Source organism: Podarcis vaucheri (genome assembly GCF_965113315.1).
Source record: "Podarcis vaucheri genome assembly, chromosome: 1".
NCBI classification, from domain to species: domain Eukaryota; kingdom Metazoa; phylum Chordata; class Lepidosauria; order Squamata; family Lacertidae; genus Podarcis; species Podarcis vaucheri.
Genome location: NC_138759.1, coordinates 119,003,091 through 119,246,883, shown reverse-complemented (window position 1 = coordinate 119,246,883; position 243,793 = coordinate 119,003,091). Strand labels below are relative to the sequence as shown.

The 243,793-nt window shown below is 42.8% G+C and overlaps 3 protein-coding genes and 1 long non-coding RNA gene across 9 annotated transcripts; 1 reads left to right on the top strand and 3 right to left on the bottom strand.

The window, feature by feature from the left end:
* Nucleotides 1-1,234: 1,234 nt before the first annotated feature.
* CHN1 (chimerin 1) lies at nucleotides 1,235-111,408 on the bottom strand. 3 transcript variants are annotated; one of them, XM_082198444.1, is made up of 13 exons: nucleotides 110,973-111,407; nucleotides 81,196-81,234; nucleotides 78,936-78,991; nucleotides 71,810-71,841; nucleotides 68,737-68,850; nucleotides 42,203-42,491; nucleotides 32,530-32,607; nucleotides 18,824-18,908; nucleotides 9,961-10,134; nucleotides 8,961-9,038; nucleotides 7,684-7,821; nucleotides 6,980-7,085; nucleotides 1,235-2,343 (listed from the first exon to the last, which is right to left on the bottom strand). In XM_082198444.1, the coding sequence occupies exons 1-13, from the start codon at nucleotides 110,989-110,991 to the stop codon at nucleotides 2,172-2,174; spliced, it is 1,380 nt and encodes a 459-aa protein (XP_082054570.1). In that variant the 5' UTR covers nucleotides 110,992-111,407; the 3' UTR covers nucleotides 1,235-2,171. The 3 variants fall into 3 exon arrangements, with proteins under 3 accessions (XP_082054570.1, XP_082054569.1, XP_082054571.1); XM_082198443.1 differs by lacking the exon at nucleotides 71,810-71,841 and having other exon boundaries at nucleotides 110,973-111,408; XM_082198445.1 differs by lacking the exons at nucleotides 68,737-68,850; nucleotides 71,810-71,841; nucleotides 78,936-78,991; nucleotides 81,196-81,234; nucleotides 110,973-111,407 and adding an exon at nucleotides 49,919-50,004.
* Nucleotides 110,644-134,946, top strand: LOC309525438. The gene is made up of 3 exons (XR_014216282.1): nucleotides 110,644-110,980; nucleotides 127,174-127,351; nucleotides 132,418-134,946. It is a non-coding gene; the product is annotated as an uncharacterized lncRNA (long non-coding RNA).
* Nucleotides 128,639-173,713, bottom strand: ATF2 (activating transcription factor 2). 4 transcript variants are annotated; one of them, XM_082197254.1, is made up of 14 exons: nucleotides 173,554-173,709; nucleotides 172,607-172,748; nucleotides 162,592-162,666; nucleotides 161,968-162,037; nucleotides 157,226-157,322; nucleotides 155,068-155,186; nucleotides 154,072-154,200; nucleotides 153,249-153,427; nucleotides 151,715-151,829; nucleotides 149,975-150,061; nucleotides 139,910-140,059; nucleotides 137,196-137,402; nucleotides 134,953-135,058; nucleotides 128,639-131,530 (listed from the first exon to the last, which is right to left on the bottom strand). In XM_082197254.1, exons 4-14 carry the CDS (start codon nucleotides 162,013-162,015, stop codon nucleotides 131,304-131,306), a joined length of 1,464 nt encoding a protein of 487 aa, XP_082053380.1. In that variant the 5' UTR covers nucleotides 162,016-162,037; nucleotides 162,592-162,666; nucleotides 172,607-172,748; nucleotides 173,554-173,709; the 3' UTR covers nucleotides 128,639-131,303. The 4 variants fall into 4 exon arrangements, with proteins under 4 accessions (XP_082053380.1, XP_082053379.1, XP_082053382.1 ...); XM_082197253.1 differs by lacking the exon at nucleotides 172,607-172,748 and having other exon boundaries at nucleotides 173,554-173,713; XM_082197256.1 differs by lacking the exon at nucleotides 157,226-157,322 and having other exon boundaries at nucleotides 173,554-173,711.
* A 2,466-nt stretch (nucleotides 173,714-176,179) lies between these two features.
* Nucleotides 176,180-181,672, bottom strand: ATP5MC3 (ATP synthase membrane subunit c locus 3). Its single transcript, XM_082210279.1, has 5 exons — nucleotides 181,550-181,672; nucleotides 181,332-181,435; nucleotides 179,724-179,801; nucleotides 178,508-178,704; nucleotides 176,180-176,424 (listed from the first exon to the last, which is right to left on the bottom strand). The coding sequence occupies exons 2-5, from the start codon at nucleotides 181,371-181,373 to the stop codon at nucleotides 176,310-176,312; spliced, it is 432 nt and encodes a 143-aa protein (XP_082066405.1). The 5' UTR covers nucleotides 181,374-181,435; nucleotides 181,550-181,672; the 3' UTR covers nucleotides 176,180-176,309.
* Between the last annotated feature and the right edge of the window lie 62,121 nt (nucleotides 181,673-243,793).

The window sequence follows — 243,793 nt, the reverse complement described above, 5'->3', positions numbered from 1 at the left end:
GTGTAGAGCTGCACGCTGCAGTTCGGAAATGAAACCTGTAACTTAATAAAGACTCTTATAAAGTGAACGCTGGCGGACTTGGTCCTATGTGAGCTGGGACTGGGTGGCAGCCCTGACAATTATGTTTATTCTTTATGCCACAAGAAAACTGTTTTAGCCCCAAGGCCACACTCCACACTGGCTGCGTGCTTCACACCCTCAAGTTTTTTTTGCTTGCCTTGAATACGTCCTTTGAACTCTTGCTCACCTGGAGGGAGGATAGAGAGGGATATGTGTGCAGAAATCAGCCTACTATGGGGAGGTGAAATTTGCTTTCATTTCTCTGCCCACTTTCACTTCCAGCTGCACCAGCCACTGGCAAAAGGGAGTGAAGCCTCAGCCTGAAAATGGTTCCCCAATCCACTAACAGCCTGATCTTGTGTTGAGTTAGGCATGTTTAAGTTCAAGATTTCAATAGGCTAAAGCTTAACTCTGTTTACGAGAGAACAGGGAGGGTTGTAAAGTTCCAGTCTTGTGCATTTATTACAGTCATACCTCGTGTTGCGCTGGCTTCACTTTGTGGCTTTTCAGGTTATGAACGCGGCAAACCTGGAAGTGTTTATTTCTGGGTTCACCACGCGCATGGACGCAATCTGCACGCTTCGCGCATGCGCAGGAGCGCTCTATCGCGCTTCGCAGTGGTGTTTTACTTACAGACTTTCCAGGGTGTGAATGGCACCCTGAAACGGATCACGTTCGTAAGTAGAGGTACCACTGTATTTGGGAATAGGCTAAACTGAGAAGTCAAGTAAAGGTAAAGGTAAAGGTACCCCTGCCCATACGGGCCAGTCGTGTCCAACTCTAGGGTTGTGCGCTCATCTCACTCTAGAGGCCGGGGGCCAGCGCTGTCTGCAGACACTTCCGGGTCACGTGGCCAGCGTGACAAGCTGCATCTGGCGAGCCAGCGCAGCACACAGAACGCCGTTTACCTTCCCGCTGGTAAGCGGTCCCTATTTATCTACTTGCACCCGGCGGTGCTTTCGAACTGCTAGGTTGGCAGGCGCTGGGACCGAACGACGGGAGCTCACCCCGCTGCGGGGATTCGAACAGCCGACCATACGATCGGCAAGTCCTAGGCGCTGAGGTTTTACCCACAGCGCCACCCGCTTCCCACCGAGAAGTCAAGTAGGACTTGTCAAATAAGTGTGTTTTTGTTTGGGGTGGGGGAATGGGGCAAAAATGCAGCCAGACTTGGTAAGGTTCCAACGCAAAACTTTAATAAATTAATACACATGCCCAATAAAAATACAAAATTACCATTTAAAACAACAACAAACCAGTCTTCATTCGTTCAGTTTGCCACCTTTAACTGGATCTTTACAAAAAAAGGCATGACTTAAAAGTGGCAGCCACAACGTAAAAGAAAAATGCACGCCATTGTTAAAACAAATGCTATAGAACCCAGCTAGAAATTACCGTATTTACTCGAGTCGAATGCACCATCAAATCTAATGCACGCCTCAATTTTTCAGCACCCTGGGGGTGGGGGAAGGATTTGCTGGCGAATGTAAATGTGCTATCAAATCTAATGAGCCCCTTAAATTTCTCAACATAATTTGGCCAAAAAAGGCACGCAATAGATTTGAGTAAATACGGTATCTTTCAAAGTAGGCTAAGAATGAGGGGTGATGTCAATGAAGAGCTAGAGGTCTTGGTTCACTGCAATCTGCTCCCCCCCCCCCCCCGCAACTGAAATATCAGAAACCAATTACGGAACGTAGTAAGAAACCCACAACAGATTTACACTGAGAAACATGCTAAAGTACAATCACAGACTATTCCAGAACACAGAAGCTGTGCTGTTCCTGTTGTGTCCTTTGCAGCAGAAGCCTCACAAGAGAGGGTAAAAGAAGGAGGAGATCTATTTCAGTTTGAATTTCCTGTACTATGATGAAACCCCCCAGACCTATTTAGTACTGGAAAGTACAATATATGTTCCCAACATTGTCTGAATGATACCACACAAGCAACGATAAACAAGCACCTTTCATACATCAAAAACCTCACAATCAGAATTCCGCTGCAGGCTCCACTTCAAAATATTCCTTCATCTTCCCCGGATTCTCTTTTTTCTTTTTCTTTTTTGCAGTTCATTTAAAAACATACATGCACACCCACACCCACAAACAAGTTCAAAATAAAATATCTTCGTTTTTTATAAGCATCTCCACCACAAGTCTCTGGTAACGGATATCGTTCAGGGCAGCCATCGCATCAAGTTCCGGCGCTCGCATCAGCGTTGGTCCAAAAACAATGCCCAGGTTCTCTGCGTTCATCAGATTCTCTTTTTCGTGGAGCGTCACCCTGAAACAAGGAGGGCTACAGTTAAAACACAAAGCACTGGGAAGACATTATTGGTAGCTGCCAGATTGATCTCACAAACATGGAACCAGAAACACAAACCACATTGATGCTACTAATTAAATGTCATAATGCATTTTGCCCTATTGGCAGCTGTATGTCGTCATGGCAGATATTCTCCCCAGCGGCAGAGCAAGCCGATTGGGCGCCTGGGGCAGTGCATGTGCCCAGGGGGAGGGCCAGCTGCCTGTGAGGGCGGGGCAAACTGGGGCAGGATGCTCCACGGGACCTCCGCAGAGAATGCCTACCTCTTCCCACTCAGCTGCCCTACAGCTGAGGGCGAACCGTTTGGGGCAGCGGGGATCCTGCGTGCGCCCAAGTCACTCCATCGCTCCCAGGAGAGACGTGTGGCTCGGATGCGCTGCAGGCCCCGTGGTGAGTGCCGCCCGCCATTTTGTCACCCCCCCAGTGGTGACACCCAGGGTCGGCCTGCCCCCACCGCACCCCCTTCCCCCTGCCCCTGATTCTCCCCTCTCTACCCCATTTCCAGACAGTCTGCCTTATGGTCACTGCTTTACAGAAATCCAGTTGGCAAGACTTGGTGGGACACTTGAGTCCCAACTACAGGAACCCTGAGAATTACAGTTTTGCAAAGGCGTTATCATTCTCCAACGAACTCTTCTCATGAAAACTAGTTTCTTTTGTTAGTGCAGCAGGGGGTTCGATTCACATATGGGGTCCAGAAAACCCTGTTTGTGTTGATAATTCTGTACTCTTAAGATCTGACCTTACAACAATTACAGCACGTGAAATCTGATGTTAAAAGGGGGTCCTTGTGTTTGTAAACAGGGTTAGAAATCCAGATATCTAAGCCAGGCACCAAATGGCTCCTTAAACCCAGGGTTAGAGTTACCAAAAACAGAATGCCTCTTTGCCATTTGGAGGCCATACGCCATGAACGTTTTATTTTTTAATAGGACTTTTTGGTTCCTGAAATTCATTTTGATTGTGCAGATAAAATATAATGGATAGAATTCTACAGGATGTGTTGCTAGGATGTGAAAACAGGCAAGACCCAAGGATCCCCAGGCAGGCAAGTCCAGATGGTGGAGACGACCGGCACCATCCTGGTATCTGGGCATCTTCACTTGGTCGCAAATGGCCAATGGCCAGGTGCAAAATGCTCCTGGTGCTTGGCAAATTTTGAACATGTTGGAAACTACTGCCCTAAAGGACTACTGTGAGACGGATATCCCCTTATGGGCTCCTTAGAGCAGCCTTTCTGAACCTGTGGGTCCCCAGATGTTGTTGAACTACAACTCCCATCATCCCTAGCTAGCAAGGCCAGAGCTCAGGGATGATGGGAGTTGTAGTCCAACAACACCTGGGGACCCACAAGTTGAGAACCGCTGATATAGAGGAAGGATCAAAGTCTAGAATTGAAAGAGGCCACGTGCTTCTATAGAAGCACACACACATCCCTTTTCATGTTATAAACAGTAAAATGGAATAAATATAAAGCACACAAGGCAAACCATCTAAAATGCATCGAATAAACATCTACGATACACAATCTATGTAGTAAATGACAGGAAAAGTGATTGTCTCCCTCTCTTCGGACTCCATTTGAATGGCGCAGCATGCAAGCGGCTGTCTTGAGAGGATACAGTACGCTTTACGGCAGTTAATTGCCTCTCAGAACAAATTAATATTTGTAAATTAGCTGGTGAACAGATTAAATTCATATCGCAGGATTACAACTCAAAATCCCCATCAAGGGCACACATATATAACTAAATGCCCACTGCTGAGAAGTCTGTGAATTATAAATAAAACATCAGCAGCCCCCTCTCCACCGTGTTCTTTCTATATTACAGAGTAAAATAAAGTTCAGACACCTATCATGATAGCTAGGAGCTGATAACTGTTTGGCATATTGTTCTGAAGCTGGCCAACTTCTGCAGTTTCTATTTACAGCGACTCCAAATATAGCCAAGCAGGCTGACCAACTGAATTTGATAACAAGACTTCATTAGCTGTTCCCTCATCGCAACACGTCTTTGTGAGCATGCCTATAAAAAGTTATATGCTGCTTATGTACCTATGTGAAATGGGTACGGCTGAATTATTCTTGCATCTGTGGTAAAGGTAAAGGTAAAGGTACCCCTGCCCAAACGGGCCAGTCTTGCCAGACTCTGGGGTTTGTGCGCCCATCTCACATCTATAGGCCGGGGGCCAGCGCTGTCCGGAGACACTTCCGGGTCACGTGGCCAGCGTGACAACGCTGCTCTGGCGAGCCAGAGCCGCACACGGAACGCCGTTTACCTTCCCGCTGGTAAGCGGTACCTATTTATCTACTTGCCCCCGGGGGTGCTTTCGAACTGCTAGGTTGGCAGGCGCTGGGACCGAGCAGCGGGAGCGCACCCCGCCGCGGGGATTCGAACCGCCGACCTTTCGATCGGCAAGCCCTAGGCGCTGAGGCTTTAGCCCACAGCGCCATCTGTGGTAGTCATAAGGAAATTCTGTGTGGAAATTTCTTGGCTATTGCTATAGAAAAGAGCAGGTTGACCTTCACACGAAATAACAAGTTTTTTGGAATTCTATCAGAAACTACTCTCTTCCTCCTTTCTCGCCTCTTTTGCTGTTTGCATTTGCTTTTTTGCACATTTGACTTTTAAAGAGGATTTTGATTGCGAAATTATACTTGCATGAGTGGAGTTTGTATTTAGAGAATACTTTTTAAAGAATAAACCACTACAAATCATATCTGAAGTGGCAAGTGCACATTTGTCAATGGATCCCATTAATATCTCGCTGAGCTTCTAAAGGAAAATGGTGCTGTTAATAAAAGGGAATGAAAAATCGTTTTGGGTGTGATAGAGAGAAAGTACCCCCCCCTCTTTTTTGTTACCTTTAATAGAAAGAGAGGAGAGCAGGCCTTAAATGTGCTTCACGTGGTCTGGATTGCGGCTTTCCTTATCCATAGCAAAGATGTTAATTTTTCCAAATTAAGAACCAAAGCTTGTGCCAAGAACTAAAAATGGTTGTTCAGAGAACAGGGCACACTACTGAAATATATATAAAAAAATTGTCCAGTAGCACCTTAGAGACCAACTAAGCTTGTTCTTGGTATAAGCTTTCGTGTGCATGCACACAAAAGCTTATACCAAGAACAAACTTAGCTGGTCTCTAAGGTGCTACCTGAATCTAGGGCACACTATCATTACTGGAATTTTATTGGCTGGGTGCAGCAATCCTAAACCCTGGGCTTGGAGCACTGGGCAGAGCAACTACTGCACCCAAAACTTTGCTGCTCATGCCAGCCAGGGCTGAAGATGTGGCAGAGGGGATTGCTCATTTTTAATGTTTCAATTACAGACTGGCACAGCTGAGTTGGTTCAGCCAGATTTCGACTTTGAAACCATATGCCAAGCCATACTCAATGTGGTAGACAAGAAAAACAGTGTTGGGCATAATGCGATAGTCCATGTAACTGGGAAAGACAAATTACCGTATTTTTTGCACCATAACACTCACTTTTTTCCTCCTAAAAAGTAAGGGGAAATGTCTGTGCGTGTTATGGAGGGAATGCTAATGGGTGGCATGCCTACGGATTTTCTTCCTCTAAAAACTACGTGTGCGTTATGGTCGGGTGCGTGTTATAGAGCGAAAAATACGGTAACTACCTGAAGATCCAAAGTTTGCATGTACTAACTAAAGGCATGGTTGCTTTGGGATAATCAGAATATTACTTTGCATTGTTTTTAATGGCCAGAATGCTATCCTCCCAAAGAAAACTATATGATCAAATAAAGTTCCTCAAAAGAGGGGGAAATAAGATGTCTTTTTGGCGGAAAAAAAAGTTTTTGCAAAGGAAAACAAAAACCCAAACTAGAGAGGATTAGGATTACACTCTCAGGGAAGTTTAGATTTTTGAACAGTGGCATGCGGTCAGTGCAACGCCAGCACCACACTCTAACCAACTGAGCTATCCAAAGGGACAGATCTCACCTGTTCTTCAGTTGAGGGGAGCAAAAACAAAGAGGCATTTTATTGGGTCTCTATTTTCAGAGGAAATAAATGGGGACAAGGGACTGTGCTGTGTGACCTCACAAGGGCTAAGTAATTCAAAAACCAATCTATGATCATTCCTCTGAATTCACAAGCAGCCTCGTTTGACATGGAAACACTCGCATTGTTTCGTAAATAGTTACATGAAGGGGGAAATATGGAATTCACACTTCTTGTTGAGAATTTGCTTATCAAGGCTCAACACATGAATAGGGCACAAAGGGTGACATTCCAGTGCTGTCTCTCCTATTGCCAGAAGGCATCCACCTACAGAATTGGGAAGGAGGCAATTTTACGGCAATTCTTCCTTCTGCTGCAGCTCCTTTCCTTCTCTAAATCAGCTTTAGAAGTTTGGGGGACCCTCCAGTTCCTACATTTTTTTGGGGGGGGGGGACACACATGTGACTGTAGGGAGGAGGAGAACTGCTGAAAATTGCCACTCCCTATAGAGTAATGCCTTCCATCACTGGAGTCCTGCCCTTAGGATTTAATGCCTGCAGCAGTTGGCCCAAGAACCAGAGGCAAGAAACACCCAAGAGAAACTAAGAAGGACCATTCATTTCCATACCTTTTTAAATGCGCCATGAGATACCGTAAAGTTTCACAGTGAGCAGGAGGCAGCAGTTTCAGGGCTTCGTGAAGTATTTCCAGCTGTTCGTCAGGATCCGTGGTTTCTAAAACAAGAAATATCTGATCAAATTGAAGCCAAAATATGTGGGGGTTTCAGGAGTTTGGGCAGTCTTCCCAGATAATTCTAGTTTATTGTAATTAAACAGATGATGAGGAATGGTTTGTGAAGCGGAGAGTTGCTCCGCAGCTCTCGAGTTTTAAATTAGTTTTAACTCAACTAATCAATATTTTACCAAGTGGAGACCGGAGGATGGAGTCCTGATTTTATCTGCCCTCGGAGTCTGTTTTTAATGAATTTAGACTCATTCACGAAGGGAGTATTGCATGACACAGTGTTTTTCAGATATGGGCAGCTAGCCTGTTGGTCAGATACCTGAAGAAGTGTGCATGCACACGAAAGCTCATACCAAGAACTAACTTAGTTGGTCTTTAAGGTGCTACTGGAAGGAATTTTTTTATTTTGTGTATAATAAAATGTTACTCTAGCTTAAACACACACAAACACACAATCCCCACAAGTTGCTTGACTCTACAAAAACAAAACCTATGGAGAATCTAGAGGTAATAAACAGTAAAAAAAAAAATCACTAAAAGGGAGGGGGGACAAAGTTCACTTGAAAAATAGTATAAACTAAAACTTACTTGCAGAATCTATAAACTTTGGGTAGGCATCGTATGTGATTAGCGGAATTGGCAAATCCCTGAAGTACAGTTTAAGTGCACCTGTGATAATATTGATATCTTCATATGTATTCACAGAGATGTCTGCTTTTTCCCCATCTGTAGGTAAAAACGAGGGAGAAAAGGGGGTGGGGGAGAGGAGAAACAAACAATGTAGGAGGATTATTTTCATACAAAATTGAACATTTACTGGTGTTCACCTTTTTGCTGTCCCAGCAAGCCTTTTGTAAACAACTCCAGTACTATATTGGCATAGGTTTCAGCCCTAAGTCAAGTACACTTAAACCAGCTTGTTCTTCTTTTCACAAGACGTTATAAATTAAATAATGATTGCTTTACACATTAAACCAAGTCTTTCTTCCTTACCGGCGAATTGGTACAGATAGTGAGAATGTTAATTTACGTTTACCTTGATTTGCAAGAGCGATTCCTTTACTAAGTGAGATGACAATGGCTGGATAAATCAGCCACAAACACTACTCTGTCCTCTGCTCAGTAATCAAGGCCAATTCACCAGCAGTGGCGTAGCGTGGGGGGTGCAGGGGGGGCCCGGCCGCACCGGGTGCAACATCTGGGGGTTAGGGGGCGCAAATCCATGGGTTAGGGGGCGCAAATTACTTGCCTTGCCCTGGGTGCTGACAACCCACGCTATGCCACTGTTCACCAGACCTCATACTGTCAACGTAAACAATGGCTGGTATGCCAAAACCTACCTTAGGTACAGTAGATCTGCATCTACTGGTCAACCTATGGTTGATTTGCAGTAGACTGGAAAAGATCCCTAAAACTTGAGTTGTTTAACAGCAGGAGCAATGAAATGCCTCCCAGTCCTAAATTTTACTTCTGAAATGAAGGAAGCTTGGGGTACCTAGGAGTGATTGTTTGGTGTGTTGAATGGCATCCAGTTGTGGAACTTGAAACCAATTCCTGACCTAAGAATTATTTTCATGCTAAGATTTCGGAATGGATGGATCTTGATCATAGCTGCACTAAACCATAGAATTGTAGAGTTGTAAAGGAAGCACAGGGGTCATCTAGTCCAAACCTTTGCAATGCAAGAATCTTTTCCCCAACCTGGGACTTGAATCCACAACCCTGAGATTAAGAGTCTCATATCACAAGCTTTGCAAGTCCACTCCATTTTAAAAATGGTCTGCTATCTGGTGTGGGTGCTGCGCTTTGGAGTCTTGGCCACTGTGTTGGATGTAAAAGCTAAAACATCCAGTAAGCAATATTACCTCGGTCAAAAGCCATTTTGACATCTTCAATTAGGTCACTGAATCCAGATACTCTGTAGAGTCCTTCAGAATTGAGACCTGTAAAAAAAATAAATCACTCAATTAAACTTAGATATTTATCTTTTCTACAGTCACATTTCTTTACTGCTAGCAACGCATAAATCTGAGCTGAGCTTTAAAAGCCACATCTTCCTTTCTGAGCATAAATTTCACTGCCAGCTCTCAATCCTAAATATGTAACACTGTTGTGATCAGCACACAATAATTTTACACAAACATATTTATGATAATGGTCCTTGGAATGAGGAAGATGTCATCAAATCACAAAGGAATTTGAAAACAAACCACTCACATTAGAATATCCAAGCTTATTTACATATATTTAAATATCGTAAGAGCAACATTCAAGCAAAGAATCATTAGCAGGGGTAGACGTTGAGGAGGAAATATGTAATTATAGTGCCTAGCTATAAATATATAATTTACCTGTTGTTTTCCACAGAAATATATTGGGAAGAGCGCATTTGTGCAAGTAGAACAAGAGATCACTCAACAGCAGGCATAAATATTAAAGCACTGGAAAGAATATTTTTTGTAACTTGTACCATTAAAGAAACAATAACGGGGATTCAGCAGAGACATTACATTAAAAAAAAACAAAACCCAATGCAAAGATAAGCATGAATTGCTCAGGGAAATGGGTATGTATTTGTAAGATGTGTCATGCAAAACAGTTTCAAACTTAAAATTCAGCTAAACCGGATCAATCTAAAGCAGAGTTTTCCAAACTCTACATGTCGGTGACACACGCATCATTCTGCGACACAGCAATTCAGTTTTACTAGCAAACCGGAGGTTAAACTAACCCTTTACCAGCCCCTGGGAGGAGTGTTCGCACGACACACCTACACACTGCAGCCGACATGCTCACACAGTTTGGAAAGCTCTGATCTAAAGGAATTATAAGAAAAGGCAACAATATCATTTAAGGATGCCTTACCTCTTGATTCAATCTCTCTAATGCACATGTCTACAACCATTGGTCTCTTCGTGAAGTGCGCTTTTACTAGTGTAGTGAGATCACAGCTGTACACTTTTTTGACATGTTTCAGGTCTGGCTTGCAGTCGTTTGGGACCATCTTGGAGCATTGCTTATGAACGTTTAAGCCACAATCTGGTGGGAAAAGAATACAAGCAACAACAACAACAAAACGGTTAGCCCAACATTTAGTGCTATGAAATCCTAGAGAGTCTGCTATTTTAAGGATCTCTTAAGTGACTGCATGAAGTACAGGACCTGTACACAGTTTGAAGAATATTATCACCTTGGTTCTACATGTCTATAACCGGTTATCAGCATATACTTCAATATGACTTCATTGCAAGTGATGCTGCAATGAAGTGATGCTACAGAATGAACCTATTCCCCTCTGCAGCCAAAGCGCATGTTCTTTCATCAAGCTATGCTCATCTTGCGTGTGTACAAAGTGGCCTTGAGTGTTCTGTGTTTAGCAGCAACCCCTTTATATAAACTAATCATCCAAAATTCACTGTCAGTCCCCTTCACAGCTTCTAAAACCACCAGTCCTTTCTATCTTATTTTCAGATTATCCAAATGTTTTCTAGCTTCTCAGGCCACCAAGGCAAAGATTACACTATATGGAATTTCATAAACCGCGAGAAAGCCTAGAAACATGATGAAATAGATTCTCAGATACTGCAGGTTGAAATGTCTCAGATAAGCCATTCTTCCCTTGCACTTTTCCAGGGCATCAATGGAAAGACAATATTTAAGAACAGAAAATATCGATTCTCGCACTCTCCAGTGAAAGCTGTAATAATGTCCTTTCATTAATGCATGAGCAAACACAAGACCTGTAAGCACTGTATATTAAGATTGCCCCACAAGGACCCATTTCAAATATTTGCTGAGAGTACAATAAGCAAAGCTGTCATTTTCTCTTCCACTGCTGATTTGATTTTAGTCAGCCCTAACCTTCTTCTTGCTTCTAATTCACTGGAATATATATAGTTGCTGAATGAGCTTTATAGAAAAATCCTCATATGTTAATGCACGGCCATCGTATTTTATCAAAGCTACGCTGGGGAAGGGTAGGCATTCTGTCACTTTTGAGAACAAATAGAAACGGAAATAATAATAATGTATATGCCCCTCAAAAAGACAACCAGAGAGTTCCTTCAGTTTTATGATCGCCATGAAATCAAAGCAGGATTTGGGGCAAGTGGATGAAATAAGCTTCAGCTAAGTCCCACCTGGGGCTAATTTTGGATCTGTGGAAAGAAAAAAACAATGTACTTGCATTTGCTCATATTAGCTTCCATTTAGTTGGTTAAAAATGCTGGGGAATCCTCATTTGCTGGTACTGGCAGCCTAGTGGCACACCAAGTATTCTACAGATATTAATTGACCCACAAATGATAAGAGACAATTGTGGCGATAACCATCCTAAGGAAGACTTTTTGAAGGAAAGAATCTATATTATTTTTTTCAAGCAGCTCTCAGTCTCATTGCTCTCTCGATAAATCTGGCAACCTTCTCTGTTGTCGAGCTGTTCTGGCCGGCTAGGAGTGAGAACAATTTGGCTTCACAAGAGCGGCCCGGGATGGCAGATAGGAGCGGCGTGATGGTCTCGTCCCTGAGATCTTTATATAGGGAGCAAGACAAGAGAATGTGTGGCACAGTCTTTATGTAGCCAGCTCCACAGGGGCAGAGCCTGTTCTCGAATGAAATTTTTTGATATCTACCTTCAAGAACAGCTGAGGGTAACATATTTAGTCTGGCCAGTGTAAAGGCCCGCCTGAGTTTTGGAATGGTTAAGGTAGACAAATAAGGTGCCCGAAAATCAAAGTGGGAGGGGGGCAGATAAGCGTACCAAGCACTGAATTTCTTAATATAGGCCAGATTATTCTGCTGCTCAATATCCTTCATGCGCTGGTCAATAATGGTTTTTGCCTTGGGGAGACCCATTTTCAGGAGATCTGTGCTTGGAGGCCACATGTAAGTAGTTTTTGATGCACTACTTTGGACCACCGACTTCTGTGAGCATCTCGTGCTACTAGAGGTAGCAGTCTGGATGGGTTTAAATTTAGGCGAAGCCAATAGTTGAATGTTCTTAACCAGGTTCGGGTTTCGACGGCGAGGAGGCCAGTCTCCAGCCGTAGGGCCGCATTTGGTGCACATGGTGGAATGGCTAGAATCTGTCTCTGTCTTAAGAATTTAGACTGGACCGTTTCAAGTGTGCGGCAATGATTTCCCGTCCAGATTTGGGCCCTGTAGAGTAATTGCGCCAAGGGTTTTGCTTGAAAGACCCCCAGAGCTGCTGGGATATATGTCTGCCCCCCTTCGTAAAGTAAAAGCGAGACAGTATTTTGGCGCTTTGAGATGCTTTCCCCCTAGCATAATAGGTCATAAGATTTTATGATAATTATATTTCTAATGTATTTTTGTCGGTGTTTGTCCTTTGATGCTATGGCCTGTCGGCTACGCAAATAAAGTCTTCTTCTTGTTGTTGTTTCAAAGATGATGGCAAACCACCAAGGATAGAACTTGCAAGGTCTGTTCAGGGTCGTCAACCCACCCTGCTCTTGCAGAAAAGTACTGCCTTTTATTTCCCAAATGGCCCATCGGTTGTGCAAGAATGCTAGGTATGGGTCACTTGCAGCTGCAAACAGTGGACGCATGCTCGCCGCAAGACATCTGGGCAAGGAGCCTGGTACGTTGGAGAAACTAGTCAGCATTCCACTTGCAACCCCCTATTATCTGTTGCTAATTTCATTTATAGCCAACCTTTCCTTCAAAGGGCTCAAGGATGGCATGCGTAGTCCCCCTTTCCCCATGTTATCTGCTCAACAACCCTGCAAAGTCTGTTGGCCGTAAAAGTATGTGCAATGTCTCTTTTTTCAAGTTACATTTTCTACAGATCAGTTTCATTTGTTGAGACGTTAGTGTTACCTTAGGAAGAAAAGGGGGAAAGAGGTGGAGGGGGCATGGTGGGTGGGGTCGGGAGGTGATATTTCTATTTTGCTTAACGTATGTGTGGGGTTTTGTGTCAGCGTCGCTTGTGCGGGTTCTCTTTACTATTTGCTTGTGTTCCTTTGGTGGTGAGAGAGGTTGGGGTTGGCCTAGGGTGTGGTTGTTTGTTTGTGACTGGCTGTGGTGAACTTTGTTTTCATGTGTGAGTGGGGTGGGTGAGTGCTTTCGAATCAGGTTAGCCATATTGATTCGTATGCTGTTGGCGGATTCTTGTCACTGTCTTGTTGGGCTGTGTATGTGATAAAGGGAGGGGGCATAAAGGCGTCTTCTTCTATATGTCCCCGTGTCAGTTTCAGTTTCAGTTTGCTGGTTAGTTTTTCTAATAAGGCTGTTTCCCATACTATTTGGTAGCATTGCTCCATGCTTACTCCTGACAGGTCTCTCCAGTGTCTGGCTATGATGTTGAACGTGTCTCTTCCCAGTCCTAGTCACATCACACTGGCTCTCAACCACTCTCTTTTGTTGCTGTGTCAGGCAACGCTTGTGCTTCAAGGTTTCCTGGGCCACAGCAGCAGTCTGGCAGCAGTGACTCCTGCAACCCACCAACCTTGCCCCCCCCCGCACCACTTAATACTTTTGGGCTTGCTGTGTTGCGTGTCATGAAGGGGCCCACACTGTTGGAATAAATTGTCCTAACTGCCTAGGGATGGGGTTCAAGGGGACAATGCAACAAAAGCTGAAGACTTTGAAAGTAGCCTGTGGCTCACTGAATCAGTTACTAGTGCTGCAACCCTGACCCAGCTGATTATTAGACTCCTGGAACCCCAATTCACTTTTGCTCTGTGTCCCAAAAGCACCAAGTCCTGAACAACAGCAGTTGCCACCAAACACGATTATAACCTTTAAGAGTTGTGACAACTGTCCTTTGACCTTGCTTATCTGCCAGTGCGGTAGCTCACAGAATCATTGCAATTAATTCTTTTCTGTCAGTCAGCTGACTAGCTTTTATGGACATAACAAAACCGGAGGTATACTACATTAGCCTATGCTATGATGTGGGACGCAGGTGGCGCTGTGGGTTAAACCACAGAGCCTAGGACTTGCTGATCGGAAGGTTGGTGGTTCGAATCCCTGCATTGGGGTGAGCTCCTGTTGTTCGGTCCCTGCTCCTGCCAACCTAGCAGTTTGAAAGCACGTCAAAGTCCAAGTAGATAAATAGGTACTGCTCCGGCGGGAAGGTAAACGGTGTTTCCGTGCGCTGCTCTAGTTGCGCCAGAAGTGGCTTAGTCATGCTGGCCACATGACCCGGAAGCTGTACGCTGGCTCCCTCGGCCAATAAAGCGAGATGAGTGCCGCAAGCCCAGAGTCGTCCACAACTGGACCTAATGGTCAGGGATCCTTTTACCTTTATGCTATGATGTGGCTATTTATTGAAGCAAATAGTTTCTTTTAACTGAACAACACTCTCACAAAACAGCCTAAAACAAGCCCTATCTAAATGAATGATCCCAATCAATCAATCAATCAATCATGGCACAATAATAGACCTGTGCTCTTGGAAGGCACCATTACCCAAAGGAATCTCGCGCCCCTCTGATACAGAACATCTCTTCCCTTCGTTCATTGCTCCTCTGGAATTAGAGGAGACTATTCACACCCTTCAGGGGTAAAGTGAGCTACCCTGTTTCTAAGGCTTTCATCTCCTCTTTAGGCTAAACCTCCTTCTGAGTTGGTTACAAATATTGTCTTTGAAGCTGCCTTTTGGCCAAGCTCCTTCTTAGCCTTGGCAATGCTGTTTCGCTTGATCTATCCATCACAAGTTAGTGTCAATGCAACAGCAACTGAGATGCAAGCATTTATTTATCCCAGTTGCATCCCACCCATCCTCCGAGATGCTCAGGCATTGCACTTGGGTTCATCTCCTTTTGACCGCACAACAATTCCTTGAAGCAGAGACATTATTCAACACTTTAAAAGACTTGGGGATATGCCCACGACACATTTTTTGCATAAACTAATTTAGAGTGGTGCCCCGCAAGACAAATGCCTCGCAAGACGAAAAACCCGCTAGACGAAAGGGTTTTCTGTTTTTCAATGCGCTTCGCAAGACGAATTTCCCTATGGGCTTGCTTCGCAAGACGAAAACGTCTTGTGAGTCTTGCGATTTTTTTCGCTCCCCTGCCTTTTTCTAAGCCGCTAAGCCGCTAATAGCCTTTTAGCCGCTAAGCCTTTAACAGCTGCTAAACTGCTAATAGCGCTAATCCGCTAAGCCACTAATAGTGTTGCTTCGCAAGACGAAAAAACCGCTAGACGAAGAGACTCGCGGAACGGATTATTTTCGTCTTGTGAGGCACCACTGTATATGAATAGATGCAAGGCTTGGCTGACTTTCAGAGTGGAAAAAACAAACAAACACTGGGCTTAATCTGCGCTATAGCGTGCCAGCAAGATTTTCTGAGCCCAGTATGGATTGGCCCCTCTGCTCCACCTGAAATCTACTGGCAAGAACTGCTAATTTAGGGACATATTAAAAAGAGAACAATTGTCTCTGGACAAATTAAGATGGAAGGTGGCTGAGGTCTCAGAAACCCCAGCGGGTGCAGAATGCCGCAGCGAGACTCCTTACGGGGTCCTCGCCGTGGGATCACATTCATCCAGTGCTATACCAGCTGCACTGGCTCCGGGATCAGGTTTAAGGTGCTGTTTTTAACCTTTAAAGCCCTATACGGCTTAGGACCCTTGCACCTATGGGACTGCCTCTCCTGGTATGCCCCACGTAGGACCTTACGGTCCACAAATAATAACATTTTGGAGGTCCCGAGTCTCAAGGAGATTAGACTGGCCTCAACCAGGGTCAAGGCCTTTTCAGCTGTGGCCCCGGCTTGGTGGAACACTCTATCACAAGAGACCAGGGCCCTGCGGGATTTGACATCTTTCCACAGGGCCTGCAAGATGGAGCTGTTCCGCCAGGCCTTTGGTTCAGTCTGACTCCCCCTCCCCTTTCATAATAACTTGCATGGCCTCCCAATTTTTCTCACATATAAGTTCAGCACAAACAGTTGGGCCTGGTGAGCACTTCAGGTCCCCAACCCTAATCTGCTGGTTGCCATCTGACTGGATTTTATTCTGATCCTGATCTGATTTTAGGATGTATTTTAATTGATTGTCTGATTTTATGTTAATGTGTTAGCCGCTCTGAGCCCGGTTTTGGCTGGGGAGGGCAGGGTATGTATGTATGTATGTATGTATGTATGTATAAATCAATAAATCACGAGCACTCCACTTTGTATCATGTCTAGTCACCCTGAAACAAACTAAAAAAAGAAACCAGTTTACAGAAGGGGAGGGACTGAAGATCTGGGACTTAACACCTAAAACTTGGGGCTCAGCCTCCCCTCTAAACACACACCTGCTGTGAACTGATTTCCCTATGCCAGGGGTAGGCGACCTAAGGCCCGGGGGCCGGATCCAGCCCAATCGCCTTCTCAATCCGGCTCATGGACAGTCTGGGAATCAGCAGGTTTTTACATGAGTAGAATGTGTGCTTTTATTTAAAATGCATCTCTGGGTTATTTGTGGGGCACAGGAATTCGTTCACCCCCCCTTCAAAATATAGTCCGGCCCCCCACATGTTCTGAGGGATGGTGGACTGGTCCACGGCTGAAAAAGGTTGCTGACCCCTGCCCTATGCCACTTGGCTTGATGGCCCCAGGTGAGGATGCTTTAAGTTTGAATAGTACAAGCCCCCAAAGCAAATGCAAAGCTCAAGAAAATTTAAAGGCGATAAGGCAGGAAGTTTGTTCTGTGTTTTGTTCAGGGTAAAGCAGGAAGCCACTTTTAATTTTCTTCCTCCCACTCAAGGACTTGGGGGTTTGTGTGTGTGTGTGTGTGTGTGTGTGAAATCTGGCCCTAAAACATTATTTTAATGTGGATGGCGATGCACAGTGTGTGAAAGAACATTATATAAACAGTAGCCATGCGGGAGGCAAGCCACCCACCTACATGCCAACTTAGAGAGAAGGGGCAAGCTAGTTGCCATGGTATGTCACGCACTGCTGAAAAGATACTGATTATAAAATTTACTCTGAAGAAAATGGATTGACAAGCTCTCATGCTATAAATTAATCTACGTGCTTACTGGAAAAATCTCCACGTAGCATTCCAACCCCCCCTGCCCCCCGCCCCATTATTTCTCTCTCTCTGCTGACACGCAACATTGCAAAAGTAATCAAGAGTATGCTCTGTTCATTGGACTTTGCTCAAAAATACGAACAGCTGGACTCAAGAATTTTATACAGTTTTCGCCTTCTTGCTTTATAGCTGACATTGCTTTTACATGACTAATAAGCACCCATTCCAATTTTGGTGCTCTAAGGGTTGGATCCTGACCACAGAATGCTAACTAGAACCTTGAAGGAGCAACTGTAGGCCTATGTTCTTTCGATGTTGCCCTCCAGCAAGCACCTGTTTCTGAATCTTGATTACATTCTTCGCCCGCCTTGATCTCAGACTAGGTAGCTTCATAGCAACTTCATGTGCAAAAAAAATCTGCCTGCCTCTGACAGTTTTCTTTGTACTTTCTGCAATTTAATATTGGTCTATAAACATTTTTTTTTTAATGTTGGGCACAACCCAGCCAAAGATGAACACTCTAGGCAAGTCCTACTGATTTCAGTGATAAGAGAAGCGGCATTTAACTCTTTGGTTGAAATCAGAGAGACTTAAAAGTCTTGATTGTACCCACCATAATAATTTAACATGATTTACTTTAGAATAACAACCTCAACTAAGAATCCGCCACATGTTTTGATATCTACCGCTAGAATTTTATTTTAAATAAGAAACGTAGGCTATTTTATTTGCAAGAATTAAAAGAAAACTTTCTGGGCTTCATCTGGTTTAAGACAGCAGTATATCTAAAGAACAGTGAGTTTATTTCCACAGCAGGATTCCCCCTGAAGCACTGCATGCCTGTCTATACAGTCTTAGCATTATTATGCTCCAAGGGAGAAGACACCATTTGGAAGTGGACAGAATGTTTATATACTTTTATTCACAAAAATCCATGTATATGGATTTGTGTTTTAATGTTTTCACATTCCCCCACCAACATGGCTCTCCGAAAACATATATTCATGACGTAGAAACAATTCGGCATTCACGTAACAATCTACACATGTGAGGTGATTGCAGTGTTTGTTTGGCTTTTAATACTATTTTAATTATTGTGAGCTGCTTTGAGCTCAACATTTGCTGTTGGAAAAGTGGAATACAAATATTAAATCAAATCAAATGTGTACTGGACACCCATAAGCTGACCCATTCATTCATATGGCACTAATTTGTGATAGACAGACAACCACCCTAAGAAGTAAATTCAACCGCGTATTGAAAGTTTGGGATTTTCCTTTCAACCGTGTGATGTTCACCTATATACATATTTTATTGAATCTGATTTCTTGGACTACATTTTTGTAGCTTAAAGCTTGTTTGCTTTTGCAGAATCTTCACAGCCAGTTCTCTCTTGGATGCTATCAACACATAATGATATCCAACTGGAGAAACTCTGACTTTCAGAATTTATAATTTATAGTTTTGTTGCAACTACTGCTGTTTTATGATGATTTTAGCATTGTTTCAGCCTCCATTTTATTGCTTTTTTATGTTAAAAGGCAGAGTGCCAAATTACCAATATACTTTCTGATTAATATAAGAGGCTGATCCAGTTACTTCTCGTGCCAATGGGAGTCATAACATTATTTACAACTAAAGTCAGTAAAGATTGAGGGAGCGCATTTCACTGTGAAATGCAAAACCTACTAAACATTCACAGCATCAGAAAGAAACAAAAGACCCAAGCAGTTGTTACCTGCACATTTCACTCCCTGAGCAATGAGGCCCCACATAAAGTTGGCACAATATTCACACCAATGTGGACCCCTGAAAGTGTGAACCTGAAAAACAAAAGCAGAAGTCAACAGATGAGTGCAGTGATTTGCAAGTACCTTCCCCCGCCCAAAAAAAAGTACACCAACCACACTCCCCTCTCTTTCTGTCTCTCTGATTAGCCTGGCTTCCATGTTGTACCTACTACCACATAGTATGAGATACCAGAAACACAAACTTTTACAGAGACAGATTCAAACTGGAAAAGACTGCTTCAGGCTCCGCAAGAGCTGTTCTTTTCAGCCTCAGGGCAGTTCTGAACAAGGTTGCCCCAAAGGTTTTCCCCTCTGTGTGAAGCTGTAGGCTTGAGGTATAAAGAATCTTTGTGGATGATTGTTAGGGATGCTAGACACATGTATCAAAAATGAGATACTCTGCCAAGCTGCGATACTTGCTCTATGTAGTATACATATAATACATCCATTTTGTGGAGCTATGAAGTTTTGGAGAAACATACATTTTTTATCCTGCCCAGCTCTGAAGCTATGGAGGTGGACAAAGCATCTTTGCCCCCTCTTCTAGCTCCAGACTTGGTGAGAAGCCTGGGACTTGACCAAACAGCGCCAACTAGGCAACCCCCCCCTCTTCCTGCTCCACCAAGAGACTCGTCAAAGCTAGAATACTCCCTTCCTCTCTTCCCTGAAGCAAAGGGTTGAAATATCAAGTTATCCCCATCCCCTTGCTTTTAAAGAAAAAATAAAAGTAGCCCATCAGATCTGAAAGGGAGCAGGGGACAGAGAGCTTTCCAATCCCTACATGGTGTTGAAAACCACCAAGATATTCAGATCAATCAACAGAGTCACTCTCCCATTGCTTCCCTCCCGGCAAAGGCTGTCCACACGAAGATGAACAAGGTGTCCTCACTTTCTAAATGGAAGATGAAACTAGAGTGAGCACCAAGTGTCTCACCAGAAGTCATAGCATATAAATGCATATAGTACAATTGCCAGCCATTTTTCTCCATTTAGCACCATCAGCATTGCATGTGGGATATGAACTGCACGCTCAATCCTTGTCCCATTCATTGTTAATTTTTCTATAGTATCTTTCTGCAATGCCTATTACTCAAGACAGTGTACAGTGGCAAAACAACAACAACATAACAGCAGATAATAGCTAGAAATGCAACCTGAGCATTGGAAATAAAAAGGCTGGATCATGGCCTTTAATGATTCTTAGCTATTTCTCCTGGAACAGATTGGTCGATTATTTAAAAATTTAATTTAGCTATTCTGCTAGATACAGCAGAAACTGAAATTCAGCTTTTACAGTTAACAGACTTAAAATCCACACTGGTTAGCAAAACTAATTATTTTCTATGTAAGAACATTGTGGTGTAGCGCAAAGCCTATCATAACCAAGTCAACATTAGCTCATGTGATTGCAGGAAGATATTTAAGGAGTTGTTTTTAATCATTAGCCTTGAATCTCTTTGTGCATAGGTAAGCTTCTATTTATTTTTACTTGCTGCAGTCCTGAAAAGCTTCATTCTGAATGAAAAAAACCTACCTCTTTCTTTAATAATTGTACCAAAACATGAAATCTTAACGTTCCTCCTCTCAATTTCTAGGGAAAGTTAGCCACTAAAGGTGAGAAAAGTAGCCAACTCCTTCTCTATGGTTGTGATTTTTTTCCTCTCCAGCCTCCTCTGACTGTCCTGTGGGAGCCTTCAGAATTCAAAACGGGAAGAACACTCTCCTTTGACAGGCCTGCTTCCACAGGGTGAATGCAATTTATAGCCAAGTCCTTATATGGAGAACTGGAGATGGTTCCACACCTGGGAAATCAGACCTTCAGATGAGATGCGATTAAATAACTCTATGGTCTAAGCTTTGAAGTCTAGCCTCCTATCGGCCACTGGCGGATTTAGCAAGTCAAAGGAACCCATAATTCTAGTCATTTCCATCTTTTGTTGGAAACAGCCTTATACCAGTTTAGACTGCTTGCTCCATCTCATCCAGATCTGTCTACTCTGATCGGCATCAGCACTTCCATGTCACAGACAGAGGGTCTTTCCCCTCACCTGTTTACCTAATAAATTTTAACTAGGGGATGCTGGGGATTGAACCTGCTTGCAAAGTCAGCTTCTACCAGTAAGCTATGGCTCTTCTGCTCCAGGGTAATATGAAACATGCTGCTTTCTACTTTAATATTGTGTTTTGTTCTTTGAATTTTCTGTCAGTCGCCCAGAGAACATGTTACTGGGCTGATATATACAGTGGTACCTCGGGTTAAGTACTTAATTCGTTCCGGAGGTCCGTTCTTAACCTGAAACTGTTCTTAACCTGAAGCACCACTTTAGCTAATGGGGCCTCCCGCTGCCGCCGCACAATTTCTGTTCTCATCCTGAAGCAAAGTTCTTAACCCGAGGTACTATTTCTGGGTTAGCGGAGTCTGTAACCTGAAGTGTCTGTAACCCGAGGTACCACTGTATAGGAAAATAAATAAAAAGAAACTACCGTTTGCAACTATTATCAGACTACTTAAATTTATTTATTTAGAAGACTGCTTTATAGCTCCAAGGCAGCGCACAGCCACACCATAAATCAATGCACATTAAAAGCACATTGTTTTCCCCAAGGAATCCTGGGAACTGTAGTTTGCTAAGGCTGCTGGGTATTGCGGGGTAAACTACAGTTCACATAATTCTTTGCGGGAAGTCTTGTGCCTTAAATGTGCTTACCAAAGATTCACACAATGAAAATTGCATTCAGATCTGGTACCAGGAACAGAAATAACATTGGGTTGCATCCAACTAGGCAATGAAAGAGAAGACATTGAAACCAGAGGGTCTTCTCCATGTATAACTCAATTTGGTCCAAACTGTGTTCCGACGGGTGTCAGGATTATTCAGGTGGCATTTCCCACCTGCATTCTTAGTCTTCTCTTGTGTTGCTCTTTGGTCGCTACCTCTTAGGAAACTGCCTACGTCTTGGGCAGAGGTTCTCTGAGCAATAGCCTCTGAGGCAAGGAGGTGGGGATGAGCAGCTGGAACCTGCTCATGGCGAAGCAAGTCTTCCCCTGCTGGCAGTTGCCAGGCAACACCACCCACTGATCTCCTCTGATAAAACCAAAGAAGGAAGAAGGCAGAGGCAGGATGCTAGAATGGCGATTAGACGCCACAATTCTAGTCATCTAGAGCAGTGTTCCCCAACCTTGGGCCTCCAGCTGTTTTTGGACTACAATTCCCATCATCCTTGACCACTGGTCTTGCTAGCGAGGGATGATGGGAGTTGTAGTCCAAAAACAGCTGGAGGCCCAAGGTTGGGGAACACTGATCTAGAGGACCAAGTTAAGAGGAGATTAACACATGCAAATAAATAAAAATTCTATATTTCAAGCTAGCGGAGCTTTAGGTGGCCTATCAAAAGCTGCAATCCTGCAAATAGGAGTCCGTAAGTGCAAAAAGGATGGTCATAACAACATTCTGCGGTGGTCCCCCCCCTCAGTTTATAAAGCCACCAAAAAACCCCTGGGTCGTTTTCAACAGCATATGCTACTCAGTATGTGGCAGAGCAGCACTTGAATTCCTGTGGTACTGACTGACATTACAGGATTACTTTTCTTCTCCTTAAAAAAACAACACGTGGCAGACAAAAAATTCCACCCAAGGTTTTCCAGGAAGATTCACTTCTCAAAACACAGAGGAAACAGCTTGTTTCTTTTCTTTAATGTATATAATGTAAAATGTATATAATATATAATGATCAAAACCAGCTGCATATTGGCTAAGCTGCTGCCCTTTTGAAGTACAGAATGCAGTTCCGAAGCCCCTGTTCCACAAATCACTTATTGAGGAGTCCCAGTGAATACAGACTTCTGATACTTTTCAATGTCCCAGTCATAAAGCCTGAGATAAGTAAAGGTAAAGCGACCCCCGACCATTAGGTCCAGTCGTGGCCGACTCTGGGGTTGTGGCGCTCATCTCACTTTATTGGCCGAGGGAGCCGGCGTACAGCTTCCGGGACATGTGGCCAGCATGACTAAGCTGCTTCTGGCGAACCAGAGCAGCGCACGGAAATGGCGTTTACCTTCCCGCCAGAGTGGTACCTATTTATCTACTTGCACTTTGACGTGCTTTCGAACTGCTAGGTTGGCAGGAGCAGGGACTGAGCAATGGGAGCTTACCCCGTCGTGGGGATTCGAACCGCCGACCTTCTGATCGGCAAGTCCTAGGCTCTGTGGTTTAACCCACAGCACCACTCGCATCCCAAAGCCTGAGATATAAGGCATCTAATCCTGCTTCCCATATAGCAAAGAGAGGGAAGGGTTCTTATTAACAGGTCTCAGTAGTACCATCCCCTAAAAGACGCCTATATTTCTTTTTGCGACTTACGTTTTCTATCGGTTTTAGAAATTAATAGTGTGATTGCTAGAGAGGGCAGCCTCATTAACCCAGAGCTGTGCCCCTTTAATGAGGATTTCGCTTTGCTTCTCCTTGCATTACTTGGCTGTGATTGCAGTGAGAGATACCAACAAACCATACTTCTTCATTGGCTAAAACAGAGAGAATATAAGATGCTAGATTTTACAAGATAAGAACTTGTAATGCCACATTTGGTGGGGAACCATTTAACGAACAGAAAGATCAGAAGGCAGATAAGGGAAATAAACGAATTAAGCCAATACCACACGCTTAATTAAAAAAGAGGAAGAAATGATGGAGTTCAAATGCCTCCCTGAACACATGGCCCTCTGCCATGGAAAGCCCTTTAACCTGAAGCCAAAGTTTATGGTTATTCAATACCGAGGAGCGATGTGCAAATCTATCCATTTTCCATTTCTCTCAGTTTCTCATTTTTCCAATCTCAAGTTCAGTTCTGCACATTTCCACATCAGCTTGTGATCTTAAAAAAAAGGTCCTCATGAAAATTCATCAGCATTTGAGTACAATTCCTCCCCAGACAACCTATTAATGTGTGGCACGCTCCAGAGCATGGCGATGAAAATGGGGCCAGAGACTTCCCTCTACACCCCCAATAAAGACTGGGTGAAATCCAAACAAAGAAATGAAATAGGCAGAAGAAACTACTAGTTCCTCATCCTCCAGAGTGTCTATGTAGACTTTCTAGCATTGTGCTTGCCTAATAATAATAATACAGTGGTACCTCAGGTTAAGTACTTAATTCGTTCCGGAGGTCCGTACTTAACCTGAAACTGTTCTTAACCTGAAGCACCACTTTAGCTAATGGGGCCACCTGCTGCCGCTGCGCTGCCGGAGCACGAATTCTGTTCTCATCCTGAAGCAAAGTTCTTAACCCGAAGCACTATTTCTGGGTTAGCGGAGTCTGTAACCTGAAGCGTATGTAACCCGAGGTACCACTGTAATAATAATCATAATAAATCATTCATGCAGAATTTAACAGAGCTGCCTCTTTACTCTGATTCAGCAGCTGAAAGACCAATGTCACAAAGACACTGATTTTTTAAAAAAACTGGTACATGGATGGGACAAGTGAGGCCCACACCATTTACCCAATGAGCCAAACAACAGCACATACTGAATGATAGCACTGAGAGATAAAACTCTAGCATCTACCTTATGAATGCTGTCAAGATGTTGCTTTCCCTTCAGCTAGTCAGATAAGATTATCACCTTTGAAGGTTTAGTACCTTGTATATTGCAAAAATCAAGAGCAGCAAACCAGGACATGAGATGACAAATTACTTTCATATGTGCGGCAGCACACATAAAGATGATACCAGCCCTATATCTCCTGTGATTGCAGCACCGCCGGAATCCCTGGTTGCGTGGCATTAGGACTGGGCCAGGTTAGTATTACAAGAGGAGCTTGAAAGGGAAAGCTAAATAAAATTTTGTTCCAGCCATTCTGAAACCAAATGCTGCCATTTTGGGATTTCCTCCCAGGCTGGGCTACCTCAGGTGGGCTAGTTGTGGCATAAACTGCAACGCGGCACAGAGCAGAAGGTGGGTGGGCTGAGATTTCTGCCAGCCTGTTCAAAGCATATTAACATGCTGGGAAGGCGTCCAGAATATTCTGTTCCCCACCAAGGGTCAGCTGTTTGGTGGGAAGCTCAAGTTCCTCCCAAACTCCACTCCTAACTTTCTTCTGTGCATTTTTAGTGTAGAAGCAAATAAATGGAAGGTGGTTCTGCTTAATCTTAATTACTGATACTTGTTTTAAAACATTTACCAATACCTTGGGCTCATATAAATATCCCAGAAGTACTGAAAGCATGATATGAACCCATCTAGTTAAAACATTTCATGAGGAAAATACTGTTTTCGTTTCATGGATGAGAAAAGAGAGGAGGATAAAGATGAAAAGACCAAAGGGCACTTGGCAAAATCTTGAAGAAATAGAATACATGTAGTGCAGTGGTACCTCGGGTTAAGTACTTAATTCGTTCCTGAGGTCCGTTCTTAACCTGAAACTGTTCTTAACCTGAAGCACCATTTTAGCTAATGGGGCCTCCCACTGCCGCCGCAGCACGATTTCTGTTCTCATCCTGAGGCAAAGTTCTTAACCTGAAGCATTATTTCTGGGTTAGTGGAGTCTGTAACCTGAAGCGTATGTAACCTGAGATACCACTGTAATATCGGAGATGATGGCTGGTAAAGTATGAATCTCAATAGGGAAATATATATTTTTTTGAGTGGCCTGGTGAAGATATCCAAACCAGTGGCATACATGCATATGCATGGGACCTCTTTGGCTGGTAGAGAAGGAACAAAAGATATAAAAAAGCTGGCCATTCAGGAGATTTAAACAATCAAGGTTGAAAGCAATGGATGTTCTGCAGTAGCAGTTTCCTTCAACGTGACAAGGTCACTGAGAAGACTTTACGCTCTGCCTGCTGTCTTTCAGACAGTGCTGAAGTTGCTCAAGTATCGAGCCTGCCCTGAATTTCAGCCAGCAACTTTGTCCAGGACTTCAGAGGACAACGGGGACATTTTGCACTGGGGCACTCCAGCATCCTTTGCTGCAGCGTATAAATAGCATTGTTTTATCAGCAAGGGCAGCGTAGACTCGAATGTCGAGTAGCCAAACATTCTTTACAGCCCTCACTCATTTCCCAGCCAGAGGTTCGGCGGTGACTTGTTTCACTTCCCTGTGGGCATTAAATGTGTCAGCAGGAATGTGAACAAGTGGAAATTGTATTGCAGTGAGGCTACTGCTAAACCAGTACAGGAAGTGGAAGACAATGGAACGCACACTATTTTTCTTTTAGGGATAAAGGGGTGGTTTTAAAATTAGTATCTACTGCACAGAACAGCCTACATAGATATAGATTCTACTGTAGGGCATGTATTGCTTTTAGCAGTAAAAAAAATGGCAAGCCCATTGAAAACGGGAGCAAGAGCGAAACTTATTGGCTAGATATAGAAATGCACAAGATGACTGTACAAAGCTGCAAATGAAAGGAACTAGCCCGGCCATGATGCTCTAGCTAATTTGGAGGAAAAGCTGATGATAAGAGGCTGTGACACACCATATCAAGTCCTTGAGGCAAACGCCTAGGCTGCCTCATTAGAGTCCTTCTACACTTCATCACATAGGGGAGCTGCTCAGCTCCTCAGGCCATGCATGTGCCAAGGCGGAAGACTCGCAAACAGCAATGTGTCAAAGCTCGATTTGCCTAGGAAATATATACACACACAAGTTCCTATTAACTGGGCAGGGAGGGAGGCTAGGGAGCCTATTTTCATAGCCTTAAATGTTTTGAAACACAGAGAAAGCAGTGGGGTACGCGACTTCTGCATTATGCATATAACACTAATGAAATGCTGAAGGTTAGAAGTGGTAGGCACAGAGTTTAAGCCTAAATGCAACCAGGTTGCCTTCTAACCACTTCCTAAGATGTAGGTTTAATAATAATAATAATAATAATAATAATTTATTATTTGTACCCCGCCCATCTGGCTGGGTTTCCCCAGCCACTCTGGGCGGCTTCCACAAAGACAAAAAATACACTAATATGTCATACATTAAAAACTTCCCTGAACAGGGCTGCCTTAAGATGTCTTCTGAATGTCAGGTAGTTGTTTATCTCTTTGACATCTGATGGGAGGGCGTTCCACAGGGCGGGCGCCACTACTGAGAAGGCCCTCTGCCTGGTTCCCTGTAACCTCACTTCTCACAGGAAGGGAACCGCCAGAAGGCCCTCGGCACTGGACCTCAGCGTCCCAGCAGAACGATGGGGGTGGAGACGCTCCTTCAGATATACTGGACCAAGGCCGTTTAGGGCTTTAACGGTCAACACCAACACTTCGAATTGTGCTCGGAAACGTACTGGAAGCCAATGTATGTCTTTCAAGACCGGTATTATGTGGTCTCGGTGGCCGCCCCCAGTCACCAGTCTAGCTGCCACATTCTGGATTAGTTGTAGTTTCCGGGTCACCTTCAAAGGTAGCCCCACGTAGAGCGCATTGCAGTAGTCCAAGCGGGAGATAACTAGAGCATGCACCACTCAGGTGAGACAATCTGTGGGCAGGAAGGGTCTCAACCAGCCTACCAGATGGAGCTGGTAGACAGCTGCCCTGGTTGACCTGCGCCTCCATGGACAGCTGTGAGTCCAGAATGACTCCCAGGCCTTCAGGGGCACAGTTACCCCATTCAGGACCAGGGAGTCCTCCACATCCGCCCGTCTCCTGTCCCCCAAAAACAGTACTTCTGTCTTGTCTGGGAACCCTTACCTGTTTATTTCATTTTTTAAAAGAACTGGGACAGGAAAGTGACAGAGATCAGATGTTGCGCTGTAAACGTCTCTATCAAAACAAGCAACCGCAACTAACCCAGCATTCGTAGAAATGTAGGGACAGCAGGGAAACGCTTCCAGCTCAGCATTAAAACTGCTTGAACATAAAGCTCATATTTAATGAGTGCATCAGGTCTGCTCCATCGAGAAATTTAAACTTTTGTACCATCATGTCATCAGCTAATGACATCATGAGCAGATGGGTCCATTTCATCCATCAATTTACTAGGCAGGCTTCACAGGCAGAAGTTAACAGAATATTGTATTCCAGCCCGCCTTAAACACTGTTTTAAATGCAGGAGACAAAGAAATCTAAAACCAGAGTTAATATCCCCCCACCCATTGCTCATCTTATTCTAGGAAGTGAAAAACAAAATCTGGGCCGAGTCTAGAATGGTTAGGTAGCTTTAACAGCACCACTCCTGAAATTAAAAGATCTTAGCATTCAAATATATTGCTCCAGCTGCTTGATGGTCTGCATCGTGTCTCCTCAGGAGTGGTGATCTAAAAGGACATGCAAACTGCAGAAGGAGCTGGCCAGAATTAGATGTTTCCAATACTCAGTGGCTGCAGGTCTGGCCCAGAGCCAACGAGGACTTGGAAAAGGATAACCTTCCCTTCACAGAGAGCGGAGCCCTGCATTACATATAGTTCCGTGATTCTTTTTGCAGACATTTACTTGGAAAAACCCAGCTGCTGAAGCTGCAATTTGGAGGCGAGAAAGGGTCTTTGTAACTGTTATCCCTCAACTTGTTTTCCCACCAAAAACCAGGCTCTCCAAGCTACTTCAAACACAGCAACAGGAGTGACATGGGTACCTGTATCACTTTTGCTGTAGTGGTAAATGCAACTTTTTGCTGGAAAGGGGTTTGAGGGGAAAGGGTGAAGAAGCCCATCTCCCCTACACCAGCCTACTGTTTCAAACTGTGTTAATATTTTTTTAAAAAAAACCCAGAAACTTAGTTCTGCTACAAGGTGTTGATCAAGCCAGTATCTCGCTTTCAGTCTGTCCCTTTGGAAACATGTCTAATTATTTCAAGTAGAGAAAACACTGCATGGTTAAATTTGTTTCCTAGCTGTAAATGTCTGACATAACCTTGCGCCCAATTTGTGATTGCATCCAGCATGTTTCTCTAGCTGGTACAACCAGTGCAATGCTCTTGGTATGCAACTGGAAGAAATACTTAGCTTTTTGAAAATTCTTCAGGGCCTTTGAAGACTTAAGAAAACGAACAAACCTCAAACTGGACAACAGACCTCCCCCTTCGCACAATGCCTGCTTCAGTTCCAATATAACACCAGTGAAATATCCCACCCCCTATTCCCAACCTAGCAAGTCCAGGAGTTGCAGTTCCACAAGTTAAGAAATTCTCTGCACTCTCACACAACTTTTTCTAGTTTGTCATGGAGAAGGGCCATTATAGTTAAACCAGATCATATATTTTGAGTGTCTGCTGTGCCCACTAGAGTCCCACAGCTACGTACGGAATCACGCCAATCATAGATGATCATTAAATCCAGAGCTGAGATTCAATGCTTCTAAATGGGAGAATCCAATCACTTTGTTTAAACATTGTTGTTTTATCCACTTTGTCAAGGAATCTAATTTAATATAAATTAGGTTTATGTTTTCAGAATGGCATGGGAAATTTGCATTATTTAAGAGGACATCTCCTGCTTTTATTTATTTATGTTCAAAATTCTTCTTGCTATTTGCTTTTAATTCAATGCCTGCTCTTAAAAAAAAAAAAAATTATATACCCTGGGGGCAAGTTGACTGCATTCTTAAGCTCCAAACCTTAGGGACTGCCTTTTCGTCTATGAGCAATCATCATCTCTGCAGTTAACCTACGGCAGACTTTTGATAATGCCTCCTGTGTATCAAGTGTGATGGGGGAGGGCACAAAGGGAGGAATTCTGTACTTTTGTTCCCCATCATTCCCCTGAAGATCTGCCAAAGGCAGTATCCTCCAAACTCCTCTTTATTTTTATTTTTCAAGTGCAGGCCGCTTGGTTGCCAAGGATACGCTTCTTCTTTTTCTTCTTCTTTGCAATATGTTTCTCCTCTCCCATTTAAATACATTTCTAACCATTAAAAAACACACAACTGTTCAAAATGTTATAAGCCAGACCAAGAAGCTAAAGGACCAGGGTATAATATGCATTTAAATATAATGTAAAATGATTGAAGGCTCAACAGAGGCAGGTTTCCCAGTGCTCTGCCTGGACTTAGATTCAGGGTAAACTAGCAAACCGCTGTTTAAGCAAAATGGATTTGGGTGCTCTTCCCACTTGCAATATAAATGTTTCCTGGAAACTGACAAATATATTGATAGAGATAAGGACATTCTTATAGCATTCATGCTGAAATGTATTACTCTGAAGCAAATGGGGCAGTATCAGGGCTTGCTTCAAGGACTGAAGCATGAAATTAATAAAATCTGGCACCAATCTTAACTTACGTTGTGGATACTTTAAATTAATCCAGAATATAGATGCAACTGGGCATAGGACTCAAATTACAGGTTTGGAGAGAACTGTATAGCACAAGGGGACATAAAAAGAAATCTCCTGAATAAAACTGGGTCAATATGCAGGTAATTATTCCCAAATTAAATCCTGCCCCCGCCCCCGAAATGACATACATTTGCATGGCACTTTAAACCACGGTTAAGCAAAACTATGGTTTGAAGTTAAGCGCACAACCTGCTCATACACCAGGCTAAAATTGGGAGAGTTTCTTTCCTCTTGGTTACAGCTTGTGGTTTGTTTGGAGAGAAACAAACCACAAACCTGGATTCAGATCCCAAAACACGAATTAACTCCTGCCAGTGAGGAAGGAACAAAGCGCCCATGATTTTAGACCTGTGCAGCAGAACACTGTGTTTTCACCTTTAAACCATAGTTTAGCGTAATTATGGTTTACAGGAGCGGCGAAGAACCTTGGCCTTCAAGCCAAATTAGTTCCAGCAGGAGGCCTAATTTGGCCCGCAAGGCCTTTCACCCAAACCATGTCCACCTGACAGCATGTGTGATGTCAGATAAAGATGTGACTGCAAAGGAACAATTAGGAGCCCTATTGCGTGCTCCCAATTGCTCCTTATCAGCTGATTGGCGCTGACAGCAAGCCCTGCTTACACACTGCATACATAAATACGGCATGTATATAAAGCCAACTGGGAACTCCATGCTTACAGTCAATCCCAAGTATTCAAAGCACATCATATATATGAAGGGTTTGGAATCCCATAAGGCAGGGCTAGGGCTAGCCTATATGGTGCCCTATAGAAGTTGCTGGCCTGCCAACCTAGCAGTTCAAAAGCACGTCGAAGTGCAAGTAGATAAATAGGTACCACTCCGGCGGGAAGGTAAACGGCGTTTCCATGCGCTGCTCTGGTTTCGCCAGAAGCGGCTTAGTCATGCTGGCCACATGACCCGGAAAAACTGTCTGCGGACAAATGCCAGCTCCCTCGGTCAGTAAAGCGAGATGAGCGCTGCAACCCCAGAGTCATTCGCGACTGGACTGTCAGAGGTACTTTACCTTTTGAGAAGTTGCTGCACTACAACTCCCAGGATCCCTGACCACTGCTCATGCTGATTGGAGCTGATGGAGTCCAACAACATCTGGAGGCCACCATTCTGACTCCACCTGCTGTGAGTCGGTATTACTACCATCTATATTGCAAATAGGGAGAGAGTGACTTGTCTGGAAGCCACCGAGTGAGTTCATGGCAGACGCGAGAACCAGGAACTTGCCAATCTGTAGCTCCTTCTCTGAAACCATTATGCCCCACTAGCTCTCTAGATTTCAGCTCGGCTTTACTACAATAAAGCACCACAATAGCAGGGTTCATATGTGTCTCCAGTCCAGAGCTCCGTGTATATTCAGGTGTGTGCACACAAGTATTCCAATTCATGATGAACACGTGTGCAATGCATTCCCAAAGAGTGAGCTTTGCATATGCAATGGACCGCCCATACCTAAAACCGATCACTGGATCAGAGCACCTGAGCACCGACTGATTTCAAAAACAAGGAATACTGATATTTTACTTCGGGAGGAGTGTGGGCCAAATTTTTATTCTGACTCCTAATGGCAACCTCTTTTCCAACATAAAACCTACTGAGGTCTGTTTCTGTTCTCTTGGAATAAGACAATGAGTAAGTGCTCATTCTGTTTACAAGACCTTAATTAAAGCACCCATTTAATCAGAGGGATGTAATAAATTATCTACAACCATCATTAGCTCAGTGTACACGTCTAAATAAGATAATTTTAAGGGTTCCCAAGAAATAGTGAAGAAGAAAATTGTATGGTGTGTTTTTTTTTTAAAAAAAAATACTAATAATAATAAAAAAATAATATTCAGAAGCTACATAAGGAAACTGTGTGGGTCTTTGAGAGTTACTAGCATTAAGAACCCTATGGTAACAACATGCTCTTTTCATCACAGTCAATTCATTAATGAAGGAGTGGGGGGGGGGGGAGAGAAATGAGCTAGGAAGCAGGAAAATGCAGACCATCTGCTCTGCCCAGATGAAATAAAAGCATGCTTCTGGCATCTAACACTATTTAATAGCAATGCACAGAGATAAGATCAGTAAATCCTTTGATCAAAGATCAAGTCTCTCTCACACAAAATCTTTATGTACCTCTGAACTAAAAGCCAGAATATATTTTCCCAGACTTTTTTACTTGTACATACACGCCCAACTACTGGGTTAAGATTAGGAATTAATCAAATTAATTCTACACGCAATATGTTACTTTACTGAAGTGATACTGCTAGGGTGATTTTTTGCCTAGCTTCAGAATGGAACACAGAGACATACAAACAAACAACTGCCCCAAACAAGTATGGAATAGCTGCCCAGGCATAGGCATAATGAAAGAGGTGAACTTCTTACCTTGAAACTGTGAACCTTTTCATATTTTGGAATGTGTTCGTTTTCTTTCAGAGTTGCTCTTCTGACAAGTGATGTCAGCTGCGAATAAGCAAAGAGTTTAAGAGGTTGCCAGATTGTCACAGATGACTTTTGAAAGCCTAGTCGCATTCCCAAGGCTGCCATCAATAAATCTCTTTGACGGCTCTCCTGTTTGGAGTTGTGAACGGCAGATCTATTAGCTTTTTGCCCTGACCAAGACTCTTTGGATGGCATTTTGGAAGAACTGGCAGGCGAAAACTGAAACCAAGAACCAAAAAGCCCAAACACCAAAAATAAAATAAAAACAAGAACTTTGCACCGATCTCGATTTGAGTTAAAAGCAAAATGAAAGCAGCCTTATTATCCTGAAGCCTAAACTGAGCTGAAGAAGGGCATCATTGATGCAGTTACTATTTTACTTTAAAAGAAAAATCTGGTTTGGCTGTGGTTTCTTCTCTCTTGAGGGCTTTTGTTTTTTTAAAAAGCTTTCTAATTCAAGCCTGAAAACTTATGGGTCTGAATGTAAACAAAAGCAGAGTCCCTGTTAACAAAAGAAATCCCAGAATGTCTTCATCCATTTAGAAACCTATGCAGTGAATGCAGAAGAGGCAGTTTTCTAGACTCTTTTCTTCCCTATTCAACCATACTGATGACCATTTTGTATCAAAAGATGCTCACATACTGCATATAATCAGTTTCCAGTTAACAGACACTCTGCTAACCTCAGTCTAGCAAGGAGAGGGAGGAGGGGGCGGGCTTTAGCCGGCAGCAATGAATCTGACTGGTTAGATTTAGACGGCATGCAACCAACGAAGAGCTGGCAATAGAATTTAAGCAGCGTGGTGCTCAGGCTCACTCATCCCCCCTCCCACAGGAGACTTTCTTGCTGGCTCAAGAGAAAAAAAAAAATCAGCAGGAAGATAATGAGCAATGAATGAGTCATGCATCATTGCAAAATGGCATCTCTGCCATTTAAAAACTAAGGAGATTGCTCTTCAGTTTTAATGCCTGGAAATGTAGTGCAAGCAGGAAAGGAAGGAAAGCTGCATATTACATGGATGATTGAGACAGATGAACACTAATCCTACTGCTCATGACTATTTTCACATGCAGGGACACGGGTGGCGCTGTGGGTTAAACCACAGCCTAGGACATGCCAATCAGAAGGTCGGCGGTTCGAATCCCCACGACGGGGGAAGCTCCCGCTGCTTGATCCCTGCTCCTGCCAACCTAGCAGTTCGAAAGCATGTCAAAGTGCAAGTAGATAAATAGGTACCGCTCTGGCGGGAAGGTAAGTGGTGTTTCCATGTGCTGCTCTGGTTCGCCAGAAGCGGCTTCGTCATGCTGGCCACATGACCCAGAGGCTGTACGCCGGCTCCCTCGGCCAATAAAGCAAGATGAGCGCTACAACCCCAGAGTCAGTCACGACTGGACCTAATGGTCAGGGGTCCCTTTACCTTTATTCTCACATGCACCTCCCTTTACCTTTTTACAACAATTTCACGGTAACACAAAATGCCTTTTCTTTTGCACTTGTCGTCTACATTGCTCAGCCCCTTTTTTCTTAAAAGGCTGTCACCATCACCACCTTCTCCACCAACATCTTACATCTTGTGTAATGATTCCCCACTGCATCCAAATGTGTTGGGGTGATGGTACTGAAATGGGATCAGTGGTTGAGCTGGATGCCCCCAACGTCCTTTTCCAGGAACTGATGGAACTGTGGCAACTAACTGATTGTAAGAATTATACTAGAATGATCAAACTAGCATGGAGTGCTGGAGGTTGCTTTGATAGGCCTGGCAAACTGGACAAAGCAGCCATCCTTTGCTGCGGAGGCAGTTCTCTTTATTTTTCATGTTCTGGAAGGGTCCAACAATTTGGAAAGGGAGCTCACCTTCTGAGTCCCTCTTCCCAGGTGTGGAATGTGGTATTTCTGTGTGTGAAAGTCAAGATGCTACAGGCTGAGAGTGGAATACAGTGGTACCTCGTGTTAAGAACTTAATTTGTTCTGAAAGTCCGTTCTTAACCTGAAACTGTTCTTAACCTGAGGTACCACTTTAACTAATGGGGCCTCCTGCTGCCGCCACCACACGATTTCTGTTCTCATCCTGAAACAAAGTTCTTTACCCAAGGTACTATTTCTGGATAAGCGGAGTCTGTAACCTGAAGTGTGGTACCGGAGGTACCACTGTACACTGCTCACCAGAAACTTAGCAAGGATGGAGTAAGTAAGAGAAAAGGTTCTCATGTGAATCAGTAACTGGTTAAGAAACAGGAACTAGAGAGCAGGAATAAGAGGACATTTCTCTCTCTACTGATGGATCAAGAATTAAAATGAGCAGTGAGGGCTTCAAGGTACCAAAAACGTTCAGGGAGGCTGAAACAGAAAGGAATTGCCAGGAGCTCCTAATCACTGTCTCAAAACTGGGCAAATGGGCAGTAGAATGGCAAATGCAATTTAGTGTTTTTGTTCTCGTTTTTATCACGCATTTTGTGTGGGGTTTTTTATCTTGTATATTGTGGACTGCTGCAAGATTTACAGCTGTATACAAATTTAATAAATGACAAATAATAATAAATGAAATTGACTGGGCCTGATTTGTATACCTCTGTGCTCACTGCAAGAGGTACCTGCCAAGTCCATTGTATGGCATGTAACATGGTATGGCATGTAACATGCTCTTGAATTTAATGCTACAGCAATATTTATAAAGGAAGGGGTGGCATGATTAACACATGGGGAAGCATTCAGGTGAACAATAAACTAGCAACATTTACCGTATTTTTCGCTCTATAACACGCACCCGACCATAACACGCACGTAGTTTTTAGAGGAGGAAAATCCGTAGGCATGCCACCCGTAGGCATTCCCTCCATAACACGCACAGACATTTCCCCTTACTTTCTAGGAGGAAAAAAGTGAGTGTTATGGTGCAAAAAATACGGTAATTTTTCCTTCCCCATTATTGGAATGCACTTTCAAGTTTGTGAAACTCATTATATGTTGTATCCAATTCTCGAGGCTACTTTGCATTGTACGTAGTAAGTGATACCTGAATGCCAAAAGCATACGGCCTGTATCAGCTGAGAATGGCATTTTTACATCTCAACTGTTCATGGCAAAATACTTGGGAAGTAGGAGTCCAAGTCTTTCCCATTCATTATTTCCCCATTATTCTTTAACAAAAGCAGTGACTTTAAATGTACATGAGCCACTCTCATTCCATGTGTGGTGCACAGATTTTTTACTGTGGTTAATTTGGGTTTGAATAAATCTTAGATAGGGGCTGCCATATTTCAAAAAGTGAAAATCCAGTCACAAAAACTGTTGAGCTTCTTTTAAAGCTTTTTAAAAATTTTATTTTAGGAAATTCACCAAAATATCAACACTTCCGATCTAAGTTGCCATATGCCTGGGTTTTCCTAGATATTTTTAATGATTTTTGAAAATCCCACCTGGACGCTATTTTCAATGGATGAATCCTGGTTATGTCCAGGAAATTCCAGACATATGGTAGTTTGTATTAGGTGTTAACTCTGAGACAATGCAGGTGTGTTGTGGCAAGAATCCCCTTAGAAAGTCATCTGCATGAGAGTTGGGGGAATATTTTTTTAAGAGAACGTTTGCTATCTGTGGCTTTGACGGTTACTTGTATTAAAGCAGTAGTTTTCTCTCTTTAAATCGACTGTCTTGTTAATCAGTGCATGCTTTATTTCATTTTTAAAGAAGTTATTATATCTTGTAGCCCTAGTGAAGAGGTTTTATTTCACACCTGAGTGGGGAATATTTGGTCACAGGGGGGAAAAATGGCTGACAGGACAAGCTATTTATGCAGGCTTCCTCAACCTTGGACCTCCAGATGTTCTTGGCCTACAACTCCCATGATCCCTAGCTAGCAGGACCAGTGATCAGGGATGATGGGAATTGTAGTCTCAAAATATATGGCGGGCCGAGGTTGAGAAAAAATAGGTGGTGGTGGAATAGATATGAAAGAAGCCTGTCTTCCTGGGTCATCATAATCTCCACATAAAATAAATTTTAAAAATGCCACTTGTGCTACAAACGTCCATCAAGCAGCTGTCCCTATGGATCTATTTCTAAGGCAAGGGGATTGAAAAAGTCACTCATGGAGAATAAGGCATGGCTTTGTTTACAGTGGTAAGGCAATGGGTTGTATCCAAGTAAGTTATACTCAGAAGTAGACCCAAGGAACAAGTAACATAACTCCATTGATTTCACTGGTTCCCTGAAGCTGCATTGACTGTCTAGGAAAATAAAGTATTTTCCAGTTCAATTACCAGTAGAAATAAGCAAGCCACCAACTTTGCACTTATATAATTAAGACTGCACCTTCCAAGATCCTTGAAACATCATAAATAATTGTAAGTATTAACATAAATCATTTTGATATTTTTCTTTCCTCCCGTGGCAAAGAGCATGTTTATATTTTGACATGCTTATTTCCTACTTGTCAGTTTCCCTTTTCCCTATATTTCTTAAAACCTGATTTATTTTCAATTACACTTTAGGGTCACATTAGCAGAAAATGATTTCTGGATCCCGGAAAATTAAATCTAGAGAACGCCAATAAAAAGCAGAACAAAAACTACCTGACAGGAAAAGGTCACCCTTTCACAGCTATGATTATGAAAAAGAGATTTTAATCAGAAAAGGTAGTTTTAAACTAATGAATTTCCATTCTCATGTGACTTTCTGCTACAGAAACCTATGGAACAATGTTACAAAGCTTCCATAAATTAGTGCTACCTTGATCATCGGCAGGATTTTTTAAAAAGACCAAACAAACCCAAAAACAGTCATGCAGACTTAGAAATCACCCACACCTAAATCACCCACATTATTTATGCAGTTATATATTACCCGGGCAAATAATACACCCCAACCAATATAAGATTCAAGTTGTTTTCTATGAGAATACTGAATACCTAGTCATATACTGTATATTCAGAACAAAATTTTCCTGGAGAAAGCACTGGGCTACACTTCATATTTGAATATATGGTCTAATCCTACACAGCTGAATTGCCTGTGGACAAGATAAACCAGGACAAAGTGTTGCCTGAATGCCACAAAACCTTATTACACTGTTGTTATGATTATTATTTTTTCATATTATGCTGTCTATTATGCTTTTTATTATGTTTTCATTACTGATGCTCCATAAAATGTTTTCTTAATGTTGCACATTGCCCAGGGATCTTTTGATAAAGGGTGTTATACAAACTGAATTGTTGTTGTTGTTGTTAGTAAAATGTCTGTGATCAATTGCTTCATGTGTACTTCTTTATTTTCTGATGAGACATTGATATTCAATTGCATTCTCAACTTGTGTTTACAAACTCTCTTGAAGTTGGTTTAGAAAACTGACCTGTCTGGGAGTTAGGTTACAAGGTGTGAACAGAGTTTGGAATGAATGCAAAATAAGATGACTTTATAGCAGTTCAGAACTATAATTTATTGGGTTGTTTCTATTTCTATTGTGTATTTTGTATTTTTATATTGTGATTTTCTGTTGTAGCCACCCTCAGGCCTGTGGGTATAGGGCGGTATATAAATTTAATAAATAATAATAATAATAGTAATAGTAATAATAATAATAATAATAATAAGTCAGAGATATCATGTGGACTTAGGAACTCCAACAAAATAAAGAGCACGGGAAGAACACCGATATATGTGTAAATGTGAAATGGGGTGCCCTTTTTTGTGGGAACTATAGACTCTCAATCAGGGTGCTGCTCCCTAGCTGAACTGGGAAAGGGAAATGGGAGATGTTTATGGGCCTACAAAATAGTTGCATCTAGTGAGATGCAATAGTTAGTGGTTTGTACAGGAATCTGCATAGCAATTCAACCTTGGCCAAAAGCCATTCTGGAAAAATCAATCTTTTAATCCAAAATGGATTTCTGAAATCCAGCTGCTGTTAAGTAAAACTGGAAATTTAAGACAATCCTTGTGAATTTTCAGAAAGCCCAGAAATGCCACAGTGATATATCTCAATACTAATATATATTTACTCATACGATTCTTGATTCTCACACATATAATTTTGTGGATGTCCAGCAGGGAATACATTAGCCCTTTCTGTGAAAACATCATACCTCCAGCCATAATATTTTGTTGTCTCTACAGGCATGTGAATGAACTTGATCCTCATGGATGTGAAAGTTAAAAATCTTATCTGACGTATTAATTTTGCAGTTCTTCAGTTCATGTAGCTGATTCAGCTCTGAAGGAATTTGGTGTATTTTGCTACTACAAACATCATTTGTTACAGATTTAATTGGATGCAAGTTATCCAAACTAGCTGTTCAGAAACTGTAAATGAAAACTGCAGACTGGCCAAAGCATTTCAAAATGGCCATTCACCTATCACTAACTAAAATCTCTGCCCAAATAATTTAACACTTTGTCTACTGGAAAATAATTGCAAACCACAATGATACAAATTTTGCTAAAGTCATTCAGTGAAAGATTACACTTGTACTTTGTTAAAATGATTTTGCTGTTGAGCCACTACTGTTCTAGTTAGTTAACAAAGCTACTTAGCATTTTAAGCTACAGAGATCCTTTTTCTCTCTCTAGGTAAAAGCACTTTAGAAGCATCCATTCTCAGCGTTGTGTGAAATTGAGTCGCTAAACTATCATCTTCATCCTACAATGACATGACCTAGCCTTGCCAATAGCTATTCCTTTGAAACAATACCTCAAATTGGCAAGAAATCACACGGTGAAATGAAGGATTTTGCCCAATCGTTCTTTTTATAAATAGCAACAGGACAATGAGACAGAGTCAAAGTCCACAACTGCCTTCAAAAGTTAGATCAACGTCCCTCAGTAATGTTCACAAATTTGCCTCTAGTTCCTGGGTGCAGCAAGAAATTGCACGATCTATTAATAAGAGACAGTCACGTCCTAGACTCATGATCCATACGGGTGAAACTGTTTCTGCGGATGATCATTTCCGCCCTGCAATAATCCTGAGACAATGTGGGGGCCAATGTAATGTGTGGGCAGACTCTCACATATTCTCATTACTTACTCACTGCAAGGATGAAAATAACTGGCTACTAAGGAGATTTGACAAGTTACCTATGGCTGATGTATCCCCATACTATTCAATGTATAAAGGTAAAGGGTAAAGGGACCCCTGACTGTTAAGTCCAGTCGTGGATGACTCTGGGGTTGCGGCACTCATCTCGCTTTATTGGCCAAGGGAGCCGGCGTACAGCTTCCGGGTCATGTGGCCAGCATGACTAACCATGGCAAACCAGAGCAGCACACGGAAACGCCATTAACCTTCCCGACAGAGCAGTACCTATTTATCTACTTGCACTTTGACGTGCTTTCAAACTGCTAGGTTGGCAGGAGCAGGGACTGAGCAACAGGAGCTCACCCCGTCACGGGGATTCAAACCGCCAACTTTGGTTTAGACCAAAGCGCCAACGTATATCAGAGGCTAAATCTCTGTGTTGGTCTTTTCTCCTGTGACTTTGTGTTAAGTTTATTATTTTCCTTTGCTTTCTATTTGTTTTGTCCAGTCATTACCTTACAACAATGGTATATGGCTAATTGAGTATACATTGTTCTGGGTCTGTGACTGTATAATAAATTATGTTTTATTTTATTTTAATTGACCATATATCATCAAATACTACCAGCACTGAATGTACTACCAGAAGAATAGGCTTGCAAATTGCCATTCATATAGGCCAGAATACACACACATACACACTTGCAACCCCCACAGTGCTTATACTGTACTTTCTTTGGCAAAACCCAACTGTGTCATTGCTGGGGATTCTTTAGAAAGGCGTTACTAATGGAATTTATTATTTTTGAATGTTAGCAACAACAGTATTAGAAGGCACAATACGTCTTGTATATTTGTAACGATCATCTGTTCCATTTCAGAGCCTGGGCTGTATTTTTATTTATAATAGCCTTTTTCATGTTTTTTGTTGTTGTAATCATTTTAATATGAGAAAAAAATATTTGAAATATCCTTCTAGAGCACCAGGAAACAGTGCTCTTCAGTAACATTTTAAGTATATATACACAGCAAATAGTCGTGATATTTCTGGAGAGTAAAAAATATAGTTTATCAGGATTGTACTGAAGGCCACAATGCTAAAATATCTAAAGCCCAGGAACAAGTAAGAGTCTGGCTTTTTTAAAATTATCATCATCATCATCATCATCACCACCACCACCACAACAACAACAACTCAAAATTCACAAAACTCAAAACAGCCTCTTCTGTATTTAATATTTAGACTGTTGCAGTCTAAATATTTTCCTGTTACCATGAAGCTGGGTTCTGTGTTGTGAGCAACATATAGGGGTCTAGCAGTTAGTGGCTTTAGATCTGTGGTTCCCAACCTTTTTTTTGGCCATGCCCCACCTAAGCATCTCTAAATTCCTGACCCCCCCAATATATAATTCTTATTATTCAAAAAGTGAACTCCTATTCATGTGGAGGAATCCTAAAAGGCCATTCACTGTTAATAACTCATTCTCAAATTGCCCCCCTTAAAAATCAAATTGCTCCCCATGTGGGGCGTGTGCCCCACGATGGGAACCACGGCTTTAGATGAATAATGAATCACAAGCCGAAGCAGTGCATTGGATGGATTCTGTTTGTTAGCCAAAGTGGGGTAAGTACAAGGAGTCCCTATTCCTTGGAGCAGGAACAGCCCCAAAGATGTCTCACTCAGTTCCTTGGATGCCAAAAATGCTACAGATAATGCCTGCTAAACATGAAAGTAATGTCTCAAGCTTACCATCTATGGGGAGAAGGAGAGCTTCATTATGACTGACAGGCCAGGCTTGTAATTAGAGGGAATGATAACACCCAAACTCTTCCAATCCCAGAGCTTTGGGGAAGGAAAGTGAATCCCTTTTAGTTCTCTCTCCTGCTCCCACATAAACCTTAAAAGGTGCCAAGCACAAAACAGCACTGGACCAGTCTGTCTGCAATCTGGCCGGGTACTTACCTAAGAGGTAACTGCCTCTTGTGTCTGATATACCATATTTTTTGCCCTATAGGGCGCACCTAGGGTTTTTTTTGGGGGGGAATAAAGATTTTTTTTATTCCCCCCCCCCCAGCCGCGGGGCTGGGGAAGCCTGAGCTTCCCCCGACCCCAGCCCCCAGAACAGGCTGCTATCCGCAAGCCTTGGGAGCCCGGCTGTAAGTCCCGCCGGGCTCACAAGGCTTGCGGAGAGCTGCCCGAAGCCCAGGGTGCGCTCCGCAAGCCTTGTGAGCCCGGCGGGATAATAATAATAATAATTTATTTATATCTCATCCACCTGGACTTTCACAGTGAAAAAGTGGGGAAGAATCTTTTTAAAATAACTGATATTTACTGAGTAAGCATACCTTACTTAAGTTACTGAAAGATGCGGAAAAAAAGTAATTTGCATTTAAACACTTGACCTCTAATTTCTCTGTTCCTAATACACTGGAAGAAACACACTTCTCAAATGTTTTTATGCTCTAAAATGCTTTTAATTTCTTTAAAAAGTACAGTGTTGTTTCTTTCTTTCATACCCACTACCCTGTACGACAATGTCTTATTTTTCAAATCGGATTAGGAACTTTGGGAACAAAATTGTGATTGAGTAACTTACCCTTTTTTCTACTATGTCATTGTCTCCCGAAGACTCTTTGCCATCAAGTGTATCTCTCACAGCCACTGTATGCTTCTTGTTTGTTGGCTCTCTGCTTAAAGTTGTATATCCTATGTGTTCATAAATTGGATTTATGGTCATCTTGGCAATGTATTCTGCTGCCTTGGTTTCAATATAAAGGGTGATCAATCCATCTGTCACCAGGTCGTGGATAGACTCAAAACGTTTCTCTCCAACGAAGTGTTTTCCATCATAGTAAAGTCTGAAGTTTCTGGTTTGATTTCCAAATCTGCCTCAACGGAAGAGAAGAGGTGTATTAAAAAACAACAACCAACCTTCAGCAAGAGAACTTTGCACATAATAAACATTCTCAAACAAACCGAGGCTAGTATATTCTGTGGGTGGTTTGAACGAGGAATACAGAATGGTCAGTCTTTGGCTTCAATTTCCAGCTTCAAGGATGGTGTACCAATCAGAACCTCATGGGAGGGGGAAACCAACCACTGTGGATAGAACACCAAAGATGTGCTTGGCCTTGAAAGACATGCTTTGTCCTCTAGTTACTTAATTATCTTGTGGACAAGCTGAAATTTAAAGCAGTTCAATGCTCAGTTGCTTGCCTATGAAGGGAGAAGTTCTCATCACACAGGATTATCTGTTGGAGAACACTAACACAAAGATCTGATGTCGCTCTGTATCTCTGCACCCTGTTGCCTTTCTGTAGGAAGAGGTCATTCAGGGCAGAGTCGTGCTCAAGTGCCATCAATGATACTGGGTGGAACCATTGCCAGAAGTGCAGCCATGCAGGACACACTACGCACAAGGCCAAGCATTCTTCATTCGTGGCCAAAGACCAAGGACTAACTTTTCAAGCTTTGCATAAAAGCTGCCTTGTGCCGGGCTTATTAAGTCTGCAGTTCAAGGAAATCTTTGTGGCATAATGGCTCTGCAAGCTGGCGATTGATTCTGCAGCCCAAGTTGGAAATCATGTCCAGAGTAAGCTGAATTCTTGCACTTATGAAACATCCCACCCGAAGAGTGGAATGCAAGGATGCCTGCAGTAAGTCTTAGGTGGATGAACTCCCTTGGGGACTGTTTGTAGGTCTTTAGGCCACAGTCAACACTACTTTTCCTAGAGGGTGAAGGCATCCCCACCTAAAACAACAACAACACCACATTTGCTGCTGTCAAGTGTCAAGTCACTGACCAGACAACAGTACCAGCTACCAGTTTTAGCAGTGTATGAACAAAGCACTTTTTTGGGGGGATATAACCTTGAAATGTCCATCAGTCCATATACAATTGAGGTTTTAACCCACAACATTCAACATCCACCGTAGTGGCATGTAGTCCAATTTATGTATTCAGCAGAGGGTGTTCTGGAAAAGACACGCCTGCTTTGACCGATGATGCCTACTGCAATCCTGGCAATGAGGGTCAGAACTGGGGATAGCTTACTCATAACACCCCTTAGGTAAATAATGACAAACAAATCCCAAGATGATGATGGCAGCTGTGGTGTGTATGTTGTGTAGGACGCCTGTGCCTTAAGCAGTTGGGCAAAGAAGTCTTCCTGTAATTGGGCAATAGGAAACCTTGCCCAAATGAGGGAAATATAGCAAAAGAATACAAAATCTGGCAAAACAAACAGACGTTGATGAGGCAAGACAAGAAAAGGAGGGATTCTGAGGAACGTGGTGCTGAAGGTATATTAAACAATACACATTTCTTTAAATCATAGAATCATAGAATCATAGAGTTGGAAGAGACCACAAGGGCCATCGAGTCCAACCCCCTGCCAAGCAGGAAACACCATCAGAGCACTCCTGACATATGGTTGTCAAGCCTCTGCTTAAAGACCTCCAAAGCAGGAGACTCCACCACACTCCTTGGCAGCAAATTCCACTGTCGAACAGCTCTTACTGTCAGGAAGTTCTTCCTAATGTTTAGGTGGAATCTTCAAATCCATTTGAAGCAGAATGACTTTTCAACCAAATTTCAGCATGGTGTATATTTCTGGCTATACATGGGGAGGGTTACAAGACATGGTTTTTTTTGGGGGGGGGGAGGAGGTGAAGAAGAATGGGTGCTGCTGGCAATATTCGGCTAATATACCCTGTCCCTGCACACTTCTGTTGCATTATAGGGATGGCAATGCTAGCATACCTTACAGGGCTATTATAAGGCTTGAGATACTGCAACGATGTGCTATGAACACTTGAAATGCATTTTATAAATGCTATAATCCTCCATGGGCAAACAGTCGTCATTATTAAAATATTGCTTTTCTGTCCTGTGCTTAATGTAACTGTTTTCCACTAGGAAACCTAACCTTTACACATTTTTGCACTTCTTGCTAAGTTACACAGAAACGCAACGATAACACACACTTTTGTAACAGCTGCTTTTTGTTTATTAAACAGGAAATTGGGTGTATATAATCGCATACTCTCATGTCTTAACAGAGGCTTGCTGGAAATGTTATTCCACGAACGTACAAAATGGGCTTTGACAATGTCATTAGGACACTCTAAATGGAATCCATTGTGCACTTATTTGCAAATAGCAGGCCTGAAATAAATGACTTGGTTGTATTAAAAAATGGTTTGGGATGACTTGTCTGGTCTCTCTTGCTGACCAGCAGAATGCGCTATTTTGCACAATGGGGGAGGACTGAGCTGAACTGGAAGTACAGTTCTAGCTTTAAAAGCACACAAACATGCACACTTGTGAGAAAGCAGGAGGAGGAGGTCAGGACAATTTCTCCAGAGGTTCAGCCACCTGGCTGAGGACCTCTTCTCCCTTCCAGTGTAGTCTGGCAAGAGCATGGGGAAGGGGAAGATTGCAGCATATCCTGCCTGCCAGAGCAGCTCCTATTGTCACACAACTTGAGTCCCCCCCTCCCACTGGTTTTCACCTACCATAACATAGGAGGGAAGCCTGGGCATTAGACTGGGGGCACCTATTTCCTTGGCTTTCCTTTAGAATACATAGCAGGGACAAATGGTTTTAGTACACAGTGGGCTCTGCTGTGGTGCCTCTGGAGGCGTAGGGGGGTGGAGAGGTAGAAATCCATGAATTGAATGTTACAGCAAGTCTGCAACTTAAAGGTAAAGGTAAAGGTACCCCTGCCCGTACGGGCCAGTCGTGTCCGACTCTAGGGCTGTGCGCCCATCTCACTTAAGAGGCCGGGGGCCAGCGCTGTCCGGAGACACTTCCGGGTCACGTGGCCAGCGTGACGAAGCTGCTCTGGCGAGCCAGCACCAGCACAGCACACGGAAACGCCGTTTACCTTCCCGCTATAAAGCGGTACCTATTTATCTACTTGCACTTAAGGGTGCTTTTGAACTGCTAGGTGGGCAGGAGCTGGGACCGAAAGACGGGAGCTCAAGTCTGCAACTTACGTGCATTTAAACTTGTGTGATTCAAGCTTTGTTTCCACCCCGTCGTTCAGCCCGGACACTGAGGTCCAGCTCCGAGGGCCTTCTGGTGGTTCCCTCACTGCAAGAAGTGAAGCTGCAGGGAACCAGGCAAAGGGCCTTCTCGGTAGTGGCACCCGCCCCATGGAACGTCCTCTCATCAGATGTCAAGGAAATAAACAACTATCTGACTTTTAGAAGACATCTGAAGGCAACCCTGTATCAGGAGGTTTTTTTAATGTTTGTTTTATATGTGTTGGAAGCAGCCCAGAGTTGCAAAATTATTGTTACTATTAAGCTTTACACAGGTGGCAAATAGATATAAAACAATTAAAAATGGGGCACGGTTCTGGGGAAAATGAGAATCCCTCCTGCCATTGAACCCAGTGGGTTTTGACTATATGTGATTTTGGCTTTAGACATGATTCCCAGAGCGTAATCCCTCATGAATTGTAGTAGATTAAAACAGGGACAAAACAGGTCTCTCTTACACCTTCCCTGGAGCATTCCTGTCTCTAAAGTTGCATACTTTAGAGGAAGCTGGTAAAAAAGGCCTCTCTTTTCCAGTGCCACAAGTGACGTTTTGTGGAATTTATATCATTTTAAAGCATACATTCATATGATGAATGATAGGGAGCGCAAAATTCAAACAAACCCCTCTTGATGGGATACGGAGCTTCAAAAATTGTTAACCTGCCCTGCTCCCAAGTATCTTGTTGAAAGAGCTTCTTGCTTTGCCCACGAGACGCAGCAGACTTTGAACTTATTCTAATTTCAGTGTTGCTTCCAGCAGGAGAGCTGGGAATTTTATTTATTAATCTGGGAGTGGAAAGATTTTGAAAATGTGTAAATCTCTTATTTGAGGTTTAAAGAAGAAAAGCAACTATATGCTAGAGGCTTAGTACCACATGCTCAACTAATGACCCCCTGCTTTAGCCGGCTTCATTTTAAGGGGAGTCTTATTCGTGACACAGGTTATGTTCCTTGGGAACATTACAGCAGATGAGGAAAGACATTTAAGAGGGAAGAAAACTGAAGCAACGATAGTGCCAAACTTGGATTAAGGTTGGACAGGACTCTCTCAATCCCAATGCTTTTCAAGCTGCTTCCTAGCCCAGGAAGGTAGCTACTCCAGTTCATTAAAAATGAGAGTGAATTAGAACATTTCTAAAAATGAAACCTCAGTATGATTACTAGTATCAACACTATCTCATTTTCTAATGCAACATTTCCACAGAATCAGGAAGCTGGAATAGGCCATATCCACCTACATATCCCCCAACCACAGCCAAACACCCAAACTTAAGCTATTCAATCCATACCACAGTGTACCAAAAGCAGTCTTTTTTGCAGTTGTTTTAAGGCACAGAGATTTGGGTTGTTTTTTTTTAACAATTTTGCGTAACAGTGATATGTCCATTATCACTTCTGAGGACCTCAACTTTTGCAACCCAAATATTCATAAGGTGAGGTGACTAAAAAAAACAACAAGCAGCAAAATCTAGCCCAGCAGCAAATTCAATAGTTACTGGATATTTCTTCAGTATGTTCTCCTGTTAGCCCCTTACATTTAAAACGAAAACAGTGTCTTTATTGCAGAAACAGGTGATCTAAACTACTGTAGCATTGTGTGTCAAGGACAGATGATGTTAAGTGTTTGAATGCTGTGAAATTATTTTTGCATGTTAAAGAACTCATTAACAATGACAGAAACACACGTTATCATCTGGTTGTTGTTGTTTTTTTGTTTTACTTGAGATGTCCTTGATTTTTCTTTATCCTTTGTCACATTCGCATAATGTATTTTCCCCCAAACACATTAGAAGACCTAATAATGAATAGTTGTAGGTCTGCAACAATTGTTCCTAATTACCAACATAATTCATTGGACTTGAACTCCTGCAGCGGTGGCAAATTATTGGTACTAGTTGTGAACCAATTGTTTTAAATTCCTTTTATAATACCACAAATCCATTGATGGTGCTGGAATTATATGTCGTATAATCTGGCAGACATCATGCAGTGGTGCGCTACAAACCTTACAAGATGCACGAATCTTTTAGCATTGTACATATTGCACATATCAGCACAAGCATGATATATCATAGCAAATTGTGTTCATCTATTTTTCCTTTTCATCATGATTATGGAAAGTTATTTTTCAACACATGCTTCCAAGCAGAGGTCTTATATCACAAACGGGTTTGTGTTTTCTCTGTATGCAGTTAGTACATCAGCTTCCACTCATTCCGTTTTTTCAGTCAGAGGCCCATTGGGATACCCAGCCAGAAGTATAAATAATAAAATTATTATTATCATTATTAGCATTTGCTATTCCACACCAATGGGTTAGGCTTGATTGAATAATACTGTGATGGATTTTATTTGTTTGTTCCTTGATGTCTCTACTTACTCTGTCTAGGGCAAGCACATAGGTATTTCTGTACTTATGTACCTTTTTAAAAAAAATGTCTCTTGACAGAAAATGTTGACAGAAATTGTCATGTTTCTAGAAAACATGTACTTTCTTTGTGAAGGGGGCGATATCCATTTCCAGTTGGTGTCTTAAGAAAGAAAGAAAGAAAGAAAGAAAGAAAGAAAGAAAGAAAGAAATAGCAGAGATCTTGAACGAGAGTAATGTTTAGCTATATCAAGCTGCAAAAAATGGCAAAAATGTGATAAATTGGTCTTGCACCAGACCTCCATATTATTTATTTGTTGAGGCCGCAATTCCTGTCTCCAAGGTAATCTGCATTTACTGTGTGGAGATCTTGAGAAAACAGCTCCTCCAGACTTGATCATTAAAATCTGGCTGTGCTTTCGGCATGAGACAATTAGTTGAAGTAGGTATACTTGCACCATTTGGGATGTAGAAAAGAAAATGGCTAGATTATGCTAAGGTGAGGAGAGACGGAAGTAGTGACCAAGGGGTGGTGTGTCCCGTTTTTGATGTTTGAGGCAAAGCAGGAAGTGCTGCCCTGCTGCTGCCGCCACCTCTGCCACCAGCATTGGTGAGATTGTGTGTGCTCCACAAAATCTTGCCCCAAATCAGTGTGGAGGCAGCAGGGCCAGCCCTGGAAGGGGGTATTGGTAACTGAGAGTACTAACCAAAACCACATGTGACACACCACCCCAAAATATGGAATTTTTGTGCTAACATGCTTCCATGTGGATATATAATGTTAATGTTGTTGTTGTTGTTGTTGTTTAGTCGTTTAGTCATGTCCGACTCTTCGTGACCCCATGGACCAGAGCACGCCAGGCACTCCTGTCTTCCACTGCCTCCCGCAGTTTGGTCAAACTCATGCTGGTAGCTTCGAGAACACTGTCCAACCATCTCGTCCTCTGTCGTCCCCTTCTCCTTGTGCCCTCCATCTTTCCCAACATCAGGGTCTTTTCCAGGGAGTCTTTTCTTCTCATGAGGTGGCCAAAGTATTGGAGCCTCAGCTTCAGGATCTGTCCTTCCAGGGAGCACTCAGGGCTGATTTCCTTCAGAATGGATAGGTTTGATCTTCTTGCCGTCCATGGGACTCTCAAGAGTCTCCTCCAGCACCATAATCCAAAAGAATCTATTCTTTGGCGATCAGCCTTCTTTATGGTCCAGCTCTCACTTCCATATATCACTAGGGTATATAATAGGCTCTTTTTATTAACTGGATTCTCCAAGGGTGGAAAAATCCAGATTAAACGTAACAAAAGTATGGACTGCCATTTTGATGACATCGAATGGACCCCGCATAAAACTTGCATATACCAAACTGCCAAGATTGCATAATAAACTCCCATCTGAAAGCGCCCAGTGTTTTTATTCACTGGCTGTGAGTGCTCAAGTGTCAAAACATTCAAGCGCTGTATACATTAGCTTATCCAAGGAGCCCAGTTGCTTAGGAAGCTTAGCAGTTTGCATATACCTGAAAACTCCCGGAGTGCTCAAAACATGTCAAGGAGATTTGAGCTCCTAAACACTCTCAGATTTGCAAATGACCAAGGGCACAAACCATACAGAAAAGTTTAGTGTGCCACCCACTTCACACATGCAACTGGAAATTAGTTAAGAGCAGATTTCCCATAGCCTTACTTGGAATGGCTAACAATAATAATAATATTTTTATTATTTATACCCCCGCCCATTTGGCTGGGTTTCCCAAATTGTTTTATTTTTAGACTGATTGTTTTGATTAAAGGCACTAATCAAAACTGAGAAGCAATTCTGTTCCTGTTGGTGTCACAACAGGGCTTCCTAACCCAGCCAGTGCTGTGAGCCTTCGACATCACTACCTTCCCATTCCAAACTTACCTAGTAGCAGCAGTGACAAGAGGACTCAGTGGGGCTTCTGGCAGGCCCAAAACACTGTTGGAAGCATGCATGGCAATGTCCAGAGCCAATTAGGAACCACAAGAAATCAAATTCCCAGGGGTTTTTTGGTGGTAATTAATTTCCCATGGATCCTGGCAAAGGAGGAAGTCGTATTTATAGACTATGGGTGGTATTCAACTAACATTCGGCTCAGAACAGACTCACTGAAATTAATGAACATGACTAAATTAATTCGTTATTTTCAGTAGCACCACCCTTTATGTGGTATTCCCAAATCTGCCCATAAGCACCAAAAGGTTGAGGACCTCTGGTCTAGAAATATGTCATCAGGAAAAGCTAGGAAATTATAAGAAAGGAAGGCACAGTACGTAGGGCACTTAGCAGGGCTGTATTTCAGGCCATTTTGACTCTAACTTGGCTGTTTCCACAGGGTCAGCCCAATTCAGAAAGGCTCTGAGAGGTCTAAATCCCATAAATTTGCACTTCAACCACCAAAATGTTGGCATTTGTCACCCATCACTAGTGAAGAAGTGTGGTAGATTTCTTTCTCCCCAACAGCAGGTTCTTGTGTGTGAACTGTGTTATCTATATGTGAACCACCACATTTGAGTCATGTATTTTATGTTATAATCTGATTTGGATTGCTATGCTATTTCTAAAATTTGTCTTCACTTGCTCATTTTCACATAAGTGATTTAGGAAAGGAGCTTTCCATTAGTATTTTTTAAAATACTGTTGAATATTTTAGACAGCAGATGTCTGGCTCTCCTGTTGATCAAAAAGGTTGACTACTGATTATCTGAATTAATACAGCTATTTCAAATATAATTTTTCTTCCTACACCATCCCCCTAAACTCACAGGGAGAAGGGGAGAGGGAGAGAGCGAGAAAATAGAAAGTTAAACGGAAATGAAATGGGATTATATGATCAGTTTTCCAATCAAATTCTTAACTGGAAAACAGTCAGTGAAATGTTGTTGTTAGCTTAGAGCTGACAAGAAGTGTTAAACAAGTGTTATGCTGCTAATAAAAATAGGTAGCTTCACCAAATTTATTTACCCCATTAATTCTCTTGACCAGGGTTGCATAAACAAAATATGAAGTAGGAGGTTTTAATTACTGCTTCGTGGTATTTGCTCATAAAATTATTTCAGAGTGTGATACCCATAAACTTTTGAATTTGCAGAGAAAGGAAAATAATGTACCAATTAATATTGCTTGTCGGTTCTATATTTTTCTTTTAAACAATACTGAGCAAAACACTGTAAACAAGGGAGATTCCACTTAGTGAGCATGCAAATAATGATAATCATCCCACATGCACGTATGCCTATAAAGTGTTAAGTATGATGTAAACAGGAAATCCAGTTTTGTTTCTTCAACTTTCAGTGTGGTTGCTCCTATTTTGTGGATGTCCACTCTCTGTGCTTTCTGGGAACAACTGAAGATGTTTTTGTTTGAACAAGTTTTTTCCGCTGAATGAAAAGGTCTCTGACTTAGGTGTTCATTCTGAGTTATTTGTAAACATATCCAGTAGCTTTCTGGAACTGCTTTTAATAGGATGTTTGCAAATTTGCCTGGGAGACTCATGCAAAAGGCAATAAATCAGCAACACAACAGCTACTATTCTCCCAAAGAGAACGGCACACACTTTTTCTTTTTCTTTAGCATTTCTGTTTTTTGATTCCCTTTCAAGCCACTGGTATTCTATTCAGTTATGCAATCATTCAAAGCACGAATGAAGTATCAAAGTGTCTTTCCATGGAGTGAGGGAAATATATGGCACAAAAATCAAAGTTCAGTTATTTAGGTAAAAAACAAACAAAAAAACGGGCCTAGTTCTCATTTATGCTAGTATTAAGTTTCAAATTTATTCACAGAAATATGAACACCATATTGGAAAATTTGCCAAAGGCAATTTCTTTATTTCTCTCTCCACTGATGTCATCCACACATTCAAAATCCTTATTAGGTGTGCAGAGTTAGGGCAGAAGAATGTAATTAAGATGCTACTGTAAAAACGACTTCCCTGCTATACCAGTTATTTATTTCATCTTTTATTTACTGCATTTATACCCCACCTTTCCTCCCCCGAGAAGGAACATGGTTCTCCCCCTCCTCCTTTAATCAGCACAGCCACCCTGTGCGGTAGGTTAGGCTGAGAGGCAGTGACTAGCCCCAGGTCACACAATGAGCTTCATGGCCAAGGGAGGATTTGAACCCTGGCCTCCCAGGTCCTAGTCCAGCACTCTAACCGCCGCGCCACACTGGCTGTGCTATTATTAGGGCCGTGTGGGGTCAGGTGTCCCAAGTGGTCTGCTGCAAGGGCAAGAGACCAAGTGCATCTGCCAGGTGGGGCCAAATTTCCAGAGTGTTGCATAAATTCCAGAGGGGACAGAGGCAGGTGTGCAGTCAGGGCTGGCAGATGGCCAGGCTCGAAAGGGTGGCAGTCCAACGGGAGGCATAGCATAGGAGTCCGTATAGCAAACTCTAGCAGGGAGTTGCTCAGATCCTGGAACCAAGCCTGAAGCCAGTTATGTAAGGTCAAACCCTCCCCTGTTACCTTCCCAGCTCAGCTGGTCTGGTTGGGCTGATGAGGTGAAAGCATCTCAACTCTGCCCATTTTCTGAGTGGCACTACAGCAGAGTAAACAACAAACCTGAGAGTTGCCCCGACGGCACAAAGGGTGAAATGCTGGGCCTCTGTTGCCAGAGTCTTCCCTATTCAGCTTGGCTCCCTGATGTAATATGTGCTGCAGGGAACTGCTTTTGCCAACACACTTGCGGCAGCAACAGCTTGTGCTCTGCTTCTTAGTTATGCAATTCTTGGTACAGCGGTACCTCTAGTTGCGGACACGATCCGTTCCAGGGTGCCGCTCACACCCTGAAAAGACTGCAACTAGAGTGGCGCTTCTGCGCAAGCGTGGAGCGCGATAGAGCACTTCTGTGCATGTGCGAAGCGCGCAGAACGCTTCTGCACATGGGGCGAAACCTGGAAGTATAATTCCGGGTTTGTCGTGTTCGCAAGCTGAAAAGACACAACATGAACCTAACACAACACAAGGTATGACTGTACTTTGGCTGAATTGAGCATATTTACATCTACAGCGAGGGACGCGGGTGGCGCTGTGGGTTAAACCACAGAGCCTAAGACTTGCCGATCAGAAGGTTGGCGGTTCGAATCCCTGCGACGGGGTGAGCTCCTGTTGTTCGGCCCCTGCTCCTCCCAACCTAGCAGTTCGAAAGCACGCCAAAGTGCAAGTAGATAAATAGGTACTACTCCGGCGGGAAGGTAAACAGCGTTTCCGTGCGCTGCTCTGGTTCGCCAGAAGCGGCTTAGTCATGCTGGCCACATGACCCGGAAGCTGTATGCCGGCTCCCTCGGCCATTAAAGCGAGATGAGCGCCGCAACCCCAGAGTCGGCCACGACTGGACCTAATGGTCAGCGGTCCCTTTACCTTTACCTTTTACATCTACAGTGAGGTTGTAAAAACCCCAAATTTCACTGGGAAACAATGGAAAACCACAGCACTGAGAAAATAGGGGGCATTCAAATAAGTAATTTTGTGAACAGAACAACTTCTGCTACTGCAATGGGACTTCCCCCCTCTCTTCCCCCTGGACATACCCTGTGCCATCACGATATCTGTTTCAGGGGATTGGGGGAACTGGGAGATCTGATGGAGGGCGTGGGGGGAGGAGGTGAGGAGAATGTTCCAGTGTAGAATGTTCAAATTTTCGCCTTAGTGCTACATACAAGTTCAGTTGTGGTTTACAGGCAAGAACAGCATAATCACCCTTATGTGAGTGTGGAAAGCATGAAAAAGAGGAATAAAATAGCCAGTTCCCTGTTATCAGATGGCAGTACAGAATGCATTGCTACACATTAACTCCAGTGAGCTCATTCCTCTAAATGCTTATCAAGATTTAACACTGTGCATTGACAGTGTTTCCCTTCGCAATGCTCCCCGTTCTGAACGGGACAAGAATCTCAGCAGGAATTATTTCCTCACTATTAAAATGCATTACACCCTGCCTCTGAGTATCTTGCCAACAATTGCCGAAGATACAAGAGCAGGTGGAAGTCTGTTGCTAACAGAACAGCTAAGGGTAATCTGGGATTTCTGGCCAAGGGAACAGAGAACTGATAATAGAGGACAGATTGTTGGAGGAGGCAGTGGCGGCGGCAAGGAGAACGGGAACATAGCAAGAACCATACGGGAAGAAAGAGAGATAACAGTCTGGGGGAGGAAAGAATGGTCCAGGTAATTAATTAACTCTAGGTTATTATGATCAATGCAAGCTAGAGAACTAGCTCCTAGCTGCCTAGAGTAAAAACTGCACCGGCAATACAGGATGAAGGAACATTCCCTTCCTCAGGGCCATTTCACAAATTACACAGCAGCAACCCTGGACTTTGTGCACATTCACAGGCAGATGCTGCCTAACAAGTAGAGCACCGTTCAGGAAAAAGGTTCATTGTTTTTGCACCTTACATTTGTAGGTGTGCACTTAAAAAACCCCCAAACAAAAGCAGCCAGCCAGCAGAACTACCTTTAGGGCATATAGCCTTGTTTCTCGAATATCCCAAGCGGCCCCCAATGCTAGGAAATTATTAAGGAACATTGGAAACAAAGAGAGGCAAAACTAAGCTTTTCGGGATCACATCACAGAGCATTGAACAGGAGCTTCTGAAGACTTATGGCCTAGCACAGGATTCCCAATACTAGGGGCGTTGGCAACTATCATCTTTTATTTTTGTTCCAGGGCTGCTCCACCCTATGTGATCCCCATGTGTTTTTTTAGGTACTCTAGTCTAAACTGGCCAAATATGAATGAATGCTGGAACAGCCTAGATGGGAAACTGTGGCCCTCCAGATGTTGTTGGACTCAACTCCCATCAACATCAGGCAGTGGGTGATGGGAGTCCTTAGTCTAACAAGATCTGGAGGGCCACAGTTTCCCATCTAGGCTGTTCCAGCTTTCATTCATCTTTGGCCAGTTTGGCAGCTTCCCTGCTGTAAAAAAAGGTAAAGGACCCCTGGACGGTTAAATCCAGTCAAAGGCGACCATGGGGTGCGGCGCTCATCTTGCTTTTCAGGCCTACTGTAGATTATGCCAGATGTGCCGTTATGAGACACACTGGCGGGAAGTACAAGAACCTGCTAAAATGATATTCTTGCAAGCTCTTTCCTGCTGAATTGCACCTAAAACTTCTTGTTTTAAAATATCTTGTGATATGGCCCACTGGCCCACTGGAAGTAAAGATGCACATGGTTCTGGACAATGCGAACCACCCTCTCTCTTTCCCCTCTTCTCTCCAAGGAAGGAACCAAGCAGTTCTAGCTTTTAAAGAATTTGGTCCAGTCACCTGAACTCTTAGTTAATCCCTTTAATCTAATCAATCTTTTACTTTATTTTTTTAACAGTTTCATCCTAAAACTCTCAAATTTCTTTTTGAGTCTCTTCACTGTTCATTCCTATACTATCAACTTTTTCTTTTTTGCATTCCTCTTATCACTTCAGAATGCATTGTTCAATTTATTGCTTTCTAGTTTCTTGTTTAGGGACGCGAGTGGCGCTGTGGGTTAAACCACAGAGCCTAGGGTTTGCCGATCAGAAGGTTGGCGGTTCGAATCCCCGTGATGGGGTGAGCTCCTGTTGCTCGGTCCCTGCTCCTGCCAACCTAGCAGTTCGAAAACACGTCAAAGTGCAAGTAGATAAATAGGTACCTCTCCAGCGGGAAGGTAAAAGGCATTTCCGTGCGCTGCTCTGGCTTGCCAGAAGTGGCTTAGTCATGCTGGCCACAGGACCCGGAAGCTGTACGCCGGCTCCTTCAGCCAATAAAGCGAGATGAGCACCGCAGCCCCAGAGTCGGCCATGACTGGACCTAATGGTCAGGGGTCCCTTTACCTTTTAGTTTCTTGTTTAATTCACAGAGCATTACTTAAAAAAACACACAAAACATTCCTGGTGCCTACAACCTGCCTGTGCCTTTTCTGGGAAAGAGGACCCTGCATCTCAATGGGGGGGGGGGGGAGAGACAAAGGAAGTTGTTGTCTCCCTACACACAAAATCAGCATGTCTTTTATGCCCTGCTTGGAAACTTGCAGAGGCATCTGACTGGCTACTGTTGGAAACAGAAGGCTAGACTAGCAGAACAAGCACCCCTTGCCCTGCTGCCCATGCCCATGTCACCACTGGCTGCTGATGCTTGCTGCTCCTGCATGGGCACACGACGGCCAGACCCCTGGCTCGAAAGGAGGGGCACGAGGGGCTGGAGCGAGACGGGCCCGCTCCCCCCATTCCAGCCCTGTTGGCGCCATGACCTCTTGGCACATGAGGGGAATGGATTCCCCATGGAATTAACATACCACAACTTCCAAAATACCATTTTTACACGTGGCGTCCTCCCCTTCTTTCATTTCTCAGATGCTGCAGATGAGATTGTTGTAAATCACATACCTGTCTGAGAAGAGCGTGAGAAACGGAAGACAGACTTATTTCTTCCGCTGTAATGTACTTTCACTTTTACTTGTTCTGTTTGTTCTCTCGGAGCTGGAGAGAACGGACGCCATTATGCCTTTGTCTGCACATAGTGTGTAAATAAATAAATTAGATCTACAATGTCCAGCTCTTTTGCTGTGTTTTGCCAGAAGATTAAATGTGCATATACCAGCTGGTATACGTCGCTGAGTGCCCTGGAGAAGAAGGGAAATGCCTTTTCCAGTGCTGTGCATACTGGAAGACGCTCAGATATTTGTGGGCTTGCAGGCACCCCCAGGGCATTTTTCTGACAATTTCACGGAGCCACAGGAGTCTCTGCGGCCTACCTGTCTTAGGAGCTACAGACAGAAAGGAAAATAAAAGCAGAGGAAGAAGATACAGATAGGAAATGTCCGGGAATCCCAAAGTCTAAACTCAGAGACCCTGGCTTATGTCTCGCAGCAGGACTCAGGATCCACCCTGGACCTCAGCCTTCCTCGGTTCCCTACCTGTGTCAAATTAAAGATTGTAAGCCCCCTCAAGGGCAGGAACCTCTTTCTCAAGGGTCACACACAACGATGGTGCAAAGAAATAACACAAAATAAACATTGCTACGCTTCTGCCCTGTGCAAGCTTAAGCCTGCTAGAGGCCTTTCCCTTAAAACCAAAGCTGTGTACACACCATCCATCTGGGGCTCCTGCAGCATGAAAAGGGGCTAAGTCTGCAAAGCTGCAGTGCAGGGGCTTGGACCTTACAAATGCAATTGGCAGAGAGGGCTCTGTGTGAGGTCCTTTTCCCTGCTCTCCTGGAGAGAAAGGAACATATTGCACTTCGTGTTCGCCTCTCTCTTCCTTGGACCCGTGTTGGACGCAGACATGCCTCTTCCGCATGTGCCTGCCATTGGTTATGTAAATGTCAGTTTTGTTACAAAAGTTGGGTGTAACAAAGAGGGTGACAGATTAAAATTGCAGAGCTTTGAAAAATTAAAAAACAGAGTACGAGATTGGCTCCATTGTTATCAAATAATGGAGGCATATAATTTGGACAAAAAAATTAGGCTTCCAGGTAGAAAAAACAAAATTGGAAACAGAATTGTTAGACCCTAAAGTTAAGAATTTGTCAAGAATGTATAACTTGCTGTTGAAATGGAATACTCAAGATGAAACGGTGAAATCTGCTATGATTAAATGGGCACAAGATGTTGGACATAATATTATGATGGCTGACTGGGAACAGTTATGGACCACTGGTATGAAGTTTACAGCATGTAATGCCTTAAAAGAGAATTTAATGAAAATGATCTATAGGTGGTACATAACACCAGTCAAGCTTGCAAATATCTATCATCTGCCCGATAAGAAAGGTTGGAAATGTAATGAAACTGAAGGCACATTCTTTCACCTTTGGTGGACATGCCCAAAGATTAAGGCATTCTGGGAGATGATCTATAATGAAATGAAAAAGGTATTTAAATATACCTTCCTGAAGAAACCAGAGGCCTTTCTCCTGGGCATGGTTGGCCAATTGGTGCCAAGGAAAGATAGGATTTTTTTTTATGTACGCCACAACAGCAGCAAGAATACTTATCGCAAAGTACTGGAAGACACAAGATCTACCCACCAGGGAAGAATGGCAGATGAAGCTGATGGACTACATGGAACTGGCGGAAATGACTGGCAGAATCCGAGACCAGGGAGAAGAGTCAGTGGAAGAAGATTGGAAAAAATTTAAAGTATATTTACAAAAACTTTGCAAAATTAATGAATGTTAGAAGGATGCTGGAATGAAGTTATATGGTTTTAGCAGAAATGTAATAAAGAATTAAGTAAAAGCTGATTGATAATGGGCCAAAATGAAAAATTTAAGGTTAGACCGTTAAGATAAATTATAGAACAAAAATTGAGAAAGATGGAAAGAATTTGCTGAAACAATTAATTGAACTAGAATACAAAAAAGGGAGGTGCGAGGAGGTCGATGAAACAAGCAAATGAAAGGTAAAGGTATGGAATATTGGGATGTGTGATTTATTGTTTCTTTTTGTTGTATTGTTGTATTGTTTTACTATGTTTTTCTTTTTATGTATTGTAATGTATGTCCTGTTAAATTTTTTGTTGTCTTTTTTGTAATTTCTAAACCTTTAATAAATATCATTTTTTTAAAAAAACACAAAAGTTGGGTGTAACAAAACTGACATTTACATAACCAACGCCAGGGGGTCCAGGCACTCATCCAGGGTCCATGATTCTTGGGAGAACAGAGTCACGGCGGAAACGGTCGTAGCTCCAAGAAATATGCTTTATTCTCCTATTGCGACTTTCCGTCTGCATGGAGGGAATCGCATCTGACAGCAGGGTCCTGTCAAGAGGGGCTTTTCCTCCACAGCAGGGCAGCCCTGGAGTCCAAGGCATCTCTCCCTGGCTCTCTGATGGGCCATTAACCCCTTTTGGCATGTTCCTGTCTCTATCCCAGGTGAGGCCCTGGCTTGGAAAGAAACTGGAGCCTGCACTTTCCCACTGACCTCCAGTCTTCCCTTCAATACTTCAAATCCTCAAAATCCTACCATTTATTAATCTCCAGGTTTAGGGGTGTCCCCTGCAAATCCAGAACAGTATTTTGCCTGCATAGTTTTTACTGCTACTGTTGCTGTGAATTAATGCATGATAATAATAAAATAAGGCTTATTTTTAAACTTCTCAGCTTGTTGCCTGATGCTTTCTGAAGCGGACTTGCTCCAAATAAGGTTTCGCAGCCTAACTCCTAAGCTTTTGGTTTTGCTGCCAAGGAGGGGATTTTAAAACTCTGTTCAGCTCACATTTGTGGATATCTGGAGGGATAAATTTCAATTAATGTATACGTTCCTTCCTGTTAAAACCCATTCCACACAGGAGCAGGATCCTGAAACTTTGGGGGATTCTCTTTTAAAAGATCTAGAACGTGTTTAGGATCGATGAGTGTGTATGTTGCCATTTTAATGGAATGACCCCGTGATTTCAAGGTGTGATGTGAACGCAGCCTTGGAGTAAAGAGAATAGAGGCATGGAAACGCCATACGGTTCAACTCTGTAAGCAACCAGATATTCACAACAGAAAATATAATCTGGGGACCACAGCTGAGGACCTGCCAAGCTTTCAACATCTGTGGACAAGTCCAGCCAGGGAGCCAAGCCACATGCACCAGTGACGGGTGACAATAATAATAATAATAATATTTCTGTGCCACTCATCTCCTCTGGGTCTCGGAGCTGCTCCTACCTTCAGAGTTCCTTCTCGTGGTCACTGATGGGCACCTAGATCCTACTACTGGACTACTGATCATGAAGAGCTGCCCAGCCCAGCTTCATGTCCCCCACCAAGTGCCCCCCTTCTAGAACCCACCACTCTCAACCAACTCTCAACAACCTCCCCCCACCCCAACATTCACTCTCCCTTTCTAAGCCTCCTCCAACCTTCCGTCTCCACCAGAATTCCACTCCATCTCTTCCCCCCTCCCTCCCTGCTTGACATTCACTTGGGAATTCTAATAGAATCACCTTAATTACCCTATTGCAAAAAGAGAGGAAGAGGTTACAGATGGGAAAGGTCCGGGAATGCCAAAGTCTAAACTCACAGACCCTGGCTTATGTCTCGCAGCAGGACTCAGGATACACCCTGGACTTCCTCTGTTTCCCTCCCTGTGTCAAATTAAAGATTGTAATCTCCTCGGGGCAGGATTAGACAGACCTTCTTAGTCTGATCCAACAAGGCAGTTTACACAGGTACACGTACGTTGCACATGCTCCAAACACTGAATTCCACACCATCCCATTCTAATAGGCTGTTTGCTGTAGAATGAGTTTGAACCTGATAATGTGAGCAAGCCTGACTCTTCTGTTTTCATAGCTCACGTAAGCCAGGAATTTTCCATGGATACTATTGCAGCGCTAAGGCCTAAAAGGATTAGTAGTAATCACCTGACGTACAAATCCAAAAGCTGTATCCTCAGCTCTACCTCTCTTTTAAATCAGAACCAGTGAAGGCGGTGAAGGTCCTGTGTGAGTGTCTGGAGGCGGTTGGAGGATGGATGGCGGCTAACAGATTGAGGTTGAATCCTGACAAGACAGAAGTACTGTTCTTGGGGGACAGAAGGCGGGCAGGTGTGGAGGATTCCCTGGTCCTGAATGGGGTAACTGTGCCCCTGAAGGACCAGGTGCGCAGCCTGGGAGTCATTTTGGACTCACAGCTGTCCATGGAGGCACAGGTCAAATCTGTGTCCAGGGCAGCTGTTTACCAGCTCCATCTGGTACATAGGCTGAGACCCTATCTGCCTGCGGACTGTCTCGCGAGAGTGGTGCATGCTCTGGTTATCTCCCGCTTGGACTACTGCAATGCACTCTACGTGGGGCTACCTTTGAAGGTGACTCGGAAACTACAACTAATCCAGAATGCGGCAGCTAGACTGGTGACTGGGAGCGGCCGCTGAGACCATATAACACCGGTCTTGAAAGACCTGCATTGGCTCCCAGTACGTTTCCGAGCACAATTCAAAGTGTTGGTGCTGACCTTTAAAGCCCTAAACGGCCTCGGTCCAGTATACCTGAAGGAGCGTCTCCACCCCCATCATTCTGCCCGGACGCTGAGGTCCAGCGCCGAGGGCCTTCTGGCGGTTCCCTCATTGCGAGAAGCAAAGCTACAGGGAACCAGGCAGAGGGCCTTCTCGGTAGTGGCGCCCGCCCTGTGGAACACCCTTCCAGCAGATGTCAAGGCGATAAACAACTACCTGACATTCAGGAGACATCTTAAGGCAGCCCTGTTCAGGGAAGTTTTTAACGTGTGATATTTTATTGTATTTTTGGTTTTTATGGAAGCCGCCCAGAGTGGCTGGGGAGGCCCAGCCAGATGGGCGGGGTATAAATAATAAATTATTATTATTATTATTATTATCAGCTAGGCTATGTGGTAGCTGCATTAGAATATCTATCTATCTATCTATCTATCTATCTATCTATCTATCTATCTATCTATCTATCATATCTATCTATCTATCTATCTATCTATCTATCTATCTATCTATCTATCTATCTATCTATCTATCTATCTATCATCTATAGCGAGAGAGAGATCCCTAGCAGCTTATGATCTCTTCTTCCTTTGGTATCCAATCCACAGGACCCACACATCATCACCATTTTCCTCCACTACCACCATAGCGTGCAGCAGGCATAGGCAAACTCGGCCCTCCAGATGTTTTGGGACTACAACTCCCATCATCCCTAGCTAACAGGGATGATGGGAATTGTAGTCCCAAAACATCTGGAGGGCCGAGTTTGCCTATGCCTGGTGTGCAGCAACTCCTGTTCTTGGACCCAGCATTCCCTCCACATCCTTATCCTCCTTCCCTCAACCCTATGCCTCTTTTTTCTTTTCTAGTCCTCTTTTCCTTCGCTTGCTACTTAGCTAGTCTATAGTTCCTTGTCTTTCAGGGTGTTCACCTCCTGGGCTCAGATTTCAACCTGAAGTCTTAGTAGCATTTCTTGCACCATGCTTGCCATAGCTCTTACACCAACTTGAATAAAATACTGGGGGGGGGGGGATGTAAGCCCAATGCATACCATTTGAATGGCAGTCCCCATTAACTTTGGGGTGTGGGCGAAGCCCCTCAAATGTTTTATTGGGATAGCCAAAGGGTCCTTGGACCCTAGGAGTTGGCTCCTATGGCACATAGTCCATATTGTTTCTAGTTAGGACTCCTATTGTTCAGCTGACAGCTCCTATTTCACCAGTGACTCCACCGTTTGCAACTACCCCATGTCACACGGGGATCTCAGCTGACAGGAAGCTCCCGGAATGGAAATGAATCCCAAGGAAATCTCTCTCTTAATCTCTCTCCAGACAAATTTGACCTTCATTGCACCCCGTCTATCCAAATGTCTTTAAAATTGCTCCGTAATCTTCAAGTTAAGTTCCGAGTCAAATTAGTTTTGCCATTTCATGTTGCAGGCGCCTTATTCCCCCCCCCCCCCCCGGTATTTCTGATAATGCAACAATAGGCTTTGCAGGAAAGGAAACTATGGTAACCAGCTAAACATCATGTAGCAACAGCAGCAGCAGCAGCAGCAGCTATGATCTCAAAAGAACAGAGTGTGTTCCTGCACTTCCAACGCCTACCGCCGGTACAATTCCTCCTCGCTTTCCTTATTATCTTTGTCCTAATTAAACAAGGCTCTCACTACCAAACTGACACGGGGGACGATGTCTTATTATTGTCATCATCTGTTATAGGTCTTGCCGTTAAGCAGGCCCTACTGTTTAGCTTACTTTAAAGGTAGCTTTTAACACCTTCTGGAATTAATTAGGGATTTCCTGTTCCTTTCAGCTGTAAGGAAATTCTAATTCACATTGCAATGTATTCTATTACCCTTATATCCCCTCAGCTGCGATCTGGATAAAAATGCAATAATCTGTTCTGGCCAGAGTCCCCACCCTGCGCCTCTTTGATAAACTTTGCTGCTTCTGGATGCAGAGAACTAAGAACAGTGCTCTTAAACTAATATTAATAAACAGTTTGCATTAATTTCAACGCATCTCCCAAGTTCTATTCTCTTTTGACAAAAATCCACTCTCCTCAGTTCCATGGGCATTCACTTCGAAGCCAATAATCCAGTCTATTAAACACTGGATTGAGACCAATGAGCCACAGAGCAAATGCCATCAACACAATAGACTGCAACAGAATCCTACCACAGTTGTCCACCAATGCCAGTAAATGCTGCTTCCTGAAATACAACCTTGAGCTTACTATTTTGCTTCTAACTGCAAGGGGGAACTGCAAAAGGCAGATTTTCTGCCTTGACTGGATTCAGCTGACCACTGTACCCCTTTGATCTAGCTCAATGACGATGCCAAGAATCCACTTGACTTAAATATAAAACAATCTATCAAGCCAACCATATATCAAAGTAACGCCATACCAGTAACTACCGGTAAATGCCAGCTCTCAGAAGAAATGGCATACAGCATTTCAAGAAGATATATATGTGTAAGCTTTGGCTTCTACAAAAAATCCATAACTGTTGGTCAGCCACTGGGAATAGGGTGAGCACTTCACGTACAGACTAAGCACAGATATAGTATTGACGGACTTGCAATGACATAAAAGAGGATGAGGCAGCAACTGGTGTGCACATGGCCCAAGCCACCACAGGCTTTATAGACTGAAACAAGCGAATTTACTTTTTTGCCTTGCCTCTTCGCAATGCACAACAATAAACGTTGCTTCTGGGATACAGACAACAATGCTCCAATTTAATGTTTTTTGGGGGAAATGTAAAAGCACACTATTCATGTATGAACTAAAAATGCAAAAGCACCTCTGCAACACACAGCCATAAATTAAAGAATAGGAATATAAACCATATACCACCCTGTTGTGCCTGAAGTCCGCAGTAGTCGATGCAAACTTCAGGGGGCTTTGGAGCATGTGTGCTTAAACCCCACCAGGAACTGAATATTTCGAACAGTCAAGCGCAACACACAGCAGCATAATATATCCTGAGGTTATGAAAAGGTATAAATGCTTGCATCCAGGTTTGACACAGCTTTCTTATCTTACGAGATGAATCATCCACAAGGAGTGCTTTTCTTGGTTGCCATGGCATTCTAGACTTCAAAATGCTAACCTAAAAGGCCACTACTAGCACCCAAAATTTATGAGCGGCTGTTGCATTCATGCCCTCCCCAGAGATACACTTAGCGCATACTATTCTCCATTTCACTCTGGGTCAAGTTGATGGTCTCCTGTATCTAGTTTCTAACCATGGAAATAGAGGAAACAAGACAGGGAAAAGTTAGGAACTCTGAAAGACCATAAAAGGGAAAGCACTGTAGAATTCCTTCCTAGTCATATGTGTTAAGAGACTTGTGTGGATATCACATCACATATTATTTATTTAGCAGAGTTCCGGCCCACTCTTCATTAAAAATAATCTCAGAATAGGCTCCGATATAACAAACACAATAAAGCATTAAGTTATGTAAGGCAAATAGAACACCAACACCAGTATTATACAGATAACCCCCCAGCAACACCAAAATATCACCCATCATATTTCTTTGAATATATATATTCACTGGCCGCTGTGGCTGTCTATAACATGTGCTATAAAACAGACAAACCTAACGAGTTAACAAACAATAAAAAGACTGCATTGACAGGTTCAGTGCAAACTCGAAACAAAATTAGAAAAAAATATTTTAATGGCTCAGATGTATGCAGGATTAAGGTATGATCAAGGCCACTGAAAATCAACTGATTTACAACACATCTAACTGCACAGGGTGAGTTGTAAGAAAACGAGACCTTGATGCACCGCGGAAGGAAAATATTAACATCTACAAAAGCTATTATGTAACAACTGACAGAGAAGGTCTAGTGAGAGTCAAAGACAACCTTCCAGTTGCTAAGTAACTCATAACTGATTCACATATGCTTTGAGGGGGGGAAACAAGGGCACCAAAAACTTTATAAATCTTACTTTCAGAAATCATGTTTTAAAAATGACAGGAAGAGGAGGTACCCCAAATACTTCACAGTTCAGCTTTTTTGCACGTTCCTATTATTTTTTACCACATAGATTAACTGTCAGCTTATGATTCTGGTCTTTATAATAATATGTGCCGCTTATAAGGAAATAATTAATCAGTGACCTAGTACACCAAGCATGAAAAAAGGGTAGTTAACACCCCCATATGGGACGCGGGTGGCGCTGTGGGTTAAGTCACAGAGCCTAGACTTGCCGATCAGATCAGAAGGTCGGCAGTTCGAATCCCCGCGATGGGGTGAGCTCCTGTTGTTTGGTCCCAGCTCCTGCCCACCTAGCAGTTCAAAAGCATGTCAAAGTGAAAGTAGATAAATAGGTACTGCTCCAGCGGGAAAGTAAACGGCATTTCCGTGTGCTGCTCTGGTTCGCCAGAAGCAGCCTAGTCGTGCTGGCCACATGACCCGGAAGCTGTACGCCGGCTCCCTTGGCCAATAAAGCGAGATGAGCGCCGCAACCCCACAGTCGGTGACGACTGGACCTAATGGTCAGGGGTCCCTTTACCTTTAACACCCCATAATCCATATCTATCCTGTCATTTCTTATGAAATGCTGCATTTGGGTGTGTTTTCCCTCGAACCAGGTTTGATCTGGATTGAGAAAAAGAGTGACCTTTCAAGTTGGTTATGTGTGCACAGTCTAAGTGAAGCACATTTGCTGAAACAGGCTGTTGCTTATGCCTGCTCACGACACAATAGCCAGTTTATACAGGGCTTCAAATGCTTGAAATGAGTCAAAAGCTTGGTACTAAGGCCTGTGACTCATTTATTCTGTGTGGTAACCTTGCTGAGAAAGGTTCTCCATCTGTCAACAAAGACCTTGTTGAGAAACTCCAGAACAATTTCTACCGTTCCCATGTACCTGCCTAGAAAGATAAGAGATCTATTTGCCTTATTTCTATTTGTCAGTCAACTTTTAAAAAGTTCACCATACCAGAATGAGCCCAAATTCTGGTAAGTATCAATAAAATCCACTGATCTTGCTGGAAGCGAAGATCAGAAATAACCTCAACAGTGGTTTTTAAACTTCCAACTTTTAGTGAGCCCTTTCCACATGAACTTGCCTGCTGAAGAATTCCATGCGCTCTTAAAAGTTGCTTCACACAGTAGTGGACAGCTATGACATCAAGTGATGACATGCCTATATGAATGGACCATCACAGACCTTTCTGTAACCTCAGATGCGATGCTTTCCAACATAATCAGTTCATACAATTAGCATCATTAAGCAGAGCCTTCCTCTAATAGTGCGCTGTAGATGTTTGGTAATCCAAAACTTTAGAAGTGCACCGGAGCAGTAACCCTGCAGATGTTGCTGGATACCAAATTCCATCAGCTCAGTGTGAATGTCCTACAGAATGCAGAATGAGAGCGTCTCTTCCCAGATGGTTTACACACAACACTGGAAGACCACCCTGATTATGTCATATTTGTTCACGCAGAGGTTGAAACCATTTACGTATTCTCCTGCAATGCACAGAAACTCTTCCCCAGTGTTTAATAAGCTCTCCCCACATGGATCCTAATCTTGACACGTGGCCAGAATGTCTCTGACTGAAACACTCTTTGATTTGCTAGTAACTTCATGGAGAGGACAACACGTCAGTTAAAACTGGCACAGAGGCTGGATAAACCAGGGAGCCCAGCCAAACCCGAGAGGCTTCTGCTCAGGGAAATGCAGCTAAGCCCAATAGAAAAACGTGACAGTTGCCTTGAACCTAACCACGCACCAAATCCCTAAATCCTCAACCTCAGAAAGACAGTAAGAAGAAAAAAGAACTATGACCAGGATCCAGAACGATTACCGAAATCCATTTGTGCAGAACACGTCGTCTATTGTACTAGTCTATGTTAGCTGTATTCATGTGCCTGCAGTTGTGTCTCCGGCTGCAGAGACTGGGAGGACAGAAACAGGTCACCCAGGCCTATGCGTCAGAAAGAATGTTGGATAACACCAGGCACAGCCAGCATGATGGCCAGCAGACGGACTCCAGCTCCCACCAGCCCCAGCCAGCATGGCCAACAGTCAGGGATACTGGGAATTGTAGTCCAACAGTATCTGGAGGGTTCCACGATAGCGACTTCTGCATTAGACAAACAACCCAAGTAGCCTTGTTTTTTCAAGGGCAGAACACGTACATGAAAGGTTGAGGCAATTTAGTGTAAGGAAGTTCACATTACTGGGTTTTGACAAGTTTGAAAATTTGGTTGAGGATAATTTAAGATGGCAGTTCTATCAGCAAGCAATGGTTTCATCACAGCAAGTTTCAAGTTGTGCGGGTGGCAATGATGACAAAGATGATTTATTCATAACAGAAGACTATACAAGCCAAAAGCATACAACAGCTAGACTGGTGAACAAGTTGAATAAAGTTAGTTCCTGGCTTCAAATTTTCAAAACTTTGACCCGTTCAGAGGTGTGCGGTGAAATTTTTCATATGGAAAAACAGTGTCATTGCAATGTCCTGTCACTGCACACATGCAGCATCGTGCCTACTTCCCTACACCTGGCATAAGTTTTCCGGGCTTTGGGAAGGAGGTGCCAAGCTTTGATACTTCAATACTCTTAATTTACCAGGAACATTCAGGAGACTAGTCAAGTCCCCCTAGTCCACTGACCACAGTGGACCAGTTATAAAGATGGCACTAGCTATTTTATAATTGGTTGATGCTTAACTATATCTTTTAATGCACACTGACTTTTGCATAGATAAAACCAGTCCTCATTTGCACTGGCTTCTCACTCGTCTGCATTACAGCTGAATAAAACCATAAACTTAATTGGAAGGCTTCTCGCTTGGGAACCTGAACAAGAGTCAGTGTGTGTTCTCCAGGGGTCAGCAAACTTTTTCAGCAGAGGGCTGGTCCACTATCCTTCAGACCTTGTGGGGGGCCGGACTATATTTTGAAAAAATATATATGAACAAATTCCTATGCCCCACAAATAACCCAGAGATGCATTTTAAATAAAAGCACACATTCTACTCATGTAAAAATACGCTAAATCTGCGGGCCGGATTTAGAAGGTGATTGGGCCGGCTCCGGCTCCAGGGCCTTAGTTTGCCTACCCATGTCCCACACTATCTTGTAACTGCTGGTGGTGTTGGCAGTGGGAGTTACGTAAACTCCTGCACTTCTAGCTTAGTGCTGCAGCATCAAATGGAAAGTGCTATTAAGCTGTTCCATAGACATGCAAGATGGACATGATTTTGTCTAGATATTAAGACTGTATCAAAAAGCCACTGAAAGGCTCTCATACATTGAGAGATGACCCTGATGGACCAAACAGCCTATTTGTTATTCTTCTCTTTAAAAATAACAACCACTACAAATGTGCATTTTAAAAACCATCACCTACACACACTGTGATCTGCAGAATAATGCAAGTGGGTGGTGTTAAGAAAGGCCTCTGTTTACAATTCCAGCAGCTTTCAATTTAAACTTTTGGTAGAGCGAGGGAGATAACAGGAGAGGACAAGTATCGAAAGTAGAACAGGGAGAGAGGTAAAGTGAGAAGATTTAAAATAAGCATTTCTAAGTTTACAATGCCCCAATATTTCAATTGCCTGTTAAGTTGAAGGACTTTGAAGGTAGAACTAGGCCACAAAAATATAATTCAGTTAAACCTTTATTTCAAGAAGATTCATAAATAAAAATGGAAAAGAGCTAATCCTAATATTCCCCTCAAGAGTATTCATAAATATTCTAATAGCCTCAAAATGAAATATTAATTACCAACCTCAAAGCCAAAGTGTACGTTCCAGGTTGCCGTTGGCTTTCACGAATAAGATAACTTCCCTCTGCTACGCTCAATAATTGATCTGCTTCTTCTCTCGATATCCTCCCATGGAACCTGAAAAACAAAGCCCATCTTCATCAGCACAATAAAAGAGCTGTTTCGAGAGAAACGCTCACCAGAAAAACACAAGCCCTCAGCGCTTTTTCATTTTAAAATACAAAAATAGCATCCTTCCTTTACTTTCAAGAAACACGCAGCACACTCAAAGTCAGCCCTGAATACAGTTATGTTAATTTCTCTACTTAGCATGCAGCTGGCGTGATCATTTTCAGCTGGTAGTTCTTAGTTATCAACTTCTTTTTTTATCTATAAATAAAGCCTAGGGACATTGCCACCCTATAGGCCAAGTAAATTCTGTTCATAAGGAGCACTTATCAGCTTGATTTACGGAGAGGTGTAAATCTTATCTTACATAGCTTCTCATTTGACATTAAGGTTGCATATCCTTCTCAACAATGAGCCAGACCGACAGCATGCCAAGACCCTAAGGACAGATCTTAAATTCGAACAATCATCTCTGTACACATAATTTACATACATTTCCCCCAGTCATCGGCACAACCCATCTCTCCCTCCAATGTATTTGCTTTCTGTCTATTGACCCAATGGAAACACCTCTACTATAATGTACCATTATTGCCATGGCAAGTTTCCCCCCCTAAATACACACATCACAGTGAAAGTCATCCTGGCAAACATCAATGCAGCGAATGCTGCATGTGGCAAATGTCAATATTCACATCTGAACACTGACAATCCTAGATGAATAATATGAACATCCAAAGTTTCAGAGGCACACCCAGTGAACGCTGACAGTTCCCTCAATGAGATCGTCAGTGTTCACTCGTGTATTTCTGGCAAGTAGGAGCATACGGCAGAGTGTGCTGACCATCACAAAATCTGTCTGGGATGTGAATGTTGACATCCAACAGTGTACATACTGCAATGAACTACGGTGTAGAAAGAGACAATACTGTTATTTTACTGAGATCTGCTTTCCTCCTCAGATACTGCACAAAAGTACACCACTACAGTGGTACCTTGGTTCTCAAACGCCTTGGTTATCAAACACCTTGGTTCCCAAACACTGAAAACCCGGAAGTAAGTGTTCCAGTTTTCAAAGTTTTTTTTTGGAAGCCGAACATCTGATGCAGCTGTCGGCTATTATTTCTGGGGTGCCTGCACCAATCAGAAGCCACGCCTTGGTTTCCAAACATTTTCAAACGGACTTCTGGAACGGATTAAGTTTGAAAACCAAGGTACCACTGTAAAAGCCATATAAGAAATGACAATGAAATTCTGTAAGAGAAAATGCCTTTAACGAAAAGCATTGTACATACAAAGGGCAAACACATAAAGAATGGGAAGTGTGGTATAGCTAGGCCCTGATCTAAACTTTTCCTCTGCCATAATGCTGTGCAGGTGATATTTAGCTATGCCACTAGCACACCTTCTGATATACTATTTCCCATGTGCAAGAAGTCAACTTTGGGAGTCACAACCGAATAATAATAATAATAATAATAATAATAATAATAATAATAATATATTTATACCTTGCCCATCTGGCTGGGTTTCCTAGCCACACTGGGCGGCTTCCACCAAAAGATTAAAAATACATTAAAACATCAGACATTAAAAACTTCCTTAAACAGGGCTGCCTTCAGATGTCTTCTAAACATCAGGTAGTTGTTTATTTCTTTGACATCTGATGGGAGGGCGTTCCACAGGGCGGGCGCCACTACCGAGAAGGCCCTCTGCCTGGTTCCCTGTAACTTGGCTTCTCGCAGTGAGGGAACTGCCAGAAGGCCCTCAGAGGAGGCCCTCAGTGTCCAGGCTGAACAATGGGAGTGGAGACGCTCCTTCAGGTACACTGGGCCGAGGCCGTTTAGGGCTTTAAAGGTCAGCACCAATACTTTGAATTATGCTCGGAAATGTACTGGGAGCCAATGTAGGTCTTTCAAGACTGGTGTTATGTGGTCTCGGCAGCTGCTCCCAGTCACCAGTATGTAGCATCCTATTTCCACAAGCTGATCTATAACCCGAAGAAAATATTTCCAACTTGATTTTACTAATTGTACAAACTTGCCCTAAGTTGCCGACATTATAGCTCCATAGTTTTGAATTCCATGTTACTTGGCTTTGTTGACAACTCAAATGATCTTCACTTTCAAATTTACAAGTCCAACAAGAATGTTGAAGTCCATTAATTCACTTTGGCAACTTTAAACTGCTCTGAAGATACTTTATTTCCAGCCACGGAACTGTAAATTACTTCAATAAAAAGGCGTCGAGTTGAACACCAAATGGATGGTTGTGAACCCATGAATTCCAAGAGGAACAAACTATAAATTTTGAGTTAACAAACAAAAATACCCCTGAACAAAATGTGTGAATGAAATAAAAGGTGACTGAAGATTTTTCAACTGCTGAAAAATACACATATCAAAATTCTCCTATGATGTGATTGCTTGTAATCTACTTCCCAATTTCATTGTATGGGGAAAGATGAAAATTGGCTATAAATTTCCATAGCCACTCTAGAAGAAGAAGAAGAAGAAGAAGAAGAAGAAGAAAGAAGACGGGGCTCTAGTGTGATTTTGCTCCCCACCCTCCTTAAATAAAAGAAAAAAAGAAAAATAACTCACACGTTTTACTTTATTGCCAACAATTCTGCCAAATGGAAGCAGGAATATGAAGTAAAGCACTTTGAAGTACAGAACTGCTAGCCTGTCGTCAGATTTGCAGAGAAATCTGACCTGACTACTGAAGATGTGCGAGTCAACATTTCCTTATGTGACCTATTCATGGTCGAGTAAAACTGCCTATGTTGTTGAAACCACCAGTGAATTGCAAAATAATCTCATCTCTGTATCCTCGAAGACAAATTGAGATGTTTTATGAATCCATTGAGAACATGCAGAGTAGCCATTGGGCAAAGTTTTGATATTTTTGCTCTATTAGACAGCCCTTAGCTTAAGGCAAAAAATTCAGAGCACACTGCATTACTTACTCTCGTCCATAGTACTTCGGTCTGTTCTCTACCTATTGAAAAAGAAAAAAAGTAACATCATTTTACCAGAACAATACAGAATATGTAAAGAGTTCATGTTCTCCCTTAATGCACGGTTTATCCTGTAATTAACCGAACAACAGCTACTAGACGAAAGACACAAATACTGTTTATCATTTCTAGATCTTTTTTGCTTACCTAGAACAGGGTTTCCCAAACTTGGGTGTCCAGTTGTGTTTTTTTGAACTACAATTCCCATCATCCCTGACCACCGGTCCTGCTAGCTAGGGATGATGGGAGTTGTAGTCCAACCACAGCTAGAGACCCAAGTTTGGGAAAGGTGTGGCTTGCTGGTAGAAATGGCAAAATTTCACATATGCAGCTGATTTCCACATGAAATAAGTTGTGAAGTGGCCCTTTTAATAAGCTAAGAGATTTTCATGACTAAAAGTTGTGGTATCCAACTTAAAATGTATGTTCCAGGTCAGGGTTCCCCAAACTTGGGTCTCTAGCTGTGGTTGGACTACAACTCCCACCATCCCTAGCTAGCAGAACCAGTGGTCAGGGATGGTGGGAATTGTAGTTCAAAAACAACAACTGGACACCCAAGTTTGGAGACCACAGCTGAATACAGTGGTACCTCTGGTTACGTACTTAATTCGTTCTGGAGGCCCGTTCTTAACCTGAAACTGTTCTTAACCTGAAGCACCACTTTAGCTAATGGGGCCTCCCGCTGCTGCCGCGCGATTTCTGTTCTCATCCTGAAGCAAAGTTCTTAACCTGAGGTATTATTTATGGATTAGCGGAGTCTGTAACCTGAAGCATATGTAACCTGAAGTGTATATAACCCGAGGTACCACTGTATGGCTATATGGAAGCCACACAGCCCAGGAGGCCCCCACCCAATAGACCAATGCAGAATACCAAAGTTCCCATGAGTAGAACTCCGCTCACAAGACATGGCTGGAGGAAAGTGGGCGATTTTCACTTATTCCTCCTTCTCAATACAACCCCTTCTACCTCCCCAAAATCAGAAGAGTGTGGCAACCAGGGTGCTGAAGGAAGAATCGGCAAGAACAGCATGCTGCCAATAACTCTTCCAAGGAATTGATCTCAGTCCCTTCTGCAAAGCAAAGAAGTCCTTTTCCTCCAATGTCACCCATATTAAATAGTTAAGGACATCTGCTGGATCACATAGCCTAACATCCTGTTTCAACCAGATGTCTCCAGGAAGCCCACATGGTGACAATGATTTTCTCTCTCGCTGTTGCTCCTTAGCAACTGATACTCTCTGCAGCTGCCACCTGGGCTCGCTCCTCAACAGTTCTGATAATCAAGATGGTTTCTCTTCCTTAATTTATAACCAGTATCTTGTAAACTTTGGCTCGACCTTGCGTTTGGCACTGCCTAGCAAAGTGCTCAGCCCAGCCCAGCTTCATGCAGCCTCACAGTTTAGGGGAGCTAGAACAATAAAACAATGAGATAAAACAATAAATTCAAACAACAAAACGAAGCACTAAAAGGAGTTAAGAAATAAAAGGGAACAGAGGATAAAAACAAATGCTAAGGGTTGGTTCTAGAGCAAAAACTTGCCTTAGAGCTCAAAACCCTGCTTCAAGCATTCAGCAGCCATCTTAAAATGCAGCCTTGCTTTATTGGTAGCCCATAGATCCAATACTCACAAACACAGTGCCTATAATTCTAGAGGCAATGTATGTGCCTGGGTCCCAAATAAGTAAGAATGAGGGAAGGGAACATGGGGGAGGGGGCACGTCTGTGTGTTGGGATGCAGCTTGTATGAGATGTGTGTACATGGTTCCCCCCAACCCAAAAAGGAACTCAACAGCAGCTAAGTTCCATGCCTCTGGCCGAAAATCTTGCTCCATGATAAGCCTCTCATTTGTGATTCGAAAATGAGAACCAAATTGGTCTAGCACAGGGGTAGTTTGGCACATAATACTCATTCTGCTCTTGTAAGAAATCCATCTTGCAGTGTGGACGCTCTCAAATTTTGGAACTCCACAACTCTTTTCAGTATCTGTTAAAACATTTCTGTTTATCCAGACATGTAGAAGCTGCTGGGGTTTTTTTTAGCTTATTGTTGGTCCATTATTTTTTTAAAAAATACATGTTCTTAACTGTTTTTACTGCTAATTTTATTGCTTTATCCTTTTTGCAAACCGGTTTGAGGTTTTATCACAATTTTAAAAAGGTAAAGGACCCTTGACAGTTAAGCCCAGTCGCGAACGACTCTAGGGTTGCGGCGCTCATCTTGCTTTACTGGCCGAGGGAGCCGACGTTTGTCCACAGACAGTTTTCCCGGGTCATGTGGCCAGCATGACTAAGCTGCTTCTGGCAAAACCAGAGCAGTGCACAGAAACGCCGTTTACCTTCCCACTGGAGTGGTACCTTTTTATCTACTGGCACTTTGACGTGCTTTTGAACTGCTAGGTTGGCAGGAGCAGGGACCGTGCAACAGGAGCTCACTCCGTCAAGGGGATTCGAACCGCCGACCTTCCAATTGGCCAGCCCTAGGCTCAGTGGTTTAGACCACAGTGCCACTTGTGTCTCCTTAACACAATTAAGCAGTATATGAACAGACAAATTAGGTTTTTCCTCTAGTTCCTGCAGGCTAATGTGCAAAAACCTACCTACAAGCTGTTAATTCCAGGGAACAAATAGAGGAGATGCAGGGAGAACATTTAAAAAAAAAAAATGAGTGGAGAGGAAAGGAAAACCCCTTAGGATGCCGAAAATATCTTCAGGAACTTATTTACCAGGAAAATCACCCAGCGGCAGTATAAAGGGCTGCTTAGGACAAGGTTGTTTGTGGATACTGTTCACTCAGGCTTGCTGGTAATTAGGGTTATATTAGCATGAAGCTTTACTATACAACAAGAAGTGGGGGGGGGGATATTAATTAATTCAATCATCTGGTTCGCTTGATATCTTTTCATTTAAGATTATTTTAACTGCATGGCAAGATGCCAAACTGTGACAGCAAAGGACATCTTACATGTGTGAGTATGCCACATGAACAAACATGCAGCAAGGGAACAACAGTAACGAAGAACCAGGCTTTTTCCTTAAAAAATAATAATAAAAAGCCTTGAAAGAAGTTCATATTACAATTGGGGAGTATTAAATCAGTTGGAGATATGGTCAGTAAAAACTCATATCATCTGTTTCCTATAAAATTACCCCTCTGCTTCAGTGTAAACATGGCACTGTAAAAAAAATGTAATTGGATTGATACTTGAGAGTTTTAAGATATATTTGATTCAAAGCCTCTCTATATTGATGTCGGTGTCGCTCAAAAGAAGGCTCACAGTCCTGACTCCCCTAAGCACAACACTTTCTTTTCCAAATGACCTGGGGAAATATCTGAACACAATCTGATAATAAGGTCAAGTAAACAGGAGTGATATTTGTAAAGGCTTACAAACGGCTTAACCCTAGCCAAGAGGCAACCCTGAACAGACAATGCTGCTTGCCACATATTAAAGTTGTCCTTCTCACATCTCTACTTTTTGGTCTTCTCATCATGTCAGAAATGCTCCTTCCTCAATCCCCACCGCCAGTATCAGTATGCTTTTCTTTTTTTTTGGGGGGGGGGGGGTTCCAACAAATCCCTCTAAATTCCTAGTTGGAAAGAAAAGTTACGATTTTTTTCAGAATGATCTCAATCAATTGAACGGTTACACTAGTCGTCGTTATCGGCATCACATTCCAAAAAGTAGGCTAACAAAAAAAAAGGATATTGGGGGCACATTCTGGAATATGGTTGTTTTGACGGCCATTTCTTTAGCTTTATTATTATTTTATCTATGAAAGCATTTCTATGCTGCCCTCTCGCTAAACAACCAAAAAAGAACCATGCAAATTGGATGCGAGATTGCTGTGCCCCTTACTACTGTTACTACTGAAAGAAAAGTTAATGAAATGCTTTTAAAAGGTTAGGAAAGTAGGTGGCACATATACGTGGAATGGATTTGCTATGTTATGCAGCAATATGCAGTAGGTTGTCTGTGCGTCTTCTCAGGAGCTACGTCTGTGTCTGTGTAATGCCCATCAGAACATCAGCCATAATGCTAAGCGACTGGGCCTCATTTGGAGGAGACTGGGCCTCATTTGGAGGAGAAGGAAAGACCAGGGTTCAGTCCCCTTGATGTTATTGCTGATGAACTGATTAGGGCTATTGCCGTTGACTGGTGCTATCGCTGATTTTATGATACTGTATGTTTTTCTGGGAGAGGTTTCGAGGTGCATACAGCTTTGGCAAGGATAGGAAACCTGTGGCCAAACAGATGATGTTTGACTCTCATGAAACCAACTGGGCTGTTCCAATGAAGTGAAATGTCTGTTAAGAGCGCTACTAAAATCCCAATGTCAGACAAGAGAAAGGGAACTGTGTTGTACACGTTTGCAAACGTGCAAGAGAAAATTCTTACCAGGGCACTCATTAATAGGCTAGAAAGCAAAACCTTAATTTATCCTGATCACTACTTATCTTCATGAACAGGAATCAGCATTAGCTAGATAAATAATTAAAATGCCTGCCAAATCAATATTGGCAGAAACTGTAGTTTTCTTTGAAAACGTGGTCCACTTCACGCCCATTGGAGCTTTATTTTTTTTTCATCCTAGAGCTTTACAGCACATTTGGAAGAATTGCAACTGGCATATGAAAGAAAACAGCACAAAGAAACTCCTATTTAATTCAGTAAATTAATCCTGTTTGTGATCTAAGCGGTATAAGCTATTAAGGCCATGACAGTACTGTGCTCCCCTGTATTTAAGGCTATGTCAAAATGACAAACACATTTCGAAGATTAATTTCCTCTCCCCTTGGGTACATGATGAAAGTGTTGCAATAAAATTTAAAACTTTAATCATTTTCAGCGCCTATTTAGCATGAATGGTGTTTTGTGGCTGCATTATAACAAGTCAAATTTCACGCCGTAGCATATTAAAAATTGAAATTGATGTTGCGCTGTGATCCAGCAGAGCTGGCTGAGGAACAGATAAAACTGTATGCCTAAAAACATAAAAAAGCTCCTGACGTGGTTTGTAACCTTGAATAGGTGGGCAAGTTCAGCTTTGTCCACTAAGATGAGAGAGAAAACCAGACCAACATATTCTCCCTCCGCCAAAGAGATTAGGCAGCACTGATCATGTCTACTGAAGGCAACCAGGGGAGAGATCTGGACTCAGCGAACAAGAAATGAGGGCTGCCGGGGCTGAAAGCAACGTGTTCGTCATCCACTGCACACCCTGACGTACAATGAGAACTAGTCCCTGAGGATGATCCAATCATGAAACCCTGTTTATGTGCATGGCTCACTTTTGCAGGACACATTTTGGTCATAAGATAGTGCCTCAATGTCTGGGAAGGAAGGTCTGATTGACAAATGGTTGACAACTGGTTTGTTTGTTTGTTTGTTTGTTTGTTTGTTTGTTTTTATCCAGTGAGTTCTGCACTCATTCTCCCTCTCCCTCTCTCTCCTTTCACTCCTTACAAACAATTAATTAATGGCAAAAAAATCCAGCAAATCAGCAGTAAGTGCTGATGTAACAAGATGGACAGGTCAAGGATGGTCAGGCATGATGATGCAAATCATAACAATGACCATTTTTAGTTTAACTGCACAGTGCTATTTTCATAGAAAAAGAGATGCCGGAGCTCACCATGAATTTCTCCCTCGTCGTCTTAGAATGGCAATGGCGCCCACCTGAGAGGTGCCAGAGCTGAGCTCCGGCTGAGAAAAAAAGCTCTAGGATCTTGAAAAAAGCCGAGACATCACCTTGCCAACAAAGGTCCGTATAGTTAAAACTATGGTTTTCCCAGTTGTGATGTATGGAAGTGAGAGCTGGACCATAAAGAAGGCTGATCGCCAAAGAATTGATGCTTTTGAATTATGGTGCTGGAGGAGACTCTTGAGAGTCCCATGGACTGCAAGAAGATCAAACCTCTCCATTCTAAAGGAAATCAGCCCTGAGTGCTCACTGGAAGGACAGATCCAATATTTTGGCCACCTCATGAGAAGAGAAGACTCCCTGGAAAAGACCCTGATGTTGGGAAAGATGGAGGGCACAAGGAGAAGGGGACGACAGAGGACGAGATGGTTGGATAGTGTTCTCGAAGCTACCAGCATGAGTTTGACCAAACTGCGGGAAAATAAAAAAATTCCTTCCAGTAGCACCTTAAAGACCAACTAAGTTAGTTCTTGGTATGAGCTTTCGTGTGCATGCACACTTCTTCAGATACACAGATCTGTGTATCTGAAGAAGTCTGCATGCACACGAAAGCTCATACCAAGAACTAACTTAGTTGGTCTTTAAGGTGCTACTGGAAGGAATTTTTTTATTTTGACTATGGCAGACCAACACGGCTACCTATCTGTAACTCAAACTGCGGGAGGCAGTGGAAGACAGGAGTGCCTGGCGTGCTCTGGTCCACGGGGTCACAAAGAGTCGGATACGACTAAACAACTAAACAACAACAATAACATAAGACTGCCCTCACCCTAAGTGCAAATGAGGACTAAACAAAACAGGAATAGTACCAGCTGAGCGGAGGTGATTCTCATGGGTGCCATGGCAGAGGAAAAAACAATTTAACCTTCCCCTCCCTGAATGCTGTGGTCCCAGTTGAAAAATGACTTCCTGCTCTTTTCTTGGTATTAAATCTTTCAGAAAATAGAGACATGGTTGCTAATGATGTATTGAGGATCACACCTAGTTTGGTCTCTAAGAGGGCTGCAATAAGAGCCCTGTGCTTTTATATGGTAATTGGAATATTAACAGCATGATTTCCTAGCCATGTTCGGGCAGAGAACTGCCTACAAGCCTGGCTCAAAGGAAACCAGCTAAAGCTTCCATTATGTAGTGGTGAGACTGGGAAAGAGGGACTAAGGGTAATTGCTTATAAATAATAATAATAAAAGGGTTAGGAACATTGTGGGAAATTAAAACAGTGGCCACAGCGAATATATATTCAAGGAGGTCCAGGGAAGGCAATGGTGGGCTGTGCCTGGTCGTGGAGGTTTGCCAGAACTAAACTAAGCAACAATATTCAGTATTTTAAAAAGCCTTCAATTACATTTAGCTTTCATGGTAAACCCACCTCAGATGTGCAGGTAATCCTTCTAGGGTGGGGAGCTTCTTGTTGCAACTGATACACTAGGAAAAGGCAGAGGAAAAATGGATTTCATTTTTATGCTTAAGACTGCAAGGAGGTAAACACTTTAGCATTTCTGTTTGTTGGTATTAATGAAATAGGCATATTTGACAATCAGGGATCTGTCTATGCCAACGGCCAGTCGGTTCCTTTGTATGCCACATCAACTATGTTCGAAGCGGCATTCAATACATGGGAAACTAAAAGTATACAATATACCAACTACATGTCAGCAGTAGCTAAACAGCAACGTGGTAAGCTGGAGGCAGATTTTCATCCATGGAAGACTTTTGATCCAAGGGAGAGATTCTGCTGGCAAAGGGAGGGGCGAGGTAACCTTTGCCGATTTCCTCCTCCCACTCCAGCCACCTGTTATCGCCTCCCACCTCATTCTCCAAGACTGGTTGCAATGATATTAGAGTTGATCCAGACAACAACATGATTGAGGAGGAGGGAGGCAGAAGTTAAAACCATGGCTTAGCTCTGTTATGCTGAAAGCTGTTTCAGATATCCTGTCCTGGACACTATAGGTTAGCACCCAACAATTCTCTCTGGATTCTTAAGAAAAGGTAACCGAGCACATTGGAAACATCCAACAGAATTGCATATTTTGGTTGAACCATAAAGCAAAAAGGACAAAAGCTTCACTTTCCTTGCAAAAGGTTATTTTACAGCGATTTATTATTGTTATTTGCAACGGGAGACAACACACATGCATTTCACGGTGACAAGTTGCTGAATGTATGGTTGTTGTGATTAACGATGTTTAATATAAGCGACACAATGAGTGCCAATTTTATCCTTTAATCATCAGCTTGAAGACAAAAACCCTGCTTCGAGTCACTTTGTGTGTTAATGGTTTTATATTAAGTGACTGGCTTGGCATATGACAAGTGACTGATATAATAAGTTATGACTCGAAAGCTGCACTGTGGGACACTTAAAAGGCTCTGGAGCAGACAAAGGTTCTGACAATAGTGATTATGCGGCAGCAGCTGTGGGGCAGGGGGCTCTTAAAGGTACTACGGTTCCTTCGAGGCTCTGAAGTCAAAGCCTGGGCACAAATGAAATGAAATGAAGGCTGACATTAATTTCAATACAGAACAGATTTAAATCATGGTGGGACACTGAACATGAAACGCTGATAATGACAGATAAGTCCTGTTGGTCCAGCTACTCAGTAGCAGGGACAGAAGCCCTAGAGTAAAAACACATTACAGATATTATATCACCACAAGAACCTCCTAATTCTCTCTCATATATATATATGAGAGAGATACTGAGAACTACCATATTTACTCGAGTCTAATGCACCATCAAATCTAATGCGCACCTCAATTTTCAGAACCTTGAAACCAAAAAAGGTATTCACTGGCAAATGTAAACACGCCATACTATCTAATGCACACTTTAATTTTCGCAACGTTATTTGGCCCCAAAAATGCACATTAGATTCGAATATATACGGTAATATGGTGCTATCTCTTCTTTCAACTTTGGGTCTTAAAGGAATACACAAACAAGCATTGGCACACAGAATTCTAGCTACAAATAAAGCCAACTTTCCTATCATAAGCCTGGGATTGTGAAAGGTGATTGTCCAATCCAGCATCTTTTCAGGATCTAGGTTTGTGGTGGTTTTTGTCTTCCTCCGCACTTTCTGATGTGCACACAAATTTATGTGTAGATTTAAAACGGAGAGCAAACAGTTTAACGAAGGTTCCCCCAACTTCTGAATCAGACACCTGGTCAGAAGCAGATTTGGGGATTTTTCTAAAGGGCTTTTTCATCCTCGGCAAGAGAGCAGATGCAAAGTGCAATATGAAATCCTCTCATTTCCAAAATGTTATAGATAGCAGCTAAATTTGTAGTATACCAAATTTTTTAAAAGAAAAAAATATCCCCTGGTTCAACTGGTTTTAATAGAAGGAAATCTGTGACATCCATTGAACTTCTTGGTACAGTAAGGTTCAGAACCAGTATCCTAACGATATACTTTCATTCATAGAGTTTCATTCATAGAATTGTAGAGTTGGAAGGGACCCTGAGGATCATCTATTTCAACCCCCTTGGTTTCAGATGCTACAGAGCAGAGGGATTCTGAGTATACCATGTTTATAAATTTCAAGACTTACAATTTTCACCATTTAAAAAATATTAACAGTACCAGGGGGTAGGGACAAAAGTAACAGAATCAACTACTTACGATAAGATTTCCAAACTGGTGGCCTGTATTCATCAGTATCTGAAAGAATAACGATACTCATTAGTACCCCAGTAGAAGATACTTGAGATATACGGTATATATATATTAATTGAGAGGTTTCAAATTAATAGCATTATTTAGTTCCATTCAACCCAGCATAGGCAACCTCTGGGCCGCAGATCTAATTAGACCTGCCAACCCTTCTCATTTTGGCCTGTGGTGCTGTTTCGGCCATGCCACATCACCAGCTGGTCAACAGAACCATGAAAACCCCATGCCAGTGTAATATAGAGAGCCAGTGTGGTGTGGAATAGAGAGCCAGTGTGGTGTAGTAGTTAAGAGCGGTAGATTCGTAATCTGGGGAACCGGGTTCGCTTCCCCGCTCCTCCACATACAGCTGCTGGGTGACCTTGGGCTAGTCACACTTCTCTGAAGTCTCTCAGCCCCACTCACCTCACAGAGTGTTTGTTGTGGGGGAGGAAGGGATAGGAGATTGTTAGCTGCTTTGAGACATCTTCGGGTAGTGATAAAGCGGGATATCAAATCCAAACTCTTCTCTTCTTCATGCACAGCGCTTTGCAAGGGCTGGCGATCTACCAGTTGCCACAGTTTCTATGCACAACACTATGCAAAAAGGGTTACCTGACATCACTGTGACATCACAGTGGCTCAGACCACATGTCAAACTTTTCCTCTGGGGTGGTGGGTGGGAAATATAAGGATCTGCACCACCCCCCGGCCAGAGTTCAGCTCCAATTCTATGGCTCTATGATTCCCCACCCTGACTCAGCCATTCCATTTTTCAAACTGATTATGCATAGACAGACCTTGGGGGGGGTTTCTTTTTGCCCAAATGTATTCAGTTAAAAGGGACCCCCAAATATAAGAGTTTAAAAAACCAATAAAACGAAAGAAGGAAGATACAATGAGGAAGGTACAACTATGACAACAGCTTGAAACAAAATGTTTTTGTTCGATTGTTGGTTGCAAATTAACGAAATGTAAGACAAATTTAAGGTTTCATACCTATAAAGGAAGCACTGGTAACTTCATTTTAATCAAAGTAGAGATTGTATGCTTAAGATATTGCATACAGTTGTTTCTCCTGATCAGGATGTGAGCATGCTCTGCTAGAGAACTCCCAAATGGCATCATTTACGGATGCCTGCAGCTATAGCTGAGCCCAGAGACTCTGGTTCCCCAGAAGCGGCTTAGTCATGCTGGCCACATGACCCGGAAGCTGTACGCCGGCTCCCTCGGCCAGTAAAGCGAGATGAGCGCCGCAACCCCAGAGTCGTCTGCGACTGGACCTAATGGTCAGGGATCCCTTTACCTTTTAAAGTCACATGACCCATGACACTCACCACTTCTTACTTTCAGAAAGATGGGATTTTGTTCAGATTCTTAAAATGTATTTTGCAACTTTCCAGTTATTGTTTATATGATTTCAGTGTGCATTAGTGTTGTGTGCATGCACATTAAGACACCTTAAATCAGCTAGAAACATAGAAATGTAGAGTTGGAAGGGGCCCTGAAAGTCATCTAGTCCAACCCCCCTGCTATGCAGGACTCTCAGCTAAAGCATCGATGGCATTAGCTCAGTTGGTAGAGCATGAGGTGCTTGATCTCAGGATTGTGGGTTCAAGTCTCACATTGGGTCAGAGATTCCTGTATTGCAGTGTTTCCCAAACTTGGGTCTCCAGCTGTTTTCGGACAACAGTTCCCACTGTCCCTGACCACTGGTCTTGCCAGCTAGGGACGACGGAAGTTGTAGTCCAAAAACAGCTGGAGACCCAAGTTTGGGAAACACTAGTCTAGATGACACTTGTGGTCCCTTCCAACTCTAGGATTCTGTGACAGGTGGTCATCCAACCTCTGCTTAAAAACCTCTACTTCATTAACCTCCAATGAAGGATAGTCCACCACCTTCTAAGGGAGGGACTAAGATGGATCAATGTTCTGGAAACCAAGCCTTATGAGGAACGGTTGTGGGAGCTGGGTATGTTTGACCTGAGTGGAGATAAGATAGCAATCTTCAAATATCTAAAGGGCTGTCACATGGAAGATGGAGCAAGCTTGTTTTCTCTTGCTTTGGAGGCTAGGACCAGAACCAATGGATTCAAATCACAATGAGATTCCAACTAAAAATCAGGAAGAACTTTCTAACAGTAAGAGTGGAATGGACTTCCACAAGAGTTGGTGAACTCTTATTCCTTGGAGGTTTTTAAGCATTGGTTGAAGGGCCATCTGTCATGGATGCTTTGGTTGAGATTCCTGCAATGCATGGGGTTGGATAAGATAACCCTCAAAGTACCGTATTTTTCGCTCTATAACACGCACCCGACCATAACACGCACGTAGTTTTTAGAGGAGGAAAATCCGTAGGCATGCCACCCATAGGCATTCCCTCCATAACACGCACAGACGTTTCCCCTTACTTTTTAGGAGGAAAAAAGTGAGTGTTATGGTGCAAAAAATACGGTATCTTCTAATTCTACAAATTCTATGATTATATGAATTTATACTGTGGGGACAGTGGGGGAGGTAGCACTGGGAAATGCAGGGGAGAGGGAATTATCAAATGATACCTCCTCTTGATCTGGCAGTGAGATTCTTCTGCTAGGTCAAAAGTCTTCTGTGGACAGGGGAAAAACCCCCTTCCATCTGCAGATGGTGAAGTCTGGATCCATCCCAATGCTTTTCAGTGGGGAACAGTTTGTACTAAGAGTCATCAAGTGAAGTACATTCACATGTGAACCGGCCTTAACTTGGTGAAACTCAAGCAACACTTTAATTAAACTTCTGGAGAAGGCTGCTTTGGCAGTGCTTGAATATTCCTACTTTACTAGCAACATATGCATGGAAATACATTTTACAAGTAAATTATTTAGGTGAGGAACCATGTGTTCAACTGTATAAACAGACAGCAAGACTACAAATAGCTTTTGGCTGGGCTAGCAACACTACGGATACATCTTCATTATGAGAAATAAAGATGACTTAACGGAAAAGACGATTTTTCACCAGAGCCAGAACATCTTGATTAAATCTCAACCAAGAAGCAAGAAAACTTTGCATATAAGCTAATATTTATAATTCGGAGGCTGAAGGAGTGATTTATGCCATGCAGGTGTTCCAAAATGTTTATGTATTAAAGTACTGCTCTCGTGTTTTTTGTGCAACCTCAAACATCCACACTGAAGAAAAAAAATACCAAAAGTTATCCTATAAACATATTACATCAGTGATAGCTAAGCAGAAGCGTTTTATAGTATTTTTCTGCGCCTTTTACAGGGTGCTGATATATTATTAACAGATGATTGAAGTTCCACTTCTTCATTTTCTTTTAAAATGATGAACCTGATTCCGGTCGGCGCCAGCGTTAATGGCGGTCCTCTTTCCGAGCTCCGGAGGAGGACTGCTCTGCGAGTTTGGGTCTGACCCGCTACGGCAAGCGGGGGACCCCTAAAATCACAGGCGCGGAAGCCTGTGAACAAGGAGACTTGGTGGGCACCAGAAGCGCCCCCCTTACTGCAGAAAGAGCCTTTTTAAAGGCTCTGGAACGGCATCGGGAGAGCGCGGTGCTGAGAGTCGCTACCCAGCCCGCAGAGTGAAGCCGCGTCGCCATTGACGGAGAGCGCCGATTCCTTCCTGTAAATCTGGACTGAAATTCCCGTGAGTAAGATTGAACGCTAATTTGGAACCTTTTTAAATCGAAAATTTGGCTGAAAACGGGGAAGGCAAAAATTAAGGAAGTCTTCCTTCCCCCGACTGCATGACAGCTAAAGCAACGAAATTTTAAAGCTGCATCCGCAAGAGACATCCTTTGACTATTTAAACCTGACATTGGACTTAGATCTCCCCTCCAGCTAGCAGGGCAGAGGGGAGGAAAAAGGGACACTAAGAACTGCATGATTTATTTAAAAGAAAAAGAAAAAGTCTTCTGCTGCCTAAATACCCTGAAACGGACTGCTAAATAAGACATTAGGGCACTAAACTGCCTTTAAACTTCTGGGAAAGCTACATGGTTGAAGTTTCGTTTGATACAAAGTTTTTTGACCTTGTTGCTACAGTATATTAGAGCAGGCTGAAATAGTATCTACTGGAAAAAGTGCTGTAACATATATTTACAAGCCTCCTGATATACTTGTCTTTAACTTTCTTTGTCTCCGTACTTGGACATATTGGTTTGCTCCCCCTAGAGGGCCAAAGTAACGGCCATAACAGTTTAGGACAGTGGAATTTTCCATCAGGAGACTGTTCCCGTGGGAAACGACCTTGGGACATGAGTGGCTCAGCAGAAGAGATAACCACAAGAGCCAAAGCTAAGCAACAACAACACCAGCAACAGCAACAAAAGAAGAGAGGCTCGATTACAGGCGTAACTCCTATAGGAACAACAGGACAAGAAAAAGTGACAGCTGCTTCCATGGAGTCAGTGACACAAGCGTTACTCAAGATAAACCAATCCTTGGAGACCCTGACAAAGCAGAGTTCAGAAAATACACAGAAATTAACAAAACTAACAGCAAGACTGGACTTGAACACAGAATCTATAAACAAGCTGGTTCAGGAAAATTCTGCAACACGTAAAATTGCAGAAGAAGCTAGAACCATTGCTGGAGAGACTCAAGAGAACTTAGAACCGATTGCTAAAAAGGTTCACGAACATGATGTAACTCTGGCTTTGTGGGAATTACAGAAAAAGGAAAGAAATTTGAAATTGAGACTGATTCCAGAGAACGAAGGAGATAACCTCGTGGAGTTTTTAACACAAGAGTTTGCTGACTTCTGGGAAGACTTGGAGGGGGGGGGGAATTTAAGATTACAACAGCATTCAGACTGGGCAGAAGACAGAACAGAAAGACTCCGAGGGATTGTTTGATTACCCTTAGATCTAAGGAAGAAAGAGACAAATTACTAAAATTACACTACCAAAAGGCCTTGCAAATTGAAAATTCATCTATACAGATTTTTAAAGACATCCCTAAACATATTTTGGAGTTGAGAACCTTCTATAAGGATTTGGTTTATCTGCTGAAGAAGAACATCATCCCTTTCAGGTGGGAATTCCCACAAGGACTGTCTTTTGACTACAAGGGAAAGAAGGTGAAAATAAGGACAATACAAGATAAAGAGAGATTCTTGGAAAGAAACCGAGAGGACCTACAGAAGGGAACTGTGGATCCAAGTGCAGAACAAGGGAGAACACTAGACATCTTGAACCTATCGTTTGGACTCAAGCCACCACCATCAGAGGAAGAGCAACAACTTGGAGCGGTTGGAGGAGTAACAGAAAAATAACAAGATGGCCCTGCAATTCCTTAGTTGGAATTGTAATGGGCTCAATATGCCTTTGAAGAGACGACAAGTTTTTCATATTTTGAAAAGAGAACAATTGGATTTGATATGTCTACAAGAAACCCATGTAACCAGAGCACACAGGAAATTACTCATAAACAAAAGATTAGGACAAGAATTCATTTCATCGGACAAAGTCAAGAAAAGAGGAGTTGTGATTTATGTAAAAGAGAAATGGGTTCCAAAAATGATGTTTAAAGATGAACAAGGAAGATATTTGGCAGTTGAGATACAAGTACAAGGAGAAAAATTTTTAATAGTTGGAATTTATGCACCAAATGAAGGCAAGGCGGAATTCTTCAAGAAACTCCATGAAACTCTGATGGACTATTTGGATTACAATATGATAATTATGGGAGATATGAATGGTGTGGTCTCCACAAATATGGACAAGGCACAAAGACTGACAATCTCCAAGGAAGGGAGACTTCCGAAGACCTTCTTTGAAATGACGGAAAATATGGATCTAATAGACATATGGAGAACAAGGAACCCTCTTGAGAGAGAGGGCACTTTTTTCTCCCAAGCAATGATGACCTGGACCAGAATTGATTAAATTTGGATCACTAGTGGGATGGCTCCAAAGATTAAGAAGGTAGAAATCTGCCCAAAAACTTGCTCCGACCATAACGCTGTGAAGATGGAAATGAAACTTACAACAACCGGTCAATTTAGATGGAGGATGAATGACACCCTGTTTCGAGATAAGGCGATCCATATGAAGGCCCAAAAAACTTTAAAGGACTATTTTGAAATAAATCTAAAGGCCGATGTGGAAAAAAGAGTGATCTGGGACGCAAGTAAAGCTGTGATGCGAGGATTTTTGATTCAACAAAATTCAATAAAGAAGAGAAAGCAGAATGAGAAAAAGGAAAAGATTTTGGAAAAGATAAAAGAAGGAGAGAAAAAATTAAGATCAAAACCAAAGTCTCAGGAGATTTTGAGAGAGATTAAGTTATACCAAACACAATATATGGAATTGATGAATCAAGAGATTGAATGGAAGATAAAGCAAATGAAACAAAAGACATTCGAATCGGCAGATAAATGTGGCAAACTTCTGGCATGGCAATTGAAGAAAAGACAGAAACTAAACACAGTTACAAGCCTAGAAGTGGATGGAAAGAACATATCTAAACCTAATGAGATTAGAAACTGCTTTCTGAGTTATTTTAAAAAACTTTATTCTCAAGGACCACAAAATGAAGAGGTCATAGATAAATTCCTTAATAAATATGGATTACAAAAAATCTCTCATCAAAGCAAGGTGGACTTAAACCAGAGAATAACAGAACAAGAGATAGAGGGTGCCATTCAGGACATGCAATTGGGCAAATCTCCAGGGCCAGACGGACTGACTTCCAGATATTATAAAGCTTTGAAGGAGTGGTTGGTTCAACCGTTAAAGGAAGTCTGCAACGAGATCTTAGAGGGGGAAAAGGCACCAGAATCGTGGAAAGAAGCATATATTTCACTCATACCAAAGACAGAGACTGAAAAGACTCAACTGAAGAACTACCGCCCAATATCATTACTTAATGTGGATTACAAAATTTTTGCAGACATTTTGGCAAAAAGATTCAAAAGAGTGTTGATGGAGAAGATTCATAGGGACCAAGCAGGCTTTCTCCCAAAAAGGCACCTATCAGACAATGTAAGGAATATAATAGACATTTTGGAACTGCTAGAGGTGAATATAAACACCAAAGCAGTGTTGATCTTTGTGGACGCGGAGAAAGCCTTTGACAATATTTCTTGGAGTTTTATGAAAAAGAATCTTCATGGGATGGGGGTAGGCCAAGGATTTGAGAATGGTATGGGTGCGATATATTCTGAACAAAAAGCTAAGCTGATTGTAAATAATGTGATAACTGAGGAACTTAAGATAGAAAAAGGAACACGACAGGGGTGCCCAATTTCCCCATTGCTTTTTATTTCTGTTCTGGAGGTGTTGCTGAATATGATTAGAAATGACCAGCAGGTTAAAGGTGTACAGGTCGGAGCTAAACATTACAAGTTAAGGGCATTTGCAGATGACCTAGTATTGACTTTACAAGAGCCAAACACTAGTATGAAAAGGGTGTTGGAGATAATTCAACAATTTGGCCAGGTAGCTGGATTTAAACTGAACAAACAAAAAACTAAAGTTTTAGGAAAAAACTTAACAGTCATGGAGAAGGAGGAATTTCAAGAAGATACAGGTTTGACAGTGGTTAAGAAGGTGAAATACCTAGGGGTTTATTGGACATCTAAAAATTTGAACTTGTATAAGGACAACTATGAAAAATGTTGGTCAGAAATTAAAAAAGATCTAGAAATATGGTCAAATTTGAAATTGTCAATGTTAGGCCGAATTGCAGTTATTAAGATGAATGTATTGCCTAGAATGCTATTTTTGTTTCAAACTTTGCAGATTCTTGACAAGATGGACTGTTTCAAGAGGTGGCAGAAAGACATTGCAAAATTTGTCTGGCAGGGCAAAAAGCCCAGAATAAAATTTAAAGTACTTACAGATGCAAAAGAAAGAGGGGGATTTGCCCTGCCGGACTTAAAACTGTACTATGAAGCAGCAGCGTTTTGCTGGCTGAAAGAGTGGATGCTCCTCGAGAATACAGATATCTTGGATTTAGAAGGTTTTAATAATACATTTGGTTGGCATGCATATTTATGGTATGATAAAATCAAAGTGCATAGGGCCTTTAAAAATCACATTGTTAGAAAAGCGTTGTTTAATGTCTGGACAAGATACAAAGACTTGTTGGAAAATAAAACCCCTAGATGGTTGTCACCTTTGGAGGCTAAGGCACTGAAGAAACTCAATATGGAGGCCGGATGGCCAAAGTATTGGGAAATTCTGGAACAAGATGGAGATAAATTGAAATTACAGAGTCATGAGAAATTGAAACCCAAAGTACGAGATTGGCTCCATTATTATCAAATAATGGAGGTTTACAAGCAAGACAGGAAAATTGGCTTCCAGGTGGAAAAATCAAAATTAGAGACTGAATTGTTAGAACCCAATACTAAGAATTTGTCAAGAATGTATAATTTGCTGCTGAAATGGAATACACAAGATGAAACAGTTAAATCAGCTATGATTAAGTGGGCACAGGATATTGGTCATAACATTATGTTTGCTGACTGGGAAAGGTTGTGGAACACCGGTATTAAATTCACGGCATGTAATGCCTTAAAGGAAAATATTATGAAAATGATCTACAGGTGGTACATGACCCCAGTCAAGCTAGCAAAAATTTACCATTTGCCTGATAATAAGTGTTGGAAATGTAAAGAAACTGAAGGTACTTTCTACCACCTTTGGTGGACATGCCCGAAGATTAAGGTTTTCTGGGAAATGATATATAATGAAATAAAAAAGGTACTTAAATGTACTTTCCCTAAGAAACCAGAGGCCTTCCTCTTGGGCATTGTCGGCCAATTGGTGTCAAAGAAAGATAGAACTTTCTTTATGTATGCTACAACAGCAGCAAGAATACTTATCGCAAAGTATTGGAAGACACAAGATCTACCCACCCTGGAAGAATGGCAGATGAAAGTGATGGACTACATGACATTGGCTGAGATGACTGGCAGAATCCGTGATCAGGGAAAGGAGACGGCGGAAGAAGAATGGAAGAAATTTAAAATCTACCTTAAGGACTATTATAAACTTGACGAATGTTAGAATGTCGAGGTTTTGAGAAAGAAAGGGTTACAGTGATATAAGATTAGACTGAAGGAAAGATTAAGAGGACAGAGGCTTGAAAGAAATATTTAGAAGTTGCTAAAAAACTTTGGACATTGGGATGCAGAAAGGGGAGGTATGGGGGAGTCTGAGAAGTAAGGTTTATGAAAAAAAGGTTATGAAATTATACGTGTTTGTATGTCTTTTTACATGTTTGTATTGTTTTAAAAAATTCTGTAAAACCAATAAAATTTTTATAAAAAATAAAATAAAATGATGAACCTGATGTAATATTCCAAAGCACAGCGACAGCTGGGAGACCACAAGATTGGCACATGAGGCCTCTCTAATGCTGGGACTTTTCGAATGCTAAATAAATAAATAAATAAATAAATAATAATAATAATTTATACCCCGCCCTCCCCAGCCAAGGCTGGGCTCAGGGTGGCTAACAAGCAATAATAAAAACAAGTTGAATGAATACAACTTAAAAACAAGATTAAAATACAACATTAAAATATTGAAATATTAAAATGCAGCCTTATCACAAGAGGAGAAAGGAAAAAGAAAGAGGGGGAGGGAATCAAATTGGCTCTGAGCCAAAGGCCAGGCGGAACAACTCTGTCTTACAGGCATTGCGGAAAGAAATCAGATCCTGCAGGGCCCTGGTCTCATGAGGCAGAGTGTTCCACCAGGCCGGAGCCAGTGTTGAAAAGGCCCTGGCTCTGGTTGAGGCTAATCTAACTTCCTTAGGGCCAGGGACCACTAGGGTGTTGTTATTTATGGACCTTGAGGCTCTCCGTGGGGCATACCAGGAGAGGCGGTCCCGTAGGTACGAGGGTCCTAGGCCATGAAGGGCTTTAAAGGTCAAAACCAGCACCTTAAATCTGACCCTGTACTCCACCAGGAGCCAGTGCAGCTGGAAAAGCACTGGGTGAATATGCTCCCATGGCAGAGACCCCGGGAGGAGCCTCGCTGCAGCATTCTGCACCCGCTGGAGTTTCTGGGACAGCTTCAAGGGCAGCCCCGCGTAGAGCGAATTACACTAGTCAAGCCTGGAGGAGACCATTGCATGGATCACTGTGGCCAGGTCGGGGTGGGGAAGGTAAGGGAAAGGTAAATGATGGCCTGCAGTACCTACGTACCATTGCTGGCATGCTGACACTGAAGAAAAGCCCTACTGAGAGGTGTGAGCGCTAAGACAACAATGGAGATAGGGTCATTAGGAACACATGGAGAGGCAGTAGAGTTGCTAAACCGACAAACACCTGACCAGGTGACCACTAGACCGAATTTATCCTGGTAATTTAATTTTAGCCTCCTGGACTGATTAATCGAAACAAGAGATAATGGAGAGGGTTGCATTTACATAGGAACCAAAACAGAATTAAATGAAAGGCAGGAGGATTTCAGGAGCTAGGATGCTGTTCTTGGAGGCACACTGTGCATAAAGGCGAATTTGGGACAATCGTTTTCTGCTAAGGATAGCAAAACACTGGCACACAATATTAGCAGCATTTAGAAGACCTTAACTCAATCCATAGCTATTAGGGAGGTTGAACTATATGAAGGGAGTGCTTGGTATTGCAGCCAAATCAGGAAACAAAGGGCTTAATAATATTTTAACAAAATTTAAAGGTTATTTGGTGTTTTCTTCAATTGCACAGTATGGGCAGGGAAACAAAGCAAACTTTTCTCTTTCTCTAGCACATAAAAAAGACAAATTAATTTCCACAAGTGACATGGGTTTGCGCAAAATTTGAGAGAGATGTCTTTTGAATAATTTTAAAACAAGGAAGTGTTGGAATGTTCTCTAAGGTTAACGTAAACCTTTGCCTCTTATCTGAATTATTTTGCTTTCCCCTTTAATCTCAGAAGCTGTTTTATGGTTTTGTTAATACAAAAAAAGAAAAATACTAATCTCCTTTCACTTAGGATTTTCTAATACATTAAGCACTAGAAATATTCATGCAGTGTTAACAATGGCTTTTAATACATGGCAGAAAAGAAATTAAATATTACAGTCTCAAGGAAGCCATAATTCAGGCCCCTGAAGGCATATACAATAATCTGTATTAGTACAATGGGAATAATTAAAAATAAAACATTATTTTGCAAAGAATTTTCTGCTGGAAGACACCCTGCCACTGATAACTGCAAAAGAAAATATATGCAGATTAGTAACTGTTTCCACTATACACCAACATGCAAAATCTTACAGAACCATATTTTTCAAGAGCAACATAGGTTGCATACTGTTAACATAGCCATTATCTTTTAATAATATAGATAACATCCCTAGATAATTTTATTTCTTTCAGTGTGCAAGTCGGTGAGGTACTATTTCATATTCGGGAAATCAAACTTGTAGTATGACTTTGTAGAAATGATTTCACACTAAGTCATCCAGTATCGTTATGTATCTTTTAAGAACTGCAAATATTCCTGTGCAATTTTATTTCTTGTTTGGCTGTTAGATATAATAGACTAATAAACGTCTTTGACAGCTTACACCTTCCTTCCTTCTTTAATTATATTATATTGTTATATTATATCATTATAAATATAGTATCATATATTCTGCGTATCTATCTATCTATCTATCTATCTATGAAAGTTTTTCGTCCACCTGTTCTCTATCCATTTGGACACCTCTTGAGATATAGTCATCAAATTTAGCAAAATGGTTTCTGCAACAGAGGAGCAGGTCATCAACCATGTTTGTTGGGATACCATTGGATGCCATTTTGAATCAAGATGGCTGACTAAACTTCCCTAAACTGCCACTGACTGAGGCACCTCTGAATATATTGTAGATGTCATGCGCCTGTGGGAGGAATCCTGTCAAGAGGAAGACCTGATTGCTCCCAAAGAGGAGCAGACTGTGTCAGTGAGCAGCGAGACAGAACAGAGGAATCCAGGGTCCTCAGGGGTCATGGCATCTACCCCAACATCTTCTGCAAGGCACAAAACTGGAGGCAGAGGGTGAGCCACCATCCAGTCTGGAGCAGGGCCAATGCCTAAAGCTGCAGAACCCAGTTGCCAGATTTTTTAAAAATAATGATAAACCAAAAACCTAGAAGCCAAGTCTGCCAAGTCTTAAATATATATACCTCCAATATAATACCATTCTGACAGAAAACTTTACTTATGAACATGATAAATCATGTAGGATCTCCATCTGTTCATTTACAATATTGCTTTTCTGTCCAGTTGTAAATCTCCTTCCCAAAATCGGCCTTTAGAATTCAACACAGCTACCTCTCTTCCCTTATTTATCAGCTTTATAAATTAAAGAATTATCCTGAAGGGAAATTAATATGTCATACTCCAGCGGTCGTCAACCTTCTGGGATCGGCAGACATGTTTACAAACCACAGAAACTGTTCTGTGCATCACACAATGCCAAGGCCAAACACACACACACACTGCAACATGTTCTTATGGACAGCAAGAGAACACTCCTTTTAAGCCTTGTTTATCGGCAATGGGAGGGGGGGTGGGATCCTTCAGGAACCAGCAAAACTGTCTGTGGCCCCCTGCGGCCTCCATGTTGGTGACCCTTGCTTTATTATTATAGAGGAATTGTGCCCAAATAAATGAATAATAGTGATATGTTTGTGGGGTTGTTGTTTTGTTTTTGCTTTATTGTGTATTTTGTATTTTGATGTTGTGAACTGCCCTGTGATCTTCAGATGTCACACGGTATACAGACTTAATAAAGAAGAACAAGAGTAAATTCTACTGCGCTCCTTTAGCACCCTTCAAACTAGATCAGGGCTTTCCAAACTTTTCACATTGATGACACTCTTTCCAAACATGCATCATTTCGCAACACAGTAATTCAGTTTTATTAGCAAACAGGAAGTCACACTAACCCCTTTCCAGCGCAGGGAGCGTTTGCGTGACACACCTGCGCACTGCAACCAATGCACTAACATGTTGTGACACATATATGGAACTAGAGGCTAGGAAAAGGAAAACCTGTGTACATCCTGTTTACCCTTATCCATCCCTCTCACTCTACTCCCAAGGCAGCGTGAAGCAGAGCCTCACATTGCCTTGGGAGTAGGCCCACCTATTATACCAAAGGGAAGTAGGGATTGGGAGAAACAGATCTGCATCAAAATGGCATGTGCACAAGGGCTAATATAGAAATGAGTACTATACCGTATTTTTCGCTCTATAAGATGCACTTTTTACCTCCTGAAAAGTAAGGGGAAATGTGTATGCGTCTTATGGAGCGAATGCAGGCTGTGCAGCTATCGCTGAAGCCAGAACAGCAGGAGGGATTGCTGCGTAGCAATCCCTCTTGCTGTTCTGGCTTCAGGGATAGCCGCGCGAAGTCTCTTCAACAACATTTGAGTCAGAATATTTTTTTTTCTTGTTTTCCTCCTCTAAAAACTAGGTGCGTCTTATGGTCGGGTGCTTCTTATAGAGAAAAAAATACAGCAATTTAAGCCAAAATACCTCCCCGCCCCTGTTTGTAAAGACATGCTCTGGCAGTTTGAGTATGCAAGACCAAGGCGGTTTTTGCAACACGCTGTCGATGAAAGTGAGGGGCAGATGGGGCTCATCAACCTGGGAAGGGAGCCCATCCAGGGGAAGGAAAACTCTGGTTCTGAACCTCTGCTGCTTCCATGGGTTATCTTCAGAAGAAAAGGCTAAGGAGTAAACCCTACACAAATCCAGAGCCCCTAAAACAGTTGGATGACACCTTATACGCCTCCTTCCAGCAGCTGCTGCAGTCAAGCTGGTGTCAAAACGTATTGCTTTCCTTTTCTTCGGACCACATCAGCAGATCTAAGAGGGGGGGTCTTGTCGTCTGGGCAGACCAGGACCACCATACACACTGCCCAGGCTTGCAGCCCGGAGAGGTCACCTAGGTGCTGCTAACACAACAGTTTGGCTTCACCCCTGGAGAACTCCATTGTCTCTCGAGACAGACAGATGTCAACAACATCTCACTATAGTGGGGAATACTGTGGCCAGTTAACTTGTACGTTGGTGGTTTGTCTTTAAAAAGCTCTAGTGAATAGCTCCTCTTTACCAAATAATATCTTAAATACTTATATGGATACTTAACAGCAAATGAGGGACGCGGGTGGCGCTGTGGGTTAAACCAAAGAGCCTAGGACTTGCCGATCAGAAGGTCGGCAGTTCGAATCCCCGCGACGGGGTGAGCTCCCATCGCTCGGTCCCTGCTCCTGCCAACCTAGCAGTTTGAAAGCACGTCAAAGTGCAAGTAGATAAATAGGTACCAGGGAAGGTAAACGGCGTTTCCGTGCGCTGCTCTGGTTCTCCAGAAGCGGCTTAGTCATGCTGGCCACATGACCCGGAAGCTGTACGCCACCTCCCTCGGCCAATAAAGCAAGATGAGCGCCGCAACCCCAGAGTCAGTCACGACTGGACCTAATTGGCAGGGGTCCCTTTACCTTTACCTAACAGCAAATGACCAGGGTCACCTCCTTTGCTGATGTTTACATTTAGCCCCCATTCTCATAATCTTGTGCATCTCATATAAACTTTTTTTTATTACTAAAAGTGACTTTTTAGAGCATAATAATTCATCTGTTTTGAATAAAGCATTTCTGGTGAAGATTCTTTAAGTTTAGAAGTTGGAAAGCACCATCTTGTGGCAATTTAAATCTATAGCCATATTCATATTATGGTCTTCAACTAAATCACCATGGCTCAATTTGGATATAAAAGTAAACCTTCCAAGCATAAGGGGGGGTTGAGCCTTAGGTATGCAAGCTATTTCTCCCTTCTGCTACAAGAGGGAGGAGTTTAAAAGACTCTTAATTTGGTTTTGCAGCAAACTAGAATTTCAAACCATGGTTCAGGGTCTTGGTTTGCAAAAAAAGCATATTTTATTCACCCTTAACATTCTTTATTCACTTCTTTTTCTATCCTCCCATGTTGTCCTCTACACTGTAATTATTTTAATTTTGTTCTTTTAATGTTTCTAAATTTTCATAACAACCAGATTTGTATCATAGCATACAAACCTACAATAAACAAGCAACAGAAACCACTTACAAATAATCATAAAATGGCAATAATCAAACAATCAATGAGTATAAGTTATTTAAAAATATGCCACAATAATATATACATTATTATGAAACTTACAAAAGGTAGAATGTAAAAATCAACAGATAAAATAAAACTATAGGATTATAAAGTAAGGTCCATGAATCAAACATCTTGTCAACCAATAAACCCCCTTCCTATTTTACTAAGAAAGAATAGGGGAGGCAATTAGGTATACATATGATTCTTTAACTCAAGCTAGTTGACCAAATATTGCTTGAATATTTTTATTTGAGTTATTGGCTGCTCTTTAGCAAACACATATGGAGTGGCTTACAATAAAACAGCAAAACAGTTAAAACAACGTCATAAATATATCAAAATAAAAGAAACACTGAAAAGAACAAGATATGTTTGCTATTTTATGCTACCTGTAAAAAAAATGAAGTAGAAGCTGTAGCGAAACAAAACAATTTTGTTTTAAAAAACTTATCTGAACTAGGTATTTTATGTAGTAGGTTAGCCTAAAAATGACCACCTTAGATGTGCTACCTTAGATGTGCTACCTTAGATGAACAACGATTTGAACCTGGGTCACAAGGGTCTCAGGCTGACAGCCTGCTCATTTAGAAGTGACTGACCCCTGTTGCCTTTTATAAAGCCCTAAAGTTATAGCAGGTAGCCAGTAGGATAATTTTGTTCGGTCTGCTCCCTCTGACCACTGCAGGACTAGGAAGCAAGCTGTCCTCACTCTGGTCTTGTTAACAAATAGAACTACAATTAATCACTATAGGCAACCTGTTACCTACTGTATAGAATGTAGTTGTGCAAGTGTCTAATTGAAAGACATTCTTGATTATTATTAGAGTCCTCCCTAACCCATATCCTATGCTTATTTGTTTCAATAGGTTTTTTATTTTAAAAAACAAAACAATAAACAAAGTCTTTTAATAAAATGAATGGATGTAGTTGACAGTTCAAGTTGTATCCTTAAACAAAAATAAGGAAAGCTGTTCTCCAATTCTCACTGCTCCATGCATGGGCGTAGCCATGGGGGGGGGGACAGGGGGACAGCCCCCCTAAATCCTCAAAAAGTATTGAAAAGCATGAAAAATACTCAATTAACAGAGGTTCTGCCCCCCTTAGCAGAAGCCTGCCCCCTAATATCCTCACTTTGAGTTGATTTTAACAGTGATCTCCCCCCAAAAACCTCAACTTTGGGGGGGGGGAGTCCCTAACAAAAATCCTGGCTATGCCCATGGCTCCATGTATCAAAACTTTCATTATGTAATTATTATGTAGACTTCCAAACAACTACTTCTTTTTGGAAGCTACACTTTGCCCTTCCCAGGGGCGAATAATACATCTAGGCAAATTTGTGCAGAAGAGGCCAATCAAAGTGTCCCCTCACCAACTACACCAAAGTATTTCCTACCTGTCTGTTATGTATTAAAGGAGTATTATTCACTCAATTTTTCATGGGATGCCTATGTGACACTCTCATCCAATCATCATCATCCCATATTTTTTCCCTGTGCTTTCCTCAAACAACAGAAAACCCATTTTTTAAGAAGAAGAAGAAGAAGAAGAAGAAGAAGAGATCAATAGTATAATCTCTGAAAGGTGCAGGTGGTTCTTGTGGCAACTCTTCCATCTTTCACTAGAGAGACAGTTTTGCTGTGCATAGTAACAAACCGGGCAGGTGAACCTATGGGTACTCAGCACATGCTCACTATCACCTTTCACACTGGCATCGTTTTGACATCCCATTTACTCTAATCCAGCTTAATTGGCACCAAAATATTAAAATAGATATGAAATAATGATCAACTGACAAACAAAAACTTTTTAAAAATTCTTTAATGTGCTTCCAAGTAAGTGCCATTTTAGCAACCTTCCCCTGCACCACCAATTAAAACATGTTCACTTTATTTTAAAACGATTTTTTGCAAGCCATTAAAGCTAAAGTATTTTTCCATCTATAAGACACCCCCATGTCATTAAAGCTAACGTATTTTTTCATCTATAAGACAGCCCCATGTATAAGATGCCCCCTATTTTGGGGGACTCGGATTTAAGAAAGTGGGGGGGGGAGAGATGTATCCATGTATAAGATACCCCCTAATTTTTGACATAATTTTAAAGGAAAAAACCCTAGTCTTATACACAGAAAAATACGGTATCCCGCTGAAATAAGTGCCACGCACAAAGTATGTAATTTGATTTGAAAACGTATCAGAAAAAGCCCCACCCTCTTTAAATAGCTGCTCGTGTTAATTGTACTTCATCCTTTACCCAACCGCATGGTCACATCACGCCCTGTGGTGTGGACAGAATATAACAGGATGTGCACACATAAAAAGCACAGTATCCCCAGTAGTGTGGAAAGTCAATAGCAATTCTGCTTATATAGCAAAAAAGCAAAGCATGGACTGGGAGAGGAGAGGGCTGGGGAGCCCATCTGGAAACAGCCTTGTAGACGTACCACACCAAGGTTAAAGTGGAAAGGACTTTATAGTCCCCAGAAGAATGGAGCCATTGTTCATGTTGCATCACTACTATTAGAGAGTGATGTATTAAGAGACCGGAGCTGATTTTTAGATATAGCCATTGTTCTCCAATATAATATTTATATAGGAAGGCAGAAGTCTATTCTCTCAGTCTAAATCTTCTGGACTGGTCCTTACTTTAAAATCTTGCACTTGATTCTCATTTCAGTGAAGCGTGTTCTGTTGCCATGGGCTATCGAAGCACAGGGGTATCTTACTTTCTCCAACGCCACACTGGGAACCAAGTCTTAAAGAGGCAGCCCCAGAACATGCGCTCATTAGCGCGGTCAAGTCTGAGTGCGCTGTGGCAGCTACTTCCTTAGCCTTCGAGTAATAAAGTATAGGACTGCAATTGTTTCAATAGCTGCCCCCCTCCCCTGGCTATGTTAGAAACAAGCAAGCCAATTTCAAATAATGGGATTATACAAAGTAGCCTTACTATGCGCCGCGTTCCCAAGGTCAAATGGAAAAGGAAGGCTCATTTAACGCAGCAAGCATGTTGGAACCTTCTGGTGTGATGGAATCCTAATGGCATTTTTTTTCTTTCAGGAATTCCCATTAAAAGCTTTATAAAAACTATCGCAAAATACCTCTCTGGAATTTATGGTTCGGCACACATGGGCTAGTTTGCCTACGGCATCTCCGTATTTAAAGCAGACATCGCACAAGAACTTTATTACACACCCCCCCCCCGCTTTTTTGTTTTTCAACGGCACACACAGCCCCCCTCCCCTCCCTTATGCTGTGGCACCTGGTAGCTCCCCAAAGGCGACATGCCTCTCATGTGCTCAACACTGTCACAGTGTACTGCGCGGGGAGTGGCGAGTTTTAAGAGGCAAGGGGCCAGGTTTTTTAAATGCAGGAGAGCCCTGGGGCGAAAGGAGGACTGAACCTTTGGGAAGCAACAAAATACCCCTGGGATGTATGGAAACTTCCTTCACGTAACAGTCCCCAGTGGGCCTTACACAACTCACACGGAGGCAGATGGCATTGGAAACCTTGATCCTTCAAGAATGTCATGTAAGAGAGGACCCAGGAAGCTGGCCTTAGACCAGGTAAGACTACAGGCCCATCGAGTTGAGTACCTGGGAAAGCAGCTCTTTGGGGTTTCTTTTTCTTTCTTTCTTTAAAAAACAAAAATAGTTTTCAAAAGTTTACATACTTTAGCATCAACAATACATTTAATTTATCCATCGACTTCCCATCCCACCCTCCATGATGTTTTATGCTTATCCTTTAATGCTGCATATTTTAACTGATAACACTCCATATACACATCCTAAATTATTAGCTTTAATGTCTTTCTACTGTTGCTCATACAGTCATACCTCGGGTTGAAGTAGCTTCGGGATAAGTACCGTATTTTTCGCCCTATAGGACGCACCGTCCCATAAGGCGCACCTAGTTTTTTTGGGGGGGGAATAAAGGGGGGGAAATTATTTCCCCTCCAGGCGCAGGGCTGAGGTGGGGGAAGCCCGAGCTTCCCCCGACCTCAGCCCCCAGAACAGGCAACTCTCCGCAAGCCGCAGGAGCCCAGCGCCGGGCTCCTGCACCTTGCGGAGAGCTGCGCGAAGTCTGGGCGCGCTGAGCTCAGCGCGCCCAGGCTTTGGCATGCAGGCAACTCTCTGCAAGCCGCGGGAGCCCGGGGCGGGCTCCCACGGCTTGCAGAGATCTGCGCGAAGCCTGGAGAGCTAGAGGGGTCGGTGCGCACCAACCCCCCTCGCTCTCCAGGCTTCAGCGAAAGCCTGCATTCGCCCCATAGGACGCACACACATTTCCCCTTCATTTTTGGAGGGGAAAAAGTGCGCCCTATGGGGCGAAAAATATGGTTTTTTTGGGTTCCGCGCTGCAGCGACCCGGAAGTAATGGAGCGTGTTACTTCCGGGTTTTGCCGCTCGCGCATGCGCAGACGGTCAAAATGACGTCACGCACATGCGCAGAAAGGGCAAATCACGACCTGTGTACATGCACGGACGTGGGTTGCGTTCGCTTCTGGATGTGAACGGGGCTCCTGAACCGATCCCGTTTGCATCCAGAGGTACCACTGTTCTTCAAATCCTGCTCGCGATTTCATGCAATTATAGCAGTTCTTTAGATATTCTTCAAAAGGTTTCCAATCCTCAAAGAATGGTTCATCATTTTGATCTCTATTTTTTCTTTCTTTCTGCTAGCTTTGCCAGTTCTGCATTCTCCATCATTTCAATAAACTTTTATTAAATGGCTTCGTTGGCACCTCAAGCTCTCCAGGGTTTCAACTAGGAGTCTTTCCCAGCCTTACCCAGAGGTGCCAGTCATTGGGTCTGTGACTTCCTGCGTGCAAAGTATGAATTACATCATTAAGCTATGGCATTTCCCTGTTATCATGTTTCTGGTGTTTAGGGGTACACATGCAGCACCCCACACTTGATAAGGATCTAGTTCAGTTAAATCATACAGGGGTATTTTCTACTACAAAAAGCAGTACATTCACTGCAAGGCAAATGGTGTTCATTTCAAAAACAAAAATATAGCACTTGGCTCTTACACGGCCTTTAAAAATTACACACAGTGCAATATTCAGGAGATGTGTACCCATCAGATGCGTTTGATGCAGGATACAAATGTTCTGCCTGCCCACAAGTCAAGGCTGCTGGCTGCTTTCTCCATTCACTGTAGATTCATTGGCCACAAGGTGGAGCAACTGCACAACAAATTTCACTATTATGCTGAGAACCAGTAAAAATCATGCAATGATTTTTGGGAAGTTAATTTATTTTACTTGTTATTGGTTTCAAAAGGTTTGCAGGCAGGAGTGTATTTTGCAAGAAACAAACGCCTATTTCTCATTAGATAGGGTTTTGATTCAGCTTTATGTCTAGATTACTGAAGATACAGGATTTTTAGGTTGGAACTCTGAAATAGAAGTATGTTTTTAACAAAGGTGTTTTGCTACAGAAGACTGTACAGTTGTACCTTAGAAGTTGAACAAAATCCATTCCAGAAGTCCATTCGACTTCCAAAACTTTCAGAAACCAAAGTGCAGCTTCTGATTGGCTGCAGGAAGCTCCTGCACCAATCAGCTTCCTGCAGCCAATCAGAAGCCGTGGAAGCCCTGTTGGACATTCGGGTTCCAAAGAACGTTTGCAAATGTTCCAGGTTTGCGGCGTTCAGGAGCCAAGGTAAGACTGTACTGCCCTATAACCGGCGGTTTCGGATGCTAATTCCACCACGTGCCAGTCCTCAGCCTATCTGCATCCTTCATTCACACCTAGAATCATAGAATCATAGAGTTGGAAGAGACCACAAGGGCCATCGAGTCCAACCCCCTGCCAAGCAGGAAACACCATCAGAGCACTCCTGACATATGGTTGTCAAGCCTCTGCTTAAAGACCTCCAAAGTAGGAGACTCCACCACACTCCTTGGCAGCAAATTCCACTGTCGAACAGCTCTTACTGTCAGGAAGTTCTTCCTAATGTTTAGGTGGAATCTTCTTTCTTGTAGTTTGGATCCATTGCTCCGTGTCCGCTTCTCTGGAGCAGCAGAAAACAACCTTTCTCCCTCCTCTATGTGACATCCTTTTATATATTTGAACATGGCTATCATATCACCCCTTAACCTCCTCTTCTCCAGGCTAAACATGCCCAGCTCCCTTAGCCGTTCCTCATAAGGCATCGTTTCCAGGCCTTTGGCCATTTTGGAGGATTTCAGGATGCATGCTGGATGGAGCAGCTTCTGGCAGTCTGATTTCGACCACTGCAGGGTGGAAGTGGTAATGGGACATGCACAAAGTAGGTGCATTTGAGTTTTGTTTTTATATTTTCCCAACCCCGCATAAAACCTGGTAGTTAAAAGTATTGTGGGGTGTGACAGACTCTACAAACAGGGTCCACATTGTGGACAGCCTTTTCTGTTGTATGCATTGCAGCCTGTCATTCAATTAACTCTCCCCTCCACCGTTTCTGCAGCTCTGAACATACAGCTGGCATGCTTAAGGGTTACAAGACACCTGTTTGCAACACTAAATCCCTGCATTTAAGGACATGACTTTTTTTAAAAGAGAGAGTCCCCCCAACCTTTCTATGGAGCTGCTAATGCAAATGGACTCAACCTATACATCTGCTTGCAATATCTAAAATGCTAATGGACTCAGCATTTAGCAGAACCTAGAGGTTAAATTCTAGGGGGAAAGTATTTGAAATGGGGAGATAGCCCCCTGGAGGCAAAATGGAACAGAGAACAGGAAGGAAGGGAGGAAGGAAGGGGAAGGGTTCATGATTCCCTCCCTGCTCTCAAGCACCTTCTCCAGAAGCAACTTTTTTGTCATCAAAAAGATCTGTTGGGCTACAGTTCCATACAGTTTGCCTCTCCAATTCCAACAAAGCCTTAGCCTGCATAGTTCACCCTAAGCTATTTGTGTCATATTGCTCCCTTAAAAAGTAAAAAGAAAAAGCACCCATCAGGACCAATAAGATCCTAAGCTGGTTACCAGATTCAATCTGAACTCTTCCCTGATTCCGAAACTGCTCTTTGCTTTGGGTGAACATTCCCAATCCTATCAATGCAAATAGCATTTCCCCACTCAGGGTTGCAACAGGTGACAAAATGGCTAAAGCCCCATTGTCTGATGGGAGCCTGACATTTATCAGCAACCTCCCCTACAGCCAGTTGCATTTACATTTTTTAAAACCCTGCACATTAAATGCCACACTTAACGCCACATTTAATTTGCTTCTGCATTAAATAAAAGGAATTAACCAAGGGAGCAAAAGGGGCATTTCTGGAATATCTCAAGTCGTTCAGCCCAATGTGCAGTTTTCGTCTTCCTTTGCCACTTTAAGGCTGAATCTCTTGTGGGTTAGAACTGTGGTTACACAGAAACATTCTGGCCCAGAGAAGCAAACACAGACTCTTCCTTTGCAAATCACAAAAGCCATTTGTGTTTCAAGGATGTGGCTTCTTTAGCAAGCTGTGACCACAGCAGCTTGATTCACAAGGAGGCTCTCTGGTTGTGCACATGTTTACAATTCCTCAGCCTTTAAGAAAGCTGACATAGTGTCTGCGGGCAATAGGTTAACCCAAAATGATGAGCACCCAATGCTTCAGTTTACTCTTCCAAGGGAGAATGGATGAATTAGCCAGAGTAAGGGCCAAAGGTGACCTGTCTCTTTAAATGTGGTTCTGGCAATAATATCATGCACAAAAATGGGAAACGTGGGGTCTACACTACCAGTCATCCAACACAGGATATTCTTCTACCAGCAGGCTTGATTCTAGTGTCAGACCCCTGGTAAGGGAAGGGGTCTGCTTGGCAGGCGGTTGGACTCGATGGCCCTTGTGGTCTCTTCCAACTCTATGATTCTATGATTCTATGACTTCTGGGGACAGATTGCAGAGAAAACTGTAGGCAATGAGAGATTAGCATGTGCTCCAATATTCTTAGCACTGTCTTATCCTGACCTCAGCAACTGTGTTTACTACTTTTCCCAAGGCACCAAATTGATCAAGCAAGTACTGAAATTTGTCATCATCGGGTATGAACCTCAGCCTCGGGATACTCAAATTATTTTATCTGCTGAAACCAATTCACCAGCTAACAGGTCCATTTTGTTTCCTGAGTTTCCAAGCAGGCTTCCTCTTCAATTTTAGTCAAGAGAATGCACTGCCAGCAAAAAGAATAAGATCCTCTCAAGGTTACTGTCTTTATTTGCTTCATTAGATTTTTCAAATTAGATAAAGAGTTTCACTGCACCAGGTGAAGAGAGCCATTTGATTCTCAAGGCCAGAAACACTTTTCAAATGGCACAGACCTTACGGCCCACCTGGGGCAAGAGGCTGGAGCTGGGTGAGGGCAGAGAAAAGAGGAAGATTTCTTGCTTTGCCTGCAATGCACTCATATTTTTGTTCATTTTTATTGCTAAACAAAAAGTCAAAATATTCAGCTATTGAGCACACACAGGTTTTTATTGCATAGCTGCATACATTGACTTGCTGGTGATGGGTTCACAAGACCACTGGCGGAGGAAGAGGGGTGCGGGGGGAGCGCACCGCCCCCGGGGGGTGAAATTCTTTAAAGTTGTAATAGCAATACTCCACAGCTAAAGTTTACATGTTAAAATAAAAAATCCAAGAGAGAAATATATGCACTGTGTTCAAAACTTGCACATACTTGTAAAAAAAAAGGCATGTGCTACAAAACGGAAGGCTTTACTAAGAGCTGGCACCAATTTTATTGTGTAGTGGCTACTTGGACAGAAGTGCATTTGTGTAACAAAATAAAGCCGGGTACTTATTAGGGATCAGAGTGGTTGCTAAGAGTACAGAGGTTGGACGCGTCTGTACTCTTCCTAACTTCCTAGCATTTTGATAAAAGATGTAAGAAAGCATTTGTGCCTTCTTTTTGTACTATCGCCATAGAGTTTGTAGGCTTTTGAACACAACAAAACCCACAGTTTGCAGTGGATAATAACGGGATGAAGTGTGCACACTATGCGTATAACACCCCGTCATACAACTTGTCTGAATTTTCTAAAATAATGACTGGCGTTTTGTTGCTTTTTGTTGACCTTTCCTAGCATCAGCTGAAAGGGATATAGCACCAGCAAATTACCAGAATAAAGCATACAATTTTACTGTTCGTTTAAATGAGAAATCACTGTATACATTATCGTTTACTTGGCTCCCGTGTACTCCTACAACTGGTGACTGAAGCCATGTACACATGAAGGTAACCACGATCTATATCTATCCTGTAGTTCCTTGAAAAATACTGTTTGTGGATGCATTTTCACTCAAAACAGCTTTTGCCCGACTTGAAAAACTGGGCTGTATTCACTCCACTGTTGAGCTGGGGTTTGTATGCTTCATAGAGCCATTGTACATGGACAGACAGCAGCTTCATGAATCAGAGTTGGGATATGTTGCAGGCATGCAAAAACAAAACAGGCAATATGCACTGGGTAAAGGCATTCCTGCCCCTCTCAGGTACAAATGTAACCTGAAATGCAGCAGAAGGGAATTGCCTTTCTGCATTTTTAACTGCTAATGCCTACATAGCTTGGGATGCTAAAGTCTGATGGTAGCATAATGGACTGTTCCACCTAAGACTACAGATGCAGAATCACAATTTTTTAAATGTTCTTTTGCTCCCCTATGGAAAAAAAGGGCATGGAGAATGTTCCTGTCCTTGCAAGTTACAGGAAAGCAATTGTGCTGGGCAACGGCCTCTTTGATTTACTAGTTAGGGGTGGGGGCTTCTTGACATGGAGAAACCTTCAGAAATGGTATCCTCCACCTGCAGCTTGAAATGGTGCAGTTCGCTATACCATTTTACGGTTTCATAACCTAAATGTGCAATAATCCAATTAACATATTAGTCTGGCATGCCAATAAAAGCAGCACAATCCTGAGAAGGGAAGGTGGAGTATACTATTGTAGACGGGCAGAAACATGTCTGAAAGCTCCCTTGCATTAAAAAAAAAAATCCTGCAAAAAGAAAACAAGCGTAAGAAGGACAATGGTTCCACTTTGTCAGCGTTGTTTTTAAATGCAAGGGAACATTTTAAAAACGTGATGCCCCGCTTGGAAATCGAAGCATTCTTTTTTAAAACAACAACAGGAAGAAACGGGTCTTTCCTAACACAGAAGGGATGAAAATAAAGATAGTTGATCATTAGCTCTGTATCTGACCTTTCTCTTTCTGTTATTTGTAGCCATAAAAACCTCCCACCTTGCAATGAGCAATAAAGCACACCCATCAAATTTGTGTCAGAGAGGACGATCAGCTTCTGCTGGAGTCAGAAATGAAGGTGCATAGCAGTGGCTTGCAAGTGTGTGGAGCCCAGAGGTACCAACAGGTATGGATGGGTGTTTTCTCTTTAAAAAGAAAATCGTGTTATGAACCATTCCAATGTTTTAGAGCAGGGGAATGCATGAACCCTCTCCAATTGCTGAACTCCAACTCTCATCCCAGTTCAACAACACGTGAGGGGCCAAGGACTGTGGGTACCAGGAAAGGTCTCAAGCAAACATATTTTCTGCACACTGCTGCACAGGCAACTGACAACCAGTGTAGCCAGAAAAGGAAGGGTGTTATATGCCCTGATCATCTAGAAAGATACTGGGAGGTAGCATTCTGTACCACCTGAAGCTTCCAAATCTTCTTTAAAGATAGCCCTGCATGTAGAGTGTATTATAGTAGTCATGTCTAGATGTAACCAGGGCATGAATCATTGTATATTATACACCCTTAGGGGCCAGGCAAAAACGTTCCTCTTTAACCAGGCGTTTGGCTGACTGACAACCAATACCCTTTTTAAACGTGTTGGTGGGTGGGAGTTACTGGATTGTTTCTGTTTTTAATTTTGAGTTTTTACATTGTGATTTTATGCTGTAACTGCCCTGAGACCTGCAAGTATAGGGCAGTATATAATAATAATAATAATAATAATAATAATAATAATAGAAATGTTCACTTTCTATAGATAGGGATGCAGCTGGAAAATCACCCAAAGCTGAGAAAAAGCTCTATTTTTTAAGAATATTAAACATTACTACTGCTGAGAAAAGCATGACAGTCATACCTCATGTTACATTTGCTTCACGATACACTTTTTCACGTTGCGTTCCACGGTGACCTGGAAGTACTGGAAAGGGTTACTTCCGGGTTTCGCCGCTCGCGCATATGCGCAAAATGATGTCACGCATCATTTATGTCTCTTGAAAAACATTTTACTTAAGGTAGATAAGGACAAGATGAAATTATATATTTGAAAATAAGTATAGATTGAAAATGGCTGTGTATAGTGAATACTTCTCTGCTTTTTAAAATTTTTACTTTTGATTTTATTTTCTCTTTCTTCTTTTTTTCCAGATATCTTACTTTTCATTTCACTTCTCTATTGTGAATAGCATTTTATAGAGGTATAAATAACCTCTGAATGAAAAGAGACAAAATATTTTCTAATTTTTTGGTTATATGTATTTTCTTTTTCTTTTGTATTTCCTTTTCTTGTAAATATGTATGGTTTTCTAATTTGTACTTAATAAAGTTTTTAAAAAATGATGTCATGCGCATACACAGAAACGGCGAATCGCAACCCGCGCGTGTGCAGACGCGGGTTGCGTTCTTTTCATGTTGCAAACGGGCCTCCAGAACGGATCCCGTTCGCAACCAGAGGTACCACTGTAGCTTGTTTCTCCCCACCACAGCCAATTTTGTGGCCCTCTTTAGATGCAGATAATCATGTGGAGGAGGAGAGAGGGACTATATATGTTTGCCCTGTGCTGGCCTCACATCAAAGCTCTCCATGTGTTGTGTTTAGTAGAGCAAGCCTATTGAATGTGGCTAGGCTGTCCCCATTGAGCACTCAGGGCTCAAGCTCACAGGGAAAATCTACATGCATCCAGCAGGCTGCCCTGCTGCAAAAATGCCTTCAACACAGGGACAGCCTTGCGGAGGGGCCTGTACAGAATGAACCTGCACTGTCCCTCCTCCCTCCATGATTTGGTTATGAATGACTAAAGAGAAACTCTTCTGATCATGTGTCGCTAACTCGTAGATCAGGCATGTCCAACAGGTAGATAGTGATCTACCAGAAGACCATTGGCTCCCCACAAAGAAGCTGAACAACTGAAGCTCCCCTAAAAAAAGCTCAACATTTTACCTCCTCCCTGAAAAAACTCAACAACTTTGACCTGAACCCCCCCAAAAATGGGCCTTCCTCCTTCCTAAGAGAAGCTCAACCACTTTGACCTGAACCCCCCAAAAGGGGGTCGATCACTGCCAGTTTTTAACTCTGTGAGTAGATCACAGTCTCTTGGGAGTTGGCCACCCCTGCCGTAGATCTTGCACAATAGTTTCTTCAAGGGACAATAGTGTCTCTTTGGCAATGCTTCTGTTCATTTGTTTGGTACTCATCACAGGACTGATGCAGAACACAGCTGGTGTTTAGCAATAGAATAATACATTAAAAGGGCACTAAATGCAAGGACCATCTATCTATCTATCTATCTATCTATGGAGAGACAGAGGGAGAAAGAAGCAACATCTGCTAACCACACAAATAATTTTACCAACTACTCAGAAATATGTTTTAAAAGTAACAATAGAGCATCCAAGAGAAGCAACACATCAATAAGAGGTTTGTAGGTTTGTTTGTAGGTTTGTTCTTTGACGTCTGGAGAATGTAGAATTGTACATCATCATCATCATTATACAATGACTACCAGGATTTTATAACAGTTGCTGCAAGTGACTGGGCTTTTTGAGTGTGTCTGTGATTTGCTCATTAAGGTTAAATCCCCAAAGTTGGTAATTCACAAAACTATGATCCACATCTGAAACAGTGTTTTACACACCTGCAAAGCTTAGGTGTTTCACAGCCTTTTATATTGGCTGTCTTCTGGTTTCTGCAGAGCTGCAGAGACTATGAACTAATCTTGATATTTTCATTGTGCTGGTGACCTCAGCTGCTGCTGCCACTTCACCTGCGCTCCTGGGTTGAGAAGAGGCAGCAATTATCAGGAGAATGGAGAGGGGAAGAAAGAAAAATGATGGGCAACTGGTCTCTCACTAGCTATGCAAGGCTTTCATAAGATTTCTTCAGCCACAAGTAATCTCATTTTAGTCATTAGAGAGTCAGCAGAGATGGAGGATCAATGAAAGACCTAAGGGAGAACTGCAATGTGAGTAATTTGGCTGGATAGTTTTCCATTACAGGTAGACTTGGGTAACCTATAGTATAATTTCATAAGTTCTGTACATATCAAGAAATAGCTCTGTAGATAAATAAATTAGGAATCCACCAAGTCTCCCCTGAATAACTTTCACAAAATATAAAGAGCACACTAAATCGTAGGGATAAAAATGCAGCAACTATAATAACATGAGGAGAAAAGCCTGAGAAAGCAATGAATGCTGAGTCTTAACAAACTTTGCATTACCAGAAGTGTCAGACACTCAGCAAAAATCTGATTCTAAATATGAGAAGTAAACACCATCTCTATAAGATTATGTGGAAACACATTATGCATAAATTCTAATTATGCAAAATTAGTCAGTAGAAAGCACTTCTCAAGTTAAGTAGCAGCTATGAGTTATTTATGTAATGAAATTTGCTTCCACAAATGATATGTTAATATCGAGATTATATTTTGCTTCCTTCACTGTAGCAAAGTCATTTTTAATTATTACGTTAGGAATGTGCATAATTAAGTTTAATAATCAGTTTAAATATATTAATATGCCAGCATATAAAACTCTGCCATTTTATTGCTTTATTTACCAGAAACGGCGCCTACAGCTAAAATCAAATATCAACTGTAAGGTTTGTTTTTTTTTAAAAAAAAAGGACATTTCATTTCTTGGATGTATAGCCTCTCTTGAAATTGTTCAGCAAATTCTATGAAGATGCTCACAGCTTTTGCTGTCCAATATATATATATATTATATCTGTTTAGGAGGAAATGCAAACATGTTATGTTCTGTACAAACAACAACAACCCAGTCCCTTTTGGTGAGAACTTCTTTCTCCGATGCCACAGAGAAGCTAAAAAATAAAACACAAATCCATATAGAGCAATATCCTTATTAGACCGCCCAAAAGTACAGATTTTGGATTTCTTTTTAATGTTTCCATGCCTTTAGAGAGATAGATACTCTGAGTGCCTTGCAAACCAGAGGGATGACAGGGGTGGGGAAGCGATTTCAACACTTATTTTGGGGGACCCCCCACTTACCATTGTTTCAAATGCAAACTCTACAGCAAAAGCTAGTTATTGTATGAACACACAGATGGTGGTGGTTTTTGTGTGTGTGTGTGTGTTTTTTTAAAGAGATTATCTGGAAAGTCTGGAACTTAATACTCCGAGATGCCAATCAACTCCAACCCCCCGAAATGGGCAGGGGGGGCCAAGCACACGCCCATAAGATGTGCCTCGAGCGGAGACAATGGGAGAAAGAGAGAAGCCTTGTTTTTTCTAGCCAGGAATTAAGTGAATAAGGAATACTAGAGGGAGAGAGAGAGAGAGAGAGAGAGGGGAGGAGGGGGGAAACCAGGGGGCTCGCACCTCTTAAATCCTGCAACGCAAACTCCCTATTGCATGCTGTCTAACTGACAAGGGGGTGGGGTGGCGAGGAGCTGGATGCCGAACAGGAGATCCTACTCACCAAACAAGGTAAGAGCCATTGCGAAGGCGCCGCAAGTCGCAGGATCACGTCGGGGCTGCTCGGGAGGGCTGGGCTGGACATTGGGCTCTGCAAGCTCTCCCGTCGGCGGCGGCGCGCGCAAAAGGCAGGCGGTGGGGGGGGGGACACACACACACAAACACACAAAGAGCGGCGAGGCTGCAATAAAAAGTTATTGCATTGTTGCCCAAGGAGCTACTTGCCCCAGAGAGGAATGCATTTCTCCCTCAAGCCTGGAGAGGAATGGCTGGTGAGAGTTGGGCGTGGGGCGGCCAACTTAAGCCAGCCCCGCCGAGGAAAAGGACTCTTGCTCCTTTTGCAGAAGGAAGCGCGCGCCGCCCGCTTTGGCCACCTCAGGCTGCAGCCCTTCAGGCTCCGGGAGCCATCTTGTTTCGCCACATGACCAAGCTCCTTCCCCTCCCTCCTGACTCCTCCGCGGCGTTGCCGAGCCCGGCGTGGGTTCCCATGGCAACGGGAGGTTCGCGCGCCGCCACCTCCCGTCCCCTGGGCCCCTCCATCTCCACCCTCCACCCACCCCGAGAGAGGCAAGGCCTTGACAAGACGGGGCATGGGAGGAAGGGGTCAGAGCAGCAGCAAGCCTCTAGAAATGAGGGTGGAGGTGCTCTGAGAAAGGGCTGTGGAGGAAGGGGGGGGCCCTGACCCTTCTCCAAATAAATACGCAGACACCCCCCCCCCGTCTCCAAAAGCGCATCCTGGAAAAGGGCGCGCGCGGGTTTCCTTGTTTCTGAGCGCAGGTGAGAATTCTGAGGTCACCTGCGGCTGTGGACCATTCCTCAAGGATGCTTTGCAAGGGCTACTGAAAAAAAGGATGCTTCAGTCAGGGGCGTAGGCAGAGGGGGCAGCTGCACCCCCATCCAAAAGAATCAAGTAAATAAGTAAAAATACTTAGCTAACCAAGGTTCTTCAACCCCCCCCCCCAAAAAAAAGGAATCCTGGCTACACCCATGGCCTCAGCACGGCTGCTAAAAACAATCAGCTCTACATTATTATCATTTAATAAATTTGTACGCCGCTCTTCATCCGAAGATCCTAAGGCATTCTGCAACAGGAAAAAATGAAAAACAAGAATACAAAATACATACTCAAACAAAAACAAATTGATTGCCCCACCTCATCCCATATTTAAAGAAAACTTGGAATGTTTATCAGCCAAAAGGCAGGGGCGAAACTAGGCTTTATTTTACCCAGGTCAAAGACCCAGTTTAACACCCACTCACAAACATCTGCATATGCAGGCTGGGAACCTCAATGGCACCTGAAATATACTTGGAATCGAGAGTGGATTTCATGCTCTTTACTCAGCTCATAGTGGTGAGGAGGAATGAGAGTTCCCCCAAAATATCTGCTTTATATACATTATTTACACAATAGGCTGCACTTCATTGGCTAATTCAGGGATTCTCCTGTAGGCCAATCAGGTTGTGGATTCACTTCCACCTGGAGCTGGATTGGGTGGCTCCTGCGGACCAATCATACTGCTGCATTGTTCTAGGACCAATCAGACTGCTGCATCTTGGATCCTATTCAACTCAGTACATAACAGCACCCTTCTGGAGGCTTCACTCGGGGCACAAAAAACAACATCCCAGCTAGCTTCCCTGTAGCTATGGCGCTGCCAAAGGCCTGGTTGTACGTTTGTTGTTGTTGTTGTTTAGTCGTTTAGTCGTGCCCGACTCTTCGTGACCCCATGGACCAGAGCACGCCAGGCACTTCTGTCTTCCACTGCCTCCCGCAGTTTGGTCAAACTCATGCTAGTAGCTTCGAGAACACTGCCCAACCATCTTGTCCTCTGTCGTCCCCTTCTCCTTGTGCCCTCCATCTTTCCCAAAATCAGGGTCTTTTCCAGGGACTCTTCTCTTCTCATGAGGTAGCCAAAGTACTGGAGCCTCAGCTTCACGATCTGTCCTTCCAGTGAGGACTCAGGGCTGATTTCCTTCGGAATGGATAGGTTTGATCTTCTTGCAGTCCATGGGACTCTCAAGAGTCTCCTCCAGCACCATGATTCAAACGTGTTGCCTGCTGTCAAAAGATATGTAGTGAAGGCAGCAGGTAAGTATTCTGCAAATGGAGAGCCTCCACAGAAAAGGCCTGTTCTCAAGTTGCCACTCTCTAGGCGGCACATGAAGAAGGTGGTGATTGCAGGGTTTAGGGTTGCCATATTTCAAAAAGTAAAAACCAGAACACCCCAAAAGATTGTTGAGCTTTTTAAAGGAAAACCTCAAATGTGATCTTTTTTTAAAAAAGGAAAACCAAAAAGCACCACCTTTCGGAAATTCCCCTCGGTTGTATGGCAGCCCTAGTCTATGTAGGAGGTAGGGAGAGGACAGGTGATCCTTTAGATATTGCAGTCCTGAGCTTTATAGGTCAGAACCCACACTTTGATTTGGGCCCAGAAACTAATTGCCAGCCAGGGTAAGGATTGGTGCAATATGCTCAAACCATCTTGCCCCGGTGAGCAACCTGACCACCAAATTCTGAACAGGCTGAAGTTTCTGAACGTTATTAGGGTGAACTCTTTGGGGCTTTGAATTTTTGACCTGGCAGCTCTTGGGGGGGAAACGCACACGGAATTCCTGATCTTTGACATGCATATGGGGAATCTTGCCTTCTTTCAAAATGGTGCATTCAAGCTGCCCTGCCGAGAGTTGTGCAGAATATTCTTATGTGTTTACGAAGAAGAGGTCGGAATAGGCCAGGGGTCTGCAACCTTTAAGACAAAAAGAGCCACTTGGACCCGTTTCCGAAGGAAAAAAACCCTGGGAGCCGCAAAACTTGTCATTATAAAAATAACTTTTTTGTCACTTTTTAAAAATTATTTCTTTGTTTGACCCCTCAGAATTACTCCTCCTCATAGAAATAAACATTAAATTAACAAGTTACCTTTTTGTGTGTGTGTTCTTCACTCCCCTTCAAAACAGTGACCAACGTACATGTCCTCTTTCAATGTAGCAGGCGGGCGGGAAGGTGACATCGGGACGGTGCGTGACTAACGCATGCACTGCCCCCATGCGACGTCACAGCCAGTACAGCGCCCACCACAGTGGGGAGTGTCGGGGCGCACAGTGTGCCTCCTCCCCTCGCTAGTATCCGCCCCGGAGCCGCGGCAAAGGTGTAAAAGAGCCACATGCAGCTCCGGAGCCGCGGGTTGCTGACCCCTGGGATAGGCCAATATATATGTGGACTGTCCCTGGATCAAGTGACTTTTCTTCTTTAAGTTCTCAAAAGTCTTAACCTAGTTCAAGGTTGTCATCTGAACTAGCCAGATGTTTAACTGATAACCAATCACAGTCAGTCCATCATTTGAAAAACAATACTTTCAAGCCGTCTGGGCCAGAAATGGCAACTAGACATTCTGATTTGGCGACTGTAACATGGTTTAGGGAACCATTTAGCGCCTAGATTATATAGCTGAGTTACTAACACTGTGTAACCCGGGTCTGGTGAAAGTTATAGTCCAACAACCTCTGAAGGACCAAAGGTTCCTCATCTGTGGTGTGAACAGTTTGGCACTAAACTGGAGGAGAACTTTGCTAATTCTTTCCTTGGTGTCATACCAAGGGAGGTCAGTCTGTGTCAGGGAACTGACATCGGCGTGAGAGGCGAAGGGGAGGCTCCCAGATGATGCGGGCGAAGGACCCAGCAGCAGGGGGAGAAACAGCTCAGTAGAGGGGGAAGCCAATCAGCGCAACACCAGGGATAAAGGGAGGCAGACGGGGGGAAGTAGAGAGAGGGCTCAGGGACTCTTCACTGGACATCAGTGAGGAGAGCCCAGGTCCTCCGCTACCCACGCCTTCCCTGAGCAGAAGACTCCCGCGCAGTGAGAGGAGGAGGAGACTGGGTGTCAAACAACTTTTATGTTGGAAGAGGTTCAAGAAACACCCACTGACGGATTCTGCCAGTGACTGAGGCAGCCACCATGAGAAGGGGCTGCGCAGTCACAAAGTTTTAACAAGGCAAATTAACCGAGAAAGGCACCAGTTTACGCACGAGTAACTCATACCCATTACAGTCTGGGTGGAGATACTCTAGGAAGGGAAATGAGAAGTGTAGAAAGAGCACTGTAGACCCCAGAAGAGTCATTTCTGCATTTCCTGTAGAGTACTGTCCGAAACTGGTTGATCTTGTTGTTGCACATTCCAGACTTGGAAATGAGTTTTGCATACGTTTATGCCATAGTTATATCTTTAATGGGATCTCCTTAGAGAAACCTGATTAGTCATTACAGGCATACCTCATTTTATTGCACTTCACAGACATTGTTCCTTGCGAGGATGTGGGTGCAGCTGCAGGCAACCCCGCTGCTTCCAGGGGGGAAAAGCCCCTGGCTGCCACTGTCCTTCTTCTGGCCAAAGGAGTGGAACTGGCTATGGTTGGAGCCAAGTTTCCCCCCTGTCACTCCTGCAGCCAAGGGGCCCTGGCTTAATAGACTACAGTATAGTGTAAACATAACTTTTATATACACTGGGAAACAATTGTGTGTGTGTGACTTGCTTTATTGCAATATTTGCTTTATTGCGGTGGTTTGGAACCGAACCCACAATATCTCTGAGGTACGCCTGCACTTTATCAGCTTCTGGGGGTGGGAAAGGAGAGTGGTTGAAACTGCTTAAAAGAAACCACTGCTTTTGCCCTAATTTACTTTTCCTCTTCAGCTGTGTCCCAAAGGCTTCCCTAAATCACAGCAAGCATAATCGGCACCCTGAAGGCTATGTTCATAAATTCCCCTGAAAACCAGAAACATGCACACAGAAATGTCAAGAGATTGTCAAGCTTTTCTACAATTCCGTTACATAGTATTGTGCAGTGGCGTAGCGTGGGGGGTGCCAGGGGTGCCGGCTGCACCGGGCGCAACATTTGGGGGGGCGCGTTTGGCCGGCCCTCCTCGAGGAAGCAGGAACCCCACTGTCCTCGGACCTCCTCCGAAGGCTGGTGGTGGGGCAGAGAGACCTTCTCCCCGTGCCAGCCTTCAGATGGCTGTCCTGAAGACTTGTGGTGGGAGCAGTGGCGTAGCGTGGGGGGTGGAGGGGGGGCCTGCCGCACCTGGCGCAACATCTGGGGGGGCGCGCGGAAGAGACTCGAGTGCTAAAATCCACGGGTTAGGGGGCGCAAATTACTTGCCTTGCCCCGGGTGCTGAGAACCCACGCTACGTCACTGGTATTGTGTCATTCAGACGAGGACTTCAGCTGGCCTATCTAGGTTTTAATGCCCAGATGCGCGCGCTCTCTCTCTCTCTCTCTAACATGTGACTAAATTTGCAAGAAGTCTCTGTGGTTTTTAAGCAAATATAGCTGTCCTGAAATTGTAAGCTACCTTAGGTTGGCTCTGCTGCACCACAGGCAGATGTGACTGTCCCCTACACAATGAACCAGGTGTGGCTCCCAACAGGGGACAGAGGCAATTGCACACCCTCCAAAATTTCTCCGATGAAAATAGGGACTTCCTATTCAACAACAACAACAACAACTTTATTATTTATATCCTACGCATCTGACTGGGTTGCCCCAGCCAGTTTGGGGGCTTCCAAAATATATAAAAACATAATAAAACATTAAACGTTACAAAACTTACCTATATAGGGCTGCCTCCAAATGTCTTCTAAAGGTTGTATAGTTACTTATCTCCTTGGCTCGGGGGGGGTGTGTGTCACACAACTCCATACCTTCCAACATTTCTCTGATGAAAATAGGGACATCCTAAGGCAGGGGTCTGCAACCTTTAAGACAAAAAGAGCCACTTGGATCCGTTTCCGAAGAAAAAACAACAACTGGGAGCCGCAAAACCATTGCGACATTTAAAACAAATATATCTTCGGAGCCACGATCTGACAGCGGGCGGGAAGGTGACGTCGGGACGGTGCATGACTAACGCACGCACCGCCCCCATGCGACGTCACAGCCAGTACAGCGCCTGCCACAGTGAGGAGTGTCGGGGCGCACAATGCGCCTCCTCCCCTCGCTAGTATCCGCCCCGGAGCCGCAGCAAAGATGTAAAAGAGCCACATGCGGCTCCGGAGCCGTGGGTTGCAGACCCCTGTCCTAAGGAAAAGCAGGACATTCCAGGATCAAATCTAAAACCGGGACAGCTTCTGTAAATCCAGGACTGTCCCTGGGAAATAATGACACTTGGAGGGTCTGCAATTGCCCCTTCCCCCTACAAGCAGTGATTTGAGAAAAAGCATACCCCCAGGAAGAAGATATGAAAGACATACGTACTGGAACAATCAAGATTCTTACAGCAAGGATCATGACCTGAACAGAATATTCCCCCACTCCCCTCTATTAGTACACCTTGCTTAAATCACCTTTTTTGCCATTTTCATTGTCTTAGATTATATGTTCTGAACAATTAATAAAAATTAGTCGTAATAAAGTACTTGATATGTTTAACTCTGTGTAATAGTTTATACTCAGTGCTTTTTTCTAAAAAATAGTCATTTTCTAAAAAAAATGTTAAGGGGTACTGTCATTTTGACTCAAGAAAATCACCATTTTATGGTTCAAATTGGGCAAAATAAATACAGTAAATGGACAAAAGTACGGTACAAAGAACATGCATTACTTCATATTACACTGCTGACAACTCACAGTAACTTCCACGTTGGCATAAGATTTCATCAGTAAAACACTATACATCCACATTCCACACTGCTTCACACATTAAACGCTTGCTTCCGTCGGAGACTCAGGAAACACCAGGAAAGGAAAGGAAGCCGACATCGGGGGGTAGCAACGGAACTGATGATTCACTGTGCTAGAGAAGAAACTAACATTTGTAAAAAAAAATTAGTTTCTTCTCCTGTTAGATTTACAAAATATTTGTATGTGTACCCCTGTGTCCCCCCAGAAAAAAATCACTGATAGTATTCAAACTAATTATATATTTCTACATATATCAAATCAGGATTGGGCCCTGAGTTACTGTCGGAAATCAAGCCTTTATCAGGAGAAACTGGCAACTCTCCCAGGCACCCGGCTTGGTCTCCTGTTGACCTCCCTGTCTGCTTTCCCGGCAAGATCCAGGCAGAGGTCGCGATAGGCGATCCTTCTCAGCGTGAGAAGAACACCCCCCTCTTTCCTGCCCCCCCCCGGCAGGGGAAAGAGATAGACAGAAACGTATTTTTATGCCTTTATTTCTGTCTTTGCAGTGTTACAGAAAACATGACTGCTCTCTTCATACTCCTGCAGTCGAGAGAGAACAAACACATGCTGTACTTCCTGTACAGCTCATATTACACTCTGAGCTAATTCCGGTGCTTCGCACTGTGAATAGACTGTCCCTCTGTTTCCCACGGAACAGTCCCAACATTCCCATTATGTTTTGCTTTCAAGCTACCAGCAGCTCGCGGCTGCATTGCTTCAATATCGTAACAGTTACTTGCTCCAATACAGTGATTGTCTCAAGTGCTTGGGCAGGGTGCTTTTTATATTCAAAATAGCTGTTTTGTTGAGATGACCCTCTATGAAAGCCTCAGAAAACATTTTACTCAGAAAGTCATAGATGAGTCACCTTCAGTACACAGAAACGCAGCACCCCTCTTCACATGGGCAACAAAGGTAAGTCATGCAAGTTAGAGAACATTATTTTCAGATCCTTTTTCCACAGGTGCAGCATGTTGCCCGGGCAGGCAGATCTGCAGTTTAATGCGAATACATACCTCTCTCTTAACAAACACATCCTTCCACGTCTACTGCTCTTGGCTCATGCTCCCTATCTAAATGCGGATTTCCCTCAAAATGTCAGTTGTGGTTCTTGGGTATGTTACAGGACTATAATAAGGAGTTTGATCCAATGATCACCACAGTTTTGTATTCAGCGATGCCATCTTCTGCTGGCCGTTCCCTCGCTGTGAGAAGCATGGTTACAGGGCCTTCTCTGCAGTGGCGCCCTCCCTGTGGAGCGCGCTCCCTTCAGATGTCAAGGAAATAACTACCGGTATACAACTTTTAGAAGACATCTGAAGGCAGCCCAGTATTGGGAAGTTTTTAATGTTTGATGCTTTATTATGTTTTATATATTCTGTAAGCTGCCTAGAGTGGCTAGAAAAACCCAGCCAGATGAGCGGGGTATAAATAATGAAATAATAGTAATAAGAATAATAAGAATAAGGGCTGCACTTTGGAGCAGAAGTCCAGGGAAGCAGCAGGAAGTCCCCCAAGCACAGCAGGGCTGGCTTACCACATTTTTTAGGTAAAGGAAGTAATCTAAAGAGGAAGCCCTCTTAAGACCATTAAGCCTAGAGACTAAGATCACCTATCCGTACCACTGCTTGTATTGGTATGTTTATTGTCGTTTATATAAAAAAGGATGTTGAAGGATGACATATAAATCCCATAACACACACATATATATAGCATTTTCATTTCTTTTAAAGAACTGAAAAATAGCACTGGGGAAATGTTGCCGAAATAGTCTCCCAAATGAGATGGGTGCAAGTGATTTGGAAATATGCAAAACAACACATTGAGGGGCGTAAGTAAGAAAAATTAGAAGAGAAGAATGTACTATTTGTTTTGACCTGAGTTGAGAGCAATTTGCAATTAACACACTAGGGCTGCTTGATAATTAAAGTTTCATTCTTAGATTCCATGGAGAATTCTAACCACAGCCATGCTCTTGCTCTGTCAGGTCCATTTAGGACGACATTACACAATCGTTTGAGAAGGTTAAATGAAGCCGATGAAGAATTTGGGATACTGCCTCAGCGACTACATGTATTGAAACCACTTGCCCATTAAGATCAAAGGCCTATCCAGCTCAGTTTTGTATCTTCCAGAACCAACAATTCTGGTTGTTACAGAAATCTGTTACGGCTGCACAATGAACATACCATTCTGTGCTGCTTACCGGTACCTCAAGGTCCCAGAAATCTAGAATATGGGAATACCAACACATGGAAAAAGTCATTACAGTGGTACCTCAAAAGTCGAATGGAATCTGTTCCAGAAGTCAGTCCGACTTCCAAAACCAAAACGTTTGGAAACCAAATCACAGTTTCTGATTGGCTGCAGGAAGCTCCTGCAGCCAACTGGAAGGCATGGAACCCGTGTCGGACGTTTGGGTTCCAAAGAACATTCACAAAACGGAACACTTCCGGGTTTGCGGCGTTTGGGAGCCAAAACGTTCGACTCACAAGGCGCTCTTCAACCAAGGTACAACTGTATTTCAGCAATGAAATTTCACCATTGCTGTTATAGATGGATTCATGCACCTGCTATACCTTAAGATATAACAGCAACAATTTTATTAAAATCAGTAAGGAACAAATAGCAGTTCTTATTTCATTCTGCAACACTGTAGAAGGGCCAGGTCAGAATACCAGACCCATGGGTAGGAAGTTAAATCTAAACGTTTGGTTCCGTTCCAGTTCAGACTGAGGCCCCATCCATCCATGGTTCCATTCCAGTTCAGACTGAGGCCCCATGTAAACAGTCTGAGGGACGCGGGTGGTGCTGTGGGTTAAACCACAGAGCCTAGGACTTGCCGATCAGAAGGTTGGCGGTTCGAATCCCTGTGACGGCGTGAGCTCCTGTTGCTTGGTCCCTGCTCCTGCCAACCTAGCAGTTTGAAAGCACGTCAAAGTGCAAGTAGATAAATAGGTACCGCTCCGGCGGGAAGGTAAATGGCGATTCCGTGCGCTGCTCTGATTCGCCAGAAGTGGCTTAGTCATGCTGGCCACATGACCTGGAAGCTGTACGCCGGCTCCCTCGGCCAATAAAGCGAGATGAGCGCCGCAACCCCAGAGTCGGCCACGACTGGACCTAATGGTCAGGGGTCCCTTTATCTTACTGTAAACAGTAATGCCTTTTCCCAAAGAATCCTGGGAATTGTAGTTTTGTTAGGATTGCTGAGAGTTGTATGGGGGACCCTATTTCCTTCACAGAATGACAATTCCCAGAGTGGTTTAACACTCATTCTCTCTGGGAAGTCTTGGAAAGCCCAGCCTCAACTCATTGGTCTGTGACAACCACTACCCAGTCACAAATAACTTGCTTTTTAGGGAAGGTGATTGAGAGGGTTGTGGTGTGTAACAATTGCAAGTACCGTACTCTTGGATGAAGCAAATTGTCCTGACCAATTTCAATCTGGATTCAGGCCTCGTTATGGAACTGAATCAGACTTTGTCATCCTGACTGGTGACCTTTATCAGGAGAAGGAAGCGGGCAAGTGTGTGACTGTATTATTCTTGATCTCCCAGAAGCTTTTGATACCATTGACAATGCTATCCCAGTGAGTATTGCCATCCCAATGGGTAATGGAGAACACTATTTTATAGTGGTTCTGATCCTATCTCCAGGGTCAGTTTCAAAGAATAAAATTGAGTGATTGTCTGAGAGTTGTGCTGTGGTACCATCTTGTTCCCCATGCTGTTTAAAAATCTTTCAACCAGCTTGCTCACATTTAAGGCTATGGAAATGTTTGCACTGTTTACAAAAATGTCTTTGCCTTGTAACAACTGCGTTTACTTTTTTTTGCAGATCTCTGAGTAAAGGTTAATAATGTCAATCGGGGAAAGTGCCTTACATTTCAAAAGTATTTTCCCAACATTATTTTCACTCGCCACTAGATGGTGCTTTATTTCAAAGTATGATGGAACAGTAGAAAACTAGGGTTTTGAAAGAAAGAAAACGACTGCTTGAGAAGAATAGAGTTATCTAAGGGGGGTTATCTAGTTGCCTGATTTGACTGATGTGGCAGTGTCTGCTGTTTCACATAGTTTTTGGTCACATTGCTTCCACTGAGATCTATGGATGAAGGGTGGTACAAAAAAATTAAGAAGAACAATAAAAGGGCAGAAAGGTAGTGGTGTGTGTGTGTGTGTGTGTGTGTGTGAGAGAGAGAGAGAGAGAGAGAGAGAGAGAGAGAGAGAGAGAGACTCCTCTAAAAGTTCTCATTCCCTAATGGAAGAAATTCAGAGGATGTCAAACCAATGAATTTGAATCAAATCTGTTGGCAAGTGCTCTTTGTTGGGTATGAGTAAAGGCAAGGCTGGGTCAAGACATTTCGCTGCCTGAGGCAAAGGACAAAATGATACTCTTCTTCCAAGTGCACATACCTTGGTTCTCAAACTTAATCCGTTCTGGAAGTACGTTCCCAAACCAAAGCGTTCCAAAACTAAGGTGCACTTTCCCATAGAAAGTAATGCAAAATGGATTAATCCGTTCCAGACTTTTAAAAACAACCCCTAAAACAGCAATTTAACATGAATTTTACTATCATCATCATCATCATTTATTACTGTCAAAGACCAGCTCGAAAAGCACAACTGGGACAGCTTTCACAAGAATAAAATATACATGTAAAGCAGTGTACAACAACAGCTTAAAGATTAAAATCTAAGATAAGCGCATATACACATAAAGACCTAAAAAGTTGAGCTACCGTACAAATTGGCCTTGACACCCCAGAGGCCGACTTCAACTGTTTTCCTAGCGAACTTATTTGTTTCGGGGGGTGGTCTGCGACTGCAAATCTGTGGGCAGAATCTGGCGACCCTCCAGGTCGTCTTGTGGTCTTTGCCTAAGAGGAGAAAATTGAGTTTAGACTTATTTTTTCCCCTTTTTTACTATCTAACAAGACCACTGATTCACAAAATGAAAGCAATATGTTCTGTACTATAAAATAAGACAGTATTGTAGATGATAAAAATTAAAATTGTTGTTTGGGAGCTAAGTTGTTCGAAAACCGAGGTACCACTGTACAGGGGACCATTGGACTGGTAGTTGGACCATTGGACTGGTACTCCAATACTGGCGAAAGGGCTGTGTCTTCTACTGCCCTGGAGGGCAGCAGGCTGTAGGACAGGCCACGTGATGCTCATAGTTCTGGCCACTTCCCCCACCTCAGCATATGGTGCCTGAGGCAGCTGCCTCATCATAGGGCTGGCCCAGAATAAAGGCAAATGTTTCTTGGCCCACTTTTTGTTGTTGTTTAGTTGTTTAGTCGTGTCTGACTCTTCGTGACCCCCTGGACCAGAGCACACCAGGCACTCCTGTCTTCTACCGCCTCCCGCAGTTTGGTCAGACTCATGTTTGTGGCTTCGAGAACACTGTCCAACCATCTCATCCTCTGTCATCCCCTTCTCCTTGTGCCCTCAGTCTTTCCCAACATCAGGATCTTTTCCAGGGAGTCTTCTCTTCTCATGAGGTGGCCAAAGTATTAGAGCCTCAGCTTCACGATCTGTCCTTCCAGTGAGCACTCAGGGCTGATTTCCTTCAGAATGGATAGGTTTGATCTTCTTGCAGTCCATGGGACTCTCAAGAGTCTCCTCCAGCACCATAATTCAAAAGCATCAATTCTTTGGCGATCATCCTTCTTTATGGTCCAGCTCTCACTTCCATACATTACTACTGGGAAAACCATAGCTTTAACTATACGGACCTTTGTTGGCAAGGTGATGTTCTTGGTCCACTACCGGTATTAATATAGACGTGCTAGGACAACTGTAGCCCTATTCTGGCATGATAAGCCCAACACGTGAGCAGAGCAGCCCTGTCCTCGTCGCTGCATGTAACCTTTCCCTCAGCATCTTTGCGCACAGTGGGAACATCTGCGAGGAGAAAGCCTTTGCCCCAAATGCTCCGGCTATACAGTGGTACCTCGGGTTACAGACACTTCAGGTTACAGGCACTTCAGGTTACAGACTCCGCTAACTCAGAAATAGTACCTCGGGTTAAGAACTTTGCTTCAGGATGAGAACAGAAATTGCACGGCGGTGGCGGCAGCGGGAGGCTCCATTAGCTAAAGTGGTACCTCAGGTTAATAACAGTTTCAGGTTAAGAACGGACCTCCAGAACGAATTAAGTTCTTAACCCGAGGTACCACTGTATGCACAAAAGCAAGGGGAGGGGGCCATTTGGCCCATTCAGTGTCAAGGATGAGCATGCTCAATGTAGCGCCACTTCCTGTGTTGGACTTGTGTCTGAATAGGGTTACTACTGGTAATGAAATACAAGAAGTGCAGTCTGTGACAATTCAGCTGCCCTTTGATCTATAATAATAATAATAATATGCCACCTATTTATAATTATTTATATGTCATCTATCTGACTGAGTTGCCTCAGCCACTTTGGGCAGCTTCCAACAAATTAAAACCCAGCAAGACATCAAACATTAAAAAACTTCCCCATTCAAGGCTGCGTTCAGTTGTCTTCTAAAAGTCAGATAGTTATTTCCTTGACATCTGATGGGAGGGCATTCCACAGGGTGGGCGCCTCTACTGAGAAGGCCCTCTTACTGGGTCCCTGTAACTTCACTTCTCATAGTGAGGGAACCGCCAGAAAGCCCTCGGAGCTGGACCTCAGTGTCCGGGCTGAATGATGGGGGTGGAGACGCTCCTTCAGGTATACAGAGCCAAATGTTTTGTTGTATTTCCTATACACCCATATGAGTATATAGGTATCTGCCAGCAGAGCAGAACACCTTGTATATCTAATAGTAGTGGACTCTAGGTTTTTTTAAAAAAGGCTAATGTCATCATACTTTTGTTGTTATTTTTAAACTTCAAAGCCACTAGTAGCAAACCACTGACATTACTCAGATAACTGGCAGTACAAACAACTCTGTTCCCATAAAACTGCCCATATTTCATGGTCAAATCCTACTGCAGACAAGTCCCTAAGTCACTCCTGGTCAACCACAGTATGCAAGCCTAGTTGAAATAAAGAACTCAAGGCTTAACTCAAATTTAATACCGTTTGCTTCAGTCATATTAAACTGGCTTCTGTCCAGGTACTTTGGATGTGGTTTAGAGGCTGGTAGTATTGATTTCTTGCTCTAAATGAGAGCTGATTAAAGAATGCTAATTACTAGCAAATTCACAAGTGTGCGAACACAATCTCACCATATTTTCTTCAAAATATAGATTCTCAGAGGGCAGATTATGGTGCATCAAACACAATGTCAGATACCTTGGCAGTTATAAATATGTAGGAAACTTGCCTTACAATCTTGCCCTGCTTTTTGCTTCTGCTACACCAGCAGGTAAGTAATGGAGAGGATTTACCTTTGCCACCCTAAGGAGGATAATCACACCTCCCCCTATCTATTCCCGCATCTATTGACACCTTGTTCCTCACTCCCAAGTTTCCACTTACTCATCTGTTGTGGTCACGATCCTCCATGTGCTAGTGTTTAATGCCAGATCAGTATACAGTTAATGATGGTGCTGATCTGATGTGTATTATTGAGACCTGAGTGGGTTAGCTGGGAGGAACTGCCATGGTGCTTCAACCCTTACCCACTTGACTTATTAATGACTGCATAATGGGTGGTCTAGAGTGTAGTCAATCCATCTTTGCATGAACAAGTACAGTAGTCTTGTTCTTCTTAAAAGAGGTATCAATTCAACAACTCATGAAAAAGCTCACCTTGCCTCCGTTGGCTTGAGAACTTTTTGAAGAGTTCCAGGACGCTGAAGTCTGTTCAGATGGCTCTGTATAACATTGCAGGAACCTCCAGTGATATATCTTAAGATATAGGTATGCGGCAACACATCTAATGGAGACCTCAGTCAGGCATATGGAAGTAAGACATCTCACTTCTTCACTGCTGACATTGTAACTTCTTGTCATCTCTAGTTTCCCACTTTTCTATTTGGAATTGCCAGGAGAACAATACAATCTGTACAAAGCTGTATCCAACTAAGTTAAAATATAAACCGGGTGAAACCAATGGACATGATTAACTGAAGCTCCTTGCTTTCAACAGGTTGATGCCGAGTAGAATTTAGTTGAATACAATCCTCTAAGTCAGGGATGGCCAAACTTGGCCCTCCAGCTGTTTTGGGACTACAATTCCCATCATCCCTGACCACTGGTCTTGTTAGCTAGGGATGATGGGAGTTGTAGTCCCAAAACAGCTGGAGGGTCAGGTTTGACCATCACTGCTCTATGTATAGAGCTGTTTCTGTAGCCCAGATCTGAAGGTGGTGCCCTGAAGGAGCCTGAGGCTTGTGAGAATACAGATCTGGAAGCAAACAAAACTCAGGTAACCATAACCATTTCTTGCATTCTGTAGAATCTAATGATCTGATGTTACTCTCTTCCACGTAGACATTGAATGCTAGAAAGTGATCCTTCCAAAGTATGGTGCTGGGAGCTTCCCTGACATAAAATTGTTAATAAAGCTTTTCCTGCCACTGCTCTGTGATTTAATGGAGGGGATTATAGTACTTTGTTTTCTAAAAGCCTGACCATCTCCCACTAGAATGGTTAGACTGGAGTCCTTGAGTCTGGAAAAATGGCTCCACTTAGCGGTTTCATTATCTTTCTTTAGAAGACACAAGGCCTTCTCTTCACTGGTGTAGTGCAGAAGGGATCCAGGACCTAACAGAAACAGTTTGGATTCCGAGAAGGGGAATGCAGCCAGGTTATTATTGGATACTTGGATACAATTAGGTCATTGGAGCCCTTACTTCCAGCTGGTTGTCAATTCAGATGGTTGCTGTGATAAGCATACTCAACTGAATAGCCATATATGGGGAGAGATAACAACCCAGACATCTGTTTTTGGAACTGCCCAGCAACTCCCCAAGCTGGTAACTTGCAAATTAAGTTTTTTAACTTGGGGGCAAGATTTTAATATAACAGGATGTGCACCTATTACTCTTGCATTGGCTGGAGATTGTTCAAAAGCCACCATCACAATGTGGCAACACGCTGCTTTCACTTTTCCTAGGCTTTTCTAGTCTAGATCTCAAGGAAAATTCCAGATGCATCCAAGCACTCCCTCTTGGGACAGATGTTTTGTACAACTCCCAGCATCCCTGATCGTTGGGCTTATGGGCTGGGAATGATGGGAGTCCATAACATCTGGAAGGCACTAGATTGGAGAAGACTGTGTGACAGGAAAGCTCATCCAAAGATGTTTCAAATCAGATAAAAGGAGGTCCTGCATACAGGGTTTTGAGGGGCCATCATGTCAGTAGGGAAATAGAATATATACCAGATTGGCACACATGTGATCATAATGGGTATCATACCAGTTCAGTGTCTCTGGCACATGTTGGAGCATGTCTCCAAGCCTGTAGCCACTAGCAGAAGTTGAGTATTTAGGCAAGCTAATCTCTGGCTTCCTGCTTGTCTTTTTTGGAGTAGGGATGGGAGAGGAAGAACCATTTTGCCTAATAGTCAATTCTTGCTATTGTTTTCTCTCTGTCATTAGTAACTGGTCAAGTAGTGCTCAAGCTGAGATCTCCCATCTCCACAAAGGCAGGCGAGGAGAAAGTCACTGCTTGTTGCTACAGTCTGTTGTGCCTGACAAGGGGACAACATTCCCAATAATTCAGAATGTCCTCCTGAGCCTGCCCAATAAATTTTCATGCTTGATTTTCAACACATGGGTAAGTAGTACATAGCTTGCCAACTTTTTTAATTCATATAGCCAATGAGTGCAGCTAACAAATGTTTCTATCTTTCAATGACAAATACACAGCATCTGTTCTTCATTTAGCCACATTATCTTCTTTTTCCACAAAAATAATTAGCCCTTCAGCACGGTTGCTCAGTTTGTTAATCGAATGGGACAATAAAAGCTATGGCAAAGAAATCAAAACATCCTCCTCTTTGTTATAAATCACAGAGGACGCACACATTGATCACTTCGTTGCTCGATGACCCGGTAGTGGCAAGAACAGCTTTATGCAACTGTGGAACTCAATTCATCTACAAAAAATGTTCTACCTCTAGAACATGCAACCCCAATAGCTAGACTAGGATTGCTCCCAGAAGACCTGCTTATGAGCAATCATTCTGATTTGTTTGCGGGGAGCTAGACAACATTGTGTCAAACAAGTGTTGTCTCACCCTTTCTAATGTGTTTTCCTGTCTTTTTCCTTATAGCAAAAAGTTTGATCTTTGGGGGAATTGGGTACACATGCCCTCAGGGTTAGGGTCTCAGTCCCAGGAAGTATAAGCCTTTCATCCAAGGACTCGTCAACATGGGTTGAAGGTGCTGTGCAGTTGCAGAAAGGCAAGTTCAAGCGTGGAGAATCAGTCTTGGTCCAAACATGATCCAGAAACAAGAACCAGCAACAGTTGAAGGTCAATCTCACAGGGAGTTCAGAAAAGATATAACACAGCAAGGCAAGGGATCTAGAATCAGGAACAATAAAGATCAAGGAATGAGAGACCAGTGTTGTTTCCAGCAACTAGAAGGCTCAAAAAGACAACCGTATAACCTCTGGCCTCCGAGAGAGTACCCCAACCCCAGCTGCTAATACTAGTTTCACAGATTGACTAGTTTCTCACAAGTAGACCCCCTTGTAAGCCATGCAATGGCTCTGGGTCTATAGACACACACTATGTTGTTGCTCTTTGGTATTGCATCCCATTTAAGAACAAGCATTCCACAAGGAGCTCAAATGACAAACTTATTTCCCCATTGCCAGAGAAAGTAAAACTGTAAATAGAAAGATGTCCAGGCTCTCTTCAGTCCCAACGTTCCCCACTAAGAAGTTGCTCAAAACAGCTTAAGCATTTAAAAAAATAATTGAGGGAAGATTTCAATGTTATGCTAAGGCCACCAGGGCAAGCGTTTCAGTTGTATAGAAATGGCAGGAACCGTTGCAGCAGAAAAGAAATCTGATGCCATCTTGGCCTTTCAGAAGTTAGAATTGCAATGCAGTAGATACAATTTAAAGATAGATTTTATTCTCTGATGACTTACTCATGCAAACTGCACATTGAAGAAAAACAGTACAGTTTGTGAAACATGTCAAATGCAAGGATCTCGAATGCGAAGTACAGAAGTAGTGTGACATACATTTTAAAACGGAATCTATGGTTATACAACTGTTCTCTTGTTTGCTGAACATGGGATTTTAACTAATCCCTTCATTAAAATCATTTACATCTCTCCTTGCACATATTTAGATTTACTTTACAACAGCAACAGCTTTATTACTAAAAAAACCCAACAAAAAACTTTGTATTAAATAAGGTTTAAAAATAGGACTGTATTATACAACGTCAGGCACTGCTAATGCATGAACACCATTCATTTCAGTGGGCTGCTTAGGAGCAGAAATGAAGGTGGGTAGCAGAGCAGTGCCTGGCAGATTATACCTAGATTTAGTGGAGGAAACATAACCACTTTGTTCATCCAATCCAAACACTCTCCACCCCAATCCATAGGAGGAGGAGTATGTGTGGAAACAGGTTTCTACGTGTATATGAACTTGTGGAATTGCAAACCATGAGTATGCATCAGGCTCACATACAATCGTAGACGTCATAGACCTGCACTGCAATGCTTTCAACTGAATTCACATCTCCATCCCAGTGTGACTAGAGCTGAATCCTCCAGAGAGGATTTTTTAAATAGAATTCACAGTTTGTGCTGGAGACTTCGTCACTATACTTGTGGGTTAAAAATAAAAGAAAATTAAAGCTTGTTTCTGAAATTAACCCTTTAAAAACTGATAAAATGAAGGTGTCTGGAGCACTTTTTGCAAACTATGCCAAAAAAAACCATTGTTTCCTTACATTTTTAATACACAAAATATTTAAATTCTTATTCTCAGACTTAAAGCACTGAAATGATATATACATAATTTTAGGACTTCGTTCAGCTTCCATTCTAGTTTGGTTGTAAATCATACAAATTAAGAGTTGCTCTCTGCCATTACCACCAATTAAAATCCAATGATTTAAAACTGAATGTTTCATAGTTTGATGGCACCCTAGGTTAAAACAGAGCATAGAACGTATGAGTTACACAAACCCACAATAAATGCATTAAATGTTTGTTATATACATAATGGAATTCTTTTTTTACTGCCAGATGCTGCTACTGTGTAGTTTTTCTCTGCTGTTATGCAAAGTTTTTCCGGTATGAAAGCACATACCTTATTTTTTTTTCTTTTTGCACTTTTACAACTTAATCGTAAAATATTATATATTTTTAACATGAGTACAGAATTAAAATAGATAATGGCACATTAAAAAACTCAATATCCTGCAGATGATTGGATAATGAGAAAAAGTGTACCTACAATCATCTTATCAGAAACAAACTACATCATGGAATGTTAGTTATCCAAATTCACACAGTAAATAACATTTCAAAAACTGCAATCACCTACCAAGCCAGCATCACACTGAAGGCATCTTTAAACATTCAAGCACAGATTGCCGGCGTAACTACTGAACCATTCTCTCGCTCTCTCATTCATACACACATACACACGTCACACTATAATTACATTGTTTCCACGGTACGGTAAATATTGATTTTTTTTTTCTCCCCACAAGAAAAGTATCAAAATTTTGCTACTAAAAGATGACAGTGCTTACACAAGAATAAAGTACAAGTTACCTTGCAAATACAATACAATAACAAAAAAAGAAGGTCTTGAGTAGTTTGATGAGGGAATTTCAAGCTTTCCTGGCACCCATACTATCTTGCAGTATGAATAAGCTCCTCTTTAAGACTCAAGAAACCACAAAATATCAAGTGAGCTTTGAAAAAGTATTCCATCTCTCACAACCCTGTTCAGAATTTTTCCGTTGTTCTTGGCTGTTTAGTAAGAGGGTATAGCTGCAGGTTTTTGTTTTTGCAGCAGAAGCAAAGCTCCTGATTTTATAAAATGGAAGTGCTAGCTAAGCTGACATCTATTTTAAAAAAGAAAATCTAGCTAGTAATGACCCTGATCAAGATTACATATGTGCATAAAAAGTACTGTATTCCATATACTGTACTGGCCCTGTTAAAACAAAATTATTAAAAAATACCCAAACAGTTAAAAAGCCAAAGAAAATGCTACACAATATAATCAAACATATTCTCCCAAAGTTTTCCCCCCTCTCATAATGTGCAAAACAATATAAAGGCAAAAAAGACTAAAAGCAAATTTCCTGTTCCTGTCTTTTTCTCTTGCCTAGTGCTTTAATGATCTTGTAGAGTTTACGAAGTCAATAGGATTCTATGCAGAACTTTGGTATAAAATATTACAAGATTACTATCACAGTTTTTTGGGGTGAGCATTTTACGTGACTGCTTGGAATACCACCAAATTAAAGTAGTAAGTACATTTAAACTGTACCGACACTTTACATGACGAGCACTGAAAATAACTAGCCATCCTAATTAGGAAAGGAAAATGAACTTGGTGTCTGTTAAGAGACTACAACCCGCTGTGCCATTCCTGTTTGCCAACTTTCAAAGCCAAATTCAAGTTTGAATTTTACAGATGAATCATTTTTAAGCTACAGATTTCTCCTAAATGAAGGCTGCTTTCCTTGGTTTCCCTTTGAAGTTGCTAAGGAGTATCTAAAAACAACGCAAGTTTTTAATCAACTTCCTGAAGGCTGCGACTGAGATGGAGGAGCCATTACAATCTGCGAAAGCACTGGCTCTGTACTCTGGTCTGCCATCTGGGTGAGAACCGACGTAGCCACTGCTTCTGCCTTGGAGGTTGAGCTTACACCATTGGAAGTGCTGACCGAACTATGCTGAATAGCTTCTGTGTGAGGACTACTTGGCACGGAAATGTCTTCGGAACTATCATCTTTATCTGTGGCTGAAAAAGAAAACAAAAACATTTCCATGTCCTCGTCAATGAAATGTGTAATTAGAATATGAGATGCTAGTTCCATATGCTGTATAAATACCTGTAGGATTTTGACGATAGCCAAAGCAGTGGGACTGAAATATTGGATTAGGAAAAAGTACACTTATTTTAAATCAATTAAAAAATTGTCCAGTAGCACCTTAGAGACCAACCAAGTTTGTTCTGGGTAGAAGCTTTCGGGTCCATGCACACTTCTTCAGATACACAAAAGCCTATACCCAGAACAAACTTAGTTCATCTCTAAGGTGCTACTAGACAATTTTTAAATTTATTTCAACTGCATCAGACCAACACGGCTACCTACCTGCACTTAGTTTAAAGTTATGTTCTAACAAATTCAAAAACTTTGGGAATTTTTACTGGAATACCTAAATATTTTAAGATGCGACAGCTCAAGAGCATGCAATTCCCTTCTGTTATTTAGATTTTAAGTGGGGGGGGGGGGAGGAAGGCACTGACAACATAAGAATTTTAGCATACTTGAAGAGCTGTGTGCATAAATGTACGTTTCCTGGAAAACAACTGAAAAAAGTTAAATATAACTCTGACTTTTGATTGAACCAGCACTACAACCATTCTAGTGGTCCAATGTAACATGTATTGTAATAATCCATTACATTAATTTTATGAAACAAAGTGGAACATTTTTGTAAAAAGTAAAACAAAAGTGGAAACTTTTCCACATCACAGATGGACACATCAATCAAGAGGATTTTAATTTTCATCAACCCTATAAAGTGGCCATGATGGAGAAAATAATGTTGTACATTTAATAACATAATTTTATAGCATAGGTAAATTCTACATTCTGACACAGCTGTTTTTTGTATCTGCAGGCACCTATGTTATCAAGACCACTGAACAAAAGCCAATGAAGACTCGACAAGCGTTTCTGAGGACATTACCTCAAACATAGCATTGGATCCTGAGTTGCTTCCATTGACAAGGCAGTGGGTTGGTGAAGAGGCAATTTGCAGCCCCAAGCGCTACCTCTCCCAACTCTCTAAAACGACTCCTTTTTTGTGGGGGGAGGGGACACTAAGAATTGCAGGGGGGATTCTCATTTCTGCACCCCACTTCCCCTGATGGGAGCATCTCGCAAGCAGAGTTCTGCTCACAGGGACTTGAGACCCACAGCAATTAACTACTGTAAGTCCTTTCCCAAATAGCTGGCTTTTGCACTGAAGAATTGTTAATTCAGACTTGTCTAATAAATGCTTCCAGCACACTAGGATCTTCTCTGAGGGAATCTCCTGAAACGTCACCACAGTTAAGGATTACAACATGTCAGTTATGGATGTGGCCTTTTTCAAGTGAAGCCATTTGGTACTGCACTTTCACCTTTAATGTGCATGAACTTGCCAATTAAGGACCTGCACAAGGTCAGAAATGCTGTAGCAATTATTACAGAGTTTATGCTTAGTTTATTCTAAACATTTAAGATGGAGCCTGAGGAAGATGCGAACATTGCCTAGCACAACGTAAGGAAGAAGCTTTTGTTTCATGGTGCATTTTGTGTTCTTATTTTGTGTTTTTATGTTGTGAACTGCCTTGTGATCTTCAGTGAAGGGTGGTATACAAATTTAATAATATAAAGAAGGGCTGGTGGTAGCCCCCTGGGAAGTTGCTTCTACTATCCCTCTTGCTTTCTTCAAGGCTTCAGTGAGTTGTATCACTTGTTTTCAGTATTTTCATAATGTAGCTGAGGCACCTTATTAAGAATATGTAGGCTAGACAGACTACAGAATGGAATTCAAGGTCAAGCAAATGTTCCATCTGTGCAACCATATCAGATGGAACAATCCTGCCTCCCCCTCAACATGGGTTTTCTTCTGACACCCCCTCCCCCCAGCCAATTTTGAGGGAAAGCCCCACTGAGCTAGTGGAAGTCCTTCCACTGGGCTTCTTCCAGTGATGGGGCTCTATAGGTGAACCCTGCTCTATAAATCTGATTCCGTCCAATCCATCTTATTGCATATTTACAATGAGCAATTATGTATAGTTATTCCTGCAGACCATAATCCAATATCCGCCAAAAGTGACAACACACACTGCAAATGAGTTTGCAACAATAGCGCAAATTTTGGAGTATGCCCTTTCTCTCTGTGTTAGTACTTTAAACTTGCTAGCTAAATGTACAACCAGATAGTTCTCTTTCATAATATCAGCATTCAAGACACCTAAGCACATTCAGCAAACTATGCATGCATAATGTAATCCTATAGCTGCTTCTATATGGAATAATGTTGTTTTGTCAGATGGGAACCATAATGGCCTCATCCCTGCAACAATCATTGTTAATATAAATTCAAAACATATTTCTGCACGGTTTCAATTTGCTCCAAGATGCCACTTTCCATCCTGTCAAATGACTGGAGATCAAAAGGACCGAGATTTATAAGCTCAAAACTGACAAAATCAGAGTTCTAAATATATACAGCCACAGAGTGTTGCTAAATCTCCGGAATCTCTTAAATTAAAAAATATTGCCCATTCTGATGAAACTGCTTACAATGACTACAAGTAAAGATGGTGGCCATTAAGTTTTATCGCAAGCACCTGAGGAACTGTTCGCATGCAATACAAAATGTTCTTTTATTCTCCTAAATTACTGACACTGGCAAATTAAAATGAAGTGGCTACATATGGCAGAAACAATCTTCACATTTACAAATATACTGAAATATCACTAAATCATAAAAATGAAAGCTGTGGGTTATATATTATGAATGTTGCCTAATGCATTCCCAGCTCAGTTATTTGTTACAAATTTGTGTACAATGGACAAAATTGGCCATTTATTCTACAGCAGCAGCTGGTTCTAGCGCTGGGTATTATATCCAAAAAGAAAAGAAAGAAACACACAATTAACCTTTGAAATGCTGAAAAAGTAAAAGCATTAAGAACATTTTTCCAATGTTTTATCAATTTTACTTTTACCATAAGCATTAAAGCTCATTCTTCCTTCCCCGAATGAAATTATGGTAAACATTTATTTCATTTTATTTCTGGTGGAAAGACCGGTAAACAACATAAAGAGAGTTTATCTCACAGCTATGACCTGTGAAATAACTAATTTTATTTTTTTATTAAAAAAAAAGTAATTGGATACTATTAAACTGCATACAATCTCTAAATATTAATACGTACCATGCTGTAACTGAATCCTTTTTTTTAAAATTGCAAGAATCCAGAAGAAGATTCAATATATCATTGCATTTATCTTGCAACAGCCTTGTAGGAATTGTTATATTTAAAGTGAAGTACCGGTATTTGAACATCACTTCTCAGTTGTAATGTTATCTCTGTTTGCTTTGGCAGTATTTCACTGGTACAGCCTAAGGCTATATAGGTAATGGAACATTACTCACTATGATAGCCAGACTTCTTCTGCATGGCTGTTACAGGGCAATCTTTATGAGCTAGAAGAAGCTGTTTCAGCTGCGCCACTTCATTTCTCAGCAGGGTGACTTCACTCTAAAGAAGAAGAAAAAAGTTATATACTTTACCAGGATCAAGTTACATACATTTCAAACTGAGATTTACAAGCTTTCGTAAAGACAAATACAAGACACAGCACACACTTTCTAGGCACATTAACACAACACTTTATCTGTGAACTGCAGCAGTTTTGGCTAAGCAGCTTGTTTGTTTTGTACATTCAAAGAAAATATTGGGAGTTGCTTTACATTTGGTCTATTACATTCAACTCCTTTTGATCTCTTGCTTCTATATGCAGTCTGATACAGATATCAAAACGTTGTGCATCACATTTTAAGGGAAGTTAGTGGCATTGACTATTTTTTTTTTTTGCCAAAACAGATAATTGAATGGAGAATTCTAATGTGACATATTTAAGATGAATACATTAAGGAAGTGGGGAATTTAAAATATACTGGACATAGTTCCATTGATCTCCCAATATTTTAAAATGTCGCTATGCAAACGATGCAAGTATCAATATTCGTCTGACCTCATTCTGCTGAGGCAGAGGCTGGGGGTTCTTCTGCTGTAGCTAAAACAACAAGTCCAGCAAGAGCCAAAGGTTGAGCCCACTTTATCTAAACTCTGAAAGTGAGCCTCACCGTACAGTAATATTTTTATATTTCATATTCATATGATTCAAACAGTATTCCCCAGCTCGTTTATTTTGTAAAATTGACAAAACTAGAATGAGAACCAGCACTTTTTCACAGCTAACATGCTGTGGAAGGCCAAACGTATAAAAACACATATTCAACTTAAGCCATCATGGGTTATTACTACCTAGCTGTGCCTGCTTTATCAAATGATGAATCATTTTGGAATACATGATTAATATCATGTATTAATTTGTGGAATTTGCTGCCAAGGAGTGTGGTGGAGTCTCCTTCTTTGGAGGCCTTTAAGCAGAGGCTTGACAACCATATGTCAGGAGTGCTCTGATGGTGTTTCCTGCTTGGCAGGGGGTTGGACTCGATGGCCCTTGTGGACTATTCCAACTCTATGATTCTATGAATATTTTCAGATAATGAATAGTTTAAATAATTTATTTGCCGTTCAGTTTTCTTTACACATCATTCTGTTCTTCACCTTTGCCAGTTTTGTTGCTGGCAGACTATAAAAAACACCTCTGCTTTACATGAAAGAGATTAACCCTTGAGACTCTTGTGTGTGCGTTCCAGTCTATGCTTATAAAAATATGTTTAAGTAGGAAAAATCCATACAGAAATGTCATTGTCTTTTAATGCAAATGAAAACACAGATGAGGTAACATTTATTCTAGGCCAGCCTCCCCCAATATGTTGCCCTCCAGATGTTTTTGTGTATATTCTTATTAGCTACCGCCAGCCTTGCCAATCATACACACAGGCCTCCTGCACTTACGTTACACTGTTTTCTCATGTTTCTACTTCATATTCCATTATACCTCTCCTGTCACAAACAGAGACATTTTAAATTACGTAGAGTGAAGGATTAGCCAAGAAGGCAAAAATCTTTGACCTTCAATCTTACGGTTGTCTTCGGGTTTTTTAAAATAATGCATGGGTAGATACACCTGACTGGCTCTGGAAACTTTGCTGGAGCATATCTATACTGTGAAATGGGTACAAGCAGCTCACGCCCACCACGCCTCTCAAAGCAGGCTTGCATTATATGCAACGCCTGATGGCCACTTGTAACCTCACCTCACCCTATGTGCACCTCATTGGGGAAAGTTCCAGATATTCAGAATTTGCACCCTTTCCACATCTCTTTTTGGGGAGAAGGTGAAAAAATGGAGCTCCTGAGACACTTATGGGGAGGGAAAGGTGAAATATTATGGGGCGATGGGGTTCAGTTCTCAGCACTCCACCCTATGATGTCCCCCCCCCTGCCGTGTGCCGGCAATCACACGTAATTTGGACGAGCCGAAAATTACACTGTTTGCTCTGGTCCTGTTAAATGGATTCAACTAACCAACTTTGATAGTGGAAGCCAACAAAAGATTCCTTTCCTCCTCTACCCAAAAATGAAAAATCAAAAGGAGATCATCCTTTCTGTCAAGTAGAACAATCATATTGGCATAGCGTTGAATTCCACCTATTGCCTTTAATTATTGTATTACATTATTATCAGAAGCAGAAGGACGTACCTGTAATTGACCATTTAACGAGCTCAAGTCTTCAGCTTTCTTCTCCAAAGACTGCACCCAAACTTTTCTTTTTTGTCTACACCTTGATGCTGCCGCCCTATTCCGCTCTAGGAATTTCCGCCTTTTCTCATCAGGATCTTCATTTGCTGCCCTTCGTCGTCGACCCCCTGTATTTGGCGTTTGCGGTGCAAGCTGTGCTGGAGAAGCCTGCAGGAAGCAAAGAATGCCAGAGTTCATTGCCACAAAACTTTTAGTTCAAGCCTAGACTTTGGACAGAAATTCACATTCCTCTAATATATCACACAGCATTGACTATAATGGTCTCATTTAGTGCACAATATAAATGGAACACATACAATCTTGAGCTTTCATTTTAAAGAGTTTTAAAGTAAAAACAAAATGCACTGTTGACATGTTGACTACAGCAGACATATCAAACACAGGTTGGCAATACAGAACTAAACTTCCAACTCATGAAAGATTACCCTACCCAAATGTGAGCCACTCTCCCAACCCCACTGCTACCTTGTAAAAAAAAAATTAAAAATCCACAATATTCACTAGGCTCCCCCTCTGGAGAAGCTTTTCAGGGATGCAGAGGGGAAGAGAAATGAGAGATTGGTTGTATGAACTAACTTACACTTGCACAACCACTGGATACAACACAGAATATACTATTATAGAGGCAGAGTGGAGCTGAATGAAATGACTTATCCAACCCTCACTTTAAGGTAAGCCATATAATTCAGCGAGTTTCTCTCTTTTTTGTATTTAAAAAGAGGAAATTCTAGGATTAAAAAATATTTTGTGGAAGAGTTCAAGCACTTGCAATATAGGGCTGGTTCATATGCAATGCTAAGCCATGGTTTAGTGAATGAGCCTCAGTGAGCCTGAACAAAGAATGTTGTTGTTGTTTAGTCGTTTAGTCGTGTCCGACTCTTCGTGACCCCATGGACCAGAGCACGCCAGGCACTTCTGTCCTCCACTGCCTCCCGCAGTTTGATCAAACTCATGCTAGTAGCTTCAAGAACACCATCCAACCATCTCATTCTCTGTCGTCCCCTTCTCCTTGTGCCCTCCATCTTTCCCAACATCAGGGTCTTTTCCAGGGAGTCCTCTCTTCTCATGAGGTGGCCAAAGTATTGGAGCCTCAGCTTCACGATCTGTCCTTCCAGTGAGCACTCAGGGCTGATTTCCTTCAGAATGGAGAGGTTTGATCTTCTTGCAGTCCATGGGACTCTCAAGAGTCTCCTCCAGCACCATAATTCAAAAGCATCAATTCTTCGGCGATCAGCCTTCTTTATGGTCCAGCTCTCACTTCCATACATCACTACTGGGAAAACCATGGCTTTTACTATACGGACCTTTGTTGGCAAGGTGATGTCTCTGCTTTTTAAGATGTTGTCTAGGTTTGCCATCGCCTTTCTCCCAAGGAGCAGGCGTCTTTTAATTTCGTAACTGCTGTCACCATCTGCAGTGATCATGGAGCCCAAGAAAGTAAAATCTCTCACTGCCTCCATTTCTTCCCCATCTATTTGCCAGGAGGTGATGGGCCCAGTGGCCATGATCTTCGTTTTTTTGATGTTGAGCTTCAGACCATATTTTGCGCTCTCCTCTTTCACCCTCATTAAAAGGTTCTTTAATTCCTCTTCACTTTCTGCCATCAAGGTTGTGTCATCTGCATATCTGAGGTTGTTGATATTTCTTCCGGCAATCTTAATTCCGGCTTGGGATTCATCCAGCCCAGCCTTTCGCATGATGAATTCTGCATATAAGTTAAATAAGCAGGGAGACAATATACAGCCTTGCCATACTCCTTTCCCAATTTGGAACCAATCAGTTGTTCCATATCCAGTTCTAACTGTAGCTTCTTGTCCCACATAGAGATTTCGCAGGAGACAGATGAGGTGATCAGGCACTCCCATTTCTTTAAGAACTTGCCATAGTTTGCTGTGGTCAACACAGTCAAAGGCTTTTGCATAGTCAATGAAGCAGAAGTAGATGTCTTTCTGGAACTCTCTGGCTTTCTCCATAATCCAGCGCATGTTTGCAATTTGGTCTCTGGTTCCTCTGCCTCTTCTAAATCCAGCTTGCACTTCTGGGAGTTCTCGGTCCACATACTGCTTGAGCCTTCCTTGTAGAATTTTAAGCATAACCTTGCTAGCATGTGAAATGAGTGAAATTGTGCGGTAGTTGGAGCATTCTTTGGCACTGCCTTTCTTTGGGATTGGAATGTAGACTGATCTTCTCCAATCCTCTGGCCACTGCTGAGTTTTCCAAACTTGCTGGCATATTGAGTGTAGCACCTTAACAGCATCATCTTTTAAAATTTTAAACAGTTCAGCTGGAATACCATCACTTCCACTGGCCTTGTTATTTGCAGTGCTTTCTAAGGCCCATTTGACTTCACTCTCCAGGATGTCTGGCTCAAGGTCAGCAACCACACTACCTGGGGTGTACGAGACATCCATATCTTTCTGGTATAATTCCTCTGTGTATTCTTGCCACCTCTTCTTGATGTCTTCTGCTTCAGTTAGAACAAAGAATAGTTAGTCGCTAAACAAGTCAACTACAAACCATGGGTTAATGAAGCTGCCTTGTTTGTTGTAAGCCAAGATTGCTGGTTTGCACATAACACTAAGCTAAGAGTCTGTCAGGAAGTAACACACGATGTTTATACGGTAGCAAACAGCACCAGAAACAAGGCTTCTTACCGGTGTTTCAGTAGTAGATGTAGCAGGCTGCTGCAGCGACTGTGGCCGTGCTTCCTCCGACTGAGTTCTAACCAATCCACTTGTTTGTCCCTTTGCAGTATCTCCATTTGGGACCTGAGAGTGCTGCTGGGTTAAGGCAGCTTTCAATCTCTGAAAGACAAAAATGAATTTTTCCACGATGAACAACTGCAGGCCGCAATAGTCAACTTACCCAGCTGTTCACTAGCTTAAGAGTTGCCTGTGGAAGCTGCTCATGCCCAGTTTTCGGAGATTCTCCTCCTCCTGCTGCAGCTCCATTCCATACCTCTCATGAAGACCCCCCAAAATTCCAGGAGAGGCTTTTGGGAGGGTGCAGGGTGCTGCCATGAGAAGGGAGGAAACTTCCCTTGTGCAGGTGCAGATCCACTTGCACAGCACTGGAAACAACCAACTGCTTTCATTCTAAGCATATACAGTGGTACCTTGGTTTACGAACTTAATCTGTTCCGGAAGTCCGTTCTTAAACAAAAACTGTTCTTAAACCGAGGCGCACTTTCCCTAACGAGGCCTCCCGCCGCCGGTGTCCTTCCACCATTCGGCTTCCGTTCGTAGACCGAGGTAAAGTTCACTAACCGGGACACTACTTCCGGTTTTGCAGAGTTTGTAAAGCAAATAGTTTGTAAACAGGGCTGTTATTAAACAGAGGTACCACTGTAGAGGCAACCCCCGATTTGCGCAGGATTTGCATTCAATGTCACTGCACGCCTGTGTGAAATTGTGTTCAACTGAAACACCCATTCTGCACCTGTTCTGCCTCCGCCCCCCCCCCCTTTTCGGTGATGTCTTTCATGACGTTTCCGGGTCACTTCCCGGTTCAATGCTGTGCACATGTGCGCAACTGCACACACAGTCACGCCTAAAACAACAGTTGCCTGTACTTCATTTTGCCTCCCCTGTCTTTTTCCTTTTACAAAGAACTGACTAATACCACTTCTTCTAGTTCCAGAAAGTTATAGATCCACAATGTGAACAAGATGATGGGTATGAAACACAGAGTTAAAATGGTTGGCAAAAATACTATTATATGCTTAAGGTATGAGTATATTTCTGAGCTAGTAAGAAGGGGTACTTCAGATTGTGATGTGAGTTGTACACACCGCCAAAGTGATCCAGTGCTTTTGGCCAGATACAAGTACCAAAAACATCAAAGGGACCAGAGGATAACAATAGGTATCTGTTCCATAGTTCAATAACTAAAAATGATCACTAAAAATATTACGTTCTTTAATCAGTGGGTTGATAATATGGTAACACTTGCAACCTAGGAATGGACTGCTTACAGACATAGACTCTGCTTGGATAAACATGACAATATTTGGAACGAATTTATACAAAATGTAGTGGACTGTTAATATTTCTGTTCATATTAGGATAATATCAAAATTATAAAAGAATGTATGGGTTAGGGTATTTTTTGTATATATTCATATAATGTTTTCTACCTTTACACAGTTCTGTGTTTTGTTCTTTTTCCTTTTCTTGTGTATCACTTTACTGCTTTATAGTTGATTTTTTTTTTACAATAAAATATAAATTAATAAATGCAAAAAAACAACTATTAAAAACCCCTTAAAAATATTACGTTGTCTTTCTAACTACATAGTATATATGGTTATAGAAGGAATATCCAGCTGATGGCCTTTAGGTCCATTTCCCGTCCATTCTCATACTTATGGCTTGGCCACAGCTGTCCCACTCCCTAAGCTATTTTGCTTAAGCAGCAAAGCTAAATTGGCTCAGAACTTGCTGCTTCACTCAGCCAGCAACCTCCCCGCTCCCCTCAACTGGGAAATATATCACTATATAGTCACAGAAGCATTCACAAGCCACAGAAGTATTTTGGCTCAGCCAGCACCAGGTCCTCAGCCTGCAGGACTATATTCTCTCCAGTCAAATTGCTGAGGCAGGTTAACAACCGCTTCTGAGAAGGGATGCCTCAAGTTCCCAAGGAATTGAACAATTTAGGCCATCCACTCCCCCTGCTCCCACCATAGCATTAATGGACAAAAAATGGACCAAGTCACTGAAGAAAGGAGTGATGAAGTTGGAGAGGTGAGTCACAGGACAAGGGAAATCACAACACCTATAGGAAGAGTGCAAAACGATGCCATGCTTTCCGGGACAGCCCTGTGTAACAAGTTTGAATATTTGTTCCTAAATAGTCTCAAATATTTTAAAGCCTTCAAAATGTTCCAATAATCGACCCAATAATTTCAACCTGTTAAGTAGATTCATGACCACCATTTGGAAGTCTGCTCTTCCTCCAAGGAGCTTGGGGCAATTTACATGTACCCCCAACCACCCGACAAAGTAGGTAAGGTTGAGAGAAAATTTGCTCAAGGCTACCCACTAAGCTGTAGAATTGAGCTCTTTATTCACTGCACCATACTGTTGATAGTGATTGTTAATGTTCTCTCTAGTGATATAATAAAATACATATTTAAAGTATAATTAGAAATGATGAAGTACATTGATAGTCATTCAATTTGTATTTGCAATATTGCTGAAACACTGACGACATTCTAATCCTGAACAGCAAAGGCATCTTTTTTAGTATAAAAAATATGTATACCCTTCAAAATAAATCCCTATCACATCTGTCAGAATTGGTAGGAATAGATCGCTCCATCACGAGTTCACAGAAACAAGAGGATATATTGTAGAAACAATTTATGAAAAAGTCAGAACCATATTTCATATCTGCCACAAAACCTCATCAGAGTAATAACCCTCCTTCTCCTGGGTGTTATCTTACCATCTGCTCCTCTATTACTTATCTTTATTTTGCAACTAATTAACAGCATAATCTTCTAAATTCAGCAAGTTAATTATCATTATTGTGGTCTTTGCAGCATCATCAGTCCTTATGAAGTCTTGTCTCTCCCCTCCCCCCAGAGAATCTATGAAAATGAAGTAGGCTGGGAGAGGGTCTGTTTCTTTAGAGCAGGCTCATTAGGTGTTTGCTGATTAGCTCGGCATGCAGAGAGGCAGGTCAGGAGAATTCTGCCGAACACAAGGTCCCATGCTGAGCTCAACAAAGTTAATGCGAGTTTCTGAACATTTGCCAGGATGCCCTCTGTCAACTCTCAGTAGTAACCCCTGCAGAAAACCTACTGGCTACCCACTATGCTTCAGGTATTTCTCAGTTTGTGTTAAAAAAAAAATGTATGTGGAAAACTCCAGAGAGCATCACTTACAATATTTTTTTTTTAAAGAGGCAAGGCAATTCTAATTCAGAGGGTCTTATTTGTTTTTATATAGAATGATTTGTTAACTCTGCACTTGCTACAAATATAACATCTCAGATGCTTTCTGAAACAAAATCGAAGACGACCATCAAATGAATTCACCCCCAATCTCTCATTTGAAGACACTTGTATCTATTATTTATGTACTGCCATTAGCATGCATTCCAATCTACAGAGTACAAAGGAACAGGTACTTGTCCCAGGGAGGCTGCAATAGAAAATTCAACAAAGGAGCAATGAAGAAGCTGGATCCAGAGTAACTGTGACTGAAGGGAGTTGGTGGAAGGTGACTTAATTGCCCCCTTCTCCCAGCTACAGCTCCACAAGCTGTCTGAAGCGTCTCTCCTTAGGGTTAGGGGAACCTGCTAAATGGGGTGGGCTCGAGTGTGGGGTTTAACAGGGACTGATCACTCAAAATGAGGCAAGGCACCTTCTGTGAGCAGCAGCTCAGTTCATGGATGATTTCTGACAATCTTCCCCTTCCCCCTTGGTCTCTCAAGATATGAACAGGGAGCGTAACACAGACATTTTAGAGGTAATAATGAAGCTCTGTATCATCTAATGAATTTCTGCTTCAAGTTTTATAATTCTAATAATATTATGTTCAAACAGTATATATGCTGGCTAAGGACATCCTACCCTCAAATATAAGATCACCAGAGCTCTAAACGTTGGTATGTTGTATTTAGGTACTGAAATACTGTTATTTTTCCATAAGTGCTTAGTATGTACTGACTAAAATTGATATTCAATCCCCTACAGCTTCAACTGAACTTGTTTGCCGGTGCATGCATGTTTGCAGTCATTTGTTAATATCCCTGACATGTTTCAGTAGGAACTGTTTTACAAATTATTTTTCTGTATTTTCTGTATTTGTATGATCTGCCATGTTAAGTCGTGTAATTCCAAGCTGGCAACACTATGAAATGCCACTAGAGAGCACAAAGCAGATTTAAATGCAAGACAAACACTCCAGGCGGGGCATGTAATTATAAGGTATATAATGGGCAGAAGGGTATTCTTTTAGATGAATGCAGGATAGGCATATCAGACAAATTAATTACTGCTCTCATTTCTAAATTTTCATTTCTCAGGATGAGAGAAAAGAAAAAGGAATTTTCAGTCATGATATATGCAGACATTGATTAGGATTTAACGTATAAAATACACTGAGATAAGCAATAAAAATATTTGTACTGTCATATGTAATGTTAGAAGTGAAAGCATCCCATAATCAGTAAATTAGTTCTGGTGGAATAAAAATGGAGATTTTAAAATGTGAGTGGGTTTTAAAACTTGAGATACCCCCCAAGTGATCCTCTAAACCTTTGAGACATTCCCAAACCATGCATTAATCAACAGAAGCATTTTCTAATTGTGTCATCTGAACTGAAGCAATTATTAACATTGCTGAAGAGGTAATAAATTCTAACTGGTTCATTAACGGTTGCCATATTCCCTAAAGTGAAAATCCGGACATTTTTGGGAACATCTCCCCCCACTCCCCACTAATTTTTTAGGTTCTTTAAAGGCTTTTTAAAGCTTGGTTTTTAAAAAATTGCTCTGCTTGCCATACGTCCGGGTTTTCACTGACATTTTGTCAATTCGGCAAAAATCTGCCCAAACGCCATTTTCCGAGCCCAATTCCTGGGAAAACCCAGACGTATGGCAATCCTAGGTTCATAGCTCTAATATATATATGGAACGATTAATATACTTGCATTTGAAACTCAAAGGGTGATAGTCCTACATTTTTACTGAACCTATACAAAAATCAGAACAGTACTCATGCTCCTTTGTCTTCTTCTCCAGGATAAATCCAGTCAGATACAGTTCCTCAGATTGTCTCCAGGCCCTGCAGCTCTCTCTGCATCCAAGAAACAAGGTTTTGATGGCTACTTTTTAAAAAATATCCATCACCTCACTGAAAGAAACAGTTGAAATGCAAATATTCACCAAATTTTATCAACTAAGGAGACTGCTAAAACTTAAACACAGCTATTTCTCCTGTGCTTTCTCAAGATGTGCTTCTTTTATATTTGTATAACAAAAAAAGTTTGCCATGTTGCACGCATAAAAAGGTTCACAACACCCTGCTACATTGTTTTTCTTTTCTGACACATAAATTCTACAAAAGTATTCTGAGCAATTCCAGGTCAGATAACGCTGAACTACAGTGGTGCCTCGCAAGACGAAATTAATCCGTTCCGCGAGCCTCTTCGTCTAGCGGCTTTTTTGTCTTGCGAAGCAACCCTATTAGCGGCTTAGCGGCTATTAAAGGCTTAGCGGCTATTAAAGGCTTAGCGGATTAGCGGCTAGAAGGCGATTAGCTGCTTAGCGGCTTAGAAAAAGGGGGGGGGGAAGCGAAAAAAAATCGGAACACTTGCAAGACGTTTTTGTCTTGCAAAGCCCATAGGGAAAATCGTCTTGCGAAGCAGCTCAAAAACGGAAAACCCTTTCGTCTAGCGGGTTTTCCGTCTTGCGAGGCATTCGTCTTGCGGGGCACCACTGTACAAACACCAGTCCTGAGTTAACAAAGTTCCAATATGGCTGCTATTCCTTTCACACATCTTTTAAGAGTTAAAATCCTGGTTCAGACAAAATGGGAGGAATGTAGCCTTAAGGAGACCACTCTGATGGCGCAAACATTTCTGCTTGCCCGATTGAACAATCTGTGCTGTTTGAGGGGTCCTCTCAACCCCCCTTCAGCCAATTGTGGGGGGAAGAGGCAGCTGGGGGGGGGAAGAGCCCCGCTGCAATAGTGGAAGTCATTGCACAGGCTTCTGCTAGCAGCCTGGTTAGCAGAATTGAGCCCAGCAAAGTTTGCTACAGTATAGAGCAGCGGTTCTCAACCTGTGGGTCCCCAGATGTTGTTGAACTACAACTCCCATCACCCCTAGCTAGGAAGGCCAGAGCTCAGGGATGATGGGAGTTGTAGTCCATCAACATCTGGGGACCAACAGGTTGAGAACCGTTGGTATAGAGGATTTCTTCCACTTCTCCCTTTTCACATGGGGAAGTTGAAAGGTTATACTTTGCAGAGTTGGAAAACTTATATTTTGAGTAAATGAATTTCCTGTTTCGCCTGAACTCAAGAAACTAGCTTATTTTAACTATGACTTGTTAACAAATCAGGATCAAACGACGTTTGCTATCCTGGTTTGTTTTAATTAGTCACACTTAAAATAAGGCAGGGCCTCCCAAGATCGAACGTAACAGGAATTGACAGTTTCCCTAAAGTGAAAGTGAACACTTTCAACCTGCTGCTCTTGAGGGCAAAGATGAGAGGGCGTCTGTGAGCCTGAGCCACTTATTCACAACGCCAAACAACAGTGTATTATTACATACAAACTCTGGCAATTTCTTGGCTACTTCTCATAAAAGACATTTTCCTGATAATGCTTTAGTTGCTCTTGTAATTTTATCTTTTCTTATCAAAGGGTATTTATAGATCATCCTTTCAATAACACACTGGCTTAACAATAATGTAATACTTCTATACAAGAGTACATATTCATGGGCAGAGCTTACAGTGGTGCCCCGCAAGACGAAATTAATTCATTCCGCAAGTTCTGTCGTCTAGCGAATTTTTCGTCTTGCGAATCACGAAATCCCATAGGAATGCATTGAAATTCAATTAATGCATTCCTATGGTCAAAAAAAGTCCAAACAAAGCCAAATTTGGTACAACAACAGTTTATTAACTGCTCTTTTAAGTCACACATACTCTAAAGAGCAGTTCAAAAATTTAAGGGAAAATAAATTAACTTTATAAACAAAACATGTCTTTGTTTTTAGACAAAGGAAACAAAGTCACGAGACGTTTTCGTCTTGCGAAGCAAGCCCATAGGGAAATTCGTCTTGCGAGGCAAATCGAAAACGGAAAAACCTTTCGTCTAGCGAGTTTTTTGTCTTGCGAGGCATTCGTCTTGCGAGGTACCACTGTATTTCATTTTAGGTCTGCAACAGGGAGAATCTAAGCATGATAGCCAGATGCAGCACCCCACTTACACAACCAATTCTCACTAGCACAAAATAGATTTACTCATCCTCCCTCCCTCCCTGCCACAGCCCCTGCAGTTACCCAGATGTGCTCTGGAGGCCATCTGAGGCTTGCAGCAAGGAGGAAAGGAAGTCCTGCCATGCCCACCGGTGCAACATTGTACTTATCAAAACTTTCATTTCTATGCAGTATAAAATTAGCAGCCCATGCCGGAGCTGATTTCAAAAAATATCCATGACATTCTTTATTACTATGTATCCTTGACTTTGTGAAAGGTCACCACTGAATTTCATCTGCTACACACCAGCAGCGATCATCTGAAACACCTACAGTTTCATTCTAATTTCATTGCAGAAGGAACGTAGCTCAGTGGTAGAGCATCTGCTGTGTAATCATAATGTTCCAGGTTTAATTCCCAGAAACTCCAGGTAGCACTGGGAATGTCCCCCATCTGAAACCCTAGAGAGCTGATGCCGGTCAGTGAAGACAACAGTGAACTAGATGGATTCAATATTAGGCAGTTTCCTACGTTCCAACTGGCCACAACATGTGCATGTTACCCCTGCAATGTTGAACACAAAGCAGGTATGCAAGGTCCCTTTCCAACATAACCATGGCATCACCAGTCTCCTAAAATGCTTCATGTTGGGAATTAACCAATTTAAAATGAGGCACCCTCTCTCCAACTACCAGGTAGATTTAGTAGTCTCTGTTTAATGCATGCATTTGTCTGCTACTGCATTTCTACAATAAATGGAACAAGTAGTCTCTCTCTCTCTCTCCTTGATTTTCTATCCCAATGCCACCCCCCTCTTTCCCAGTCAAACAGTTAGCATTTTGCATCCACTGAGCATACTCAGTCCTGGTTTTTTGTTTGGTTCTCTAAGATTTTGCCTCCTGCCAAAGATCTTTTGGTCTTTTGAAAACCTCAGGGTTTCCCTGAACATGCCAATACCCCCTTCTTGCTTGTAAGTGGTGCCATTTTGAAAACATAAGGATAGGCACTTGAGAGAATGAATTTGCTATTAGTATAGATGCAAAACACAGGCAATTAAATAAAGAATTCATTGGAAGCACTAATTTATGCATCATAAGGAAGCCAATGATTGATTTAAGCAATAAAAATAGGATTCTGTAATTGTATAATTTACAGAGGTATCTTTTAACACCCTGTTTGATACCACAAATTAGGTAATTTTAATTGCCACTTCCCATGGTTCCTTTTCACTTGATAAGCAGAGTAAGGAGATCAGAATGTAGCAGACTTCCAGGCAATCCAAAAATTTGCGATTATCATTGAATGTCTTCAGAATTCTCCCATCCTTTCTACTATTCACTAACAATGGCTGTACTTGGGTGTCACAGTAAAATATGGCTTAGTGTGGAGTGGGCAAACTGTTTTTCTATTCAAGGCCACATTCCACTGAGGGTCATTTCTTAGAGCCTATATGTGGACAGGGGGCAGGGCCAATTGTGGGCAACCCTTTTCTCTTTTCTCCTTCTTTTTCTGCTGCCCCTTTTCAGCAGGCTGCCAGAGGAGAAACGGATTGCTCTTGCCACAGGGCTGATTGCTTGCATGGTCTATCCCCTACTCTTCCATTATTCCATCTGTTCCTTTCCCCATGAAATTAGGCAAAAATTTGCACTAAATTAGGTCAAAGGGTGCCCATCCCTGGTTCAACAAGACATGAGTGAATCTAGCTGCTCCAGGCTCACTTACTCCTTGCACAAAGCTGGGAGGAAACATTTGCGAGCTTTCATTTCTTGTTTGGATTAACTGAGCATGCTGTGTCCTGCGACTATAACTTCAGAAGTCAAGTTTTGAAGTTACCATGTACAGTGGTACCTCGGGTTAAGAACTTAATTCGTTCTGGAGGTTTGTTCTTAACCTGAAACTGTTCTTAACCTGAGGTATCACTTTAGCTAATGGGGCCTCCCACTGCCACCGCCACCCAATTTCTGTTCTCATCTTGAAGCAAAGTTCTTAACCCGAGGTACTATTTCTGGGTTAGTGGAGTCTGTAACCTGAAGCGTCTGTAACCCGAGGTACCACTGTACCAGGTTTAGTTTCAAATCATTCTGGACAATGTAAGAAGCCTTGGTTAAGCAAAAGCAAAACATGAAAGCTTCCAAGCTCCACCTTCTATGTGTGGGAAGATTGGGGGAGGGAGGTATGAACTCAGGAGGAGGCAAGATCCATTAATGTCTTGCCATTGTTTAGCAACATTAGTATGACGTCTGAACTCAGCCATTGTTTTCTGGTCATAGGTGTCTTTTCACTGATTCTCTACAATGGGTGGAAATTCAAATTGCAAACAGTATCTAAGCTAAGAAAGGGAATTTTCAGTCACTTGTATGGTGCATTCAGTGCATTAATGCGGAGCGGAACTATTAACTTGTAAATCGTACATTGGCCCACTCTACAGAAAGTTCCACTAATGTAGAATTTGTGCTAGCATTACGTGATAACAAATGATAAATACTTTGAAAGTTACAAAATGCTGTATAATTGTTAGGTATTATTTACTCTTGCTGTGGTTGTTATTAAGTAGTCTTTTCTCAAGGTCCTGCTTTCCAAAATGCAATAGTACTGCACAACACACAAAGACAGTCACATAGCTAATTTCTTTGGGACTTAAAGTACGGTTCATCTATATGTATGTAAAACAAAATTAGGTTGTATATAAAACAAAATAAATAAAAACCAAACATATTATTGGATTTTCTGGCTCACTTTCTATATTATGCCTAAATTCATCTTATTGAAGAACTTACCAATTTTGCCTCTGACTGCACAGGTTGAGGAGATGAAGGTCCTGGAATTCCTGGGATACTAGGCACCATGGTGACAGGTCTAACAAGCTGTTCAATATAATCAAGAATTAATACACAACTAAAAGCACATTCTACTTTATAACAGCTAGGGTGCCTGTCCTTTCCACTAAAAGATTGCTCATTGAGCTGCTTAATGCCAACTTTTTGAGGCCTCTGTCTGTGGATACCCTGTGGATATTTGTCAGGAGCCAACACTACTACCATCCAGGTGCCAAATTAAGAAGACTCTTATTCATCTACGTTCTTAATGGTTGAATTTGAGCTCTGTTTTATAGTTCTACTGTTTCTTACTCTTTTTATTGACTATTGTTTCATTAATTATGCCTACTTTTTATTTGGTTCTTTTATGCTACAATATTTTTGCCTTTTTAATAGTTTGCTGTTATGGCTTTAGATTTGGACATTGGTGTAATTTTACCAGCAGAACCTCCATTCCAATAAGTCTATTTATAAGTGGGTAGCATGATGTGTTCAGTTGGGGGAAACCAACTTCCACTTAACAGCAGGATGTATGTCCTGCACAAAATTCCCCATTCTTCTCACAAGCCTGGGCTGTGGGGATGAGAGTTTATTAAAAGCTGTTGTGTAGTGCTTCACCCTGTCTTTCTTCCCTCTCAGTCACCTAAAGCAGGGGTGGCTAACCCACAGCTCATGGCCATACCTGACCCTGAATTTTTTTTTATAGCCTTCTAAGTTCCCAGATCGGGGCGCAGGTGGTGCTGTGGGTTAAACCACAAAGCCTAGGACTTGCCGATCAGAAGGTCGGCAGTTCGAATCCCCGCGATGGGGTGAGCTCCCATCACTCGGTCCCTGCTCCTGCCAACCTAGCAGTTCGAAAGCACGGCAAAGTGCAAATAGATAAATAGGTACCACTCCGGCGGGAAGGTAAACGGCGTTTCCGTGTGCTGCTCTGGTTCGCCAGAAGCAGCTTAGTCATGCTGGCCACATGTCTCGGAAGCTGTACGCCAGCTCCCTTGGCCAATAAAGTGAGATGAGCGCCGCAACCCCAGAGTCGGTCACGACTGGACCTAATGGTCAGGGGTCCCTTTACCTTTATCTTTAAGACCCCATTAAAAATCATTTTAAAAAAAGTATTATATAAAAATAATGTTGACTGTTGTTGCAAGTCCTCTGCTGTGGCCACCCCCACACACTAATTTTTTAAAAGCTTTTTTTAAACTACAGAATATGCTCCCACGGGTTCCCTACTGTAATACCACATTTCTTGGTCACCCCTACTTCTCTTTTTTCTGCAATGACGATTTTTGTGACACCCTGAATTTAGTAATGCATAATTAATGATTAAAAACGACTGAAAATAGCTCAGGGGAAAGATTTTTGGAAGGCAGCCATGGGAACCACAGTTCTCACCACATCCACTTTTATACTTCAACCACACCCACTTTGACATGCAGTCCTAGGAACAGTGAAGTTCAGTTTCCTATGCTCGCAATTGTTTCTTCTCTTGAGAACGTGACTGGGATCGGCGTCAGTCCCCCAATGGTCTGCATGCTGTGGACCTCTAACCACCTGCCAGCCTCCCGACTGGCTTCTACCACTCGTTCTCTTCTGGATCAAGTGGTACTAGAGTCACAGCTGTTTCCAAGAATTAGGATTTGAGGACTGGGACTTTTCTAAAGTCTGGGAGAACGCGTGTATGCCGTATATACACATACTTACTGGAACTGCCGTTGGGACATGCACGTTAGAATTTGTGATCGTGGCAGGAATAGCGACAGGCATGGTTTGTCCATTAGGAAGGTGCAACAGCAGTGGGAAGGGACCTGGCACCGGTCTAAGAAAACAAATGGAAACAGAAAAACACTTATGGGACAAAGTACACTGCATATTTCATTCATCTTTGGCAGTGTGTATATTATGATATGCCTATTTAAAGACGGGATCCATAGAGGAGCATTTCTGTTTGCCTGACAGAACCATCACTGCCTCCTTCCCTTGCCCCCCAAATAATGTTCTGGGGGCTCTCCTGACTACAAAGAGAGGATATGGAAGAGGCACATGGGAATCCCTGTTGCACTAGCAGGGCTTCTGCTAGAGGAACAGGTTAGTTGAATCTGGCCTAAATTTTGGAACCAGACTTGCCTTACGTTGGACCAAGAACCGGAAGGTTCTTCTGAAGGAAGGGGGCAGATGGTTTTCATTAAGTCACCCTTCCCCCGGAAATCCAAACACCATCTCCCATACTGTTTTAGAGGGAGGAAGAGATATTGTAAAAATCACATCCCCACCTCCCGTTGAAGCCTTTCATGAGTAGAGATCAACTCACAGGAACTCAAGATCCAAGCCAGAGAGATTATGACTTATCTAAGACCAAGAGTGTTGCTGGGTCCCCAATATTGTTCCACACGCACACACGTCAAACTTGGAATTAGTTTTTTAAAGGACAGCCCTTCTAGCCATTAAAACCTTCTGAGGTATTTTATCTTTAAATAAGATCAATCTAAAAAAGGATTAGGATAAAGGAGGAGATAATATTGGAAGGAATATGACTGGGGCCTCCATTCTCATTTTTATTCTGATTCTGAATATGAAGGATTGGTGGAACTTTTGCAGCAGTTGTCTTTAAGTTCTCTTGTGGGAAGAAAGCTTGGCTTGAGTGGGACAGGACTCCTTCGAGATCCGAAGACCAACATGAAGGATTACCAACAAAACCGGCGGAGAGGGACTGAAAGAGACTTGAAGGCCTCGGATGTGAGAAATCCAGGCTAAGGACTGTTATTTTGGACATATAGTTGGGAAGGGACGGAAACCAGGGATGGGAGGGGGGGGGGAAACAGAATTTCAAAAACACTTATGACTTTTGGGTTTAGTCAATATGATTTATGTTTTATAAAAAATGGGAAATCGATGGAAGGGAATCTGAGTCCAACTTAGGAAAGAACTTAATTTCTTATAAAAAAGGTAATATTAATATGGTAAGGAGGAAAAATAATAACTTGCTGATATAATTATGGGAATTGGGATGTAGGAAGGGGGGTGGGGGGAAGTCAAGGACCAAGGTTAAGAAAGTAAGATTTTTGAAATTATACATGTTTTTGTCTTTGTCATTTATGTGTGTGTTATGTCTTTATAAAATGTGGAAAACCAATAAAAAAATTATTTAAAAAAAGGATAAAGGAGGAGATAATATTTAAGAACCGCAAACAAACCTTATAAAGATATTTCACTAGTTGTCAATATATAGAAAACTTACACTATTGGCCTGTTGGAGGAGGGAGCCTGGGTTATGACAGTGCTAGAAGTCGGTGAAGGTATGGCTTGCTGAATAATGACACTTGAGTCAGAACTTGCAAGCAACACATTAGGAACCTGTAGAGAAGCTGGACGAACAATTGTGGACGTAGGCTGGGCAGTCTGCTGCAGTGACACTTCCTACAGGAAACAGGAAACCATTTATTAACATTAGTTTTACCATTCAGTTTTTCCTCTATGGATAATAGAAACATCTAGCTGTATCTGTATTGGATTTGAAATTGTTTTTATATATACAACTGCAGCAAGCAATTGTTTCTGTCATGTTTCTGTTGTATTGTGAAATTGCTTCATAGAAAGCAATTCATAAATAAGGAAATCTATGTACATGTGGCTGCCAAGGTGCAGGAGTTCCTCAATTTAGCCTCTCCTAACATGGGTGCAGCCTCTGTCGCTGTATCAATGTGCAATATTGGCATTGACTTTCCATGTGGATCTCTAGACTCCAATCTCCTTGAGATCATGGCAGGGAAGACTGCAAGACAACTGCTTGCGGACAAGTTGTGTATGCTTTAGAAATGTTCGCAACAATACTGTACTTTAATAATAATTCAGAACAACAAACTTTGCCCTTTAGATGACCAGACATAGAGGCTTTAGTAAACTGCATGAGTTGGGACTCTCTTGTGTTCAGACTATTGAAGTGCTGTAATTAATAACACAGGTGGAGTGGGGGGCACAGGATGAGCAAAAATGTTTGAAGCTCTTAAGTTTCTTGAACTTACTGGTACAGACCACGCTTCTAAATCATGAGAAATTACTACCTTTTCGTCACTGGTAGTGGACTCTGGATGAGGTAAAGGACTATCCTGGTGAGTTGTCTCAACAACAGAAGGCTCTTCAATCTTATTTCGTATAATTGGTGTTGCGAGAGGCGATAAATCTAGAGGCATCTAGAAGAATTATCAGGTAGATGCATTTTAAAATCTGAGCAGGACTCTCTTCAAAGAGTAGGCAATTTACAGTGATGCTAATATCCTGGCCAGCAGCATTGTCATCTCTTTTTAGACAGTGTTGGCAGTAATAGCTAATGAAAGGAAATTACATTCTGCCACACTTTCCCTCGTTAAAAAAATATTACTCACGTTACAAGCAAGAGGAGTTCATCCCTGGCAAACAACACAAAGCAGATGCCAGTTAGGACACTTTTTATACTTTTATTTCCTTTTTCAAGCAAAGTAGCAATAAATGACAGTAAGTATTTTGGTGTCATTTGGAATTATTCCTAGCAGCCCAGCTATGAGAGTACAGTCTAGTTTGCGCATCATGTTAAACCATAGTTTAACCATAGTGCCTGCTTTCCTCCTCCTGTCTTCCCCCAAATGGGAGGAAACATTGGATTAGCATTATGTGTAAAGGTGTGTACTTAGTTTAGAGCTTGTGTTTGTAGAAATAAACCATGAGCACTGGTCCACACACAATAATAATCCAGTACTGTGGTTTGTTGCCTCCCACCTGGGAAAGTCATAAACAGGAAAAGAGCAAAGCTGGCACAATTGAGACGCATGCATCAGCATGACACTTGTTCACATTATAGACTTGTGGTTTTTTTTTAATGTGATTGACTTGTCAGGACAGATTGACAGAAAGGTTACTTCACAAAATACTTCCTCCAAGTGTGGTTTCTATATATTTCTAAAATATAAGGATTAACAAGAATGACATTTTTTCTACCGGTGAAAGAGTCCTAGTGATGAAGGGAACCCAAACAATTGGTAGTCTACACAGTGATTTAGCTCTGATCATCTTTATAAACATACTTTTTTAATATCATCTTCAGAAGCTTTTTTGAATTCATTTTCAAAAGGACTTGCAAGCTCATTGAATAAACCAACTTCTTCACAATTCTTCAGGAATCGAGTTGGCGTTGGAGTCTGATCTAAAATTAAAATATATATATATATGATTTTCCCAATTATATATTGGTTTTTATACATATTTTCAAATTGATGTCAATTTTTATGTTTCAGGCACTCTAAAATTTGCAACTGATCCTGACCAGGAGTGCAGTATAATTAAAGGTTTCACTGTTAATGTATCCTTTAATAAAAAACAATGCTGCCTTTTTGCCAAATCTTTCCTTTTAAAACCAGTACTGTATCACCAATATACACAACACAATCAAAAGGCAAAACAATGCAAATTCTATGTGTGTTTTGTTTGCAAAAGTCTTAGAAACCTTACAAACTGGGCAACAAGAAATCACATATTTTAAAAGAGAGATATTCCTTGAATTTTTGTTGTTGCTATGGCTGAATGTATTTTTTTCTGTTCTTAATCAGCCTGCCTGTGGACAGCTGGGGGAGGGGGGAGAGAGTATGATAATGCATTGAAAAGTCTAGATTAAGGTGTTTTAAAATGGCATACAGCTGTAGGGATGTGCCTGCCTCCCTGAATATACAGAAGAAATCGGGGAACAATTTAAATCGGTAGCATTTAAGCTTGAAAATTATCTCTTAATCTTTAGTTTATGAATAAAACAGGCTGGAGCTAAAAAAAAATATTAAGCATAAGGATTACTTTAACTTTAAAAACAAAACAAAACAGTATTGCACCTTGGCTGCAATTCTTCACCCATTTGCCAAGGAATAATTTCCATTCATCCAAACAGCATTTATTCTAAAGCAAGCGAGAAGATGATTGCAACCAGAGCAAAACATTCTAATGAGAATGAACTTTAATTTCAACCATAATTGTTTAACTAATAGACAATAAAATACTATCCCAAAACAAAATAAACTTGCATTGTGGGATTAACAAAGGAATAATAGTGATCACTACATAATGGCTGAAATTTAAAGATAAAGGGGGAAAATACTGAGGAAATCATGGCATTCTGTTGCTTGTGCTTCATGCAGCATCTAAAGATTAAAGATGTGTACAGAAATCAAGACACATATTATTCACAGAGTAGTGACCTGATACTTTTCATATAGTACTTACATTGCCTGCAAAGGATCAATACTACACAAAGGATCAACTCCACTGTAGCCAATACAGTAGAAAAGTGTATGATGTACTTTATTCACAGTATCTGCCTATCAGGTGTTGGCTTTCACGAAAAATCAATGCCTTGGGTCCAGAGAAGAGCAAGAAGAATTCTATGTGTCTAGCAACAAGGGAGAATTGGCAAAACTTGTATAGAGCCTTGTGTGAGTACATGTGTCTTTCTGCTCATGTAAGGCACTTTTGGATGCAACCCATTACTAAACTGGTAATTACTTCTGGTGAAGAACCATCGTTTCAGGAAAAAGTAGTGGATAAATGTTATTAGCATGCACTTTTGATAGGCTAATCCTTAAAATGTAATTCCCTAGAGTCAAGCAAGAGTTGCTTTCAGACCCTCCTCTTCATTCTTTATGTTTAACAAAACATTATCTTTATTTGCTACCCAGCCAGATTTTTTAAAAAGAGGGGGTTGAGATGAAAAGATCACCATAGAGGATGGAACTGCAAAAGAAATTAAAAGATCAGAGAGTATATACTTTGACCAACTGCTTTTGAGACCAAAAATATTTTATGCTATAGATAAATTTATACGGAGAAGCAAAATGACCGATAAATATTTATCCAATAACCATTTACAAATATATGACATTGATTTAACTAGGGTGGTGCATGTAAGTGTTTTCTATCATCAGTGCCTTACTCTAATTGCCAGGTATGGTTTGCTGTGACAACCCTTACAAATAGAATTTCAGTTTAATTGGACTGCTCATTATTTAATAGTAAAAGCCAGAAGATTAATTTTATAAAAGTAAAGTAAAGTAAAGGACAACACAGTTTACAAATTCATTTCATAAGGAGTCTTTTGATGTTGCTTCTGATGAGCCTAGAGAGTTCGAGTCATATACAGAAAATACACAAAATGTGTGCACATTCCAAAAGAAAGATGGATTAATAGAAACATATACTAACCAGCTACAATGACACTGTCATTACGAGCTGGACCAAATTTCAGTGTCATCTCATGTTTATGTTTATGGACAGCCAAATGATCCTCGTTGGTAAAACGCTGTGGCAAAAAGTTTTAAAATATAGTTATAAATTTTAATTTCAACTAAAGTGATAACAACATGGAAAATCATTTTCATAACAGGTTAAAGCCATTAGCAAGATGTTAACAGCTGATTATTTTTTTTAAATGAAAGTCTGGATGGTACAGTAGGAAAATGATAAAAGTAAGCTTCATTGGACAAAAAGGTTGTTTGTTTGTTTTTTAAATAATCTGCAAGATATCCTCAACATTTAAATAGCACCAGGATAAATACTAAGAGGTCAATACCAGCTTTCGACAAAGGTTTCACTCCACCTATAACCTTGTTTTGATGAGCAGCTGAATAATAATATCAATATTGTAGTTGCTCAGGCAGACTCACAATGGGATTGTCTGTATACAAAGTGACTCAATTAATGGCAGAACATTATTCAAGGGAATGCCAAAGAGGGGGGAATATGCCTTTTCTTTAAAATCTCTTATGCCAAACTCCCAAGCCTATTTTTGTACTTGGCAAAGCTTAACAAACACTTTGGTGTTTCTTTAGTGCAGCTTCTGAGAAACAAACTTTTAAAAGATTCAAGTGTAAATGCAGGTGCACGCCCCGCTGGAAGCTGGAGATTATACATAATACAGCAGTGCTGCCATTCTATTTTTCAAAATACAAAGTTGCTGTTTCCCAAAAATGAAATGCTTGGGGGCGGGGGGAAGTAGCCTGCAAGACTCAAACAAAGAAGAAAACATGCAAAAATAACTGATCATTTCTGAATGTTTTTTTTCCTGACGTACCTACTCTTTTCTCACATTTGTTAGTAGTCCAGTATATAGAATGATTTACAAAGGTGAAACTAGTGTACCCAATTTTAAAATATTGAATATTACCATATTTTTCACCCCATAGGACGCACTTTTTCCCCTCCAAAAATGAAGGGGAAATGTGTGTGCGTCCTATGGGGCGAATGCAGGCTTTCGCTGAAGCCTGGAGAGCGAGAGGGGTTGGTGTGCACCGACCCCTCTCGCTCTCCAGGCTTCAGGAAGCTATCTGCAAGCCTTGTGAGCCCGGCGGGAGTTCTTGCGGGCAGCAAGGAAGCTTCTCCCCAGCGCCAGCCCCACAAGCTTGGGGGACAGCGGGGAGGCGCAGCGCGCCTTCCCGCTGTTCCCCGACCTGGTTTGGAGGCTGCCAGTCCCACAAGCTCGGGGGGCAGATATCCGCAAGCCTGGGGAGACCAGCGGGACTTCCCGCCGGGCTCACAAGGCTTGTGGATAGCAGCCTGTTCTGGGGGCTGGTGTCGGGGGAAGCTCGGGCATCCCCCGCTCCAGCCCCGCACCTGGGGGAAAAATAATTTTCCCTCTTTATTCCCCCCCCCCAAAAAAAAAACCTAGATGCGTCCTATAGGCCGGTGTGTCCTATAGGGCGAAAAATACGGTAATTGCTCCTAAGCTACTGCATTACAATGTATTGGCTAAGGCTCCATCAGTATAGCTGGCCATGAGTGTTGCTGAACTTCACCCTACACCATTTTCACAAACTGGCTAATCTGTTTTAAATCTAGCACTGACCTGTATTATTCTTGCAATGGACTTGACTTGGCATGGCCAGAAAGCTTTCTCTGCTGTCAAAGGGCTTAATGCAGAACACAAGTACAACAGCCCTATTGGCTGTGACTGTCTATTTTGCATGTCACATTAAACCATAGTTTAAAAACAAACTGATGTGTGCTACTCTCCTGTTCCTGTTGCCACTGTGGATGAAACAAGCCAGAGCCTGGCTTGTCATGTTGTCCCAATCTGAGCTTGTGGTTTGTTTCCTTCACATAAACTGCAAGTGGTAAATATTTTAACAAATAAATAAACAGGAACAAACCATGGTTACTGCTTGTGGTAGCCAGCTGAGCAGCACGTTAGTTTACTCTCTCTGTCTCTGTAACATTGATATTTAATTAAATCAGTTTTAAACACAGAACTCAGTGGAAAACACATTGCAGAATTGCTACTACAAACAGCCTTAAGAACCATGCTGATGTTGTTCTAAAGTGACTTCAGGGCTGAGAGAGAAGTTTCAAATGCAGAAAGAAGTAGCTGAATCAGTCTAAAGGTTAAGAAGTTGCTTTTTTTCAAAATCAAAGAAACTACATTTAATTTGCTGTTGAAGTTGATTATACCCAAAATAGATTCTACCACTGCAACAGCCATTCCATTACAAGGAACACTGACCATGCAACATGAGCTTCCACTAGGATGCAGTAAAATGTTTTTATGTACTGGGCTCATCTGCAAGTTCTCAAAACTTGGTTTTAACTTGCTTGTTCCTGCCTTTTTGGGGCATGAGCCACATGATGTTTCCCCTCTCCTGTTTACATTTTGGATGTCCTGCAGCAAAAACTTGCTCCCCCCCCCCCCATTCGAGAGTATCACAGTTTTTCATCACATGCCAATATAATATGCCCATGAAGCACATTAGGCATATACTGTTTCTTGCCTTGTCTCGGATTTCCTTGCTGTGCCCACAACCACGTCACATAGACTTTGCTCCTCCCTGCTTCGTTTTTCTTCTGCTTCTGCCCATTTCCAGGCGCAACTTTCTATCCTTTCCAGGTGGACTTACCTGGGAGGGAGATCCTTTGCACTCAATATGAGTAGGAGTGCCTGACTGCGTTGTTAGCACACCAAACCCAAAGCCCTATCCTCACTCCCTACTCCTCCAACTTGCAAGAGCTCTCCTGCTCACTCATTGCTTTGAAGTGTGTCCAATGGAACTTACTCCCAGGTAAATGGGGCTGAGATTCCAACCGTAGCAAGGAGAGCAAAAACTGGACTGCAACAATAATCCACCATCTCCTCGCAACTCTCTTATGGCTCTTCTTGGCAAACAAACTTGCAGGAGAGTAGCGCAGCCACCCACAAAAACCCATTTTCCCAAAGCTATTTGTGGGCAAACACACATCTACTTAGTACTAAGTCCTACTGAATTCAGTGGGGCCAACTTCCATGTAAGTGATGCTCGGATCTCAGTTTTCGCAAGGGAGTGAAAGCTGGATTGGAGCAGTGAACTTACAGTCATACCTTGGGTTGCGAACATGATCCGCGTGGGAGGCACGTTCGCAACCTGCAGTGTTCGCAGCCTGAAGCGCCGCGTCTGCGCACACGTATGACGCGATTCGGCGCTTCTGCACAAGATGTCATTTTGTGCTTCTGCGCGTGCACCGAAACCCGGAAGTAACCCCTCCCGGTACTGCCGGGTTTGGTGCGGTCCGCAACCCAAAAACATGCAAACCGCACTGTTCATAACCCGAGGTATGACTGTATTTTCTCTCTTTCTCTCCCCTACTCCTGGCTTTGGGCTGGAACAAACCACACATCTTTCTCCACCTCCCTTACATCCTTTTCACAAGAATTTAGGATGTATTTATCTGGGAGTCTGTCCCATTGAATTCAATGGGTTGTATTTCTGAATAGACACATTTGGGATTGCACTGTAAAAAACTCAAAATTCTGTCCTTGTCATGCCCCATCAAAGCCTCACGAAGGGAAAGTTCAGAAGCAGATGAAACATCCATCATAGCTGCTCTGGGGAAAACAAGGCTTCATACTGTATAAGTGCTGATAGTAGGGTGAGGTAGAGATGTGCATCACTAAAATGCATTGCTAACAACGATGTTTAGTCAGAGTGCAGCAGTAATCAAACGATGTTATGGAAATACTGAAAAAGAAAATGTAGGGTGCATGTTTCCCCCTAATTTCTGCTGCAAACAGTGACAGAAAGGAGTGTCCTCAACTTTATATGTTAATGACAAGGGTTCTGGGGGTGGGGTTTTCAACATGAAAGTAGATCTGAGAAACAAATGAGCAGAATGCATGGTCCTCATACAGGGAAAAGTGAAATCAGTTGATAAACAGCAGTGGTATAGAACCACAGAGGCTATGATGCACAAACAATAAACAAAACGGATTTGGAAAACATGGGGTTTTCAAAGGCTGTGTAGAAGAGCCCATACAGAACAGGAATAAAGGGGAGGTGAAATCCCCTTATAGAAATGAAGATAACAGTCCAGTATGATAAAATACCAACAAGCCTTTTTTATATATAATTAAAGAGAGCTCAAGAAATCACTCAGTAACCTTGAGGATCTTAGTAATTCTTCAATTATTCTATTTTTCTTTGAAATACCATAGCCAAGTTGTATTTTCTGTCATCTACAAAAAACATTTAGCAATTCTAAAAGTTGCTGACATCATATACAAGTTCTTATCCCCGCTTCATCCAACCCTCTGTACACTGACCCCTCCTTGAATCAAGAGCTCTCACAAAAGTAGTTATTAATGTGTGATATTTGAAGCTATGCAGCTTTCATTGCTGGATTGGGGTGTGGTGCTCAGTATAGTCAGTAACACCACCACACAATGCTCGTTTGGAGGCTTTGGTGACAGAGTTCTCTGCTGCCCATCCCAAATAAGCAATGTTGGCTTTCAGAGCTTACAGTGCCATCCATTTAAACAAGTAGTTGAACATGTGCAGCAAAGAAGCATGCAGAGCTTGACTGTTACAGATCTTTAGGCAATGAGTAAAAATGTTCTTAGGACTCAAACTGAAATGTAAACTACTTCCTCTGATATAACAAATGTTTCTCTGTTAACTAACACAGATAGTTTTAACATGTATTACCTGTCCACATCCAGGGGCAGTACATAAAAAGGGTTTGTCATCACTCATATTCCACAGGTCCTTGTATTACCTACATTGAAATAACAAACATATCCAGTGAGTCCAGGCAATTGCTCTAAGTCAACAAACTAACATCCTCCACAAATGCAAGAGGAAAGTCGGTGTGTATTGGTATTTCCCCCCTTATAAAATGTCTCTTTATGACCAAGTCTCAAAAGCAGCAGTATTTCAACAAACACTTGTAACAGTTTTTAAGGGAGGCTTTCAAAATCATGTGAGGAACACCATGAAAGCCAAATAGTTTATGGTATTTATGTCTCGCAGATGTGAAACTGAATCTGACACATTCCTCTGCATGGCAAGCTGGGAAACATTTCTGCAAAATATAAGATATCCAACTGTGGTGGCTCACTCGCACAAATGAGTCTTCTCCTGCTCTCTACAACCTCCACTATCCCTCCAAATCTGCTATGGAGGGTTGGGAAACCTCTGGAAAAGGTGGGGGAAGGAAGACAGGAAGGGGAACTCCCATTGTGTCTGCTGGCACAATGTTGGAACTTGCTCACAGAAACTGTGTTGTAAAACAAAATATAAATGTATTAAAACATGCACACGTATATATACCTGGCAGATTTCACATGTAAGCCAAATTTCATAAGGTAAACGATTTATTATAGCCTCCTTTTCATGACAGTGGTTCTGCAAATCAAGAAGGGAAAGTCAATTATTAAATTATCTCTTTTTTTACCATATCTTAAATGGTTGGAGTGGATGCACCCGATTTCCATGGGAATGGTATATTCTGCTTCAGGGCCTGTACCTTAACTCTGGAATCAAACATTCTCTAATGAAAAGATTGTCCTTACCAAATTTATTTTCCCAACAACATTATGAGGTAGATTAGACTAGAGGTGGGTTCATGAAATAATTCTGCCACAGTAAATACTCTTGACAATCCCTGGGGTATGATGGATATGGGCAAACATGATGAACTAGATGAATGTGAATATGGAAAGCAGTAAATTCTATTATCATGATGGAACTTCCTCCAGCTTGCAATCATAGAACCTTTGATGGCAAAATCCATAAAAGCCTTGTTTACACATTATGCTTGCCCATGTAAACATGAACCTGGAGAAAGTCAAACCTATTCATAGGGAATAAAATGTATACTCTGGACTTATCCTTAAAGATAGTTATAAGTCTCAGCAAGCCTCCTATTTGAACTATCCAATCTCATCTCCTATCCCGACACTATCCAGAGCAGGGGTCAGCAAACTTTTCTGTCAGCAGGCTGGATCGGCCATGCGCAGGAACGCGCGCACCAGTATGCATGCACACACCACTCTTTTCCCGCTGGCTTTCGGAGCCATGGCGGGGGAGCTGTTGTTATCTGCAGCTTCCAATTGGCTGCAGGAGCTTCCAGATAGCTTCCTGGCTATCTCGTGCCTGGGAGGGCACCCTCTGTGCCTTGCCCCCTCAGGAGTGCACCTGCCCTGGGCAGTGCGGGCATATGTTCCACTGCCGCCTCCACTTGTGCATCAGAACCACCTTCCTTTCTTTCCACTTCAGTTCAACATATTCTCCCAAATTCTATTTTCCTTCTACCAGCAGGATTGTTCAATGGATCTATAGTCTGCTGTTAATAGGAGCTCTTTCATTTGCAGAAGTCATACTCAGGATACAAATAATAATAATAATAATTTATTATTTGTACCCCGCCCATCTGGCTGAGTTTCCCCAGCCACTCTGGGCAGCTCCCAACCGTGTGTTAAAAACAATACAGCATTAAATATTAAAAACTTCGCTAAACAGGGCTGCCTTCGGATGTCTTTTAAAGATAGGATAGCTGTTTATTTCCTTCACATCTGAAGGGAGGGTGTTCCACAGGGTGGGCGCCACTACCGAGAAGGCCCTCTGTCTGGTTCCCTGTAACCTCGCTTCTTGCAATGAGGGAACCGCCAGAAGGCCCTTGGCGCTGGATCTCAGTGTTCGGGCTGAACGATGGGGGTGGAGACGCTCCTTCAGGTATACAGGACCGAGGCCATTTAGGGCTTTAAAGGTCAGCACCAACATTATCTGTGACTTTGGTTAACCAATGCAGCATCAAATGTATTGCTTTCAATGGGCAGAATTCACCTAACAAGTCCTGTCAGCAGAAGCCCTCAATAAGGACTTCCTCTTGCTGATGAGGCCTCCCCCAAATGTGTGTTCCCTGCAATAGGCTTGGGGCAGATTAGGAGACCTCCTGTAATAGATTGCAGTGGGAGGGCAGGGGGATCATTCTGCCTTGCAAACTAAAATGCTTGCGCTGATGGAACGCTCAACACAGTGTGATAGAGAAATCTGCCTGAAGATAGAACAAGCTACCTTAGTAATCCATGCCTGCTATTGAAAAAACCAATGTCCAAAGTCTAAAACGTGCCATGAAATCCCCAAAGGCATAAGCACAGTAAAAGCGATTTTTAAAAACTATTTTAAGAAGAAACATTGATCTATAAAGAAACTGTTAGTTACTTTCTAACAAATAACAATTAGAGGCTCTCCAGCAAAATGGCAAGTTCTATTCCAGCACTGGTGAAAGCCAATTGCTACATAATATTATAAATCCTGATATTAAGGCAATTTGAGAGTGGGTTAGTAACTGTTATTCTCATGTTACAACTCATTCAGGAGTTCTTAAATTCCCCCCCTGACATGTGTTCTTAAAGAAGATAAAGGAACAAGAACAAAAAGTACAGCCCCTTCCACACATAAAATGACTAGCTATCCAGTTTGCACATCATATTAAACCATAGTTTATTTTAAATTATGATTTAATGTTAATGAACAACATATTACTGCACAGTGCTCAAAAGTCCTCACTTCACTTTTCTACTCCAGGAGAGAAGGAAACCCAAGGATGGCTTAGAATGAAATGCCAAGAAGCAAACTATAAGATAGCTAGTACAACTCATTCTTTCAGATCACTGGATAGTGCCCCTGAGCCAAGCAATAGCACAATGACCACCATAAATGCAAAAAACAAAGGCACGCAAAAGAAACATTTTCAAAGCAGAGGTAGGCGATATTTTAGTGGCCAAGGAGAAGATAACAGGAGCAGAATCCATGCATAGCCTGCTCTTTTAATTTCTTTCTTTCTAATGGTTTTTAGTAAAGATTTTCTTGGGTAAAAAAAAGGTATTTCATTGCATGAAGGGCAAATAATGGCACCTCAAGTCCAGATGGTATTTTATGGTATTACTTTTTTTAAAAAGTGGTGTTATGAGCCATTAAACCTCGAAAATACACTTTTTCCGAAAGATTTCCACAGTTTTGGACGCTAGTATACAAATTATTCAGAAACTTTGAAAGGAGGGAAATTTCTGTATTTATAAATCACTGCTTCTTCAACAAACACACTATATATTTATATCCACTTCTGGCAAGATACTTTGAGAAATACATCTGTTATTAAATTTCGCTTTCAGTTTAAGTGCGTTCCTAAAGACACTACTAAAGAAATGTCATAATTGAGGGAAGCCATTCTGAACAGTTTCTTCCTATTACACCAGGAGTGCATATGAAAGCATTTTCATCTACCGATACACTAGAATATTGACAATAACTGGGGCATTGCAAACTGCAATAGGTCAGTGGTTTTCAAATTTTCTACCTTCAGGGACTTTTTCCTATATCAACTTGTCTAAATAGGGAAGCTCTGGACATTTCTGAAAATCCTAGGACTCTTGGGCCTTGCTGTCACCCCACCTGAAAGAACCGTACACCCTAAAACACAGACAACATTCTCTTGGGGTTGGGTATTGCAAGAGATGTATGAGTATGACCTCTGTAGCCAACCCCAACGACACGATCTCAAGATGGAAGGGGAGGGAACAGCTGCAGTCGCCTGCGATTCCTGCGCAATGTTTGCCATCTTGCCAAAGGTTGCAGGCAGCTTTACCTGCAGCAATTGCATGTTGATTGCCCTCTTAAAAGACAAAGTCCAGCAACTGGAGGAACGTGTAGCTACACTCCAAAGAATTAGAGAGCTGGAGCTCTTCTTGGAAGCAACAGAGCACACCGTCTCCACCAAGGAGGAGACAGGGGACTCCCCTGAGAAGGAGTCTAGTTCACCAACACAGGAGCCAGATATATGGAGAAACGTGACTCAAAGAAGTAGGAGGCCCAGGGTTCACTCTGATTGCTTAGAAATACACAATCGCTTTGAGGTCCTCTCCCCTAGCATGGAAGACGAAGAGCAGACTCCATTTGAGGATCTCTCCCTCATTACAGTCGATCAGGTATATGAAGACGAGCAGCAAAGTCAGTCCTCAGGGAATGTGCAGGCGACCTTGGAACGGACAGCTCACGGAAGAACCCCGACCAAACCCAAGAGGAGGCGTGTAGTGGTGATAGGGGATTCCCTACTGAGGGGAACAGAAGCAGTGATCTGTGGGCCTGACAAGATGTCTCGGGAAGTGTGCTGTCTCCCCGGGGCTAAGATCCAAGATGTAACTGAACGACTGCAAGGAATCATAAAACCCACTGACAAATACCCCTTCCTCTTGGTTCATGTGGGAACCAACGACACTGCAAGCAATAGCCTCCAGAAGATCAAAAGAGACTACGAGGCTCTCGGCAGGAAATTGAAGCAACTAAATGCACAAATTGTCATCTCATCTGTCCTCCCAGTTGAACGACGTGGCCCAGGGAGAGAGGGGAAAATAGTGGAAGTGAACAGCTGGCTTCGCAAATGGTGTAAACAGGAACGGTTTGGATTCTTAGATCACGGACTGCAGTTTCTTGAAGATGGACTTCTGGCAAGTGATGGGCTGCATCTCACAACGGTTGGGAGAAATGTTTTTGCAAAAAATCTCAGAAACCTCATCAGGAGGGCTTTAAACTGACTAATGTGGGGGAGGGAGACAGTGCTCCTGAAGGTAGGAGTCTCTCAATTAATGAAGATGATCATCCAAATGTCATAGACCAAATGGAGCAAACAGCACGCGGACCTAGTGGTGGGAGGAAAAAATCCTTAAATAAGAGACACGGGGGAATGATTAATGGACTTCAATGTCTGTACACTAATGCGCAAAGCATGGGAAATAAACAAGATGAGCTTGAGCTCTTGGTACAGCAAACTAAATATGACATAATAGGCATCACTGAAACCTGGTGGGATAAGTCCCACGATTGGAATGTAATAATGGGGGGATACAATCTATTTCAGAGAAACAGACCAGACAAGAAAGGAGGAGGAGTGGCGTTATATGTCAGGGATGTGTATACCTGTGAAGAGATCCAAGATTTAGATCCTCAAAGCCAAAGTGAGAGCATTTGGGTCAAAATTAAGGGAGAGAAGAATAACAGAGACCTCATTGTGGGAGTTTACTATAGACCCCCAAGCCAAACAGAGGACATAGATGATGCCTTCCTGGAACAGATGGCCAAGCATGCAAAAGGAAGGGAGATAGTAGTAATGGGGGACTTCAATTACCCAGATATTTGTTGGACGTCAAACTCAGCCAAGAGCATAAGGTCAAACAGATTCCTCACTGGCCTTGCAGACAACTTCATTGTCCAGAAAGTGGGAGAAGCAACAAGAGGAACAGCCATTTTAGATCTGGTCCTAACCAATGTTGATGACCTGGTTAGTGGGGTAGAAGTGGAAGGATCATTAGGCGCGAGTGATCATGCTCTTCTGAAGTTTACTATACAGCGGAAAGGAGTAGCCAAGCATACTAGGACTCAATTTCTTGACTTTAAGAAAGCCGACTTCATAAAACTTAGGGAAGTGCTGGGTGAGATCCCATGGACAACAATACTAAAAGGAAAGGGAGTTCATGATGGCTGGGAGTTTGTTAAGAGGGAGATACTAAAAGCACAACGTCAGGCAATACCAATGAGACGGAAACATGGAAGGTGCCTAAAGAAGCCAGGGTGGCTATCTAAAGAACTTTTAACTGAATTAAGATTAAAAAAGGATGTGTACAAAAAATGGAAAAGGGGGGAAACCACCAAAGAGGAATTCAAACAAATAGCCAGCACGTGTAGACACAAAGTCAGAAAAGCTAAAGCACAGAATGAACTCAGGCTTGCTAGAGAGGTTAAAAGCAACAAAAAAGGCTTTTATGGGTATGTTCGTAGCAAAAGGAAGAACAAAGAAACAATGGGGTCACTCAGAGGAGAAGATGGTGAAATGCAAACAGGGGACACAGAAAGGGCTGAACTACTCAATGCCTTCTTTGCCTCAGTCTTCTCCGATAAAGAAAACAATGCCCGACCTGAAGAATTTGGAGCAAATGATTCAGCAAAGGAAACACAGCCCAGAATAACTAAGGAGATAGTACAAGAATATTTGGCTAGTTTAGATGTATTCAAGTCTCCAGGGCCAGATGAACTGCATCCAAGAGTATTAAAAGAACTGGCAGATGTGATCTCAGAACCACTGGCAGTCATCTTTGAGAATTCCTGGAGAACAGGCGAAGTCCCGGCAGACTGGAGGAGGGCAAATGTTGTCCCTATTTTCAAAAAGGGGAAAAGAGAGGACCCAAATAATTACCGCCCAGTCAGTCTGACATCAATACCAGGGAAGATTCTGGAGCAGATCATTAAGCAAACAGTCTGTGAGCACCTAGAAAGGAATGCTGTGATCACCAATAGTCAGCATGGATTTCTGAAAAATAAGTCATGTCAGACTAACCTGATCTCGTTTTTTGACAGAATTACAAGCCTGGTAGATGAAGGGAACGCAGTGGATGTAGCCTACCTTGATTTCAGCAAGGCATTTGACAAGGTGCCCCATGATATTCTTGTAAAGAAGCTGGTAAAATGCGGTCTTGACTATGCTACCACTCAGTGGATTTGTAACTGGCTGGCTGACCGAACCCAAAGGGTGCTCATCAATGGTTCCTCTTCATCCTGGAAAAGAGTGACTAGTGGGGTGCCACAGGGTTCTGTCTTGGGCCCGGTCTTATTCAACATCTTTATCAACGACTTGGATGATGGACTCAAGGGCATCCTGATCAAATTTGCAGATGACACCAAACTGGGAGGGGTGGCTAACACCCCAGAGGACAGGATCACACTTCAAAACGACCTTGACAGATTAGAAAACTGGGCAAAAATAAACAAGATGAATTTTAACAGGGAGAAATGTAAAGTATTGCACTTGGGCAAAAAAAATGAGAGCCACAAATACAAGATGGGGGACACCTGGCTTGAGAGCAGTACATGTGAAAAGGATCTAGGAGTCTTGGTTGACCACAAACTTGACATGAGCCAACAGTGTGACGCGGCAGCTAAAAAAGCCAATGCAATTCTGGGCTGCATCAATAGGAGTATAGCATCTAGATCAAGGGAAGTAATAGTGCCACTGTATTATGCTCTGGTCAGACCACACCTGGAGTACTGTGTCCAGTTCTGGGCACCACAATTCAAGAAGGACACTGACAAACTGGAACGTGTCCAGAGGAGGGCAACCAAAATGGTCAAAGGCCTGGAAACGATGCCTTATGAGGAACGGCTAAGGGAGCTGGGCATGTTTAGCCTGGAGAAGAGGAGGTTAAGGGGTGATATGATAGCCATGTTCAAATATATAAAAGGATGTCACATAGAGGAGGGAGAAAGGTTGTTTTCTGCTGCTCCGGAGAAGCGGACACGAAGCAATGGATCCAAACTACAAGAAAGAAGATTCCACCTAAACATTAGGAAGAACTTCCTGACAGTAAGAGCTGTTCGACAGTGGAATTTGCTGCCAAGGAGTGTGGTGGAGTCTCCTACTTTGGAGGTCTTTAAGCAGAGGCTTGACAACCATATGTCAGGAGTGCTCTGATGGTGTTTCCTGCTTGGCAGGGGGTTGGACTCGATGGCCCTTGTGGTCTCTTCCAACTCTATGATTCTATGATTCTATGATTCTATGATTCTATGATTCTATGAGTAGTGGCTGCCAAGCCACCTTTCAGCAAAACTTTTTTGCCTTTAGCATTCTTCGCATTCACAAACTGCTAATAAGCTCTTTAAGCCTCAGGTTCTCCCAGAACATAGTTTGAAAATCAATGAAGTGGATTATCACACAATTTTTAAGCAAAACTCTTTCAAGGCTCAGCAAATGTTATAAACTTTAGCTTTATATCTTAAAATACAGTTTTACAAGTATCAATACTTTTGTTAATGCTGGCTTCCCCATCTTGGTGTGGTAGATATTTTGGAGTATACAACTTTCATCACCCCCAGCCACCATAACCAACAGTCAAGGATTATAGAAACTGTAATCTAGCAACTTCTAGAGGGCACCAGGTTGGGGAACGGTGCTCTTAGCCAAGATTAATTGTTTTCACAAGGCAGCCATGTTGGTCTACTGCAGCAAAAACAAAGAGTACTGTGTCACCCAGAAGACTTAAACAAATATTATGGTATATGCTTTAATGGGATAGAGTCCACTTCTTCTGATGCATGAAGTACTGTCCTGATTATTTATTTCATGCACACCCACATGTACATTTGAGGGTGGGACTGGATTGTAAACAGTAAGGAAAACGGGAAAGCAAAGGCAGAAATAATTATGCTATTAACAGTGACCATTCACAAAGCAGTGTTGATGATAACACAAACACTGTTGTGGCATTGATAAGTTAATCAATAGGTGTAATAAAAACCTGCCACCCTAATTCATGCTACAAGTGAAAGAACTGAACCTCCTGATAAAATCTGGCAGACTGTCACTTTGTTCAGCAACAGTCATTCCCCCAGCCTCCTCCCAAATGACTGGGAGGATTTCAGAAGCCCTTGCTTCTACTTTTGATTAATTGAGGTTTGCCATGTCATCTGCACCAACAACGTATGCAAGTTCCTCTAGTGTCTTATATGACCACAGTTATAACAACTTCAGGTGTTATTGTGCTACATGCATTTGATAAAGTACAGTGGTACCTCGGGTTACAGACGCTTCAGGTTACAGACTCCGCTAACCCAGAAATAGTACCTCAGGTTCAGAACTTTGCTTCAGGATGAGAACAGAAATTGCGCGGTGGCGGCGGTGCAGCAGCAGGAGGCCTCATTAGCTAAAGTGGTACCTCAGGTTAAGAACAGTTTCAGGTTAAGAACCGACCTCCAGAAGGAAATAAGTTCTTAACCCAAGGTACCACTGTATTCAATTAGTTACAAAACTGTTTGCCATGATAAACTGCTTGTTTCTGGCAGGGTTTCTAAAACCTTTTAAGCCAAGACATCTCTCTAAACTTGCTCTTGCTACTTCCCAGCTACATGCCCAGCACCAAGTATTTGTTCCCATATAAACACACAAGGAGAAATTTTCCTTAATTATGTGACATGCAAACCTGCTGCTGCACAAAAGTACCTGCTTCCTGAAACATGTTGTCCCCATCAGCCCAATCATCTCATGCAAGGCTGTCTTGCCTCTTCCCTGGAGACATCAGTGAATGCAATTCCAGAATTCTGCTAGGATGTATTAATCTGCTTGGCTCAGGATCCTCTGCTTCTCTGAAACTTTAAACACATCCGCACTCTTCTGTGTCAACAATCCCAGTTTGAGAATCTACTTATTCTCTTGATTTACAGAATTATCTATATCTACAGAATGCATCTTGGCCATCCAATCAGAATGATCCGCATGCTCTATAACGTAACAATCACCTTACACTTTAGAGAACACTAAATAATTGTGTATGTGTTCTGTGTGTTCGTTCCATAGTTAGTTTATGCTGCTACTAAAAAAAGCAGCTTTGAAATTAAAGAAAACTCCCATCCCATAATCATCTACCACAAGCCAATGGGAACAAGGAGGTGGGTTATCTGAATGGAAAAACTGAAGACAGAATTCTACAATTCAATAAAGATATTCCTATACTCCAGAATCATATACCCCAAAAAATTCCTCAGAGATTTAACAGGAGATGCAGAATTAGTTATTTTATATTAAGGGCAATGGGGTAAAGAATGTACACAAATACACCTGACCTAAGCGCATCATAGTGGTAATGAAGCAACTTACAGAAAAAGTTTGTTTTGAGATACCAAGGTTGTAAAACTTTAAACTGAGATATGCTGTATTATGCTAACTTCACACAATAAAAACCAGATGCTTTGCATATTTTAAGTCAGAAGGCAAGGCATGTCATTTTCTTACTGCTCTACAGGAAGTAAATGTTCTTTGGCTGAAGGATGGGATGGAAATTCCTTAAATAAACAAATACAAAAGAGGCGTCTCCAATTTCCTTGCTTTTTTATCAGTAGACTATAAAGAACCACAACGCAACTTACCACTACTACTTTATCAAACACTACCTATCAGGGAACTAAAATGTGGAATGAGACACAGCCTGATAACAAAGATTTGTGGTACAACACTCTGATAACTAAGATTTGTGGTACAGCAAGCAGTCACCTTAGTAGCAGCCTACCAGCAGTCCCTTAGTGATCTCTCTCTAACACAACACAACACAACACAACACACTTCAGCAGCTTCAGGGAAAGCAACATTTGGGCCTGAACACACCATGTGTTGCTGCTGAAGTTCTGCCCTCCTTCACTTTGCTTTGGAGAGCACAAAACCTAAGCAGGTAAATAGGTACATGCACATGCCTGAGTATTTTTTTACCCCCCCCCCAACTAAGTGTAACTGTTTGAACTCATTTACCTACAGCAAACGGATGGGGACAGCTGTGTATGCTTCAGACCCTCCAAGTGTCCCTATTTTCCAGGGACAGTCCTGGATTTACAAAAGCTGTCCTGGTTTCTGCTGTGATCCGGGAACGTCCCGCTTTTCCTTTAGGATGTCCCTACATTCATTGGAGAAACGTTGGAAGGTATTGCGTGCTTTCACCCACCAACTTTCCACAGGAGCATGGTCCTAAGGAGAAACTTCGCAGGTGTCCTCAGCATCCACCCTTCCTCAATTGGGAGGAAATGGGGTGGAGGAGAGGGGGAAGGAAAAAAGAGAAAAACGGGGGTGGGCAGAGAGAGACCAGGCCTCAGGGCACCATCTATCAGCGAGAACTATCGTGTGTGTGTGTGTGTGTGTGTGTGTGTACATTTCTCTCTGCAGTGCAAGCGCTTCCCTGCACTCCCCCCCCCCACAAAACCCCTCCACTGTGACCTGTTCCAGCAACACACCGGGCGCTGCGTGTGTGTCAGGCTCTTTTACAACGTTCCTTCCAGGGAAGTGATGGAGTGGTCGGCACCAAGGGCAATGGGGAAACGGGGGGGGGGGGGAGAAAACGAATGGTAGGAGCCAAATTCGGTCTGCCTACTCCCCTCGCCCCCCGCCGTTCTGTGACAGTTAGTGGCGGCCAGCAACGGCTTTCCAGAGCTCGCGGCGTTCTATGGCCAAGGGGGGCAAAAAATAAATTCCCACCCACCCCGCTCAGATCTCTCTATGCAGAGCAGCGGCGGCGGCGCCATGTTTCAGCCTGCCAGGCTCCCCCCCCCCACCTCCCCTCAAAACAGGGCCCGGCGACTTCCACCCCTAGCCCAGGCTCGGGTAAGGCCACACACAGAAAGAGGCAGCGGCTTCTCCACCTCCTACGTTTACCGCCATCCCCTCCCCGCCTCAAAAAAAAAAGGCCACACACACACAAAACTCACCCCTCACGACCGCCGGGAAAGCCGCTCATTAAAGCCGCCCGTGTCCCCCACAGGCTTCCGTCACATCTCGCGGGAACTCACTGACACATCTCTTTCTTTCTCGCTCTCTTTCCGCCCGGACCCCCTCCCCTCGTATCCACCACCAACACGCCCGTAGGAAAAGATGCAGCCAGTCACGTGACAAGGAGCTTTGTCGGGGAGGGGAGGGTGGGCTGTGGAAGGAAGGGGCAGAAAAGACACACGCGCGCGCGCACTGGCGCCCGAAGCGGGTTGACACGTGGTCGTTGGGCGCCGCGAGGGCGGGGCCGCTGACCGAAGCTCCGTCCGGAAACAGCCGAGCGCGCTCGTCAGCCTCTCGCTCGCCATCCCCCCCCCCCAATATGCCGCGCGCGCCTTCTCCGTGCGGCTGCGCGAGAAGCTCTGAGTCTGAGCAGCAGGCCGGGAGAGTTACTCGCCCATTGAATTGTGTATGAAGAGGCTTTTGGTTTCTACAAGTGTACACGTGACGTGGGATTCTTGGATTTAGGCAATCTCCAAACTCGGTCCTCCAGCTGTTTTGGGACTACAACTCCCATCATCCCTAGCTAACAGGACCAGTGGTTAGGGGTGATGGGAATTGTAGTCCCAAAACAGCTGGAGGGCCAACCGAGTTTGAGGGTGCCTGGTCTTAGTACTTGCAAGAGGGAAAGGACACGTTTTTCCCCCTCCCCCATAGAAATCTGCCTTAGAACAGTAGAGGATTGTCTAGTCAGGCTTTCCCAAACTTGTGTCTCCAGCTGGTTTTGGACTACAACCCCCATCATCCCTAGGCACAGGGATGGTGGGAGTTGTAGTCCCCAAACAGCCAGAGACAGGTTTGGGAAACCCTGGTATTCCAACTCCCTACAATGCAGGGATCAGTGTGGGGTTCGAACCCACCACGCTGAGATTAACAGTCCTCTGCTCAACCCACTGAGCTAAGTGGTGCGAGTGGAACTAGTGGCCAGCTTAGCCTAGTTCTGCCTGAGAAGCAGCTGCTCTCCAAGGTCTCAGCAAGATTGCAGGGGGTTGGACTAGCTGATGCTTCCAGCTCTACAATTCTATGGTTCCAAAATGGGGAGAGGCTTTGGCTGGAAACAAACATACACAAGAGCACTGTGTAACAGGTGGAAATTTAAAACAAAAACAGTAAAAGCAACAGAAACCACCAGAATGACTGAAATCACCTTTCAAAAAATAATTTCATTATAAGCATTTAAGTGCTATTACTTCCATTCCCTGATGTTTGAGTGATCTTTACTAAAGCCTGTAGTTCAGCAATATTCCTGTATTTCAAGTAGGATAAGGCTGTGAAGGTGCTGGGCTTTCTAAACACCACGGCCAGTATTTGAACCAGCTCACATTTAGCCTAATCCCCCATCCCAACTTAACCCCCCCATCCCAACTACTGCATACTATAATTTGATGTGCTGCTTGCATCCTTAATTATGAATTTCCTATTGAATGCAGCTGCATAATTAAAAGGCGCTGGCAAGTACATCCTTATACCTGTACACCTGGAAAACATTAAGCGTTTTCAGCACTGTTTCTTTGCCTTCTGCAGCAGGGTCTCTAGAATATGGTGACTGCCCTAGGAAAGACAGTACCTGTCAATGATTATCTGAATAAATTCCAGCTTTTCCTTGTTATTTCTAGGCCAGACAGCAGCAAAGCAACAAAAGCCAAGCTATTCCAAGAATTTGAGCATCCTTAATTTTCCAAATATATAAAAAAATTGTCCAGTAGCACCTTAGAGACCAACTGAGTTTGTTCTTGGTATAAGCTTTCGTGTGCATGCACACTTCTTCAGATACGAAGCTTATACCAAGAACAAACTTAGTTGGTCTCTAAGGTGCTACTTGACAATTTTTTATATATATTTCAACTGCATCAGACCAACACGGCTACCTACCTAAATCTTAATTTTCCAGATGGTCCTATTTAGCCTGGATTTGCATTTGACAGAAGTCATGCAGCACCAAAGAAAACAGCTTAAATTCCCTCATTGAACTACTGATCCTTATGATTGCAACAACATTCACTACATTGGTGAGAATTTTAATAATGTTCAATGATAGCTTCAAGTTCTAGACAGTACTGAGGTTTCTATTTAGAGACAAGTTAGTGGTTACTGATCTTCCTCGTTCCTGAGCAAAACATTCATAAAATGTTACAGTGTAAGTATTTTACTGATTATCTTCACTTCCTTGGACTGAACCTCTCATTGACGCAGACGATTTTATTGTAAGGTCCATGAATACTCTGGAATACATATAAAAGGACAAGGTCCAAGATCTGCTATATGAATTAGGGGCAAGTTACCTACATTTACTAAAGCACTGCAGGTAGCTTGCTTTTATGGAGATGCATATATATATATTAGCAAGTTCCATAACTTTGTGACATAATACAACATATAATTATGGAAGCCAGGTTCGCTGCATGATAAAGCTGTATAATATGATCTGTCAAGATTTAGAATACTGTTGCACTGAGTTTGTCTCAATTTCCCTGATCTGGATTTCCCCTTCTAAGGTATAAATTTAGACCTTGCAGTGCTTGGGAAAACTTTTGACAAAGTCAAAACACAAACATGACACAGGCAGAGTTTAAACTCGTTACCATCTTTAATTAAGCTGCTTTGGAAGTAGCATACATTCCATGATAAACATTTTTCGAACCCAGGTTCACAGAATCACATTGTAGTTCATTAATGCCAATGTTACACACAGATCTCTTCACATGGCAAACAAGATCAAGAAAGCAACCATCAGACAGAAGAGACCCATGGCTTCGGACAGGGCAAATCCCAGAATAGCATATGAGAATAGCTGCTGCTTCAGTGAAGGATTTCTGAAATAAAAGATAAAAGTCATGTTTGCATTTATTCTGAAGCAAGTCTTTTCACCAAATGCATCAATATTATAACCTATGCCGAGGAAAAAAAGTTACCGGCTTATTGAGCAAATTGCTTACACAAAGGGTTTAATAAAAAAAGTTTGTGTGCAAGGCTTATTACACAGCAACTAAACAATAATTTACACAAGTTTCAGCATGACTTCTCGGCCAAGTACCAGCAGCTCAAATGACTGAAAAGGCTGAGAACCATGTGGTTGTTGCTGAAAGCAATGCTATTTGGCAGGTGTAAGCATGTGAAGTGCATAGTCTTAACATTTCCTCTGGAAGAAGTGGGGAAACCTTTAGATAGTTCTACCTACAACTCCCATCAGCCATAGCAAGCGTGGCCAGGGACTATGGGAACAGTAGTTCACCAACATATGGAGGGCCAAAAGTCCCCTCTACCTGCTCTGAACAAAGACAAGCACCAGCAATTATGTAATTTCACTGCTTACTAAAACTCAATTTATTTTAACACAACTTTGTTGGTCATTAGCACCAGTTGCTTTTATTTATTAATTTTATGGCTTTGTTTTATTTTGTATTGCAATTTTAAAATGTGTTTTTTACTATTCCGTCTCATAATTTGAAATGAAAGGCTGTATGTCTTTTAAAATATATAAAAAAACCACCCTAAAGCTACTCAGAAAGTGGGATGTTGTGGCTACACAAGACTTACCACAAGAGTTAGTAATTTCAGCTGCCTCTTCCCATGAAAAGTTATACCCACCAAACTTGTTAGTGACATTGTGTGGTTCCTGCTCAGTTTCCCAACAGTCTCTACCTAAATTTGAATCTATTATCTTGGCCAAAAACCACTGACATAGTATGCTGTTATTATACAATCCAGAAGAGTATTTAAGAAGTTTAGAACTGGAAAATTAAAGAATTCCCCTAATGCATGCAATTCCCCATCAGCACTAGTAACTATAATCCATTTTAGAGAGAGAGATTTTAAAGACCTCCCACTTCCAGTTGAATAGTTTCAATTGTAAACATTTAGTTAAGGACCAAGATGAGGCAAAAGTGTTGTTTTTTAAAAAAGAAAAACTTCAAATGGCTTTAACAGTTTCATCTCTGCCAGTTCCTTGGTCTCAATACAGGAGGTGTCTAGTCCCATATCAAGCTGCCCACGTGTTGAGATAACTGGCTGATGTCCTGCCCCAACCACCACCTCTATCAGAGGTAAGTTGTAAGACATGGGTAGGCAAACTAAGGCCTTCTAAATCTGGCCCACGAATCAGTGTGTTTTTACATGAGTAGAATGTGTCTTTTTATTTAAAATGCATCTCTGGGTTATTTGTGGGGCATAGGAATTTGTTCACCCCCCCACCCACAAGGTCTGAGGGACAGTGGACCAGCCCCCTGCTGAAAAAAATTGCTGACCCCTGTTGTAAGAGAAGGCTTTCCTTCCATGAACAATACCTGAATTGTAGACTGCTCCCTTCAGAAGGCTTGCCTGGCAACAACAATATCTTTTAGGCACACGGCAAAGATCTTTCTGTTCAGCTAAGCATCCTGATCATCTTAAACTCCGACTTAACTATAAAAAGCATAGCTGCTGTTTCTATGCTTGTTTAATGATCGTAGAGGTTTTTAAGAGTCTTCTAAGCGACTGCAAAAGTTTTCTAACTTCAGCTCTACGGCAGTTAAGAAATGCATTAAGTAAACAGAATGAGTTATGCTTTGTTACTTTATACAAGCCCCAAGGTCTTCAAATTCCTGACAGGTCTAATTTGCTACTCCTTCTTACGCTTGGGGCAAGTGCACAGCCTTTCTGACAAACTTCCTTCCATCCACACCCAATTCTGTCCCCAGTATTAAGGAGCTTTCCTCCTTAATCCCAGGGAGAAGACAATTGCAGAGCTGGCAGAAGCCCTGCACAGTTATTTCCAGCCTTCTCTGGGAGCCACAGCCAGGCTCTGTGCCATGTGGATGAGCAGAACAAGCTACGGTATCCTGGACCTGGAAAAAAATAATGCTGTAACTTGAACCCCTTTCAGTATAATGCTGAAAGTTAGAAATAAAGGACCATTACCTGGCATAGCCAATGATTAAACTCCCGAAAACTGTTCCAATACCAGCACCGGAACCAGCCACTCCTACTGTGGCAGCACCAGCACCAATGAATTTGGCAGCCGTGTCAATGTCCCTGCTGATAGCACTAGTTTGAAACTCCCTTAGTGCTAGCTGACTGCCAGTGTTCTGAGCACCAGTAAGGAAAGTTGTGTTGCCCTGAAAGAAACAAGAAGAATTGGATTACATTTGGCACAAGTATTTGCTATAGGCTTGTACTACGAAAGTCACAAGCTTCTATAGCAGGGAAGGAAAGGGGAGCTTTAAGACACATTTCTTTGGACAGGTGAGTGAGAAGATTTTCAAAGTGTTAGGTTCTTCCTAGATTTTTTTTTTTAAAAAGAACCACGGGGAAAAGTGCCCAAAGCAATTATGATTCGGATGTCCCTAACAACTTCTGCCCATCAGGAACCATCGACAGCATGACGCAATCCCACAGCCCTGGAAGAATTATTCCTACCGGATTGAAATTCTGCAAGACAGGTTTAAGCCATCTACTGTGCATTTTCCACGAAATGGCTTGAAGGCATATGGGGGTGGGGCAGAACCTAAGCTACTCTGAGCAGTACCTAGATTGGAGACCACTTAGAAACAAACCAAAATATAAGCAGCTTCAAGATCCTTGGTATAATAATAATAATAATAATAATAATAATAATAATAATAATAATATTTATACCCTGCCCATCTGGCTGGGTTTCCCCAGCCACTCTGGGCGGCTTCCAACAAAATATTAAAATACAATAGTCTGTCAAACATTAAAAGCTTCCCTAAACAGGGCTGCCTTCAGATGTCTTCTAAAAGTCTGGTAGTTGTTTTTCTCTTTGACATCTGGTGGGAGGGTGTGCCACAGGGCGGGTGCCACTACCGAGAAGGCCCTCTGCCTGGTTCCCTGTAACTTGGCTTCTCGCAGCGAGGGAACCACCAGAAGGCCCTCAGCGCTGGACCTTAGTGTCTGGGGGTGGAGACGCTCCTTCAGAAGAAGAGTACAAATAAACACTTTACTACGCATACTCAGCTGCAGGTCTGTGTTGTTCCAAGTCCGGACACTAAACACAAGGCAGCATGTGTTTGTCAAAAACTAAAATCTGACACTTTGTGGCAAGTTTTACTATTACAAGGCAACAACACATGGGCTCACCAGATCATTTAGGAAGCTACAGAATTGTTTAAGGTACCTCTGCAGTCCTAGCTTCTGGCCTAGACAACACCGTTGCAGAAATTGGTCTGTACAGAATTCTTGATCCAGTGCGCATCTGAGAAAGGGGGAGGATGAAGAAGTGTGTTAAAGTAATGGACACTCTCACAAAACTCTGCAACCATAGCCTTCAAAGCAATAACTACACAACATCCCAGCAGCTTTTAGATTCCTGGCATTTAGTTCTTTTTACAATCACAGTTCGGTAAGTCCATCCATTGAGGAAAATTCTTATTCCATGAAGCTCATCAATGGCTCATCAGGACTTGCAAAGGCACAATTTTGATCTCCAGTCATGCTTACTATAATGACTACAGCTAAGTCATTGCCCCTAAGAAAAAACTGCTCTTGAAGTCTGACCTTCACTTTTGGCACACGTGGGTTGGATAACACAGCTCATCAGAACCTTGTATTCCCATACGGTATTAAAGTGTTTTTGCTGTTGAGATAAGGATCTAGTTGGAACTCTAAGCAAGGATCTCCTCTATTTCTCTCCTTCCCATGCTATCAAGTGTTAACGCCATAACCAACAGCGAGATTTCAGAGACAGCTCATCTTTGGTGACTAACTTTCTTTTAGGACAGATTTCAGAGGCAGGTTAAGAGTGGGGAAAGTGTTTCCAGGTGAGATTTTATCTATCTGCCCTTGTCTGCAACATCTCAAGCAAACAAGCCCATGGCACATAATTCCTGTTTGCCTTCATTCTACAGGTACCACTAAGAAAGCTCAGAGCTCCTGTAGCACACTGTCGTTTGTAACGTTGGCACACATTGCCTAAAAGTGCTGCAACTCTGCTGTGCTCAATGACCTTCAGGTCACTCCAGACCTTACAGGTCTGCAAAAGCAATTCTAATATTTAAATCCTAAGAACCATTAAAAGACAGGCCTGGCGAATTCAGCCTAACTCGTTATGTGGGGCAACCAAGCAATCTAACACCCCAAGACCAGCCAGCGCCCTCAGATAAGCACCCCCAGACCAGGAAACCAGTTCCCAGCGAATCCGGCGACACCCCTCCTCCGCATTATAAGTTGATCTGTCGGTTGACAGATCGACCTGTCAATTCACCCTAGCGGCCTAGCCCTCCAAGCACAGATTAAGAGGAAAGGCCTTATGAATGAATGGCTGGGAGGCCGCTGCGGCCTGTTCTTGCCCTTGGATCACCTACTTGCTTTTAAGGTCACCCAGTTTTTCCACCCTCTTTCTGCAGCAGTGGGCCAACTGGGGGGGGGGGTGCATTTTGCAAGGAGGGCCGCACCGTCCTTCAACTTATGCATGAAACGATGATAAGACGTGGAAAGCAAGCCCAGGAAGCAGCATGGAGGGCAGAGAAGGGAGGCATGAGACAAATGTCTCCTTGCAAAAAGCACCGTTAAGACATGCCCTCCAAATGACTCCTTGCAAAAAGACATGCCCTCCAAATGAATGACTTAACGGGGATCGCCTCTGTCCCAGAGTCCAGATCCTTCCCCCCCCCCCAAAAAAAACCCCATCAACGCCCCCAACCTTTTGCAAAGGAAAAAAAAAATCAAGGGCAAGAGGGGGAAGCGACCCACTCTGACCAATGCGCAGGCCCCGCTGCCAACTCACCAAGGCGGGGGACCCGGCGGCGAGCTTGACACAGGCGAACATGGCTGCGGGCGGGCGGGCGGAGCAACGGGCTGGGGGGTCCCGGGTCTGGGCCGTCTGGCTCGCTGCAGGGGAGGAGAAAGGAGAGTTTTAGGAGTCCGGCCGGCAGCGCTCTGGGAGCGGGAGGAAGGCTGAGCTCCCCGATGGAGGCGGATACAAGGAGGGGACCCGGGGCCTACCTCGAACCCGGCAGCGGCAAGCAAAGGCTCCTCCGGCTGAGCTGGTGCAGCGGTAGAGGTCGAAGGGACTGCGAGCTCTCCGCGCAGGCGCCGGAGGGGCGGAGCGCCCGGATGAGAAGGGGCGGGCGGGGGCAGAGGAAGTTTAATAGGAATTAAAAAGGAGGCGCGTGACACGTTCCTAAACTCGCTTCCGTCGCGACTTTAATCCATAATGTTGTGATAGGAATAAAAGGAGGAAAGAATGCTAGCTGTATCGACAAGGAAAAACCCGCTTTTTAAATGATAATGATAATAATAATAATGCTGTAATAATAATGCTATAATAATAATAATAATAATAATGCTGTAATAATAATGCTATAGTAATAATAATAATGCTGTAATAGCAATAATAATAATGCTGTAATAATAATGCTATAATAATAATAATGCTGTAATAATAATATTGCTGTAATAATAATGCTATAGTAATAATAATAATGCTGTAATAATGCTATAGTAATAATAATAATAATAATAATAATAATAATAATAATAAATTTAATAATAATAATAATGACAAACCTAGACAGCATCTTAAAAAGCAGAGACATCACCTTGCCAACAAAGATCTGTACAGTTAAAGCTATGGTTTTCCCAGTAGTTATATATGGAAGTGAGAGCTGGACCATAAAGAAGGCTGATCGCCGAAGAATTGATGCTTTTGAATTATGGTGCTGGAGGAGACTCTTGAGAGTCCCATGGACTGCAAGAAGATCAGACCTATCCATTCTGAAGGAAATCAACCCTGAGTGCTCACTGGAAGGACAGATCCTGAAGCTGAGGCTCCAATACTTTGGCCACCTCATGAGAAGAGAAGACTCCCTGGAAAAGACCCTGATGTTGGGAAAGATGGAGGGCACAAGGAGAAGGGGACCACAGAGGACGAGATGGTTGGACAGTGTTCTCGAAAGTACAAACATGAGTCTGACCAGACTGCGGGAGGCAGTGGAAGACAGGAGTGCCTGGCATGCTCTGGTCCACGGGGTCACGAGGAGTCGGACACAACTAAACGACTAAACAACAACAACAATGTAACAACAACAACAACAAATTTATTTATACCCCGCCAATCTGGTTGGGTTCCCCCAGCCACTCTGGACAGCTCCCAACAGAATATTGATAATAGTAATGGAGAGGATAGTGAGAACTTCTTGAAAGACGTGCACTTTCCATAACTGTAGGGTGGGGTGCTTGTGTGCATGAAAGGCAGAAAATGCCACAGATTGCTATTTTCTTTATGCCAGCAATTTTGTTTTCTTTTTGCCAGGAAAGTGGGTGGGAGAAGCCCCAGTGTCCCACCTGTTGACTGCTCCCTGAAAACAGAGAATTGTACAGTTGGAAGGGACCACGAGGGTCACATCTCATCCAACCCGCTGCAGTGCAGGAATCTTTTGCCCGGCGTGGAGCTCGAACCCACAACCCTGAGATTTAAGAGTCTCATGCTGTACTGACTGACTTAATGCAGCTTTTCCTGCAGCTATTAAAGCCGTATTAGGAGCATCGGAAAAATGGTTAACTTCCATGCTGTATGTGGCATAATAAGGTGATTGTTGTGCATTATTAGGCATTATGCGCACCTTTCTCCAAATGTATCTGCTAAGGTGGTCTGCAGTCCACAAACACTTCTGCCATGATAAATAAATTTGTTGATCTTTCATGCAATGCAGAGCCCTTTGTCGCTTTTGCTGCAGGAGGGTAATTCCAGCTACCCCTCTGGAAATTATCCAAATGAGGAAATGTAGGCTTGAATGCAATGGCACCTGTGCATGAAAAATAGATCAGAACAGCATAACCCTCTTTTGGATATTTTTTCTTATTTATATGGCGGCCCCTCAGTAAAATTATTTAGGCTGCTTACAAAACAAAATCATGGGACTTTAAAAATACAATTAGAACAAATCCAAACCATGTCGTATACCAGCAAACATATAGCTTTGGCTAAGCGGTCACAGAATAAACCCAAACTATTTGCATCTCAGCTTAAAATTACACTGAAAGAGTGAGAACATAAAGTTAATTGAAAACCACATTAAAACAGCGAAGGCCTGGAGTTGTTTTTAAAATACAGCTTTTACTCACTAGCGTGTTCTCTCACTGTTTCACTGTCCAGCAAGATGTTTGGGTCCATCTAGAGAGAACATACTCTAATGATCCAAACTTGTGTTTGGGAACAAACCCTAGGTCTTCACTGTTTCAGTGTCTCACCCTCCAAGTGTCCCTATTTTCCAGAGACGGTCCCAGATTTACGGAAGTCATCCCAGTTTCCGATTTGATAACTGTCAGGGAACTGACATCGGAGGGAGAGGCGAAGGGGAGGCTCCCAGATGATGCGGGCGAAGGACCCAGCAGCAGGGGGAGAAACAGCTCAGTAGAGGGGGAAGCCAATCAGCGCAACACCGGGGATGAAGGGGGGCAGACGGGGGAAGTGGAGAGAGGGCTCCGGGACTCTTCACTGGAAGTCAGTGAGGAGAGCCCAGCTCCTCCGCTACCCACGCCTTCCCTGCGCAGAAGACTCCCGCGCAGTGAGAGGAGGAGGAGACTGGGTGTCAAACAACTTTTATGTTGGAAGAGGTTCAAGAAACGCCCACTGACGGATTCTGCCAGTGACTGAGGCAGCCACGATGAGAAGGGGCTGTGCAGTCAGAAAGGTTTAACAAGGCAAATTAACCGAGAAAGGCACCAGCTTATGCACGAGTAACTCATACCTATTACAATAACAGAAACTGATCTCACCTATACCCTACCACTATGAGTCTGCCATGGCTCTGGGGGAGCAGTAAAACCAGGTGAGTCCTCTTGTTGCCCCCCACAAGCTTCAGATTGCACAATTTAACAACCATAAAAATCACCCATATTCAACAAGTGGATTTTTGTTTGTTTGTGAATGTATGGCCTTCCTAAAGGATAGCATGGGGGGTGGGAGCATAATATGTATAGCAGAGTGAGTAGAATCCTTGACTAAAACAGGGAGGTAAAGGTAAAGGGACCCCTGACCATTAGGTCCAGTCGTGACCGACTCTGGGGTTGCAGCGCTCATCTCTATTTATTGGCCAAGGGAGCTGGCGTACAGCTTCCGGGTCATGTGGCCAGCATGACTAAGCTGCTTCTGGCAAACCAGAGCAGCACACGGAAACGCCGTTTACCTTCCCGCTGGAGCGGTACCTATTTATCTACTTTGCACTTGATGTGGTTTCGAACTGCTAGGTTGGCAGGAGCAGGGACTGAGCAACGGGAGCTCACCCCGTCGTGGGGATTCAAACCACCGACCTTCTGATTGGCAAGTCTTAGGCTCTGTGGTTTAACCCACAGCGCCACCCGCGTCCCTCAAAACAGGGAGACCTGGGCTTAAATCATTAGTCCTAACCTCTCAGCCTAAACCTACCTCACAGGACTGTTGCAAGAATAAAAAGGAAGGGTGGGATAAAAATGTAACAAATGAACCATTTTGAGGGGTGGGGAATTCATGTGCCTCTGACTGTCATTTACTGCAAGCAGAACTCATTGTTAAGAGATGCACATTTGCATATATACTGGAGGCTTTCAGTTCATTGGGATAGATAGACAGATGGAAGACACTGGCCTTGAACCAGGACTCCCTTCAGCAAGGAAGTATCCAGACCCCTGGCACAGCGTTTTCTGAGCATTGGGCCCAGGCAGAGAAAACTGAGAAAACTGACTCTTTATCCCTGCTCCTTTGATATCGAGGAAGCATGTCTCCACAAAGTCCCCTACCCCAAATATTTAACTCATAAGGTTCATAACATAAGACCCATAATTAAGCTATTTTTTAAACACCACAACAAACTGATAATTCAGTGTGGGTTTCCTTACGTTTAAAAGGATAACACGCTCTTTTAACCCAAGATTTATTTCAAAGCCCTCTGCGCTGCCTGCCGCGTTTGCGTTCCTGGAAGGGAAGTTGTCCCTAATGTTCGGATTTGATGAACACACTCGCTCTTTGGCATGGCTAGATTCATTTCCATCTGTTTGCTTGGCATTCTTCCCATTGAAAATAAGCAGTCAGTGCCAACTTCAACAGGGCATAGGTGTTAACCAAGCATGGTTTTGCAAGGGAGGGGGGTGCTTCATAACACAGCAAGCGCCACTTCCACTGCCAGGAGATCCCGCTGTTTGCAAATAATTCCAGCTTAGGGCCACATGCTTCATTACATGAGATCACATCTGTAGGTGCTTGTGGGCGTCATAACAGCAACAAATTGCTACTGGAGTTCTCTTTCCATCCAGCTCAGTGTTTGGACTATTGCATGGGAAAGTGTCCCTGAGCTTGGATGCAAGAGGTTTTATAGACTCGATCCTTTCGGCAGATTCCCTACTTTGACTTAACCTTTTGGGCTTTGTATAGCTTGGTGGGTTTTTAATCCATACAACAGCTTTATAGGCCTTTCGGGAGAAAGGACCATACCTTGTCCAGGATAGCCAAAGATGTATAATGGACATAATTTACTAGCAAATCTGGCACCATGTTCATTAAGTCATATTAATGCAGGTACAAGTTTTGGCAGTTCTTTCGCTCCATAGCCAGTGCTCATCAGCAAAGGCAGTCCGCAAGATGGTACATGTGGTTGAAATAGCAAGAGATGACGCTATAATGGCCTTAAATATATAAACTTGGCTATGAATTCTTGGGACTTGGATATGGGTATGTGAAGTTCGGAAAGGTCCTTTGATTTGGGCTATTTATTTATTTATTTCAGGTTTTTCATTGATCCCAAATAGCAGTTTCTGCATCCAAAACTGGGGGTGAAAGCTTTGCAATGCTTGTGAAAACAAGGGTGCATTGCCAAGAACAGGGATCAGCAAACTTAATGGGCCTCGGTGTCTCCAGCACTGATTGAGCGGTGGTTCAGAGGGCAGGGGAGCGCGTACCCATACGCGTGCACATATGCTATTTCTGGCTCACTTCCAGGTCAGAGGAGCATTGGAAATAGCTTGTGCGCATGTGCACAGGCCTCCTCCGACCCAGATGTGCACCGGAAATAACACTTGCACATGTGCACAAGCTATTTCCGGTGCTCCTCTGACAGCCGTGCTGTGCAGCGCCGGTAAGAGCGGGCGGTGACAGTGGGTGGCGGGGGTTGTAGTGGGCCAGATAAATGAGTCCCTCAGGCCTTATCCGGCCCACGGGCCTTAGTTTGGGGACCCCTGGCTAAGAACCTCATGACTCAAGCTAGAGAAATGAAGCATATGTCTATATCTGCTGACTTTTACATTAGTTGTTCAAGTGAATGTTAGCACTTTCGGCTTGCAAATCTTGTCCAGTCGCCACTGTACCTTCCCTCATTACAACGCCATGAGGTAGGTCACCATTATTCCCATTCAAACTGCTTAGAGCAGACATGGCCTAAACGGCCTCGGTCCAGTATACTTGAAGGAGCGTGTCCACCTCCATCGTTCTGCTTGGATGCTGAGGTCCAGCGCCGAGGGCCTTCTAGCGGTTCCCTCGCTACGAGAAGCCAAGTTACAGGGAACCAGGCAGAGGGCCTTCTTGGTAGTGGCACCCGCCCTGTGGAACGCCCTCCCACCAGATGTCAAAGAGAAAAATAACTACCAAACTTTTAGAAGACATCTGAAGACCCTAAAGTTTAGGGAAGCTTTTAATGTTTAATAGGTTATTGTATTTTAGTGTTGTGGAAGCCGCCCAGAGTGGCTGGGGAAACCCAGCCAGATGGGCAGGGTATAAATAATAAATTATTATTATTATTATGGCCAAACTTGGCCCTCCAGATGTTTTGGGACTACAATTCCCACCATCCCTGACCACTGGTCCTGTTAGCTAGGGATGATGGGAGTTGTAGTCCCAAAACATATGGAGGGCCAAGTTTGGCCATGCCTGGCTTATGGGATTTGACAATGAAGCAGTATTCAAATTTTAAAAACAGATTTCAAAAAATAAGATGGACATGCTGTGTATTCCTAAAAGAAAAACATTTGCCTTGGTGATGAATGATTACTTCTCCCTCTGGTGGCTGGCATGTGACCCAGCTGCCTCACCATGGAAACTTAGCCCAGTTTAAAGAGGATCAGTCAAAGAACTGTTACAAAATAAGGATAAACGTATGTCTAAAATGTATAATTTCTTATTAGAATGGGAAACAAAAGACGAGATGGTTAAACCATCAATGACACACAATATAGGACACAATATAGACCTAAACCTCTGGGAGAAACTTTGGAAAAGTGATCTGAAATTTACTGCGTGTTATTCTCTGAAAGAGAACAATTTGAAAATGATTCATAGATGGTATTTAACCCCCAGTAGGTTGGCTAAGATGTATAAAGCAGAATCAGATACATGTTGGAAATGTAAAGAAATGAGAGGTAACTTTTTTCATGTGTGGTGGATGTGCAGAAAGGTGAAAGAATATTGGGAAATGATTTATAATGGGCTGGAAGAAAATGTTTAACTTTACGTTCCCCCCCAAAACCAGAGTCCTTTTTGTTGTGAATAACTCAGACAGAAATTCCTAGGTGTCAGAAAAGTTTATTTATGTATGCAACAACAGCGGCCCGTGTTTCGTTGGCCCAAAAATGGAAAGTGAGCGAGGTCCCTTGTGAAGAGGACTGACAACTTAAGATGTTAGAATATTCAGAACTTGCAAGTTTAACCCACAGAATAAGAGAACAAGAAGAACGCATATTTTAAAAAGAGTGGAAAATGTTTATTGAATATATGGAAAACAATTGTACATAGCTGAAAATGCTCGCAACATTAAAATAAATTCTACAGAGTAAATAATATTTGATTGATGTAAAAGCGGGAAATTGATTTGAATGGATATAGTAAAATATGCAGGAAACTATGATTTTTTTAAAAAAGCTTTATTGCGGTCCAAAGACCCATAGAACAATTTCAGAACAAAATGCAGTTAAGAGAGCCAACCACAACAGAGAGATAAACCGAGGCGGTTGTTTTGTTTTGTCTCGAGCTTGATGATCTTTGTTTCTTTTGACTTCTGAAAGAAACTTTGGCACGGCCAGTGTAATATCATTAGACCTGCCATCCAAAAGATATGGGAGGCTTCAGATTAATATGGGAGGCTTCAGATTTTCCCGGCGGATTTGCCAGTAGGGGTTTGATCAATTGGTCCCTTGCTTGCTCATACTGCCCCTGATGCCGTAAGATACGCTTCATGCAATCGATGTCCTGAGAACATAAACAAAGCCTATTCTGATAAGGGATGCCTCTCAGTTTACTATGTTTTTTAAAAAAAATAATTGTTATTGGAATTTTATTTATAACATAACATAACCCCCACCCTCCCAATATACAATCCACCCTCATTAAACATGAACATAACATACAGTCAGCATAACATACAACAATACAAACAATGAAATAAAAGACTTCTTTTATCCTGTAGCTGGCCTCCTTATTTACTTCTTATAAACTGTTTCCTTTATGAATGTTTATTAAGATTTTTCTAATTATAACTTAAATATCCACAAAGGCTCCTGCAGACATTAATCAAAACTAGTCCAGGTATGTATTTTAGGGCACTGATTTGTGAAGAATTCTCTGCATTTTCCCCATGCTTTTTGAAACTCTTGTCTGGTGTGATCTCTAATTGCCCCTGTTGATCTAGCCAGTTCAATATACTCTAACAGTTTGTCTTGCCATTCCCTTTTAGTTGGCACAGTTTATTTTTTCCAGTTTTTACCAGTTACGATCCTTGCCATTCCTGTGGCATAGAGGAATATTTTCTGACCTCCTCTTGCTATACCTGTGTCTCTTATCCCAGTCTACTCTGATATGTAATAAAGTGGTACTTCTGGTTGTGAACGGGATCTGTTCCGGAGGCCCGTTCGCAACCTGAAAAGAGCGCAACCTGAAGTGCCGTATCTGCACAGGTGCGTGGTGTGATTTGGCACTTGTGTGCATGCGCGAGCTGCGAAACCTGGAAGTAACCTGTTCCGGTACTTCCAGGTCGCCGCAGGACGCAACCTGAAAAGACGTAACCTGAAGCGTCCATAACATGAGGTATGACTGTATGAACCATGCATGGAAGGAGAAGAAGGGAAGTCCTTGGATATTTCAAAGTTTGTAAAATGTTTAATTTGATATGTAGAAAAATGGAAACTCAATAAAAATTATATAATAAAAAATAAATAGAGAGGATCCGTCAACGTATTCTAACAACAGCTCCACACATTATGCATGATGAAAAATGTAACATCTGAATGTCACTCTGAGATACATTTTGTTATGGTTGGCAGAGGTGAAGTCAAACAGTTGGAGAATTACAGCACCTTCTGTGGCTGTAGAGACCAATTCAGGAGAGACATGTTTTATTGCAGGTGGGGCAGATAAAGGGGTCCATTTTTGCTGCTATAGGTGCACTGTGGTGTTTTTTTCTTTCTAATCTCCCCCTTCTCACCTGGTCCCCAACTCCAAGCAAGCTCAAAACCAACATTGCAAAATTCGGAAAAGTGCAAATGTTTGCGTATTGTTTCAAATATTGCAAATTAAGGAGGTTTGCCTTTAAATGTGAGCTGAATCAAATTTTTCCTCTCCTCCTAGAAGTGACAACATTTTTCTCCCACCACATGTTTAGCCAATGATATGTTTGGGACAGGGCAGTGAATGCCAAACATTATTTTATAAATGATTCAAGTGTTATTAGGGTTAATGAAAGGGAAGGGGGGAGGGGAGGGTGGCTGCTGTTTTTGACAATGATCACACATTCTCCAAACCTCTAGTTTGGCCCCAAAATTTGTTCAACTTCCATGAGAATCAAGTTGTGGCCTATTATTGTCCTAAGAGTCATGTTTTAAAATTACTTTTGTATGACCCTTCAATTAATTGTAGGTCTGCAGTCCCTGAGGTCATTCAGCTTAAAGATGCATGACAGACTCTCCACCCCAATTTAAAACCTATTCCTTTAAAGATTGTAGCCTAATTTGAATATTAACCACCTGCCAAGTTCAACACACCTCTACAATAAACCTTACCTTCCTGACTTGTTGGACAAGAAGCACAGTGTAGCTCTCGTATAATGCCACAACTTTCCTCATTCTCTCTCTCTTTATTATTTTAATGACAGTGGCAAATGTCTGATTATTCCCAGGTGTTTCTGCCCCCCCCCCGTTTCCCCCCTGCTCTTCCAGCCATGAATGTGACCATTAGGGCCGGAGCCATAAAGGCTGTCTTTCCCCACTTCCTTCTACGCCTGTCCCTTAACAGAACTGCAAGTCCAGCCTCTTCCATCCCCTTCAATTCCCTGAGGTATCCACCAAGTATTTGTGTTGACTGCCTTAATTTTCATCTCCTCTAATCATTCCCTGCCAGATGGCACTTAAAGTTTAATGGCCCCTGTAAAGGCAGTCCCTTTCTTCTTTTAAGCCATCACGTGTGTTTGCTTAGTAAACTGTTAACTGTTCACAAAACATGAAAGGACCACCAACACAATTATTCCAGAGAGCTCGCTTCCAAATCTTGATTTCAGTGGAAGGTGAGTAGGTGATATATTATCATGAGCTATGCGACCTTAGATTTAAGTCTGTACTTGATAAGAGCAGGTTGCAAGCTCAACTCACCAAATACAGTACAGTCGTACCTTGGAAGTTGAATGGAATACTTTCCAGAAGTCCGTTCGACTTCCAAAACATTTGGAAACCAAAGCACGGCTTCTGATTGGCTGCAGGAACTCCTGCAGCCAATCAGAAGCTGTGGTAGCCCCGTCGGACGTTTGGGTTCCAAAGAAGATTAGCAAAGTGGAACATTCACCTCCGGGTTTGTGGTGTTTGGTACCAAGTCCCAAGGCGTTTGAGATCCAAGGTACGACAGTAGTTTCTGTCCGGATGTGTTCTTGTGGATGCACTAGGCTTGCCCTCCTAATACACACCAGTTGCCACAAAGATAATGAACAATTCTGGTGTTTATCCCCAGCTCAGCAAAGCACTTCATTGCCATACAGAAGAACGTTATTCCTGATAGGCAAGTTTGTTACCATACGTGCATAGCCTTGCAAATATGCCTGCAGATTTACTAGCCTGCCTACCACGTCCACATACAGGCTTTCGTGGCACAATGTCAACAGCAAAATAACCAACGCCATTCCAATTTGCAAGTTTTACTTCTTCGCCCATGAAACTGCAGCACTGGTGGGAGTGTTCTGCAGGTGTTCCGCCATCATATCTGTCATTATCAGTACATCTTGCATTCTGACAGTATAGTGGTACAATATCCTATTGATCCTCAGCCATAGGAATGTGAGTACAGGATTGCTCCGTAAGTCAGTTGAAGTGGCATGTGGAGAACGTGGACGCAGAATTCAGCATGTGGCAAAGAGAGATGTGATGGTTTCTTTCATGAAACCTGCTCACAACACATATACCAGAAAGAAACATCATGAAGATACAGTGGTGCCCCGAAAGACGAATGCCTCGCAAGACGGAAAACTCGCTAGACGAAAGAGTTTTCCGTTTTGGAGGTGCTTCGCAAAACGAATTTCCTATGGGCTTGCTTCGCAAGACGACAATGTCTTGTGAGTTCCTGCTGGTTTTTTTCCCTTCCCCCCTTTTTCTAAGCCGCTAAGCCGCTTATCAGCTGATCCGATCAGCAGGTAAGCCGCTAAAAGCCGCTAATAGCGCTAATAGCGCTAATCAGCGGATCCGTCAATGGGCTTGCTTCGCAAGATGAAAAAACCGCTAGACGAAGAGAATCACAGAACGGATTCTTTTCGTCTTGCGAGGCACCACTGTAAACACCTTGTCCTCCTCTGTTTTTATTGTTCTTTTAAATCAGTAGGTGAAATGATAAACGTTTGGCAAAATATGAATTGGATGTCTTCTGTTCCTCTGACCTGCTGCTCATTTGGACTAATCTCCACCTCTCAGCATCCAAAGGCAATTCCCCTATTTTTTGGCTCATTGGCAGAGTCTTAATTAGAGACAGGGAAACTGGCTGCCGTGATGATAAAAAAAAACACAACTGAAATGTTGCTCATATTCTCAGATGAAAGCAATAGCTGTTAGAGCTAGTGTAGCATCAGGGCAAAGAGACTGGGCAGGATGTTCTGTGTTCAAATTTTGCTACCGCAAACTCACTGCAGATGTAAGAAGGCCAACTTTAATATTAGGCCAGTGCCATCTTGCACTGTTTTCAATGCCAGCTAAAAACTTATTTTGCTTAGAAAAGCCTGCCCAGACATGTATTTTATTATTTAGGTAAAGGTAAAAGGACCCCTGTCCATTAAGTCCAGTTGCAGACGACTATCGGGTTGCAGCGCTCATCTCGCTTTACTGGCCGAGGGAGCTGGTGTTTGTCTACAGACAGCTTCCGGGTCATGTGGCCAGCATGACTAAGCTGCTTCTGGTGAACCAAAGCAGCACATGGAAATGCCGTTTACCTTCCTGCTGTATTTATTTACTTGCACTGGCGTGCTTTCGAACTGCTAGGTGGGCAGGAGCTGGGACCGAGCAACGGAAGCTCACCCCATCACGGGGATTTGAACTGCCAACCTTCTGATTGGCAAGCCCTAGGCTCAGTGGTTTAGACCACAGCACCACCTGTTATTTATGTTTGTTTTAAAAACTTGGTTTTATCTACATTTTGATTAATTTTAGTATGTTGAAGTGCATTTGATTTTATGTAAGATGCAAAAGTTTTGGATGATGATGATGATTTGTACCCCAACCCTCTGGCTGGGTTGCCCCAGCCACTCTGTGTGGTTTTTAAGGCACTGGAGTCAGTTAGACCGCAATGAAAGTGCATGCAGGGACTAAAACACACACACCTGACTCTTTTGTTGCCTTGCCATTAATCCTCATACTATGGGGATATAATTTAAAAGGACAGAAGCACCTGCAAATATCAAGGATTTTGCCAGTACAAAATTGATACATGCAGCCGTTTAAGACTAGAATAAATATATCTCCAGATAACCTCATGAGGCATTTTCAACATTACACCCCCTACATTTATCTGTAACGGTCAGTGCCTTCCTAGAAAAACATTGTGGTGTCCGGTGTATCCAGAATATATCTCCCCCCCTGCATCAACCTCAATTTCTAAAGGAATATTCTGTATAGATTCTAAAGGAATTTCCCATTGTTGAGCCTGTATAACACATTCTAATTCCCTATTCCACACATTTCTAAGTTCCCAAACTTCTTCCACACCAAAATCCATTAAGCTTTGTAAACAACAGTTAAAGGTTTAACTTTCTGTAAGTATCCAGTATTTCCCTCCCTCAGTTTTGCTGTTGTTTAGTTGTTTAGTCGTGTCCAACTCTTCGTGATCCCATGGACCAGAGCACACCAGGCACTCCTGTCTTCCACTGCCTCCCGCAGTTTAGCCAAACTCATGCTGGTAGCTTCGAGAACACTGTCCAACCATCTTGTCCTCTGCCGTCCCCTTCTCCTTGTGCCCTCCATCTTTCCCAACATCAGGGTCTTTTCCAGGGAGTCTTCTCTTCTCATGAAGTGGCCAAAGTATTGGAGCCTCAGCTTCAGGATCTGTCCTTCCAGTGAGCACTCAGGGCTGATTTCCTTCAGAATGGATAGGTTTGATCTTCTTGCAGGAGATGCGAAAGCACTCAAAGCAGAACTCACAACAAAAATGTTGTGTAGATGTTGCTATTCAGAACTTGCCAATAGATGATATTTAAACTGTAAAACAGGCAATGACCAAAAGCTCCCCCTCAATCTTAGCCAATCAGCTGATTTAATCTAGCTATAGCTATCTATATCTATCTATCTATCTATCTATCTATCTATCTATCTATCTATCTATCCATCCACCCACCCACCCACCCATGTACACCACATTTAAACAATTTCTTCCACAAAAAAGGTTGCCTCTCTCTCTATTAAAATCCTATAGAGGACTCAGCTACACTTGTAAAGATAAAGCACTTTATATGCATTATAACACTGTGACAGCAGATGGCGCTGTGGAATCCCATTTTTCGCCAATGGGATTTCCCAGTATGAAGTCTACAATGTGTTTAGCTGAATTGCTTCTTCCATGTGTCTGGATCCAGCCAAAGTTAATTTAGTGTGAGAATATGGGTCAAATTGTAACTGATGAGACAATAAGCACATCTCTCTATTTGATAAAAATGAAAGTGGTATAGTTCCTTTATTCTTACTGTATGCCGGGGTGCCCAAACTTTTTTCAAAGAGAGTAAGATTTGATGAAGTGAACATGCGTGAGGGCAAGCAAGTCTTAAGCACTCTGAAAATCCTGCTTCCTGGAAGTTCTTGACCACCCCTGAAATTCTATCCTCTACTGATCTTTCAGGTGCTATCAGTATGATTCTTTCCAGATTCCAAGAGATAATCTCGGAAGAACTTTAAAAAATTAAAATCCCTTTGAAGCTACGCGCGCCACTCATGAGCATTTTAATAGATTTTGAGGAAAGGGGAGAATTCGGACCTGAGAGCTTTTGGCTTTCAGTTGCAAAACTAATATTCATGCTAGCATGCCATCAAATGAAAACCAAAGTGTTTCTGGGAGAAGTCTATTACACACACACACACACACACACACACACAACCAGCTATTCACATTATAAAAATATAAATTAAGCTATCATTGTCCAGAGGAGCATTTTATGATGAAATGTTACTTTGGTTTTATTACAGTGGTACCTCAGGTTAAGTACTTAATTCGTTCCGGAGGTCCATACTTAACCTGAAACTGTTCTTAACCTGAAGCACCACTTTAGCTAATGGGGCCTCCTGCTGCCGCCGCGCCACCGCAGCATGATTTCTGTTCTCATCCTGAAGCACTATTTCCGGGTTAGCGGAGTCTGTAACCTGAAGCATATGTAACCTGAAGCGTATGTAACCCGAGGTACCACTGTACTCTAAGCCATCCTGGGCTCCCTTTAGGAAAGAAAGGACAGGTTAGGGAAGTAACAGCATCTTGAAAAGAATGGGATTTACTCAGAAGTAAACCTATTTAGGTGTTTAGAGTCAAATCATGGCTAGTTGTCCGATCTAAGCAACACTTCTATACATATATTTTAAGTGCCTCATCTATTTTACTTTTAGCCTGAACATGAATGTGTGTGTGTGTTGGGGGGGATATATTAATTTTAAAACATCTGCAGTGTTTTTTAAATTCACTGATCCAATGCAGTATGTGGCTTCATCAGGTCTCGTGCCTCTCAGCAATGCCATATTCTTGCTGTTGCACATATCAGCATTCCACACGATTGGTCTTTGTCTGGCTGAAAGAGGCGTACACAACAAATAAGAATATTAATGACATGTTTCTCTCTCTTTCACCCCCTCCACCTATTTCACCTTCTGCACCTTGGATGTAAAACAAAAACAATCTGGTTTTCAAATGTTTCTTCCCCAAACGTATTTATGCAAGCTGTTACGAACGAAGGTCAGTGCATGTTCTAAACTGGCTTGTCACTTTACAGAACTCTTGTCAGTCTAAGATGTGCTGAGGTTAATTTTGGCACTTCAGAAGGAATCATAATATTTGGCCGAGGCGTTTGCATAGGCAGAAGGCAATTGCCTGTTCCACTCCCCCCCCCCTCAAAAAAGTATTCAGGGTTACTTTTTCCTTTCTCTACCACAAACATTTTGAACCATCCAGCAGTAGCATTCTGTCTGGTCCTCATGTAATGAAGGAGGGTTTTCTTGCTTTAACACCTTTGTGTTTATTTTCTTATATTTATACTCTGCCTCTCTTCCATCATGGAACTAGCAATGGGAAAATCTTTTATTTTACATTCCCTAGTGAAAAACAAAGAAAAAAAGTACCTTTGTAGGAAACAAATCAGAAAAAAGATATTATGTACATTACAAAAAAGATAGAAAAAAAGTTTTGGTAGTTAACCAGACCTTAATCTAATACAGTGGTACCTCGGGTTAAGTACTTAATTCATTCCGGAGGTCCGTACTTAACCTGAAACTGTTCTTAACCTGAAGCACCACTTTAGCTAATGGGGCCTCCCACTGCCGCCGCGCCACCGCAGCAAAATTTCTGTTCTTATCCTGAAGCAAAGTTCTTAACCCGAAGCACTATTTCTGGGTTAGTGGAGTGTGTAACCTGAAGTGTATGTAACCTGAGGTACCACTGTATGGTATTTATAAAAATGAATTCCCAATATCATTAAATCTGTCCGTGACAAGTCTACGTTTGTACACAACTTGTTCATGTGCAGCGAATTTGTACACATCTTCAAATCAATAATTATGGGAAGCCGCGTTTTTATTTTCCCAGTGATGGGCAAATCTGACCATTTTGCTTTCTTGCAGTTTCTCATTTCCCCACTAAATTCAGTCCCCCACATTTCCGTATCAAGTTTGTAATATGGTTCGAGCCCACCCAGGGATGGCTGTGGGCAGGATTCCTGCCTTGCAGGGGGTTGGACTAGATGACCCTTGGGGTCCCTTCCTACTCTACAATTGTATGATTCTGTGAAGTGTGTCGTGGGCCATGCCACCTTGAATGTCATCCTGATACTATTTGGGGGAAACGGGTGCATCGATGGGGAAAACACTGCCGAGTTCATCAGTAAGTTTCCGAGCACAATTCAAAGTCTTGGTGCTGACCTTTAAAGCCCTAAATGGCCTCAGTCCAGTATACCTGAAGGAGCGTCTCCACCCCCATCGTTCTGCCCAGACACTGAGGTCCAGCACCGAGGGCCTTCTGGCGGTTCCCTCACTGCAAGAAATGAGGTCACAGGGAACCAGACAGAGGGTCTTCTCGGTAGTGGCACCCGCCCTGTGGTACGCCCTCCCACCAGATGTCAAAGAAAACAACAATTACCAGACTTTCAGAAGACATCTGAGGGCAGCCCTGTTGCAGCCCTGTTTAGGGAAGCTTTTAATGTTTGATGCATTATTGTATTTTAATATTTTGTTGGAAGCTGCCCAGAGTGGCTGGGGAAGCCCGGCCAGATGGGCGGGTATAAGTAATAAATTATTGTTATTATATTATTATTATTATCAGTTCAAATTCCACAGGCTTTCTGTTTTCCCCTTGCGGCCAGGAGAGGCCCCGAACACTTTGCAGGGTTTCTTTGTTCTCCTCTTTTATGACTTATGTGGCAATCACTTCTACAACTGTCATGCTCCTCTGCTCGATGACCTTGACAGAGCACACCCATTAATATCTCTTGCAGGGCAAAAAATAATTGAGTCTTGTAGATCTGCATATTATCCTGTGCTGAAGGCTCATTCTGAATTGAAGCTATTAATTTAGCGAGAGTGCTTTCATGACAAACACACTGATATGAGTCAGATATCTTCTTCCTTTGCTGTTGGTTCTCTACCTTTTTATTTTACCCTTACATTTGGTGTGAGGCTTTCTCTGGCTATACAGTGGAACCTCAGTTTAAGAACAGCCCTGTTTATGAACGATTCAGTTTACGAACTCCACAAAACTGGAAGTAGTGTCCTGGTTTGTGAAATTTACCTTGATCTAAGAACAGAATCCAAAAGGTGGAAGGGCACCGGTGGCGGGAGGCCTCATTAGGGAAAGTGTGCCTCAGTTTAAGAACGGTTTCAGTTTAAGAATGGACTTCCAGAACAGATTACTGGTAAGTTCGTAACCCGAGGTACCACTGTATATATAAAGGTCTGCTTGTCTCATAATCACCCATCCCTTGAGTTAAGAATTCCCTAGCTTGTCATCTGATTTACAGTTCAGCCTTCTACAAATCTATTCAGATGTCAATCCCACAGAGTTCAGTGGAGTTTACTTCCAGGTAAGTAGGCACAAGACTTTAGCCTTATCCTTGTGGGATAAGCAAGCAGGGGAAACACCTGAACCTTTGTAATTTGCGTTTTACGTCCCCATGTGGTTGACGTAGAACACTGAAGGACATCCAAGCTCATTGGCTCCAGAGGACCACTTCGCAAATTATATTTGAACGGTATGACAAAATGGACAGTGTGAATGCAAGGAATATGTGGATTACACAGGCGCACTTCCTTTGCTATCCTCTCTCTTTTGCTGAGGAGTTGGCAATCTGTTTGTGTGTGTGCCTGATACAGTAAATGGGCACAACTGTGGGCATACTTTCTAGACCCTCCAAGTGTCCCTAATTTAAAGAAGCCATCCCGGTTTCTGATTTGATCCCTGAATGTCCCACTTTTCCTTAGGACATCCCTATTTTCAATGGAGAAATGTTGGAGGGTATGGGGTTATCCAACCCACAAGCCATCTGAAGGCAATCCTGTATAGGGAAGGGTTTTGTTTTGTTTTTTTAAAAAAATGTTTAATGTTTTGTTATGTTTTTATATACACGTGGTACCTCGATTTAAAAACAGTTTGGTTTAAGAACGATTTGGTTGACAAACTCTGCAAAACCGGAAATAGTGTCTTGGTTTGAGGACTTTACCTCGGTCTATGAATGGAAGCCAAATGGTGGAAGGGCACCGGCAGCAGGAGGCCTCATTAGGGAAAGCGTGCCTCAGTTTAAGAATGGTTTCAGTTTAAGAACAGACTTCCAGAACAGATTAAGTTCATAAATTGAGGTACCACTGAATGTTGGAAGCTGCCTAGAGTGGCTGGGGCAACCTAGTAAGATGTGTGGGGTATAAATAGTAAAATTATCATTATGGAATGGGATGTCTCTATTTGCATTGGGGAAATGTTGGAGGATATGACTTTCATGTGAGTGTGAACCTTTTTATGGGTTATTACTCTCTACTGACCAGGGACGCAGGTGGCGCTGTGGGTAAAAGCCTCAGCGCCTAGGGCTTGCCGATCGAAAGGTCGGCGGTTCGAATCCCCGCGGCGGGGTGCGCTCCCGCTGCTCGGTCCCAGCGCCTGCCAACCTAGCAGTTCGAAAGCACCCCCAGGTGCAAGTAGATAAATAGGTACCGCTTACCAGCGGGAAGGTAAACGGCGTTCCGTGTGCTGCGCTGGCTCGCCAGATGCAGCTTTGTCACGCTGGCCACGTGACCCGGAAGTGTCTCCGGACAGCGCTGGCCCCCGGCCTATAGATGTGAGATGGGCGCACAAACCCCAGAGTCTGTCAAGACTGGCCCGTTCGGGCAGGGGTACCTTTACCTTTACCTTTACTCTCTACTGAAGTCAAAGCTTGAGTTGGCTATTTTGAATCAATACATGGAACAAGCTCCCTTTGTTCCACTTTTTCATTTGTTCTGTCCTTCCTTCCGTTTATATTTTACCTTTCCTCCCCATAGATCAAGGTGCTGCGTATGGTTCCCCCACTTTCGGTTTTATCTTCTCCATCTGAGAGAGAAAGGGACTTCATGGTTGAGTGGCGATTTGAATCCTGGCCTCCACAGTCCTAGTATGAGAATTTTCGGTGGAGCAGAGTCGCATCAATAGCCTCTCAGCAGTGTGTTAAACCACAGAGCCTAGGACTTGCCGATCAGAAGGTCGGCAGTTCGAATCCCCGCGACAGGGTGAGCTCCCGTTGCTCGGTCCCTGCTCCTGCCAACCTAGCAGTTTGAAAGCATGTCAAAGTGCAAGTAGATAAATAGGTACTGCTCTGGCGGGAAGGTAAACAGCGTTTCCGTGCGCTGCTCTGGTTCGCCAGAAGCGGCTTAGTCATGCTGGCCACATGACCCGGAAGCTGTACGCCGGCTCCCTCGGCCGATAAAGTGAGATGTGCGCCGCAACCCCAGAGTCGGCCATGAATGGACCTAGTGGTCAGGGGTCCCTTTACCTTTACTTTAGTACCCCTATTACTTACTGGGAGGGGGTACTTACTGGCTTGGAAATAGCTGAACACTGTTAAAGAGCCCTTATGAACTTGTTATTTTGCTTCAGCAAAAGCACCCACTTTTGACTGCACTTGAACACGATCAACTTGTTTCTCGACTTGATCCTTTGACATGGTTTTGTATGTTTTGTGATATGTATTTTATGCATTGTGACTGACTGTTATTTTCATTGATTATAGTTCAGGAATTCTTTATTGCAGTTAAACTGTTTAATTATTATTTGCTGATATTTAATTTTACTGTTTACTATGATATTCTAATGGATTGTTGGATATTCCTTCATTTGATATAAGCTGTTTGTTCTAAAATGATGTTTTTATTATGACTTTTTGTATTGGATCGGATGGCTATTATTAGGTGTGGGACCTTTGCAGTTTTGTTGTTTCTTCAGTTTGTCATGATATAGAAAGGCGGTATGCAAATTTAAAGTGAAATGAAATGAAAATGAAATGATCTTCATTTCAACACCATTTTAAAGCTGCTTCTGCAGGTAAAGGGTCAGATTTCCGTTTCCTCTCTCACTAACCAGTAGAGGGAGCTCTGAGAATTAAACCGTATGAATCCTCCTCTGCCAAAACTACTACAAACAAACAAACACCAATAAATGGCCAAGCATTCGAAAACAGCACCTAGATTTATGGATTTTCCTGACACTTGACATTCTTAAGTGCATCTCTTTTTCTAACATGTTTCTTACTTTACCATAAACAGGTATTTGTTGTGACTGCTTATAGAAGCCTCAGGCTCTGTAACTTGATAGCATATGCAAATGTTTCTAGAGCTGTTGTTGCACTACAGTGGTACCTCGGGTTACATGCGCTTCAGGTTACATACGCTTCAGGCTACAGACTCCGCTAACCCAGAAATAGTGCCTCAGGTTAAGAACTTTGCTTCAGGATGAGAACAGAAATTGTGCTCCGGCGGCGCAGCAGCAGCAGGAGGCCCCATTAGCTAAAGTGGTGCTTCAGGTTAAGAACAGTTTCAGGTTAAGAACGGACCTCCGGAATGAATTAAGTACGTAACCAGAGGTACCACTGTATAGTCTTCCAGAAAAGCACTGTAACAGAACACTTACAGTGTCTGTCGGTACAGTGGTACCTCGGGTTAAGAATTTAATTCGTTCTTAACCTGAAACTGTTCTTAACCTGAGGTACCACTTTAGCTAATGGGGCCTCCCACTGCCACTGTGCCGCTGCCGCACGATTTCTGTTCTCATCCTGAAGCAAAGTTCTTAACCCGAGGTACTACTTCTGGGTTAGCGGAGTCTGTAACCTGAAGCGTCTATAACCCGAGGTACCACTGTATAGCATTTTTATTTTTAAATGGATTCTGAAACCAACTGAACTGGTGCCAAGTTGGAGGGGACCTCAGACCAAGTTATATCTCCTGTAGTTTCCCTTAGTGGGGCTTCCTTCCCCGGTGCTTCACTGGTCCCCCCCCCCCCGATGAATTTAGGGCACCACAACCAGTTCTGTAGCAATGGGCGCCAAGATTAAGGGGCTCCACAACTATTATGTAGTGAACTGAGCAGAACGGAAGGCGAGAGTCAGTTGGGGTGCCACATTTTGGCTTTGCACTCCTGCCCCCCAAGCTGACCAGCGGGCAGAGGATGGGCTGAAGATCTTATGAATGGTGTACAGTGAATATTTTTAATCTGTGCTATTTTTCCAGAAAAAGAGGTGCTGGAACTCACCATGAACACCTCCCTTGTTCTCTTGGAATGTTAATGGCACCCACCAGAGAGGGGCCCGGAATGGAGTTCTGCCAAGTTCCGGCTGGGAAAAAAGCCCTGCTCCAAGATTGCAGATGATTAGTCCGAAGTGATTGCCGAAAATATCTATATCGGCTTTAATCCAATTACCAGGATAAATTGCACTGTATATGTCACACCTTTTATCAGTAAAGAGAAATCATAGAGCTTTGTGTGAGGAATGACTTCACAATTGCTTCCTGTTTCTTAAACACAGATCAGAAGCACTTGCATTAATTGTGATACTGCTCTTTTTTATTATTATTATTTCAGGATTCAGAACTCAGCAGCTGTTAATTGGTGTTTTCTTCACCTCATAATGGTAGAAAATGTGTTTGAAACATTTCAGAGTGCACCTCGGAGGTGTTAAATATAGCAGAGGTGTCCCATTCTCCAACTTCCCCTCTGGCTAAGAGCTGCTCATTTAGGTCACATTTACTTAAGTAACCAGCCATTTGATCTTTCCCTGGGGGGCGTTCAGGGTTCTTTCTTTTCATCTTCTCCGCGTGCAGTTCCCAAATGGCTCCTTGAACACTTTATGGTTAATATTTGTGTTTATGGGCAAAAGGCTACACAATCTATGGCAAGGCAAATAAAAGCCACATTTATAAACTTCAATTACAGATAAAGAGTGACTAATAGACCTTGGATATGCCTGTTAAAAAAATTACGCCTGCACATATCCTCGTTACCCATCATTAAAACCTGGTTGTTGATGTATCATGGGCATTTTAGTTGCAGAAGGGTCTAATGATGGCTACATAAATATGCAAAATTATGTTGTTAATTGGAAAAATAATTAAATGTAAAGGTCTTGATGTTGTGGCAAGAAAGGCTATTTGGATTTGCAAAGTGGTATTCTCATAGACCCGATTTGTAGGGTAGCAGTCTCTCTCTCTCTCTCTCTCTCTCTCTCTCTCTCTCTCTCTCTCACACACACACACACACACACACACACACACACACGTGTGTAATTATTACATGTTTCATTTTACAAAGAAAAAAAATCCTATATAGGAGAATTAGAAATAAGGAACTACAGACACAAAAAGGCCTATAAAACATTGCAGTCGTACCTTGGAAGTCTAATGGAATCCGTTCCGGAAGTGTGTTCAACTTCTAAAACGTTTGGAAACCAAAGTGCGGCTTCTGATTGGTTGCAGGAAGCTCCTGCAGCCAATCGGAAGTCGCAGAAGCCCTGTCAGACATTTGGCTTCCAAAAGAGCGTCCGTAAACTGGAACACTCAGTTCCGGGTTTCGATCATTCAGGAGATGATTTGTTCAGGAACCAAGGCGCTTGAGATCCAAGGTACGACTGTAATGGCATTTATAAGATTTCAATCTTACCCACATATACTTGGAAGCAGAATGAGGAAGGTGTTCGTGGTGAGTTCTGGTACCTCTTTTTCTCGAAAAATGGAGCTCATTAAAAATATTTGTTGTACCCTACTCGTAAGACCTTCAGCACAACCTCTGCCCCCTGGCAGAGGCAGGGGTGCACCCTGGCTTCCCATTCCACTGAGCTCTGCACATTGTTGCTTAGCAACGAGACATCCATAGTGCTTCACCCTCCCCAGTGCCCCAAAGCAGAAGGAAGCTCCAGAGTCCATTGTTTCATGTTGGACTGTCCTGATTTAGAGTATTTCTTCCCTGCTTCTTGGCCGAAATAGCTCTCACAGTGGTGTACATCTAACCACAGACAGATTTCCGGGTCATGTGGCCAGTGTGACTAAACCGGTTCTGGCGCAATGGAACACTGTGACGGAAACCAGAGCACACAAAAGGCCGTTTACCTTCCTGCCGCAGTGGTACCTATTTATCTACTTGCACTGGTGTGCTTTTGAACTGCTAGGTTGGCAGGAGCTGGGACAGAGCTTCAGGAGCTCACTCCATTGCGGGGATTCAAACCTCCAACCTTCTGATTGGCAAACCCAAGGATCAGCAAACATGCACCCTACGTAGCAATGCCACACATGCACCGTATGTAGCGGCACAATGCATGCACAGTCAGTGGTTTTGCTCCGCCCCGGGTGTCGGTTAGCCTTCATTTGCCCCTGACACAGACTGCATACTTGTTGAGTAACAGGTGAATAACAGCATGAGTCTACAGCTCAACTAGTTGTCTTTGCAAATTGTACACTTGCTGAATGTCAACTTGTGGTGGTCAGGATTGAACCTGGCACCTTCTGCAGGGAAAAGCTGGTGCTCATGAACCACAGCACCTCCTCTCATATGCCGGAGTTTGGGGGAGCAGGCTGACAAGAAGCTTACTTGACTATGCTGTTGCTTGCGCTGAACTGATGCTGCTCTAAAAGGTAGCATCGCCATTATGGATGTCATGTTTCCACCCACCTTACCCTGCTCAGCTTGTTTCTGTTTAAAAACAGAAAACTCCACATGCCTTTGAAACAATTGACCCTGAAGTTTCCTTCTGCTTGGAGCACTGGGGAGGGTGAAGCGCTATGGAAGTTTATGCAAGTCATTTGTCACAATTAAGGTCGCACCAAATGTTCTCCTTTTTCAGGTTTTTTTTGGGTCAAAAGCAATGCTTTCAGGGGAAGAGGAAAGAAAAAATATTTATTCTAAAATAAGAAGAATTCTTATTTGAATCCTCCACTGTATTGCAATATTCCCTATAAACAGAACACCAGGAGAGCAGGCAATAAGCTAGCCAGAACATTCTCCCTGATGTTCTAGTTTTGTATATGCAAGGAAGCCTTTCCAAAATAAATGAATAAATAGCGAGGAGAGGCTGCAACCCCTCTTGCTATCTGAAGTGGCCCAGTCCACACCCCTAGACTGTTATCCAATTCCCACAAAGTGCTTATGTGATCTTCAAATGATGGTTTCTACAATACATGACTGAACAAAGTTCAACCATGGATGTGATTCAGCTGGATTTTCTTGTGCTGAGTAAAGAGAGAACTATGGATCCTATGAGAAGAACCCCTGAAATCGAATCTGTCTGGGTTCAGTTCCATATCAGATTGCATCAAATGCAGCTGTCTCATTTTACAGCGGTATAGGACAGATTTGTTTCCATGGTTGACTTATGTCAGATGCATACAGAATCAGAGCTGGCCCTACCGTTAGACAACGTGAGATTACCACCTCGGGCAGCAAATGGGCCTTCCCCTCTGTTGAAGGGAAAAGTTGCATATTCTACACATCCTGTCCTGCCTCCCATAAATTGGTGGAATGGTAAACACTGTCCCATCACTAGTGCTGTAGCAAAACCTAACTGTTGTGAGTCGAGGACCTGCCACCCACATGGGATTAAAATAAGACACAAAGACACATTATTTTAGGTTAATTGGCAAAATTAGGCCACAACTTTATTGGTTACAGCATGTGAGTGGTATTGGCTTAGGCATTGGATAAAACAGCAATAGATGACTCCACCCCGCTCAGTGGGGAGTCATTTCAGGGGTTAACAACCAGTGGGAGGAGCTTGTTGATGCAAATACAACTGGAAGCTCCCCCATGACGTCACTGGGGGTCATGCCATGGCCCTAGCCACCAGCAGGGCATCGGACAGGATCCACGACCGCCGGATTCCTTTAACGAGGAGGGGCAGATGATGGCCATACCTAATCCTCCAACACAGTACACGTATTCCAATGCCTAACTGCCAATACAAAAATAAATAAATAAATAAAGTTGTGGCGGGTTGCTAAGAGGTAGGCGAAAAAACCCAAGAGGCTGGTGCCAATTTGTCAAATGGATAAAAAAGTCCTGCTAGGCCCCTTGGGCAACCAAGGCAACCAGCCGAAGTCCATAGCAAGGTCAATACGCAGAGGCAGCTGACCTAAAAGGGAGGGAGGGCGGGAGATCCCAAGAAAGTAGGAACTGACTGGGGTCAGAGCGCTGCCGCGGCTGTTTAAATGCAGCTAAACCCCGCCCACCAGCTGGCCCTATTGGCCGGCTGAAAGGCTTGGCCGCAGCAACAGAGGCAATCAGAAGCAGGGAGCCGAATACGCCTCCCTGCTGCTGCGGAAAGCTGCTCCCGCTCACAACCCCTCCCTTCTGGGAGGAGGAGAGGTCATGACAATGACTATATTTATACGCTACCCATCTGACTGGGATGCCCCAGTCCATCTAGGTCAGTGATGTCTACACTGAACTGACTGGCAGGGGCTCTGCAGGGTTTCAGACCAGGAGTCTTTTACAGTCCTACCTGGAAACGGCAGGGACTGAACCCAGGACCCAGTGGCGTAGCGTGGGTTGTCAGCACCCGGGGCAAGGCAAGTAATTTGCGCCCCCTAACCTGTGGATTTGCGCCCCCTAACCCTAACCCCCATATGTTGCGCCCGGTGTGGCTGGCCCCCCCTGCACCCCCCACGCTACGCCACTGCCAGGACCTCCTGTAAGCAGTGCCGATGCTCTTATCACTGAGCTCAGCATTTCCCCTGAATTTCAGCTTTAGATTGCAGCCTGCATTTTTCACGTATGAGACTCTCTTAAAGTGCTAGGTTCAATAACAACGCATCGATTTCTTTTATATGTGTATGTTTCTCAAAGCATCTGATTTCCAGCTTTAAAATAAATGGGAAGGATGTTTCCTTCTAAATCTAATTGCACTAAAGCATAAAAGCATAGGATCAAGCATAGCTATTTACAAATGTAAGCATGCTCTGTTACAAAACGACCACATCATACCTTGTGCTGGCCGTGAGTTAGCCCTTTCTTGCTTTTAAGAGGGACGCCAATGAATTAAACTGTTACTGCTACAACAAATAATGGTTTATCTTCAGTAAAAAGCAGGAAGTATTTTACTTTTTGGAAATCCATATTCAGTTCATGGTCTGAGTAGCTCTTCCGGACAAATGGCTCCAGTTCAGAACCATGGTTGCTGTCTTTTAATCTGATTAATGATTCCATGGGTTATTTTTCACGGATTAATCTATGGAGTTGAATCCTACTCCCCATTGAAATCAGCGGCACGAATCAGTAATGACTTGAATTTAACAAGAACCAAGTAATATCAGCTTAGTCTTTAACCCAACTGATAGTTTCTTTTAAAATATATATATAATGGAATGTGTGTTATTCTGAAATCCAGATTCCATGCGTTTATCTTTCTTTGATAAGTGTGGAAAAGTTATTCTGTATATATTCCCAGGGAAATCAAGAAAGTGCCTTGCAATTAAGCTATTTCCCTAGCACCTGAAAAAATGTGCAGATGATCAAACTGGCAGTGTGATGATTGCTTTACAGACGAGTATTTCTTTCATCATTCTCAAGGACACCCAGATTTATGATCTAATCACTTGAATCTTTAACGGGATGCATTTGAATTTCATTAAAAAGAAAAACAAATAGCTGTGAAGATTTATTAATGAAATGTGCTTGACCTTTTCACTTACCTGACTGGCTCTTGCGGGATTCTCGAATAAACCGTGGCTTTCTCGACATTACTAAGCTTTTCAATATCTCGCATGTCTAGGTGCTTGGGGGGTGGGCAGGCAATTTTCCATGCTGGCAGTGGATTCAGAGGTGGGGGTAGGTGGGTGGGATGATCTTTCCCCTTCTCTTCTTCGACATAAATTGATTAACCTAATTCAGGCTGCCCATAAACTTGATCCTTTGTTGTAGGTCCAGCAGCTGCATTATGTCAGCAGCGAGTAAAACAGTCACAAAGTTCCGGAATGTTGCAAGACTTTTTATGGGTGCCGCAGTAAAAGATAAATTGAATTCCCCCACCCTCTGCAAAAACACACACACTCATACACCCCCTAACCAAAAACATTTGTTGCTGATTAAAAATGTACAAAGTTAATTTGAAGCACTTTGTAGGTGTCCCCACACAGCTCGAGTTGCGGTGGGTGTTTCTGCTTCAGTTGAGAGCAGCGTGGTCAGAGCGTGTAAAAATTAGAAATAAAAGTTTAGCCTCCTTTCCGTGTATTGCCCTTGATTCAATGGTAGGACCCAGCTTGCCTTTATGTGTAAAGATATTGACACTGGAATCAGCATGGTCCCCTTTAAATTTCAGGATTGCAGCCAAACTGGAAACTGAAAATTGTATGTGTTACATTAATCTTTGACCCCCTGGGAACCACTGCCTGGTTTTTCCTGTACATCCCACCATCTGAAAGCTATTGAACTGTTTACTCTGGCTCAGATTGTTGTCTTCTCATCTGAAGTCTCTCAGTTAGTGTGAGCTGAAGAGAGCAGCAACCAAAGATCAGCAAGGCAGTCAGCGGCCCCCTACCCCCACCCCACCGCAGCCAAGTGAATTATCTCCACATAATCCACTTAACCTTTGCCATTGTCGAGCTGGGGGTACTGAATGTCTATTTTAAAAGCCAAGTCTTTTAATTGCCAGTTTATTGTTCCACTAGTCCAACTCAGCTGGAAATATGGTAACTGGAAAATAGTTTTGTGGGGCCTAGCTTTTCACCTCAGGCAGGAGTCCCAATTATGACAAATTCAATGGCCTCCTACCCAACTTTTTTTTTTTTAAGTTACCAAAGTGCAGAAGCATCTAGTATTTCCAAAGTGTAATGGCAATTCTAGTATACATTAAAGTAGTGCATTATCACCGAAAAGTCAATCAATCAATTTTGTCTGCTCATTTCTTTGATGGGCTATATAGCTACCCATTGGTCCATTTCTGGAATATCAAGTGACTTTAATAATGTTCATTAACAGCTAATCACAGTGGTACCTCGGGTTACAGATGCTTCAGGTTACATACGCTTCAGGTTACAGAGTCCGCTGACACAGAAATATTACCTCTGGTTAAGAACTTTGCTTCAGGATGAGAACGGAAATCGTGCTCCGGCGGCGCGGCGGCAGCAGGAGGCCCCATTAGCTAAAGTGGTGCTTCAGGTTAAGAACAGTTTCAGGTTAAGAACGGACCTCCGGAACGAATTAAGTACTTAACCTGAGGTACCACTGTATGGAGGCAGTTTTCTATTACTGAACGAGAATATTTTGAAAACAATATTCAGTGTTAAATTCACCATCCATATAATTTAGAATAATTGTTAATGCAACAAACTTTGAACTCTCAGCTACCGCTTAGCAAATTATATGGGCAACCCCAAAACCACACCAGCATTTTAGAACAGAACAGAACAGAACATGCAAGAAAGATCTGCAGCATGGAGGAAAGACCTTTCCTAAGCTGATCTAATGCTTGTTGTGCCACAAAACGCTGTCTACCAAGCAGTAGTGAAGGTCGCGAAGATGAACTACTTTGCCATCTTCACTTCATCCTCAAAGAGCTGGCCAGCTGAATTGTTTTGGGTGGTCTGGAAGGCTGGTTGGGCCTCTGGAGGACTCAGCAATTTGCATTTGTGAGCAATTTGCATGGCAGTCTGAGGATAAAGCTGCTCTGCTCCACCCTGCCTAAGATATCACTGTTGTTGCAACTCAGTGCAGGACTTTCTCCTTGGACGGATTTCAGTTTAAGCAGCCTGATGACGTGAACAGGACTCTTGCAATGATGTGACTGGCTTCTTGCTGTCTTGACCCCTGCCATCAATCATGGCTGGTAAAAGCCAGCAGGGAAGGCTTGACGGATCGGTCCAGGATGTAGGGAATGCATCTTAACATGATGGAATGGTGCCTGCTGCTCTTCAAGAGACTTGAAGATGTGAGAAAAAACACTACTAATTTGAATAGTAGGATGTCTGGCATCTGGTGGGTGGGCTTTTGTGTTGTGCTCTGGAATCTGCCCCTCCCTTCGAGTGTACAGTTAAGTTCAATTAGAGAGGCCAACTGTCATTCTTGCTTCTTGCTTCATTTTTGCCTCATGATGTTGTTTTAGTTTCTCTCAGACAGCATGTCATCGTGTTGCAACTTTCTTTATTATTAAAGCTTGGTTTGACATATACTTTGCTGAAAGAAAAGAAACCCTGTTGAAAATTGGTAGAATATCCTACACTGGGTGAGTGAGGGGATATTTCCAGTCTGACAGGAGGATTGATTTTTATTGATTTTTTAAATCATCCCCACCCTCCACAACAGAAGAAACCCACCCTGAATCCTGTGGTTTAGAACAACTGCCTTCCTGTCACAAATAACCCTTTTCGGGGGGTAAGGTGGTCGAGAGAGCGGTGGCTGAGCAGTTAGAGGAGTTCCTAGAAGATAGGAATTACCTGGATCAATGTCAGTCTTGGTTCAGGTGCAGTTTTAGGACTACATCAGCCTTGGATGGCCTGATGGTTGACCTGTATCAAGAGCAGGACACTCCCCATGTCCTGCTCTTGATACAGGTCAACCATCAGGACCTTTCTGCTTCTGTACCTCATAGGCTTTTGATGCCTTAGACCATGGTATCCTCCTTGACCGGTTCCATAGGGGGTTCCATACAGTGGTTCCACACCAACCTACAGGGTTGTGTCTGGAGAGCAGCACTGGGAGATGGTATTTCAGCTCCACAGCCTTTGTGCTGTTGTGTACCACAAAGTACAATCTTGTCCCCAGTGCTGATTAACATGTATATGAAGCCGCTGGATGCGGTCATTAGGAGTTGGGGGGCCCACAACTCTACATCTCCATGACATCTGAGTCAGGGGAGACTTTATGATCTGGAACATTGGGTAGAAGGTTGGGAAAACAGGGAAGAAGAAGGCAGATACTTGGGGGAAAGGTGAAACCAAAACAAATGGATATGAGGTGGTGGTGGGGATATCATAATCACATCCTAGAAGACAGGAGAGACTGTGTGCTTTTTGTAGGCAACACACAATCGGCAAAAGAGTTGGGGAGGGGCAGTATGGAAGTGATGGAGACCAAGGATACAAATGTGGGTAGAGTATGTGTATGTTCATATTGATTTGAAATAATATCCCAAATCTTTGGCTTCAGGTTTCTAATACTGATATATTCCTTTCCTTTCAATAATCTTTTCATTCATTTAACTTGGGCTTTGTCATTTTCCTTTCCTTTTTAAAAATTGTAAATGCATAGCAGAATTCTGGCAGATTAAAGAATATCCCTTTAATCATAAGTCTTGATTGCCACGGGTATCATTTCTAAGGTAGCTTTTAGCCAACTAACAAATCTTCAGTTTTATTGGCTGTCTAATTCTGTCCTCTTTCATATTTCACAGTTATGATGCATTCAGACATTTCCCTGTTTTGTTAAGCAGGAATCTGTGTGGTCTTTGATGTAAGACATAATTTATTTGACAAGGAAATATGAGATGGTGCCCTGAATCCACATTTAATTGATGGATTGAGAATTTTTAGCTTTTCAACAAGATAGATTCTCATCCCGAATGTCATGGAGGTAGTATTTTGTTAATCTATCCTCCTGCGGATTAAAATATATGTAGATATAATTTTGGAAACCATTTTTAAAAGTTCAACATTGGAGGTGGCTGACTGGATTTTCCTCCATCCTGAAATCTAATCATAAATGTGATTTATATTACTATCTCCAAATAAGATTGTTTTTATACCCTCAGAAAGCAGCGCATCACAGTTCCGTCAAATCAATGGTACTATGTACCTTTCAGTGTAGCAAATAAGCAATGAGGACCACAATTCTCAAAGCAATTATTCCAGAGCAATCCCACACTGAAACCAGTATTGCCATGGTGTAAACGAGTTGAGAATTATAGTGGAAGAACATCCAGATTACAAATTTATCTATGATTGATTTCATATATTTCATAAGCCTGTGTTCCATTTCTGATCAATGAAAGACACTTGCACAGATTTTAAAAAATCATTCTAGTGATTAAAATATTGGGATTGTAGTTAGACAGAGCCTTATGGCAGAAGTTGTTGAAGAGTTATTTTTGTTGCCTATTCACCTCTGGTCTCAGATTTTTTTTGGTTTTTTTACTGATGTATGTGTGTCTGTAATTTATAGATAATAAAATATCACATTTTCCTTATAAAACACCACTCACATGTACACTCAAAACTTGCTTACAAAAACGAGGCAATATTATCACTGCATTGTATTTGATAACCCCAAATAAGCTATCCTGACACCTGCTGCTCCTCATCCCCTTCTCACGTAGGCTGTGAACAAACCCTATTTATTGAATTACTCTTTGGAATTGTCCTCAGTCATTACTGTTAACTGAATCAAACTTAGTTGTTGCCATTTCCAAGTCCCAAACACTGTCTTGTTTTGTTGGTTTGAGGGTGATTCTGCCATGCCCTGGCGTATTATAGCCCTGTGATGGTTGAAACATGGAAAATCTGGGTTTTATACAACTGTAATGGTCTGGTGGCACTGTGGGTTAAACCACAGCGCCTAGGACTTGCCGATCAGAAGGTTGGCGGTTCGAATCCCCGCGATGAGGTGAGCTCCCGTTGCTCGGTCCCTGCTCCTGCCAACCTAGCAGTTCGAAAGCACATCAAAGTGCAAGTAGATAAATAGGTGCCGCTCCGGCGGGAAGGTAAATGGCATTTCCGTGAGCTGTGTTGCACTGCTTCGCCAGAAGCGGCTTAGTCATGCTGGCCACATGACCTGGAAGCTGTATGCCGGCTCCCTCGGCCAATAAAACGAGATGAGCGCCGCAACCCCAGAGTCGGTCATGACTGGACCTAATGGTCAGGGGTCCCTTTACCTTTAACGGTCTGGCAAAATTTATTAGCAAGGCTAGTGGACCTAGCGGAGACTCAATGTGCAGACTGAAATACCTGCATGATCGCATCCTCTCCTTACGTCCTACCTTTGTATTAAGATCCTCAGTGCCCGCCCTTCTCTGTGTGTCCTTTCTGTTGCTTAAGTGGTATGGTTGAATGAAGGAAGGAAGGAGAGGGCTTCTTCTGTGATGGCTGCTTAACTTTGGAACACTCTCCCTAGAAATTCTAGGCTACAATCAACATTGCAATCTTTCTGGCACCTGCTGAAACCATCTTTATTTGCTGGGGTTATATTTGTCTTTGGTCTCCTCTTTTGGGTGGTTCCCCCTCCCCCCTTTTAGTGTCTGTTGTTTTATTATGGTTTATGTTTTCATTTTATTGTCTCTTTTATCGTTGTTGATATTCTTGCACGGTGTCCATTTGGATGACGGACGGTTACCAATTATTATATTTTTAGAGCAAATATAAAGAAAGACGTACATTTTGCAAGCTGAGAGGAGGTGGGGATTCAAATCCTACTTCGGCTCACTGATAGGATTGCCCTCTTCTCTCAACTCTCGAAGGCACCAACTGCACTTTACATTTAAAGCTGGACCATACCATTTTAGCAGTCACGGCTTTCCCCCAAAGAATCCTGGGTAATCAGAGTTGTTAGGAGATCCCTGTTCCCCTCGCAGAGCTACAATCCCTAGAATAGTTTAACAGTGAATTGCTCTTCCCGGGGGTGGGGTGGGGTGGGGTGGGGAGTGAATATTCTCACTTTTAAGGTTCTCCCCGCCCCCCATTCTGGAAACATTTGTGTTCCCCTGAAAGCACTTCTTTTCTCCCCGGAACAAAAATGGAAGAACATCTGCCATAACCATAATTAAATTCAACTTAGCCCTTCTGGAAAGTGCCAAAAACTTTGAGTTTTCAGAACAGTCTTCGATAGAAATTATGCAGTTGTTCAGAGGATATTTTGGATTCACCTTCCAGACTACAGAAATTCTTTCTTGACCTCCGAGCTGCTAAATCACAGGACTTTGTGTAGAATGGTCTGCTCCATCGACAACGTTACTACAGTGGTACCTCTGGCTATGAACTTAATTCGTTTCAGAGGTCCGTACTTAACCTGAAACCATTCTTAACCTGAGGTACCACTTTAGCTAATGGGGCCTCCTGCTGCTGCCGTGCCGCCGGCGCACAATTTCTGTTCTTATCTTGAGGTAAAGTTCTTAACTGAGGTACTACTTCCCAGCTAGTGGAGTCTGTAACCTGAGGTGTTTGTAACTCAAGGTGTTTGTAACCCGAGGTACCACTGTATTGTTCCTCTTGGCTGCAGACATCTTTCGTTGTGGGTTTTTCAGACACGTGACCACCTCTCACTTTTAGTGTGGGCTTGTTCATGCTCATTGCCCACATTTACCTCCACATTCTCAGATAAGCTTTTGTATAAATATAGGAAGAACTGTGGGTTGGATCCTAAGAGCCCATGACTGGAGCTCCAGTTATGGAAAGGTGACTTCTGGTAATAAAATCAAAGGAGGAAGCCATTTCCACTAGGTCCCTCGCCTCCTTGCTTCTTTCATCAAACCTCAAGAACATAAGACAACCTTGCTGGATCAAGCGAAAGGCAGTCTAGTCCAGCATTCTGCTCCCACAAGGCCAAGCAGAAGTGGCATAGTGTGTGTGTGTGGGGGCAAAGGGACAGTTGCCCCGGGCCCAAAACTGTTTGGGGTGCAAAATTTCAACACCCAGTGCTGCCTCAATACAGCTGCATGCTTCTGTTGCTGGGCTCTGTTGAAAACGGCTTCTCCATGCGAACCTGGAAACAACCTCTCCAGACAATGAAACGACTCTACTTTTCCTATCTCTGCAGCTATGGTCTCCTGGATGACGCGGACACCATTAGGCAGTTGAATGTGTATGCGAACTCCGTCTGCTTCCCTCCTGCCCACACGGCCCCGAGCGCTGGCAACCAACACTACGCCACTACTAGGCAGGTGCCCATGAGAAGCTCATAAATCCTTCTCTGGAGAGTTTGGGGACCCTCTGGAATAGCACAGAATGGGGTGCAGGAGCTAGGCAAAAGCCAGCTCTCCCCTTCTACTGGCAAAAGCCTCCACTGAATCCAAGACCCTCCTGTTTGTAGAGAGACTCCTTATGTGCATGGAACCGCACTTTAGAACCCACCACTTTCTCTTTGCTTTACATGACAGAAAGTGATTTATAAACGTAACTTTTTTAATTTTTAGAAAATCTTTAATTTTCACATAGACAAATATACACGAGTTACATAACATATAAAACACAAAACGATACAAATGAATAGAAATGATTAAATAAGAAAAGATAAAGAAACAAACATAAACAAATACAATATAATAAACTTACATGATAGATTAAAATATATAACTTCCAATAATTCTCATTATACTACTTATATTATCTGTATTCCTTGCACAGATTCATATTATTTGTTTTGTGTGTGTGTGTATGTGTGTGTGTGTGTGTGTGTGTATATATATATATATATATATATATATGCAGGTTTTGGTGTCTTCGGGTGTCTTCCCGTGTAAGAGTCGGGGTGTCTGTGCGACGTTTCGACGAGGTCTCACTCGTCATCTTCAGGCTGGTGCTTTCGGCTTCTTGTTACTGGTGCTTTCGGCTTCTTGTTACTATGAAATACCCTGCAAAGTCTGCCCAGCCACGTACATTGGACAAACAAACAGACGAATAAATGCACGTATCGCAGAACACAAGAATGCCGTCAAAAAAGAAGAAAAAACTTCCTCTCTTTTCCAACACATGAAAGAAACAGGACACGAAATTAATTTTGCAGATTCCAAATTGCTCTTTAACATGGAACATCACCACAAGAGAATAATCATGGAAGCCATCGAGATAGAGAAACACCCTCACAACATGAACAAGCGTGACAACACGTCCCGCCTGCCTGACATCTGGAAATTAGCCCTCCCCACAAAAACCGACACCAGAACCAGAGGCACACAGAACGCCGTCACCAATCAACCACACCAGACCCAAACCCAGACCCTCTCCACAGACATATTACAGACTCCATCCAGTAGCCAAACTATATTGGCACCTCCGGATGCTGCACCCCCCTGCAATCCCTACACATATCTGGCTGGCACAAGGCACAAAATTACAGCTCGCCCCTATACACGAAGCCAAGCCAGAGCACAACTAAATGCAGCACAGCCATCTTCTCAGAAAAACTCTTCACAAGCTCAAGAGGTCAAGACACGAAAGCTTTAGCAACTAATCTACACTTAATGACCCACCCAATGGTATTCAGAATATCACTCATGAAATCACTCAAGATATCCCTCAAGTAATTAAGGAACAAAAGAAGAAAAGGCACACTAATCTAGGAACTTCCTCTCTGCCCAGAACGTTGGAGGCTATACACCACACCCCTCAACAGTATTTATAGGAACTCAAACACCAGATTCTGCTCTGTTCCAGTAACAAGAAACCGAAAGCACCAGCCTGAAGATGACGAGTGAGACCTCGTCGAAACGTCGCCCAGACACCCCGACTCTTACACGGGAAGACACCCGAAGACACCAAAACCTGCATATATATATATATATATATATATATCCCACTATTATATTTTACGTAATTCTTGGTTATCAGTATCACTCTATTTCTGGAAGTATCTTATTGTTCGTACAGTACGTTTTAAAGTATTCTTTAAATATTTTCCATTCCCTATATACCTTCTGGTTTGACACTCCTCTAATTTCTCCAGTCAATTTTACTAGTTGCAGGTATTCTATCATAAGAATTTGCCACTCTGTAATTGTTGGCAAGATTTCATTCTTCCAATTTCTTGCCACTATTATTCTGGCCACTGTGATTGCATACATAAACAATGGTCTTTTTTAAAATTTCCATTGGGAATATACCTAATAAAAAAATTTCTGTTCTTTTTAGAAATGTGAGTTTGAATAGTTTTTTAAATTCACTATAAATGTTGTTCCAAAATTCACGGATAACTTCGCAGTTCCACCACATATGGAAATATGATCCTGTATCTTTTTTACATCTCCAACATATTGGCGAACTGCCCTTGTACATTTTTGCAAGTTTTAGAGGAGTGTGATCTGTATAACATCTGTATAACATCTTCATGGTATTTTCTCTGAGGTTATAGCATGCCATGAATTTTATCTATCCTCCATAATCTTTCCCGTTGTTCCATGTAAATATTTGTAATGGTTCTAGGGGTTGCTCGTGTGTAAGTTGCCGCCACTCCTGGCTAGATTACCTGGTTGAACCCTTTCTGTCTGAACAGCCTCTAGCTTCATGGCTGTCTCAGTCGCTGGCAGAATCCGTCAGTGGGTGTTTCTTGAACTTCTTCCAGCAAAGAAGTTCTTTGACGCCAAGTCTCCTCCTACTCTCCCTGCGCGGAAGTCTTCTGCGCAGGGAGGGTGTGGGCAGCGGAGTACCTGTACTCTCTCCGCTGGTCTCCGGTGAGGAGTCTTGGAGCCTCCTCTCCGATTCCCCCATCTGCCCCCCTTCTCCACTGGTGTTACGCTGATTTCCTTCCCCAGCAGATGGGCTGCCTCTCTCCCTACTGGGGTCCTCTCCGGCTTCCCTCTGGAGCCTTCCCTCCGCCTCTAGCTCCGATGGCAGTTCCCTGACAATATTGTATCCCAATTCTTACCATTACAACATTAATTTGTTCTTCTTTTACTTCCCCTTCTAATAAATAATCATAAATTTGTGATATGTGTTTCCTTTTATTATGGGTTAACTCTTTTTCAAATTTAGATGTTTCTTTTGCGGTAACTTTTTTTTAAAGGACATAATTCAGAAGTTTGCATCCAGTGCACTAATTTGAGAGCGTCATACATTTTTCAAAAGCTCTTGTTATACCATTTACAACCGTAGCCTAATTGTGAACCAAGTCTCCAGAGAAAAATTGCACATATTATCTAGTTAGTTAAAACAGCTGCTGCTGCTGCTGGTTGCTGTTGTTTAGGTAAAAGGCTGCAGCAGCACTATTAACAAGGTGATTATGGCTCCAACTCACAGCCCCACTGAACTGAAGGGTTGTGTTGTATATGATCTCTCCCATCATCCCATTCCCTCCAAGTATTCATGTGTATTTGACTTCTCCTTCTGGTTATCCCTGAAGCTCACCAAGTAGCCTTGGATAAGTCATTGTTGTTCGGCTCACATCACTTGCCTGTTGTGGAGATAACAAGAGATAAGGTTATTACACAGCCGTTTGTTCCAGGCCTTTTCAAAGAAATCCACAGAAATGCCTAAATGAAATTAGCCCAACAATCTAAATCGGCTTCTCTTGGTTTGGCGATCAGGCTGCTAGCAGCGTTTTATCATCCCCAGGGGCTACCTGATGGCATCGGCATTTGCTTTCTAGAAAGCTCAGTTGCATTTGATCTAGTGGCTTACGTGTGAAATGCTCCTGGATCCTGTAACTAATTCCCTGAGCCAGTCCATCCCCGTGGAGACACGTCCAGGGTCTTCTTGCCCAGGCTCACAGCATCTCTAAGCAACATTTCCATGCTGCTGCCGAGTGCAGATAAGTTTTCTTTTCAGCCTTGCTGCCTCTCTCCAATCTGACAAATAATGGGAGTTAGAGCCTCAGAAATCATCTGAAGATACAAAGGCTGTTCTGCTGTGACCTCGCCTCCCCCCCCCCCCGATTCTAAATACTATCCAGAAAACTGCAGCAGGAATGTGAGGGGCAAAGGAGCAGAAACCACTACATTTCTGTGTCCAAGAAAGATGTAAATCTTATCTAGTGGAATAGTGGTACGTTTCCGAGCACTATTCAAATGTTGGTGCTGACCTTTAAAGCCCTAAAGGACCTCAGTTCTGTATGCCTGAAGGAGCATCTCCACCCCCATTGTCCAGCCTGGACACTGAGGTCCAGTGCCGAGGGCCTTCTGGCGGTTCCCTCGCTGTGAGAAGTGAGGTTGCAGGGAACCAGGCAGAGGGCCTTCTTGGTGGTGTAGTGGTTAAGGGCGGTAGACTCGTAATCTGGTGAACTGGGTTCATATCGCCGCTCCTCCACATGCAGCTGCTGGGTGACCTTGGGCTAGTCACACTTCTCTGAAGTCTCTCAGCCTCACTCACCTCACAGAGTGTTTGTTGTGGGGGAGGAAGGGAACGGAGAATGTTAGCCACTTTGAGACTTCTTCAGGGTGGTGATAAAGCGGGATATCAAATCCAAACTCCTCCTTCTCCTTGGTAGTGGCACCCACCCTATGGAACGCCCTCCCATCAGATGTCAAGGAAATAAACAACTACCTGATTTTTAGAAGACATCTGAAGGCAGCCCTGTTTAGGGAAGTTTTTAATGTTTGATGCTGTATTGTTTTAATATTTGGTTGGGAGCCGCCCAGAGTGGCTGGGGAAACCTAGCCAGATGGGCAGGGTATGAATGAATGAATAAATGAATAAATAAATAAATAAAATCAGCTGCGCTAATGTCCTTCCTGATTCGGTTCACGAAGACCTTGTTTCCTAGCACATTCCAGCTGACATTTTGATGTCAGGGGCATTGTGTGGATATTGCAAACAACAACAACAACAACAACAACAACAACAATGTGCATACTTGAGAAGTGCAGCTCCCACAATAAACAACTGTCTGGAACCATCCCTAGTGATCCTTAATAGAAACATTTCTATGGTACTCAGCATCTACCAGTTACTTTATGAAACAGAACAGAAACAAGAAAAGTGCTTATTGGGAGATGCATCCTGTTGAAACCAGTGGAAGTCACTTCCAAATAATCAGCCCAGTCCAGCAATGTAGGCCATGAGTGAGGGATCCAAGACATAAAGTGGAACCCTCCATTTTCAGTAACGCCACCCTTCGTTTTTATGGAAGAGGCAGAACCACAAGCCCTTTCCTTGCGCATGCAGACCTTTGCCTCTCATCGAAGAACATGCCAAATGCACATCAGAGACCATACAAGTAACTGGATTGCCTTTGCAAAAAGCAGCTGTTCTTTATTTTTATTTTATTGCCACCTTGAGAGCTGCTGTGGTGGAAAGAATGCAAATACACCTGGATGGGGAGCTTGTCGTTCTCCAGAATGTTGTTGGGTTACAATTCCCATCCTCCTTCACCATGCTGCTGACTGGGGCTGATGGTACTTGGAGTCTACCAACATCTGGAGGGCAATAGGTGTCCCATTCCTGTTATAAATGGATGATAATATTTGGATCCTATATTAAGCCCTGGATTAATATAGTATCCAACTACAAAAATGTTGCTTCAGTATTGGTTAGGGCCCAACCATGCCAGTTTATAGGTGGAGCTGCTATTCCACTACTGGCACATCATCTGGGTCCTGATTCAGAATACACAACTAGTCTGGCTTCCTCCTCATAATTATAATATATAATAACTTATTATTCCTACCCCGCCCATCTGGCTGGGTTTCCCCAGCCACTCTGGGCGGCTCCCAACAGAACATTAAAAACACGGTAACAGAATATTGGGAAATTTTAGAGCAGGAAGGTGACAAATTGAAATTGCAGAGTTATGACAAACTTAAAGAGAAGGTGCGAGACTGGTTACACTATTTTCAAATAAGAGAGGTTTACAATCTGGATAAAAAAATTGGTTTTCAGGTGGAAAAATCAAAGTTAGAAACAGAACTGTTAGAACCCAATGCTAAGATACTTTCAAGAGTGTATAATCTGCTGTTGAAATGGAATACTGAGGAAGAAACGGTAAAATCTGCAATGATAAAATGGGCACAAGATATAGGACATAATATTATGTTTGCTGACTGGGAGAAGTTGTGGACCACCGGGATTAAATTCACGGCATGTAATGCCCTAAGAGAGAATATTATGAAAATGATGTACAGGTGGTACATGACTCCAGTCAAGCTTGCAAAAATATACCATTTACCCGATAATAAATGTTGGAAATGTAAAGAAGTTGAAGGTACTTTTTTTTCACTTTTGGTGGACGTGCCCAAGGATCAAGGCTTTCTGGGAAATGATATATAATGAATTGAAAAAGGTATTTAAATATACTTTCCCCCAAAGTACAAAGACTTATTAGAAAACAAGACCCCAAGATAGTTATCACCAATGGAGGCTAAGGCCCGGAAAAGACTCAATATGGAGGCCGCATGGCCGAAATATTGGGAAATAATAGAAAAAATTGGAGATACTTGGAGGTTGCAGAGCTTGGAGAAATTAAAGGATAAGGTGCGTGATTGGCTACATTATGCTCAAATTAAGGAGGTTTTTAATTCGGACAAAAAGATAGGATTTCAGGTGGAAAAATCGAAATTAGAAACAGAATTGTTAGAACCAAAGACTAAAGTACTCTCAAGAATGTATAACTTGCTGCTTAAATGGAACACTCAGGATGAGACAGTTAAATCAGCCATGATAAAATGGGCTCAAGATATTGGGTACAACATTATGTTTGAGGACTGGGAAAGGTTATGGACCACTGGTATGAAGTTTACGGCATGTAATGCCTTGAAGTAAAATATTATGAAAATGATATATAGGTGGTACATGACCCCAGTCAAGCTTGCAAAAATATATCATTTGTCTGATAATAAATGTTGGAAATGTAAGGAGGCTGAAGGAACATTCTTTCACCTCTGGTGGACTTGTCCAAGAGTGAAGGCATTCTGGGAAATGATCTACAATGAGTTAAAAAAGGTATTTAAGTATACCTTCACTAAGAAACCAGAGGCCTTCCTTTTGGGCATTGTCGGCCAGAAAGTGTTAAGTGTTAACTGGAAAAAGTTTAAGGACTATCTACAAAAACAATATAAACTGTATGAATGCTAAGAAACAGCACGATTGGAAAAAATATGACTCCAGCAAATTTAGTTGAAAAATGAGGGAAACTATGTGATGTGGAGAAAAGGTTGGAACCTAAAGTAATATTGTGTTTAAATTTAAGTTATAACTAGTTGACAAGAATTATTTGAAGTTTAGGGACATAATATTTGAGAGGTACAAAATAAGATTGGAATTAAGGTAATAAATTGCTGTTTTTAGTTTTACTACTGAGAACGCAGGGAAGGGAGATGCGAGGAAGTCCGATTAGTCATATAAAAAGAGTTATAAATAGTTATGTTTTTTCTTTTTTTTTTGTATGTATGTTGGTGTAAGTATATGTCTTTCTTTTATTTGTGATTTGTTATTTGTTTGGTGAAGGATTCTATATGTTTGGTATATGGTTGGTGATTTCCTTTTTTATGTTTGAAAAGTGAATAAAAATATTTATTAAAATAAATAAATAAATATACTTTCCCGAAGAAACCAGAGGCCTTCCTCCTGGGCATAGTTGGCCAATCGGTGTTAAAGAAGGATAGAACTTTTTTCATGTATGCTACAGCAGCAGCAAGAATTCTCATCGCAAAGCATTGGAAGACACAAGACCTACCCACCTTGGAAGAATGGCAGATGCAACTAATAGACTATATGGAGATGGCGGAAATGACTGGCAGAATCCGAGATCAGGGAGAAGAGTTGGTGGAAGAAAACTGGAGGAAGCACATTCCAGCTGAAATGTATTTGCAGAAATATTGTAAAACTTTTGAATGTTGAGGACATTGAAATGAATTGCAGGGGTTTTAGCAACAAGGTAAAATGCAAGATTGGATTAATAAATAGATAGACTAACAGGACATGAATTTGCTGAACTAACTTTTAAAAGGGATACAAAAATGGGAGACGTGAGGGAGTCAGGAAAATAAGTTAATCAAAGAGGAGAAAGTTAGAAAGAAGGAATTTTTGTCTTTTTATATGTGCTTTTTTCTTTTCTTTTTTGTGTCTAATGTCTGTATTTTTGTATTTTGTAATTTTGTATCCTTTTCGGTTTTTGTATTTTTCTAAACTTTTCTATTGATAAAACCTAATAAAATATTATTTAAAAAAAAATAGAAGGCAAAAAAAAGAACATTAAAAACATGGTAAAAGATCAAACATTAAAAACTTCCCTAAACAGGGCTGCCTTCAGATGTCTTCTAAAAGTCAGATAACCTCACTTCTCACAGTGAGGGAACTGCCAGAAGGCCCTCGGCGCTGGACCTCATTGTCCGGGTAGAACGATGGGGGTGGAGACGCTCCTTCAGATATACTGGACCAAGGCCGTTTTGGGCTTTAAAGGTCAGCACCAACACTTTGAATTGTGCTCGGAAACGTACTGGGAGCCAATGTAGGTCTTTCAGGACTGGTGTTATATGGTCTCGGCGGCCACTCCCAGTCACCAGTCTAGCTGCCGCATTCTGGATTAGTTGTAGTTTCCGGGTCACCATCAAAGGTAGCCCCCCTCATGAGTAGGGTTAAGAGTTGGGATACCTCATACTGTCAAATGGCACTGCACTTCCAGTTTTCGGACTTCTGGGCTGGTCCTGATATAAGGCAGTGGGATTTGACAACACCATGTGACCAGCATTGACTATGAATACAAATCAGATGGTCAGAAACACAAAGAAACTTAAGGTCACCAATCAAATCTGCCAGGTTTTCAAAAACAGTCAAGATATTTCACTGAGGATTGTTGTGTGTGTGTGTGTCTGTGGTGTGTGTGTGTGTGTGTTATAAATATGTACTAGACCCAGCGAAATTGTACTTGGGCAGTGCTTAGGACTGGGTTGTAAATATACAAGCTTTGCAACCATAATAATACAGGGAGGCCCCTTTCCTTCCGAACAAATCCATTCTCATTATATGTTAGCTGGCAAAATCTCGAGTGATGGAATTATCAGTGGCTTTCATTATTATGCCTTTTATGCCTTTTGTAAGATAGCCACTCTCCTTGTTATCTTTATTCACTGCTGTAGAAATAATAATAGTAAAAGAAAGATAGCCGCCGGCTGACTTCATAAAACAAGCCCCCCGTCTTTTTTTAAGGTTTCATTTTAGAGCTAGTGTTTAGGCCATGATGAATTGCTGAATGGTTGATTTCCTGATACTCTTTCTCACTAACCTTTCCTGACAGCTACTGGATTGCTCTACCCGGTAATTTGCAGAATAGTAATGGCTACAGTGAGATGTCTCCTAACTATTTCCTTTACTTTTAACAAGGATTCTGAACACCCTCTGTAGGTGACAAAATGCAATTACAGACACGAAGTGTTCCCTTGGGTGGGCGGCTGTTCGCAGATGCCACCGGTCTTTTGGCAACGCAACTGTTAAAGAAAATAATAATCCTGGAACGGAAACAAAAGCGCCGGATTCTCTAAATATTCCGCCCAAATAAAAAATTTAATTAAAAGTTATGAAGGCATTTCATTGATTAACAATCTTAGTAATTAAATACTGTAGTTGGCTAATTTTTTTCCTGTTGGATTTGTTCTTCCTTGGAGATTGCTAATTGTTGTATGGCTTTACATTTATTGATAACTCTGTTTGATGAATACAGATGCCACCTTTTATGGTAGTCGTTGACAGAGTAATCATATTGTGAGAAACACCAGGCTTATGTGGTAACAGCTGTTGCAGTTATACATGCTGACATCCACTGGGAGAGAGTGTTTGCTGCTATCCTGGGCACGCAATAAAAGGAAGGTGCAATAAAGCATGAGCTAACATTTTGAAAATCCTTACAAGTCGAGGAACTTTATTGCAGATTACCAGCACTTTGATCTCCGTCCAGTACTTAAGTCTTAATTATCAGACTACTTGCACAGACTATGTTCATTTTCAGTGGTAATCCTTTTGTGATTAGCTTCTCTGTTCAATAACTGACTTATCCCTTAATTAAAAGGACTATTAACCTTAAGGCTGCTGCTCCAGTTTAGGGATTAAACCTCGGCAGAATTAATATTTAATATCATTGTTCAAAGACACTGGTGTAAGGTACAGAATCGAAATGTGTACAGTGATGGGCTTGAGGCCGCCGCTCACTTGATGGGCGAGGAATAAACTGATGGGGTTCAAATGTGTTTTCCCTGGAAGCCGTTCTGTATTAGGGGCCTAGAGCTTTCAGTGGGTGTGGAAGAAGGGAGGAAGAAGCAGCTCGGGGTTCAGAGGTAGGAGGGGGGATGCGGTCTCTGTGAGCCCACGCAGTGCAGCCCAGTTGCTGTAAGGGGTTGGGACAGGGTGGGCACCTGTCTGTGTAGCTTGTTGGGCAGCAGACAGTTTTTTTGGGGGTGTCCTGTAATGCACCCCCTGTGAAAAGGGCGATGGACAACACACAGCAGGTAGCTGGTTGCAGGCTTGTTTAAGCATCTCAGTATTAGATTCCTGGTACAGTCATACCTTGGGTTACAGACGCTTCAGGTTGTTTTTTCGGGTTGTGGACCGCCAAAACCTGGAAGTACCGGAACGGGTTACTTTCGGGTTTTGGCGGTTGCGCATGCGCAGAAGCACTAAATCGCGCTTTGTGCATAAGTGCTGAATCACAACCTGCGCATGTACAGACATGCCACTGCAGGTTGCGAATGTGCATCCCGCACGGATCACTTTCACAACCCGAGCGTCCACTGTAAGTTCCCTTTTATCCCTCTTAAAACAACAAAGACGCCACAATCTTATTTATAAGTAACAAGAAGTTAGTCTACTCAAAAATCATCAGTTCACAGTTGGATCCCTGAAGGCAGACTTAGTTACAAAGTACATGTAGATCTATCCCATATGGGGATAATCCTAGTGTCCTCAGTTGGCTGAAAGCAGAGCATCTCTAGCTAAAAAGAGCTGCTCCAACGATGGAGGAAGTCAAAGAGAGGGAGATGGCTGCATGCCTTGTACTTTTGTTACCTGGACAGGTAAGGTCATGCCTACCTCTAGTCAAATGCAACAGGAAGTATATCCCAGTCAGGAGGAAACAGAAAGTTTTCAACTGATTGGACCAAACATTCCCCTGCATGTCCACTCCAGGAAAACTAGGAATGTTGTACTTGACTGCTACTTACATATCACATCCCACAGGCAGATCGCCACAAACCTGGAGAATACTGGCACCTTTTTTTCTAGAAGAAAAGCACTGTTCACAGGTACGATACTGATACGCAGTGAGATGGCCCTGGAAATTTATACAAAATGGCACTGTAAGGACCGGAGACAGAGTAAAGGGAGGTGTGCTCTTGATTTTATAAATGTTGAAGCCCTCTCCAGACAACAAGGCTTGGATATGTGTTTGAGGACGTGCTAGTTAGCTACATCACAAATTCCAGTGTGCTAATTTGGCCACTCTTCAAGACCCTCATGTTCAGTTGATTACATGACAAGGTCATGCATGCATGGATGCCAGAGGGCAAGGCAAAGAAAAGTTCTGACATCAAGGGGCATGACTTGCTGGTATGATGAACATGTTTAATGGATGTGTGAGTGCTCTTGTAGGAGGGAAGTTTAATAATAATAATAGTAATAATTTTTATTTATACCCCGCTCTCCCCAGCCAAGGCTGGGCTCAGGACGGCTAACAAGCAATAATAAAAACAAGTTGAATGAATACAACTTAAAAACAAGATTAAAATACAACATTAAAACATTGAAACATTAAAATATTAAAATGCAGCCTCATCACAGGAGGAAAAATGAAAAAAGGGGAGGGAATCAAATTGGCTCCGAGCCAAAGGCCAGGCGGAACAACTCTGTCTTACAGGCCCTGTGGAAAGAAATCAGATCCTGCAGGGCCCTGGTCTCATGAGGCAGAGCGTTCCAGCAGGCCGGAGCCAGTGTTGAAAAGGCCCTGGCTCTGGTTGAGGCTAATCTAACTTCCTTAGGGCCCGGGACCACTAGGGTGTTGCTATATATGAACCTTAAGGTCCTCCGTGGGGCATACCGGGAGAGGCGGTCCCGTAGGTATGAGGGTCCTAGGCCGTGAAGGGCTTTAAAGGTCAAAACCAGCACCTTAAATCTGACCCTGTACTCCACTGGGAGCCAGTGCAGCTGGAAAAGCACTGGGTGAATATGCTCCCATGGCAGAGACCCTGTTAGGAGCCTCACTGCAGCATTCTGCACCTGCTGGAGTTTCTGGGACAGCTTCAAGGACAGCTCCACGTAGAGCGAATTACAGCAGTCAAGCCTGGAGGTGACCGTCGCATGGATCACTGTGGCCAGGTTTAAACATCGCATGTATCTATTTGCACTCAAATGTGGAGTGAGCTGCAAGGCAGCAAGAAAGTTTATAGAAGAGAATATTTGCAGTCCTCCTTTTCCCCTACTAACAATAAACTCTTGCAATAATAAACCGAGAACAGCATACAGAAGGTATTTGCAATGGTAGCCAAAGTGGTGTCCTCGAGAAGCTTTGTACTACAACTCTCATCATTCCCACCCAGTACAGCCAGTGGTCAGGGAAGATGGGAGTCGAGATCAATAAAATCTGTTGGGCACCATATTGGCTGCCCGTGGCTTATTGGTCGTTGGTTTTCAGCAGTTCGTAAGTTGCCATGAATAGTTTTAATACAAAGACAGCACAAGAGAAAGAAATATAAAAGACCAATAAGAAAAAATGCTTACAGTTCAGTTCTGGTAATGGGAATACATGCATTTTAGTTTAGCATTGCCCAGGGCTGTAGCAAACTATCTAGCAGATAGGCTAAAGAAAAAGTCTGCAATATTGCTCCGGGGACAACATTTTGTCTGTGCTTTCCAAGTGCAAGACACTGCTGCCAGAATACTTACATATCTTCTCAGGTTTTGAATCTGGCCCCCACAATGGTTTGCTGTCACCAGCTTGTAGCAGCGCATGGTTCAGCATTCTGCTTCTGCATTCAAATCCTAGAGTTGTAAGGGTCCCTGAGGATCACCTAATTCAACCGCCTGCAGCGCAGGAATATGCAGCTGTTCTGTATGAAGATTGAACCTGCAACCCTGGCATTATCAGCACCATGCTCTAACCAAATGAACTATTTTAATAAAGAAGAAGGAAGGAGATACTATTTCATTTTCTGTACAGAATTAAGAGATCACCCTTGCTTTGCTTTTCCTGCACAAGAAATGTATGGAAGGCCTGGCTTTTTCCTGTTGAGGGTAATCTGCAAGCACTGTCCCCTTGGCTCACTGGAAGGACAGATCCTGAAGCTGAGGCTCCAATACTTTGGCCACCTCATGAGAAGAGAAGACTCCCTGGAAAAGACCCTGATGTTGGGAAAGATGGAGGGCACAAGGAGAAGGGGACGACAGAGGACGAGATGGTTGGACAGTGTTCTCGAAGCTACCAGCATGAGTTTGACCAAACAGCGGGAGGCAGTGGAAGACAGGAGTGCCTGGCGTGCTCTGGTCCATGGTGTCACGAAGAATCGGACACGACTAAACAACTAAACAGCAACAGCAACACCGTCCCCTTGGGTACCATATGGGCTGAAGGGGCCCCTTCAGTCTGCCTCCATCCTCGCCCTTCTTGTTATAACTGGGGCAATAGGAAAGAGCATTGTGATTCTCAATGGCTCATGGTGGCAACCCCCTCCTTTTGTCCTGGATGGGTCTGACCAGGCCCTAGATGACTTGTGAGATATGCCAGGGAGGAGGAGCAGGTTCATTATGCAATTAAGGACAAAAAGCAGCATCACTTAACTGTGAATGTTAACACAGATGTTTTTGCATCAAATATCAATCTTTTTAATAAGCAATCCATTAAGTGCCAGATTGGCGGAAGGTGGAAGAGGCTTTTGCTGAAGCATATATGAAATGCTTCAGGGTTCTGATACAGGCACACACGCTATGCAACACTACTAGCATTTTTCTTATATTTTGGAGGCATTTGTTGACTGAGAGAGAAGCAGCTAAACTGAGGTGTTAACAGTGATTGGCAGTGGCCTTAACCCATGTGGCTAATATCACTGATTTGTCACACTGAGTGATGCGAGATGATAAACAATTGGTTGCTGATTATTGGACATTTCAACACAGAGCACATGTGGCCCGTCGGATGACAGGTTATGCTAATGAGCTGGCGTTCCTGCCAATTACTTAAGAGCAAAAGCACCCTCCCCTATCTGCAGCAAGTTTTCAAGTCCTTGGCATCTTTAATTACATTCCAGCTCATTAGCAGACTCCTATCCTTTCACACTCTTCCATTTGGACAAATCCATTGATTTCAAAGTAGCTTTGTGCAGGATTGCATCCCAAATGATTAATGATTAGATTTTGTGCATATTAGTATGGTGGATATTGGTTTGCAAGCACCTGATGTGCTCATTTGAATAAGTTATTCTATAGGTAGCTCATGAGTTCTGGTCAACAGAAATTTTATTTTTCCCCCAGTGGATTTTCACTAGCCTTATGAATGGGTTGACCTGTGTTCGGAACTCAGATCTGCTGCTTACCACGTAACTTGAGAGTCTTCAATTTTTTTTTGCAGAAATCTTGGATCTGTTTTCATGTCAGTGGAAGATAAAGTATTCACTCATTATGGCTGGTGGTCTAAGTTCGAGTCAGAGTAGAACATGTAAAATGCTGTTATGATGGGACATAATGGGAAAGGGCAGGGAAAAGGAGGGTGCCTCAAGTCAATGCGAAACAGCAATAACATAATTAAATTATGTGCAAGGTCTAATATGTTTAAGACTGCAATCCCATGCACACTGATCTGGGAGCAAGACCCGCAGAACACAGCTTATTATTGTAACTTATTGCTACTGTAATTCATTGATCCTCTTCTGGTGTTATGTTCGGCTTTATGGTCTTAAAATTTTGTAAGTCACTTGAAGACTCCACTGTGGCAAACAACAAAGAAATTAAAATCCTCCTCCTCCTCTTCCTTCTCCTCACATTTTTGGGATGAAAAACTACATTGCAACATTCAGGACAGTGTGCATGTTGAAGGATAGCTGTACCTCTCCCCCATTTCAAATTAGGATCCTTGTTAAATAGGTCAAGTGCAGATGAACGTGTAAGCAATACAAATTGGACTGAAGGTTCAAGAAGATGTTTACGTGTGCTTGTAAAATCTCCGGGGGGCGGGGGGGCGGCGGGGGGGGGGCGGGCCACAGTTGCCCCAGAACCTATCATGTTGACTTCCTTAGCTGTTTTAAGAAAGGCTATATGTTAGGTATTCATTTGGCCAACTTTAAGAGGAATAAAGAGGCTGATCTTTTATGGGTTTTGTTTAGGACACAAAACTTTCCTCCTGTATTCCGAGCACTGAGAAGTCCTGCAACCTGAGCAATTGCAACTGGGTTTCAGTCAACATTTCAAACGGAGTAAGCTCCTTAATTGTGTTCAAGAGCCCTGGCTCCCAGTATCCTCTGCTTGAGATATTAGCTGGGCACTTTTTTATTTCCTCCTCTTTTCTCTCTACAGGAAAGCATCCCCAATGTGGAACGCCGGCAAAATAATTCCACTGTTTGTACACGGATTCCTTGAGATGTCAGTGTTAATTGGGATTCTAAGGGCAGTAGGAAGCAGGTAAGTTGAATGTGATGCTCATTCCAGAGTTAACAATGAATCACTTGCAAAGTAATAATGGGAGCATATGTCTCCTACAGCTTTTCAGGAGAGGTGCTAGTTCCTTAATGTAAACGAGTGGACCAAAGAGATAGTGAAGATTTATTTCCTTTCCCCCGACAGAAATAGATTTATTTCCTTAGCATATTAATGATGATGCATTAAAAATGTTTACAGAATACCATCACAAAATGGATGAAATTAAAGCGCATACAGGGCCCTGAGGGGCTGAGAGCGCTGTCTTTAATATTAGCGAGACAGATTGCAAGCTGGGATTCTAGTTGATTCTCGCATGCTGAGAAGAAGTCAAAACAGAGGATACTGTCAGAGGTACCAAAATGTATGTTACAGGTGGTAAAATACTCACCGGTGTATTCATTTTAATCAGGCTCATAAGCATCTGGATTTATAAGTACTCACTACCCCGGTTGCCTTGATTTTTCATAGCAGCATCCGCCACCACTGAAATTTTGTACACATTCATTTGAGAGTTTACATGCATGCAGAAGTGTACACTTCTAAAGACATGTCTGTATGCAAGGAGCATAAGTCAAAGTGCTGATATGGGTAAGCAGAACGTCTGGTTAAAAGAGATTATATAGGCCTATGCTGGGGTTGCTGGGTGTACGTGCTTGAGAAGTGTTGGTGCTGACCTTTAAAGCCCTAAACGGCCTTGGCCCAGTATACCTCAAGGAGCGTCTCCACCCCCATTGTTCAGCTCCGAGGGCCTTTTGGCAGTTCCTTCACTGCGAGAAGTGAGGTTACAGGGAACCTGGCAGAGGGCCTTCTCGGTAGTGGCGCCCGCCTACTGGAACGCTCTCCTATCAGATGTCAAGGAAATAAACATCTTTCTGACTTTTAGAAAACATCTGAAGGCATGGACGGGGAGGTTTTTATGTTTGAGGTTTTTTGTGTTTTAAAATTTTGTGGGAAGCCACCTGGAGTGGCTGGGGCAACCTAGTAAGATGGGCAGCGTGTTAATAATAATAATAATAATAATAATATAATAATAATAATAATTTATTATTTGTACCCCGCCCATCTGGCTGGGTTTCCCCAGCCACTCTGGGCGGCTTCCACAGAAACCAAAAAAACATTAAAATATCATACATTAAAAGCTTCCCTGAATAGGGCCGCCTTAAGATGTTTTCTGAATGTCAGGTAGTTTTCCATCACCTTGACATCCGATGGGAGGGCATTCCACAGGGCGGGCGCCACCACCGAAAAGGCCCTCTGCCTGGTTCCCTGTAGCTTCGCTTCTCGCAATGAGGGAACCGCCAGAAGGCCCTCGGCGCTGGACCTCAGTGTCCGGGCAGAACGATGGGGGTGGAGACGCTCCTTCAGGTATACTGGGCCGAAGCCGTTTAGGGCTTTAAAGGTCAACACCAACACTTTGAATTGTGCTCGGAAACGTACTGGGAGCCAATGTAGGTCTTTCAAGACCGGTGTTATGTGGTCTCGGCGGCCGCCCCCAGTCACCAGTCTAGCTGCCGCATTCTGGATTAGTTGTAGTTTCCGAGTCACCTTCAAAGGTAGCCCCACGTAGAGCGCATTGCAGTAGTCCAAGCGGGAGATAACTAGAGCATGCACCACTCTGGCCAGACAGTCAGCGGGCAGGTAGGGTCTCAGCCTGCGTACCAGGTGGAGTTGGTAGACAGCTGCCCTGGATACAGAATTGACCTGTGCCTCCATGGACAGCTGTGAGTCCAAAATGACTCCCAGGCTACGCACCTGGTCCTTCAGGGGCACAGTTACCCCATTCAGGACCAGGGAGTCCTCCACACCAGCCCGCCCCCTGTCCCCCAAAAACAGTACTTCTGTCTTGTCAGGATTCAACCTCAATCCATTAGCCGCCATCCATCCTCCAACCGCCTCCAGGCACTCACACAGGACCTTCACCGCCTTCACTGGTTCTGATTTGAAAGAAAGGTAGAGCTGGGTATCATCTGCATATTGATGGACACCCAGTCCAAACCCCCTGATGATCTCTCCCAGCGGCTTCATATAGATGTTAAAAAGCATGGGGGAGAGGACGGAACCCTGAGGCACCCCACAAGTGAGGGCCCAAGGGTCTGAACACTCATCCCCCACCACCACTTTCTGAACACGGCCCAGGAGAAAGGAGCGAAACCACTGTATAACAGTGCCCCCAGCTCCCAACCCCTCTAGACGGTCCAGAAGGATGTTATGGTCGATTGTATCAAAGGCCGCTGAGAGATCCAGCAGAACTAGGAAACAACTCTCACCTTTGTCCCTAGCTCGCCGGAGATCATCAACCAGTGCGACCAAGGCAGTTTCAGTCCCATGATGAGGCCTGAACCCTGATTGGAAGGGATCCAAATGGTCCGCATCCTCCAGGCGTGCCTGGAGTTGTTCAGCAACCACACGCTCAATCACCTTGCCCAAGAATGGAAGATTTGAGACTGGGCGATAGTTGGCCATACTGGCCGGGTCTAAAGATGGTTTTTTAAGAAGCGGTTTAATGACCGCCTCTTTCAGCGGATCTGGGAATGTTCCCTCACAGAGGGAAGCATTCACCACCCCGCAGAGCCCATCGCCCAGCCCTTCCCGGCTAGCTTTTATAAGCCAGGATGGGCAAGGATCAAGGAGACAGGTGGTTGGTTTCACTCGTCCAAGCAGCCTGTCCACATCCTCGGGGGTAACGGATTGAAATTGATTCCATGCAACTTGACCAGACAGGGCTCTAGCACTCTCCCGCCCCAGCCCTGCTCCCACGGTGGTGTCTAGCTCCTTCCGAATATGAGTGATTTTATCTGCAAAAAACGTTGCAAAATCGTTGCAGGAGATCTTGGGGTCTTTACAAGGCCCCGATGGTAAAGGTGGTTCCGTTAAGTTGCGGACCACCTGAAAGAGTCTCCTGCTACTATTTTCTGCAGATGCAATAGAGGCGGTGAAGAAAGTCTTCTTCGCCGTCGCTATCGCCACTTGGTAGGCTCGACGTTGAGCTCTAACCTGTGTCCGGTCAGATTCGGAGTGAGTTTTCTGCCACCGACGCTCTAGCCGTCTCAGCGATTGTTTCATCGCCCTCAGCTCCGAAGAAAACCACGGGGCTGTCCGGGCTCCATGCAATCGGAGAGGGCGCTTCGGAGCCAGACAGTCGATAGCCCTGGTTAACTCCGCATTCCAGCGGGCCACCAGGGAGTCAGCTGAAAGGCCATCAACATGGGATAATAATAATAATAATAATAATTTTGTTGTTGTTGTTTAGTCATTTAGTCGTGTCCGACTCTTCGTGACCCCATGGACCACAGCGCACCAGGCACTTCTGTCTTCCACTGCCTCCCGCAGTTTGGTCAAACTCATGCTGGTAGCTTCGAGAACACTGTCCAACCATCTCGTCCTCTGCCATCCCCTTCACCTTGTGCCCTCCATCTTTCCCAACATCAGGGTCTTTTCCAGGGAGTCTTCTCTTCTCATGAGGTGGCCAAAGAATTGGAGCCTCAGCTTCAGGATCTGTCCTAATAATTAAGCTCAGTCAAACAGTTAAGTTCACCACAGAAAACAGCTGTTTAACATACAGATGATGTCAGGTGTAGGCCCGTTGGTTGTGGTTTAGCCAAAATGACCTGGCAGGTCTGTTTGGTTCTGCAGGCCATGGGTTCCCCACTGTACTGCTGTGAAACAGTATGACCAAGGGGACTCAGGGCAGATTCACACGATACATTTCAAACACACCCAACACATGTTTAATGCATAGGACGTCCCCTCCAAAGAATCCTGGGAAATGTAGTTTGTTGCTGGGAATCGAATCTCTGAGGGGAAAACTACAGTCCCCAGGATTCTTTGGGAGACGTCATGTGCTTTAAATGTGTGTTGGACGTGCTTTAAATGTATGATGCAGATCTGCCCTCAGTAGGACTCCCTTTGGAGTCACTGCATGTGAGAAACACTCCATTAATAAAGGAGTCCTCCTGTCCCCAAGGCCTGCTTTGCCCAGCCTTCCACCAATGGTTGGTTAAATATTTACATCTAAATTCAGAAAGGCAGAACTTCATGGATATGCATTGCACCCCTAACTATTAGGGCATCAACACTTGTAGTGAAAATATGCTCATAGTTAGGTCGAAAAGATACAAAACCCAATAATATGGAGCAGATGCCACAATTCTGAGCTGTCATACTTCTCCAGGAGAGTTTATTGTGTTGAGTTGTACACTGCTATATGTCTGTATCAGAATATGCCTTTGTATGAGTTCCCTGGAAATACTTTTTATCTGACTGAATGCTCTCCTTGGTAGCCTCTTTTAGAAACAAAAGCCCATAAAACTCTTTACATGACATATTGAAATTGACCTTTACTTGAAGCTTAGCTTTAACCGTGTCAATCAATACTCATGCATTTTCTGCTGTCAGTCTGCGGCTGTTTACACAAGGAAAATCTCCACACCGTAACACTGTACTCCAGTGCTGCAGAGCTGGCAATGTGAAATGAACTTGGAATGTGCTCATTAGTGGTCAGATTTTCATTGAGCAACATTCCCCCCAGCAAAAGGGAGAGAATGCGTGCATTGGCAACTCTCACGTGCCTTTGAACCTTTCGCTCAAAAGCATTTCTCCCCAAATGCTGGGAAGGTAGAGACCCTCCAAGACTAAAGACCTGAATTTCTGCAGAGTGAATGAAAGAGGCAGGCACTTACATGCCTGTGTCTCGGGAGACAACGGAGGAGTGTGCCTTTGGAGGTGATGTCAAACTGTTGGAAGGTTGCAGCGTCTGCGGTGGCTGTAGAGACTGATAGGGGAGAGACATGTTTTGTTGCAGCTGGGGCAGATGAAGGCGTCTGGTTGTGCTGCTGCAGATTCACCATGGCGTTGCTTCTCTCTGTGCTCCTCCCAGCGGTTATTCCTCCTCTCATCACTGCTGAGGATACATGACCTGACTGATTGTCTACTTATATGTGCGTGCTCTGTGGCTGAAGGTCTTTCATGCCTCTTTCTTATATCAAGAGTGCTACAATGCTAAGCAGTATTGGATTGAGGAATCTAAGTCCTGGGCCTCGATCAAGACCTGGGCACCATGCCTGCAATTTACTCTTTAGAATCCATTCGTGCAATTGCTAGTGGCATTTCATCTCTTCTGGCCCTCATTTTCAGCTCTCTTTAAAACTATTATCTGTCTCTTCAGCTGCAGTTTTTCCTGTCTGACTGTTTCCTGAAAGGATCCAGCCTTGGCCATAGTAGTAGTGCATGCTTCTAATGCAATGGGGGCGGGGGAATGATGCTAAATTTCAACTTGGATCAGTATGGTACATGATAAAGACCTACTCAGCTTTAGATGAAGTCATAAGCAGAGAGTGCTGGTGGCATGAAAATCACTGCAAATGTCCACGCCAGCTCCAGCAATATCTTGCACAGATTGTGCCTCCCTAGTTAAAAAGCTCTTCCTTTCCATCATCGCAGCTGCAAAATTTCATTTGGCAGAGGCTTACTGAACTGAATTGGCCACTCTGTTCTGATTGCATAAATATTTGCAGCAAAGCACCGATTGCTGCAAAGAGATTTTGTAACGTTTCATAGAAAATATTGGCCCAAAATGAGAGGAACTGGGGCGGGACATTTTTTAAAAATATATATATATATATTATTCAGGATTTAAGAGCAGCAAGACTCGATGGCCCTTGTGGTCTCTTCCAACTCTATGATTCTATGATTCTAAGTCTTCTCCCCTCTGGTTGAATTTGGTTTCATTCACAATGAGGGTAAACTGGGTGTGTGTGTGTGTGTGTGTAGCAAAATGGTGATCATTAAAAATAATAATATAAATTGACATCTAAAATAACTTCCTGGTTTTGCTTTGCTTGAAAGGAAAATGTGTGTTGGATTCCATGTGTCTCCAAGAAGGGAGTTTATTTTTTTTCCATTTCAGAAACACCACTGCTTTGTTGCTAGGTTATTTTGTTCCTCGGCAAATTTAAAATATGTCTCCGTATTTTTTGTTGCCAGGTCTAGACAAGCAGTCCAATCCAGCAGCTTTCTGCACTCTGGCTATGCTGAGCCTAGGTGCTGTGCAAGTTACAGTTCTTCCGCCATGGCCCTGAACACTGCAGTTGCACACACCACCTTGTGCCAGTACACAAATCCCCTACCAGATGGTTAGCAGGAGCTGCTTGGACAGTGCCAGTAACTTGTGCCTATGTGTTAGTGGTAGAAAATTACCGTAAATGGAACCTGCGGCTCATCACAGCCTGTATGTTCACTCAGCAGAATGAGCACTAGGACTTCCACATCCTGGTTTGCAGACCCTCCAAGTGTCTCTATTTTCCAGGGACAGGCCTGGATTTACAGAAGCCGTCCTGGTTTCTGTTTTGATCCTGGAACGTCCCGCTTTTCCTTAGGACGTCTCTGTTTTCATCGGAGAACTGTTGGAGGGTATGGAGTTATGCGATCACCAAGCCAAGGAGATAAGTAAATATACAACTTTTAGAAGACATCTGAGGGAAATGATATATAATGAATTGGAAAAAATGTTTTAAAAGCCTTTTGTTAAAAAAAAACCAGAAGCATTCCTCCTAGGAATTTTAGATCAAGATATAAAAAAAGGAAAAATGTATGCAATTATTTATGTATGCAGCAACAGCGGCAAGAATTATATTAGCACAAGCTTGGAAGACAGAAGAAATACCAACAAAAGAACAATGGCAAGGGAAACGTATGGAATATGCAGAACTGGCAAAACTAACAGATAAACTAAATGAACAGGACAACGAAGACTTTAAAAGAGAATGGGAACCATTTACATTATATATGAAGAGACAACATAAAGAACTGGACTCATTGGCAGGATTTGAGTAAACAATCACAATTGTGTATCTGTCTATATCTATCTATCATCTATCTATCCATCTATCTATCTATCTATCTATCTATCTATCTATCTATCTATCTATCTATCTATCATCTATCTATCTTCTATCTATCTATCTCTATCTATCATCTATCTATATCATCTATCTATCATCTATCAGTCTCTATCTATCTATCATCTATCTATCTATATCTATCATCTATCTATCTGTCTATCTATCTATCTAATCTATCATCTGTCTAATATGTATTGGGAAAATTTTGGCGAAACAATACGCAGGGTGAATAATATGGAAATAAAACAAAATGGGAGTATGAGGGAAGTCCAGGGGAGGGGAGGGGGTAGAAAAATACAGAAAACTGTTAGAGTAATATTGTTAGAGGATGTATATACGGAAAAACCAATAAAAATTATTTTTTAAAAAGAAGACATCTGAAGGCAGCCCAGAGTGTCTCGGGCCACCCAGTCAGATGGGTGGGGGCATAAATTACTACTACTACTACTACTACTGAATAGGACATCCCTATCTTCATTGGAGAAATGTTGAAGGGTGTGTCCGTAGAATGCACAGAAGGACCCCCAAATCCTGGAGGACCATGGTTTGGAGTAATGCACATTACCATCTAAGGAGCAGGCCTGGCCATGTCATGAGGCAACTTCAGGCCTTGGTCTCAGGTGTGGGCACAGCAGAGTAAGTTCTTAGCCCCATCACTCCTCAGATTTCATCAATCCTGCAGATTTCATCAATATTTATAAATTTTAGGTCAACTTCTGATTTTTTAAATCAAGAATGTTAATGTATATTTTATGTAAACCACATGGAGGGTTTTTTTAAAAAAATGATAAAGCGGTATACAAATTCTGTTAAACAAAATAACAACAGAGTAATGATTTCAGGAACATCACCCTGAGACCTCATACTGTTTGCTTTCCCTCCCACTCCAGGCAAGACCTCTCCTGTCTAGTGGCCGGTAGGGTATGAGCAGAGAAGTGTGCCATTATCAGAGGCATGGCTAGATGACTGCGCAAATAGATTTGGTGGAAAGAGCAATCATTAAATAAGATTCAGGCTTCATCGACAGCTCTTTGAGCAAAATGCTCTTGTGGGCATTTGCATTTTAGATTAATCTCTCTACAGGAGCCAGCTTAGAAAGTCCCTATTACCATGAAGTTACAGGCGCTTCCAGTCTGTAGTTGGCTAGGGTATCATGCACACAGGTCAATCACATTAGGAATCTGTTGCCATACACGGGTCTTTTCCTTCCCCTCTGTCAGATCAGACATTCTGAGAATTAATTAAATCTCTTGATGTACTCAGAAAACTCACAGAATAAATGTTAAGATATTAAAGACGCCGAACTTGTTCTTCTGATTTCATCTCTGTAACCTTTCCAATTTATCGCTGTATCTCCTAACCTCTCGGAGATTAATTACGGCACCCGTTCGTAAGTCGGCCCTTTTCATTCTCGTGTGAGGAACATTCATCAGTAGAAATGTAGTTCAGGTGTGATGCCGATTTTACATTCGAGAAGGAGTGTGTGCATGTGTGTGTGCCGAGAGGGGAGTGATATACAGAACAGAGGTTTGCTAAGTTTACTGACAGGGATTGAAAAATCAAATACTTTCCCCAGCTGAAATAACCACATAGCTACACCTGGGTGGTTCAAGTAAGGCTGGCACCCAGGGCCGTCTTTACCCGGGGGTGCAAGGGGTGCGGGGCACCCAGGCACCAAATTTAGGGGGGCTGCTGGGCACCCACCATTGAAGCCGCCTAAGCTCTTAACTATCTATCTGTTATGAAATAATAAATAATTTTGATCAAGATAGGAAAACAAAATACATATACAGTGGTACCTCGGGTTACAGATGCTTCAGGTTACAGATGCTTCAGGTTACAGACTCTGCTAACCCAGAAATATTACCTCGGGTTAAGAACTTTGCTTCAGGTTGAGAACAGAAATTGCGCAGTGGCGGCAGCGGGAGGCCCCATTAGCTAAAGTGGTACCTCAGGTTAAGAACAGTTTCAGGTTATGAACGGACCTGTTCTTTTGATAGGCCTGTTTATTGATAGGCTCGCTCTGTGATAAAGTGTAAAAAAGGAAAGGCAAAAGGAAACTGCCCACCTACTGTACAGTGGTACCTCGCAAGACGAATGCCTTGCAAGACAAAAAACTCGCTAGACGAAAGGTTTTTTCGTTTTCGATTTGCCTCGCAAGACGAATTCCCCTATGGGCTTGCTTCGCAAGACGAAAATGTCTCGCGACTTTGTTAAACCGTTAAAACCGTGCTTCGCAAGACGAAAAATTCGCTAGACGACAAAACTTGCGGAACGAATTAATTTCGTCTTGCGAGGCACCACTGTACTTTCTGCTGTGGTTGGCAGGAGCTGGTGGGACTGTGGACATGGCCGATAACTTGCCACTACTCCCCTCCCTGGTCCCCCTTTGGATTGCTTTGATAGTTACCCAAAGGGAATTTAATTTAATGTATTGATTAAGTTCAACTATTTATATATCACATTGGATCCTCCTAGAAAGTAAGGGGAAATGTCTGTGCGTGTTATGGAGCGAATACCTACGGATGGCGGGGGGAATCTGTTGCAGTCGTGAGCAGAGGATCCATGGTTCCCCTTCCTTCCCTCCTCTGTGGCTCGCTTTGAAGCAGCAAAGCGGGAGAAGAGCTGCTGAGTGGGGAGGAGAGGGGGACAGAGAGCCTGCTTGCTTTAAAGGAGCAAAGCGGGAGAGGAGAGGAGCCGCTTACACAAGTGTTGGCTCGTTTAAAGCAAGCAGGCTCTCTGTCCCTCTCTCCTCCCCACTCAGCTGGCTAAATAGCAGCAAAGTTTTTCAGCGAGCCGGGGAGGAGGGAGAGAAGCAGAGCCTGCTTGCTTCTCCCCTTATACCCCTCTTCTGCATTATTAACAGCATCCTTCTCCACCCACCCCACGCGTGTTCCTTGTCCCTTGAGTGCTTTTCCTCCCCCCCCCACTTAAAACGTGGTTACAAAGCACGGATCCACATGGATCCTCAGGATTTTTGCACTGGGTCACCCCAAATTCACCATCAGATCACATAGCATGTCCATGGCTACAGCTTGCACCAAAAAAATCACGCACCCACTGTTGCCTAGGGCCGCAGTGGTGCAAAAACATGGTTACAAAGCATGGATCCACATGAATCCTCAGGATTTTTGCATTGGGCTACCTCAAACTCACCGTCAGATCACGTGTCTGTGGCCACAGCATGAACCACAAAAATCATACATCCACTGTTTCATTTAGAATAGTTTTTTTCCTGTTTTCCTCCTCTAAAAACTATGTGCGTGTTATGGTTGGGTGCGTGTTATAGAGCGAAAAATACAGTAGTTGTTCCTGCTTGGGCTGAAAATTAACCTGCAACTTTTGGGAGTTCCTCCTGCACAGGGGCTAGAGTGCAACTGATAGGTGGTGACAAGTGTTAATTGGGATTGTCACTCATGGCAGTAGGGTTTTCTTCACCCTAAAAGGTAAAGGTAAAGGACCCCTGACAGTTAAGTTCAGTCGCAGACGACTCTGGGGTCACGGTGCTCATCTCACTTTACAGGCTGAGGGAGCTGGTGTTTGTCCGCAGACAGTTTTTCCGGGTCATGTGGCTAGCATGACTAAGCTGCTTCTGAAACCAGAGCAGTGAAAGGAAACGCTGTTTACCTTCTCTCTGGAGCGGTACCTATTTAGCTACTTGCACTTTTCGGCGTGCTTTCGAGCTGCTAGGTTGGCAGGAGCAGGGACCGCGCAACAGGAGCTCACCCCGTCACGGGGATTCGAACCGCTGACCTTCTGATCGGCAAGCCCAAGAGGCTCAGTGGTTTAGACCACAGCCCCACACATGTCCACCTTATTCCCCCCAAATTCTGATCACCCAAAGTTTTTTGGATGCTCGTCTTCCAAGCCATCAGGGTTCATTGCAGTTTGTCACTTTATAGAGCTCATGGACTAGTAAAAGGTGACTACTTTTCATGATATAGTTAATTCAGATTTGGTTTGTCATCATACCATTGCAAAATAAAGGTTTAACAGAATGAAAGAAACACAAGGTAACACCCACAGAAATTTAGCTCAGACTGAAATAAGCAGCAACATAAAATACATAACACTAACACAGCATAAAATAAGCAATAACATAAAAAGCTTCAAATACTAAATGTCCCTGGGAGATGACAGTATCTCCATTTAAAAATGAAAATCTCACCCTCTTTTTACGAATATTAAAATGAATTAAAAACGGGTTGAAATAAAATGCCTTTATGCAAACTTAAACTTCTGACTCTCCCCTGGCGTATGTTGTTAATGAAATTTGCACAGGTATGAGGGTTGAAAAACCATTAGTTTATGTGTTTAATATGCCTTGTTCTCCAGTGCTTGAGACATTGTTGAGTGCTTTGCTTGGGCCATGAGGGCTAGAAGCTCACTTTAAAACAAGAACATGGAAAATGTCTTGTGATCCCGACAAAACCCTGTTTGCAGCAGTGATGGGAGAAGCCATACCCAGCGGAATTACTCTTTGTATGCAACTCTCAGAAATATAGGAGCCCCTCTTAGGGTCTGGACCTGGCAACTCCCCCTGTATGTGAAGCCAATCCAATTTGGACAACTAATTAAGGCTACAATCCGGTTAACCGACATACAAGCTTTTGATTCATATTTGAGGTAACTGAAAAACATGCCTGATTATACACATTTCATGACTGGGGGCTGTGAGATTAATTCTGTGCCAACATCCTAACTATCAAAAATTAGATTACGCTTGAGAAATTCTGCAGAGTGATTACAGCACCTCATTCATTTCAACATAAGTACAGGCAGACGGTCTAGAAAAATATGCATGTGGCGGGCTTGGGGGTGGGGAGAGGCAATATTAAATAGATTTAACCTTTATGGATGGCTAAAGGTTGTGATCTGACCTGTGGTGCCAGGAACTGCATTAGCAGCACATGAGTAAAATCTTTTCTGAAATAACCAGTCCATACGGGATTTTTTACCCAGCCTGCGGAGACAGGAAGCATTGGCGAGAATTTCTCTTAAGCAAGACTCCGCCTTGTCCTTTCAATGGAACTTGTGCAGGCAAACTTTTATGTGGACTTATACCTTTAAAACAGAAACACACATTTAAAGTACAGTGGTACCTTAGGTTACATACGCTTCAGGTTATATACGCTTCAGGTTACAGACTCCGCTAACCCAGAAATATTACCTCAGGTTAAGAACTTTGCTTCAGGATGAGAACAGAAATCGTGCTCCGGCGGTGCAGCAGCAGCGGGAAGCCCCATTAGCTAAAGTGGTGCTTCAGGTTAAGAACAGTTTCAGGTTAAGAACAGACCTCCGGAACGAATTAAGTACTTAACCTGAGGTACTACTGTAGTTCTTCTACCACCTCCCGCTTACTCAACTGATGGAGAGCTATAAATCGAAATCAATAATTATTGGACAAAAATGCCAATGCATCAGGTTGCCTTAACTCTTCCAATGGGGTTCGAGCAGTCAATTATCGAAAGGCTACAGTTAATGACTCAAACAATGCATGTAGTAAAAAGGCATATGCAGAGATTGACCACCGCTTGATGCAGGTAATCTGTGGCCTTCCATATGTTGCTGAGGTAAAAAATCACTCCCATGTTTGACCATCAGCAGGGTTGGGCTGATGCGAGCTGTGTGCAACAAAATCTGGAGGGCCACAGGTTCCCTGTCTCATACTATCCAACATTTCTCCAATGAAAACGGGGACATCCTATTCCATACCCTTCAACATTTCTCTGATGAAAATAGGGATGTCCTATTTAATAATAATAATAATAATAATAATAATAATAATAATAATAATAATAACTGGGTGGATTCCAACACATATAAAAACATAATAAAACATTAAGCATTTCAAAAACGTCTTCAGATGTCTTCTAAAAGTTGTATAGTTACTTATCTCCTTGACTTGGTGGTCACATAACTTAGGGGGAATTGGGCTGCAAAATGGTGTCGGGGCAGATTTTTGCAGAATCGGCAAAATGTCCGGGAAACCCGGACGTATGGCAAGTAGGGGATTTTTTAAAAAATGCTTTAAAAAATCAAAGAAAATCTCAAAAATGTATTTTTGAGGGGAGATGTTCCTTGACAACCCTACATAACTCAATAGCCTCCAACATTTCTCCATACTCTCCAACATTTATCCTGAGGAAAAGCAGGGCATTCTGGGATCGAATCAGAAACTGGGATGGCTTCTGTAAATCTGGGACTGTCCCTGGAAAATAGGGACACTTGGAGGGTCTGAGATTTGGCTTGAAGGATGACTTTGTGGTTAACACTTTGCAGACAAGGACTGCAGTGTTGACGAAGGCTGTGTCAGTCAATGGTCACTGCGGACAGGTGCAACAGCAGCAAGAAACCCTCCTGGCTTTGTCACCATTCCCAGCAACTATACTGTGCATGGTCAAACAAAACAGAACACTCATTCTTTTCAAAACAATCAACACTGTTTTTATTTCATGAGCCGATGAATGATTTCTTTAAAAAAGAGAGAGAAAGAAATGCTGACGATCACTGGAATCTTTGTTTTCTTAAGGCACTACCATGCTTTAAAATTAGCCGAAGCAACAACCCAAGATGGCAATGAAATCGTTAAAATCATGTAAATGCTTAAAGCGCGTAGGCCTGGGAGATTATGGTTTCATTAGAGAAAAGGCTATAAAGTTAGACCCAGGTAATTACCTATCCCATTAATGCTCGAGAATTCTTTGCTCCACTGAGAAGTGATTGTGGTGTATCTTGCCTTCTGTGCCTTTACAATTCGAGCGGCGGGGGCCTTTATTTCATCAGCACAAAACTGCAAGGAAACAGCGGCAGCTTTCCAGGTGTACTTTGCAAATTGGGGTTTAAATGTGGAACGCATCAAATTAAAATTCAATATTAATTATTTTGTCTTGCTAGGAGCCCGAGTAGTTTAAAGCAGCAAGGGTAATTGTCTAATTCATTGTGTGTGTCT

Bases quoted from the DNA above. Each gene is read 5' to 3' on its own strand.
- CHN1 (XM_082198443.1), bottom strand. From the start codon at position 111,053: ATGTCCAGCCCAGCCCTCCCGAGCAGCCCCGACGTGATCCTGCGACTT. The intron at 78,992-81,195 runs GTAAGTAGTTGA...GCCTTTTCCTAG, and splicing joins ACCAGTTTGGAAATCTTATC to TGTATCAGTTGCAACAAGAA. The intron at 10,135-18,823 runs GTAACAACTGCT...TTTTCCCACCAG, and splicing joins TCAGGGAGTGAAATGTGCAG to ATTGTGGCTTAAACGTTCAT.
- ATF2 (XM_082197253.1), bottom strand. From the start codon at position 162,015: ATGAGTGATGACAAACCCTTTTTATGTACTGCCCCTGGATGTGGACAG. The intron at 154,201-155,067 runs GTATGTTTATAA...TAATTCTTCTAG, and splicing joins CTGAAGATGATATTAAAAAA to ATGCCTCTAGATTTATCGCC. The intron at 151,830-153,248 runs GTAAGTTTTCTA...TTGTTTTCTTAG, and splicing joins TCCTCCAACAGGCCAATAGT to ACCGGTGCCAGGTCCCTTCC.
- ATP5MC3 (XM_082210279.1), bottom strand. From the start codon at position 181,373: ATGTTCGCCTGTGTCAAGCTCGCCGCCGGGTCCCCCGCCTTG. The intron at 179,802-181,331 runs GTGAGTTGGCAG...CCCCTTTCTCAG, and splicing joins CCGCCGGGTCCCCCGCCTTG to ATGCGCACTGGATCAAGAAT. The intron at 178,705-179,723 runs GTACCTTAAACA...TGTTTCTTTCAG, and splicing joins CAGAAGCTAGGACTGCAGAG to GGCAACACAACTTTCCTTAC.